This window comes from Malaclemys terrapin, chromosome 2 (genome assembly GCF_027887155.1).
Source record: "Malaclemys terrapin pileata isolate rMalTer1 chromosome 2, rMalTer1.hap1, whole genome shotgun sequence".
NCBI lineage: Eukaryota > Metazoa > Chordata > Testudines > Emydidae > Malaclemys > Malaclemys terrapin.
The window spans coordinates 187666142-187954499 of record NC_071506.1 but is presented as its reverse complement, the minus strand read 5'-3'; the positions used below and the strand labels follow the sequence as shown (position 1 = coordinate 187954499).

General features: G+C 42.2%; 1 protein-coding gene across 1 annotated transcript; it reads left to right on the top strand.

Annotated features, from left to right (window-relative positions):
• Positions 1-61177: 61177 nt before the first annotated feature.
• Positions 61178-283845, top strand: ADCY1 (adenylate cyclase 1). Its single transcript, XM_054020915.1, has 20 exons — positions 61178-64630; positions 141221-141370; positions 164218-164336; positions 175206-175317; positions 195566-195693; positions 210513-210671; positions 212493-212634; positions 235270-235425; positions 238997-239191; positions 241713-241810; positions 248966-249050; positions 252907-252996; positions 255966-256222; positions 256977-257103; positions 269057-269173; positions 270681-270827; positions 271250-271348; positions 279423-279537; positions 281472-281596; positions 282507-283845. Exons 1-20 carry the CDS (start codon positions 63974-63976, stop codon positions 282843-282845), a joined length of 3417 nt encoding a protein of 1138 aa, XP_053876890.1. The 5' UTR covers positions 61178-63973; the 3' UTR covers positions 282846-283845.
• Positions 283846-288358: the final 4513 nt, after the last annotated feature.

Sequence of the window (288358 nt, the reverse complement as noted above, 5' to 3'; positions counted from 1 at the left end):
TGCCCCACAGAAGATTGAGGCCAATACTGCTTGTTGTTGTATCCATATTGACTACTGAGAACAGTAGTCCATGTGTGCAAAAGTGTCTTGTGTTCAAGGTGGGAAAATCATCCACTTGATTCCATCAGCAAAATAGCCTTTATTCACTACAGACTAGTTTGTACCTTTGAAGACTTTTGTCCTATGTTTACCTGCTCCAGCCCAGAGGGAGTACCAGAGCACCCCAGTGTGCTGGGGGAGTGCAAACATCTACACCCCTTTAAGGAGTGCAACATGCTCTCCTTTCCCTCCCTAGCAAGCTCTGTTGGCTAGTGTGCAGGAGAATGTTTGCATGTGAGGGCAAAGCCAGGGCTCTGTGTACTTCCTGCTCCCTTGGAGGAACTCCTTCCAAGCAGCTTGCCCTTCCCAAAGCACAGGGGAGGCAAGCCTGGCTTGGACCAGGCACAAGGTGGAGGGATGCTCCACATTCACCTCTCCCTGAATCCATTGTGCATTTGAGTATCTAGATTTTTCTTAGTTACTCATCACTGGTATATGAGTACATGGCCCCTCTAGGGCGAGATTGTAACAGCAGTACAGTAGTGGCCACATATTCAGGTACCCAAACTAAAAGAGATGATCTGACTCCATCAGATCTGAGCATGGGAAGCTGTAATCAAAATCTACATTTGAATCAGTATTTTGTAGCTTGCCCATGTCTCTTTTTAGTGACCTGAATCAAGACCCTGGGTCCAAATTCCTTTGTACACTTTATCTAATCTTTCTAACCATCTCTTTCTTTAACCTATCAATCCCCTATGGCAGGGGTGGGCAAACATTTTGGCTTGAGGGCCACATCTGGATGGGGAAATTGCATGCAGGGCCATGAATGTAGGTCTGGGACAGGGGGTTGGGGTGCAGGAGGGAGTGCGGGGTATGGGAGGGAGTGTGGTGTACAGGAAGGGGCTCAGGGCAAGGGGTTGGGGTGTCGGAGGGGTGTAGGGTGTATGAGGGGGCTCAGGGCAGGGGGCTGGGGGTGTGGCAGGGGGTTGGGGTGCGGGATGCAGGAGAGGTTCTGGGTGCAGGTTCTGGCCTGGCGCCGCTTACCTGGAGCAGCTCCAGGGTGGCAGCAGCGTGTAGCAGGGCTAAGACAGGCTCCCCGCCTGCCCTGGCCCCACGCTGCTCTGGGAAGTGGCCAGCACCACGTCCCTGTGGCCCCTGGGGGAGGGCGGGGAGAGTGCTCCATGTGCAGCCCTCACCTCTGGGTACCTCCCCCAAGGCTCCCATTGGCCACGGTTCCCAGCCAATGGGAGCTCGGGGAGCGGTGCCTGCAGGCGAGGGCAGTGCGCCCCCCCCCCAGCTCTCCCAGGGGCTACAGGGATGTGGTGCCAGCCGCTTCCAGGAGCAGCACAGGGCCCGCAGCACCATGGGGGTGGCAATCCCATGGGCCAGATCCAAAGCCCTGATGGCATGGATCCGGCCCGTGGGCCATAGTTTGCCCACCCCAGCCCTATGGCCTTTATAGAGCACCAGTTACTATATCATGTAGACATGAAATACATTCTTAAAATGTGCACAACATTTAGTTTGAAATGAACACTGCTTTTGCTATCTAGGGGTTGGCCACTTATGCTTAAATTTCTACTGCTTCCACATCTTCTGCCCTTGACAGGATTCAAAATCTTGCAGGTCTGGCCCACCTGTAGCCTTCATAGGTTTTGATGTTCAAATCCATTTAGGGATTTGGAGCCATCACTTCCATTACATTTAATGGCAATGATGACTCTAAAACCGCCAGTGGCTTTGAACATCTGTACCATAAAATGTATTCAAAACTATTAGCCAGGAAAAGGATGTACGCCTTTTAATTTGTTTGCTTTTTTAATGCCTTGTCCACATTTACTCCTGATGCAACTCTAGTGAAGGCAATAATTCCACTAAAGTTGAATTTAGCCCACTGTCTGTAACAGTTAAGTAACCAATGTAATCATTCTGTGGATCTAACTTTACAAAATGATTCTGGTTAAAAATGTGTAAATGAAGTCGGGGAATTTGGTTTAGACTGCCATTTTGGAAAAATGGAGAGTACTTTGCACTTTAGTTTGCTTTAAAAAAAACAAACAAAAAAAGGTTTCTTATGAGCTTAACTCTTCCTTTTCCCCTTGCTCCATTGACCTGATTCTGCTTCCACTGAAGTCAATGGGAGTGTCAACATAACCAGGATCATGCCCTATGTGAGCCCTGTGGCCCTCAGAGCTTCACAGTGTGAAACTTTCAGCTTGAGGTTGTGAAGAACTCCTCAAAGCTGGATATCTAGTTCATTGGAATCCTGTGAATTGAGGCAAGAGACAATTTCAGGGCAAACCAACTAATAGTATTTTATTTGAACAGACAGTTGGATATTTGTGATTTATAACAGAGCTCTTGCAAGATTTGACTTCTCTCAAAAAGTACTCCTTGCCCCTGAACGTGTGTTCAGGTGGAAAAGGCACCCTGAATGGCTTGCGGTTGTAGTGTGAGCCAAGCAGGGGTCAAAGTTTTGATGTGATTAAGCATTGGGTAGATGGTGTATATACTAGCAGTTTTTAAAGGCTGATCTAAGCTATGAAATTCAATCAGCCCCAGCACAAAGTCTATTTGCCTGCCCTTTGCAGGACTGAAAGAAAAATGTAATGCTATTTTACTTGCGCATCAAGAAACCTTATTAATCTCTGGAAAATAGAGGAGTGGAACTTATAAGGCTAGCTTAGGTGCCCATGGCAAATAATAGCAGTTTAACTGCTAAACTTATGGAGACTGAGGAAAGCAACAGCACAACTGGGCCAACCACCACTACTAATGGTGTAGGTACAACCTGAGTTGAAGTTGGCCCATTAAAATGAACATCACATTTCTTAGGCTTTCATTTTGAAATGGTGAGATTTTTAAAGATGTAACCTTTTCTTTTTTTTAAAGCAAACAACTATTTTAAAGTGTGGCTTTTTTTTTTTTTTTTAATACGGACTTAAACTAGAATGAAGGAAAACAAAATCACACTGTTTTATTGAACAGCCTAGTTTTTTGATGAAATATTAGAAAGTTTTTCTTTACAAATGACAGTTCTTAGTTACATTTATCTTCAGCTGATGTAAATCTGCACAGCTCCATTCAAGTCATTGGAGTGACAATGATGTACATCAGCTGGGGATCTGCCATGTCTTTTTGTCCTTCCCCCTCTCCACAGACATACTCTTCTCCTTCCACCATCTCAGTAAAACCTACCCACATCTGTTGTCAAGAATGTACATTCAGTCCCTTTGCAACTGTATTTGTGCTGCAGCTCTCCCTAGCTTCACAGGTTCTTACCTGTGCTTTGTCAGCTCATGTTGTTTATAAACATACAGGTTCTCTGACAAAGTCCATTAAGTTGCAGCTCCTTCGTATGTTAGTAGTGGAGTTGATTGAGGGGATTTTTCCCTTGGAGCCATTGTGACACAGCTTCACAGTTTAATTATATTACTCTTTATTTCCAATTGCCTTGGGAGTGCCTACTCCATAATAAAGCTCTCGGAAAGTTAGCTTAAATCAATACATTTTCAGTTAAATTGTAAGAGCAGTTTACCAGCAGACACATACTAGTAATAAAGGCCAATTCATCCCCTGAGTGAGTAATCCCCCTTGGACATGGAACTCCATGAGTTATGGTCAGGCGGAAGCTATAAGCCTTTCCCTCTGGAGAAAAAATATGTTTATCCTCCTGTTGCAGAACAAACTAGGGTATCAGCCCATTAAATTAGTAGGTCTCATGACGTGCTGATATTGCACTTATATACTGTGTCTTTTTGTATTTTATTAGTGTAACACATGAAACAATATTGTGTGTGTGGGGGGGGGGGGTTAATTCTTAAAAAAAAAAAAAAAATAGCTGGAAAGGCTACTCTTGTGAACCAGGCACAGACTTCAATCAAAGCATGTGGATTCTGCTCCAGATTTGTCCAAAAACTCATTGTGAAACTTTGGGCAACTTATTTTTAAGCCAAAATGTAAACTTAGGTGAGAATGTGGCATGGATGACAGCTAGCTCGCTGGTGCTCAATCTGGATTAAAAATGAGCTGCTGCTGGTAGATTATAGGAAGCAATAAAATATAGTGGCAAAGATTATATTTACCTCTCTAAAAAAGCAGGGGGGGAGAGGGGGCTAAATTTGTTATCTCCTTCATCGTGACTCATGGTTTCCTTCAGATGCAGACCTTACTACTGTGATCCATTCCTCTGTCACCTTGTGTCAAGGCTGATTCCCCACTCTGGCACTTCAAGTGCAGAAGGTGAGGGCCTGCAAGGATTTTAAAAATTAATACTGGCCACTCCAAGCTGGTATTAAACTCCCAAGGTCACAGCTGCTCTCTGAACTTGGATGGGTAGATGCTGCCACCACCCAATTGCAACCCCCCCACTTTGATATCCCAGGAAGGAATTCCTTCCTGTGGGGTACCCTCAAGCCCTTTCACACACACACCCTTCCTGGGAAGAGCTGAAAAAAAACAAAGAAAATCCGCTGTTGCCACCATATAATTAAACAGCATATGCACAAATCTCTTAGGATACAAAAACCCAATCCTGTTCGTAAAAAAGGTAAATTTTATAAAAAAACAAAAAGAAAGAAAATACATCTGGAATTTAGGCTTTTGCTAGATTTAAAAAACCCACTACAAAAATAAACATCAAGAATAACCTTCTTGAGGTCTACAAAAACAACAAAGAGTCTGGTGGCACCTTAAAGACTAACAGATTTATTTGGGCACAAGCTTTCGTGAGTAAAAACCTCACTTCTTCGGATGCATAGAGTGAAAGCTACAGATGCAGGCATTATATACAGACACATGGAGAGCAGGGAGTTAAGTGGCGAACCAGTGTTGACAAGGCCAATTCAATCAGGGTGGATGTAGTCCACTCCCAATAATAGATGAGGAGGTGTCAATTCCAGGAGAAGAAAAGCTGCTTCTGTAGTGAGCCAGCCACTCCCAATCCCTATTCAAGCCCAGATTAATGGTGTTGAATTTGCAAATGAATTTTAGTTCTGCTGTTTCTCTTTGAAGTCTGTTTCTGAAGTTTTTTTGTTCAATGACAGTGACTTTTAAATCTGTGATAGAATGACCAGGGAGATTGAAGTGTTCACTTACTGGCTTGTGTATGTTACCATTCCTGATGTCCGATTTGTGTCCATTTATTCTTTTGCAGAGGGACTGTCCGGTTTGGCCAATGTACATGGCAGAGGGGCATTGCTGGCACATGATGGCATATATGACATTAGTGGATGTGCAGGTGAATGAGCCCCTGATGGTGTGGCTGATGTGGTTGGGTCCTCTGATGCTGTTGCCAGAGTAGATATGGGGACAGAGTAGGCAACGAGGTTTGCTACAGGGATAGGTTCCTGGGTTGGTGTTTCTGTGGTGTGGTGTGGTGTGTTCTTGAGGTCTAGCTGGGGATTAGCACAGAGGCGTCCACAAGTCTTACAGAAAATAAAAGAAATAAACCTAATCACGTCTTTCTAGACATTTCCTAATGCTTTTACATATTTGGGTCATTCTAGGTATAATCTGATGACTTCCATCCCTGGCAAAAAGCTTTTTACAGCATAGTCATAGCCCTGACTTTGCTCTGTTCCCCTCTCTCTGGAGAACAGCAGAACAGAAAGGGAAAGCTTTTTTCACAATTTTAAAAAGTTCTAGCCTTCCCATTGGCTCTTTTGGTCAGGTGTCCAGTCCCTTTCTTTTCCTGGGGGACTTTTTAACAGGTAAAGCAAGCAGCCACCAAGAGGAACTTTATAGCTAACTGGCTAGCTAGGTGTCCATAAAAGGGATCTACCTCCCCCCACCCCTTCATTTATCACAATTTGAGATTAGGCTACTCCCCTGTGCTCTTTGTGGAGCTGCCCTTTTAATCCACCCAGTAACTGAAGTTAGCATGAAATGGAGCTGCTTACCTATTAAGTGGGGTGTCTGTGTGGGAGCGCACATTGTTGAAGTTCTGGGAGTACTCTTGCCTATTAATTTCTGGATTGAGTTTAAAGTGTTTGCTTCTTGTAAAGCCATCAGTGGCTTTGGACATGCCTAGCTGAGACCCCAGGCCATAACTGGACCTCCCTCAGCATGGGAGCTCTTGGCAGGATAATTTCTTCAAATGTGAAGCCTACTCCTGTCTCTTACTTTGAAATAGTCCAGCTTTGTTGGCCCTCATCTCGTCCTCCAAAGCCCATCACTTTACCCAAGATTTTTGGAAGGAAGGGACCCACTAATGGCCGATGTCTATTTGAGAAGGGGATGCTGCTTGAACTTGATTTATTATAGTTGGTCGTTATCTTTGGTTTGGGGTTGAGGAGCAGCCTCGTAGCTTTTTTTTTTTATTTAATTGACTGCACTTTTAACTCTTGTCAACAGCATCTCAAGCCTGGTATAAACAACCTTTTTATCTCTACACTTTTTATAAATAAAAATATAGAGTTGAATGCTTAGCTTTATGCACCCAAATGTGAACCTTTTTTTCCTGCCTGAACAGCTCATCTGTAAAATGGAGATTTTACTGACCTACTCTGCTAGACTGTTTTTAAGACTTAATTCATTTAATGTTTGTAACATGCCCAGAGTTCCTCAGGGAGAATGCTGTACAGAACTGCAAAGTATATTTATTAAATATGTAAGAAGGATGATTAAAAATGAAACATCAGGTATACTACAAAAAAGTTGTTGGCTGATGGTCCCTTCGGCAAATGGACAGTTTTGTTTTTATGGTTGCCGCTGTAAAGATTGAGTTTTCATGAGCCTAATTTCTCAGAGGCCCTTAGAATCTACAACTTGTTGGTGACATTAGTGAGCACTGCAACTGCTTAGGACCTCTCAAAATAGGCCTGTTTTACTGCAAGTTATTTATATTGTGAATGATATTAGATGAGCTCTTAACTGTTCTGACTAATCATAGTATAGATGGAGCCTAGAAGTAGCGATGAGGAGAGAAGATCCTACTTCTGCTTTGAAGAAATCTTTCTATTTGATTTTATTACTATTCTTTCACTTTGCTGGCAATGACTTATGAAGCAAAAATCTGATCACCTGCCACAAAGATGGGAAAGAAGATAAAGGCGGAGTAGAAAAGCATAGACAGATGTAGGTAAAAGTGAGAGGCCTGCCAAGATAAGCTCTTTTTTTTTTTTTTTTTAAGTTCTATTCAGATGAGCACAGTCCTTCTTCACTTCCAGGTTGCCAGGGGAAGTATTGCCTGTCAGAGGCATCCAGGGGTGGTCTGTAATTCAAAAAATTCTACAACCAAAACTTCCTTTTCTGTGCCCCTTTCTGCTCCCTGACCATACCCCACTCACAGTGGTTGTCCTTGGTCAGTGAGGACCCAGGGTTGAGAGGTACATCTGTGTGAGTTCACCTTTGACCCGGAGAAGAAGGCATCTTGCTTGCTGAACACTTGCTCTGCCCAGCTGCCCTGCCAGCCACTCGTTCTACTCACTGTCTCACCAATCGCCTGTCAGTCACCTTCTGCTGCCACCTGCCTCTCTGCTGTGACCTCTGCACATCAGTCTCCTAGTGATTTTCAGCTCTTTGCAGGCTGGCCAGAAACACTTCCCCACCACAAGTGTTTTCCGCTCTCATGTGAGCACTTTAACATAACAAAAGCCTATTTAGCTCTAGCTTTGAACAGTGGGGAGGAACAGGTTAAACCAGATTGGGGACCCTTAGGGAGAGTCCACATCTTCTGGCTGGGACACCTGTCCCACCCCTTTTACTTTCAGAGGGGTCTAGCATTCAAGCCCCTAACTTAGCCAATTCCTTTCATCTGAGGGTGACCCCTCAACTGGGACAAGCTCAGTACAGTTCTGCTCCCCTTTAGTCCTACAATGAAGATAACATTGATAACATTTCACTACCCCTGCATTCAATACTAAAATGGCTCATTTTGGGTTACAAATCAAGGTTGATCACTTGGAGCTACACAAGTCCTGTCTGCTGGATACGTACGCAGAGTAGGTGTGTTCATGTAAATACAGTTTTCTCCTGAAGTCTTTCCCTCTCCTGAACTAGCTGTCAGGGGAGAGTTCATTCAGACCCTGCTTACAATGGGAATCGATTTTAAGCTCATTCATTAGTCAATCAAGAAAGTTAAGGAGACTGGTAACATGACAAAATGAGTCCCTGCTTCTCTTTTTCCCCTGCCATAGTGAAAGCAAGAGCAATACACTTGCGTCTGATGAAGTGGGCATTCACCCACGAAAGCTTATGCTCCAATACATCTGTTAGTCTTAAAGGTGCCACAGGACCCTCTGTTGCTTTTTACAGATCCAGACTAACACGGCTACCCCTCTGATACTTTGACATTTGAAAAGATATCTATGTCAGACCCCTACAGAAAGATAATGGTGCATTTGAATTTGATTTGAATGGTAATTATACTAGCTTCTAACCACTGAAATGTAATTTACAGCTTCTATGTGGGTTCACTTATACTTAGGAATAGACACTCATTATTTTTGCCAGTAAAACAGAAATGGAACTTGTAGTTAACGATTTCCATTAGAGTGTGACGCGTGCATCATAGAGAGGGAAAAGGTCTTGTATTTAAGGCACTGTATTAGGACGGGAGCTCAAAATTAAATTTGTGCCTCTGCCACAGATTTCTTGTATGAACTTGGACAAGTCATTTAGTGTCTCTGTGTGCCAGTTTCCCCTCTGTAAAATGAGGGTGACAATAACACCGGACCCCTTGTTTGTCGGACCCCTTGTTTGATGTAAGCTATTCAGGACAGAGACTGTATTTCTTTTTCATATGAGTATGTGTACAGCATCATGGAGCTCTGATCTTGGCTGCAACCTGTGGGGCTACGAAAAATACAAATAACTTCTCTAAGGTGTCTACCATCTTGCTATCCAAATGGCCCAATCCTGTACCACTAAAGTCAGACAGTTTTGTCATTTACTTCAAGGGATCAAGATCAAGGACTAGGAGTCCTAAGATAGGGTTACCATATTTTGTGCCTCCAAAAGGAGGACACTCCACGGGGCCCTGGCCCCGCCCCCTCCCCCGCCCCAACTCCGCCCCCTCCCCAAAGTCTCCGCCCCCTCCACTGCTTCCCGCGAACATTTAATTCGCGGGAAGCCTGGGCAGGTAAGGAGGGTGTGGGGGGAGGAGGTGCGGCCCAGGCTGCCCCCCCCAGGTGGCTCCAGCCTGGGTCGGCTGGGGCCCTGGGGTGCCGGCCCTGGCCCCCGGCCGACCACCCCCGGCCCGCCCAGCACTGCCGGCCGGCCCCCGGCGGCCCAGCGCACCCCCCAGGCTCCCGGCCCCGGCGGCCCAGCGCACCCCCCGGATCCCGGCCCCGGCGGCCCGGCCCTGCGGCCCAGCGCACCCCCCCGGCCCCGCGGCCCAGCGCACCCCCCCCGGCAGCTCGACCCCGCGGCCCATCGCACCCCCCCGGTGGCCCGGCTCCCGGCCCCGCGGCCCAGCGCGCCCCGCGGCCCAGCGCACCCCCCCGGCGGCCCAACCTCCCGGCCCGCGGCCCAGCGCACCCCCCCCGGCGGCCCGGCCCCGCGGCCCAGCGCACCCTCCCGGCCCCGCGGCCCAGCGCACCCCCCCGGCGGCCCGGCTCCTGGCCCGACCCCCCGGCCCAGCGCACCCCCTCGGCGGCCCGGCTCCCGGCCCGGCACCGCGCGCCCGGCCCCGCGACCCCGGCCCAGCCCTCCCTCCCGATTTTCCCGGACATGCCCGGCTTTTGGGGATTTCCCCCCGGACGGGGATTTGAGCCCCCAAAAGCCGGACATGTCCGGGAAAATCCGGACGTATGGTAACCCTACCTAAGATGTCTTATTCATGCCACTATTAAAGATGTGAAATGAAGTCTACTTGGTTGGATTTGCTTCAGAGGGAATGTCCTGAGACTGTAGCATAGAGGTTTTGACTTCCAAATGATGCCAGTTATATTTCCAGAGACTGTTTCTGAATGTGAGAGTGCTTGAACGCACTCATGGTTATTTGAGTGCATCCTTCACATGTTTTTATGGTGAGAGAACCATGCAGTTAAGCTGAAAAGATCCAACACTCTACAAATGTGTGAAGAGGCACTCTCATAACCATAAGAGTGCTTCCAGCACAAATTCTGTTGAAAAATATTAAGCATTATTTTTGACATTTTGGTACAATACCACTTTAAAAAACACCATCGATTTTTAAGGGGGAGCATCTTCTACACAATTTTATTTTAATGTGCTTAGTACATAGTAGTACCCTTCAATGCAGTAGGAGTGGGTAAAATACTGCAAATTCATGATAGTTCTAAAAACATGCACAAACATGCTGATGAGTAGCTAAAGGCACAGTGACAACTTTGCCATGCTAATCATATAGAATCTCAGAATGCAAAAAAAGCAGACTATTCCTAGTTACTGAATAATTGCTTATTCCATGTGATATGACAGACTGTCTTCCTGACCCTGCTAGCTGAGCAATCCAAGCAGACCTCTGCTCCCAACCAGAGCCCTGTTGATTTCAGTGGGATTCTGCACAGACTATTTTGTTAGCATGGCTCAGGCTGTGGGATGAGGGCTTTCAATCTAGATATTTTAATAACATTAGGATTAACTGTTGATCTGGAAATTCTGTTGGCAACAGGGAGGTGAGAGGAAGACATAATTCTCTTAACTTCTATGCTGAGAGACTGAGGCGATAAATGGCTGACTAGCCAGTGCTGGCCCTGGCTGTTCAGGTAGGGCATTTGATACCCTAGTTGTTTAGAGATCCATCCAGCCTCTGTAGCATTGCAGTTAACATTAGTAGTTCTCCTGTTCCCAGAGTGAGGCCACTTTCCCCCGGTGATCTGTCCTGCTGTGGTTGTGGCAGGATCGATTTGTGATGATGACTGTGTAGAATCTTTTCCTCCAGTGCAGGCAGAAACAGAGTTTTTCAGGGAAAATGCTAGGTCGTGTTTGTGGGTTTTTCTGGGCGGGGGCAGGTACTTAGTGAATGAAAGATTTTTTTTTTTTTATTTTATTTTTTTTCCCCAGCTAGCCCTCTTGTCAGGGAGAGTCCAGGGTTTTCTCCGGCTTTGTGAAAAGAAGGGATAAAGAATGGATACTTGGCTTACTGAGAACTGACTGAAATAGACTAAAAACTTACAGAAGATAAACTCATATAAGGCTTATTATTTACCTCCCCATCCCTGCTGCTTTCCATCTTTTATTTTTCAAAGTTCATCGCAATCACAATGCAAATTGTGATGCAGCTTGTCAGGCTTTTGTGGAAACTAAATGTAGCAGATAAAACCAAGCCTCTTTTTTTTTTCCCCCCTTTCTTTTTAAAACAAATATAGGGTGTGGAAGAACCCTTTGGGTATCCAGTGATCTTGGATTTTCAAACATGACTCGTAATTGCAAGTTTCCAACTTGTGAAACCTTAAAAGGGGCTTGGTTTTCAGAAAGTACTAAGGCCCCCACTCTGAAGGTCTGACCTCTTCAAGATATCTGAAGTTGGACACCCCTAAATAGATGTATCTAAAAATCACTGGTTGCATCTGAAAATCTTGGCCTTGAGCCCCAAATCTGTCCCTTATGCACCCCAAAACCCAGAACTAAACTATTGATGGCAAATGGAGCTAACCTATTGCCACAGGCTGGCTGTCCCCTTTAAAGGAAGTCAAGTTCTGCCTTGCCTATGATGTAGCAGCTATCCCCTAGCTGACTTTCAGCACACAGAGAGGAGAAGCATCTTGCCCAAGGTCACACACCAGGTCACTGGTAGGACCAGGAATTGGAACACAGGTCTCCTGAATCCCAGTCCACTGCTCTATCCATGAGGCCAGGCCTCCCTAGATAGAAGCTAGAAATGGATCTGAACAACAACCAAGAATTCAAATACCCCTTAATTAAGGAAAAATTCTGTTTTAGATCTAGACCAAACTGTAATAAAAATACTTACGTGATCTGTTCGTATTAACTTTCTCCCAGCACATCACCAACAGTATCGTTATATAGCCCTGCACCTACCTAGGATGAAAGGATGGGTGCACTTTTTAAAATCTAAATGAAATAAATAAAATCTATATTCCTGCGGTATAAACATAGTATATACTATATGTATAAATAGCTTCACTTTTTTTTTTCCAGATGCCCACTTCCTTTGAAAGTTCAGGATTCATGTTTTCTGCTACAACTTACTTTAGCAATTAGTGGTTAGAAGTGCTCATTATCCAGTTGTTTTAAAGCATTTTTAGGTCCGTCTCATACGTGTCTATTATTATGCATAAAGAGATAGTGTTTAAAGATAAACTTCCTGAACTATTCAAATACAGTATTTTGGGTACCTAACTGTTTTGGGCATGATGCCATTAAGATCCTCCTACACTTAAGGGAAAGTCATATCTCATCTAACGTACATCTGTGTGAATCAAGAATTCAACTGAATTACATATGCATAAAACTGGTGTAGAAGAGGGATTAGAGTCTTAATCTCCCCCCCCCACACACACACACCCCAACTTCTAATATAATGCATAGAATTCTTGGTGGCTTGGATAGAGTTAGTGATTTAATACAGGAAGATACAACCCAACGTAAACTTGTAGCCCGTGTGCTGTGATACATTATCATATAGTGGAAATTGTTTTTATTGATTTCCAACCTGATATTTGCTGTACCATCCCGAGTCTTCACAATGTACTATGGTTCATAAGTTATGATATCCATGGTTTAGATGCTAGAAAAAGCTTTTTAGAATCCCCTCTCTTGTATGCCTTCCTAGCTTTTCTGGCTTTATTTTCTATCCATTAGCTTATTGTATTCTCTCCATATGCCCTATCCTCTAGACTACACTGCTTCCTATGTTTTAAGGGCCTGTTGTCCCTTGGAACATTGACACTTCACCAAGGAGGTGGAGTAGAACTTGAGGTATATTTTCCTGATCTAAATTGCTTGTCAATTGCCATTACTTCAGTGATCTTTGAATCCAACAATAAGGCTGAAACAAAGCAGATAAACTACTTATGTACTACTGCAGTGAATGGGGGGACGGATAGCTCAGATTTGAGCATTGGCCTGCTTAAACCCAGGGTTGCAAGTTCAATCCTTGAGGGGGCCACTTAGGGATCTGGAGCAAAATCAGTACTTGGTCCTGCTAGTGAAGGCAGGGGGCTGGACTCCATGACCTTTTGGGGTCTCTTCCAGCTCTATGCGATAGGTATATCTCCATATAACTGTAAAATGCTAAACTTGACAAAATTTAAAGGGAGAGACTTATTCCAGTACCTAGCATGCTCTTGTTGGTGCACGTTGTCCCACATGTGTTAAAGGGGAGTTTTGCATGAAAATCTCCTTGAAGACTTCTTTAGATGTCATTGCAGAAGAACCTGTCAGAGTGGGATTAGTCTACCCCCAGAGACGCCATCTCTAAGCCTGGCAGTTCCACAATGAAGAAAAGACCCCCCCCATCCCCCTTGGCCACAGTGATTTCTGAGGTTCCTGGATGTGCGGCAGGGGATCCAGGGCTGTTAATACACTCTCAGGTTATTTTTTAACTTTATTCTAAGTATCTTCCATGGGTCTGCAGTGGGGATGACTTGCCCACTGTTCCCCCCACACACACATGTAGTCCCTGGACTGGTGTGACCACCCTCTGCAGGCTTAGGGGAAGAGGAGGAGGAGGTGCCATGTGGGGCAACCAACCTCCTGTGGAAGAAGGGAGATTTTCACATAGAACACCTTAACACATGGGATCTTAGGGGACACGATCCCTAGGCCTCTACAAAGGGGACATTGTCTGTCTGGTACAGCAGTGGGAGTGAGGAGATCTGCACTTTGTTCCAGGCTCCGCCACAGATTGCTATGTAGCCTTGAGCAAATTACCTGACCTTTCTGTGTCCATGTTTCCCTTCCTGAAAACTCGGAATAATGCTTCACTTCCTCACAGGGGATTTTGTGAAATTTAATCCATTAGCATTTGTCAAATATTTTGTGCTTGTCAAGTAGAAAGAGAATGGTTTCATTATTTTTAAAAGTTATTATGACATCATCTTATTGGCAAAACATTAGAGCACATGGTGATGGGGAGCTTAATTGAACACAATGACAGTTGTGAGCAATTCTCACAGAAGCTACTCGCTATTCTTAATGTGAGCTGACTAATTGTTAACAAATTGTAGAATAGAAAAGGCATAATGTATTTTACATATCAACTATGACAGCTCTGACACATGCTAAAATGGTTTTGTGGTGCACTTCTTCATCCCCCCCCCCCCCATCCAAAGATTGTAGCCAAGTGAATTAAATTGCAGGGGGGGGAGGGAGAGGGGTGAGAGGGTGGCATACATCTGTTTCTCATTAGCACTACTGAATTATGATGTGAACTGTAAACTGCTGTAAATGATACTGTCCATTTTCCTGCTTAGGTTTAAAAAAAAAAAAACACATGGTAAATGTACATTTATCGATGTACAATTAATTTAAGACGCTTTTGTAGCAACTGCTTCCTTTGATAACTAAGCCGGAAAGCTTCTTTTGCTGGACTTATTTGTTCTCCACTGTACTTGGTAGTCCAATAAATTACATGCCATTTTAAAATATATTGGGTCAGATTCTGCCAAACTTACTCAGGTTGAGTAGTACCTTGCTCCACAAGTAGATCCATTGGCTTCAGTAGATCTAACTGTGGAGTAAGCTGCTACTGAACCTGAATAAAGGTGGTGAAATTGGGTCCATAGTAATCACTGTTTTGAAGCTAGAACACTACTCTGGCTTAAGTAACTTGGTGAGGTACTAGCAATTTGAATTTCCATTGAGCAATAAGATGCTAGCCAATTCAGTGAAGTTGCCTCACTGGAAACTAGTGTTTTATACAATGGCAACACAAAGATGTCATTCTGATTTTTGTAAAAACCCCATCGTTTTCTGTTAGTTTGTCTTGATGTTAGCAAAAGCCAGATGTTCTTGGATCCATTTTCTTCAATGAAAACTGCACAAGTTAGAGAAAATAAATCAGGCAAATAGAAGAATCTTACTTATAGGGTTTTTTTGGCTATCTTTTTTTAAAGATCCTGATCCAAAGTCCACTGAGGTCAACATCAGTGTTGTCGGGTCAGGCCCCAAGGCAGCAATTCCCCACCTTTACTTGTTGAAGTCTCCATTTTGATGGACTGGCAAATGGTGCAAGGTGATATGGGGAGGGGCTTCAAGTCCTAACAAATCATCGAAGATTAGGGTTGGAAGAGACCTCAGGAGGTCATCTAGTCCAACCCAATTAAATCATCCCAGCCAGGGCTTTGTCAAGCCAGGCCTTAAAAACCTCTAATGATGGAGATTCCACCACCTCTCTAGGTAACCCATTCCAGTGCTTCACCACCCTCCTAGTGAAAGAGTTTTTCCTAATATCCAACCTAGATCTCCCCCACTGCAACTTGAAACCATTGCTCCTTGTTCTGTTATCTGCCACCACTGAGAACAGCCTACTCCATCCTCTTTAGAGGCTGCTATCAAATCCCCCCTCACTCTTCTCTTGTGCAGATTAAAATAAGCCAAGTTCCCTCACCTCTCCGCATAAGTCGTGTCCCCTAATCATTTTTGTTGCCCTCCGCTGGACTCTCTCCAATTTGTCCACATCCTTTCTGTGGTAGAACTCCACCAGAGAGGTCCTTTGGGGCCATCTGCCTGTCCCAAGTCAGGATAAAGGTGGAGGGTTGGGCGTGGGGCTAGCAACTCCACCCCGTAAAAAATCAACTTGCTACAGAAACACCAAAAATAGAGATAACAGAGATTTTTAGCCTGGAAAAAGAAGGGTCTTCAACTCGAAGACGCATGACGCTGGGTGGTGAAAGTCATGAGGAAGCCACAAAGCCGATTACCCTTCTTGCAACTAGGAGGATTACCATCGGTACATGGAATGTGAGGACCATGTACAAGTTAAGAAAGATGGCGCAGGTCGCAGCAGAGATGAGGAGCAACAACCTGACCCTACTAGGCATTATCGAGACAAGATGAACACAACCTGGACAGAGATGACTGTTGACAGGAGTCAACTGGACAACTGTTGTCAGCAGGACGACTGTTGTTGCTGTATTCCGGACATGAAGAGAGTGACGCACCCTTAGAAGGATTCTCCAGATCCGTTGGCCAGACACAATCAGCAACATCTACCTCTTGGAGAGGACCCGTCAACTTCCAGCAGAGGAAGAAATTAGAAGGAGAAGGTGGGGTTGGATAGGACACACACTACGCAAGCAGCCAACCAACATCACTAGACAGGCATTGCGGTGGAATCCCCAAGGCAAGCGGAAAAGAGGCCGTCCAAGAAACACCTGGCGATGCGACCTTCAGGCTGATAGCATAAAAATGGGCTATACCTGGAACCAGTTAGAGCAAATGGCCCAGGATAGAGGACTCTGGAGATCTGTGGTTGGTGGCCCACACCCTGATTGGGGTGATGGGCATGAGTGAGAGAGTGAGTGTTTCTGTAGTGGGGGGTCTAAAACTGGACGCAATACTCCAGCTGTGGCCTCATCAGTACTGAATAGAGGGGAATAATCACTTCCCTTGATCTGCTGGCAATGCTCCTACTAATGCAACCCAATATGCTGTTAGCCTTCTTGGCAACAAGGGCACACTGTTCACTCATATCCAGCTTCTCATCCACTGTAATCCCCAGGTCCTTTTCTGCAGAACTACCACTTAGCCAGTTAGTCCCCAGCCTGTAGCAGTGCATGGAATTCTTCCATCCCAAGTACAGGACTCCGCACTTGTCTTTCCTCAACCTCATCATATTTCTTTTAGCCCAATCCTCCAATTTGTCTGGGTCATTCTGGACCCTATCCCTACCCTCCAGTGTATCTACCTCTCCCTTGAGCTTAGTGTCCTCCATGAATTTGCTGAGGATGCAATCCATCCCATCATCCAGATCATTAATGAGATGTTGAACAGGAACGACCCCTGGGGCACTCCACTTGATAACGGCCGTTTCTTGAGCACCATTGCTCGGTCATTGGATACTCCAACTCAGAGATGACAATGGCTCAGTCTGCAAGCGGATTTCATGTAGAACTCCCATGAAAATTGCTGGATGTTCTCTGTGAGTTGGCCATGGGGGATAAAGCCCTAAAGGAACTCAGTGAACCAAAACTCAGGACCTTTTTGTTTGATGATCACAGGACACAACTATCTGAGAGTTATATGGCTCCTTTAAGAGCATAAAATGTCGCTCTTATTATTGCTTTGCCTGCTTTGTGAAGTCAATGAGAGTTCTGTGAAGCAGTGACTTGCAGGATTGACATGCTAAAATTAAACAGAGCACGTGGACAGCTTCTTTCAAAGCTTGCTTGTGAAGACCTCCCACTTCTAACTCTCTTAGCATTCCATCTACGCTAGGTACATACTCATTGCTATGCTAAGTGTACTAATATAGGATTCTTATTTCTCTCCTGGTAGCATACCCATGGTGCCCTTTAGTTTTTGTAGGAGTTGTGTGTGTGCATTAAGGGGAAAATAGTTGGCCTCTTGAATTTTCCATACCTTGATTTACTTTTAACTGGTTGTTAGCCCAAAAATTTTAGCTCATCTTCCCTTCCACTCACATACCATCTGCCAAAGATTTCTGTCAACAAGGCTTGTATGATATCCAGGGGAAGGTTTCCAGACACCTGCTGATATTTTAGACCACATGATCCGGGGGAGGAAGGAAGAGAAGGGCATTGTCACCAACTTGCAATCAAGTTAGTGACTTTCCATCTTATTTGAAATTCATATTATTTTTTTCCTCCTGATGCATCAAAGTCAATATTGTGATCTGAGACCTAAGAAAGCCTAGGAGCTCTCTTCAGCACCGTAGATTGTTAGCATTCACTTGTATTTAATGCTACAAAAACCTCCTGAAGCTTCTATTGAATCTTTGGATCCTGTTTTATGACTATCCTGCACTTTGTGTCTTGCACTTTGCTACCAAATCAAAGCAGTAGTGTAACTCTCTATGTCCACCTCACACTGTTTGTAAATGGCTGTACAAGGTGCAGAGCAATGATGAACTGGGACTTTACTCTGCAAGTAGCCCCATTGATGCTAATGGGACTACTCCCAAAATAAGGTGCTACTTAGTATGAAATTTGGCCACGAGTAATGATTTAACTGGATATTGTGACAAGAACCCCTCAGAGGCTACATTGTTGCCATGTCTTGCATGACTGGCCTGGCTGTAGTGCAGGGACTAAAGTCCCACACCACTGAATGGTCACTTCAGCCCTGCCCTGGGTATGGGTAGAAGAGTAGGGGCTGAGTGTCCAATACTGCAAGGTGGTAGTCAAGGAGGGAGTGAGAGCCATGGTTCCTCACCCCTCGTGTACCATCCAGCAGAGATGGCTGTACAAGAGGGAGGAGGAGTATGTTGTAATCTGTAAGGTGCTTTCCCAGTGAAAGAGGAAGGCACTGGAGGAACTGTGCTTCAGAAGGGCCCCTCCTGAGGTACAGTGTTTTCTGAGAGAGTGTACCCTGCCCACCATCCCTTGCTCAGAGTGGTGCTTAAAGGCAGAGTCTAGCCCAAAGGCTGAAAAGAATATTCAAATATATCGATTTACTAACAAAAAAGGTACAGTAGAAAGACCAGACTCCAACTACAAAATAATATCTCTTCTTATGACACCCTTGCTACTTTGAAGCAGCAAAATTAGAACATTTGGATTCTTTGTATTCACGTGTATTGATTTTTATATTTCAAAGGGCAAAATTCTCTATTGACATCCACATTGCATAGTTTGCCCTTGTTCTGTGTATGATGTTCCCACTGAAATCAATGGAAATTTCAGGTAGATAATTGAAGAGTGCACACTAAGAAGTGCATAGGTAATACAGACTGACAATCATTCTGTTATGAAACAGAACTCAGGACACTGGGTACAGAAATCCGACTACAAGCTATAGTGGACACACATCCTACAGTTCTCAAAATTTGTAATTTGGCAACCAGTGGGTGTGGCTCTCACTGCCCTCTTGTACCTGTATATCTGGCAAGGTTTGAGGTTGAGCCATGTATTGATTCTGCACTTCACTAGTGACCCTTTGCAACTCAACATACCTATTTTGTTAAAACTGTAGTGAGTCTGCCTGAGCTAAGTATAGGTCCTGCTCATCTTTCTGCAGGGAACCGATTGCTTCCTTTAGAGACCTGTCAGGGATGAGCTGCATGACTCACAATACACTCTCTTCAGCCTTTTCCGTACCTTCATCTTACAATCTAGGGATGAATGCAGATATTATGGAGAAAGCAAGGTGAAATCTGCCACCGTAATTTAGTAGGGTTTGAGTGATTAGAAAGCAAATGCTTCTAAGTCAAATCATTTTAAGAATGCACTACAACATATCTCACACAAGTAGAGTCCTGTGCACATACTACAGATTTGTGAGATACTTAAGACAATTTATTTTGTAGACTTTGTTTGAACTGATAGTTCTGTGTTAAATCATAATGAGTCTGGCTCCTGTGTTTGCTGCAGTTTTAAGATCAACAAGGTGAAAATCTCTCTTAGATTTGTAGGCTCTAGGGACACACAAAGAACAAAGACGGTGACTACGCACACAGTTACATGTAAGAAGTCTTGTCTGTATTATAAGTTTCACTAAGCAGATGACTAATGTTACAATCACACAAGTATACAAAACCTGAGACCCAATGTAATCGCTCCTACTTCAAATATGTTATAGAGACTGGTGGAGCTCTCAACGGGTGGTCAGTAATAGAAGGGTGGGTCCTGCTGGGAGTTTCCCAAGGAGATCTTCCTTTAGGATCTTTCCACCCTATCCATAGCAGAGAACCCCTTTTATCCCGTTATTACGACAATACATATTATTCCAACCCTCCTTTTCCTTACCTGTACTCTCACACTCCATACATTTTGGGTTACTCTGCTTTCCATAGTGGTTCTGAGTTCTTCTTCTTCTCATTATCATCTTATTAACATTTTATGTAAACATGTTCGCATGGTCACCTGTGGTCAGAACAGACCTTTCTGTGATATTACAATCAAGTGGCTTGTAGTCTAGATGGGCACACTGTGTTGTGGTTTTTTGGTGTGGTTTTTGGTGTGGTTTTTTGAACATCACCCATTGAATACCAAATAGAAAATGTCACCATAGGGTAACTGGTGCTAACAGAAATGCAAATCATTGTGTAAGATATGCATTTTTTGTCTTTGCTTCTTTATAATATTAGTTACAGCCAAAGTTTAATGCATAAATCTGTGCATGCAAGTAATTCTTATTAGAGAAAACACCAAACAAAACCCATCTTAGATTGTTGCTGAATAATTGTTGTCCCTCACTTCCTAACTTGCACATAAATAAAACCCTACCCCTAACATCTGTTTTTGGTGACAGGACATATCAAATATGTGGCCCCAGTCCTGCAATCTACAATGTGCAAGGGGGAACCTGACGGAAGAGAACAGAACTTCACAGTGGCGCTCCCACGCAGATTCAAATGCAGGACCGAACCCACTCTACGCAACACTTTTTATAAAAATGTTTATGCCTAGTTACTGGGCGTGTCCTGATGTCAACAGAAAGGGGGATATAGCAGAGAAGAGAGAAATTATACAATATATAATATTTCCTTAACCCTCTGTATGAGGATTGGGTAAATATAGATTGAGATACAGTCCCAAATTTAGTAAGAGTAATCTGTTCTATTTGGAAGATTTGGTGCCTGTTGGCTATTGCTTTAATTTCCATCTGTCCAATGCCTGGGTATAAAAGGCACTGTCTTTTATCAGAACACTAAAATGAGCCTTTGAGATTTCCAATTCACAGATAATTAGTAGATTCTCCACCCCTCCCACCCCCGAAAACTTCTGATTCAGCCTTCAGTGATTCACTCCCCCCCCAAACACACAAGACTTTGCCTATAGAGTCTGAATAACACTAAAGACACCAATTCTATTCTCTTAGATATAGATTCTTATACTGCACTCATCAGTGTAATATAACTTGCTCATAAAGTACTTTGGAGATAAGTGCTCTCTATATATTTCTTTTAATATTATATGCATTTCTCCTTATTGCAAAAAAAATGACTAAACATTCTGAAAACACTGCAATCGGCTGATCATGATATAATTAGGCATGCATATATATACCCTATCCCCTACCTTCTGTCTGTCTTGTCCATTTAGACTGCAAACTCTATGGGACAGGGATTGTCTAATACTCTCTTTCTGTAGTGCCTAGCACAATGGGGTGCAGTTCTAGGTAGGCCCTTACACACTAATATAATAAAACATGATTAGTAATACTCAGACTTAAAAAACATGACAAAACCGGTATGCTTTTAGAACTGATTACCTGTTCATACACAGGACATCTAGCATATAGATGTTTATTGTGACCTTGGCCAATCTCACTAGCTGAGCAGAGGTAAGCACTGTTGGCTGAGACTTTCAGGAATCTCCTTATGATGGGTTGTATAGACCCCACACTGGCAGCAATGGTGTTAAGGGATTAGCCTGTTTTGTGGCACCTGGAGAGAAAATAGGAAATTAAGTATTAGACTCAGGTGGGGTGAACCAGACTAGGTGGTTCCTATAAAGAAAGGACTGCAGAGCCAATAGGGAAGAACTGAGAGAGGAGAGCTGAAGTACAGAATTTATCCCCTGGGATTGGCCCTGAAGGGAAGGTCAGGAAGCATAAAAGGATTCCAGGGAGCTCCCTTAGAGACTGAGGAGCTGCTGAGAAGCTGCTGAGAGCAGAACCTTCCAACCACAGGCTGGTGAGAAGCCACCCAGCAAGCTGGACCTCCTGGAAGAGAGGGCATGATCCTGAGGAGAACAGCCTGCAAGAGAGGCATGGTATGAAGTATGCAAGGGAAACAGTAAGGAGTTGGGAGAGACTGGTGCCAACCACTTCTTAAAGGGTCACTGACCTAGAACTCAAAGGAGTGGGCAGGCCTGGGTTCCCGCAACCAAACCCAGCAAGGGGTTTATTAAAGACTTGAACAAATAAGCCATACTTGAAGAGAGCAGGGACTGCACACCCTTCCTCTAGGGTGATTGTCCTGCTGATGTTCTGGACTACCAACGACTAGGCCAGAGGGCCAATGTCATATTAAAAACATATTACACATATTTAAAAGCCGAAATGAACTAGATGGTGATCAGTCCATTAAAGGAGGGAAACTGAGGCAGAGTTGCTGTGTTATCCAACTGCACCACAAGGAGATACCTGAAGGTCAAAAGCATCTTCCAACACCCCTGCAAGTGGCAGGAAGTGAGTCTGGGGAAGTAGATAGAAAATTACTCAGCCTTTAACAACCCATGTTTTAAGGGGCATGGCTACTAGACATGCTATCTTACACTGGAGCCAAAATTGTATTAGATAATACAATAAAGGTGTAGAACTGGCCAAAATTGTTCTATGAAATTTCATTTAGATTTTTTTTTTAATTAATTGGAAGGGGGAAAGTTTTTTAAAAAAATCGGTTTTCCTCCCTTTTTTGACCAGTTCTATTATGATAATAGCCTGTTTCATTTTAAAAAATGTTTGCCTATGTGAACTGTAAGCAGAGTGTAACTCTATTACTAGAAAACTCTCTAGGTATATCAGGTTACGCAAGACCGCAAAGGAAAAAAATGGGATAGGTACTGCATGTAGCAAAGCTCTAGGCAGTGCATCCAACAGCTCTGTCTGACTCCACATAAATAGATATCATGCAGGTCAAATATTGCTAAATCGAGACCTAGGACCTGAACCTCATTGGTTACATAAGTAGCAGAACCAAAAGAACTTGACAAAGAGGAAATAAATAAAAAGAGTGCCTTCTAGAAGGGATCCTAGAGAGCTCACTTGCTAGATGTCTCAGGACAAAACCGTGTTTACTGCTGGGCTCCCAAATGTCATGGCTTGCCTGCCAACATTTAAAGAGTGTGCACAGCATAATAATGTTTAACTTGTATCCTTTCCTCAATGCTCACACTAAAATATTTGCTCTTTGGAGGTACCTGTATAATATAAAATGTAGAGGAAACAGAATTCTGGAAACATGTTGAACTTGGGCTATAACAATTGTCTGCATTGTAGTGGCTGAAACAAAGGCCACCAGAACTCAAGTCCCTTGCTACTGTCCCTAATCATTTTTAAAAAAATCGGTCTTCATGTATCTTTAAAAACACTACAATATTAGAAGTTTAATTACAAAGAGCCTCGCAGTGTATGACAGTTTTGCCTTTATGAAGCTTAGGTCACCCTGTGCCACCAGTTAGAAGGGTTAGTTGGTTTCACAGTATCTGTTTTAAACTAAGCCTACTGCAGTGTATGGGTTTTAAGGCTCCTCCCTCTCAGCCCTGTTTTGCAGCTTCTTGGGGCTGGATTTTCAGTTTTGACCCTGCACCAGCAAAACAGAAAATCAGGACACAACTAATATTTTCTTGGTTAGTTACTGCTGTCACCTTGTTCCAAATACAATGGCCATCCTGATGGCCACTGTAAGATTCAGGTATAGTAAATACAAAGAGGATTCAAGATGCTGACTGCACGCTGGCCCTGTAGCTTTAGCTTCCAGAGGGTGATATTCACCCCTGTGCAGAAGGCCTGTGCAAGAGACCACTTGATACACAAAATAGGTCTTAAATGGTGCCCAGGTCTTGCCCCTGCTTGGGTCTCCCTGACCCTCAGTGAATGAATACTGATTATCCTGCCACTTAGACTACACAAGCTCTTCGTTTCTTTGGAAAGTTGACAAAACCTGTCAATCGGAGTCAACTTTATAAAATTTTAACTGAACCCTGAAGATTGTTCTGGCACTCCTAAGTAATTAATGAATAATTTTACCAAATATCCACATCACTTTTTTACAGATGAAAGGTAAACTTTTTCCCAGATAACATTGAATACACCAAATTTGATGTTTAAGTCAAACCATTCTTAAGAGATGGGGTGAAAAAGTATAAGAATTTTCAAAACCAGAATTTGCCAGCTGTTTCCAATATTTCAGAAATGGCTTGCCAGATTTACTTTAAATGTGATTTGCCTCTGTCCAAAGATCATGCATACAAATATGAAGCAGAAATATGAGAATTTTAAAGTATTAAGAATAGTAAAACAGCTTTATAGTCAAATGCTGCTTGCAACTGAACAGGGCTTTAGTCAACAAGTTGTCTAGCTCAGTAAAGGGGTAACTAGGTGAAATTTAATGTCCAGTGATTGTAGAGGAGGTCAGACTAGAAGGTCTAAGGGTCCCTTCTGGCATTAAACTCTAAACTACTATAGAACGTCCAGTGGTGCTCTAGACTTCTAAATGTTTAGATCAAACTGCTGTTTGAGATCACTTAATGTATGTATTTTGATAATATGGCACAGAAATCAAAATTCTCTTTCACAAAACTAAAAATAACTATCTGGTGCAAAATATTAACTAGATGCATTAATAAAACAGATTATAAATACTAACTCAATTCCCCTTTCTTCCCCAATGTGTTCATGCTTGTGGTGCTTCCAAATAAAATATATTAGCCAGTTCAGAGATGCACCTTCATACATTAACAGCCTTAAAAAACCCAGTTTAACCCCCCATGTCGAGGCCATTGATGCTGACACACACAGATGCACCCCTTAAATTGCTGTGGGGGGGAAAAGGCAGGAAGGCTAACAAGACCAGGCTGTGCTATATCAAGGCAGCAAGTGGGTTCCAAAGTTGAGAGGCCTTTATGGAGAGCTATTGTAATATATTTTCAAGAAAAGTTTGCTCTTTACCCAAGGGAACCTCTTTCTCCTCCTCTAACAAAGGCTACAAAAAGAGGGAAGTCCTCCCTCACCACTCTCCCAGAGGGAGGATAGCACTGAGCTGGGTCTCCAAACTAAATGCCTTCATCAAGACTCTGCTGTTTCTGTGTCATTTAATCTCAGACCAAATTAAATAAACTGCATTGCAATCAACTGCTCTGTAGGGGACTGTCTGGAACCTCTGAGCCTGATTTGCCATTTGCCCTGCACCTATTGTGCAGGAAAATGACGACACTGGTCATCCAATTCGAACTCACTCTGGAATCGTGTTTCAGAATGGTGGTGTAACACAAGCTTTGCACGGACTATAGTTAATGACTATACAAGCAAGCTGTGTGGCAATGATGAGTAGAAACCTGTGTTGAGGGAGAAGGGAGCACAGGAAATGGGATTGGATGGTAGCCTGCTTGGAAATGGAGGAAAGGAAAGCAGAGGTAGGATCCAGAGTTTATGGTTGGATAAAGAGAAGAAGCTGCAGCAAGAAATGGTTTATCTTTTTGCCTCCTTTGCAGTATGGCCAATCTGAAGAATTCAAGTATCATGAGTCATAGCTATCCAAAAAACAAAAACAAAACAAAACACAAACCTTGAGAGTCTTAAATAGTAAATTATTGGGGGGGGGGGGACGCTCTCTATTTTAATCTCTTACCTTTAGGGTGCATCTAGCTCACATTTTTAAGCTTTTCTTTGCATCCACCAGGGCTACATGCTTTTTGTTTTAAATGAAAGCTGGGGTTCCCATGTGATCACCAGACTCCAGTAGCTGTAGCTTTAAGATGACACCAAATACGAGACTTGCAATAAAAACATGAGAGTTGGCAACATGATGTTTGGGTTTTCTCTGCTACCCCCTAACTTAGGGCTAACTTAGCTGACATGAGCAGGTCCATGCCTGAACAAGTAACTGTTGAACAAAACTGAACAAGTAATTGCTGAAACAATTAACTATTGTGAATATGCTTATGGTAAATAAGGGAGGCAGAAACTAACTATTCTGGGTATGTTTAATAAATAGGCAAAGTAAGCTTACCTTAACAATCTGCAAAGCAATTGGTCCTTACATGCAAAAAGTATAGGTGTTAGTAGCTAGGAATGATGTATATAAACTGCATAGTGCATGATATGCATTGGAATTATGGTATCACTCTTTACCTAAACGCCCTGCGTCTGTACCTGGCCAATTTGGGCAAACAGTTGTTTCATACTTAATAAAGTAACCTGAGTAATGAGTTGAAGCCATACAGAGTTTTTTGGATCCCAGAGAACTGGATGAAGTGTTCTTCAAGAACTGAATAAGGTGTTCTGGATAAGCAGAGCGGAAAGTGTCTTGGAGAGAATCCCAACAGGTAGCCTGTACTGTAGGGCAGACTCTGGAAGGAGCACCGCTTTGTAAAAGCTATTATGAAATAATTCTTCACCAGACTTTTGTGACAGTCTTATGAAGTTATGCCTTTGTGAAACTGGCTGGCTTAGCCACATTCATGGAAACTAGTGTCACAAAATGTGTTTTAAACTAGCTTCCTAACCCAAGGGAAATTGCAATGCATGTGGCCAAGGATAAGAAACCCAAATCTCTATTAATTCCAGCTTTGGCAGTGAGCTATATTAGCTCAAATAGGCCATCTTTAATTTCTGACCAATTGTGGGTTGGGGAGGGGGGGAGCTCCTCTACACCAGAGGATATGACCTGTAATAGAATAAAAATCAGAGCTCCATGTGCTCACTTGCCCCTAAATCTGATGCTTACTTAACTTGTCAGAGCTGCAAACTAATGAAAATACCTACAGAAAGAAGAAAATGCAATTGCTGTTTTTGCCCTGAGGTCCTTTTTTAAGATTACCTGGTAAATGAGTTTGCATGTTGTGAATAGATCTCTAGGGTTTATTTTCCTTGTGTTCGGCCTGCTTATGTAACCTGTATCGCTAAAACTTTTTTTTTAATAAAAATTCTTAAACTGAGGAGTTGCTGTGGGCAACAGACCGTTCTGACCAAATTCACCAAGTATTTCCCCTCTCAAACTATACACCTGATATCATCACATGCCTCTGCAAGTGAACCAAAAATCAAGAGATGGGCAGGGGAAGGAAAAGAGGGAGGAGAGGAGAGAGTACCTATTGTGCAACTAAACTCTGTGTCTTTTTAATTCTATGCTAGGAGCACTTTAGTAAATAATGTGGACCAGAAAGAAAAAACAAACAGCTGCTTGCAGGAACAGTCTGTGCTCTTACACATATGGTGGCAGAATGCACTTTAAGCAAAAGAAAACACAGGGAGGCGGGTGTATGTTTTGAAATGGAAGCCAATCACAATAGAGCTGGGCAAGAGATTTTCATTGAACCTCAAGCCCACTGCAGTTTTAGCCTTTTGTTCATGGTGGTCTGATATGTTCCCTGAGCTCAGCCTCTGCTTGAAAGAGTGTGGCTAACATGGATGAAGAGTTTGGAAGAAGCTGACAGTGTTTGCCTGAAACACCAGACTCTATTAGCACATCCTGTTTGCAAGACCGTCCCTAGGGAGATTCAGGGTCCGGGGCAAATCAGCCTGCATGGGGTCCCCCTTAACATTTTTTATGCAGGTGAAATCTGCTTACAGTGAACTTCAATGGCAGCTGCTGGCCGCAAGTTAAATATTGATAGCTGTATAATTATGTTGGAATATTGTAGTTTTTTTATAATTATAATGAAGTTCATATAATTTAAAAAAAAAAAATCACCAATCACAATCAGTGTCGTGCCACTTGCATTCTGAAATCCACCTTCCTGGACTTCCTTGCAGCAAACTCACTTCCCAGGTGCATATGGTCTCGCTACCCTCAGTGGACTTTTTTAAAATGTAATTGCACATTCGCAACACTGGGAGCTCAGGTCTCGGGAACTGGGTGGCTCTTGGAGGGCCTATATGTGCCCTGGTGCTGGGGGACCCCAGGACCCTCCAGCATGCAGGAGGGGCTCTAAGATCTGTTTTGTCTGGGGGCTGGGAGGGGGAGGGGAGGCAGAAAAGCAGATGGATTGAGGGATCCCAGTCCTGGTGGGTGGTGGAGAGAGCAGAATTGTGGGACCCCAGGTCCTGGTATGGCGGGGAGGGGTACTCCAGCTCTCCAGCCTTGAAAGGCAAGGAGGACCCTGAGACAGGGGTGGGGGGTGTGATAAAGGCTGGCCCCGGCCTGGAGGTTGCATTGAAGGACCCCACCCAGTGCTGGGAGAGAGGGCAGTGGAGGGACACCAGTGCTGGGTGACAGGTGAAGGATGATGGAGACTATTGGCTGGCACTCACCTCTGCTAGGGACAAGGGGGCCCCCTGTGCTGGTGGAGGGTCCTGCTGGAAAAGGGAAGGGTCTGTCCAAGGCAGAAGGGCAGTGTCAGGTCAGCCTGCCCTGGCACTAGTGGTAGAGGGTGCTAGGACCCTGCGGAGGCAGGCGACGCCAGGAGCCAGCAGAATGGAGCACGTTGGGGCCGGGTTGCTCGCTGCTGCTGCAGAGACTGAGCCCAAGCCCGGGAGCTGCAGGCAAAAAAATAAATAAATAAATAAAAGCCCATGCTGGTGAGTGCAGGGCGTGGGCCCAACCTCTGCTGCTGGCACCAACCAGGCCCCCTGCTAGCCCCCTGGGCTGGCCTGCCCCCCCTCCCCCTGCATCCTCCTGAAGTGCAGGGCCCCCTAAAGCAAGGGCCCAGGGCGGTTGCCCCGTTCTGACCTATGGACGGGACGGCTCTGCCTGTTTGGCTGACACATTGAAGCAGGTGGTGCATGACGCAACCTGAACATAAGGGAATTAGGAGTGGCTCTCTAGTGGGCTGAGGTAGGAAGCCTCTCTAGGAACAGCCATGCACAGGGAGGAGGTTTGAGCCAAAGATTTGATAAGGGAAGCTAAAAAGATCAGGAAAAAAAATCTATAGTTGGCAGGTATAAGAACAAGAAGAAATGTAAGTATCTTAGGAACAAACAAAATCCTAGCAGTGGTATAGGCCCATTATTAGATAAAGATGGGTAAGATTGTTATTAATGCCCAAAAGACAAAAGTGTTTAATAAATATTTCTGTTCTCTAGTTGGAAAGAAGCAGAATCATAGGATTGGAAGGGAGAGGTCATCTAGTCCAATCCCCTGCACTCATGGCAGGACTAAGTATTGTCTAGACTATCTTGACAGGTGTTTGTCTAACCTGCTCTTAAAAATCTCCAATGATGGATATTCCACAACCTCCCTAGGCAATTTATTCCAGTGCTTAACCACTCTGACAGGAAGTTTTTCCTAATGTCCAATCTAAATGCCCTTGCTGCACTTTAAGCCCATTGCTTTTTGTCCTACCCTCAGATGTTAAGAACAAATTTTCTCCCTCCTTGTAACAACCTTTTATGTACTTGAAAACTATTATCGTGTCCCCTCTCAGTCTTCTTTTCTCCAGACTAAACAAATCCAATTTTTTCAATCTTCCCTCATAGGTCATATTTTCTAGACCTTTAATCATTTTTGTTGCTCTTCTCTGGACTTCCTCCAATTTGTCCACATCTTTCCTGAAATGTGGCACCCAGCACTGGACACAATACTCCAGCTGAGGCCATATCAGTGTGGCGTAGAGTGGAAGAATTACTTCTCGTGTCTTGTTTACAACACTTCTACTAATACATTCCTGAATGATGATTGAGTTTTTTGCAAGAGTGTTACTGTTGATGCATATTTAGCTTGTGATATGACCCCCAGATCCCTTTCCGCAGTACTCCTTCCTAGGCAGCCATTTCCCATTTTGTATGTGTGCAACTGATTACTAAGTGGAGTGCCTTGGATTTGTCCTTATTGAACTTCATCCTATTTTCGTCAGACCACTTTTCCAGTTTGTCCAGATCATCATGAATTTTAATCTTATCCTCCAAAGCACTTGCAACCCCTCTCAGCTTGGTATTGTCCACAAACTTTATAAGTGTACTCTCTGCCATTTCCTAAATCACTGATGTTAAACAGAACCAGACCCAGAACTGACCCCTGTGGGACCCCACTTGATATGACCTTCCAGCATGACTGTGAACCACTGATAACTACTCTCTGGGAATAGTTTTCCAAACAGTTACGTATCCACCTTTATAGTAACTCCATCTAGGTTGCAGTTCTCTAGTTTGTTTATGAGTAGGTCATGCAAGACAGTATCAAAAGCCTTACTATAGTCAATATACCACATCTACCACTTCCTTCCTATCCAAAAGGCTTGTTAGCTTTCTTTGACGAGGTATTAGGTTGGTATGACATGATGCACTCATAGTACATGAGGATGATGAAGTACTTTCCAGTCCATTAACATGTAAGGCGGATGTTAGAGATCTACTAGGCATAAACATTTTTAAATTGGCAGGTCTGTATAACTTTGCACCCAAGAGTCCAAAAAGAGATGGCTGAGATTTCTGCCCTGCTGATCATCATTTTTACTAAACTTTGAATCCTGGGGAAATCCCAGAAGTCTGGAAGAGTGCTAATATGGTGCCAATATTTAAAAAAAAAAAAAAAAAAAAAAAAAAAGCAAGCAGGATGACCTGAATATCTATAGGTTGATTAGACTGACATCAGTCCCAAGCAACATAATGGAAAAGTTCATAATGGATCCAATTTAATAAAGAAGTAAAGGAGAGGGATATAATTAATGCTAGCCAACATGATTTTTGGAACATAAGTCTTGTTAAACAAATCTGATTTCATGCTTTGAGTTTGGTCGATAAAATGAACTGTGTACATATGAAATACTTGGACTTTTGCAAGGTGTTTGACTTACCACATGACATTCTGATTAAAAAAAAGAGCAATGTACAATATCAATAACTTTAAATGGATTAAGAATTGGCTAATTGACAGATTTCAAAGTAGTTGATGAAGAATCCTCTTCAAATGGGAGTGTTTCTAGTAGGGTTCCTTGGGGATCAGAAGTAGACCTTAAGTTATTCAGCATTTTCATCAGTGACCTGGAAATAAACATAAAATCACTGGTGATGGTATCTGTGGACAACACAAAGATTGGCAGAGTGGTACATAATGACAGGGCAGTTGCACAGAGCTATCTGGATCCCGTGGTACTGGTCCTATTCAAACAAAATGTGTTTCGATATAGCCAAGTGCAAAGTTATTCATGTAGGAACAAGAAATACAGAGAACATTTTCCAGGAAAGAAGTTATTCTGGAAAGGATTTAGGGATCACAATGAATGGGCTACTCAATATGATCTCCCAGTATGATGCTGTGGCAAAAAGAACTAATGCAATCCTTAGACATATAAACAGGGAAGTAGATAGTAGGGGGGTGATTTAATCTCTTTATATAGAATTGGTGAGACTGATAATAGAATACTGCATATAATTCTGGTGTCCACAGTTGAGAGGGGCAGCAGGTGGTGACTGAAGGTGGGAGGGTGAGGAAGAAGAGAAGAGCTGCTAGTCCGAGAGAGAGGGGGGAGGAGTTGATGGAGACAGCACCAATTATGGGCCACCAGAGGATACAGGAAGGCATAAGGGGGAGCATAAGGGAAGATAGGAGCAGACACAGGTCAGGACTAGAGGGATCGGAGACTAGATTACTAGATCGCACTGTTGCCAGGCGACGGCAGGTGTATGTAATTGGAGACTCTTTACTGAGGAGATTGGACAGGCCTGTGACCAGGGCGGACCCGGAGAACAGAAGGGTGTGCTGTCTACCGGGTGCAAGATACGCGATGTGGACCTGCGGTTGAAAAGGATCCTAAAAGGAGCAGGTAAGAACCCCTTGATAATCCTTCATGTAGGAACGAATGACACGGCTAGGTTCTCATTAGAGAGAATCAAGGGAGATTATGCCAGGCTGGGGAAGACTCTCAAGGAGATAGAGGCTCAGGTTATCTTTAGTGGGATTCTGCCTGTTCCGAGGGAAGGGCAGCAAAGGGCTGATAGGATTGTGAGGATAAATAGTTGGCTAAGGGAGTGGTGCTATAAGGAGGGCTTTGGGATGTATGGCCACTGGGAGGCTTTCGGGGACAGACACCTGTTCTCGCGGGATGGGCTTCACCTGAGTAGGGAAGGAAATAGACTTCTGGGAGGGAGGCTGGCTCATCTTATCAAAAGAGCTTTAAACTAGGAAGTTTGGGGAGATGGTTGGGAGATGCACAGTTAATCTCCACGCCAGTTTCCGGTATTGAAAAGCTGAGTGTAATAAGAGGAGACATAGCCGGGGAGATGAGATTGGACATAGGAGGGACAGGGGGGACGAACACAAAGAGGCCCGCAACATACAGTGCTACTAATGGGAGACAGGCTAAACGACATACATTAGGCTGTTTGTACACCAATGCGAGAAGCCTAGGTAATAAAATGGAGGAATTGGAGCTCTTGGTCCGAGAATTGAAACCGGATATCGTAGGAATAACTGAAACGTGGTGGAATGGCGGTCACGACTGGAACGCAGGTATGGAGGGGTATGCGCTGTTTAGGAAAGACCGGGATAAAGGTAAAGGTGGGGGGGTGGCATTGTATGTCAATAGTGAAATAAGCTGTAAAGAAATAATAGTGGATGGAATAGATAACACAGAGTCCGTCTGGGCGATACTCAAGCTGGGTAAAAGTACTACTAGAGCCTCTCCGGGGATAGTGCTTGGGGTGTGCTATAGACCGCCGGGATCGACCCAGGATATGGATAAGGAATTGTTTAATGTATTAAGGGAGGTAAATACTAATAGAAACTGTGTAATTATGGGGGACTTTAACTTCCCGGATATAGATTGGGGAACAAACGCTAGTAGCAATAATAGGGCTCAGATGTTCCTAGATGTGCTTGCGGATCAATTCCTTTATCAAGTGGTAGCTGAGCCGACGAGGGGGGAGGCCATTTTAGATTTGATTCTGGTAAGTAGTGAGGACCTTGTTGAGGAAGTGGTAGTGGGGGACAACTTGGGCTCCAGTGATCATGAGCTAATTCGCTTTAAACTAAATGGAAAGAGTACCAGAATTAAGTCAAAAACTAGGGTTTATAATTTTAAAAAGACCAATTTTAACAAATTAAGGGGACTGGTAAGGGAAGTGGATTGGGCAAACGTATTAAGGGACCTAAAGGCAGAAGAAGCCTGGGATTACTTTAAGTTAAAGATGCAAGAGCTGTCAGAGGCCTGTATCCCCAAAAAGGGAAAAAGATTACTAAGCAAGAGACTTAGACCGAGCTGGATGAGCGACCGGCTGAAAGGGGCGATTAGGAAAAAACAGAAAGCGTACAAAGAGTGGAAGAGGGGAGGGATCAGTAAGGAAACTTACCTTAGTGAAGTCAGAGAATGTAGAGATAGAGTGAGAAAGGCCAAAGGCCGGGAAGAGTTGGACTTAGCGAGGGGAATTAAAAGTAATAGTAAGAGGTTTTACAGCCATATAAATAGGAAGAAAGCAAAGAAAGAAGAAGTGGGACCGCTGAAGACTATAGCCGGAGAGGAGATTAAAGATAATCTAGGCATGGCGCAATATCTCAATGAATATTTTGCATCGGTGTTTAATGAGGCCAATGAAGGTATTAGGGATACTAGCACCACTATAGAGGGGCATACGGGATGGGGGATTACCGCATCCGAGGTAGAAACAAAACTAGAACGCCTCAATGGGACTAAGTCGGGTGGACCGGACGATCTTCATCCGAGAATATTGAAGGAATTGGCGCGGGAAATAGCAGGCCCATTAGCGACTATATTTAATGAATCTGTAAACTCGGGGGTAGTCCCGTTAGACTGGAGAATAGCCAATGTGGTTCCTATTTTCAAGAAAGGGAAAAAAAGTGACCCGGGTAACTATAGGCCTGTTAGTTTAACATCAGTAGTGTGCAAGGTGCTGGAGAAGATTCTGAAAGAGAAACTAGTTGAGGACCTTGAAGTTAATGGCAAATGCGATAAATTACAGCATGGTTTTACGAAGGGCAGATCGTGCCAAACGAATCTGATCTCCTTCTTTGAGAAAGTAACGGACTTATTAGATAAGGGAAATGCGGTGGACCTAATATACCTGGATTTCAGTAAAGCGTTTGATACAGTACCCCATGAGGAACTATTGGTTAAAATGAAAAACATGGGGATCGATATGAAAATCCAGAGGTGGATAGGGAATTGGTTAATGGGGAGAATGCAGCGGGTCGTATTAAAGGGTGAATTGTCGGGTTGGAGGGAGGTTACTAGTGGAGTGCCTCAAGGTTCGGTTTTGGGACCCATCTTATTTAATCTATTTATAACTGACCTCGGGACCGATTGCAAGAGTGGGCTGATAAAGTTTGCGGATGATACGAAGGTGGGAGGAGTTGCAAACTCGGAGGAGGATAGGGATACTCTGCAGGGAGACTTGAATGAGCTTGTGAATTGGAGTATCAGAAATAGGATGAAATTTAATAGTAAAAAGTGTAAGGTGATGCACTTGGGGACGAATAATAACAATTTTAGTTACAAGATGGGGACGCATTGGTTAGAAGTAACGGAAGAGGAGAAGGACCTAGGGGTCCTTGTGGACCGCAGGATGACTGAGAGTCGGCAATGTGACGTGGCGGTGAAAAAAGCCAATGCGGTCTTGGGATGTATTAGGCGAGGTATATCTAGTAGAGATAGGGAGGTCCTGCTTCCGTTGTATAAGGCGCTGGTGAGACCTCATTTGGAGTACTGTGTGCAGTTCTGGTCTCCAATGTTTAAAAAAGATGAACTCAAACTGGAACGGGTGCAGAGAAGGGGGACTAAGATGATCAGAGGAATGGAAAACCTGTCGTATGAAAAGAGATTAGAGGAGCTTGGGTTGTTTAGTCTGACAAAGCGAAGGCTGAGGGGGGATATGATTGCTATCTTTAAATATATCAGAGGGGTTAATACAAGGGAGGGAGAGGAATTATTCCAGTTTAGTACTAATGTGGACACGAGAACGAATGGATACAAACTGGCCGGGGGGAAGTTTAGGCTTGAAATTAGACGAAGGTTTCTGACCATCAGAGGGGTGAAATATTGGAACGGCCTTCCGAGGGAAACGGTGGGGGCGACGGACCTGTCTGGTTTTAAGATTAAGTTGGATAAGTTTATGGAGGGAATGGTTTAATGATAAAACATAGTAGCCAAGGAAAACCAAGCAATGGTACATGAACAGCATAATGGCCAACAAGGGTCAGGCTAGAGACTCTTGCCTATATGCTCGGGGTATTACTGATCGCCATATTTGGGGTCGGGAAGGAATTTTCCTCCAGGGTAGATTGGCTGAGCCTCTGGAGGTTTTTCGCCTTCCTCCGCAGCATGGGGCAGGGATCACTAGCAGGAGGGTCTCAGCCGATTGAAGTCACTAAAACACAGGATTGGGGACTTCAACGGTATAGTCCAGGGAAGGGTCTTGCGGCCTGCAGCATGCAGGGGGTCAGACCAGATGATCATAATGGTCCCTTCTGACCTTAATGTCTATGAGTCTATGAGAGAAAAAAAAAAAAAAAAAAGGAAAAATTAGAGCATAGAGAAGACCTGCAAAAATGATTTGAGGACTGGAAAAAACACCTTTATGTGGAGCTCAGTTTGTTTAGCTTATCAAAAAGAAGATTGAGAAGTGACTTGACTGCAGTGTTTAAATACCTCAATGGGTAGAAAATACTGGGTTCTAAAGGGTTCTTTAATCTAGCGGAGAAAGACCTCACAAGAAGTAGTGCATGGAAGCTGAAGTCAGACACTTTCAAATTAGAAATCAGGCACAAATTTTAATTGAGGGTGATTGTTTTAATGTTTAATCTACAAATGGAAGTGGTGGACTCTCCATCTCTTAAAGCATTCAAATCCTGACTGGAGCCTTTCTATTAGATAAGCTTTAGCTGAACACAAGTTATTAGGCCTAGTACAGAGATAACTAGGTGAAATTTAATGGTGTATGATATATAGGAGGTCAGCTTAGATGGCCCTCTGGCCTTAAAATTCATATCTGGTTATTTAAATATCTTTCAAGCAAACCCACAAGAAGGGGATGAGTCTTCAGAAGCAGCCTATGTTTCAGGGAGGGGGGGGTAGAAGAAATAAGTTGGCTGGCTGAGGGAGATTCACAGGCTTTTCACAGCATAAACAACCTTGTGAGCTGGTGTCTTTCCCAACCTGCCCTAAAAAAAAAAAAAAAAAAAAAAAAGTCCACACACTGTGCAATCAAAAACTCATCCCCACAATAACAATATACATATTTTGACAGAACAATGAGTTTCAGCAAATTGTGACCTTACAAGGCATACTTTGTATGAAATATCACAACCATATACAAATGATTAATATGTGGGTTACAGGGTGTTACTTTTGAGGTACAGTGCGGACATGGTATTATTTGTTGCTATCAGTCTATTTTGACATTTACTAGTGCTGGTCAATATTTTTCAAATGAAAACAGTTTCTTCTCAGAAAAGCCCTCCCTCCATATATTAAAAATAATTCACCAAAATTTTAATTTTTGTTTCACTATGTTCTCCTTTTTTCAATTTTTTCATTTATCGTTTTTTATTCTGTCATTTGTTTTTTCTATCTTTCTTTCTTTTCTCCAGTCATTTTTGAAACTCCATATCTATCCTTTTGAAAAATTATGGGGGTGGGGAAGAGGAGGAATTGAAATGAGGAGAAATGAAAAAATATCAGGATGTTTAAAAAAGAATTTCATGAAAATGGGTCTCTCGACTCTCATGAAACAACTTTGAAATGTTTCTCCTTGTTAATTTTTTGGCCAAATCCATACCTCCCTCTTTGCTGTGCTATCTTACAGGAGCTGGCCACTTTTGAAGGGTAGCCTTCAGGGGTGTAGCAGCTTTTATGAATGAAATTTCATGAGTGCCTACTTGAGATACAATGGCTGCAAATCTCAGTAACAGCTGTACTGTGCTCAGTGCAGCTTTGGGGTGCTTGGAAGGAGGAGACAACAAATCACCTTGTTGCAGTTCCTGTATCCTGAGGCAGGCTGGGAACTGGTCCAGAGTGCTCTGTACAAGTTAGAACCCTCTGTCTCCTCTAATTTACACTTGGCTCTCTGTCACCTTAAGAGATCATTCCAGTAGCCAGGAATAGCCAGAGTGTAGCAATTATCATGCCTCTTATTCCCCAGCCACACTTTAATACCAAGGCCAGCACAGAAGGTGGCATAGAGCAGGTATTGCCCTGTCACTCAGGCAATTCTCCTTTAATGACCCAGGGAGTTGAATAAATCAGCTTTATGACTATGTTGTATTACTGAGAGCAATGCAAAGCAGGAGGATTGTGGTGTTGGGGCTTGTAGCCAGAACATGGCCTGATGCCTTCTGGAACTCTCAATAGGATCCTGAGGTTGTGCTTTACATACACATTGCTCCTTGATATAGTTAGCAGTGGGCAAGTTTAAAGAGTCCACATGGAACGATCATGGTCAAATGTAGTTGTCGCCTTGACTGGCATAACACAGCTTAATGCAAAAATGTTGGCAAGGATCCCATGGGACCCCTTGATGACAGTCTTTAATGTCTGCCACCACTGCACCAAACAGAAGTATTGGAATGCAGCATGCACTGTCACTGGACAGATGCTTTGCCTACAAGAGAATGGAGTTGATAACCTGCAGCCCAGGAGAATAAGGTAATGAGAACACTATTTGGTGTTCAGAATAAAACAGATTTTTAATGACAAATGGCAACTTTTTATTGACTGCACTATGGAAAAAAAATAGAATTACTTCATGCTATAGTATATATGGTTTCCCTTCTTGAGCTTGTTTCTTTCTTTAGCAAATATGCCTGTGTAGTGGTATTGTGCTGTTCTAAATTGCTGAGGTTAAAGATTAGTAATTGCAAAGAATGTGACAATTTTTTTTTCAACAAAAGATGTATTAAGTACAACACTCAGGACTCCTGCATCCAAGATCAGCTATGTATGGGGGTGGATATAGACCCTTGATTCTCTGAGCAGGTCTGTGCCAGCCCTCGTTCCAGCATGAGTTCTAGCAGCCTAGGCCTAGAGATTGCAATGAGTTATGCCAGTGGTGCATGGTCTATCACACCCTCCATCAGCAGAGTGTAGTCCCCACTCTCCTCACCCCCAGCACACCCCTATCCCTGAGGAAGAGGTGTTTGCATAGGAGTAAGCTCCACAAGCTGAGCACTGCCACCTGCTGGGGAACTTTTCAACAGGCGAGTTACTGGCAAAAATCAGCTCTTTTGTGCTGTGTGCCATGCACAAGAGCTGGATCTGAAAAGATAATCCAGCCTTCAAGGTATTGTGTTGCAACTGGAATCTAATTTGTGCAATTAGAGAGGGGACTAGTGCTATTTAGATAATCTCTGTATTCTAGGCAGAGCTGGCACCATTGCCTGTAGTTGAGTGCCTGACATTTTCCACTATAAAGACCCTGCTTTCAGTTGCTTATAACTTCAGCAAACTTAAACAGCTCAGACTGAAATTTTCCATGGTGGGTGTCTGCCTCAAGCTGAATATTTATTTTATTCGTGAAATTTCAGCTAAATGGTTTCCAAGAATGAGATTTGGAAAAAAAATACATGGTGTTACCCATGTTAAGTGGCTCTTCGCTCCTCCTCCTTGCCTCCCCTAGTGTAGAGGATGTGGCTGGAGAAAAGATGTGGCCAAACATGCTATACTATGGCTATTCTTGACTGGCTTTGTGGCCCTTAAGGTGAAATTTAGAGAAGCCCTGAGGGTGCTCGAGGGGTTTATCTATGCTACAAATACTATCGCAGTAGAGCTATGCTAGCGGATCCCCCTAGTGAATGCTGCTCTTATTCACATGGACAGCATTCGAAACCACACTATTGAAAATGGGATCCTTGATCATCTCAAATTTCCTAGTTGTTATGAATACCCTTACATTAACAGGCACTGAGAGGGGAATCTGATTGGTCTCTGTTCAGTGACCATCCAAACATATGCATTGCATCAGAAATACTCTATAGAAATCTGTGAATTCCACACGTGTTCCCTCGGAAATGAGGTACTTATCATGACATGTGGAGTACTTTTTTTGGGACATACACTTTTTTTGAAATACACAACCTGACTTTTGTAAAGGACTTTTTTCCAGGGTAGCTAAGGATTCTTTTTCTTTCTTTTTGTCTTTTCTGTGGCTTTTTTATTTATTTATATATATATATATATATCAATGTGTTGCCAGCAGTGAATGGACTGTTAATAAGTATGCTGAGATATTTTGTTACACACCTTTTAGAATTACAGTTGGGCAGTTCAGGAAGCTAGCAGGCAAAGGGCCTCTTAAGTTATTGAAGATTATGTCTACTTGTGTTATGGGCCTGTTCCTTCATAACATGTTGCACTAGTATATAAGAAGGTACTGTAACTTAAAATGTATCACTTTGCCTCCCCACAGTACTTGTTCCCATGAAGAACAAACTGTTCCTGATTTGGCATGGAATGCTATAGCTTTATATTTCAATATGAATGCACAACTGGACCACAAGAGCTGTGGCAATATTTTCCCTTGTCACTTTTATTTGCTAGTCTTTGTTTCCTTGCTCCCTTCAGGAGCAAAGTGTTTGCTTTATTTGGATGACAGTTTTCATAAAGGAAAAAAGAAGAGAACATATTTTAAATAAGGGAACTAAAGACATTTAGATGTATAACCCCTTTCAGTTAAAAAAGGCCTGAATTGGAGCCCTGGATCCAAACCTTTCCAGACTTTAGGAAAGTTCAGATTTAGGCCTGAATCTTTGTCCAAACTACGTAGCTTGGCCCCATTTCTAATGTCTTCCAATATAGAGAAGAGTTGTTGTAGTTGTATTGGTCCCAGGATATTAGAGGGACAAGGTAGGTGAGATAATACCTTTTTTTTTTTTTTTTTTTTTTTTTTTTTTTTTTTTTTTTATTGAACCAACTTCTGTTGGTAAGAGACAAGCTTTTGAGCTTACACAGAGCTCTTCTTCGGGTCTGGGAAATGTAATCAGTGTCACAGTTAAATACATGAAAGTACATGTCCAGATGTTTTGATGTTGTGTCCTTTCTGTGTTTGCCTACAGCATATGATGCAGACTGAAACTTTGAGATACTAAGATTGCACTTCAGTATTAGTCCTTTCAGTTTTTCTTCGGAAGAGAAAATACTGTGCCTTTATTTTGAGGCCTTTGGTTCACTTCTCTGCCCACCTACTATGGACAAAACAGTTTCATCTGTAATAATCTTGGCTAGTACATATCTGAGATGATGGGGGTGATATATCCTTTACATTCAAATAAAATTAGATTACAAAGCAAAGCATAAGGAGTATTATTAATCAAAGATGTAAAAATACCATAGCATTACTCTTGAAAATTGTGTGATCAGATACTAAGTGGTAGCGGGGGTGGAGAAGCAAGATTTTTCATGAAAGTGCAACCCCACTGTGATGGGGTGTATAGCTCATCCTGGCTCTAAAAGAGTTAACTGAAGATGGAGAGCTTGTTTAGGGCTCCCAGTTGCACCTAGAAGGAGTCCCTGATGGAGACCTGGGTAATTTCTATGACAGATATAGTAGTAATTTGTAATATCCTGGACAAACTTTACTGAATTAACTTTGTGTCTAGGAGCTCATTGTGTTTAAAAACACAACTGTTTATTGTGGTATTGTATGTAACATCTCTAGGGGGAGACATTAATGTAAATCATGGGAAATGCTATGAGCTTCAAAGGACTATTTGAAACAAGGGGCCAGACAAGAATGAACTTTCAAAGTTAAGTGAGTTTCCCAGGAAATCTATAGGGGGAGGTATATGCAAATGTACCCGCTCTAGTTATGCAAGCTTCTGGAAGCTGCACCCTGATGAAGGTACCTTTTGTCTGTTGATCACCTATTATATGAGGACAATATTAGAGGCCCAAATTGTATAAAGGAGTGACTCTCAGATTCATGGTGTTCTTGTTCTGAGCCAAGGTGGTTATGAACTGGTGACCACAGAAAAACTCCTTGGTGAGGTTTGAAGGACCTGCCAGAGTCCTTGTTGGAGTTGGGTGGTCTCTGGTAAGCTTATTAGCATGTAGGTAGTTGATTTAATATGTTTTCTCTGTAATGCTTTCACCTTAAGAATAAATGTGCTTGTTTAAAAAGAGCTGTGTGGTAACATATACCCATGAGCAATTGTGCTGTTTGTAGCCTCTGAGGAGACAGCCAAGCAGGCCTGCTTAGGCAGTTGGACTTGCTACGGATCTCATTGTAGGCAGGGAACTCTGCAGAGTGGAAAACCCCCTGTCAGGCAGCTCTCCACCCAATGTAGGTGACGGCTAGGGATCCAGAAGACTGAGAGTGGGTGCCCGTGTTGGATCATAGAGAGAGAATGCAGTTGCCCTGAATTGTGATTGTTTCTGTAAAGAGAGGAAGCCCAGAGTGAATGGAGTCTGCAGGGAGAGAGGAAGAGGAATTCTGTAGTCCCTCTGAGTGAGCAGTAGAGACTGGTACCTGGAGAGATACAGAGAAACCATTAGGGTGGAGCATGCTCTGGTGGTGAGTCCTGACAAAAGGGCCTGGACCTTCAGGGAAGAAACTCAAGAAGGTGTTCCACTGAAAAGGAGCTTCAGGGGGGAGTTTAAACCTGGGGACAGGCCTGGATGAAAAAGGGCAGCAGAGATTAAAGTGACTCCTGAAGTGGGCCTTAGAGAAGGCCAACCACCAGACAAACAGTGTTGGGGGTAGAGTGCAGTGAGGCAACTCTTGGGAGTCAGCATTTTGGAGAAGAACATACAGCTGGGGAGGACCCAGGATGGATTAAAAGTTCCAGTCCAAGGGAGATGGCAAAAATTGCTTTCATTGTAGTTTTTGTTTTGCTTTTGAAGTTGGTTGAAGGACACCAGGGAGAAGTCCTGGGGTCACTATTCTAACAGAGTGCAATGGAAGACCAGCCCTGGAGAGGCAGACAACTTATACCATTTACCAGTGTCACATCCATATGTTTGGGACACTGATACCTCAGAAGGGGCGAGACTGTAATTTGACCTTGCTGGAGGGTTAAGTCACAAGAAGACGGAGACCACCACAGGACAGATGTGACAGTTGGCAGGGAATAGTAGACAGGAAAGAGTTGCTGCACCAAGTATAGCCACAAAGGGGTGCTCTAGCAGTGAGTCCACTCCTCTACACCTATACATAAAGATAGATCTCAAATCACTAGTATGGGGACTGATTATGCAAATGCCTCTTGGCATGCCCAGTGTGAACAGAATATTTCCAAAGCTTGAACAGTTCTGGACAGAGCTGAATGCTCCTGCTGTTGAAGAAAACATTCTATGCCTTCTCTCCTGAAAAATTTGGCGCTGGGTTCTTATTACCATCCCCTCATGCCCTTCACCCCAAAAACTTGTTCAGCCTATGCCCTAACTTCTCAAGTCCTTTCAATTGTATTGGAGTAAAATGTACTTCAGTGTTAAATGGTGTGTGTAAGTCTCTTGTAAACAATGGGCCAAATCCATCCCTGGTGTAACTGCACTAACTTCTACTGTGTATAGAATGGAGGAGTACAGAATTATGTCAGTATATACCATCTATGATACTATGCCATTTGTTGGAAAAACTATTTTAGTAAATGTTCACCTCTCAAATGTGTCACTGAAAGAAGGAAAAACATAAAGGCCTTGTACTAGTAATAGTACAAGGCCTTTTTGTTTTTCCTACTAGTACTAGTATTCATTTGGCACTCAGTGGGGAAGACAAAGTAGTTGCGTTCCAGTGCAACAAAAATGTACCTGTGCTTTGTAGGACAAAACTCAAAAGAGAGAACTTGCAGAATGAAATGCTTGACTGTAATTGGTGGGCGTGCAAATGGCATCTGTTTTGTTATTAGAAATGTCCTACATCTTGTTGACTGTCTCTGGATATCAAGCACACATGCAACATTGTGCCCATGGTAAAATTAAATCTCAGACAAATGTTTAATCCTGTTCCTTTTACAAAATAACTTCAAATACCAACTTAAAAGATCCTGACAAAATGCTGGTTCTTATGGGCGAGGATTGCACTGGTACATAGTAGGAGAAGGTTAGAGAGCTGAAGGTATTCTATGTGTGAGGGAGAGGGGGGAATCAAAGAAGCTCCGGATGTAGTTAAAGAATCCTCTGCAGACAAGGATACATAGAGAGCTGGGAAGGCCATGGGTATATTAAGGCAACTGGAGAACTACTGGAAGCTATTTAACAGTTTCAGATATCCACAAGATCAGACAAATTATCTGCCTTCTGGTGTGATTGATTTAGAGAGGTAACATACGTTGCTGTTTGTTGTCTCAGAGGTGCTCATTTGACCGTAAGTTTGACATTTAAAAGAGCTACGAAGCCGCAACAGTAAGCCCACAATTAGGGCTGTAACAAGATTTCTGCTTTTCTGTTTTCTCTCACTCTCTGACATGTGCCCCTTTCTATTACTTCATGAGAAAAGTGCCATTCTGCCTGACGTTTCTCATGTGTAGTCTTATGCCACTGAAGTATGTTGGGGGAACTAAGCTAATCAGACAAGACACTAATAAGAGCTGAGCTTTGGAAAATGTAGAGACTTCCTGTTTGTAAGTCTCCTAAAATTATATGAAACCTGTATGAGGTTTCATATCTCTAAAACAAGAGAGTCAATTTTTAACGTGTTTGTTTATTCCTGACAACTTGGAGTACCAAATTTTAAACAATGCATTTTTGAGTTGTTCTCAGATGGTCCTTTTTACATTCTGAGAATTATTCTATCAAGGAATCTGCAGAGTTTATAAATTTTGCAGGCTTCTCAGTGGCATTATAAACTCCAGAGGCTACCTAGAGAGAGCCACTAGCCGATTGTCAGGCTTATCAGAGGATGCTGCTGAGGCTTGGGGTGTTGGTGGCATTTATCAACTCTGAGGATCAGCAAGAATTAAGTCAGGAAGTCTATTGAATATATAAGAACATAAGAATGGCCATACTGGGTCAGACCAAAGGTCCATCTAGCCAAGTCTTCTGACAATGGCCAATGTCAGGTGCCCCAGAGGGAATGAACAGAACAGGTAATCATCAAGTGATCCATACCCATTCCCAGCTTCCGGCAAACAGAGGCTGAGGAACACCATCCCCACCCATCCTGGCTAATAGCCATTGATGGACCTATCCTTCATAAATGTATCTAGTTATTTTTTTAATCCTGTTATAGTCTTGGCCTTCACAACATTCTCTGGCAAAAGAATTCCACAGGTTGACTGTGCATTGTGTGAAGAAATACTACTTTTTGTTTGTTTTTAACATGCTGCCTATTAATTTCATTTGGCAACCCCTGGTTCTTGTGTTATGAGAAGGAGTAAATACTTCCTTATTTACTTTCTCCACACGGTCATGATTTTATAGACCTCTATCATATCTGCCCTTAGTCATCTGTTTTCCAAGCTGAAAAGTCCCAATCATATTAATCTCTCCTCATATGGAAACTGTTCCATACCCCTCATCAATTTTATTGCCCTTTTCTGAACCTTTTCCAATTACAATATATCTTTTTTTGAGATGGGGCAACCACATCTGCATGCAGTATTCAAGATATGGGCGTACCATGGATTTATATAGAGGCAATATGATATTTTCTTATTACCTATCCCTTTCCTAATGATTCCCAACATTCTGTTAGTGTTTTTGACTGCCACTGCACATTGAGTGGATGTTTTCAGAGAACTATCCACAATATCTCCAAGATCTTTCTTGAGTGGTAACTGCTAATTCAGACCCCATCATTTTATATGTACAATTGGGATTGTTTTCCAATGTGCATTACTATGCATTTATCCACATTGAATAACATTTGTCATTTTGTTGCCCAGTTACCCAGTTCTGTGAGATCCCTTTGCAGCTCTTCACAGTCTGCTTTGGACTTAACGATCTTGAGTAGTTTTGTATCATCTGCAAATTTTGCCACCTCACTGTTTATCCTTTTTCCCCAGATCATTTACGAATATATTGTACAGTACCGGTCCCAGTACAGACCCCTGGGGGACACCACTATTTACCTCTCTCCAGTCTGAAAACTGACCATTTATGCCTACCCTTTGTTTCCTATCTTTTAACTAGTTACTGATCCATGAGAGGACCTTCCCTCTTTTCCCATCACAGCTTACATTTCTTAAGAGCCTTTGGTGAGAGACTTGTCAAAGGCTTTCTGAAAATCTAAGTACACTATATCCACTGGATCCCCCTTGTCCACGTGCTTGTTGACCCCCTCAAAGAATTCTAGTAGATTGGTGAGCCATGATTTCCCTTTACAAAAACCATGTTGACTCTTCCCCAACAAATTATGTTCATCTGTGTCTGACAATTTTGTTCCTTACTATAGTTTCAACTAGTTTGCCCAGTACTGAAGTCAGGCTGACTGGCCTATAATTGCTAGGATCACCTCTGGAGCTGTTTTTTTAAAACTGGCATCATATTCGCTATCCTCCAGTCATTTGGTATCGAAGCTGATTTAAATGATAGGTTACAAACCATAGTTAGTAGTTCTGCAATTTCACATTTGAGTTTCTTCAGAACTCTTGGGTGAATTCCATCTGGTCCTGGTGACTTATTATTATTTAATTTATCATTTTGGTCCAAAACCTTCTCTAATGACACCTCAATGTGGGACAGTTCCTCATATTTGTCACCTAAAAAGAATGGCTGAGGTTTGAGAATCTGTCTCAAATCCTCAGCCGTGAAGACCGATGTAAAGAATTCATTTAGTTTCCTCGCAATGGCCTTATCGTCCTTGAGTGCTCCTTTAGTATCTCAATCGTCCAGAGCCCCACTGGTTGTTTAGAAGGCTTCCTGCTTCTGATGTACTTAAAGAAAATGTTGCTATTACTTTTTGAGTCTTTGGCTAGCTGTTCTTCAAATTCTTTTTTGGACTTCCTAGTTATATTTTTATACTTCACTTGCCAGAGTTTGTTCCTTTTTATTTTCCTCACTAAGATTTAACTTCCACTTTTTTAAAGGATGCCTTTTTGCCTCTCATTGCTTCTTTTACCTGGTTGTTTAGCCACTGTGGCCTTTTTTTTTTTTTGGGTTCTATTATTATTATTATTATTATTATTTATTTTTTAATTTTGGAGTATACATTTAAGTTGAGCATCTATTATGGTGTCTTTAAAAAGTTTCTATGCAGCTTGCAGGGATTTCACTTTTTGCACTGTACCTTTTATTTTATGTTTAAGTTCCTCATTTTTGTGTAGTCCCCCTTTCTGAAATGAAATGCTATCATGTTGGGGTGCTGTGGTGTTTTCTCTGCCACAGGGATGTTACATTTAATTTATATTATGCTCACTATTACCAAGTGGTCCAGCCATATTTACCTCTTGGACCAGATCCTGTGCTCCATTTAGGACTAAATCAAGAATTGCCTCTCCTCTTGTGAGTTCCAGGACTAGCTGCTCCAAGAAGCAGTCATTTAAGGAACTTCAACATTCAAGTCAATTTAAGAAACTTTCTCTGCATCTCATCCTGAGGTGACATGCACCCTATCAATATGGAGATAGTTATAATCTCCCAGTATTATGGAGGGTTTTTTAAAAATTTTATAGCCTCTCTAATCTCCCTGAGCATTTCGCAGTCACTGCCACTATCCTGGTCAGGTGGTCGATAATATATCCCTACTGCTATATTCTTATTATTAGAGCATGGAATTACTGTAAGTGCTGCAAGACTACCAGGTTCAGAGCAACTGCAGAACTTACAAGCTCCATGGAGCCAGAGAGAGGTTATGCAACAGAAACATTCTGGCTGTGAGGCACTTGGAAACATCAGACTTCCCAGATCCATTGGCTGTTTCTGGAGCTTCTGACCTATGAAGCTTATTAAGCACTGCAGGAGTTCTGGCCCAAGTAACTCTCTGGATGTTAAGCTTATAAATTCCACAGACTCTGTAGCTTCAACAGTTCACTCTGAAACTCCAGATTTCCTAGCTTGATGACTATCTCTGAGGAGTACATGAACTCTACTGAAAAGTCTTCATATCAGAGCTTTCTAGCACTGAAACAAACTGTCCCATGGTAAGGGATGGTGCAGTGTATAAACTCCTCTTGCAATTTCTGGTCTGGGACACAAAGGATTGTTCACCATCTTTATGTATGTCTCTATTGAACATCATCTGATCCGAAGCCTCACAGTGCCTCTCTTAGGAAAATACCCAAATTAGCGAGAGAGAAAGAGGTTATAACAATAAGTGACTTGAGTAATTCACATAGCAAGTTGTAGTTTAAAATTGGGAATAGAATCCAGCACTCTTGACTCCCAATCTTTGTCTTACTTGCCAGCCAAACTGTCTCCCAGAGCAATGGAAAAGTGTAAAAATCAAACTAAAACAAAAAATAACCCCTCCATACAATCTACCTTCTGTGGGGACAGTAAATAAAATGCTCTTCAATCACTATCAAATTGAAAAAGGAAACAGGGCCATTGTGAGTCTCTTCTGGTGGAAGAATGCCATAGTTGTTGGCATATAAATGTTTGTTTGTGTTATGGTCCTGTTGTAGGTGGTATTTGCAGTGTCAAAGATTTTCAGATGATCCTTTTAAAAGTTGAGTTGAATTACACTGGGTCTCTTCCAAGCAGCCAATCAGCTGTGCATTATCAGATAGATGGAGCTACCCCATTCTCATTAGGGCTCTGGTAAATACCTTTAGCTATGTCTGTAGGGGGTTAATTGAAATCTAGGTGAGAGTTGTTGCCTTTTATTGCTTCAGACTGTTTAAACAACTCCAGCAAAACCAAGATCTGCTTCCTTTCATTTCTGTTCTTCGGTGAGATTGGCTGGGTGAGGGAGTGAACACTTTTTAAATTAAAAAATTAATATTTGCTGTAATAAAACCAAAGAAAAATTAGCACTGCAATTGTGAAATTCATAAGCATGCCTTGGCCTTTCCAGACACCAGACGCCACTGACTCTTGGACATGCTCTTACTTAATTTCCTGCCAGATAAACTATTAAAATTATGCAGATTATATCATTTGGAATTTATTTCAACTTTAAATTCAGTGAGTTTTTTGTTTGTACCAATTAAGCTGTAGAAATTTGAAAGTAAAAATCAGACACTTCCAGATTTTACAACTGGCTGTGTGCCAACCGGTGCAAATACATGAATGATTATCTCAATTTAGTGAGACAAACAGGCCTTAGCTATAGAATTTTTCTGTAAAACTAGCTGCACAGTCTGAAGCTTCGGAATCTGCATCTGACTTATGCTGGCAAGGACTGTCAGTCAGCATTTTTGTTTTTGTTTTTTAACAGTCAGGTGCTGACTGACTGAAATTTTACTTCTTCCTTAAATAGTTCTAGGTACAATAAGGAGCCACAAGAGAGCTGATCCAGATTTTAAAATGTCAACTATAGATAGTGTTTGGCTTTAATCAGTTGGTTGGCCAGTTAAGATCTTTTCCATTGGGTTGGGCCAATAACCTTAGTGGCACCATAAACAGTGAATGCACTGCCTTTAGGAGGGACTCCAAAGTCCAGGATGAAATCCTTGTCCTATTGAAGTCATTGACCAAATAGCCATTGACTTTAGTAAGACCACGATTTCACCAAGTTTCTGAGACTTGGACAAAGAGGGCTTCAGCGTATCAGGGAGGCAGAATGGCTCCTGAGGGGGAGGGAGCATGTCATTCTCTGTGTCATGGTGCCCAGCATTGTCATGAGAGAGAAGATTGTTACAGTGCTGGCACTTTTGGGATCATGGATTCTTATTAAAGGATGGTAATTTTAAGAAGTGTTGTAAAAAGGTAAGAAGAAATCCCCCTTTTTTTTTTTTTTTTCTTCTTTTTTTGGCAGGAGGACGCCATTTCCTTTGCTGTTTCTGTCTACATGATGTGATTATAAAAGCTGTCAGTCTCTTAGACCTTGGGAAAATCACACACAATAATCCACCCAATATGTCAGCTCTTAATTGTATGAGACCTCCAATCATACTGGTAGTAATAACATAATCATATTTTTGCCAAAGGAAAAGGTAGCTATTCTGGAGAGAGGCTGTTTTTCTGTGCAAACTGCCAGAGATGCACCAAAATGATAGGCCAGGACATATTCATATTGATATCCTTTATATAACTGTGAGTGTCTTAGGGAAAAGCGTCTCTTTATTGTTAGTAAAATAGTTCACATTTTGTAGAATACATTTTTAACAGTTCTGCATTATTAGAATAAAAAAATACCTTGCACAAAGGACTAAAGGGCTCATTTTTCCTCCAAATGGCTCAAAATAGCTGTATCTATTTGCAGCACAACTTGCAACACAGACTACTTTTTTGTGACCTATCCCTGAGTATGTTGATCTGTCTATATGCATGGTTTCCAGATCTCTGGTTCTGGCAAAGGTTTGTATAATCATAAAATAGGGCGAAGGAAACAAGAAAACAAAAACAGGGAGCAGTGAGTCCGTGGAGAATTTTTAAAAAGCAGAAAAGTTGACTCTGAATTGGGTACGCAACCTGATATGCAGTTCCTTGCTAGTAAATCAGTTTGACATTTTGAATATGAAGAGTGATATGTAAACACAAATTCTATTCTACTAACTTTTCAACTTTGCCTCCCCCCTGCCCACCCCCAAAAATATTATGTATCAAGGATTGAAATCTTAAGACTGGGGTTCTATGATGGCATAGTAGAATTACTGATGGACACATGACAAATCTTTTTCCAAGCATTGTCTGTAATTAGTATTGTTTACTGTCTGTTTCAGTAGTGCCGAGAAGCCACAGTCATGGACCAGGACTGCATTGTGCCAGGTGCTGCACAAACACAGAACAAAAAGAGAGTACGTGCACCCAAGAACTTATCATTCCCATCATGTTTTTTATCACTTTCAACTAAAGCTTGGTGTAGTGTGATCAAGTGGATAGAGTACTAGATTGGGCCTCGGGAGACCTGGGTTCTGTTCCTAGCTTTGCCACTAACCTACTGGGTGACCTTGGCAAGTCACTCCACTTATGTGTGTCTCAGTTCTGTAAAGTGGGGACAAACCTCTTTTTGTAAAATGCTTTGAGATCTACTGATGAATAAGAAATTGTTGGTGGAGGTGATATTATTCCTACAGATTGTTACCCAAAGGTGGGTCCTGCACCCATGCAGATCCCCACTGAATTTGCTGTGTCCGTGCAGAGGTTTAGTGACACATAATTTCTTCCTGAATTGGGCCCTTTCAAAAAAAAACCCTCAAAATGAAACAAAAAATTTTCTTTTGAATATTTCACTGAACAAAATGGGGAATTATGATACTTTCTGCAAAAATATTCATTTTGTCAAAAAGCCACTTTTCATCTAAATGTCTTTGATCAGCTCTAGTAAGTATAACAGAAAAAAGGTTGTAAAGTATCAGAGGGGTAGCCATGTTAGTCTGGATTTATAAAAAGCGACAGAGTCCTGTGGCATCTTATAAACTAACAGACGTATTGGAGCATAAGTTTTCATGGGTGAATACCCACTTCGTCAGATGCATGACGCTTTTTACAGAAAAAAGGTTGTTTTTTGTGCATTCCACAGGATTTTGTGTGAACTCAGTTTACCTGTTCCTCCAACTTATCAATAATGCCCAGATTCTCTCCCTCCCCTCCCCCCTCACTTCCCTTAGTCACACTAAATAGTAACTTCCTCTGCAAAGAGTCTCACTGATCATGGTGTAAGCTACTTCAGGCATGTCTGGACTTTAGTTGGTCAGCTGCCCTCACCCCAATTTGTGTTAGTTTATTTTCTGTTGCTGCAAGAAAAAAAATACATTCATGTTTTTTATATCCTTTAAAGGCACAAAAAGGTGGCAGGGGAGAGGGAGTGTTTAGGAGGAGATTTTATTTTCTAATTGACTAGCATACCAGTTGTCTCTTAAAACAATCTATAATATTGGCTATTGCAGACTGATATAGAAAATGCTATTTTGGCATCTAGATAACATTATTTAAGGTATTTTAAAGCATGTATGACCTAAGCGTACTCTAACCGATTGCTCACATCTCTTTTTATACTCTTGCTCTTCATTATATGTGACAAGATTTACAGGCAGTGTCTATTCCCATTAGGCTCTCGAATATTGTTTTACCACCTATAACACAAGCAGCATGTTGTTGATTTTTATCTTCTTCCTTTACAGTTTATTTTCTAGCACAAAATTCTATAAAGGAGATTAAAATTACCCAAACGGGACCTCATCCAGCTCCCACTGAATTAAATGAAAACTGTATGGATTTCACTGAGAGTTGGATCAAATTCACATTGCTAACTTTGCTGCTATGCTTATTATATCTGTCCCTGGAAATACACCTTTTTAATGCTTTAATCCTTAATTCTTACATTGTATGTAGTAAAGTGGTTTTTCTGTACTAATTTGAAGACTCTAATATCACATATTTGGTTTGTTTACTTTTTTAACAAACGTAGCAAAACATTTTTGGATATTCTTGACACATTTACTGGTGGTTTTCTATATTCAATATCTTTGACGTTACAGTGTTTCCTATTATCACTTGGGATTTGGGGATTTGACAGTTTTTAAAGGAGTAATACATTTATTCAGTTTTGTGAAATGTTGGTGGGTAACACCTATTTCATTAGAAGGTTCAGGCTGATTGGCTATGTATATGTTGTGGGGGAGAGAGAAGGGGAAAGACTGACTATATTATATGTCTGACCCCTGTGATCAGACTCTGGTTGGTTGTTTCAAATAGAAAGGCCTTGTTTCAGTCCGTACAAGTGAACTTGGAACCTGAAGCATACTGTGTGCCTAGGGGTATGTGCATTTTTTTCCCCCCTGAGCCAGAATATCAGTTGGAAGTTTCAGTTCATAATGGGCTTTAGAAATGGAAAGTCCTATAGTGAGGTATATTGACTTTAAGCCTGGTATAAGTGGGTAAGTAGCTCAGATAAATTTGGCTCAGGATGTGAATTTAATATAATAAAAATAGGCCCAGTTCCTGCCAAGACTTATGTGCTGAGCTCAGTGTGACTAACCATGTGCATAAAGATACTCACATATATAAATCATCACAGGACCAGGGACATGGTGGGTTTTCTCACATTTTTCAGCAATTAAGAGGTAGATTAAAAAGAACAGGCACTCTGTAACCCATAGAACATTCCCAGACTACGCCACTAATGTCTTCTGGTATTTATATAACACATCTTGAATTTTTACAATATAATAAACCTGTATGTTTTCCAGCGCCATCTCCTTTATGTTTAAACCTCAACAGCTTACTTGTGTGTAGGTCCTCCGACATATACTTTTAATATCTTTTGTGTGTATGTAGGTGGGGGGAACTCTTTCTGTTTCCAAGTTAAAGCCTAGTGGGAGATTCAGTTAATTAGTTCTCTAGCTAAAAGTCAGTGGTACACTTTTTTTTGCATCCTCTGGAATACTATTGCTATTTTGTTCAGGATAATTCTCAAGTTTACGGTTTTTGTTTGTTTTTCAAATAGATTTCTTCTGTTTTCAGCAGCACTTTCCCCCTTTTTTGCAACAATTGTACTTCCATTTCTGCATTAGTAGAAATTCTGTTACTAAGCTGACCAGTTATTAAATATAGCTTTAATTATGTACTATTTGAGAAGATATTAAAGAAACGTTCTTAAGTTTTCTTGTTAATGCCTGACTCCTTTTGGATCTCTTCCTCACCAGTGCCTATCTTACAACTTCTTTTAAAGACTCTGTGTAGAAGAAGGTAGAGCCTGACAATCACTATGGGCCTGATTCAAAGCTCACTGAAGTACGCCGAAAAACTTCATTGACTTCACGGGGCTTTGAAACAGATTCTTCCTATATGTTTAGGTTTTTATAATAAGGATTTATCTGATAAGTATGGTAAGAATGAAACTAGTCCCTGGCTCAACCATCCCACTCTGAGCTATGATGTGACTACTTCACCGCCTGTACTTCTGATAACTAAAAGGCCAGTATGACATTACCCAGGGTACAATCTGTACTGATGAACAGCTATCCCCCCCCATTTGTTCTCCATCCTGGGGTGTCTTTTACACTGCTTTGCTGTGAGAGCAACCACTCCTGGTCTGCCCCCACACAGCCTTCAGCATGTAACTTAATCCTAGTTATACTACAAGAGTGCTATAGCCAGCCACCCTTGAATTACACTGCAGAGTAACACCAGCAAATTCCCAGTCCCAGACTTCCCCTCAGAAATGGACAGTACAACCTCATATGAAGTCTGTAATTTTATTAATAGAAAATGATATGCACATATCCTGTTATTCTAAATGGAGCTTCCCTAAAACTTCAGTACAAACACCTTGGTCTAGAAAAAACAAGTTTATTAATTACAGAAAGATAGATGTTAAGTGATTACAAGTAATGAAGCATAAAAGTCAGAATTGGTTACAAGAAAATAAAAGTAAATTGTAACTAATGCCTAACTTAACAAGCTAGAGTGAATTCAAAGCAAAGGTCTCTCTCATGTTTTAGCAGTCTTACTAACTGAATCTTTCAGTCAGGATCCCTCCCCCAGTCCAAAGCCGTTCCCTTTGTTCAGGTATTGTGGATGCTGTGGGTAGAGAGAAAGGAGGGATGATTTGGGGCATCTGCTCCCCCTTTTTATAGCTATTTCACTTATTTGAGAATCATCTCCTGCTGAGGTTCAAGAGACAGTCTGTGTGGATGGAAACCCCCAGCTGTGTCTTTGTCAAGATGTAGATTTTCACGCACATCCTCTTTCCTGCCAAAGAATGGCCACTTAACCAGGTGATAATCTATTTGATTTTGTTGATGCCTGGCTGAGGTGTTGGCTAATCTTTTGGCTCTGGGGTACTGGTTTGTGACTTTTCCCCAGACTTACAACATCTTTAGTAGAGTCGTATAACTTTACATACAATGTTGCTATGCACATTTTACCAGAACAATATTGATCAGTATATTGAGTTTTGAAATGATACCTCACAAAGCATTCTTTGTATGAAATGTATCATTTATAAAAGGGGTGAACATAAGGATATGGGCTGTCACAGCTGGATCATGAACTTCTTTTGGTGATAAGCAATGAGCCTATTCATGCGTGGAAGAGTAAACAAGAATATGGACAAATAAAACCAATGGAAACAAATGAGATTAAGCTTTGAGAGCCAATGAGGGGAGGAAAGGTCCAAATGCCCATAGTCATTGTTAATTGTTTGACATTAAACGTAATGGATACTTTGTTACGGCACGTGCAGTGGGAGCCATTTTGCATGGAGATACAGAAATAAAACCAGAGTAGGACTTGTGCATAAAGGAAAACAATCTTAATGGCACAGTTGGGAATCAGCCTCTATTCCTTTGTGTGAGTGTTCTGTAAGCAGCAGCTCTGCACTGGAGAAATTATTCTGATCAGAAAAAAAAACCTGACTCAGTGAACAAATCTTACTTGTGAATGCAATAGATTCTAAAAGAATCGTCTCAGAACTAACACAGCATTTCTTCCCAGATCTGTCTGCCTCAGACATTCAGTGAAAGATTCTCCTTGTATTTTTGGTGTCTGTTAGCGCCTACAGCCTTCATCTGTCTTGTTTGTTTAGATTGTAAGCTCTTCAGCACAGGGACTGTATCTTGCTAGGTATCTATACAGCACTTAGTACCTAGAAGCTCTAAACAGAGCTTCACTGTGCTATCACAATACAATTCACTACCAATCCTGGTAAAACATGACATTATTACAGATATTACCTCCAGACTGTTAACCAGTAAATTACATTCTCATTCATTCTTCTCTTGCACACCACCAATACCGAAGATGATATTGGTATATCTGCCATGGCAGCCATACACAAGCAGCTGCAATATAAAGGAGTTTCCTTATCCCCATTACTTCTACAAGGAACAGCAAAGAAAAGTGGAGGAATTCCACCCTCTCACTACTTTAAAACAGTTCCTTATTTTCTCAGACGCTTTAAACTTAACAGCCAGACAGGCAAATTCCAAACAGAGTACCAGCCATGATCTCTTGAAGTGTGCCAGGAAAAGGTCCATAAGCCTCCATCTGCTTTAAACATCTCCAGATGAAACACACAAATACTAATTTAGAGCAAGACTAGAGCAACAGCTGCTAATGGATTATTCTCAATCCATACAGGAGACAGCAATGATTTCAGAGCAACTGGATCAGTAGTATGGGAAGAAATGGCTTGCTTCATATATATATGTATGTATTTGCATTTAAAAATATGTAGAGGTGCCCATGCAAGGCTGTTGGGTGTGGGAGCTATTGACCTATGCTCACCCTATATGCAGTAGCCTCAGGAAGTTAATGGGCTTTGCAATGTACTTGAACGTTAACCAATCTGAATACTCTGGTGAACCCAGGGTGTGGGGGGGAAGCAAGTTCCAAAGTTAAGGATCCCCTAACTCCCTCTTGCACCCCAAGGAACCCCAAGATGGAGTGTTGTTTCTTGGGGTGCTATCTACCCTGGTGCTTCCATGGGATAATGCACCACCCCATACACCGGACTCTACAATGGTGAGGAAATCAAATGCTATCCCAGTGATGCCCATCTGAGTCTACAAATACTGCATCATCCCCAGCCTGAACCTATAGAATCCCATAGTCATTATTTTGTCTCATCTAGCTAGGAATGTCATTTGAGTCTGGGGTGCACCTGGCAGGGAGAAGTGGTAAGTGTTCGCACCTAGTTTAAACTGTAGGTGTATGTTGTCTCAAACCTTCTTTATGAAAATAATCTCAGATGAATTGCTGGGTATTATGACTAGCATAATAGCTTGTACTCATTACCATAAATGTATGCATAATACTGCTTACATTAACAAAAATACCCATTGGTAAATCTATCAACCCTCAGAGAATCTATTTAAAAGCCAGATCCATTTGAAAGAAAAACGATATTTCAGAGTTATGTTTCATCTAATCTGAATAGCTCAACTAGCAGACTAGGCGAAAGGAATTGTTGCATATAAAGAGTCTATAAAGAATTTTACCACAGTCACAAGAATACAAAAAAAGGACACACAGAAGGATGTTAATGAACCAAGACAAATGGCCTTCAGTGCAGATCTACTAGCTGAGTAGTGTCTCATGCAGTCAGCATTTCCTTTCCTTTGGTTTTATTGTGTAGTTTAATCGTATAAACTAGTGTACATGCAAGCATGAGAAAAAAAAAAAGATAATGCCAATCAAAAAGCCATGGAAATCATGAAGTAGTTAATAGGGGGCAGGAAGAAACTACAATATAATACAAAGGCTATTAAATTAGAGCATTAGAAATGAAAACTTTGGAAAAATACACTTTGAAATTTGGTACCTAGAGAGAGAATACTTGTGAAAAATGGCTTGAGAGGGAAAGAATTTCTTCTCTCATATGAACAGAAAATATATACACGTGGGGCCTGATCTGAAGCCCAGTGAGTCAGTGGAAAAACTTCTGTTGACTTCAGGGAGTTTTGAATCATAGAATGTCAGGGTTGGAAGGGACCTTAGAAGGTCATTTAGTCCAACCCCCTGCTCAAAGCAAGGACAATCCTCAGACTGATTTTTGCCTTAGATCCCTAAATGGCCCCCTCAAGGACTGAACTCACAACCCTGGGTTTAGGAGGCCAATACTCAAACCACTGAGCTATCCCTACCCCCAATTTAAAGTCTGTGGGAGTTACTCATATCCTTCAGGGTGGGGAGAGCCAGCTGAAGGAGAATGAAGTCCTCATCCCACAGAGAAGGTACAACATGGCAGTAGAGATGGTCAGAGAATTGGGAAGAAAACACGTCTTCCCAACCAGCTCAAATATGCAGTGACAGTACACATTCCTTCATGCTTCCCTAGGAGTGTGCCTCTAGCCTGACTTGAAGAAACTTCCTCTAGGAGTTGGTTAATTCTCCATGCTGATTATGTAACACACTTCAAATTCAGCTTCTGCTCTTTGAAGGCACCAGATTCTTTATCTTAGATAGCATAAACACCTGTAAAACAGAGCTGAGAGAGACTCCGGGGTCTACATGGAACAGGGTTCAAACTAAAATGTCTCAAACACAGTTTGATGTGGCTGGGCAACTTGATTTAATAGCCTAACAATAATGAGCCATGTAGTTTAAGCTTTTCTGCTCCTTTACAGTACATAGTGTTCAAGGCCTGACCCAACAGAGCAAAACAGACTGCAAGTTACTTTCTGTATCAACATATTCCTAGCACTTTAAACCATTTTATATGTAGGCAATAAATGTTTTAGAACTCTTTAAAGCATAAACGTATAGCACATTCCTATAATGCAGAACAGAGAGACTCAAGGGTCTGTATGAAACAGGGCTCAGACTAAAATGTTTCCTCCATGCCACAACAACCCTAGCCAGCAACAGTAGGGAGTGTCTAGAAACTATATGCTCTAGGGAACACTGGGGGTGGGGGGGAGAGGGAAGGAGGTGTTCAAAAGGTTCAGCCTTTGTGAAAACTTCAGTTATCAAGGTAAGAACATAGTGCTCCCTTTTGTGTATGCAGTACAATTATGCCCCTGGCTACCTCTGCTCAGAGTAACAACAGAGGGGAAGGAAGAACCTGTGGTGGGGCCCCCTATTAATCATTAGTATGTGTTGTGCGGGGCAGGGCCACAAAATATTCCTGCTTAGGTCCCTCAATGGGTTAGCACTGGCACAAAGTGAAGGCAGGGCTGGTTCCAGGTTTTCTGCTGCCCCAAGTGGCGGGGGGGGGGGAAAGGGCGATCGGCAGCACTTTGACGGCAGCTCAATCGCACCGCTCCAGTCTTCGGCGGCAGTTCGGCAGTGGGTTCCGCCCCTTTGTATTGGCCGCCCCAAGCATCTGCTTCCTTAGCTGGTGCCTGGAGCCGGCCCTGGGTGAAGGGTTTTGTAATATGGACACCTGTCTGGTGAACTAATCCACCAAACTCATTTCACTTAGGGTGCCAAAAAGCCATGAGATGGTAACAGCTTCTATATGCTACTGACCATGGTTGGATTTGAACCAGACATGAGTAGTCTGTTCCCTGTACTGCGAGCCATCTATTTCTTCTTGTAGCAGATTTCCAAACTTAGTTATCGCATATTAGAGCACCTTCTTACATAGTTTAGAGCAGTACATGAGATGAGAAGTCAAATGGGAGAGTCCTTTTGATTTCAATGAGAGTTGGATCAAGAGCTAAAAAAGGACCAGATCTAATGTACATTGTATAAAACTCCAAAACATAATCACAAAATCGCCTAAGCCACTAGCACAGATCACCATTGAAATGTTTGAACTCTTTCATTTTTTTTCAATATTAATATTTTCCTTCCTTTCCTTAGCCAAGAAGATCAAGGACACAAACCTTCAACTGCCAGAAGCTGGGATTGGACAACAGGATGTCTGAAATTGCCCTGTTCTCTTCATTTCTTCTGAAGCATCTGGCACTAGCTGCTGCCAGAGACAGGACACTTAGTTAGATGGGCCACTGGTCTCTGACCCTATATGGCTATTCTTATGTTCTTTCCTCTGTCATCTTTCTTGATCTTGTGTTCTTTCTATTTGCTACCTAAATGAGCCAAAATCCTTTAGGAAAAAGCAATCCCCCTTTGGTGCCACCTGATGTCTTTTGAAATAATCTTGTGTGACCTTTGTCCCATTAAATTGGGCTACTAGGGCTGTCCTTCTAATCAGGATTAGAAGAGGAAAAACAGCACTTAACCTTGTTGTGACAAGTGAGGTACACTTCAGGCTAAGGGATTAGACCTACTCTACAATAGATGCATTAGGACTTGTCGGTATTCAGTCTAGAGTTATAAGCATTTGTAAGCTTATTTTATATAGAATAAGAGAACTGTCAGTGTGTAGACTCTGTGTTCTTTACATTAAAGAAATCTATTAGATGAGATTTGAGCAGTGAATTCTTTACTTCAGTAAACAGCTCTCGTCTCTTGTGGCGTCAGCTTCTCTGGTAAGAAAAAAAAAAAAGATATTTCCCTTTTCTGAGTTAAAAAAAAAAAAATCACTGAATCCTACGTCATGAACAGTCCAAAGAAATGTTACAATATTATGGGTTGTTTTTAGGGCTACTCTTCTTTGTATTACCTCAAAAGACTTTTGTGCTTTGTGAGCATAACGACATTTATTACTTAATTTTCACACTTAACCAGACATAAGGAAGAATGAGACCAGAAAAGAATTGCCTCACTAAGCTGCAGCTCTTGCTCACTTATTTATAGTAACAATGGAGACATAAGCTAAATAGCATTACGAGGATTTATACAACTTGTTTAGGGTGAAGGGTGGGACAGTAAAAGACAAGAGAATGAACCTAGCATTGAAAACCAATGGAAATCTGTTTTTAAAATGGGTAATGGTATGACTAAGGGAATAGGAAACACAATACGCTTTTTACTATCATCTGAGTAAAGCAGCATTTGAACCTCAAAGAAGAGGGTAGCTCCATCTTGAGGGGTTAAACTCAAAATAGAACCAGTAACATATGTGCAGCTAATTTGACCTAATTAGTTGTTACTAGTTCCAGGAATTATATGAAGAATCTCATTATATAGGTTAGATGTAAGATAGATAGAATCTTGGCCTTTGGCAAAGATCAAAAGTAGTATCAGTAAATACCGGATACATCTTCTATCTGGGTATGATGTCCGGTATTTGCAGAGCGGGTGGGATTGAAGTTCTAGAAAACATCTACCATCTTCTGTTTAAAAAAAATCTTAATGCTACTTTTCAAAGTCTTGCCCTCTTAGGTGGATGCTCTATTTATGTTTGTAGTTATAGATGCAAAGAAATAGACCTTTTTTACCTCATGGGTGATAGAATGTCAGTAGTAACTAGTAGGGAAAGTCAATGGCTTTATCTATTTAAATGAAGCTGAGCAGGTCCCTGTTCTTGTCTCCCATGCACACTAAAGTGTTTTTTAATTAATGTTTAATATGTCTAAGCTGGAACCCCAAAGGGGTAACAAATTTCTGTGTGGAAAAATTTGTAAATCTGCATTAATCTTATTATTTTATTTGTATTACTGTAGTGTCTAGGAGCTCTAATCATGGACCAGGACCCTGTTGTACTAAGTGCTATACAAACATATAACTGGCCATTGGAAGTTAGTAACTTAGTGCCTGATGCAAAGCTTATTGAATCAGTGGGACTCTTTATTTATTGACTTCAATGGGCTTTTGGCTTAGGCCCACAATGACTTACCAAAAAAAAAAAAAGTTTATTATGTGCTGCAGTGGATTTGAAACCAGGTGACATTATTATTAGCTTTATCATTATAAACAGGAAGCACCACGGTGTTGCCATAATAGAGGGACATATTTTTTTCTCCAGCAGGAATTGAAACAGAAGTTTTTGATGATGATGATCTTACTGAGAATGTACTTTTCATTCCAATAAGACAAGAAATTTTCCAGATGAAAATGTGCCCATTAGGGGCCTGCTCTTGTAATCCTTACTGAGATAAAAATCGCCCCCAGTGAAGTCTGTGAGGAATCTTGCCTGAATCAGGAGTCCAGGATGGAATCTGAGGTCTTCAGGTGGCTGTTCAGCAGAATGAATTCACTATGATGGAAAGTAATGAATAGTATCGAGAGACGGCTTCAGAGAAGGAAAACATACACACCTGAAGAGGAACAATGATAGAAAAGACCAGTGAAGCCAGGTAATCAATCAGTGGATTCTTCATGTAAATAGCACTGAATAATCTTCGTGTTATCTTATTAAACAGCCCTTAGGTGTGTATATTTTTTTTTAAATGAAGAACAGATACATTAGCGTGGATACGGTACTGATGGAGGTAAATGATTTGTCAAAAGCAAGGAGGATTCAGCTGACCTGCCATAAATCATGTTGGCTGAAAAGTAAGCAGCCAGTATTTGCCTGCTTGCTGAAATGATTCATTAGTATTAACATAGAAGTTCAGTAGGTCACAGGAGCATCATGCTGTCCTGGAAAGCTTATATGAGAAGCAAGAGTTGAAGTTGAAGACACCCTGATGTGCAGGGATACTCAATTCTGTAGACTTAGGGAAAAGAAGTAAATACAACCCTATTGTGGTAGAGTATATTTTCTCTGTCTATACTGAGTCTAGACACCGAGACATTTATTTTTTTTAACAATCGAGTTCCTGTCTGCTCTGCATATACATAACAAAGGGGCAATGAGATATTTAAGGAGAAGGAGCTTAGTTAGATGTTCTTGGCCAAAGAATTTCTCTCTCCCTATTATTAGGCAGCATGAGGAGTACCAATTAGCTATCCTTTCTGTAGAAGAGAGATTTAACTCTTTGGTACCATATACAACTATAACAGTAAAAGAAATAAAACAGCTTTTCAGGTTTTAACAAACTAATTTAAAGCAAGTTTTTGATTTATACCACTACTCTTGTTAATAGAATTTAGGCATATCTTTTATTACCTTGGGACTTGCAGTACCACCTTTATAGTTCAATCTTTGAAAGATGCACTTTGCAGCGAAGAGAAGTTATCCAAATTCAGCTTTTTTTTTTTTTTTTTCCTTCAGGAAAAGCAAGTTGCAAAGTATTTATAAACAGTGTTATATCTGTTTAATGTTTGAACACTGTAGCTATTTTCTCAAATGTAGATCACACAAAGAGTAGTCATGATATCATAAATTTTATTTTTCATGCTTTAAAACTCAGATCATCAAGGACTTTGGGTAAAATCCAAGGTTTTTAAACAAAACAGCCAACCTGTCAAAGCTACTTGGACTCTTGACATTTTTTAAATAACATTGATTACAGGAATATAACAGATAACCTTGTTTGTGTTTTGCTCTTTTCTGTTATGTTTGACACTACATTAGAACATTTATCAGAGACTTTTAAAAGCAATTTTTACCTTTCAGAAATTATATATAGCATCCTGAAAAACAATGTAAATACCAAGAAAGCAATGCAAACCATCAGACTTAGGGGTCATCCACTGAAGTTGACGATCAAGATTTAAGTGACATCAATGAGAGAGAGATTAGGCCATCAAGACTTAAATGTACCCACAAGATCATTAAAGCAATCCTATGGTCTTTTTCAGACAAAAAACAATATCATCCGCATGTAGTTTATATTGTTGTTCTGGCTCTTTATATGAAAATAATTAGGAAAGCATTTTAAAGTCTGATCCAAAGCCCATTGAAGAGGATGGGAGTATTTCCCCTGGACTTCATGAGCTTTGAATCAGGTCAATAGCCTTAAACTTGAGTAAAAGGGTTACAGAAGTTTAAAATTTGAGATAACATGGCAGTATTACTGTGTAGTAGTGTAGTGTTAGCACTGAAAGTTTAAAAAAAATCTTGCTGAAGCATAATATACTCCTATGTCAAATGGAAAATAACTCCTATAATAAAAACAACAAAGAGTCTGGTGGCACCTTAAAGACTAACAGATTTATTTGGGCATAAGCTTTCGTGAGTAAAAACCTCACTTCTTCGGATGCAACTATAATAAGAATATCTGCCCCCCGGCTACTGACCTGATTTATTCCCTGAAAAAGTCCGAAGTGCTGACAGAAATGTTTGAGATTTTAAGATAATTTTCTATGTTCTTTGTTCTTTGTTGCCTTTCACTTCTTTTAATATCTGCACACATTTTGAAGCAGGACACACACACAACATTTTTATATCTATATCTATATGCTTGGTAGATTATTTTTTTATAATGTCTATTTATTTGTAAGCATTTTTAGATGGTTATTGATTTTAAATTTTCACAGATGTGGGAAATTAAGAGCAGAAATTCAGACAATTATTTAATGACCGGAGATGTTGCCATTCAAAAAGTTAGTTTTATAAACATTTAAAACCCAATTGTCAACATCACATGTCAACATATACAAAGTCAATATCCTTAAATCAACAAAGTATACCTGTTTTTACAATTCATCTGCTAATTTATTTGTAACAAGCTTAATTCAAAACCATTTTTCTTACTTTGCCTATCTATACATTTTGATTATCTACGGAAATTGCGTGTGTGGTGAGATTGACAGCTACTGATTAAAAATGTTTCCTAGGGAGTAGGCACACCCCATGTATATAAATTATTTCGGAAACATGCACTTGCATAATATCACTTTTTTCAATTTAAATACAGATCTGAGACTAACTTCTGCACTAAATGACAGCTTGTGAAGTCAATAGGATTGCATAAATATAAACAGGGACAGAATTTGGCGCAGAATATGTAACGGTGCACAAGAAAGTAAAATGATTTAAGGACTGATTTAATGTATAATTGATTAGCAGTGGCAGAGACAAGCATTAAGGTGAGCTCTACATTTTACTCAAAAACTTGCAAGCTTTCTTTTACATATCCCATTAAAACCAAATGATGCTATTTCGCATCCTACTGTAATGGGTTATATTTCTCCCACATCAGACAGAATGTCTGCAGACTAACTAGGCTGTAGTTGTAAAGTTTTTATCTTTCTCGTGGCTCGTATTATTACTATACTTGTACCAAGAAGGCTAGACTTCTCCTCCTCTGCCGCTGGCGGGTCCACACACTATTGCGTTTGCAGGGACGTAAAACAAATGCGGAGCCTGATCAAAGCACGAAGTGAAGCAAAGCACGGCTGACTCTGGGCAAGCGATGGCTGGATGTGTGTGTTCCGATGGCTGGAGGGAGACGGCAGCAGGCGGGCGGGGGAGGGGGGCTGCAAAGCAGACTCAAACGTGGTCCTGTTGTCAGATCTGTGTTTTCTTCTTGTCAATCTGCTCCGATTGGGGAGACGTGTCTGGCTTCTCAAGCAATCAGTGCGCAGGCGCATATCATTCCCGAGCCCCAGTGAAATGCTCTTGGACGTAGGAAGGGGATCACCCTCTTTCCCTGTCTGTGTCTCCTTCCCTCTCTCTCCTCCCCCCACCTCTCTCTTTTCCTCTGCTTAGTCCAGGCCCCCTTCTTGTTTTTAACGTCGCCTACTCCCTAGGAAACAGTATCCCCCAGCTCCCGCTTCTCTAACCAGGCTCTCTGAAGCCAGTTCTGCCTGTTGATTACTCCCTCCCCCCCTTTCCTTGCTTGATTTCAAACCTTTGGATGGTGTTTTGGTGTCATTAGGAGATTATCATCCCTGGAGCTCCAGAAAGAGGGGGGAGGGAGAGGCTGGAATAATAACACAACTGAGATTTTGACTCTGTCCTGCAGCCATCCCAGCGATCGCTGGCTACCAGGTTGCATCTGGGGGTGGCTGGATCCCTCCCTAGGGCTGCTTCTGGTTGCTAGTAGATTGGCTCTGGTTGCCGGCTCCTAGGAGGCTTTGCAGTTGGGGGTTGCCGGCTCCTAGTTGGCGGCTGCTGCTGCTCCAGCTCGCAGCCCCACTCTCTCTCTCTCTCTCTCTATGAGCAGAGAGGCAGAGGAGCAGCAGCAGGGGACGCCAGGAGGAGCATTCCTTCCCCGGGGTTTATGAATGGCACTGACATGGAGGAAATACCGTTTCAGAAAGTCAAGACCAAGAGGAAGAAGTGCTGTCACTGCTGCTGCTCCCCCCCGGCCGCGGCGGGCGCCGGGCTGGGGGGATCCCCTCCGCTGCTGCTGCTGGATGCCATCGCCTGCGAGGACGAGTTCGATTGCAAGGAGCTGGAGTCCCTCTTCCAGAGCTACAACCTGAAGCTGGAGCAGACCTCCACCCTCAAGGCGCTGGCCGTGCTCATCGTGCTGACCGCCAGCCTGGCCCTGGTGGAGCTGCTCTCCGGCCCCAGCCTGACCATCTCCAAGGGCTCGCACCCGGTGCACTGCATCATCTTCCTCTCCCTCTTCATCGTCACCAACGTCAAGTACCTGCAGGTCACCCAGCTGCAGCAGATCGTCAAGCTCACCCTGCTCTTCAGCTTCACCTTCTCCTTCCTCTGCTGCCCCTTCTCGCTGGGCGCCTACGGCCTGGAGCCCCCCAGCGCCCCCGAGCAGGGCATGTGGCAGCTCATGCTGGTCACCTTCGTCTCCTACTCGCTGCTGCCCGTGCGGACCCTGCTAGCCATCGTCTTCGGGCTGGTGGTGGCGGTCTCCCACCTCATCGTCACCGCCACCTCGGTCAGTGCCAAGAGGCAGCGGCTCTGGAGGACGGTAAGTCCCAGGGAAAGGAGGGGAGCAGCCGGCGGGGTGTGTGTGTGTGTGTGTGTGTGTGTGTGTGCTGCAGCTGCTGTGTGTGCTGGGGGAGAGGGTTAGGGGGTCCAGAGTGTGGGGAGTTTAGTTTGTGTGTGTGTTGGAGTGTGTGTATTGGACCTGGGATGCAGGGACGGTGTGTGCATTGTGGGACATGCGGGGTGTGTGTTTGTATGTTTATGCATTGGGGAAGTGTGTGTGTGTGTGTGTGTGTGTGTGTGTGTGTATGAGTTCGTGTTGCAGTGTGTCTGTAGTTGTATTGGGGAGGTGTCTGTATTGGGGAAGTGAATGTGTGAGCTAGACATACGGTGCCTGTGTGGTGCGTATTGGACGCATGGAGTGTGCCTAGCTATGGCTGGTGTGTTAATAGTATTTCGGGGTATCAGGTCTGTGTAGCGGCTCGTGGGAAGCACTGGATGCTCAATCTGTGTTGGGACGTGTGTGCTTAGAGAAGGCATGTCGCCGTCTGCCTGCTGGTTCCCAACATCACAAAGTTTGGAGTGGGGATGTAGGGCAGAGGTGGGGTCAGAGTTAAGGGAGGGATATTTGGCTGCTGGGTGAAAAGGCAAGGAAAAGCTTTCTGACTTTGTCTAATAGTAATAATAAAAAGCAGCAGCAGTATTTCGTTGATGGGGACACTTCATGCAGGAGGTGCAGTCAATGAACATAAATAAATTCCATCTGACTCACTACAGACTTGGAATAGGTAGCTAGACTTGTTTGGTGAGATCGCCATGAATTGATATTCTTATTTTTTCCACAGGCTCTACCCCCAGGAGACCCTCCCCAACCCTCTACCCCAAATAGCAGAGCTCAGGGGAGCTGGAGAAACTCCTTGGAAGAGGGTGGGAAGCCAGAAATGGAAATTCCACCCCCTTCTTCTCCCAGTGTGCATGACATTCCTAGTTTAGTTTCCCAATTCCAGCCATTTCCTCCTCCCCATGCAGATTAGTTAGTATATCATTGAACTTCCTAACAGTCTCCCCCCCTCCCCCCCAAGAATTAAGCCGATGATGCCTCCCTCTGCAGCATTTTTGGGAACGTGCTGCTGCACTTCCTCCATCCTCTGTGCCCCCTCCCAGGAGTGGCTATTTATAGCCCTGCAGGGCTTTCTCCAGCTCCCATGGTCTGATGGGCTGTACTGGGAATGGGGGAGGAGAGTAGGGAGATGCGCATGTTTGAAGCGGTGGGGCTAGGAGTCAGGATTGTCTGTTTAGGTTCTATTATGTTGTGTATCTGAACCACTGGGAAAGACTGATTTATTCTCTCTAGTACTGGGTCAGTTATGTTTGCTCTTAAGAGGAACAATAATGGGTCTTAGGGATTTTAGATTAATATTTAGTGATACTTTATTCCTTGTTTAGATTATTTGCTACTTTACTGCTTTTGATTTTTGATGTTATTCTCCTTGGTCATATCAGGCTGCGTCGTGACACTTAGACATACACCTCCAGACACAGTAACACAAACATAGTCACATGCACCAAGGCATGCATTCATACACCCTCACCTAGAATCTGACACACATATATGGATATAATAGATAGCCAAGGAAGTGAGGTTGCTGGGACTACAGGATTACTCTTGGCTTGATGCTGGTGGACAAAATAAATTGTATGTTTTGAAGGGGAAGAGAGAGATAAGCTGAGCTTTATGATTTACCCAGATAATCTGATGTGTCTATTTTTAAGTGCGTGATTTAGAATTTCCATGAGAGAGAGTGCTGATGAAATTCAGGGAGTGTTCATTGAAAACATCCAAAAGGATAAAAGAAAAACACTAAAATACTCTGCTTTGAATGGGGTTACAGACTGCTTCTTGTACCAGAAGTCAGGAACCTTTTACTCCCAAGTGGAGCCCAGGCAATCCTAATCCCCATGACATGGCGGCAGATATTCACTGATGCTGGGTTACAGCTACAAGTGGCACCTGCTGTTCCACCAGAATTACACAAAGGATCTAACTTGCACGACCACGTCTGTTTATGGTATTCTCTTACCCAGGGCTTGACGATAAACATTTTGATAAGCTTTTTGTCCTCTTATTGATCTCCCCTCAGCTAATCAACAGGCAATGTTAAAAAATCCTGCTAGAGGCTGGAATAGCATTTGTACATTTTTCCCCTTACAAAGTAATTTGTCATTTATACAAAGTCCCACGGGTATTATGCTTTGGTGAGAATATTAGGCAGAAACCTGCTCCAAGTCGAGCAAATTAATCGGTCTGTGAATTTAACAGAGATGTGTGTTGCTTATGATGAAGTTGTTTGTTTTTTCGCACAGTATTTTCACAACCGGTGAAATTCTGAAGCCTGCATAATACCAGAGTAATTGAATCTTATGTGGGCATCCTGGGGGCAGCACAGCCCTTTTGCAGGAGCTGCTCCTATGCGTGAGCTGCAATAGCAGTTGTATCTCAGGCAGGGGATGTGTTCTAGTTACAGGATTTTATTCAGCCTGCCCTCAGTGCTCCCTTCCGTGCTGGCCTGTATGAACGCAGGACACAGTCCGTTGTCCAGGCTTGTGGAGCTGTGCAGAGCTGCAACCGAATGAAAGGGTTTGCCTGGACCCTGTAAACAGAGATTTACTGCAACCAGACATGCAAAGCAATAGAACAACTGAGGTCAGCTTTTTCAAATATGGCCTCTGACTCCTGGGTGCCTCAGCTTTTGGGAGCCCAAGTTGAGATGCATTGGCTCAGATCTTCAGAAATGTTCAGTGCCCATAACTTCCACTGAAGTGAGTTGTCAGCAAAATCAGGCTCAACGTGTCTGAAGCTGGTCTTGCAAAAACGGAGGCGACCAAATACAGAGGTCACTTTTGAAAAGCTTTTGGCCGTAAGGTTTTCATTCCATTATAAACAGAGTTTCTTTATATCCAAGACCTCCATCAGGCCCTGCTCCTGCTCCCACTGAAGTGCCAAACTCCCATGGACTTCCGTGGTGCAGGATCAGTCCCTAAATGGGTTCTTCTATATGCATAAAATTTGCATTCATATAAAATTATGAACAATTTTGCATATTAAAACCAATACACCAGCTTGTTGTGAAAATAGTTTTTCAAGAGGTTCAAGCCTTAAGTGAACTTCAGGAATATTTAGATCAAATGTGATTGTGGTTAGTAATGCAGGGAGTTGTTTATGGGGACTCCCTGGCTTATTTCACATAGCCTTCTATACCACTCGAGGTGTTCCCTCCAAGTCAGGGATAAAGCACATTGACAGGGTAAGATGAAGAAAATTGCACTGTAGCTGTCCATTCTGTACCTGTTTGTGACTTAATGGGGGATCCCAATCCCCAGTGTTAACTGAATAATTGAAGTAAAATAAAATATAAAGAATGTTAACTGAATAATTGAAGTAAAATAAAATATAAAGGTATAACATACCTAGGGTGCCAGGTTTCAGAGTGGTAGCCGTGTTAGTCTGTGTCAGCAAAAAGAACGAGGAGTACTTGTGGCACCTTAGAGACTAACAACTTTATTTGGGCATAAGCTTTTGTGGGCTAAAACCCATTTCATCAGATGCATGGAGTGAAAAATACAGAAGGAAGATATGTATACACACATTGAGAGAACATGAAAAGATATGGGGGTTGCCATACCAACTCTAACGAGACTAATCAATTAAGGTGGGTTATTAGCAGCAGGAGAAAAACAACTTTTGTAGTGATAATCAGGATGGCCCATTTCCAACAGTTGACAAGAAGGTGTGAGTAACGGTAGGGGGAAAAATTAGCATGGGGAAATAGTTTTTAGTTTGTGTAATGACCCATCCACTCCCAGTCTTTATTCAAGTCTCATTTAATGGTGTCCAGTTTGCAAATTAATTCCAGTTCTGCCGTTTCTCATTGGAGTCTGTTTTTGAAGTTTTGTTGTTGTTGAAGAATTGCGACTTTTAAGTCTGTAGTTGAGTGTCCAGGGAGGATGAAGTGTTCTCTGACTGGTTTTTGAATGTTATAATTCTTGACCTCTGTCCATTTATTCTTTTGCATAGAGACTGTCCGGTTTGGCCAATGTACATGGCAGAGGGGCATTGCTAGGGTGAAATCCTGACATTGAAGTTAATAAAACTCCTACTGACTTCATTGGGGGCAGGATTTCAACTATTTTTGTATATCTAGCTACAACATCGTCATAAAGGTCTACATAGTATATGTAATCAATAGCATTTTAGCCACATGACTCTCATTGACTGCAGTGGGAGTCATGATTGCATGTTGACTATTTCTCCCTCACCCCCAGTGTTTTGTGAGCAAAACCATAAAGCAGTATCTGGAAAAGGTAGAACCTACAAAGGAAGATTTAATTACATTTGCAATAGTTTGATTCATTTATGCAGTGCCCAAACATGTGCTAGGTGCTTAACAGCACAGTTAAAAAGATATAATCCCTGCCCCAAAAGCTTAGTCTAATTTATGTTGAGATGCAATGAGTGGGCGTTATAGACACTAAAGGCAGATGGGGTAAGCAAGGGTTACTGTAATTACTTATCTGTGCTGTGGGCTCATCTTCATATCTTAAGTTGCTGTTAAACAAATTAACTTTGTATAACATTTTAAATATTTTGTTCTCTTGCTCATTAACAGCATATATATTGGTATATCATATACCTATTATATAATATCCACCTGCAAGTACAGTAGATGAGTCTTGTAAAGTAGTAGGCATGTGGTAGCTGATATAGAATTGTGTATGCAAACCAAAGAATTGCAACACAAGTTAACAGAACAAAGCAGAAACATGGATGCCATTTTAAATGACCATAAATATTTCTTCTTTTCAACTCTATGGACAGAGCAATATTTTTGTAGTGTACCCTTCAATCTATTTTATGTTTAAATGTATTTCAAGCTGAAAATTTATTGGGTCAAGCCAGTAACCAAATAGGGCCAACTTGGAAAATGGATGAGTAGAGGGGAACTGGTAAATTATGGAAAGAGCAGCCGGAGGGAGGCTGGTGATTTAGAAAATGTTGAAATAACACATTTTATGCCCTTTAACATTTACAGTTTGATTAAGTTATTGTAGCACTTCGCAGGCCACTGGCAAAATAATCCACAATATCACACAGAGTTGTCCACATTTTGTGTTTTATATGGTTCGTATTTTTCTGCTAGCGTGGAAAAGGCAGTTAATTAACCACATCGTTGACAGGACTGTTGATCCCCTGTTCCCTTTGCAAAACAGAGGTGAGGTCTAGTGGTATAATAAAAGGAGTGGAAGTCAGGAGCTACTAAATTCTAATCCGGTATCTGATGCAGTCTTATATTGTTGCATTGGACTAGTTGCTTACTTCCTTTGCTTCATTTTCCACGTTTATGCAGTAGTTAATATTGGAAAGCATTATGTACAAGAAGTGCCAAGTATGTCCCTAGTCTCGCAAATGCTTCTGCATATCAGTAGTCCCATTGAAATCCATGGGATTCTCCACATGCCTAAAGTTACAAAGCGTTTGTAGGATTGGGGCCAATATTGGTAGTGTGTTCAGCCTCCATGCATAACTGCCAGCTGAATTTCATCCTGTATTTGAAGGAAACTTACTTGTGGAAGGGTGAAGGACACTGATGTCTTTGTAGTTAAAGTAGAATTTTAGTCTTCATTTACAACATACCTATTCACCACTTTTCAAGGTATGTTGTTGGTGAGTTGGAGATGGCATTTTAAAAAATCACATGAAGGGCTACAGTTGTGAAGATGATTTTGCACATATGAACTGAATATTATTTAAGCTCAGTACCAATGTGGACACAAGAACAAATAGATACAAACTGGCCATCAGGAAGTTTAGGCTTGAAATTAGACGAAGGTTTCTAACCATCGCAGGAGTGAAGTTCTGGAACAGCCTTCCAAGGGGAGCAGCGGGGGCAAAAGACACATCTGGCTTCAAGAATAAGCTTAATAAATTTATGGAGGGGATGGTATGATGGGATAGCCTAATTTTGGCAATTAATTGATCTTTGACTATTAGCGGTAAATATGCCCAATGTCCTGTGATGGGATGTTAGATGGGGTGGGATCTGAGTTACTACAGAGAATTCTTTCCTGGGTGTTTGGCTGGTGAGTCTTGCCCACATGTTCAGGGTTTAGCTGATCGCCATATATGGGGTTGGGAAGGAATTTTCCTCCAGGGCAGATTGGCAGAGGGTTTTTCGCCTTCCTCTGCAGCGTGGGGCATGGGTCACTTGCTAGAGGATTCTCTGCACCTTAAAGTCTTTAAACCACGATTTGAGGACTTCAGTAGCTCACACATAGCTTAGGGGTTAGATACAGGAGTGGGTGAGCGAGATTCTGTGGCCTACGTTGTGCAGGAGGTCCGACTAGACAATCATAATGGTCCCTTCTGACCGTAAAGTCTATGATTCTATAAACTAATAGCTTTGGCTTCATAAGTCTGTAGACAGGCATCTTTAGTACCTCTGTTGCTGCTTAGGGATTAGGCAGCAACAGAATGCAGTTTCAAAACTAGTCAGTTTCTCAGCTGTGTTTGAGAACCAGTGGGCATCAGTGAAACTGCCAAAAATCACATAGAGCTGAGGAAATCATTAACAATGAATAATTTGTCAGATAAGTTTAGCTACCTTTCTTCTGCTTACAGAATGTCTGTGAGCAGACAGTGCTTCCCTCACATTTCTTCAAACATATATTTATCAAATTCTTTTGCACTTAAAAAAAAATCCTCTGAGTTGTTTGTTTGCATTTCTTTACAAGTATTCATTATTTAAGCTAGGTTGGATAGTTGTGATTGGTGAAATAATGTAGATTTTTATTTATTTATTTATTTTATTTGTATTATTGCAGTACTTAGGTGCCCCAGTCATGAACCAAGAACTCCCATTGTGCTAGGTGCTGTATTTAAAAAAAAAAAAAAAAAAAAAAAAGTCATTGCCCCAAAGAGTTTACAGTTTTGTCCGCTGATTGGATGAGAATGTAAACATTTCTTTTTGGGTTTTTGTTTTTCATATCCCATTTCTTGGAATAGTAAACTCATTTAGAACCATGAGTACAACTGTAGAGACCTCAGAGGAAAGGAAATGTTATACTAATATAATTTAGAAACTAAAATAGTGTTCCAACACATAGTAATGATACATTCAAAGGTTGGATATCTTGAGCTCTCCCAGGACTAGAAACAAATGTCCCATTAGAATGAAAGCTTCTGACTTTCTAACAATATAAAAAACCTGTCTCAAGCTCTGATGCCTTGGAATGTTAGAAGTAGCCCAGGTATGGCGGAGGGAGGAGGAGTTGTGGGCAGAATGCAGACAGAGAGGTGGTCATCATTTGGGTAGGAGCATCACACAGAGTGTATGTGTAATTATATTTTTATAATTTAGGCTTGAGCTGGTCACAGCAGCATAGTTAAGGTTGGGGCAGATATTTCCCCCGCAATGTAAGTGCAAAATTTGGCTCCAACTGTTTATTTTATTTTTTCTCAATATGACTTTCTCAATTACAGTTGTAATACAGTACACTACTGTATATATCTGGTATAGCCCAGTATCTAGATATGGTGGGTTTCAGATTGTTTTGATCAGATTTAACTGCAATCATGAATCTCTACATGTTTCAGTGTGTCTTTGCATTGTGTGATATTATCCTTTCTAACTAGGGCGGCTGTGGTGAAAAGTTTCATTTATAACCTTCTTAAGTTTTGTTCCTTGACAATGTAGGTAAATAATACTCTCTCTCTCTCTCTCTCTCTCATACAGTGGTCTATGCTGCTTTCATTTCCATAAACAGCTGGCAAACATAAAATAACGGCTTTTGGCTGTCATGATTTTTAAATTCAGAGGGCCAGATCCTCACTTTCACTTTAGATGTAGTGACAATGGGAATAGCACAAATCAAAGCCAAATGCAGATGGCACATTTGGAAGAGCCTAATAGCATCATCCTTCACTGTTCCTAAGCTCATGTTTGCTTCTCTGCATGAACACTAAGTTGTTGGGATCTCTAGGTTTTGAGGGGATATAGAAGGGGGACAGGGTGATGTCATTCTATGCAGCTTTATTCCCTAGCAAATTAATGAAATTTCATAAGGAAATTCCAGCAGGACTTAATGCTGCCATATTCTACTCCCCTTGGAATGTTGCTGTCAGGGAGGAAGCCAGTGGGAGCACTGCTGCTGGGAACTATAGGAGACTGGGAAGCAACACAGAGGGCAGGTCCTCTTTGCAGATGCTCCAAGAGCTCTAGGGTTGGGGACTAGATCCTTGGCTTAGTATGGTTGGAGGGGCTTGTGAACCTCTCATCCCCGAAGAAGGGAAGGTAGTTCATGTTTTCTGTTACTTCTAAGCTGCAGAAATATGTGACTCCCCCTTCCTCCCACCCACAACCACTGGACCACTTTTGCTCCAGACAAGATGATATAGCTCAAAATCTTTATCAATTTGAAGTACATAGTTCAGGAGTTTTGAGGAAACAGCATTTTCACTACACTGTCCATCCATCTGTACTAAATCTGGAGGAAATATTGACTTCAGTAGAGTTACTCTGGATTTACACTAGTGTTACTGGGCCAAATTCTCATCTCAGTATGGATAAATGTAACAGTACAATGCAAGTTTATTCTGAGATGCATTTTCATACAAACAGTATCCCAAACATTCTTGTACAGAATGAAATAGTAAATTGTGATGTAAGGAGAGAATTTATTAGGCCAAGCCAGGTAGATTACAACAGAAATACAGATCCAGTGTTGCCCAAGACACTATTTTCTTGGGTGTTTCAGAAACTGCAGGGCTGTAAAATGTTCCATAGGAAAGAAGAAATGCACATACCTGGATGCATTAAAATATAGCTATAGTAGAAAGTGCTATTGACACAATCCAGAAGTTGCCTTTTCGCACAAAGGAGTGCATTATTGAATTTGCTAACAATGGTTATGCAGCCTCTGAGATAAACATAAGGATTACAATTAATTGTCCTTTCCAACTGTTGCCACAAGAATAACGTTTCTAATTATAGCAAATCTACTAGTCTGCCTTTCATTCACAGAATACTTTAGTTGTTCATTCATATACTATAATAGCAGAGACATTTTTTAGACTTCTATAATTCACTTATGAAGCTCTGAGGACTATATAAGTAATTATCCACCCACACAAAATTAGGAAATAAAGCAACATTAATAAACACATTTACAATAGTCTTGCTTAAAATATACTCATAGTCTGAAGTATTGACAAGCCAGAAAAAAATACTTTGCTTGAGTAGTACTTATGTAATTCCCTACTTAAAAGCGGAGAATGGGCCAGTGCTTCTAATGTTTGCTATAGCATTAACTGCCAACTAGATCATCTAGTTCAGAGTGAAGAATTCCCTCTTCCTGTACCAGCCTGTTACTGGGGTTGAACACAATGTTGGATGGTTTCATGTTTGAGGTTTGGGAGGAAAACAAGCTAAAAGAGACAATTAATAAATTCCATATTGGAGGCAGCAGTTCAACTGGGTCAGTTCACATTTTCATAAAAACTACTTTAAAATTAGTAATGTTGTGTTTTGCTATGCTATTTGGTTTTGCTGATACTATGAAATGCACCCCTTCATACAGCAGCATCCGTCTCAATGCAGAGGGACCAGGCGAGGCCCTCATCCCACTCATGGTCCACTTAAGCACTTACTACAGGCTTTGTGGAGACTTGTGGGGTTTGCGGGTCCTGCATAGGTCTTCTACACTGGGGTGAATTCCACTCACTGTGAACCCAAATATAGTGGAATTCCATTTAATGGGACTTGCTAAGAAGGTCAGAGTGTGTTTACGTGCACTGTAATTTGTAAATGGCAACCACAGTGAGAGGGAATCTCTGCTTGTAGAGAAATTCGTCTGTAAAACAAAAAATGACATCAGCACCACTCGGCCAGGGTTCCACTGTATTACAACCTAGTATTTGCTTATCTTTAGATCTTGATCCTTGTCTTTTTTCTGTAGCTAGGATTGTAGCAGGGTAGACACAGAAGTCAGAAGAAACCTAGTTCCCTATGTCTGCATTAGTGGCGATAAGTCTGCCCTCCTTGCATTCAACTAAGCTTTGAAACGTAGTTACTGGTTGTTTTGAAATCAGTGTCATTATGTTGAACCAGTGAATGGAGCCACCCCCAGTTGAGTAAGGGAGGAGATGAACTGACTGTAGCAACTGTCACTATTCTTCCACTTTGGAAGTTTCTATTTACTTTTCTGATCTTCATCCTATGCACATGCTAAAAATTCACTAGAGGTTTCACCATCTTATGGGGTCTAGTAGGCCAACGATTTTTCAACTCTTCCACAAGGATTGGGAGCCCTCTTGGACAGAAGGCTCTGTCCATTTGCTGGATCAGAATGAGGGCTCTGATTCAGTTTAAATGCAGCCTTTTTTTAATTCCAAAAGCCTTAGCTTTGTCTGTTGGTCTCTGGAAAACCCAGCTTGAACCAGCATATGCAAGCCTTCCCAGAGAGTGGTACCTGTCTGGACGTGTCTACAACCTGAGTGATTTACCTTAATCACCTGTGTTTTTAGTTTCTGATGGAGCTATGGCAATCCTTCTTCCCATTGGAGTTGCATATAATCCCTGCTCCAGAGTGATACATAAACTATTCATAAATTTAATGCCAGTAGCAGAGCTGGGTTTTGAGCAGTGGTGGAACCACCTTCAATTCAAGCCACCTCTTGGCTTGAAAAGCCACATGTACACCTAACAACTGCTGGGGGGGCAGGTACCACTTCTAGCCCCCCTATTCACTCCACGACTGCTTAATACAATATGTTCCTCCAAAGATATTGCATGTGGTTGCAATATCTGTCACAGAGCCCACTATGATGGTATTTCTGTCATTAATGCACACAGTGAAGTGCAAGGTATATTAACACAAAGACTTCAGTGGAGCTGGAATACCCCCATAAGAAAATTGGGGGTTCCTTGGTAGTTAATAACAGTTTTCCTACCAGATCTGCTCCAAGTGAGAATTAAATTAAATAAATTTAATGGACCAGGGATGAGAAGACAGAGTATTCCCATGTGGATGTGGAAGCCTTGGATGTGATTGGGGTAAGAGCTGAGATGTCCCATGCTATTCAGGAATAGGAGACCTTCTGGTTCATCCACTATGGCTGGTAGCTCCAATTCAGAGGTGTTTGGACCTTGTAGTCAAAATACTCTGATTTAATTCCGCAACTGCTAGAGATATAGCAGCATGATCTCTGAGCCAGTCTCTCCCATCTCCCAGTGCATTCATATGATGAGTCTGGTTCAGCTTTAGAGCATAAGTTCAGGGAATTTGCCCTTTATTGAATGAAATGCACAATATTTAAAGTGAGTGAAAATCAGCTCCTATGCACACTGTCTGCATGAGGCCTACTCAACCCTAAAATCCCAGATCTATTTTGAGGGGATTAACTGGGACTTGATGTGAATAGGCCTGGATAGCTGCACAGGGATGACTTTCACTCATACACAAAACCCATAACCTAGCTCACCTTAAAAGATCCTTTGTGTAGTGAAAAAGAGGAGTCAAATAGTATGTAGACTTGCTTTGCATGGTTTCTGACATTTGCTGCAACTGCATAGGAAAAACGATGTGCTAATTGTGGGAAGTTCAGGGCTATGAAGTAGAAGGAAAATCAGCAGTTGATTTGGGAAGGAGATGCATCCTGGCAATGAATAATCCAACCAAAATAAATCAAAACTCATCTTTATCCAGAATGATCACAAGTAATAGGTCTGCCGTTCAGAAGAAAGAGATGAGATAAGGGAATTGTACTTCCAAGGCCAGAACTACTTTGTACAAGACATTGCAACTGAAGGCTCTTGTTTCTGAGACTGTCCTTTGGCAATAAAACAAAGAACTCCAAAGCTGATTTATAGTATGCTGCTAAATTAAATTACTATAGACCTTCTAAGTACAAACTTTAAAAGAGACTGTTCTATTCCACAATCAGAGTCCTGGAAAGGGTGTTTTGTTTTGTTTTTAAATTACATAGCTCATGAGAGGAATAGCGCGATGAAGAGCTTTTCCTCTCCTAGGTCAGCAGCTCCAGTTAATTTAGGTTGACAATGACTGAACACCATTACCATCTAATATCTTTTATGATGCCCTACGGCATGTAAAATGGATTGATAGTGTTAGTCCAGTTCGTGCAGGGCACATGTACAAATAATCAGTACTGGTGGATTTTTGTGTCAACTGTAATAACTGGCACCCTTTGCAGTTTTAGCAAAGAGTGGCCAAAGATTTAATTTTCCATGCCTATGCAGACTTAGAGATGGCCCCTCGAGGTCAGGGTTGACAAATATTGTGGGGGAAGCATCCATGGTCACTTATACCATAGCTATTGTGTGGAGAGCAGATTAGGCCTTTTGATCTGCCACATTTAATCAAAAACTAAAAAATTAAAGTAAACCCTTGGTCATACAACTCATCCTGTGTGGACCATAGGGCGGGCCTGCAGACATGATTCAACATGAAGAGTGCACCAGAGGAAAACAGTTCACAAGTTATGATTTACATACTACTTTTTCCATGACATAGTAGCTACTTGCATATAGGGATGGTTACTAGGTGGCTGTCGTTTTTAAACCAGAATTGCTCACCTTTTCTCTTGGTTTATTGACCAGAAGAGAGGCATTTTTCTGAAGTATCAAAAATTGCTCTGAGTTAACATGTACATCTTAGAATATTAAGGGTTAGTTTGCAGAGAATGTATCTACTCCAGACCTTCCACACTACTGCCCATTGCTAGTATTAACTTATTTAATAAACCAAAGTGGAAGGAACAAAACATATAGGCTGGTGTTGGGGTTTGTGTGTGTGTTGTTTTTTAATGTGTTGAGCCAAATATGGAGATCCTTATTCAGGCAAAATTCACATAGACTCTAAGTCAAGATCAGGTGAAAACTGAGGGCCAGATCATTTGTCTCTACAGAAATACCTACATAGGGGCTAAAAAACTCAGTGAAATTCTCCTCACAGAGTTTCTTGTGCAGTCTTCTGTTGAGGAAACCCTTGGGATCAACATGGATCTCAGAGATCTGCTGGTGGCATGGCCCCATCCACTCAGACATTAGTGACTTCTTTGTTGTGCCTCTGGACTCTCTGCAGCACCTGGGTACCAACTTTCATGGAGGTTCTCTCCCAGGGAGGCAGCTCCACAGAAACAGGTCAGGATAGCCTTAGCTTTCACCACGTTTGCTCACTGGGTCCAGTGGAGGATATCTGTCATCCTTGGTCCTCTTAGCTCCTGATCCCGCCTCACGTAGAATTCTGTGTGGGTTATAGAGGAGAGGGGGATGATGCTATGGAGGCAACTGAATGCCCCCTTTTCTATCTGGGGGTTGGGATATCTGCACATGGAGGGTCCCCTCTTCATGCAGAGCCAGAGGACAAGATCTGTCTCCGAGTAGACCTCAGGATTTGGCCAACTTGTGTTTTTTATATAGTTCGTTATTCAAGTTAGGTATAGAATATATGTAGGGTTTCTATTTTTAGAGGGTTTATTAATTTTATTTTTAGGGCATTGGGTTTGAGTTTTATGTAGATGCCCATAAAGTTGATTTTTTGTTGGTGCTTTCTCTTTGTATACACTGTAATGAGTAATGAATATTATTTACATTACTCAGTACAGAATGTACTTCTGTAATGAGTTATCTCCTTATAATATTCTCTAGTGGGTATTAATGTAGTAGTGTTTTAAAGCTCAGTAGGGAAACTTTAGTGCAGGCCTGCTGGGGCTGCATGGACCTGTTATGCGCAACATGATTGTGTGCTTTAGAAATCATACCCCCTATAGTCTGCGTTACTGCTCTGTATAGACAAGCCCATAGATACAACTAACTATTTCTGGTGTTTATTGGATAAACAGTTTCTTTTTTCCTTTTTTATTGAGTGCTTTATTGGTATTTTATTGGTTAAAACCTCAAATTAGAAGCCCCAAATATAAGGCATCTAGAAATAAAAGACTGGGGTCTCAAATACGAATAGTAATTTGTGCCTGTATTAAAAAAAATTGTAAGTTCTGGAAAGAATTTTATAGAAAAACTTCATGAAGCAGTTGTTAAAATAACTAACTCTCTAAAGTCTTTCAAAGACAGAGCTGCAAATCCCAGTTCATATTAGGAGTGCAGCTGTGTGCATCTGCTCATCAAGTGTGCGTGTGAGAGAAATATTTATGAGCAAAATTAACTTGGTCTTTTGTTGGTTAACATTTTTAACAGTAATGATCTTGAAACACATGTTGTTTGTGCAACAGACAGACATTACCCCGAAGGGTCTTCTACTGCTGTAACTTAATTGAAGCCTAACCTATTTAGTTAGTCCACAATCTAACAGGATTATTTTGGTATTACATAAATTGAATACAGTAATTCTTCTAATGCATACCCTCCTAAAAGGGAAATATCATTGGAAGTTGTTTTAAACTAAATCCCCAGTGGGGTATTACACATAAATAAAAGTAAGACTATCATCTGATTGCAATTAGTAAATGCTAACCGCTTGATCCTGCCTTCAGATTTATGGATTAATTTAGGGCTTATTAAACTGATGGACAAATAGCACTGACAGTGCCAGACATAGAACTGAAAGGCACTAAGTAAACTTCTGCTTGCACATGTCTGCTAATGCACTTCAGTCCTGATCAGCAAAACAAATGCTGTTCCAGTTCTAGACCGTGTGTACAAAGGCTGTGCTGTTTTTCGTAATGTGTATAAATGCCCAGTAAATTTGATGCCAACTCAATCTAATGGATTTTCATTTCTGGCCCTACGGGATTGGGACCTGAGACTTGGGAGGTGGAAGGCTAGTGCATTAGTAAACTAACTTGCTGATAGAATTCTGGCACTTTGACGAGCTGCACCATAAAGTCCCTCCCTCCAGCTTTCATTTTACCTTAATTTTGCCTGTGCCTGTGCCATCATGAAACTGCAATCTGTTCCAAGACCCCTGCAATACATTGACATATTGGGTAAAAGAGATCAAACAGCTAGTGGGACTTTCAAAAGTGCTCAGTATCTGCCGAACTTTATTCCCACTGAAGTCAGTGGTAAAACTCTGATTGACCTTCAGTGGGCGCAGAATTAAGCCGATGCTGAGTGCTTTTGAAAATGCAACCTCTCATCATTTTACTCTTCTTTTCATGTCCAAGCACATGTATTTTTAATCCATATCCAGATGCTTTGGCAAGAAGTAAATCTCAGAAGATACGTGTAAAGGCTAAGGAAATTGCAATTCCTCTTCACTGCATCCGCTAGCCATTTATACACAGTGGTCCAGATCTTTAAAAGTATGCAGGTGTCTAAAGATGCAGAGAGGTGCCTACTAAGATTTTCAGAAGCACAGGTGCCTCAGTCCCATTGATTTCTACCTAACCTGCTTAGGTACTTTTGAAAATCTCACTAAATGTGTATCTGTATTTTTAGGTGCCTAAATAATTTTGAAAAAGTGGCCCAGCACCCTTAAAGTACCATTGTATTGATGTCAGCCACAGTGCATTAAATCAGTTCATCATGTGGAGCAGGTACAGAGAATGGGGTCAATGAGTACTAAAAATACTAGGCACTGTACTTTGGGATAAGAAATCAATGGGACGTTGCATTTTATCCAAATAACCGTTCCATTACATGCTATTTCTTGAGGGCGGGGGGAAATAAAGCTAGCTATACAAATAAAAAACTAGCTATAAATCATGACTGGTGTGGAGAAAGTAAATAAGGAAGTGTTATTTACTCCTTCTCATAATACAAGAACTAGGGGGTCACCAAATGAAATTAATAGGCAGCAGGTTTAAAACAAACAAAAGGAAGTATTTTTCACACAATGCACAGTCAACCTGTGGAACTCCTTGCCAGAGGATATTGTGAAGGCCAAGTCTATAACAGGGTTCAAAAAAGAACTAGATAGGTCCATCATTGGCTATTAGCCAGGATGGACAGGGATGGTGTCCCTACACTCTGTTTACCAGAAGCTGGGAATGGGTTACAGGGGATGGATCACTTGATGATTCCCTGTCCATTCCCTCTGGGGCACCTGGCATTCGCCACTGTCTGAAGACAGGATACTGGGCTAGATGGACCTTTGGTCTGACCCAGTATGGCCATTCTTATGTTCTTATTCCACATACATAATTGTTCCACCTTTGATATTAGTCTTGCAATAATTCCATTGCATTACTAATGCCTGAGTTTGGAACACCTGTATTATAAGGAAACACCAAAGAAAACCTTAATCATGGGAGCACAAATTATATCTTATAATAAGCTGTACTCTACAATGCCTGAGCATTCCCAGCCAGTAGAACTCAAGAGCAGAAGAAGCCTCATGATATTTTATTTTAAATTTGCCCCCCACAGTATTTTGCAAAAAGGGAGCTCGCATGATGCTGTAGTCACACATGTTCAGATAATATCATCTTGCAGCAAACTCACAGAAAAGGCAAAAGATGCCTCTCTGAAAATTAGTAATTTTGTGACCCAGTGCTTTAAAGTTCACTAGTTCCATATCCTGAAACAAGTATCTTTGTACTAGTCTCAGTTAAGCACAGCTTAGATAAGGAAAACCTTTTATTTGCATTATCGTCTTCTCATCCCCAGTTCAGATAATATTAAGAGAGAAAGAGCTTCTGCAGCCACTCACTACAAATGCTAGGCTCAATTCATTGTTTTATATTTACTATTTATGTTGGGGTAACACCTACAGGTCATAACCCAGATTCCCCTCTTCCCATTGTGCTAGGTGCTGTACAAACACTTAACAGCCCCTGCCCCAAGGATCTTACACTCTGTATAGACAAGACAGACAAAGAGCTGGAAGGGAAACAGAAGAACAAAGCAGTCAAATTGCTATCCAGGCTTATATAGCAGGTCAGTGGCAGAATGGGGAATAAACCCATGTTTCCTGACTCCTTGTTCAGTGTCCTGTCTACTAGACCAGGATGTCATAAATAAGAGTTTGTCTTGAGCGTCATTGACCCCCTAGGATTATCTTAAAATATTTCAATTTAGCTTGGGCTGTCCTATGCTGTCATGCTCTCTTCTTTCCAGTTACTTTGAGGTGAACACTTTCCTCTCTCTTGGGTCAGCATTCTGACTTGGGGCACGATGCTCACAAGAGAATGAGGCATTTCATGTTACAGTTAAATGAGCATGTTTAGGAGCTGCTTAGACTTTTTAAAAAAATGTATTTCTCTCAGTAGTTTGATTATTAACAGCATAAACTTTGCCTGAAATGTTGTTCTTGTTTGACCCAATCAAGACTGACAATGAATGAAAGCAAGAAGAATAATTTTATTCATGTTGGTTTATTTTTATCCACTAATAGCGGAGATAGTTTCACTTTACAGTTTGTTCTACTGTGGTCTATCTGATGCAACAAACATGTTATACAAAAACATTCATTGTTTAAACACAGCAGCCTAGAGGATTTAGGGATACAGATCAAGGAACTCTTGCCAGTCTGTGTCACACCATAATCATTGTTATTAGTTATTTGTATTACAGTAGTGCCTAAGAGTGCCAGTGATGAACCAGGACCTGATTGTGCTTGATTCTGTAAAAAAGAACCAAAAAAGGTCCTTAAATACTGTTTGTTTGTTTTTTTAAAACTATGTTGAATTCCTTTTTCTTTTATGAATGATATTTTAAAAGAATATTAAGAGCCTGGAAGCAGCATCTTACTGCTACCCCCTGGGGAGAATTTTGGCTTTGTTACTGCAGTGATTAAAGTAGATGAAAACAGGGAGGAGGGAAAGCTCTCACCACATCAGGCAAGATAGAGGGGGAGCTACAAGAGAGCACTACTCACCCGAGCCAGGCAGAGCAGGGGGAGCTGTCCTCATTTTATCATCTGTGTTGCTCAACAGCAGTTCCTTTAGATGTTTGTGATGGGATCACGGGTGCAGAAATGAATCCTGCCAAGTCTCATGGGCCTGGAAGGATGGTAGCTTTTAGCTGTAGCCTTGTGGTTGAAAGCATAACTCTAAACAGGATAACAAGCAGATACATGACTCGCCTTAAGGACTTTTTGTCTGCGTCATGTATTTTATCAGTACTAATAAAATGGCTTTTCATGCCAGTAATATATACAGTATCATAATTAAACTTAGTTAAATAAAATAGTACACCTCTACCTCGATATAACGCTGTCCTTAGGAGCCAAAAAATCTTAACATGTTATAGGTGAAACTGCGTTATATCGAACTTGCTTTGATCCATCAGAGTGCGCAGAGCACCCTGGAGCACTGCTTTACCGCGTTAAATCCGAATTCATGTTATATCCGATCGCGTTATATCGGGGTAGAGTTGCATGTACTAAATTATCATTTCCCCATTGTGAGGTTTTGTGTTGCTTTTCTGCACCTCTACTGTACCTCTGTCCTTTAATGTCTCTAACCCTAGTTCTTTTTCAGTTTGTATGCTTTGGGCCTGAATCTCCTCTCACCTATACCAGGAGAGAACAGGTGTAAGTTAGGAGAGTTATTGCGACACTTAACCAGTATTAGTGAGAGGAGAATCAGGTCTGTTTTCTTTAATATTTCTTCTCTTCCCTCTTCCATTTTTCTTCCTTTGCAAAGGAAACAGGCTGAAGGCCCCTAGTTCTCTCTGTTCCCTCAGTCTCTTTCTCATTCTGGGGGCTCTACTCATGCTCTTCCTTCCCCAAAGTTCTCTCCTATCCGAAACTTTCTCTCCATGCATCTCCACAGGAACCATAGTTAAGGGCAGAAGGAACTATTATGGCCATCTACTCTGACCTTCTGCATACCACAGGCCATAGACCTTTGCCCTGCCTCAAGCCCATAACTTCTGGTTGAATGCTAGAGCATATCTCTTTGAAAGACATTCAGTCTTCATTTTTAAGACTCCAAATGATGGAGTCTCATCTCTATTTCTGCAGCTATAGAGAGCTTCTTGGAAAGAGGGATGTTTCTTTTGCTGCTTCACACAGTTAAGCTGGAGAATCCATGTGTATGGTGCCTTTCTCTCCCCCAGAGCAGTTGCTTGAGGACTTGATCTGCCCCTTGATGCTATTTTTACCTACCTTTCCCCCAAGTTGTCCCTTTCCAGTTCCCATCTCTCCACAGGAAACTGGTCCACTTAGCTACCATTTATGTGAGCCTGCAGGATTTCTACTGTCCACCAGACTTGTACAACAGGAACACAAGAACTAGGAGTCACCAAATGAAATTAATAGGCAGCAGGTTTAAAACAAATAAAAGGAAGACTTTTTTCACACAGCGCAGTCAACCTGTGGAACTCCTTGACAAAGGATGTTGTAAAGGCCAAGACTATAACAGGGTTCAAAAAAGAACTAGATAAATTCATGGAGGATAGGTCCATCAATGGCTATTAGCCAGGATGGGCAGGGATGGTGTCCCTAGCCTTTGTTTGTCAGAAGCTGGGAATGGGCGACAGGGTATGCATCACTTGATGATTACCTTTCTGTTCATTCCCTCTGGGGCACCTGGCATTGGCCACTGTCAAAAGACAGGATAGTGGGCTAGATGGACCTTTGGTCTGACTCAGTATGGCCGTTCTTATGAGCAAGTGAGGCAAATACAGTTATACAGAAATTGGTTTATTGAGCCTGCGGTGTTCCCTTTGGCTTAGGAGAACCATGGAAGTATGGAATAATCTCTGGCCAGGGGTGCCCCCCACCCGTTGTGTGAAACTACTATTATTGTGGCATATGAGCTCCTCCAGAACAAAAAATAATAATAAAAAAATGAAAGTGGGCAGAGGCATTGAGGTCTGGATGGAGAGTTCAGAAACTGAGCTATTTGGTAACATATCCAGACCATGTAGCTTTCTCTAGAACCTCCTTGGCTATTGCCTTTCAACTCAGCTCAGTATGAGGAAGTATGGTAGAGCATGATCTGTCAAAGGGGGGCAAGAACCGGAGAGAGAGTCACTATATGCAGTGTTCTACCCTGGAAATTCCTAGTAAGTTATTATGCAAATTGCATCTCATGTCACCACTCCTCACACTCACAAAAGAGTGGATATGAGCCAATATCTTTGGGTAAAGAGAGTAGTCCCTGAAATGTCTTAAATTGAAGGGTAAAATCCTGAAGTTTTTACTCAGCCCTTGTACCATGGACTTCAGGATTCATTCCAAAGCTGCTTTTCGTTAATATGTGTGAAGGCAGGTATTAGCGACAAGTAGATTTTTTTTATTTTTGTAAAACAGAAATAATACAAACCAATAAGTTTTGAAAAGTATGAAGAAATAATCCTTTTAAAAATAAAATCCACCCTGTTCTTAATGTTGAGACTTCTTGTTAAGTTTCAAGCTAAATCAAAATATTACTGCCAACGTGTCAGCCTTTTTGTACTGTAAACTCTTGGTGGGTGGAATGTAATTGACTATGCAACTGTACTGTGGCTAGATTAGTGGGGTCCCGACCTGGTTGAGGCCTCTTGGTGCAACTTCAGTATAACTGTTTAACAAGAGTAAATAGAAACAGAGACACTACTTAAAACTACAGTGGTGTTGCTTTTTCTTCATGTTTATCTGTGAAGGTTCTCTGTGTAAGCCAAGCCGGCAAGTGTTAACAATGAAAATGTGCTGCTCTTGTCTTTCCATGAACATGTTACAACTCCACAACTTTCATTTTTTACCTCCCAAGAAGAGAGATCATTTATTATGAATTAGAAAAAAAAAGTGCATCACTCCACCTCCCTGACATGATGTTTTCTTTTGTGAATAAATACTCACTGACAGTTCTCTTCTTCTGAAGCTTTGATGCAGATGTTAAAAGCTTCTGGGACAATATAAATAGTGGCCCTTTACAAATATAGTTTCCAGGGCAACTAAAGGGTCTTCTCTTTCATAATCACTGTGCTCTCAACTAGAAACATTTGCCTGTCTGCTGGAAGATTATTTTACATTTAAGCACATTCATCTTGAAAATCATATCCCCCAGTGAAAAAATGTCTTTTATCATACTCGTTCAGATCAGGATTATTTGAAAGTAAGGCTTTAAAATATATTGTATAACTGCATTTGTAACTATAAATATGACTATTATACTAAAAGAAACCTGACGCGTTTTCCCTTGTGCTGCCGTATCATCTTCACTGAGTCCAATAAGCAGTCTGACAAACAACCCCCACAAAACGCTGCATTGTTTGTAATACGTATCTGATGATCTTCAAATCCCAGATTAAATTTGTTGCTATTAATTCACTGAAAAGGAATCGGCTTTGTCTGGCAGAAGATATATGGGTTTCAGCAGAGTTGGGAAAATAAGCAGCATAATTTTCTGTTGACAAAATCTGGTTGAGAAGATTGTACACACTTTATGGAGCAGAGGAGAAAGATGTAATGTTGCAATACAGAAACATTATGTACATAACAAATATTATGTACCTCCATAACTTGAATTAAATCATTCTAGGAAGGAGGTTGTTTCTTAAAAAAAAAAAAAAAAAAAAAAAAAGTCATTGGTACCATTGCTGTTGAACAGTAAGGACTGGACCCAGTCCTGGTTTTAGTTACAGTGTATGCAACCCCACTGAAGTCAGTGAAGTTACAAGCTTGCCTTTTGGCTCAGTTTATTAGGCCCTGACTCAGTAAAGCACTTTCTTCTACACTACATAGATTTTTATGCCATGCTCATCACCATAATATGAGTGCCTGCTTAAGTCCTCTTGATTTCAGTAGGATTTAAGAGGTTTATTGTTGTATCAGAAATCACAGTCAGTTCAAAGATACAGTAGTTGTGCTCAAAAGCTTTCCAGGTTTGCCTTAGATAACCTTTCCATGGTATTTACAGTATGGTTAGTCTGGGAAATATCTGGGGAAAATGAAATAATGTTACCATCGCATTTACAGTAATCTGAGGCAACTGAAGATTTTTAAGGAGAACGGCTGTAATTATGGAAAATGGTCCAAATTCTGCCTTCAGATGCACTTGCACAGATTCTATTGATTTCCTTAGAAAACTGCTTTGAGCACATCTAAGGACAGAATATGAATTAATGAGCTAAATTAGGATCTCATTAAACCAGTATAAATCTGAAACAATTCAACTGGCGTTCATGGCATTATTCTAAATTTACATTGATGTAAATGAGATCAGAATTTGGCCCCATGGCTCTATTCCTAAAGGGCCTGATCCTGAAATCAATGGATGTTAGATGTCCAGTTCCTTTTGAAATTTGCACTGGGTGCCTATCTGCATCTTTAAGCACCTAAATATCTTTACAAATTAGGTCCTAAGAAAAAAGGGAGTAAAGATTTCAAGATTTGGCCCACTACCTGCAGTGAGATGTAGAGCTGCTTAATTCCTCAGTATTTGCCACTATGGTGTTTGAGACAAATATTTATCATAGTTTTTTTGCCAATATGAAAAAGCACAGTGTGCTATAGAGAGCCCTTCACTCCCATTGAAGTTAGTAAAAAATGAGGGCACTTACAGGATGATTTTTTTTCAAAAGCTCCTAAACAGGCGAGGCATCTAACTCCCCTCTGAAATCAATGGAAGTTGTACACCAAATGTGAGTAGATGCGTTTGAAAATTCCACTATTAGTACATTACAGAAAGCATATAGGGCTAGAGCCACAGAGGGATTTAGGTGCCTAATTGCTATTTAAACTGCCTCAATCCAAAATTTGGATCCTTAGCTTCCAACTAACCCTATAGGCCCCTAAGGATAGGTCTACACTGCAATGTAAGCCAAGGGGACTTGAGTCAGCTGACCCATAGAATCATAGACTTTAAGGTCAGAAGGGACCATTATGATCGTCTAGTCTGACCTGCACAATGCAGGTCACAGAATCTCACCCACCCACTCCTGTATCAAACTCCTAACCTATATCTGAGCTACTGAAGTCCTCAAATCGTGGTTTAAAGACTTCAAGCTGCAGAGAATCCACCAGCAAGTGACCCGTGCCCCACGTTGCAGAGGAAGCATATTAAGGAACCCTGGGCTTGAGGATCTACACTATATTTTAACCCTAGGTTAAGATTTTCTAACCTGTGCTGGAACCTAGGGCTCTGGCATTCAAACTGAACTTTGCAGACCCAAGTCAAAGTAACCTTATCCCAGAGTCCCTAGCACCCTCTCTCCCACACACCAAAATGTGGCTGTGGGAAAACTTTACTGCCTGCGCTGCATGTTACCAGGAAACAGCTCATGTTGGAAAAGGCTTGATTGCTTCACTCTCCATTGCAAACCCAGGAGGCCCTCTGATAGCGTGCTTGCAGATTGGTGATCAGAACAGAATGGGTTAATGCTGACTTGAGCTGCTGCCATTTTGCAAAGGTGGGGTGGCTTCCGTTTTCAATGGAGTGATTGATTGCAGACTGTTGGGATAGAAAGGACTAAGGAAGTTGTCTCATGGAATTGTGGGCTATGTCTGGCTGACTCCCAGGACCTGAGTCAAGTGGGGCTGTGTCTACACTGCAAAGCAATAGCACTCAGGCCCTGGGTCCTGGCTTAACTCGAGCGTGTCCGAGGAGCCTGGTTTAACACACTTGCAGAGTAGACACAAGGGGGTTAGGCTTGAGTCCAGGCTCAGGCACGAGCTTACGTTGCATTATAGGCACACTCTAAGTGTCTGCCAGTGTGCGTGTGCAAAGCTCGTTAACTCTTGACACTGCTGAGCAGCTCAATTCCAAAACTCCAGTGGGATGCTCAAACTAAGTATTCCTCCACCTATCTCTCCTGTGGGATCTGATGCAGTAGGTGTTCACAGACGCCACCTGCTGCATCAGACCCTCTACATAACAACCAAGGAGGAAGTTCGTAACGGTTACTCTCTATCCCAGTGGTTAGAGCACTCACCTAGGATGTGAGTGAACCAGGTTCAAGTTCCCACTCTGCTTGGTTTGGAGCAGGGATTGAACTGAGATCGAACTGAGATCTCGCACTTCCTGGAAAAATGTCCTAGCCACTGGGCTATAGTGTTTGGAGGCAGTAGTGGTAGTAGCTGCACCCCCACTACCACAACAATTCATGAGAAAGGGCTGATCTGGTTTAGGTACCTGCCTCCAAGTGAGAGTTCACAGCTGTGAATTCCAAGTGGCAGAAAAAGACTGACTCCTTTTGAAGGGCAGGAGGGCTTAGGCCTCACCCCTGTCTTTGGCAATTCCTAGTGAGTAGTTTAGGTAGCTCCCTGCTCACCTTGCTGGCTTTTGTGAATCCCATTGTTAGACACCTACCTCTCCCCATGCATTATATAGGGAGCCTGGGTGCCTAACTTGAGGCTGTGGATTCCACTGAGTGGCAGGGCTCTTAAACGTTAGCCATTGCAATGCTGAACCTAAGTCTTTGTTATGGATCTAGCTCAGAGCTGATTCACAGGATTGGTACCTCTCACAGGCTCAGCCTGCCCATGACTTAGTAGTTATCCCTCAGCCTCACTGGTGATCGAGCAACATAGTGATGATTAATGATCCCAGCTGGGGGTGATGGAGACTTAATTATAATGACTGCCCCCAGCTGTGGGAGAATCAGAGGAAACTGAGCTGTGAACTCTCTCTGGGTGTGGAGACGCAAGAGAGATGAATAAGTGGAATTCCCACTGGAGCAGGGTAGACTCAACTCCTGTCGGGGAGTCCTGAGCTGGGGCCTACAAGGAGCGGCGGGTTCCCTGAGGGATGCTACCGGAGTTCCTGGGGAGGACAGGCAGTGGGGGAAAACCTGCTAGGAGGAAGTAGCATAGGAGAAATTCTGCAGGGCCCAAAAGTAGGCATCAAAAAGTGGAGAACTTCAGCATAGCCCAATGAGACAGAAGAATTACTATTTGGAAATTTTTTGGACTTTCAGTTGAACCTCTTGTTATCCTAGAAGGCGGCTGAATTTAAGAGGTGACCTGGCTGGAAGGCCAGGCCAGAGAATGACCAGACAGAGGTACCCATTATGAGTCCAAGGAAATGGTCAACAGGGAGCATGAAAGGCAAAGTCTCCTGCAATGTAATTTCTTAATGCCAGGTGGTGCTGTGGCAGTAAAGCAACCATGTATAGGCCCTTAATATGGTGCCTTTTGTGGGTTCCATGGCCAGAAGGGACCATTGTGATCATCAAGTCTGATCTTCTGTATAGCCCATGCCAGAGAACTTATTTTAAAAGGGTTAATGGGGTGACCCAGGTAATTATAGGCCTGTCAGTCTGACACTGATCCTGGACAAGATAATGAAGCAGCTGATGTAGGACATAATTAATCAAGAATTAAAGGAGGGTAACATAATTAATGCCAATAAACATGGGTTGATGAAAATAGATGCTGTCAAACTAACATGATACCTTCTAGTGATGAGATTACAAGTTTGCTTGCTAAAGGTAATAGTGTTGATGTAATAGGCTTAGACTTCTGTAGGCACGCCTTGACATTGATTTTAAAAAACTAGAATGATATAAAATTAGCCAACATTTAATCGCTATAATATGTAACAATTTATAGGGCTTAAAATGTAATTTTAAATGGGGAATAATTAGCAAGCGGGTGTGTGGAATCCTGCAGGGATTGTTTCTTCTCTCTACACAATTTAACACTTTTATCAATGACCTAGAACACAACATAAATTTGTCACTGAATACATTTGCAGATGACCCAAAAATTGGGGGAGTGGATATAATGAAGAGGACAGGTCACTGATACAGAGCAACCTGGATAGCTTAGTACTCTGGGCACAAGCAAACAATAAGTGTTTTTAATTTAATTAAATGTAAATGTCTACATCGAGGAACAAAGAACATAGGCCATACTTACGGGATGTGGGATTCTATTCTGGGAAGTAAGAATCTAAAAAAAAGATTTGGTGCTGGGGATGGGTAATCAGCTAAACATTAGCTCCCAGTGCAATGCTGTGACCAAAAAGGCTAATGTGCTCCTTGGATGCATAAATAGGGGAATCTTGAGTAGGAGCAGAGAGGTTATTTTATCTCTGTATTTGACACTGGTGTGGCTGCTCCTGGAATAATGTATCCAGTTCTGGTGTACGCAATTCAAGAAGGCTGTTAATAAACTGGAGAGGGTTCAGAGAAGAACCATGAGCATGATTAAAGGATTAGAAAACCTGCCTTATAATGACTGAGCTCTATGAGTCTATTTAACTTAACAAAATGAAGGTTAAGGGGTCACTTGATTACTACAGTCTGTAGGTACCTACATGGGGAACAAATATTTGATAATGGGCTCTTCATTCTAGTATAACATGGTCCAATGGCTAGAAATTGAAGCTAGACAAATTCAGACCGGCAATAAGGTGTAAATTTTTAACAATGAGGGCAATTAACTATGGGAACAATTTACCAAGGATTGTAGTGGATTCTACATCATTGACAATTTTTAAATCAAAATTGGAGGGTTTTTTTCCTGAAAAGATCTGTTCTAGGAGTTATTTTGGGGAAGTTCTTTGGCCTTTTGTATACTGGAGTCAGACTAGATGATCACAATGGTTCCTTCTAGCCTTGCAATCTATGATCTTTCCCAAAATAATGTAATGTTAGGTGCTTCATTTAATTATGTAAACCGGAGCAAACAGATGAACTCACCCATCAATAAGAATTGAGACCCACAGGCTGCTCATGAAAACACTTACTACCAGGCATAGGGGCGGATCCTCAGCTGGTGTAAATTGTCACAGCTCTATTGATGTCAGTTTACACCAGCTGACGATCTGCCCCATAGTACTAATTACTAGGAGTGAGTCCATTGAGCACTGCACCTGGTAGTAGGCACTTATAGGATCAGGCCATAATACATTTACCATCACCGAACTAGTACTTTGAAGAATTTAGGAAGAAAATAATATTTTATTAATAGTCTCTCTTCCACGGTCATGCACTCAAGCAAGGGATATACAGTATACTCCCAGATAGCACGGGGACATGGATTTTATACGGAGAATCAGGAGTTTGGAAAATTGAAGGGGAAGGAGTCATTTAGCCTCCTCACAGTCGTGACCAGGGGACGAGTGTGTGGCTCTGCTCAGCTTCTGCCCTGCCAGCTTTCCCTACACCTTGTGCTTGCAGGGCTTGAGCATCACTGGCCCTGCAGCAGTGCAGAGAGCCCTTTGCAGCTCCGCTGTCACAGCCCTACTCACTCACTCTCGTGACAGTTGTGCTGCACAGGGCTCCCTGCACTGCCGCAGGAGCCATTCAAAAAGCAGTGTGGCCTCCCCAGCAGCTCATCCTCCTCGCTGTTCTCCTCCAGTCCTGGCCGGGAGTCTCTGCTCTATTATCCAAACCTCCTCATTAGCTGAATCCCTTCCTTGTACCATAGCATAAGATGCATGTTACAGAGGGCATGTCTCTCACGCTGTGGGGCAAGGAAGGAATTTGGATGAAGCAGAGGTTCGGATAATTGGAAAATGGGAGTATACTGTACTACAGTTGGAGAATACAGCTTGATTGTGTGTGGCATCAGTCTGAGGAGAGAGCAACACAGACAGAATCACACAGATAAGTGATTTCTGCCCTGCCAGGAGGGATTGTGTCCAAGGTAGCGTGTGTTTGTTAGTGCACAGATTAGGATTTTTGTTTTCTAATCATGCTGATGAGCACAATAATATAGCATCAAGGCTGGGGATTTTCAGGCGCTTAGCAATTATTGAAGGCAGAGCATGTGAGATGCATATGTTGTGTTCTCATGCTAAGAAGTTTAATGAGCCTGCGGCAGCTGGAGACCAGTGCTAGCTCGGTAGGTACAGGAAAGCCGCTCCTTCACAAAGCAACCAACAGACAAATGTACCTAGGAAATACTTAAGCTCATTTTAAAAGTGATTTTATTGGTGTTGTGTTGTTGTGGCCATGTCGGTCCCAGGATATTAGAGAGACCAGCTAGGTGAGGTCAGATCTTTTATTGGAGCAGCTTCTGTTGGTGAGAAAGACAAGCTTTCAAGCTTACACAGAGCTTGTCTTCAGGTCACTGGTGTTATTGGTGTTAGGCCACTGCTTGAGAAAGCTTCGGCTTTTCAAGCTCTTGTGATATATGAGAGGTGACATGCCTTCAGGTGATCTTAATAGAAAGATTGTCTCTGGGACCAGCTCACCACCTCCTCTCCCTGTCCTCTTAAGTAACATCCCTACTCGAACTACAGAAGTTACTTTTCCTTGAGAGCAACATTAGCAGGCAAACAGACAAACCCTGACACAAATAAACCAATCAGTCAAAGCAAACATTCTCTACTCCAAGCAGTCTTTTTAATCCCCAAAATGGAAAACCACCACAGTCTCTTTCAAGGTCCCTGGGGGACTTTGGTTTTGCTCTCTATTTTTTTGTGGAAGGCGCTCAGATAATAGGGTGATGGGTGGCTGTATAAAATCCTAAGATAGATAAGAAAGTATTTGATGTTTTTTTCATTCTTTAGTGTGATAAATGGTCTGTCTTTTTTTTTTTTTTCCCCCTAAAGTTAATCTTGGTATCTTCTTTTGATCTTTCTTTCATCTCTCCTTTCCATGTGCTCTATGTCTCTCAGCTTGACACAAAGAGGGAAGCCATTAGCATATGTCTATCTGACTCTCCAAGGCTCGCCAGTTAGTGTTCTATGGCACAACAATGCTTCATAGACTACAGTTTGAGAACCTCTGGTCTGCTGGAGAGACCCTCGGGCTGGAAGCTGAGATGTTAATTCTGATCCTGGTTCTACCCTGACTTTCTGTTTAATCTTTGGGCAGGTCATTTTGAAGGTGAACTGCAGAAGATGAGTCATTTTGGGTTCTTGCGTTGTATAAAGATGGGCTAGAATGTGTTGTGTTCATGTTTCTCCCACCCCCTCAAATGTGTTTCCGCCCTGCTTGTTTTTATGTTATAAATGTCCCATTTTAACTGGAGGGTTAACAACAACAAACAAGAGAAATCACTGCAGTTTGGTCTGGGCTGTGTGGCAATGAAAAGTGGGAATTTGGCAGAGGATCAAATAATATTTTCAGGCTTTTATTCTATCCCTTTCCCTCTCCCAGTTTGTCCGTAAATTAGCTCAGTTAAGCACTGGTCCTGGATTGGGATCTTCTAGTGTAGCTCTTTGTGCCAGTGTGAAGTCCCATTGAGTTCAATGAGGTATAAGCAAAGACATTTACTTCGTGCTTACCTTTTTGTTTTGTTTTCTCTCTTAGATTTCTTTTAACCATTGCCTAATGTGTTTTTATATTCCTCCATTTCTGATTTATAGAAAAAATGCCTATCCAGTGCTCTGAGCGTATAGGCTATCCGTATAAAAATACAATTAAGACGTGCCTTCCTGGACATGCATCATATGTGCACAGACATCTGATATTTGCAGGGATAAGTTAGGCATACACCAATACAGGCATAGATTTGAGCATGCCTAAATCTGAAAGTCTGGCCTGCTGTCTCAAATGTGGTCCCAAGAGTCTCATTTTAAGTTCTAGAATAACATTTTAAGCCCTGTGTGCGCCACTTGTGCTATACCACTAGGGCTGCTTAAATGAACTTGTCTTAGCTGCAGTACCTACAACAGAACTAACATGTTACCTAACAGAGATTTTGGCCCCTATGCCACAGTGCAGCAACTCAGGGCGGCCGCCTCAGGTGCCAGACTGGGGGGGGGGGGGAAGAGAGGGAAGAGCGCCACTAGGACCCAGAGTGTAAAAAATTGTCTGCTGCTGGTGCATATGTATTCTCTCTGCTCTAGATGCACTGAGATGGAGTGCTGTGCTGGAGGAAGGAGGGCACAAGAGACATAACAGGCAGGCAGGAGAAAAGGTGAGAGGGAATAACCGAAAGCAGTAGGAGTTGCAGGGAGAGAGAGGCAGAGGAGCCTCTTATGTACCTCTCTAGCACCTCCAGGAGCCTGGACTGATTAACATCAGCTTCTCAGGGAGCTTCCTGTTTCCTGCTGCTTCCCTGAACCCTCTTGAGGAGAACAGGCAGTCAACTGAAGTAGTAGGAGCTATTTTGGCCCTTAAGATGCTGATATCTTCCCTCATTCAGGCCCTGCTACCAGCCTGCTTATTTGTCCCCTTCAATTGAGTGCTGAGAGCCACTATAGCTGGCACAGAACAGCAGTCATGAGTGAAAGAAGAAAACGCCCCTCTGGGGCTACATTCAGAAAAAGAAAGAAAGCAAAGGAAGCTTTTCTATCTAAGCAGGAGGGAGTTCTCCTGACATACATAGACACAAATGTTCATGGTGAGCCTTCTGGCCCCAGTGAGGATGCGAGTGGTGAGGAGATGCCTGATCTTCCAGTTAGTCAGAATGCAGGTGACCTGGCAGCTACTGCAGCATCCATATTTCCATCTCAAATGGATGTAACCATGCACATTCCTGAAGAAAAGTGTAGATTAGAGAAGAGTGTGGTGGAGGCGCAAGAAACAGCTGCTGCTGAGTTTAGTTCCTTAAGTCTAGATGATCCAGGACTGTGGACCCACTTGAGCAGTAGCCTGAGGGACTTCCTTGTACTGCATCAGTCACAGCAAGTGAAAAACTTCATCTTCCCCAAAGACAATGAGAATGATGTTGGGCAGAATCCCTGCCAGTGCTTCTTGTGGGTTGGTAAATCTCCATGCTACCCCCCATCATTGTAGGCTAGAGGCTGTTGTTTGTTTTGTGGTAGTGCCTAGGAGCTCCACTTCTGCGCCAGAACTCCCCTGTGCTAGGTGCTGGCCAAGCACAACAAAAAGTCCGTCTCTGTCCCAGAAAGAAGGACATGACCTGTGATCTTTGGACACTGGTGCCTAATACTGATCATGTCAATATCAAGTGATATCCACCCTGGTGGTGTAAGGAAAAGGATGAGATGCCTATTTCAATACAATGGATTTAAGAAGGGTTTTTATTTCAGTGAGAGGAAAGGACCAGATTTGTCACCTATGTTCCTAACCACCTTAGTCTTCTAAAAATGTATCCATTACCAGGCCCTTGATCTTTTACTGTTGCAGTGTGCCGCCAGTCACCTACAGGGCCGGCTTTAGGCACCAGCGTAGGAAGCCGGTGCTTGGGGTGGCCAATTCAAAAGGGCGGCACTCGGTCCAGTATCAGGGCAGCACATCCGGGTCTCATTCCCTCTCTTCCCTTTTGAGCTGCCGCTGAATTGCCGCCAAAGAGGAAGAGAGGGAGGACCCGCCGCCGAACTGCCGCCGAAGAAGCAGCGCGATTTAGCTGCCGCTGAACTGCTGCCGCTCGTTTTTTTTCTTTTGCCGCTTGGGGCGGCAGAAAAGCTGGAGCCGATCCTGGTCACCTAATCATTCCTAATTACAAGATTGTCTGTGGAACACTTCCTGACATAAGAAACGCTGTGTTGCATGTTTGGGTGGGTGACTAGAACCCATCCATAGACCTCTGCTAGGGAAGGATTAATCCTCTTCAACGCTAGAGGGACAACATGTGCCTGTCATGAGGGCAGGGTAGAGGGCTGGGATTAATTAATTCCTACACTATCCTATCCTGTCCCCTCTTCCTGGAATACTCTGGATGTGCTGAGGGAAGCTGAATCTCTTAGTGAGATTCACAAAGGAAAAGCCTCCAGGAAAAGGGCTGAAGGCGAGAGAAGAACTGGAGTGTTTTACTCTTCACCTTGGAACTTTGCTGAACTGAGCCAAGCTACACATATTTACATTGGACTATGGCTGAGGGAAGCCCTATTGTATTTACTCTTAGAGACAGGCTATCTGATGTTTTTCTGCCCAGATATTATCCTTTACATTGCTATGATCTTCAAGATTCTGATAATCTATTCTTAGGTCAAGAGCATGGTGTGTCAGCTTATCAGAAAAGCCTCTTTATTACTCTGTGCGCTGTCACTCTGTCACTTCATGCTCTGCTTTATGGGCTTCACCATTCCATTCCCACTGCCTGTGGCATATTCACTCCACTGAAGCGCTCACTGATAAATCTCTCACTTTCCTTGATACCCTTTGCTGTTGCTAAGTGGCCTGGGAGATCACTGTACTTTTTCTCTAGGGCCCCTATTCTGCTGCAGAATGAGAGACTCCCAGTGAAGTTATTTCAGGTACTTGTATTGGCTCTGAACACGCTCTTCTAGGAAGCAGCATATTGTGTTGTACAAGGATAACATCAAATCCCAAGTCAATATACATATCACGTTACCCACTTAGACACAATCATAAGTAAGCAGCTAAATCTGAAGACCGATAACAACCTACAGTGTCAAACAAGTTGTCAGTGAAGCTACCCCATCCACATCATCGATAACCATTGTAAATAAACAATAATGGGTGAAAGTAACAAGTAAAATAACAAGCATGCATCAAATGTGCACAGAATTTTCCTCTTTCTATCCCAGTTTTGTTTAAGATGGTCCCTGATTACACATACTCCCCACACAAATATTTTAGCCTGACACATCAGAGAACAATAAACATTGACTCCAGACATACATCAAGGCACTAAATAGTCTGTGTTCCAATCTTGCACCTTCCAGAAATATGTTCCAGATATTTTGTGCTCCTCCCACTTCCCTCCATCCCCCACAGAAGGTACAGGTCCATATAACCCAAATCACAAAGGGTGACTGGGGACTGGAGTAGGGAGTTTTCACATCCAGATCACTGATTCAGTTTAATCTCAGGTCTGTAGTGATCACATCATTACCATTTGACAGCTGTTCAGTCTGTGAAATAAAATGAGTTGGCGGGCTCTGTCAATATTAGTGGACGTGTGTTGACCTCACAATGTGGCACCACTGCGGCCAGATTCAGCAGAGTGTCTAGCGATGTATGTGTATGTAGAATGAGCTACCTTCTCAATGTGGGAGGCCATTCCTCTAGGGCACAATGAGGTAATTGGTGGAGCCAAAATCATCCATGTTCTGTGGCTTATAGATGGGTCAGTCCTAAGGGCTGTCAAACTGGTTAACTCCCAAAGTACTAAAAGGTTTAGTTGTTGACTTTGTGCCTTGCATTCTGTTTACATTCCACAATAACTAATCAAAAGGGTCAATAGCTAAACAAAACCAATACAACTATAAAAACCAAACCGTAGAGCAATTCTGCTCTCAGTTGCATTGGAATAAATCCATTTACTCCCATGGCAGTAGTGAGTGCAGAATTTAAGACCAGAATTTACTTGGTTGACACCAGCTAACTTGCTAATGTAATCTGGACTTTATGAATATGTAGCAGTGGACTTTATTTGATGATAACTATTGCAAATGTATTTGTCATGTAGTTATACCTACAAAGTAACTATTTAAAGCACTGTTGCAACAAAACTGTGCAATTAATGCATGTTACTTCTTTTATTATATTGGTAAACACATTGCTCATTGTGCTTTAGATTTTATTATTTACTTTGTGATCAAACAACTTTTAGAAAATATTAAAGCCTTATAGTAAACCTTGCATTGTATAATCAAATCCGAATAGTATATATGTGATCTACAGTTGTGTGCTTGTGTGTGGAGAGAGAGAGAGAGAGAGAGTGTGTGTGTGTGTGTCTCCATATACTGCAGGGATGGAGGAGAGCTAAATAATCACACAACGGGTAAAACTTGTCAAAGGCCACCTGGAACTGAGTGGTATCAAAGTGTTAGCATCGCTTTCTCACTTGCATGGCCACTACCTGGAAGCTCAGCTCTGTCTCATGGGAGGGAACATCCTGGTCAGAGAAACATGGCAAATTGGTGTATATTGTAAAAGGAGAGATCTGGCCCATAATGTACATGGACATCTTTGTGTGTTTTTGAATTTATAATAATATTTGTGATAATTTTTGTAGTTATTCTGACTTGGAATCAGGAATGTTTTTCTTCTAAAATGGTATATTGCAGTAAGTTAAATTCAGGCTGCTTTAATTGGGGATTCTAGTCAGATGATCGGTCAAATATAGTCACTGCCTTCTGACCTACATTCATGTAGCTGTAATGTTAAAAAATAGGTGATATATTACTCAGGAGTTTTTGTTGAAAAGGAATATTTCCTGTTATTGAGACAGATCTGTCAGCCCAATTTGCCTTTTGAATAAGTCTGAGTAATCAATTATCAAATAATCCACAGGGGAATTTTAAGTTCTGTAGAAAAATGTTTAGATCATTACAAATTGAAATGAGACAACCCAGGATATAGGTCAGCCAGGGATTTTCTACTATTCTATTTTGGATCTCTGACACAGTGACGGGATTCTAGGTCTTGGGCCCTGGGTAGAATCTCGTGATTCTTCAGTTCTTGCAGCAATGTGCTATCCTGTGTGTACCAATTGCTTATCCCCCTGCAGGTCCAACTGGGTTTTGGGCCTCAGCTTTTCTTCCCTTCGGGAACCTGTGACTAGTGATAATGACCAAACAGCCTTCTTAAAATAATTTATTTTTATTTTGCAATTGGAATAAAGTATCCAAGAGCAGAGGAATCTAAAACAGCAAACAGCCTACAGGCATATCTAATCTCAATGATTCAATAATCATAATCTAATGTTATGCTTCACTAGAAGCTAAATTAGATGGGCTGTTCCTGTAACGTAAGCGGAAAGGACAGACCCTATTTACATTCTCTCTCAGCAGCGCAGATCCTTCTGTAACCCCCCATCCTCCACCAGTTATCACTCACAGCATGCTCTGCTGCTCTCCTCCTTCTGAGTGCTGGTGTTAGTCTGCGAGTCCTTATCAGATGGTTCAAACTATTTTTGTTTTGTGTTTTTCCTTGTCCAGTCAGCAGAAACATCCATTAGGGGCTATCATAGACTCATAGACTTTAAGGTCAGAAGGGACCAGTATGATCATCTAATCTGACCTCCCGCATGATGCAGGCCACAAAAGCTGACCCATCCCCTTTCCCTTGACTCAGCTGTTGAAGTCCCCAAATCCTGTGATTTAAGGACTTCAAGTCGCAGAGAATCCTCCAGCTAGCGACCCCCGGCCCATGCTGCGGAGGAAGGTGAAAAACCTCCAGGGCCTCTGCCAATCTACACTGGAGGAAAATTCCTTCCTGACCCCAAATATGGTGATCAGTAGAACCCCGAGCATGCAGGCAAGATTCTCCAGCCAGACCCTCATTGACCATTGTTACTATTTACCAGCGATGGCACGCTGTTGATTAATTGACTAAAATCATGTTATCCCATCAAACCATTCCTTCCATAAACGTATCAAGCTTAATCTTAAAGCCAGAGAGGTCTTTCGCCCCCACTGTTTCCCTCGGAAGGCTATTCCAAAATTTCACCCCTCTGATGGTTAGAAACCTTTGCCTAATTTCAAGCCTAAACTTCCCCACCGCCAGTTTATATCCATTTGTTCTCATGTCCACAGGAGAAGCAGTTAAATACATTCACTCTCCATGAGTTGTAGTCACTGACCTGATACCCTGGAGATGAGGGTGTGGAAACAGTCTCATCCCATCTTAGAAGTCAAGCACATAACTCATTTATGAAATTGACACATATTTATGATCATATTTAATCGCAATCACAATAATAATTAAATATTTCTGCACAGACTGTCATTTCTGTCAGACTGTGCAGAAAACTATGGACTTGTTTGTTTATTGTGGGACTGCAGGACGTGCAAAGCTGGGTTTTCCAGTAATTTACCTTAACATCTGTTTTAAGTCTCTTTATATGTCAGCAGAACAATCAGGAGAGATTACAGTAATTTGCGTCGTTTTTTTCCTCTCACCGTCTTTGTCTGTGTGCCACTTTGGTGTTCTAACACTGAGGCAGTGCTTCTCCTGTGTACAGAGAGCCAGCATCACTCCCATTTAAACCTACAAGAGGCCTATTCAGGTCCCATTTAAAACTACAAATTAGTCAGGAATGATCCATAAGTCTTGGCTGGCTTTTTGCACTGACTGGCTGAGTTCCACTCTAAAATCAATAAAGGGGGTCAATAAAAAGTCTATTTATACCTAAGGTTGACGGAATTTAATTTTTATTTTTATAATTGTAATGGATAATATCAACATTTAAAATAAACCTTTATTTTTATTTGTATTGGTTTACATTTTTCACAGCTATGGGGAATTACGTGTGGGGGAACAGACAATCATTATTTAATGACAGTAGACCTTGAGATTGAAAAAGTTCCACTTTATAACCATTAAAACACAAATTGTCAACCTCACATCAAAATATATAAAGCAAATATCATTACATCAAATTTTAATAAGTTTTCAAGCAGCACTGTTTCCCTGTGTGTAAATTTTGATGATTATTGATGGAAATATTGTATTGTCGGTTTGCGTGTGTACAGTGAAATCAAAATTTACCAATATTTACTTACAAAAATCTAATCCGGCCATGGCTATTTATACCAAATCTTTTTGTAAATGAAATTAAATTGATTTATTTGGGGTAAATTAACAAGAGAGGGCAGATATTTTGCATTCCATTCATGGGAATCTAATCTAAGGCCTGGTCCACAGTAACCCCCCACTTCGAACCAAGGTATGCAAATTCAGCTACGTTAATAACGTAGCTGAATTCGAAGTACCTTAGTTCAAACTTACCATGGGTCCAGACGCGGCAGGCAGGCTCCCCCGTCGATGCCGCGTGCTCCTCTCGCCGAGCTGGAGTACCGGCGTCGACGGTGAGCACTTCCGGGATCGATTTATCGCGTCTAGACAAAATGCAATAAATCTATCCCAGAAGATCGATTGCTTACCGCCAGACCCGGAGGTAAGTGTTGACCTACCCAAAATGATAAAAGCTACAAAAGCACAGCATGCTTACATGTCACTAACTTTCAGTGGCTGTTGAAAATGTATTGATTTGGAGCTTCAGCCCCAAACTGCATTTAGTGAAAAATCATTGAAACTTTGGTATCTTAAGTTGACTGTTGCAATCTGTAATTCCCCTAAATTACTGCACAGTAGGTGGCTATCTGACTGTCTCTTTCAGTAGGCAGTGGCTGGTTCATTCTCAGGTCACATGGATAGCTGGTAGCTATCAAGTGAACTGGGACTGATTTGGCAGCAGAGCTAGCTGGCTCATTTTACAGATGGCTGCTACCACTAACATTTCCACCCTGTACGGTGCATAAGTTCATTATCTGTTACTGAATTTTGGCTGCCTGACTGGATCTCCCAGATGATAAATAGTTAACTGCCAATATTTCCTCTCCTCTGTCTGCCTTGCTGTCTTCAGAACCTATAAGCAGCCTGTCTCTTTTCTTGTTTGTCTGTCTATCTGTGGGTTTAGCAGATTGAAATCAACATTTCTGAATCTTTATAGCCCTCCCTGTCTCTCTTTTACCTCTCTCCTGGGACTTCTTGCCTGTAGATTTGAAAGCTAATCCCATGTACATTACTATTTTGTTTAATTCACCCAGTTTGTTTACCAGCCCAATCATAAAATCAGCTTGACCCACCCTTTATCGTGATCACGATTCCAGCGAAAACTCTTGTTAACAAGAGACTGAAATGGTTTGCTCTCCCTGGGCAAATTGGTACACAGAATTTTGAAACCTGATTTATTTCTACTATGAGCAGGGGTGAAAGTAATTTAAAGGACTTACCAGTACACCAGAGTCCTGAGCGGGGGTGTGACCTCAACCGGAAGAGGCATGACCTCAACCGGAAGAGGCGGGGCCTTTCACGATTTAAAGGCCCTGGAGCTCAGGCTGTGGCTGGGAGCCCCAGGGCCTTTAAATCACCCCGGAGCTACCAGCTGCAGAGGTGGCTGGGAACCGCGGGGCTCAGGGGCGAATTAAAGGGCCCGGGGCTCCGGTCGCCGTGGAGCTCCGGGCCCTTTAAATCACCACGGGAGCCCGGCTGCCGGAGCTCCGACGGCGCTTTAAAGGGCCCGGGGCTCCCCGCAGCGGCTGGAGCCCCGGGCCCTTTAAATCACCGCCGCGGAAGCCGGTCCAGTCTGGCACGGCGTACTGGCTCTTGCTGGTAGGCCATACCATATCGGCTTACTTTCACCTCTGACTCTGGGCCAAGTCCTACTTCCACTGAAGTCAGTGGTAAAACTGGCATTGACCTCAAATGGAGCAGGTGCTAGAAATGGAACCCTACCTATCTTCTCCATCTTCTCTTTCCTGAAGATTCTACCCCTTGTAGGGCACCCTAATATCACATTCACCATTCAGATCTTCTCATTAATGAAGAAACCTTTCAATTTTACACACTCTTACCCTTTTGCTCTTATATTGTACAACCTCCTGCTGCAAATCTTGTAGCCCTAGGCATCTTCAGAATATGTTTCGGCTCTCAAGAGCAGTTCTTCCCCACAGTTCAAACAATGCTTATTATTTATTGTTAATTGTATTGGATTCAGCTTCCAGGACCTTTCAGAAGTGCTTCACAAGTGAATGTGTTTCTAATTTGTAGCTAGAGATTTAGGCACAGAGGCTTCTTTTTGGTTGACCATGAAAACTGAACTATCCTCCCTCACTTTGAGGCTGTTCCTCTAGTCAGAGCTGTCCTAATGAGAAGCTCAAATTTTTGTTGTATCTATTCCATTGTTAAATAGCCTTGATAATTAAAGTTCTCTGTCAGTCCCCTTTTGCGATTATTTCACACAAAAAAGTTAAGTATCTCTAAGGTCCACACATTTATAACCATTTCCTACTTTCCCTTGCAAACAGGCTGTGGGAACATTTTATAATACAGTAGGATCAGATGTATCTTACTGCTTCATAATCTTCAGCCACTTGGAATACAGACATACATTGTGGTACGTGACACATTACTTACTGCTTCAAAGTGCTAAATCTCACAAGGCTCTCACATTCAGAAAGTGGAATTATTTGTAAACTATCCATAACATTTTCAGAAATGCCTGTGATTGAAAGTCAATGGGACTTAGGCTCCTCAGTGCCTAAATCACTTTTTTGGGAAAAAGGAATTTAGGCTCTTTAATCATGGGTGCTTGGAAATCATACTCCAAATCAAAATAATCTTGGGAATATAATAATAATAATTAATTAGGGTTGTGTCTGGATAGTGAAAAATGGAAAAGTACAATAGACTGCTTTTATTCTTCTTTTTGAACACGAGAATCTGACTTTTTACTATAGAGTTTAATAAGCCTAGGCTGACTGCTGGGTTTTCAGATCCCTTAAATTTCCTAAAATTATGTAATGCATTTTTTCCAAGGAGTTTCCTTACCAGGTCAGATCATGAGTCCATCTATTTTTAGGTCCCATTTCTGGCCTTAACCACAACTTGATGCACCAGACTAATGCAGAGCACTGTACATGCACTAGATCTTATACAAATACTACAGTATTCTACATAATAACCTCTCAAGTACCGCAGTATCTGCTGACAATGTTAAGCTCAAGTGTGCAATGTTGTAATACAGTCATAAAGGGATCTGATTGTGTAAGGCAGTACATGGACTTAGTTACTTTTGTAATACTACAGATGGGTTCAATTTTATTTCTTTACTTTCTTTACTTTTTTCAAAAGCATCAAGAGAGTTTACAAACTTAGTGGGATCACTTTGCCTATTGTACCACTGAAATACAATCACTGGTTAGGTGAAATACAGAAGCTATTTAACAGGTAGTAGACTTCTGTAACCTAGTTGAAACTTGGGTAATTTAGATAGACAAAATGCAATTAACTTGTGTGACAAAGTTCCTCCTCTATCTTGGTGGGTCCTGCGCTTATTGGCGGAGTTTCTTGCCTCAGAGATTCACCATGTGGGTTGGGGAACAGCCCAGAGGCCTTCCCCTCTGGAAGAACCCAAAGTCCAGGTCAATTAGGAGGTTTGGGGGGAACCCAGGCCCACTCTCTACTCAGGGTTCCAGCCCAGGGCCCTGTGGACTGCAGCTGTCTATAGTGCCTCCTGTAACAGCTGCATGACAGCTACAACTCCCTGGGCTACTTCCCCACGGCCTCCTCCAAACACCTTCCTTATTCTCACCACAGGACCTTCCTCCTGGTGTCTGATAACACTTGTGCTCCTCAGTCCTCCAGCAGCACACCCTCTCAGCTCCTCACACTCCCACCAGAAACTGAAGTGAGCTCCTTTTAAAACCCAGGTGTCCTGATTAGCCTGCCTTAATTGATTCTAGCAGCTTCTTCTTAATTGGCTCCAGGTGTTTCAATTAGCCTGCCTGCCTTAACTGGTTCTAGCAGGTTCCTGATTACTCTAGTGCAGCCCTTGCTCTGGTCACTCAGGGAACAGAAAACTACTCATCCAGTGACCAGTATATTTGCCCTCTACCAGAATCCTGTACCCCACTGGTCTGGGTCCATCACATATCCCTCCCCCCTGCTCAATGCCAAGGGGTTGGGCAGCTTGGGACGCCAGACAGTGCACATGTGACAAGCCATCGGCGTTACCATGACGGCCCCCTGCTCTGTGTTGCAAACGGAACTGGAAAGGTTGGAGGGATAAGAACCATCTGGTCACCCTTGTGTTCTTCTCCTTGTTCCGCTGCATTCATTGAAGAGGGGCATGGTCGGTCACGAGGACAAATCTGCGCCCGAGCAGGTAGTAGCACAATGTTTCCATGGCCCATTTTACAGCGAGGCATTCTCTCTCCACCACTGCATATTTTTGTTCCCTTGGAAGGAGTTTCCGACTGAGATATAGAATTGGGTGTTCCTCCTCCCCGACCATCTGTGATAGAACGGCGCCGAACCCTACTTCCGATGCATCCATCTGCAGGATAAACTCCTTGGTGAAATCAGGGGCTATCAGTACGGGGTTACTGCAGAGGGCAGTCCATAGGTCTGTGAATGCTTCCTCTGCTGCGTCAGACCATCTCACCAGATCAGGTCCACGGGCTTTCACTAGATCTGTCAGGGGGCTTGCCCTTGTGGCAAAGTGGGGGATAAATTGTTGGTAATACCCCACCAAACCTAGGAACGCCCGGACTTGTTTCTTGCGACTTGGTTGGGGCCAATTTTGGATGGCCTCTAACTTGTTCACTTGGGGTTTTACCAGACCTTTTCCCACAACGTAGCCAAGATATTTGGCCTCCGTAAACCCTACAGCGCACTTGGCAGGGTTTGCTGTAAGGCCAGCTTGCCTGAAGGTATCGAGGACTGCCTCCATCTTCTCCAGGTGGGTTTCCCAGTCTGGGGTATGAATGACCACATCATCCAAGTAGGCAGCAGCATAACTGTTTTGCGGGCGTAATAGCTTGTCCATGAGGTGCTGGAAGGTAGTTGGGGCCCCATGTAGGCCAAAAGGGAGGACAATATATTGAAAAAGACCCTCTGGTGTAGAAAACGCAGTCTTTTCCTTTGCGTCTTCCGCAAGGGGAATCTGCCAGTACCCCTTTGTCAAGTCTAGGGTAGTCAAGTACCGGGCAATACCCAGATGGTCCACTAGCTCATCTATGCGAGGTATGGGGTACGCGGCGAACTGGGATACTTCGTTTAGTCGCCGGAAGTCGTTGCAAAATCTTGTGGTGCCATCAGGTTTGGGCACCAGCACGATTGGGCTGGACCACTGACTGTGGGATTCTTTGATGATCCCCAACTCCAGCATTTTTTTTACTTCTGCTTTTATTTCCTCCCTTTTTGCCGCTGGCACCCGATAGGGCCTCATTGTTACTCTGGCCCCAGGGTTCGTGACGATGTGGTGATATGTCTCGGTTGTTCGACACGGTTTTGTCGAGAACACATCTTGGTTCCAGAAGATCATCTCAGACACCTCATTCTTCTGGTCGGGTGTTAAATCGGGAGACACTCTCACCAGTTTGGAGGGCTTGTTTTCCTGGGTTAGGTCTTTTTGGACCGTTGTGCATGCCTCTTGTGCATGCCAGGGTTTCAGAAGGGGGAAAACCCAGTTGAGGCCTGAGGTACCTTCCGGATAGCGAACATAAGGTAGGGTAGTAGGGTGTCCCAATCCTTCCCGTCCCGACTTACCACCTTCCTTATCATAGCCTTGAGGGTTCGGTTAAACCTTTCTACCAACCCATCAGTCTGCGGATGGTAGACCGAAGTTCTCAGGGTATGTATATGGAACAGCGTACAGAGGTCCTTCATTAGCTTCGACATAAATGGGGTTCCTTGGTTGGTTAATATCTCCTTCGGTAGCCCCATTCGGGCAAAGATCCCCGCCAGCTCTTTGGCTATAGTTTTAGAGGCCGTGTTCCGCAGGGGGACGGCTTCTGGGTAGCGAGTAGCATAGTCCAAAACAAGAAGTATATATTGGTGGCCCCGAGCTGTCTTCTCCAGGGGTCCCACTAGGTCCATGGCTATTCGCTTGAAGGGGACCTCTATGATGGGAAGGGGTACTAAAGGTGCCCTCAAGTGGGGACGGAGACGGTGCAGCTGACACTCCGGGCAGGAGGCACAGTACCTCCGCACTTCTTCATGTACTCCGGGCCAGAAAAACCGTCGTAGGACTCGTGCCAGGGTTTTCTCTACCCCCAAATGCCCCCCAAAAAGATGACTATGAGCAAGACTTAATACAGCGTTCTGGTGTTTTTGAGGTACTAGGATCTACCTTCTGCCCCTGTACTGGTGCAACCTGGTATAAGAGATCCTTCTTCATTTTGAAGTAGGGTCCTGGTCCCTGGGTTTTCCCTTCCACGGGGACCCCATCTATTTCAGTCACCTCCTTCCTAATGTTGTCATCATACCTTGAGTCTTCTGCCTGGTCCCGTCCAAAATTTCCTCTCCCAGGGCTAATCTGCCCAAGATCTAGGGGCCCAGTCTCTGTTCCCTCTACTGTTTCAGAAGCATTAGGGTGGGGGTCAGACTCAGGTGCTTCTCCCTCCTGCATGGCCTGCTTTTCAGCTGCGCGGGTCCGCCTACCTACAAGAGCGACCCTCTGGCTGTTGGTCAGTATTCGGGTTCGCAAGGCCTTAGCTGCCCTTCTTTCCCTTGTTGTCTTTTTACCCTGTCTGGGAGTGGAGAACAAATCTGGGGATATTTCAGAGAAGATTGGGGGTTGACAGTCTGCTGTGGATGCCTCACCAATTTTAGGGTCCCCATCTTTCTCCAATCCCCCTACTGGGAGTAAGTTTCCAAACCCTGGGAAGTCCCTCCCTATGAGCACCGGGTATGGGAGTTTAGGGACTACACCTGCTGCTACCTCAGTAGTGTTCCCCTGAATCTCGATTTTTACTGGAATGGTGGGATAGTAACTAACTGTCCAAGGACATATGTTATCCCCGTACGTTTAGCCTGCAGCAGCTGACTACGCTTTATGAGCTTCCCTGAGATAAGCGTGATAGCACTCCCCGAATCAAGCAATGCCGTGGTCCCTACCCCATTTAGTTTCACTGGTCTAGTATACATATGTGCGGTTAGTGAAACCCCCACAAGGTAGATTAGGGAGCATGGATCTGCCCAGTTCCCCAGATTACACTGCATAGGCTCCTCAGCATTGGGACACTGTGCAGCTATGTGTCCCCACTCCCCGCAGGCATAACATCTGTGATGGAGCCCTAGGCGTTCCCCGGTCTCTTGGTTTGGGCAGTCTAGCACCACGATCCTCTTCTCCCTCAGTGCTCCGACTCTTTGTGGCCTCTGATGGTCCTTCAGCCTCTCTCTTTTTCCACCTGGGCCCTCCTGGTATCCCAGTCACCCGAACTTTAGGGCTTGGTGCTGCTAGTTTAACCCGGGGTGCCTCTTCCTTAACTGGTCGGGTCAGCTCCCTCTCTGTCCTTCGTCTCTCTACCTGGGCGACAACCTCGTCATAGGTGGAAGGTTCGTTATGGCTTACGCAGGCACGAAGGTCCGGTGGTAGTCCCCTCATGTATCGGTCTATGACCAGAACCGCTAGTATCTCTTCCGGACTCCGGGACTCTGTTTGCAACCACTTTCGTGTGAGATGGATGAGGTCATACATTTGGGACCGCGGGGTTTTGTCTTCCTGGTACCTCCAACCGTGATACTGCTGGGCCCGCACTGCTGTCGTTACCCCAGATCTGGCCAGGATCTCTGCTTTCAGCTGGGGGTAGTCTGCCGCAGCCTCTTCAGGCAGATCATGGTAGTCCTTCTGGGCCTCCCCACACAGGAATAGGGCAAGGATGCCAGATCTCTGATCTCGAGACCAGGCCTCCCGTAGGGCTGTCCTCTCAAAGGCCAGAAGGTATACCTCTACATCATCCTCCCGTGACATTTTCTGCAGCCAATGGCTGGCCCGTATGAGCCGCGTCCCATCATGGCCGCGATTCGGCTCTGTAAGGGACTTTACCAGGTTTACCAGTTCCCGCAACATAGCTCGGTCTTGAACAGCCTGGTCCATCAGCAGGCGATTAGTCTTTTGCTGCAGCCGCACTGCCTCCTGTTGGGCGGCTGCCTGGACACGGGTAGCCTCCTGCTGGGCCACCGCAGCTTGTATCAGTGCCTGCACTACGTCACCCTCTCCCTTTTTTTTGTGGTGGTGGTGGTGGTGTTTTTTAAATCACCCTCCTTCTTCCGCCGCGCTGTGCACCACAAGATCCACTCCTCACACCAGTGTGACAAAGTTCCTCCTCTATCTTGGTGGGTCCTGCGCTTATTGGCAGATTTTCTTGCCTCAGAGATTCACCATGTGGGTTGGGGAACAGCCCAGAGACCTTCCCCTCTGGAAGAACCCACAGTCCAGGTCAATTGGGAGGTTTGGGGATTGGTTCCTGGGTTGGTGTTTCTGTGGTGTGGTGTATCACCAGCAACTACACAGCACACCACAGAAACACCAATCCAGGAACCAATCCCTGTAGCAAACCTCGTTGCCTACTCTGTCGCCATATCTACTCTGACGACACCATCAGTGGACCCAGCCACATCAGCCACACCATCAAGGGCTCATTCACCTGCACATCCACTAATGTTATATATGCCATCATGTGCCAGCAATGCCCCTCTGCCATGTACATCGGCCAAACCGGACAGTCCCTCCGCAGAAGAATAAATGGACACAAATCGGACATCAGGAACGGTAACATACATAAGCCAGTAAGTAAACACTTCAGTCTCCCTGGTCATTCTATTACAGATTTAAAAGTCACTATCATTGAACAAAAAAACTTCAGAAACAGACTTCAAAGAGAAACAGCAGAACTAAAATTCATTTGCAAATTCAACACCATTAATCTGGGCTTGAATAGGGACTGGGAGTGGCTGGCTCATTACAGAAGCAGCTTTTCCTCTCCTGGAATTGACACCTCCTCATCTATTATTGGGAGTGGACTAGATCCACCCTGATTGAATTGGCCCTGTCAACACTGGTTCTCCACTTGCGAAGTAACTCCCTGCTCTCCATGTGTCAGTATATAATGCCTGCATCTGTAACTTTCACTCTATTCATCTGAAGAAGTGAGGTTTTTACCCATGAAAGCTTATGCCCAAATAAATCTGTTAGTCTTTAAGGTGCCACCAGACTCCTTGATCTGTTTGCTATCCCTTATAATCACTTAAAATCTATCTTTTGTAGTTAATAAAATTGTTTTTGTTTTGTCTAAAACCAGTATGTGGAAATCATAACTTGGGGCAGAAAGCTGTGTATATTCCTCTCCACATTGAGGGAGGGGGCGAATCTTATGATCTTATGCTGTGAAAATCTCTGTGCAGCACAAGATGGTATAATTTTGGGGTTACCCTCCAGAGGAGGTGCATGCCTGAGAAGCTGGTAAGTGCCCTAGCTGTACAACCTTCCCTTTCAGGGGCTGGTCAGAAAGCCTGTCTGCATGTTACCACAGCTGCTTGTGTCCCTACCAGTGTGTATGCTTATTGAAAGAGAAATCTTGGAGAGCTTAGCAACTTGTCCCAGCAGCACAGTGTGAGAGGGAGCCCAGGCTGGTGGGTCAGGGTGGCTTAGTGGTACCCCAGTTCCACGTGGTACCCCGGGGGGAGCCTGTTACAGTTATACTAAAAGCCTATGTGTAGATGGAGAATTGTGATTATACATGTAAAAACTAAAATTTAGAATACTGATTGGGAGATTTAAACTATCAGGGCAAAATTCTGCTCTCAGTTATACCTGTTTGTTCCCCTGAAGTCCCTGACATCACGCAGGTGTAACAGAGCAGAATTTAGCTCAGTGACAATAGAATTTACCTTTGTGAGTTTTAAAAGAAAAGAAGGGCGATTGTACTATGGGTGAGAGAGAATATCAAATTAGCATAAAAATATGGGGCCTGATCTTACTAAAAGTGAGTGAGAACTTTGAGTGAAGGCTGTGTTTTGATTGACACTTTAGAGACTTTAGCTTTAAGGAGTGACTATTAGAGAGACAAGATGGGTGAGATAATATCTTTTATTGGCCCAACTTCTGTGGGTGAAAAACACAAGATTTCAAGCTACACAGAGCTGTTCTTCAGATCTGGGAAAGATACTCTGAGTGTCACAGCTAAATACAAGGTGGAACAAATTGTCTAGCATAAGTAGTTAATACATATTCTAAGAGACTATTCAAGGTTCTGGTAGGGTCTGGTGCCACCTTGAGTTGGTGTGTCCTGGTCTGTAGGGAGCTATCTTCTGATGATGAGCTTGATGAGGTTAGGGGTTGGTTGAAAGCCAGAAGAGGCGGGTTTGTGGAAGGTTTCTTTCAAGATGTGGTCCCCATCGCGTATGGGTTGTAATTGTTTAATGGTACCCCGTATGGGTTCCAGTCTGGGGTGCTAAGTGACAACTAGGAGTGTGCAGTCGGGGAGTGGGAGTTATTTCCCTGTTGAAGCAGGTTCTCTTGAGGTATTTGAGTGGTCTGTTCCATGATGCAATCTACTTCTCTGGCGGAGTGCCTGGTTTGGTGATGGTGGTTTTAAGTGTTAAGGCGTGTATCCTAGAGTTGACTTTCTCTTTGGTATCTGAGTGCCTAGCTGTAGATAACAGATTTCTTGGTGTGTTTTGGGGTGGTCACTGGATATTTGAATCTAAGTGTGGTGGTCCCTGGGTTTCTGGCATTGGGTTCCATTGCTGAAGCTGCTCCTGGAATCCAGGACGTTGCTGCTGGTTTGGGAGTGTTCTAGAGAGAGTTTGATGGATGAGTGGTGGTTGTTGAATTTGTGGTGGAATTCTGTGACAGAGTTTAGGTTGTGTGTCCAGAGGATGAAAATATCATTGATGTATACTTGAGGTACATCATTGGTTTCATGGTTCATTCTTCCACAGGGTGAATCATGAAGAGGTTGGCATATTGGGGAGTGTAGCTGGGTGGACACCCGCTCCTGCCCTGAGGGGTTGGAAAAGCCCTGCAGAGGGCTGGGGCAGGGCAAGGTAAAACCCTGGCTGATTGGGGGAAGTGGCTGCAGCTGGGGCCATGCCCCAATCAGGTGTCAGCTGGCCTATATAAGAGGCTAGGAGCCAGGAGCTTAGCAGGTAGTCTCTCTCTGAGTGCAGAGAGAGAGAAGGGCCTGGCTGTAGGGAACTAGACAGGGTACCTGGGTGGAGCAGGGCTGGGGAAAGGCTGAGGGAGCTCCAGCCTGGATAGCCCCAGGCTGCGGCCTGGTAATAGGCCAAGAGGTACTCGGGGTTGCAGAGGGCAACCCAGGGCTAGGCCAAGGCAGCAGGTCCAAACCCTCCTTACCGATGATGAGTGGCCTATACTGCAGTCTGCCCCAGAGAGTGGGGGCTAGATGGTGACTGGCAGTGGCCTTATCCTGAGGCGAGGTGGGGTTAGTGGGTGGGGGTTCCCCTGGGAGGGGAGACCTAGTGTGTGGGTACTGCCAGGAGGCAGCACCCAGAGCAAGGGGCACCAGGGTCCTGGGAGGGACACGGGGCTAGGGCAGAGGACAAGGCAGATCACCGGCCTGCAGAGGGCGCTCCAGAGGCTGGTGAGCTAATTCCCTGGACGACCAGCAGGAGGCGCCGCAGGGGTGAGTCCGGACCCTCTTACAGGGAGCCATCCTAGTACCCAAGGCTGTTCCCAGTGTGTGTGTTGAATGTAAAATTGTTATGGGTGAGGATGAAATGGATGAGTTTGGCAATATGTTTGGGGTGGATAACTGAGTGTCCATGTTCTTGGAGATATTTGAGGCAGGCAGCAATGCTGTCATTGTGATAGATGTTGGGGTTTAGGGAGGGATGTCCATGGTGGCAAAGATGGTGTTCTGAGGAAGGTTGTTAATGTTGCAGTTTCTGGAGGAAGTGTCCTGGAGGAAGCTGACCCTTTGTGTGTGAGTTGTTTGAGGATGGTTTTTATGAGTCCTGATAGACCTTCAGTAAGTGGCCAGGGCCAGATGTAATGGGTCTGCCCGGGTTCCCTTGTTTGTGTAGCTTGGGAAGCATGTAGAAGGCCCCTGGGGTGGGTTCATGGGGGATGAGTTTGTAGAATTTCTCTTTGAATTGTTTGGGAAAGGATTTGATGATATCCTTAAATTCCTGCGTGAATTGTGCTGTGGGGTTTTCTTTGAGTTCTTTATAGTAAATGGTGTCAGAGTTGTTGGTTGGCTTCATTAATGTAGTCTTCAGGGTTGAGATCTGTGATGGCATCTCCTTTATGTGCTGATTTGATCACTCACTGGTGGTTGGATTTCTGGAGTGAATGGCAGTAAAAACTGTTGGACATTGCTGGAGGATTCCTGGATAGAACAAAAAGAGAGAGAAATGTTCCTGCATGTGACAGATTGTATGTTAGTTCAGTTAAGAAATCCTCTGTGGCCACTACATTAGCTTTTAGCTATCCAGATATGACTGAAGGACATACAACAGGACCTTTAAAATCAGTAAAAGCAATATCCATGTGTCTGACAGCAAGTTTTGTCCTGAAAAAAGAGAGACTCAGAGTTTTGCATGTAAAAATCTAAAGATGGAGGTTTGTACACAGATACACAGGACTTCTCTACAGAGTATGTTGAATAGATAGCTAGGTCAGAGGCTGTTCTGGGTGTAATAATAGGAAATAAGCTAGATATAATGTTGAAATTGGAAAACTACTAGCAGCGTAACTTCTTAGTGTATAATATCTCTGAGAGTATACGGAAAGGGCAGGAACACAAAAATATTCAGCCTTAGAACAGTAGAATGTAAAGAAATATGAAATAAGATAAGAACATTGACTGGAATTCAACCACATGGGAAATCAATACTGAAACAGTGGGAAGTATTTAAGGTTCAGGTGGAGAAGCTACAAGCAAAATTAATTCCAGTAAAATCAACAGAACTAAAGGGCAACAGAAACCAAAGTGGCTAGATAGGGAAGTAAAGAGCAACATAAAAGACAAACGGGTCATTTGAAAACCAGAAAAAAGACTAAGATTATGGAAGTTTATATAAAAATAGTAGATAAATTAAACTGAAATATTAAAAGAGCAAAAAGCAATAAATCTGCTAGCAAACTACAGAATAATATTAACAATAAGGATTTTTTTATACACCAAGGATACCTCAGCAAAGGGACAGTCTTCTTGTTCTGTGTTTGTACAGCACCTAGCACTGTGGTGCTCTGGCCTGTGATTGGGGTCCTTAGGCAGTACTGTGACATAAATAATAATAAGAGAGTGGAGAGCAAAGTAGGTACTTTGCTATCTTTACCAAAGAGGGTGGAGTTCTGCCTAAACAAGGGGTATTAAAAAGATAAGGTGGGTGAAGTAATATCTTTTGTTAGACCAACTTCTGTTGTAGACAAGCTTTTGAGCTTATGCAGAGCTCTTCTTCAGGTCTGGGAAATGTACTCAGAGTGTCACAGCTAAATACAAGGTGGAACAGATTGTTTAGCATAATTAGTTAAACATATTTCAAGTAGGGTTGCTAGGCATCCGGTTTTCGACCAGAACACTTGGTCAAAAAGGGACCCTGGCGGCTCCCGTCAGAACTATTGACTGGGCCACTAAAAGTCTGGTTGGCTGCAGCAGCTGGCTTCCGAAAGTGGCCAACATGTCCCTCCATCTCCTAGGCACAGGGGTGGCGAGAGGGGCTGCACATGCTGACCCTGCCCGCGGTGCAGGCACCGCCCCAAGCACCGGCCCTGCTGCTCCCATTGTCTAGGACCCATGGCCAATAGGAGCTGTGGGGTGGTGCCTGTGGATGGGGCAGCGTGCAGAGCCCCGTGGTCATCCCTGAACCTAGGAGGCAGAGGGACATGTTGCCGCTTCTAGGCGCCACCTGAGGTAAGCACCGCCTGGAGTCCGAACCCCCTCCTGCACCTCAAACCCCTGCCCCAGCCCTGAGCCCCCTCCCACACCCAAACTCCCTCCCAGAGCCCCACTCCCTGACCCTCTTCCCCAGCCCAGAGCCCCCTCCCACAATCTGAAACCCTCGGCCCCAGCCCAGAGCTCCCTCCTGTACCCCAACCCTTCTTCTTTGGCCCCACCCCAGAGCCTGCACCCCCAGCCAGAGCCCTCACCTCCCACGCACCCCAATCCCTTGCCCCAGCCCAGAGCTCCCTCCTGCACCCTGAACCCCTCACTTCTGACCCTGGAGCCCACACCCCCAGCCCAGAGCTCTTACCCCCTCTTAAAACCCATCCCCAGCCCCACCCCAGATCAGTCACCCCATCCTGCACGCAACCCCCCTGCTCCAGCCTGGTGAAAATGAGCGAGGGAGCAGGGGATGTAGTGAGCCAGGGGTGGGGCCTCAGAGAAGGCCAGAGCAGAGGCCGGGCAAGGGTGTTCGGTTTTCTGCAATCAGAAAGTTGGCAACCCTAATTTCAATGGGGCCATTTAAGGTGAAGTGGAGGAAAAGAGAAAAAAATTGAAAAGCTGGTGGGAAGGGTCAGTGGGCTATAGATTGTTCTACTGCATAAATAAGGGATCACTTTTCCAGGAACAAGAGGAGGAGCTAGGTAATGTATCGCTAGTAAAATTGGTGGTTATTAAAATGCTACATGTAAAGTAGACAGGGAATTAGTTTTGAAAAAATTATATATTCACAAGTGTTTACATATTAATGTATCTAGACTCTAGTTATTTATTTTTGGTGCCAATTATTCTTTTTTTTTAAATTTTATGAAGTGCCAAGACCTTGAGCTTGATGCTATAAAAGTGATGTACATAAAAATAAAATAAATTCTGTCACTAATTGGTCTGTTGTCTTGGATAAGCCTCTTACTTTCTCATTTTAAATATTGGTAAAAATGCATAATCGTACTTGTAAAGCTCTTTGATATCATCAGGTGAAAGGTACTATACAAGTGCAAACAAGTATTGTTTCGAAAACTGTTTGGATATAGAGGTTGAAAACTGGACAAATTCTACTCTCATTTGTGCTTTTAAGGCCTTGTCTTCACTAGGAAAAAAGGTGAGATTTAACACTACTTGCTTACAAAATCAGACATAAAAATGCAAAAGTGTCACAGCACACTGTTACTGAAAATTGTTTACTTTCTCATTGTTACCATATAATAATAAAATAAGTCAACTGGACTATAAATATTATACTTACATTTCAGAGTACAGTATATAGAGCAGTATAAACAAGTCATTGTCTGTATGAAATTTTAGCGTGTACTGACTTCTCTGGTGCTTTTTATGTAGCCGGTTGTAAAACTAGGCAAATATCTAGATGAGTTGATGTGCCCCCTGGAAGACCTCCGCGTACCCCCACAAGATCATGGTACGGGAGTACCTGGTTGAGAACCACTGCCTCAGTGTAGGTGGGATAATTTATATTATTGACACTGAAGTGTCAACTCCAGTGGACACTTTGATGAACGGCAAAACTCTCAGGATTTCAGCCCAGATGAATATTTCTAATGAAGTCTCCTTGAATTTCCACTAGGAGCTGACCCTGCAAGCACCACAAGATATAGGGTCCAATCCAAAGTCCTCTGAAGTCTTCCAAATGGACTTCATTGGGCTTTTGGATAAGTCCGTAGTGTTTGCTTCTGAAGGTAATGAGATTGTGCCCAGTGAGCTCACCTCTTCTTCGAGTGCTTGCTCATGTCCATTCCATATCCGGTGTCTGTTCTCGCCACATGCACTGGTGCCAGAAGTTTTTCCCTTAACAGTTTCCATAGGGGACTGGCTCTAGTGCCCTCTGGAGTGGTGCACGCATGGTGCAGTATAAGGGGCGCCACTGGCTCCCCCACCCTCAGTTCCTTCTTGCCGCCAGTGATGGTGCTGGAACTTCTGCTGCTTCGGCTAGCTCTCGCTTAGTTCAGTGTGTCTCATGAACGTTTCTTTTGTAAAATAGTTGAATATAGTTTAGTATTTACCCTTAGTATTAATTCTAGTTAGTTGGTCCTGGACGGGACTCAGCCTAGGGATGGGCCATGCCCCGATCCCCAAGCTTTAAACCATGCAATTGTTGTAAGTGGCCCATGCCCATCAGCAACCCGCACATTACTTGTTTAAGGAATCTAGGAGAAGGACACGTAAGCGACAAGTGTCGCATCTGTAAATCGTTCAAACCCAGAACGAAAAAGGAAAGAGACATCCGTTTCAGGACAGTCCTGATGGAGTCGGCACCGACGTTGGCACCGGAGCAGAGGACCAACTCGGCCCCGGGCACCACAGCATCAGTACAGAGAACCCCGCCGGTGCTGTCTGTGAGCCAGCACTGATCTCTCTCCCTGACCCAGGCCAAGAAGCCCAAGAGGTCCGCGAGGGGAAGATCTCCCACTTCCCGTAAGGGGAAAGAGAGGGGCGGAGGAGGGTCAAGACCCATGCTGGGCGGCTCAACATCTCTGTCAGGGAGTCGGGCCCCAGCTCATGTTGAGCGGTCGAGACCCTCCCGTACTATGCCTGCCACACCGGACAGTGACGAGGACCTCCGTCAACTCAAAGACCTGTCGATGCCTGAGGCCCTGCTTGCAGCACAGGAAATCATGACGCCAAGGCCATGAATATCTCTATACTCACCCCACCCCAAACACCCTCATAGCTGAGGCCGTTAACCAGAGGGAGAGGCGGGGTCAATCCGGGGCTATGTCCAAGAATAAAGACTCGAAGAGACTGGATCTGTTTGGGCGAAACATTTATTCGTCTTTCAGCTTTCAGTTGAGCATGGACAACCACCCAAGCCCTCCTTGGCTGCTGAGACTACAATATGTGTCATTCTATGGCCAAATTTGAGGTTTCGCAAGAAGGAATTCTGGGCGATCCTCGTAGTGGGCATGTCTGCAGCGAGAGCGGCCCTCCAAGCAGCCTTGGACGCAACTGACTCCACGGCTTGCACCATGGCCTCGGCCATCTCCATGCAAAGGGCGTCCTGGCTGCTCCTCTCGGGTCTATCAACGGAGGCTCAGCAATCGATGCAGGACCTCCCCTTTGACGGGCAGGCCCTGTTTGCAGAGCAGAATGGACAGTAAACTGCAAGGCCTTAAGGACTCCTGCACTACTCTGAAAACTCTGGGGCTGTACGTTCCAGGTCCAGCCCGTAAGTGGTTCAAACTGCAGCAATCTCGGGGCCAAGTGAGTCAGCCCCTCCAGGAGTCCCCCCATAAGAAGAGTAGGGGCTCAAGCACCACCTGAACCACCCATCTCCTCCTTCTGCCGAGTCGGGCTTGATCCGCAATAAGCAGGGGGGCAAGCGAGCATTTTGAGGATGTGCTCAAGGGCGATCTACACGACTTTACTCTGTATCCATCTGTCCTGCTGTTCTCCACCCACCTTTCTTTTTTCCTCCTCGCATGGACAGCTATAACTTCAGACTGCCGTGTCCTCAATACTGTGGTGTAGGGTAATACCCTACAGTTTACTTCTACCCCATCCCCTACCCCTTTTCCCTATCCCTCTTCAGGGACCCTTCTCATGAGTCTCCTCACACAGGAGGTAAAGGGGTTGGTTCAGTTGGGTGCGGTGGAAGAAGTTCCTCTCGAGTACAGGAACAAGAGGTTCTATTCCCAGTACTACTTCATCCTAAAGGCCCAGGGCAGTCTGCGGTCCATCCTGGACCTGAGGGACCACAACAAGTATCTAAAGAAGCTAAAGTACTGCATGGTCTCCTTGGCTTCTATCATCCCCTCCCTGGATCCGGGAGACTGGTATGCCGCCCTCGACTTGAAGGATGCATACTTCCACATAGCGATCTTTCAAGGTCACAGACGCTTCCTCCAATTTACAGTGGGCCCCCACCACTACCAGTTGGCTGTCCTACCGTTCGGCCTGGCAACAGCACCCAGAGTGTTTACCAAGCGTATGTCAGTGGTGGCTGCTTATCTCAGGTGTCAGGGTATCCAGATCTACCTGTACCTCGACGACTGGCTAGTCAAGGGAAACTCCAGGTCTCGGGTCCAGGCGGATGTCATGGTGCTACAAGCCATGTGCTGCTCCCTGGGCCTACTGGTGAATGACAAAAAGTCTACGTTAATTCCAGTGCAAAGGACAGAGTTCATCTGAGCGATGCTCAACTCAACCTGTGCAAGAGCGTTCCTCCCGATAGAAAGGTTCCAGACGTTGACGGACCTCATCGTGGAGGTCTCCGCATTCTTTGCCTGCGCCTCCTGGGTCACATGGCAGTGAGCACTGTGACAGACCCAGACCAGTGGGGTACAGGAGTCTGGTAGAGGGCAAATATACTGGTCACTGGATGAGTAGTTTTCTGTTCTCTGAGTGACCAGGGCAGGGGCTGCACTAGAGTAATCAGGAACCTGCTAGAACCAGTTAATGAAGAGGCACCCCGGGTTAAACTAGCAGCACCAAGCCCTAAAGTTCGGGTGACTGGGCCACCAGGAGGGCCCAGGTGGAAAAAGAGAGAGGCTGAAGGCCCATCGGAGGCCACAAAGAGTCGGAGCACTGAGGGAGAAGAGGATCGTGATGTTAGACTGCAGAAACCAAGGGACCGGGGAAAACCTAGGGCTCCATACAGATGTTATGCCTGCAGGGAGTGGGGACACATAGCTACCCAGTGTCCCAATGCTGAGGAGCCTATGCAGTGTAATCTGGGGAACTGGACAGATCCATGCTCCCTAATCCACCTTGTGGGGGTCTCACTAACCCCACATATGTATACCATACCAGTGAAACTAAACTAAATGGGGTAGGGACCACAGCACTGGTTGATTCGGGGAGTGCTATCACGCTTATCTCAGGGAAGCTCGTGAAGCGTAGTCAGCTGCTGAAAGCTAAACGTACGGGGATAACATGTGTCCATGGGACAGTTAGTTACTACCCCACCATCCCAGTAGAAATCGAGATCCAAGGGAACACTACTGAGGTAGCAGCAGGTGTAGTCCCTAAACTCCCATACCCGGTGCTCATAGGGAGGGACTTCCCAGGGTTTGGAAACTTACTCCCAGTAGGGGGATTGGAGAAAGATGGAGACCCTAAAATTGATGAGGCATCCACGGCAGACTGTCAACCCCCAATCAGATTTGTTCTCCACTCCCAGACAGGGTAGAAAGACAAAAAGGGAAAGAAGAGCAGCTAAGGCCTTGCGAACCCAAATACTGACCAAAAGCCAGAGGGTCGCTCTTGTAGGTAGGCAGACCCGCGCAGCTGAAAAGGAGGCCACGCAGGAGGGAGAAGCACCTGAGTCTGACCCCCACCCTAATGCTTCTGAACCAGTAGAGGCAACAGAGACTGGGCCCCTAGAACTTGGGCAGATTAGCCCCGGGAGAGGAAATTTTGGACGGGACCAGGCAGAAGACCCAAGGTATGACAAAATTAGGAAGGAGATGACTGAAATAGAGGGGGTCCCCGTGGAAGGGAAAACCCAGGGACCAGGACCCTACTTCATAATGAAGAAGGATCTCTTATACCGGGTTGCACCAGTACAGGGGCAGAAAGTACAGCAGATCCTAGTACCTCAAAAACACCAGAACGCTGTATTAAGTCTTGCTCATAGTCATCTTTTTGGGGGGCATTTGGGGGTAGAGAAGACCCTGGCACGAGTCCTACGACGGTTCTTCTGGCCCGGAGTACATGAAGAAGTGCGGAGGTACTGTGCCTCCTGCCCGGAGTGTCAGCTGCACCGTCCCCGTCCCCACTTGAGGGCACCTTTAGTACCCCTTCCCATCATAGAGATCCCCTTCGAGCGAATAGCCATGGACCTAATGGGACCCCTGGAGAAGACGGCTCAGGGCCACCAATATATACTTCTTGTTTTGGACTATGCTACTCCCTACCCAGAAGCCGTCCCCCTGCGGAACACGGCCTCTAAAACTATAGCCAAAGAGCTGGCGGGGATCTTTGCCCGAATGGCGCTACCGAAGGAGATATTAACCAACCAAGGAACCCCATTTATGTCGAAGCTAATGAAGGACCTCTGTACGCTGCTCCATATACATACCCTGAGAACTTCGGTCTACCATCCGCAGACTGATGGGTTGGTAGAAAGGTTTAACCAAACCCTCAAGGCTATGATAAGGAAGGTGGTAAGTTGGGACGGGAAGGATTGGGACACCCTACTGCCCTACCTTATGTTCGCTATCCGGGAGGTACCTCAGGCCTCAACTGGGTTTTCCCCCTTCGAGTTACTATACGGGCGTCACCCCCGTGGCATATTATGCCATCACTCAGCAGGCCAGAGACGACGCTAGGTTCGGCAGAGCTGTGTTGCAATCTACACATCCGGGAACTCCTACCCACCTCCAGGGGTACTGCTTTGGAGTCACCTAGTATGGAATGGACATGAGCAAGCACTAGAAGGAGAAAAGACAGTTACCTGTTTTGTAACTGGTGTTCTTCGAGTGTGGGGAGAGCTGGCGGTGCCCCTTATACCACACCATGTGGGCGCCACTCCAGAGGACACCAGAGCCAGTCCCCTATGGATGCTGCTAAGAGGAAAAACTTCCAGCATCTGTGCATGTGGTAAGCATACGCACCTAATATGGAATGGACACGAGCAACACACCTCAAAGAACACCAGTTACGGAAAAGGTACTGTAACTCCTCACTTAGTCGTCCCGGTTAAGGTTGTTTCGTTGTTACATTGCTGATCAATTAGGGAACATGCTCGTTTAAAGTTGTGCAATCCTCCCTTCTAATGTCATTTGGCCGCCGCCTGCTTTGTCCACTGCTTGCAGGAAGAGCTGCCCGTTGCAGCTAGCTGGTGGGGGCTTGGAACTAGGGTGGACCGGCAGCTCCCGCATCAGCTCTCTGCTCCCCTAAGTTCCCTGTGCAGCAGCTGCCCAGCAGGCTAGCAATTGCAGCTGTCCCTCCCCCCACTGCCATGTGCTGCTTCTGCCCTCTGCCTTTGAGCTGCTCCCCGAGACTCCTGCTTGCTGTGCAGGGGGAGGGAAGGTAGGGTGGGGCTAATGTCAGGATGTCCTCCTCCCCCCTGCTCCTGCACCCTGCTTACCCCATTTTCCATAGAGCAGGAGGGACACACGACAGGGCTCAGGATGGAGGGAGCTTGCTGGCAGCAGCTGCATCTCAGCAAGCTAATCTAATTTAGGGTTACCATATGTCCGGGTTTCCCCGGACATGTCCGGCTTTTGGGTCTTTAAATAGCCGTCCGGGGGGGAAAGCTAAAAATGTCTGGGATTTCCCCACGGACGGCTATTTAAAGACCCAAAAGGGGCTGATAGGGCAGCTGCGCTGGGGGAACTGCGGCAAGCCGGTGCCACTCACCTTTCCTCCCTGGGCCCTGGGGCAGTGAGCAGCTGAGAGCTCCCGGTGTGGCGGTGTCAGCCCATGGGGCCCGCCGCCCGGCTGGCAGGAGCCTGCAGAGCGCAGCCCTGCCCCTGCCCCGGCACACAGAGAGGCAGCGAGGAAGTCTCGCTCCCCTGCGTGCTGCAGGGGGGCGGGGCTTATAGACTCGGGCAGAGAGACCCCCCCTCGACCCGACCCAACCGTAGGAAGGAGCCAGAGGGACCTGCCTGTTGGATGCTTCCTGGGAGCTGCTCCAGGTAAGCACTGCTGGGCTCACCTGGCCCCCTGGCAGGTCCCTCTGGGGGGGCTCCCCTCAGCCCCTCTGCCCTCCGCCCCCACCCTGACCCTGTTCCCTCAGCCTCCCCCGCAGTGTCCCCCTGTGCCCCCACCCTCAATCCACTGCCCTCAGTCCCCCGACCCTGTTCCCTCTGCCTCCCCCACAGTCCCCTAAGTGCCCCCACCCTCAATCCACTGCCCTCAGTCCCTGTCCCTGTTCCAACAGCCTTCCTCACAGTCCCTCCCTTCCCCTCCCCCTGATCATCTCACCCTGCATGGATGTGGAAATCTGTCCTGGATTCCAGGCTGTTGTTAGTCCCTGGGGCAAAAGATCAGCAGAGGTTTCCAAAGGGAAGTTTGCAGCCTTTGCTCAGACCCAAACATTTTCATTTAAATAAATAAATTAATTAATTAAATACCCAAACCCATCCTGACACCCATCTGCTCTGTCCAGATTTGCTGTTATCCTTGTTGAGGCCAAAGTGGTTTGAAAAATTAAAAATCCATGACACCATTGTGTTGCTTCCCCCTGTGTTGCTCGTTAATCTGATGGACCTGCCGATAATGAATAAAGATGAATGCCCTGGGAGCAGTGTGTCAGGCAGACAGTTTGTCAAGTAGGAAAGTGAATGCTGAAGCCCTCACAAAATGCAGAGGCTTTTCTTAACCTGAGAACTGAAAAAGAGCCAGATACCCTGCATTGGTTTGAAAGTGACACGAGCCTAGCAACTGACCAGAGCAGCGCCAGGTTTGAAGTGACGAGGGTCTGTGTCATGAAGTCTGCATTTCCACTGAGGACTCTTCCATCACCAGGGTAGTGCTGGTGCAGGTCTGCTGCCCGGCACAGCAATGCTGAGAGGTGCCAGTGTAGACCCGACCCACTGCCCTCAGCATCCCCCGCAGTTCCTCCTGTACCTCCCACCCCGAACCCACTGCCTCAGTCCCTGCCCCCGTTGATGTTCATTGTGAAAAGTATTGCAGGTCTAATAATAATATTTGGCACTTTTGTAATTCACTGTCCAACATGTGTTTTGTGCCCTTCTCTGGTGGCTTTTTAAAGGATAACTGTATAGCTACCAGCTAAGGGAGTTATATTTTGAACTCAAGTAGTAGAAGCTCATTCTTTTAAGTCTGGATGGCTCGGGTTCAATCTTTGGTGACTAGCTATGATGGAGGTTGCTACACTTATAATCCCTTTAATCAGAAATTCTGAATATGCTTTGTTGTAGGCAGAACTAGCCTATAGTTAAGCAACCGAAAATTTAGAATGGGAAGTGTTGACATGTTGGGAAGCCTTATAATTTTGCCAATCTGGAACGAACATCCCATCTGAGGGATGGGGACGGGAAGAGAGGAGAGTGAGACAGGACCAGGAAACTGGGACAAGGAATCCAGAGCGGTCGTGTGGGGCAGTTGAAATCAGATGAGGAGCTGGGGCGGGTTAGACAGCAATAGGATAGACATAGACTGGAGGGGATGGAGAAGAAGGGTCTTTGACTACTAGAGACCACTCTGTTCTCTGAACATTTGATTCGCGGGACGCAGGGGAGGGGGGGACGGGGCGGAGAGTTCAGAGGAGGGGGCGGAGTCGGGGCGGGGACTTTGGGGAAGGGGCAGAGTTGGGGCGGGGCCCCTTGGAGTGTCCTCTTTTTCCAGGACTGCAATATGGTAACCCTAATCTAATTAACAAGGCAGTGTCCTTAAAGGGGAAATGTGCATCTCTCTCTCATACACATGGTGTGTGTCTCTGTCTGCGATGCTGTTTCCCCTCCCTCCATTGCTGCTGCCTTGTAGAGTGTTAGAGTTAACCCTTGAGGGCTCAGCCAAATGCTAGTTCATCATTTAGCAGTAAGGGAAATATCCCAACCTCTGACTCCTCCACCTCAACCAAGCTTCACAATCATCATCACTGTGTACCAGTATTGGTGTCTGGTGAAAAAAATTCCCTGGAACCTAACCCCCTCATTTACATTAATTCTTATGGGGAAATTGGATTCGCTTAACATCGTTTCGCTTAAAGTCACATTTTTTCAGGAACATAACTACAATGTTAAGTGAGGAGTTACTGTAACTGTCTTTTGTAAGGGCTACTCATGTAAGAGTTTTTGGGATACATTGAAAGGCTAACGGGATTACATTTTCAATGGAGCTGAAAGCACTTACGTCCCCAGGGGATGCTGAGAACCTCATAGGATAGCACTCTACCATTGGGAAAGTGAGGATTTCAAAGCGACATGACAGATTTTGAAAAAACAAATACAAAGAGTATTAAAAAAAAATAAAGACCAGGATGAGAATTGTTTGTAAAATTTACAATGAAAGCTGATCTCTATTAACTGCAATTTATAACTGTACAGAGTGGAATATACATTAATATAACCAAGATTCTACTATTTATTACAGTAATATATATTTTTTCATTATATTCTCCTTCACACAAAGGGAAAAGAAAGAAAAGGAAGGAGAGCTCTAGAGGGGATAAATACAGCCTACTGTTTTATTATATAGTTGTTGCTTATATTTAGAATTAAATATGTCTAGACCAGAGGTCGGCAACATTCGGCACGCGGCTCGCCAGGGTAAGCACCCTGGCGGGCCGGGCCAGTTTTATTTACCTGCTGACGTGGCAGGTTCGGCTGATCGCGGCCCCCACTGGCCGCGGTTCGCCGTCCCGGGCCAATGGGGGTGGCGAGAAGTGGCATGGGCGAGGGATGTGCTGGCCGTGGCTTCTCGCCGCCCCCATTGGCCTGAGATGGCAAACCGCGGCCAGTGGGGGCCGCGATCGGCCGAACCTGCCACGTCAACAGGTAAATAAAACTGGCCCGGCCCGCCAGTGTGCTTACGCTGGCGAGCCGCATGCCGAACATTGCCGACCCCTGGTCTAGACCATAAATATCCACACATTTATTATGAAGCCTTAATTTGAGGATACCTATATCATTGCTGTAATCCACTCATCTTCTGTGGTATTGACTCATAATTTCCTGTGTTTTGGTTGTCTTGATGCTATACTGATTGAGAAACTACTGAGTTACTTTTTAGATCATTCAGTAGGCATAGACATTTTTGAAAGGATTGATGAAATTGATACATGAGTTCGTGTTTAATGTATTCAATCTTTCAATGGGTAGCAAAGCTTTCACATGGAGTAATGATGACCTTGACTCATTTTTTGTATAATGTAATTCTTGTGTACATACAGTGAACTCCAGCCTAATTAATGAATGGTGCAGTGTTGCTTTATTTATTATATAACCTTTTTATTATCAGATCAAATGGATTTGCAGTTAATGATTTGGCACCAGTCTTTGTGACTCAAACCATAGCATCATGACCTGAAATTTGAGACATCCCAAGTTAGTGGATTCTTTCAAAAAGAGAGTCCTAGATTTTGCTATACTAAAAAAGAGCAAGGATCTAATACTGTAGTCCTTATTGAGGCAAAATTTCTGTTGCCTTCAAGAATACCGACTTCAGTGGGAGTTTTGTCTGAATAAGATCTAGAGAATCGACCTATAATTCTAATATCCTGCCTGCAACCATGCTTCCAGTGTAGTGCTGTATGTGAGGGTGCAGGGAATTGCTTCCTGATCTTGGTGTAACCAGGCACTGAAACAGGATCTTTGATTTCCTGTCTTAGTTTCATAACTATAATTCGCATTGTTAATAGTTATAAAATATTCCAATATCTTTTTTTACAGTCTAGTCATAGCAACTGACTCCATTAATTACCTTCTCTGGAAATAAAGCCATATGGGGATTAATTTCATTGGGTGTTCTCTTGCTCTCTAGTTATGGAACATGATAAGAAGTAGGGACTAATCTGTTTTATAGCCTTCATAATTCTTGATACCTCAATTAAATCCCATTCTTTTTACCAGGTTACATAATCCTTGTGTTTGCAATCTCTTGTAATATGTCATATAGGAAAATATCACTCTCTCTCTTAACTACCTACATTCCCCTTTTCTGACTGCTTCAGTCTCAGAAAAGTTGACCAGACTTTCAAAGTGAAAAACAGAGACACCTGTCATATGTAGGAGGGAATGGGCTGTGTGATCATTTAGGTGAGAGTCAGGGATCAATACAATGGTGGCTTTTGGTATCTGGGGGAGGAGGGGAGAGAAAAGAGGGTAACTCCCTCCATGTTCAGCCAAGAAACAGCTCCTCAAAATTCATTCCTGGCCACACACTTACCTTAAAAAATTAAAACTGTAACAGGGCAAAGTAAAAGATTGTGATAATAGCATTTATCCTTCTGCACCCCTTTATTGTTTTCTCTCAATTCAGACACTTTGTGGCCTGTGCTTTTATTTTGTTAAATTTCCTCTCCTCCAGGTCCTGCTTGAATTCTTCCTCTTCTGCTTTGTAATCCGTATCCTCCCTCTCCTTGTTTTTCTCTTCTTCTAGTCTTTATGCTTTTGTTTGCTCTTTCTTTGCCCATTCCTCCTACCTAATGCCACACTCATTCACTCTGAGTCCTCTGCCTTCTTCTCCCCAGACTCAGAAATGTCTCCCCCATTTCACATCCATCACTCAACCTCTGAGGAGGGAAAACATGGATGTTGAATTGGTCAGGTGCTACAGCAGTCTGGATATGGAAGCAGAGCAGCTTAGCTATTGTGATACCTGGATCTTAGCTCTGGGACCTGGGGAGGACAGCTTCCCCCTCCCTCTCTCCTGCCCCTCCTCCCCCCCACGGAGTAAGTGAGCAGGGAGGAGCTTGAGTATAGCAGATTGATGGCTCCACATTATGCCCTCCACATGCACACTCCCCACTCTCCCCTCTCCCCCCCACCAGTTAGGTACAGTTGGACCTGATTCCAATGTTGCCAGCTCCTGTGATTATGTGAGAATCCCAGCTTTCATTTAAAAAAAAACAAAACAAGTTTTTAGCCTCTCTGGTTGAAGAGAAAATCTTGAACGTGTGAACCCTAACAGCTCACAGACCAGAAGGCAAATAACCAAAAGCAAAATCGGTACTTTAAGAAACAAAACAAAAAATCCTCACCATTTTTAAATCAGTATCCTGAATGTTTGCAGCCCGACTCCTGATTTTTTTAATGTTTGGGGATTGCGGTGCTATCATGCAGTTTTTCCAGAATAAACTTTATATCGAAATGGTGACGCGTTTAAAAAACAAAACAAAAATCTCTACAGAGTACAGGAAGATTGTAAAAGTCAAGAAAAGATTAATCAGATTCTCATGAAAGGAATATTTCTTTAAATTCATCCTGTTCATTTAAATGGCATTTTAGTCTCTGTAAGGCCCTGGTCCAGCACTTGGATCTGCATGGGTCAGATTGTGTCTATCCATGTGGCCCCATTTGCAGAATCAGGACCTACATTTGTTAGTACAGCCAGACCTTTTTATTAGTACGATATGAAGATTAGGTTACAGTCAAATTAATTTCTGGTAAAATTCCCTTAAAATCAGTGGAGTTACCCAAGAAATGTGTAACCTTTAAGGTTTAGTCTTTTGCAGTCCTATGATTTCTATGAAGAATCTAATCCTCAACGGAAATATTTCTGTTTGTTTTGCTACTAGGTCTCTCAAGTTAAAGACATTCTACAGCCCAAAGTTGCCAACCCCCCCCCCAAAAAAAATATTAAAACTAAAATAAAAAGTACTATCTCTTATCTATGTGCCTACTTGTGATTGTGATTATCATCATCATAGTATCTGAGCAGCTGTGTGCCGATATGCTGTATGAATGTGTTCTCTTTTGAAAAATGATTTTAAAAGTTGGATAGAAAAATATAGAAAATGACTTAAAACTATCCTCCTCTATTTTCCCAGTTTAAATTACTGTTCAGCCACTTTGTCTGTATTAAAGCTGTCAAGTGCCAATGCTGACAGAAGAAGCCATACCTTAAATGACCCTGCAGAATGAAAATCTTATTATCTGCAGTGACAGCTCTTGCAAGTCATAAAGCACAATAGGAGAAAAGTAAACCAACTCAGTGTAATAAAACATGAAAATCAATGTTCGAGATAGTTTCTTCAAGGCAAATACTTTCATCTTTCGAGGACATTTGACCAAACTTAACATCATTCACTGACTCCTTCCGATATCTGCATGGGGAAAAAAAAAAAAAAAGAGACAGAGAGCGAGAACAAGAGAACATTTGTCGGGTCTAAGCAATCTTTGGGGGGAGAAAGAAACTGACTGAAACCAGTGTAATCCTAATGCAGTCATGCTGTCACTTAGCAATATGCAGGCAGTCAGAGCAATAGTGCACGTACTTTCCCTCCTTTTGTCTTTTCCCCCCCCCCAAACTGCCCTCATTCAGTTGGAAAGGGATCAGGTGTTTTTTGCAGAGAGAACCAACCAGGGCCTTACCTTTTAGTCACTCAATTTAATTTGCAAGTGAGTTGTTAGAAGGACTGTGTGTGTGTGTGTGTGTGTGTGTGTGTGTGTAATATATATTATATATATATTTGGCATTTATTTGGTGAACTTTTTTTGTAAGCATAAAATAAATGTGAAGCCAGGTGGTATGTTTTTTAAAATCTCTGTCTGACACAGACTTTTTAATTATAAAATACATGTTGCACAAGTTGGAAAGGAGTGTTGTGTGGTTTTTAAAGCAGGGTACTGAGGCAGGATTTCTACATTCCATTTGCAAATCTGCCACTACTTAACCTTTTTGTACCTTGGTTTCCCAATCTGTAAAAATGTCTATAATCATGTTTAGGTAAATTAGAAGGACTCGAGATGTGGATTCAATTCCTGGCTGTTCCACAAACTTCCTATGGGACCTTGCACAAGTCACTTAATTCTTTGTGCCTCAGCAATAATTCTTTCACCCACCCTTCTTCTGTCTTGTTGATTTAGATTGCACACTCCTTAAAAAGTCTATTTTTATTTATATTACAAAGGATCACCTAGCCCTGTGCTCTAGTTGCTTTGGCATAACTTAAACATACAACAAAATCAATACTCAAATACAACTAAAACATAGCAGTATAATTCAGGAAACTAACAAATAAAAAAGCTCAGATTGCTCTCCCTTGCAACAATTTTCTCTACTTTTACATTTCCTTTGCTAAGCCTGCAAAATGTTGTCTGTTGTAACTCCTTGCTTTTAAACACAACTTCTGAAAAATTCACAAATATGAGCTGAAATTTCCCAGCTTTGGTCTGTGGAAGGACCAGAATCCCTTCTGCTGTTTTTGTGCATAAGGGTGAAAAAAAGCCAACCCATTTTTCTTACTTGGAGGCATTCTGATTGTACTTTTTACTAGACCTCTAGAATAAAGAATTGCATTTTTAAATGAAATGGTATGGACTATGCACTTAAGGCAGATAGTTAGTCTCTGATTTGCAACCACAAAAATGCTTTAAATTTTACCCACACAAGTACTAGTTCATTGAGAGTCAAGACAACATCATGTGTGAGTGTCTGTTTGCAAGATTCAGGCCACAACTTTGTAGATTTCACTATGCCTAGAAGCTTGGGAGTGGACCACATCCACCCTGACTGAATTGGCCTTGTCAGCACTGGTTCTCCACTTGTAAGGTAACTCCCTTCTCTTCATGTGCCAGTATATGTTTATGGCTGCATCTGTAATTTTCACTCCATGCATCTGAAGAAGTGGGTTTTAACCCACAAAAGCTTATGCCCAAATAAATCTGTTTGTCTTTAAGGTGCCACTGGACTCCTCGTTGTTTTTGTGGATACAGACTAACACGGCTACCCCTCTGATCTTTTGTGACACTTCCTGATTTTCACTAATAAGGCATTTACTTCCATTGTAATCACACAGACTACTCTATGTCCTTCCTCCGGCTGGAGCAGAAGCAGATATGGCTAATGAATCAAGGAGCTGTGACTGTCTCTCTGATGGCTCACTGCTTTTATGCTCTCCACTGAGCAGATTTTGGCTCAGGAGAGAATATGGCCCAAAATCTAGACATTGCTTTCACATATTGAAGAGTGACTTCCTGCTTCTTTGGGAATTAATGATTTGGGAATATTTATAGTGTTTGCAGCCAGGGAGATAGTGCAGGAGACTGGAGCAATCGTTCAAATATGCTTGGTTCACTGTTTTGCCAGCATACAGCTCGGTACAATGTATACAATGTTTGTCACATTTTCTGGGTATGAAATGCCTGTCTTAAGCCATATTAAAGTCCCTGTTAAATGTGAGGAAAAGATTTAACGATAGCAAACTGTATAGGTTGATTTACTTGCTCAAACAGCAGTATCTAACGGAACCAGTGTCTTTCACCTGGACAAAACAGAACTTTCTTCTTCAGGTAGTGTCCCTATGGATGCTTTACTGTAGGTGTGTTTGGGCCCCTGCACCTCTAATCAGAGAATGTAGGTGGCAGTGTCTGTTTGGCCCACACATGCGTCCACCCTTCCCCGTGGTCTGCCTGGAGGCTATCTAGCACTGCGTGGGCGAACTGCCTCAGTTCCTTCTCTGCCGCAGTTGAGATCTCCGAAGTAGAGGGGAAAAGGGTGACTTGTGGAGCACCCATAGGGACACACATCTTGAAGAACCGTTGTTACTGCACAAGGTAGGGCTTTGGATTGGAGTCCGTTATTGACAGTAGGACTGTGGAGCTGAAGATGGTATCAGAGGCCGAGTCCCGAATAATTGCATAGTGTTCCGCGAAAGTGTGGGCAGAGGCCCAGGTTACTGCCCTGCAGATTTCTGAGATGGGGACATCTTTAACAAACGCAACTGAAGTAAGTAAACTGGACTGTTACTTGCTCTGTCTCAGGCCGAGGGTGGTTGAGAAGGAACTGAGGGCGGTTTGCCCACGCAACGCTAGATAGCCTCGATGCAGATCACAAGGGAGGGAGGGCGCATGTGCAGGCCGAATGGATTCTACTACCTAAATTTTCCAATCAGAGGTGCAGGGGGACAGACACAACTATAGTGGAGCACCCATAGGGACACTAGTCAAGAACCATTGTTACTGCACAAGGTGAGTAACTTCCTCATACACCAGGATAAGGTAGTGAAAGAATCCAAGATTGACACACAACTGAGTACCAGGACCCGCCTTGTAAAGCTTAAAGAAAAGGGCAGATTTTACCCTGGAGCCCAGCCATTATCTCACAAACCTAGTGAGAGAAACTGGACACTCAAAGCATCAGTGAAACTGGACACTCAAAGCATCAGTGTCCATGTAGTCAGGTGACAATCAAGGTCAGAAAGAAGTCGCTAGACAGTACCAATTGTAATACCAAACCCATATTCTGAATATGTGGTCACCACTGAAGTGGGTAGGGGGCAATGTGGCCGGCAACATAGCTGCTACTAGCACATCAGGCCGTTTGTGCTGCACCAGGTAAAGACACAGTGCAGTTTACTTCCTCCCCAGAACAGTGGGGAAACTGGGAGATTGTTGGTCTCCAAGGCCTGGAGGCACAAAAGGAGTTAGTGACGCTGAGCATCACAGCGCCTAGAAAATCACTGGAATACACAAAGCCAGAGATGGGCCCCAGGCTCCCTATCCAAGCTTGAGGAGAGATGTGTGCCATAGAATACAATTCACCAAAGCCAGTGTTGCTGGGGAGTTGCCTAAGTTAACCAACAGGAGATGCTGACTAGAGTAGGGTGTGTTAAGCCCCACTCCACTCACGGAGATAGCTGCGTCAGGCTGGGCTGCAGGGAGGTGACAGTGCTGCTAATGATTTACAGCCAGGGACCTTCTTTGGAGTTAAGTGCCTACGCTGTTTTTGCAAGAAGTGGTGGTGGAGGGCAAGGGAGGAAGACCTCATTCATAACCGTTAGCCCAGTGGTCAGGGTACGCACTTGGGATACGAGTTCAAGTCCTCCCTCCATCTGAGGAGAAGGAGATCTGCCATCTCTCGGGTGAGGGCCTAACCGCTGGGCTATGGGATACTCTGATGGTGAGGCTCCCTCGGTCTCTCCTGTTGAAGCTGTTCCACTGTGGATAAATAGTCACTGGAGCAAGAGTTCTAGACCATCGGACTCTGCCATCCTGGGTGACTGCTCTAATCACCAGGCTACACAGTTGTTCTCATGGTTGTCATCTCCCTCAGGCCCAATAAGTCTTTCATTATTTATCCACAGTGGGACAGCTTTAATAGGAAAGGTTTATGGAGCCCATGGCACTTGCCTGAAAAGTGGCAGATCCCTGTTTAAATCCCTTCTACCACTCAGATGAAGGAGGAACTTGAGCTAGGGGTCTCCCACATCCCCAGACAAGCATCTTGACCACTGAGTGAGGTCCTTCCCCTGACTATTCTTTGTGAACTTGTCTGAGAGGCCTTATCTGGTAGGTGTGTTCAGAGGACGCCTACTGGATTGGGCCCCACACACGGCTTAGGTAGCGGAACAACTGTCTTCCCTGCTTTGTGTATTACTTTGAGCCTTAGGCAGGAGATAGATGTCCAGGCACCTATTGGGAAGCAGCAATGTGCATGCGCAAAGGCAGAAACATAGGCACTGAGGGAACTTTTACTGAAAAAATGTAGAGAGTGACTTTAGGCGCCTACAGAGTTCAGTAGGAATTTTGTGGATAACAGTGGTGCCTAAAAGTGGGACTTAAGTCAGGGTTTTAGGTGCCTAAGTACAGTTGTGAATCTAGGCCCAAGTGACAATCTCCTTCCTAGGCTATTCCACAGGCAGTAGTACAATGTTCTCTCCCTTGCTCAGGGCAGATCAGAACTGACGCCACAGTCTAACCCTGTACCTCTTTAGAATGAGTACTGCAGGCTCAGGAAGCAATGCTTATCCACCTAGAGCAATATAGAGCCCTAGTGAAGCTGACTGTATGTCAGTTCTCACAACCATGCATGGAGTCGGTGGAACATAGATGCAGAAAAATTGTGCATAAATGCTTAACACATCCATTCACCTAGCAACTCTACCTCCACCAAAAGCTGCAAAAATAGCTCGGAAAACATATTTTCCGAAGACATTATTTTTAAGTGTGTTTTAATTACCGTGGCTTTTTTAGAAAATCTTTCAACTTTTAAATGAGTTGTTGTACAGGGACAAGCCTAGGAGGTGGTCAAAGGATTAAGTGGTTGCTTTTAATACAAGGAAATAAATGTTAAGACAGCAATGCTGTTTGTTTTGCTATAATTGTCAAAACCCACTTCATCTAGCCTGTATTGCACTACATCAGTGGTGGGCAGCCTGCAGCCCGTCAGGGTAATCTGCTGGAGGGCCGCTAGACAGTTTGTTTACATTTGCACGGCCACCCGCAGCTCCCAGTGGCCATGGTTTGCCGTTCCTGGCCAATGGGAGCCACGGGAAGCGGCGCGGGCCGTAGGGACGTGCTGGCTGCCGCTTCCCACACCTCCTATTTGCCGGGAATGGCAAACTGCGGCCACTGGGAGCTGCGTGCAGCCGTGCAAATGTAAACAAACTGTCTGCCGGCCCGCGGGCCTCAGGTTGCCTACCACTGTACTACATGGTGTGGGGGATAGAGGCTGTGATTTTCCCATTTTGATGCAAAGCAAGCAGGGACTAATTGGCACTGCCTTTAACAGAACTTTAAGTAATGAAAACAATTGTGCATAAATAGAAAAAGGCATGCTGGCCATAATTTCTGTGGAAACGGAAGCAAACCATTTTAGTGACACATTTTATATTGATTTGTGTGAAAAAGAAATGATACTTTTTTGTAGGATTCTATAGCTATTCAGACTGGACAGAAATAATTGCAATGTCAAAAAAAAAAAAACCCCACCCTGCAAAAAGACTATAGAAACACAAAATAGTTTATTATTATTTATTTATCCTTGTGGATTACCTGAGAAGTGAGATCCAATAATGGACCAAAGTATGGTGCAAGAGGATCCAGCAGTTTCTTGGAGAAGTGGATAGGACCAACCCCTGTCCATTCCTTCCCTTACCTTGTAAACATTTGCAAGAAACTCCAGAAAAGGAACCTCCCCAAGCTTTCCTCCCCCGTAGCCCACTCCTGCAGGTTTTTCACAGAAAAGGAGTGATTTGGCCCTATAATTATAGTAAAGGGATATGTTCTGCTCAGAACACTCCTATTCAGAATACTCACCTATATTAAAGTGGTGGAAATGTAACATTTTAGGCATCTAATACAACATTGCCACTAAGTGACAGTGCAAAATTTCAAAATCATTAGTATAATGTTATGGTTTTCAATAATAACAACCATTATCTGCATTTTTCACTATATTGTTACAAAGCAAAAGGAGAGAGGTGTTAAACTATGTTCTCAGAATTGCCAGACTTGTTCTGAGGCGCGGGAAATGCTTTTGACTTATTTGACTTTCCTTCAAATATTGCTATCCATCCATTGTAGTCCCTGCACAATTTAAAAAAAAAAAAAAGGAAACCTGCATTTGCACGTAGATAAGACCTGACTATACGTATGGAAATATGGTTGGTATTTAACTTCAGTATGGCTGAGTAAGTGCCAATAAGAAAACAAGAAAAATAATCCATTCAGATATTATGAGTTCAAAATCCAGTGAGTGAGACCTAGAACATATTGGGATGGGTAAGAAATTGGCTTGAAATGGAAACAAATTGGGGCTTCATTTTTTTCCCCCTTCTTATAGCTGGAACTTTGCAGGCCACTGCTGTACTTGGCAACAGTTTATAGCATTCTGAGTAGAGCTGGGCCAACTATTCATAACAAACGGTGTCTGCACTGTACTATTTGCAGTCTTTTGAATCTTATGACTGAACAAGCTTCAGCCTGTGAGTTGCTTGCAAAATGTTTGTTGTGATTATTCCTTCCTATATTTCATCTGCACAATTCTATATTTGAGTGGCAGTTTAGGTTTTAATATTAGAATGTAGGTTAGTCCCCTAGGACACGTGGTATTTTTTTTTTCTCCACACTTTGATCAGATGACTGAAACTTTATAACGGACTGCTGGTTCCTTGTGAAATGAATTTCATTTTGCCACGAAACAACTTTTTCTTCATGATTAAGTGAACTCTGGCTACAGCCTGAAATTTGCTTTCCGTGAACATGTGTACGTTTAAAGAAAATATTTCTGTAACTTGTTCACGTAATTACAAAAAAGGGGTTGTAACTGTTCAGTATTAAATTGTATTTAGAATCTAAATAGTTACAATGGCCAAAACATTCAAAATTAGAAACCTAAAGTTAATCTCATAAAGCCATAGTTAAGAACCTAAATAAGAAGCTGGTTGAACACCTAGCAGTTAGTAGGTGGTCCTCACTTTAAAAAAATGAGGCCAAATGTTTAGATGCTTATATATTAAAGCTGGTTGGGAAATTAATTTTTTTAATTTATTTTCATTGATATTTTGGGGAGGTTTTCTTGAAAAACTGAAAACCAAAATATGTTCAATTTTTAGTTTAAATCTGGAAAAAAAAAGGGTTTTCAGTTGCTAAAAAAACAAACAAAAAAAAAAGCAGTGTTGGATTTTATTTCAATGAAAGCCCTGATGAAAATAGAAATATATTTAATCTCCCTGTACTATATGCCTTAAATGAAAGAGGAAAAAAGTAAACATATTAAGTGCATTCCTCAAAGCTCTCTTCCTCCCCACAAAAATCTTCTTTTGGTTTTAGTAGTAATAAGATGTAGGACTTGATGGTGCTTGAAGATAATCCTTTGTTCTTATCATACATCTTTCATCTAAAAATTTCCAGGATTATATACAATGCTGAGACTTACATTTTTAAGACCATGCTCATGAGCTGTGTGCACCCTGGTGAAATACACATGCAGACAGAAATGAGCGTATGTGCAAATCCTTGACTTATATGCACAGATCATGCATTGTGCATGTGCACTTCCTAAAAATATGGCACATAAAGGCCTATGGTCACTTATAGGGATGTTGAAATATCCACAATGGCTAGTCCCCTATTAGGCCACATTACTACCATTTACTTTCCTCTTGAATCTGAAAAGGAAGAAGAAAGAGTGGTCAGCACAAAAGCACGAGATCTGCTTAATAAATGGCATAATCCAATTGAAAAATAAAATAGCAAGAATAAGGGAAGGCTTTATACAAGCTGGGAATACATGTTAAATCTATAGATCATCTGTTTGGCTGGACTTTATTGTACTGGTACCAGGGAGTGCTGTTTGGAAAGCAGTTATGAACTAAAGGAACATTGTCAGCGCTCTGCTCCTGTGTGTGATGACACTTCAGCACAAGGAGGTAGCAGATGTAGTAATTAAGTGTTCTCAAGAGGCTGTAAAATGAGTTGATTAGGTGAATTACTAGACCTAACAAAGCCACATCAGGATCAAGAGGCAATCGTGCATCAGGAAATATTAGAATTGACGGCATCTTGAAATTCTCTTCTACGCTGTCTGTCGTGCTGTAAATAAAGGAGGTGCTCTAATGTTAACATATCCCATGGAAGGAAAAAGAAAAATATTTGACACTCTCGTTTAAAACTCTGATAAAACCTTGTTCATTTGCTTTTTGATCACTTACATACTCTCTAATTCTCACACACACAAAAACGCAGTCTTGTCTCACTTTTCAGCAAAGATTTAATGGTATTGTGTTATAGTGTTAACGTTAAGGCCATGTCTCTATTATGGGTAGTATACCAGCGTCACTACAGCATATCCCCATAGTGTAGATGCAGTCTTCACAGATCGAAGGAATTTGTCCATCGGTGTTAGAACACCATCTCCACTAGTGACAGTAGTGAAGTTGATGAAAGCAATCTTCTGTCAACCTAGTTGCATACACAGTAAGTTGGCATGCCTACATCTCAAGGTTGTGGATTATTCGCATCCCAGAGCAACATAGCTATGTCAACCTAAATTTAAGTGTAGACCAGACCTAAAACTCATTTAAGTAAGACTCTTATTACCAATGTTCTGTGAAGTCTGTTGCTCTTTCATGGATGCATGAGTTATAATGGAAAATGTATTGTCTATAGTAAAAATGATAACATTTTTCATCCATACATCTCAAAGTATTTTACAAAAGTGAGTAAATGTTATTGTTCCAGTATTACAGACGGTAATTGAGGCACAGAAAGGATAAGTTATTTGCCCCTGTGTCACTCAACAAGTCAATGAAAAGAACTGGGAATACCACTCAGTTTCTCTGATTACTAGTTTATGCCCTTATGCTCTTAGGCCACAGATGCCTAAGGATCCACAAGAACTGGACCAGCATTTTCTGCAGATCTTGGCCTTCTACTAGAACTGCTGACAGCTACCTCTCACTCTTCCACTCTGCTGCATTCCCCACCTCCCACAGGACAATGTGACAGCTCACAAACAGCTGTGCCACTGTGGGAGTGACTCAAGTACACCGCTACCTCAATATAACGCGACCCGATATAACACGAATTTGGATATTCTGGATATCTGGGGAGGGTGGGGCTGTGCACTCTGGTGGATCAAAGCAAGTTCAATATAACACAGTTTCACCTATAACGCCATGAGATTTTTTGGCGCCCGAGGACAGCGTTATATCAAGGTAGAGGTGTAATTGATATTTGCAATTAAGGCCTCATCCAGAGAATGCCAAGCATCTGCAATTCACATTGAAATCAGTTTTCAATCCTATACGAGATCACGACCTTGACTTTCTCATTCAGAGAGCAAAATCTCATTTGATTAGGGGCTCTCGTTAAAAACTGTTCCACAGTGATTTACATCTCTCATTTACTTTTAGTCTATTCCAGCTGTGTACTTTAGGATCCTTCCCTGTTAGAGCTATTACATAGGAGGCCTTCTGAGTAATCAAGAAACCATTTTAGCATTTGTAATTTCTCAGGTTTGTGTCATGCACCAGGTTGTAGTCCAGTGGGAAGGGCTGGTAATCAAAACCTCAAAAGTTTTTTCAATCCAAGACAGAAAATGGTGTTCAGGAAAGAATTTACTGAGGACCTTGTTATTCCAGCTAGTGGGTAACCTGGTTATGAACATCATCAGTTATTTACAGTAGAACCTCAGAGTTACAAACAGCTTGGGAATGGAGGTTGTTCATAACTCTGAAATGTTCATAACTCTGAAGAAAACGTTATGGTTGTTCTTTCAAAAGTTTACAACTGAACATTGGCTAAATACAGCTTTGAAACTGTACTTGCAGAAGAAAAATGCTGCTTTCCCTTTTTTAGTAGTTTGCATTTAACACAGTACTGTACTGTATTTGTTTTTTGGTTCTTTTTTTTTTTTTTTTTTGGAGGGGGTCTCTGCTGCTGCCTGATTGCGTGCTTCCGGTTCCAAATGAGGACCCCAAAAGCTTCTTGGAATTTCTTGTCACATAAAGTAAACAAAAAATAGTTTCTTTTTAAGCGAATAGAAGATGGTAATTACCTAGAAAATACCACCTTTTTGTTACTACCCTCTAGTGTAATACGTGGCGTATATTCTGAGTATTATTATTATGAATGTATTTGAATTACTGTAGCAGGTAGGAGCCCTAGTCATGGACCAGGACACTGTTGTGCTAGGCACTGTACAAACACAGAACAAAAAGACTGTCCCTTCCCCAAAGAGCTTACAATATTATGAGCAAGAATTTAAACTAAGACTTTTGGATATCACTAGTGGTTTTCTTTCTGATGCTTCAATTTCTGGGTGCCCAACCCAAGACACCTTTTAAAAGTATTGAATTTTCCCTCAGCACTTTCTGAAAATTAGGCCCCTTTAAGGTGTCTCAAGTTGGGCACCCAGAAATTCAGACACCTAAAGTCACTAATCATTTTTAAGACTTATGGCCTAATCTTGGCCTCTTGCTTGAGTCCATCTAGTTGGCAAAAGCCATTTCGTTATTGGCTTTAATTCTGAAAACCTTACTAACCTTTCCTAGGTCATATGTCAGATAGTGTATGTATGTTGGGACCACAAAATGGCATACATCCATGAAACCAACAGTGAAAGAAATATATGGCATTTCCAGTCAGAAAAAAAAAACAAAAAAAAAAGTTAGATGGCCTTGTGAGGGGAGGGAGAGAATCTTCTATCAGGAGACAATCTACCCTACTTTCTTTTCTCACATTCTTAATTCTGTGACTTTTACTTGCTTTATCGCTTTTCCTGATTCCCTGCAGGCCAATGCTGACAGCTAAGCCTCTGTTTTATCTTGAACTGTTCAAACTTTGTCAGAAAATGACTTACCCTGCTGCGTTTGAAAGTGGCTGCATGATTGCAACAACCCACCTACTGGTTGCTCAGGGTCCAGATGATCACCAGAGTTTGAGTGAAATCGTAATGACAGCCCCGGAACAGCTGGCAGATTGTTAAAATATATGCTCTTTTACTGCTTCCAATAGAAGGCCAAGAAATTGAATTATTTTTTTTATTCCATCTAAAAACAATTATCCAGCTCTGATCTCACTGTAATATCAATATCCAAAGAAGAATATTCGGTTTTGACACCATTTGATAACACAGTCATGTTGCTAGAACCACTTCTGAGCAAAGTCATGCAATTTGCATTGTCCATAGTTGTTCTGATTGTTCAGTCTGTGGTCTTTGATAGCTGCCTCCAGCCTTGACTGCTAAATATCCATGCGGTTTTTCAGCCATTGGACCAGCACAAATCAGGTTTACAACACATTTGTATTGCAATAGTCACAACCATTAGATCATGCAGAGTGTATGATAAAATATAGATATTCGGTGATAGTGGCACCATTCATGCCTCTAAAAATCAGGCTCCATTGAAGTTTCTCTTGTACATTTTCAGTGGCTTTTATTTGTGCCGAAATTTGATAACGCCATGAACAGCTTTCTATTACAATACAAGATAAATGGAGACAAGAAACGGATACATCTCTCTATGCCCTCAATATCTCTAAATAATAACATTCACATTGTGTTTTACATCTTCAAAGTGCTGTACAAGCAGTAACTCATCCCCATGATCACCTCTGAGCAGTGGATATATAAGTAAATATGTTTATCGCCATTTTATAGATGTGAACATGGAGGGAGAGAGGCCACATATTTTCTTGCCCAAGGCCATAGAGAATCTTGTGCCTGTATAAAGAAGACCACCTAAGACTCAACTTCATTCCTTCCTCTCTCAAGAAGGGGCTGTAAGACCTGTACTTCAGTTCTGATCTTGGGGTGATGTCATTTTGACAATCACTCCAAAGAAAAAGGAAGCCAGCACTTAATGTTTTAAAGCCAAGGAGGAAATCAGTAGCAAAATGAGGTCTCCGGTAGACACGAAAACAGAGCCGTAGGAGCTGTGGTGGTGGTGTTTTGCAGTTCATCTTTAAGTTTCTCATTAGGGTAGAATGGAATTACTCATATCCTTAAAGTTACAGATATGCTTAAGTGTTTTTCTGGAGCAGGGCCTCACTTCTTAATCCAGCTCAAGACCTAATGGGATGAATCTAAGGTTGTACTTCACACAAGAGTGCCTTGTTTTGGATTAACACACATTTTTGTTTCCCTTCTTTCGTAGGTAGAAGTGCAGTTTTCAATGTGAAATTTGTATACTGTCTAGCTAGTCCATTTCCTCCTGTCTTCAGTATTTTGGTAGGGACTGATACTGCTGAGTGCCTCTTACTACATACTGAGTGTCCTCAACTCCCGTTAAGGTCAATGGGATTTGAAGGCACTCAGCATGTTATAGGAGGCACTCAGCACACTGCAGGATCATTATGTCAATGATCTCTAGAGTAGACGTTCAAAACCACACAATATGATTGCTAACAGCATAGATGCAGGCCAGACAGCCTAGTGGTTGAGTTACTGAAGAGGGACTTAGGATAACTGGGTTCAATTCTTGGCTCAATCACAGATTTCCTGTGTGATTGTGAGCAACCCAGTTAATCTCTCTGTGCCTCAGTTCCCCATCTGTAAAATGGGCATAATACTTCCCTACCTCACAGTGATGATGTGAGGCTAAAATCTGTTATTGATTTGTGAGGTGATGGTGGTAAGGGTCATATTGGTACATAGACAGATTTGCCAATGACTTAATGAAAGACCTAATGATGAACAAAAATAATAATAAGCCACTGGTCACCTTAAGAAAAGTTACCTTTAGCAAATTAAAAGTTGTAGACTGTGATATATGCTTGCTGGTATCATTGCTTCTACACTGTTGTAATATAGGACAGTGTTTCACCAACGTAGTCTATAGGGCCAGATTTTAAATAGTCACTTTTTCATTCATGAGTAGTAATATGAAAAAAATCTGTATATTAAAAAAAAATTTCTCTTCTTCTTCTTCTTCTTCCCTTACAGCTCATGGCCAATGCTATCCTGTTTGTCAGTGTAAATTTGTATGGGGTCTTTGTGAGGATTTTGACGGAAAGGGCTCAGAGGAAGGCATTCCTTCAAGCCAGGAACTGCATAGAAGACAGGCTAAAGCTGGAGGATGAAAATGAAAAACAGGTCAGTTTAAAAGTGCTCTTCTTTCTTTGGTATCATTATAGATACATGTACTGTAAGTTGAGAGACTAATTCATGAGGAAAGGTCTTTAATTACCTTATTGCCAGGGGAGTTTCTCTGCTTTGCATTTTACTCTTGATCTGCCACAAAAACATAACATGCAGGAGCATCCACATAGTTAGCATTAGCTCAAGCACTAAAGTGGAAAATTTCTAGGCTGGGGAGAAAGGTAACATTTTAGACAATATAGAAATCATATTTTTATTTGCATGTGAAATGTAAGGTGGATTTTAGACATCCTGTACAAATTTCTCTTCGCCTAGGTGTATGTCTGCACCTCCCGTAAATATTAATGAGAATTATGGTAAAAACACAGTTTACAGGGAGAACAGACTCCAGTGTTGCAGCCAAACAGTTTGAACCACAATCCATCCCTCCACTCATTTAAAAATAGTACTGTTTTTAGTATATTTCATTTAAAACTACAGCAATTAGCCTTCCACACTGACACAGAAATAAGGTATGATAAGGAAAATCACTGCAGCAAAACTCATTATCACTCTCTTGAGGCCTGATCCAAATCCCGCTGAATCCCAGTCAGTCTTTCTATTGACTTCAGTGGAGTTTGGATCAGGTCTTCATTGTGGTATACTGTTCATAGTCTATGATGAATATGTAGGGCCTTTTTTTTAAACAACTTTGGGTAGTTGGGTAAAATGGGACTTGGATCCAAGTCACTACTTGCTCTTAGCTTTGGTTCTGGTGAGATTTTTCCAAAATCAGGTCTTCCCCCAACCCTATCATTGTCTATCTCTTTTTGTAACACAGTCCAAAACAGGGACCATAGATCATTGAAATGTAGGGCTGTAAGGGACCTCGAGGTATCCCATCTCATAGAGTCCAGCCCCCTGCCTTCACTAGGAGGACCAAGTACCCATTTTGCCCCAGATTCCTAAGTGGTCCCCTCAAGGATTGAACTCAACCCTGGGTTTAGCAGGCCAATGCTCAAACCACTGAGCTATCCCTTCCCCAAGGTCATCTAGTCCATCCCCCTGTGCTCAGGCAGTATCAAGTACACCTAGACCATCCCTGACAAATGTTTCCCCAACCCATTCTGAAAAACTTCCAATGATGGGGATTCCACAGCCTCCCCTGAAAGCCTATTCCAGAGTTTAATTACCCTTATAGTTAGAAAGTGTTTGCTAATATCAAGCATAAATTTCTCTTGCTGAAGATTAAGCCAATTACTTCTTGTCCTTCTTTCAGTGGACATGGAGAACAACTGATCACCAACATTTTTATAACAGTCCTTAGCATATTTAAAGATTTGTTATCAGGCCCTATGTCAGTCTTCTTTTCTTAGGACTAAACATATCCATTTTTTATTTTTTTTATTTTAGTGTTTTCTTGATAGGTAGGGCCCTACCAAATTCACGGTCCATTATGGCTAATTTCACGGCCATAGGATTTGAAAATTTGGTAAATTTCATGTTTTCAGGTGTTTCAATCTGAAATGTCATAGTTTTGTAACCGTGGGGGTCCAGATCCAAAAGGGGATCATGGAGCGGTCACATACCTGTTGTAGAGGGATCACAGGATTGCCACCCTCACTTCTGTGCTGCCTTCAAAGCTGGACTCTGAAGGCAGCAACCGTGGAGCTTCCTGCAACAGGAGGAGGTTCCTGGTGGTGGTCTGAGCTCCCCCGAAGAGCGGCTGTGCAGGGGTGGACAAGTCCTGTTCCTCCCCAGCCCAGCCAGAGCTAGGAGCCCCCTGGCTGGGGCGCTCCTAGCAGCAGGGGAAGATCAGACCCACCTCCAGAAGCCTCCTCCAGCTGCAGGAACCTCTGGGGCTGCTGTCCAGTCTCGGAGCATACTGCAGCAGAGGAAGGCATCCGAAGGTGGGTCTGAGCTCCCATTGAAAGCGGTTGTGCAGGGGTTGGACAAGTCCTGTCCCTCCACAGCCCAGCCAGAGCCAGGAGCCCCGTGGCTGGGGCACTCCTAGCAGCAGGGAGAGATTGGATTTCACGGAAGGGCTTATTTCACAGTTTGTGACATATTTTTCATGGCCGTGAAATTAGTAGAGCACTACTCATAGGACAGGGTTTCTAAACGTTTTTGTCATTTTTGTTTTTCTCCTCTGAACTCTCTCCAATTTGTCCACATCTTTCCTAAAGTGTGGTGCCCAAAATTGGACACAGCACTTCATCTGAGGTGTTACCACTGCTGAGTAGAGTGGGACAATTACCTCTCATCTCTTACATATGACACTGCTGTTAATACATCCCAGAATGATATCAGCCTTTTTGCAAATTCATCACTTTGTTGACTCATATTCAACTTGTGGTCCATTATAACCTCCAGCAGTACTACCATCTAGCCAGTTATTCTCCATTTTGTAGCTGTGCATTTGATTGTTCTTTCCTAAGTGAAGTACCTTGCAATCGTTTTTATTGAATTTCATTTAATTGATTTCAGATCAATTTTCCTTTTTTGCAAAGCTGTTTTCAATTCTAATCCTATTCTCCAAAGTACTAGCAACCCCTCCGAGCTTGGGATCATCCACAGGTTTTATAAACATAGTCTTTAGTCCATTATCCAAGTTATTAATGAAACTATTGAATAGTACCGGACACACCGCATGGTACATCTATGGATAGCGGAGTATGGCCTCTGTGAGACCCCACTAGATACGGCCTCCCAGTTTGATAGTGAACCACTGATAACAACTCTTTGAGTACAGTCTTTCAACTACTTGTGCCACCCACCTTATAGTAATTTAATCTAGATCACATTTTGAAAATCTATTTCTGTGTTCTCAAACCAAAGCACCGTTTGTTTTGCCCATCTCTAGTTATTTTATATGTGTCTTTGATAACTATCTGTAAAAAATCAAAGAAGCAAACACCTCCCCAAAAACAATAGACAAAAGAGAGGCACTTTGCACAATTTTAAAAGTAAGATACACGTGATAAACATTTTTCTAATTGAATAAGCAAGTACACCAGTACACTTAGTAGCTTACATTCTTCACTTTAATACATTGGCAGAAATTACTTTATGCAGTACAATATGCAGTGTGAAAAGCACTCATTTACCAATATACAGTACCTTCAAACAACTTTTGGTGACTTCCACACAAACTAAATAACAACACTTTTAAAACAGTGGGGGGGGACCCCAACTCCCTCCCTCCAAAACCCCACCAAGACCTGATTACAAGCTACCATACTCTTATCAGTCCATTATGGCCTAATGTAGCCAAGTTTCCAGTTGATAACACTCTGAGGCCTACCTATCATGCGATTTAGTTCCACTGAGAACTCTAGGGCTGTTGAAAAGTGGAGAGGTGGGGATAAAATGACATTAGTGAACTACTTGGGCATGTATAAGCATCCTGGTACCGTCATTTGGAGAATTACAAATATTAAATGTAAAAAAAGAAAAGTACTGATACTTTTAATCCAATTTTGTTCTAATGTAAATGCCCTGACCCAAATACTGTAGCCTTTTTACATTAAGAATTTCAAACCAAAATGTTAAAACCCTTTCCTTGATGTTTCTATGCATGTAATTAATGAAACAGCAAAAACAGACCCCTGTTGACTTTTGAACACACACAATCTTTTAGACTTAAAATGGTGACTTTGTGAAGACAGAGCTGCAGCTGTATCTACCTGCAAGGGACATTTCCTCCTCTGTGGATTTCCTCCTCTGTGAGATTTCCTCCTGCTACTACATCTGTAGTAGCAGATACACATGGTAATTGTGGTAAATCTGTTTATAATGGCGAAAGCTAAGATCTCTCTTTTTTTGTATACACCATGTTCAGAAAGTCAGCATCCCCTGTAGTAGGAGCATGCAAGAAGGCATTTGAAGCAGGGTGATTTAAAAAAAATTAATTTAGCATTTACAACTTTTTTGCTGCGTGCAGTTAAGACAGATAAATTATCTCATTGGCATGGCAGCATGCATTCATTATGCTGCCAGATGGGAGGCTAAGGTTCAAAAGCAACCACTGAATCCAAGGCTCTGGGCCAACAGAGACTGTGCGCATAAGAGAAGAACTGTGATCAGCCTCTTGGGAAAAGCATGCTGCTCCTGTTATTCATAAATCTCAGCAGCAATACCATCCTTTCTAGAGCAAGCCTCTTAATGTAAATATTGTGAGCTCCATCCTGCTGCTACTGAAATGAATGGCCAAACTCCCAAAGGAGTAGGGTTTGGACCCGGAATGTGTAATTGCAACCAAAATACCTGCATTTTTCTTCTCTCTCTGTTTTACTCATATTCTCTGCTCTACAATCAAGAAAGCAGGAAAAGATTAATTTAGGTGGGGATTGTCACCTGCCTCTTGTGCAAGGAGCTCCCTTCCCCTACACGGCATTAGCTACTTGCATTGGAAGTCACAGCACAGCGGGAAGAGCAGCTTTCTGGAGCTGCTACTTCCCCTCCATTGCAGGTTGGTGGGGAGTGAGTGGAATCTTGGCCAGTGCAGAGAACAAAGGGGGAACCAGGGAGGGAATTGTGACTTGGTGAGTAATAATTCCCTTCCTGGTCTGCATTTGGGGTGGGGCAGCTACCTGCTGTTCCTTACCATGGGCAGATTGTAAAGACACAACTAACCCCCCACCACCATGTTAGAGTTGTGTGATATTAGCAGTGCTTGTTTATTGGGTATTCACTTGCCAATGTGTTTTTTATTGGCAACATATTCCTGAGTTTGATCCAGGGTGAAAGTGTCATCACTTCCACCAGCCAAATGATGTACTTTCTGCAGCATTAACAACCTGTGAAAGTGCCTTTTTGTTTTCACCAAAAAAGGTGAAAAAGTCTGACTTTTTGCTGAGTCACAGGGACCAGTCCCAATATCATAGAGGGTTTTATCATTAATGTCAATGAGGGCAAGTTGGGCTCAGGATTTTTCTCTAGTTCAGTGACAATCTCCCACCACTCTACATAATCCCTCTTAACCCCTCCATGTGTCCACTACATCTTTGTGTTTAATTCATGTAGACTATTGTATTAAAAAAGATTTCTAGCCCTACCTAGTGGTCTCGGGTTAAGTCTCTACTTTGCTGTGGAGAGGTCCAGGTTTGACTCTTAGGACGTGTCTACACCGCAGATTACAGTACAGCAAACCAGGGTGTGAATCTATAGAACACCAGTTTGCTAGGCAGTAACAGCATCCCGTATGGCCACTGCTACAATGCGCTGTGGCAGTGTCTACACGGGATGACACTATTGTGTGGCAAGCTGGTGCATGGTAGAGTCACACCCGATGTGCTGTGCAATGACTTGTCCTGTTGACAGGCCCTTAATAATGTTATTCTGGGCAGCAAGGAATAGGAGCAATCAACTTGCAAGTGAACAGGATTAAAAAATGAGGTTTGGTACAGATGGAGTATGAGTGTGTCTGAGGAAAGGTGGCTTTAAGTACCCATTTACCCAGATCCTGCGAACACACCTCTGTGTAACTTTACATGTGTAAGTGTTCCTATTGAGTGGAAGGGGATGATTCATGTGCATACAACTGTACATATATAAAAGTGTTTGCAGGATTGGGCTATGTTCTGTATCATGGTAGTATGTGCTGAGCTTTTTGTTTCCCTTATGCCTTACTCTTGCAGTTAGGCAAGCGTAACTTGCCAGCTGTGCTCTCGTTAATGCATAATTGGTTTCCCCGACACTTCCTGTCCTTCTTAGTGCTTTGTGACTTGAATTTATAATTGCAACATTGTATACATGGCCGTGCAGAATTGAAGCCTAAATATATCACTGAGACATACACAGTACAATCCTCCCTCCAAAAAAGTAAAACAGTGTCTATGTCTAAAAGCTATACTCTGAGTCTAGATCAACCAGTAATTATGGACTTGATGCAGGCATCCTTGGGTGAGGTTCTATGGTCCATTTTATGCAGGATGTCAGAACAGATAACCCTAATAGTCCCTTCTGGCCTTAAAATCCCTGCGTCCATGAAAACCGAACACCCTTCCTTAGCATCAGGGAGAGGAGAAAATGATGTTCACAATTGCAGGCTCTCACTGAAGTTTTTGCTGTAGCTTGCAGTTTTCTGAAAAATCTGTTTCTTTTATTTTAAGTTGGGTTTTACCATTGTCCATTTTGAAAAGAGCCCTTGCATTGTAAACTGATGTGCTGAGAGGCCCTGCTAACCCAGGCTTTCAGGGGGAAAAAGTCCCTCGCCAAGCAATAACAAGCACCAAAGGTTTGAACATCCCCATTCTCCACTCCAGTTGACCATTTAAATGCTTATCTTATTTTCATCTCAGGCAGACTGTTGGCTGTGTCCACCACATTGCCCTACTCCTTGCCTCCCTTCCCCTTTCCAAAGTAGAAGGTGTAGAGGGGGAGTGATTGCTGGTCAACACAGCAGTAATTACAAAGATCCCTTCGGCCCCACTCCTGTGTAATCCATCCCTTAGGCCCCGCTCTTGCAAACACTTATTCCCATGCTTAACTTTAAGTACCAGGTAAATCCAAGTAAATCCCAAGGCTACTCACGGTACTAAAGTTAAGCATGAGCATAAGTGTTTGCAGGAGTGGGGCCTTAGGTTGATGCTCCCTCCCTCTGCAGGTTTGGCTATCCTACCCCATTTTGTTCCTCTCTGCAACCTGCAGTGGAAGGGGCACGTGGCTGAATTAGTACCCGCATTCATTTTACAGTAGAATGTGGTCACTGGGGACCTGTTAGTAGGCAGAGAAATGTCTCAATTAGCTGAATGTGTCTAATGGCAGAAGGTGGGGTTTTCATGTAGCATTGGTATCTAGAAGTGCAAAACAAAACAAAAACCCCACCTAAGGCATCTTGTAGAGTATAGGTCTGTAAACTGTATTAGCGACACGTTAATTGTAATGTAATTGTACTTGCATTCTAAGATTTTTTTATACATTACAAAATAATTATAAAATCATTATATCCTATTAAAAATACAGAAAACTTAAGAAATTCATAAAAGAAGATTACTCATACCTGCTGTCGTATCAGGCACTTTAACACTGGCACTTACCGTTTAATTCCACCCCAATAGCACACTGACATTTAAACAACAAAATCAGCTTTCAGCCATTTCCATTATCTGGCACAAGGTCTCAGAGCTATGCCAAGTAAACAGATTTTAAAGCCTATAAAATACAGTACCTGATCTCTGGTTCCCAGGCACAAGTCTCAGTTAAGCTAATGTCTCTATTAACTTCTTCCCAGTTTCACAGGGCAGGCTCTCGTTATTAATAATTGATATAATGTAGGAGAGAGGTTTTGAACTATTCCTCATTCCAGTATATCTTTCTCATAGATGTGTCGAAATATTTAAGGCAACTAAAATGAAATGAGCTCTTAATTATCCTAATGGAACCTTCCCTTGCTCATTGTAGGTTGAAGAGATGAACAAAAACAGTTAAATTCAAATTTTCCATTTTGTAGCATTCTAAAAACTGTTGAAACTTCAGCAGCTACGGGGGATTCAGTGATAAACATAATATTGTTCCTGGAAACTTTCAAATGTGTTCTCTTTTAGAAAACCCTCAATGAAACATATAAAGGATTGCAGTGGTGGTACAGAAGTAACACATAACGGTGGATAGTGGCGGGGGAGGAGGGGAAGCAGCACAATTGAAAGGTTCTGTAGGGGCATGTGAGCGCCCCATGTGTTGCCTCTGCCACCACCCCCCTGAAACTTGATATGTCTGTAGTCAACATACACTAGGAACTACCTCCTCCTGCTCTGTGTCCTGTGGTGGCCCACCCTCCCGGCCTGAACTATTCTCGATCAATTTAGCAAGTGTTCAAAACAAGACCAACAAAAGGGGCAACACAGTTGGGATGCACAGTCCCCATTGCGCCGTCACAGTGGGTGGCGCCGGGGTGGGATGGTGCTTGGGTTTGGATCATCTCAGTTAACAAGAAGTTGGAGAATTATCAGTCACTTTTTGTTGGAGCAGGGAATATGACACCCCCAAATCACCTTCTCCTTGATAGGCACATAGGAGCCTGCTGCTGTTTCAATGCTCCCCCAGTGGCAGCAGCAGGGTCCCCCTCCAGACAGGACCCCTCACTCACCCCTGGAGCTCTTGGGCTGGATGGGGCCTGGCACTGAGCATCACATCACAGCTCCTGTTCCCAATCTTGAAAATACCCCCTGACTTAGTTCAGCAGGGGGTCTGCAAAGCAGGCAGTGGGAAGTGCTGGGATTTCAGAAACAGGGAAGGAGAAGGAGCCCCATGTAACAGTGGGGAGGAGCTCAGGCTTCAGCCAGCCACCCTGCTGCTTCCTCCCTCTACTCCTGGTGGGATTCTGTGCCAAAAAATTTAAAATTCTGCGCAGAATATCTTAAAATTCTGCAAAATGTTGCATATTTTATTTTTCAAAATGACGCAATATAATCATGCCAGTTTCAATTATTTTAGTAATTGATTTCAAAATAGCTGTCAGCAAGTATGATTCAGGATCAAAAAAGAGTCAGGAAATGTTTTTTGACAAATAGGTTCCTTACTAGACATATTAATATAGAACTTTGTGTAATAATTCATTTAAACGACAATACAGAAACGTATTTCCCAGACCCCTCAGAAGCAGTGCAAAGGCTTGGGGGAATCAGGGGTAATGGAGGAGCTGAGGGAGAAGGAAGTAATTGCTGGGAAGGAGCCTGGATGTGAATTTGGAGGGTTGTTGGGTGTGGATGGGAGAAGTATGGAACAGGGTTTTTTGGGAGGGAGGGGGTGAAGGGAGATTGTTAGGGAGCCTTCCCCAGGCAGACCGGGCTGACCCGTAGCCTCTCTCATTCAGTCAGGCACATCTGCCCCTATCCCCAGTGTCACTGCATCCCCATTCACCCAGCCTCCCTCCCCCATGTGGCCCTGCACCCCCACTCAGCCGTGTCCCTCTCCATCCCCATTTGTCCCTGCAGCCCCATCCCATTCAGCCCCAGTCTGTCCCCCCCATTAGCCCTTCTGAATCCCAATTTGTGACCACACAGCAGCCCCATGTGCCTCTATATCCCAGGCCTCCTGACCTGGCCCCACAGGCAGGGCACTGTGAGGAACACAGCCTCTTCTCTTCCCTATCCACAGCTGGGGCTGCTCCTGCCTAGGAGCAGCTGCTCTCTGTTCTGATGCCACAGTGGCCCCTGTAGAATGAAAGGTGTAACTGCTGCACTTCTCAGCAGAATCTGTTTTCTGCTGAGAAGAAAAATTCTGCATGGCACATGAATTCTGTGCGTACGTAGTGGCGCAGAATTCCCCCAGGAGTTTCTCTCCCCACACTGCATGGACACATGGTGAGTGCTGCCACCGGGGGAGTGGCTGCCTCCTGCTGGGCTTCCCAGCGAGAAGCGGCCAGGGCTGGCTCCAGGCACCAGCGAATGAAACAGGTGCCTGGGGCGTCCAATAGAAAGGGGCAGCACTCCGTCTATTATTGGGGCGGCACGTCCGGATCTTCGGCGGCAATTTGGTGGCAGGTCCTTCACTCCCTCTCTTCCTCGGCACTTCGTCGGCAGCGCAATCGGGTTTTTCTTTTCTTTTTTTTCTTCGCTGCTTGGGGCGGCAAAAAAGCTGGAACTGGCCCTGGAAGCGGCTCAAGAAATCTAGGGGGGCATGTAACGCCATGTGTTGCCTCTGGTGGTGGTGGTGATTTTGTTTTTGCTTGTTTGATACCTCATTGTTTTCCATGAAAGAGGATAAGGGAGTAAGGATAAAGACACAAACACCTGGTGCCAGATGCGCAAAGGGTTTAACTTAGAAACCTAGAAAGCCACAGGAACAACGCTTTGATTCACAAAGTCTGAATCCGGCATCTAGGCTCCTATACAGTGAACAGCGAGAGATAGGTGCCTTAGAATGTGATCCATAAAGCCAGCACGCTAGGTGGGGAGCCACCTAAGCTAGCCAATAAAAGATGCTGATGAGAGGGGAGCCCCTCATGGAGCTAGGCACCCAAGTCCATGCTGTAGGGAGGTACCTGTGTCTTCTAGTGATCCACAAACCAGGGGAAGATAGATGCTTCTCTGCCTATGTTGCATGTGGGATCCGATCCAGTGGACATGCTCAGAGGCCACCTAAATGCACAAAGTGGAGGGGGGAGGAGGATGCCCTTCCTTATAACATTTAGCCCAGTGGTTACAGCACTCACCTGGAATGTGGGAAACCACCAGTTCAAGTCCCCCTCTGCCTGATATAGAGAAGGGATTTGAACAGGGATCCTCCACCTCCCAGGTGAATACCCTAACTACTGGGCTATAGAGTCATTCTCACTTGTTCCTTGGCCCAATTAATATTTAATTATTCAATTATTTGATTAAAGTGGAACAACTTCAATAGGTGAGATTGAGGAATATCCCATCACCCAGTGATTAGGTGTCTACAGGGTTAGATGGTAGCCAGGTGGGAGTTTTGTGGATCTCAATGGCACCTACAAACAGTACTTAAATACCTAAGTACCTTTGTGGATCCAGGCTATAAAGCTTGTTGTTACATAGTTAAGGCTAGGTTACCATATTGCTTTCAGTAGATAATACCTTGTAAATAATCATAATCAGAACTCTAGAAAGTCAGAACATATGACACTGAAGTTAAATGAGAAAGCAGATACTTGAGAAGGCATTTTGTCAAGGTTGGCTTTTAAGTCTAAAGCACTGTTTTCTAATGTAAACTTGTGCGTGCATTCTCACGCGTTCATGGATGTGAGCTGGGTTCTTTGTAGGATGGAAATACAGGGAGACAGTTTCAAGTCAACAAAGCATTTGTAGTGTGTTTCAGTTAGTTGCCTCGGGGGTGGGGAGGAGACTAACAAACCACTGTGCAAAACTGTACATACTTATGAATGTGTGGTTAGACTGTTGTTCTTATTTCAGCAGTAGAAGACTGATATCCTGAATACTCTTATAGGGCTGTACCTCCTGCATGTTGCTAAATCAAATCTTCCTCCTCCTCACTGATGTCCCTACAAATGTGTTCACCCATACCTTCATCTTAAAAGCCAACCAGCTCTGTAGTGCAAGTTAACGTATGCTCTCATCTCTTTCTTTAAAATATCATGGGCTGTCTTCAGGTGCTATAAATTGGTATAGCTCCACAGAGGCCAGTAGGACAACAGCAATTTACATCAACTGAAAATTGGGCCCTACTTGTGTTTAATGCTATATCAGAGGGCATTGCAGGAAATGAATCCTGCCCTTATTTCAGCAAGCTATGTGTATTCTGCCAGGTGCGCTTTGCTTGGATCTAAAATAGGACAGCATACGGTCCAAATGTATGTTTTGCCCTACATGTGTCCTAAGCTAGCAGACCACACCTCTGCTGGTAAGATACCAGACTATGTAGTAACCTGTCCCCTTTTCTTGTAATATAATGCATTTTGTATGCTGTATAGGAGTATTTTGTTTGGATTTTATCATTTTGGAGTGGGGAATATTTTTTTATTCCGTTTAGATTTCCAGATTCCTTCAGATTTCACAGAAGAAACAGGTATCTAGTACATCTTTTGATTTGTGCTAATTTTCCTATGTGGTCTCATTTCTTTTTCTGTCTTAGTATTGATTGGAAAATCTCTATTGTACATGGTAAGTGTAGATTAGCATCAAGTGAATCTGATTGCTTAAAATTGGTGAGTTCCCTTACAGCTTCCTTAGTTTATTCCAGGCTGTTTTCCTTCCTTTTTTTTTTTTCTCTTTAAGTTGCAATCATTTTTATTTTTATTTTTTGGGCAGACTGTATGGTTAGGATTGCTTTGCTTTCCATTGTAGAGATAACATGGACAAATAGCCAGTGACAAGTGTTACTAGAGCTGTATCATTTGTTCAGAAACATATCAATTGGTTTTCTGTGCCTTGAGTTATTTATGGTTTTACTCCCAAATTTGATCCCCAGATTGGTTTTTGGGTAGTCTAGAGCGATTTTTCTGGTTTTTAGTTTTGTAATGAGATTCTGATTGCATAGGTATAAGTGTGCTTGTGGTTTGACTATTAGAGCAAGATTTTTCAAGAAGGAGTTGTTGGGTGCTCAACACTTCTGAAAATCTGACCACTTATTTGGGTTCCTAAATATTGATTTAGGAGCCTAACTTTAAGATCAAGATTTTCAAAACTAGGAGTTTAGTGTATTTTTATTTTCCTGAAGTCTAGATCAGTGATAGCATGATCAGTCACAATGCTTCTCTCTGCTGAGTTAAAGATAAATCTGCCTATGGCATGCCCACTTGCTCTACCACTATTAAGAATCTACAGATCAAGGTTTTCATACATACTTATTTTTTTCTGTACGTTTGGACAGAATTATCAAAACGACTCCTTCTATCCCACGATGTGTTGTGGTGAGGTGCCTCGCCTCTAAATATGTGTTTATTTTAACCTGTAGAGATGAAGTCTGATTCTTCCCTCCACACCTTCACCCTCCCCTAACTCACATTAATGTTGTAATGTCTCCACGTATTATAATTCTTAGCATTCAGATAGATGTAGAAAGTTAGGGCAGTTGTCCCAGATGGTGGAGAGATCATATGCATAAAGGACTTATCACTCCCTGAGAGTGAGAGCGGACTAAGGGTGTTTACTTGGAGGTTTAATATTAGCTTGGTGAGACTAACAACAAAGGCATGGTTCAAGGTTGGAAATCAAGAGATCCTTAAGCAAGAGAGGAAACGTCTCTGTTCTGTGCTGCACTATGTGTGAAGTGCCATCTGCTTTACCATTTCTCTTGAAAATGAGCAGTGTCGGTGAAGATGCCGTTTATAATGCCATCACCTTAGCAGCAGCAATGAGAAGGGATCAGAATGACAGTATTATTGTCAACTTCATAATGACAATAGAATGCTGCGATTATCAAGTGAGGATCAGATTTACAATGCCATGACCATGGAACACTTCAGTGTTTAGCAGCCACTAGCACACACATCTCCAGGTACTTGCCTGATTAAGAATTATGGTAGCACGTAACCGACGTTCCTTCTGATAGTTTCATTTATTTATTTGAACAAGACCAGCCCTGTGTAAAGTAAAGCAGCTTTTCAAGCTGTGCTTTTAATATCTCACTTGTTTTTCTACATCTGTTTAGCACGTGTAGCAGGATTTGGACAGTACTGCTGATATGGCTGGATAATTAATCTAAAATGCAAACACACGAACTCGGTGGGTCTGATCCTGCTTCTATTAAACTCACTGAGAGTTTTACCATTGATTTCAGTGGAAATAGGAGGTGCACAGAATATTCTTAGTTCGCCATAGAGAACACAAACATGAAGATTTGAAGTTATGTAAGTGGGTGGTATTTATGTAACTTAGGTACTTATGTGACACCCCTCCCCCCCCACACACACATTAGCAGAGTATGAGAGTGCCTTACAGTCCATAATATACCCTCAGGGACTTACACATGTGCTTCCCACTCGACCAAAAAAAGGAAGGAGTGTGGCCCTTAATGTGGGGACTGTAAGACAATAACACTTCTTAATTAGTATATGTTTTCACACCTTTAATTTAAAAACTTCTAACAAACATTTACTGATAGACTATGTCAGCTTCAAACTTAAATGAGTTTGAACCCTTGCCTTGAAGGGGCCTTCTAAGCTTCCCAGGTATTTCTCTGAACAGCTGATGTCATCGATACTCCTAGACCCTTAAACTCTTTGAATAAAGTAAAATGTTTACTGAGCAATGACATGAACAAGAGTGACATGTACAGTTTGTGGTAAATGTGAAAGCTTACCACATTGCCTCAGTCATTCTGTCCTTGGGAGGAGAACACTGATATAAGGACTGTATGAAAATGCAGGATTTAAGTAACACTGTTTCCATAATTATTGAACATCCTGGCATAGTGTTGGGGTTGACGGACTTTGTCAGGGCCCTGACACACACTGTCTGGTAAGAATATCTATCTTATGATAACTCCTCTCCTCCCAGGGCACTACTCCCTGGATGCACAGTTTCACCCCTCTCTAATTTGGCTGAAGTTCTCGGTTGTCATAAAATAGGAACAGTGAAAACCTCCTACTGGGAAATGTCTTTTTCTTGTCTGAAAACTCTCCCATCAATATAAGCAGGGTTTTCTTTATAACAGGGAGAGGGTACAAGTGCTTTTCTTCCTCATCCCAATAGCAATACTAGGAACTCAATTCACTCTTTGCAGATGATATGGCACTGATAGGTTTGTGGGGAGAGAAGACCTTATCTAAGGCTAGGTCTACACTACCCGCCTGAATCGGCGGGTAGAAATTGACCTCTCGGGGATCAATTTATCGCGTCGCGTCGGGACGCAACAATCGATCCCCGAATCGACGCTCTTATTCCACCAGCGGAGGTGGGAGTAAGCGCCGTCGACAGGAAGCCGCAGAGGTCGATTTTGCCGCCGTCCTCACAGCGGGGTAAGTCGGCTGCGATACGTCGAATTCAGCTACGCTATTCACGTAGCTGAATTTGCGTATCTTAAATCGACTCCCCCCTGTAGTGTAGATGTAGCCTTAATCTGTAGTAGGAAACAGCAGCAGTTATGCTGTTCCATTTACTTTGCATTCCCTGTTGGTAGCCACTGTAGAAATATTAACAGCCTCTCTTCTCCCACACTCCTTGCTGCTTAGTTATGCCTTCTTTTTTCTTCCTCCCATTTACTCTTCTCTTTGGGAACAGAGGAGGAAAGGGAGGTGAAATACAGCATTCCACACCAAGCTGGTAAGTGTTGATTGCGTCATTTCAAGGAGATTATCAGGGTGGCACCAATTTGTAGCAGAGTGAAACTTGGACTCAACAGAGTAACAGTGCATTGAAATGCAGTCAAGTGGGGCTTTCATTCCATCTCATTATGAGCAGAGTTTCAGTACAAGTGACGCACTCTGTGTATAGCTCCTGCTAGATTTCTTTACTGCCATTACTGTGTCGGAGAGGCTGGGGCAAGCAATGTCATTTTTTGTGTAATGTCACTATCTAGCTGGCTATGTAAATGTAGTTTCATTTCATATTGTTTGTTTCCAAGAGAAAAACTAAGTCCGTGGACTTAGTAAAGATTCTTCTTTTTCCTGCCAACAGATCTCTGATCCTCTTATTGACATGGAACTTGCAGCTTAGGTTTCTGTCGGCTAATAATGTGTTACAAAACAGCAGACTCACTAAAAAGTTGGTTTTACCACTAGAAATTGCTATTATGAGGTCAGAAATTCACCAGCTGCCTCTTACATATCAACAATGCTATGTGTGTAGAATGTTCTCTACCATACCAGGCCTAAGGAGGGGACTGCTCTTGCATCTAAAGTACACCTGCTTTGGGATAGGCCACTGATCATTTTATAGCCATTGTCAATTAGGTTTCAGTGGTGTGGGAATGTCTCCCTGGGGAGTGCTAAGAAGGATTGTGTGAGGCTGATGCTGCTATCATTTAGCTTGATTGTCAGATTTACGTCTGGTAGCTTCAAATGACAAATCAACTGCTAGGTGTAAAATCTGCATTTTAACAACCGACCATCTTCTAGCATAACACTCCAGTGAGCCACCAGCTTCTCTGATATTCACAACCCGTGCATTGCAGTACAGCATCACTAATGATCTTCAACTATTATGATTTCAATAATAAAGCACTAACAAATTATCATAACTTTTGAGACATTACAGTAATGCTCTGAAACATTGCCATCTAGTGGCCTTTTTAAAAAAAAAAAAAAAAAAGCAAAGTCATCTTAATATAGTAGTTCTTTCCTCTAACACTATTTAGGGAATACATAACAATAACACTATATTCACAACATAATTTAATTTAAAATAATGTATAAATGAAGTCTTCTGCCTTTGTTTTACAGCTTACAAGAATGAATGATAGTAAACTTCACTTGTTTGCACTGTGCTGTAGTCATGTTGGCCCAGGATATATGAGAGACAAGATAGGCGAGGTAATGTCTTTTGTTGGACCAATTTCTGTTGGTGGAAGGGACAACCTTTTGAGCTTCACAGAGCTCTTCTTCAGGTATGGAGAGGGCAACCAGAGTGTCTAAGCTAAATACAAGTTGGGACAGATTGTTAAGCATAAGGTGTTCACATATGCTGTAGGCTACCACTTAAAATGAAGTGGGCAATTAAATGTTAGCAGGCAACAGGGTGTGTTACAAATTGTTGAAATGGGCCATAAAACTAGTATCTCTGGCTTTTAGTGTCTAGCACAGTTATGAATTTAAGTTCCCAGACTTATCTTGTAAACGTGTTGTACAGGTTTTCTTTGGGGATGAGGACTGAGAGGTCAGATACGGAGTGATCGCTTTGTGAAAAGTGTTCACCCATGGATGATGGGTTGTCTTTGTTTTTTATCACTTTTCTGTGTGTGAGTTCATTCAAGAGGGTAGTGATTGTCCGGTTTCACACATATAGCTGTTGTAAGAAAAGATATTGCCTCATCTATCTTGACTCTCTCAGTAAAGTTTACATAAAGTTACTGTGAGGGCATTACAGTAGTTTAGCTCTAGAAGGAATTAAAATAGCTATGCAATGTAGTGTAGGGGTAGCAGAGAGCCTGCTGCTCAGTGATTTATCTTAAAACTGATGCAGACATGCAACTTATGCAGGCATTATTGTGTAGCAAGTGATAATATTTAGGGTGCATTTAGGAGCTTCCGTTGATAAAGTAAATGCTGAGCTCCCAAATGAAAGTAAATTGAACTGTGATGCTCTCTTATTAATGATATTAGTACCTTTTTTCTCAAAAAGAAATAAAAACTGAAATGGAACCTTATAGTGAAATAACTCATTACATCTAGAACTCAAACAGAAGTTATGGGCTTGAGGCAGAAATTACTGAGTGAGGTTCTATGACCTGTATTATGCAGGAGGTGAGACTCCCAATGGTCCCTTCGTGCTTTAAAATCTACATATCTATTAACTTCTCCCCTCAAATTGTCAACATAAAGAGTTTTACTATTGCAGGAGAAGGACTGGTAAAATATTCCTGTTCCTTCACCATGGATGTGATGCAAACTGTTTCTACCTCTTGAAAATGCAAGGGACTCTAGCAATTGTGAAGGTGTCAAGAAAATCATATATTTTTTTAATTCCAGCAGGTAGCTGCTGAATAAGACTGTTATGCATACATCTTTAGATGTTCTCTTAATGAGAGCTATATAAGAGGTCTGAAAGTTTTTTGGAATGCATTGCAGCAATTCACTTTACTTCATTCTAAGCAGTGTTTCACTATAACTGAATGCTATATCTGGATTCTACTGGAGATATATACGATTCCACCACAGCACAGGGATATTTTTGCTAATGGAGCCCAAGGTGAAACTCAATAGAGGTAAGGAAAGGGCAGTCTAGATAGAAGGCCTTTGGCCTTTTGGACATCCTGACCTATCTTGAAGATCAGTTTGTCTTACCTTTTTTTAGAGCATAAGGGAGGACACCTCCTTTCTTGATAAAGTAATCTACAAAACTATCAAATGAGATGTCCCTTTTCTTAAATATATTTTTCTCCTTTGATGATCCTTAAAAATATGACCTGACGTAGTGAGGGGGCAGCTAAGGTGTTCCATGCTCGGACTCTGATGTTTCTGCTACTATTAATTGTTCTACTGACACCTAGATTTCATGGTATTTTATGAATTCATGGGGGCACTAGAAATAGATTATTTTAAATGAAGGGCATAAACGGAAAAGCAGCCAGTTTGTGGGTAGACAGTTGTAACCAATCATCCCACAGCACAGTGTGCAACAGAAGGGAGAGGGGAAATGTTGGCCAAGAACATTATGGAATTTGCTGATTTGAGACCGGTGTTCTGATGAGAGTTTGGTTTCATAAGTGATTTACAGATTGCTGAAAGGATTCAAAAATGTGTCACAGCCATATTCCATATGGACACTGATACAAAGAATTTCATAGAAAAATAATAGCATTTTATATTGTGTTGGAAGCTATTGTTTGGGGGCTGCCTAAATTGTTATAAATCAGTATAGAACCTTTAGAAGGAATTTGTTTGAGAAAGTATTGAACGTTTGGAAAAAGAAGTTAAATAAAAACATCTGAGTTAAGCATGTCATTCAGTCAAGAATGCAAGTGAGTTAAGTTTGACTGGGTTCAAGAGGCCTTACATAAGAGTGGCTGATTTCAGGCTGTTGAATAGTTCTAGATCAGGGAATTTATAATCTCCAAAAGTCTAATATCACAGAATCGAGGAAATCTTAAACTCTGGAAGTTGAAATCTTTCCTTGACTGTGTATGTGGCAAGTGTACATCATGGTGGTTTTTTTGGGTGAGTTAAAGTTCAGTTTTTTTAATGAGTTTATTTTGTAAATTTAATATAGGTTAATAAGAAGCAATACAAATTACCATAATTCAGTATTAACTGAACATGGTAAGATATATTCTTTGTACTGTACAAGATGTAAGATTATATAAACCATTTGAGTTTTTAAGTAATAAAGTACAAAAATCTTATGTTAATGGCAATTTAAGTTTGGAAATACAGATACGCAGGAGATGAAAGTTATAGTTCCAATGTACTAAAATATTAAAGATTTTCCTAATACAATAACACCACCCCGTACTGGTAATTCCAAAAATACATTGAGTGAAATACTGTTCATCTTGAAGTTAACGGGAGTTTTGCCATCAATTTAATGTATTTGAAATATCTGTTTTGGTGCAATCAGAGTAGTAAGTCACCATATTCAATAACTTACTAAAGATGTGAGAGTTTGTATTCTCAATCAGTGTTGAACAGTGTGCAAAACAAAATACTATTTTGCTCTCCTAATATCTGTTACGGCAATGGAATTGTTTATCTGAACAATACTATACGTATAGTTACAATGATCTATTATCAGAGTAGCCAGGAGAAGAAGATGAAGACAGACTGTACATTCCAAAGTCTGAATTTGTTCATTATATTAGTGAAATTTATTGTGTGGCTAGAATATAAAGACCATAAACAAAAAGAAAAGGTATAGTTTGAGGTTTTGGGGGCAGTTATTTTGAGAAATATATATATTTTTTTGCTAATGTCCAGATTAGACAATAACAATGCAATAGATCTTATTGTATGGCGATCTTTTATATATCTTTTTCCTTTTGCACTGTGTGCTTACAGTTAGTCTTCTATTGGTCAGAATAGTGACAACATAAAAATTGCCATTTCCCACTTTGTTTACCATGTATATTCTAAGTCATAGCTGCTGACTTTAGTAAGAAAAAAGTATTTACTACTTCTCTTAGCAATGCGGAACCAATATAACTGTGAGACAATGATCTCTGGATTCTTTTCTGACTCAAGCATTATCATTAGAATTAACTAAATTCCATTCACAGAAATCTTCATTAATGATGAGACATTCGGCAGAAAGAGCCAAGCTTGACGTTCCCAATTGAGTTTGTAAGACTGGCAATTAAAATACAAACCTAATGCAACATTGTTAATGGAGGACATTTATAGCCTATTCTGCCATTCCTTGGCCTAAGTGAGATTTTGTACAAGGAATGCCAGATTGGGTCCTCTAGATGGATAGACCATAAACAGGGAACCCTTTAATGTTTTTTTTTTTGCAGAGTATGACCACACTTTAAATCCATTAATGTTTGTGGAAGATTGACATGTTGTGAATGGATTGGATACAGAATAAAAATACTCTGGCTGAAATCATGGCCCCATTGAAGTCAGTGGAGTTTTGCCATTGTCTTCAATGAGACCAGCATGTCACCCTCTTTGCAGTGTCCAGCTACACTGTAGTGTTGGGGTATGTTTAAAGCGTTCCAAAGGTCAACAAGAGAGCCAGATATATCTTTATATTTTTCTGTCTACTGGCTGAGTCTATTTGTTTGGATCCAATATGATAATGCACTAGATCCTGATGATATATGCAAGACAAGGCTGTTTGTCACTAAAAAGGAGGCCTGCAATGTATGTGGTTTTTCCTTGTCAAAGTTGTTACTAATCGGTTGGTGCTCTCTGTTCTTCTACCTGTTTCACTTTTTTCTGTCATCCTCAATGGCAGCAGCTGCTCGAGCATGAATGTCAACACAAATGTTGCTTGTTATGCTGTCTCTTGTTCCCATTCAGTGTTCTATGCAGCCATGCTGATCTCCGTTCCTTGTCTCTTGTGTGGGTCTTTTTTGTCACCCTCTCTGAGAAAATGAAGATACAACACAGTGGGGCTCACTTAATGGAGATGCAGACAATGCTGTTTCCTGAACCTGATCATGTTTCTGCATAGCTTGGACTGTTATTTCTTTCATAGGTCCAAACCCTGGGTTTCTTAACCAGTCCTTACTCAGGTAATCTGGAATTCAATCCCATATTGCTTGAAATATTGCTCAAATTTTGGCCAAAAGGAAATGGGCTTTTCTCATGTTTTTTTTTAAGACCAACTTTTTGATGTCATCTATGGGTTTGTTTGTTGTTTGCTGCTTTATACGCTAGAAAATTATAATTTCTTATACTTGCCAGCCTTCCTTTTAATTGTTCTGATATCCAACCCTTCTGCTACCTCCCTCCTTGATCTGGAAAGCTCGTCAATGTCTGTCCTCTTTCCAAGGATGTACTGTAATTGGACTTTACTCATTCAATCAGTTCTAGGCAACTAACCTTGTTTGTGTAAAGGTTTTGTGGCTGTTGTGCGGTTGCTAATGACTTGTTTTGGCAATGTCTCTAATTTTTGTTAAAATAAAATTTACCATGAAAAAAATCTTTTAAAACATACTTTCTTGTTATAGCCAATTGAATTCCAGCTCAGATGTGAACCTTTCTTGTTAACACATGTGATCAGCTATATGGTGGTGCAGCGTGCATTCCATCTAGCCTATGCAGTGCCTGTCCCACTGCCTTCTCTGCACTTTATGGAGCTCTGTACATTTCTGATATGTACTGTGGGAGCTGTCCCTATGTTCCTTAGGGCTGGTCTACACTGGGGGGGGGGGATCGCTCTAAGATACATAACTTCAGCTACGAGAATAGCGTAGCTGAAGTCGACGTATCTTAGATCGATTTACCTCGCGTCCTCACGGCGGGATCAATGGCCGTGGCTCCCCCGTCGACTCTGCTTCTGCCTCTCGCTCTGGTGGAGTTCCGGAGTCGACGGGGAGCGCGTTCGGGGATCGATTACTACCCGCCGATCCGGCGGGTAGTGAACATGTACCCTAAGTGAGGATAGGGACTACTCAAGATATCCCTTCCATCCCCCACTCACCTTTGTAAGGGTCTGTCATAGCCTGGCCCACTAGGGTTTTTTGAACCACATTGTAAAATTCTAAGAATATAAGAATGGCCATACTGGGTCATCTAGCTCAGTATCCCATTTCCCAGCAGTGGCTGGTGCCAGATGCTTCAGAGGGAGTGACCAGAACAGGGCAATTTAATCGAGTGATATATCCTGTTGTCCAGTCCCATCAATAGCAGGAATATAAAATTACACAGGTAATTAAACAGAAACTTATAGTAAGAGTATATTTTCCTAAAATGCTCTAGGACTTTTCTGCACGGGAATTGGTTGAGGTATAAAGCCACTCACAAATATTTAATTTCTGCATGTTCTTTGACTTTATTTACTATAGTTTATACCTGGATATTAAGAAACCTAATTAAAATTAATGGGACTTAATTCTCATTTATGCTAATGCCCATTTATGCTGCTACAGGGATGTTAAGGGGCTTTACTGTAAATGAGAATCAGGGGTCAGTAATCTTTTTCTTGCAAAATTTAACTCACTCCTCCATGATGTAAATATCTGAAGCATTAGCCTTTGGAAGCAACACTATAGGTCCGAACTCAAAGTTGGAAGACTTGTGTTGTACTTTAGTCCTGTCCCGAGCTCATGGCTAGAGCATAAGGAGTATGTGGTAAAATGTTACCAAACAATGCAGAGCATTAGTCTTATCAAACCTCATATTAACCACTTCTCTTTCTCCATTATCTTTCTTTCTTTTACTGTTTATTTCACTTTATTTAATTTTTGTCCCCTTTATTTTTCTTGGCCAACTGAAATAAGGAGAAATGTTGGGCCAAAGTTTGCTCTTGGGCAGTCATTCGCAACTCCCACTATTTTAGCTCTGAATCTTGCAATCAGATGTGGCAGCATGGGTTCCATCTCCCATATGGGATGCTAACAGATCTGATTGCAGAGTTGGGTCCTTAAATTCAAATGCATCTTAGGGCAAAAATTGGCATATTTGAGTTTTAAGTGTGAAGAAGTGCTGGTGCTCAGATTGTGTTCTCTTTGAGGACTTCTGGAACTTTCTAAATAGGGTAGCCTTCACAAGTTTTTAAAGTGCCTATGAGTAGGTCACCATTTGGGGAATATAATTTAACTAATATCAGAGGGATCCAAAACCTTTGGAAATATGGGATTTTGGGTAAGCAGGAGAGCGACATATGATAAAACCACTGTTTCCATGCTGGCCTATAATTTATAAAAATGTACCTTTATTATTGTTCAGTTGATTCAGGCTGTGTGGAAAAAATTATAGCAGATTGCACTGTTTAAAAACCTGCTTTAATAGACCCAGTAACACTTTGATTAAGTTCCAAACCAGTAGATACAAAAGCATAGCAAATGTTCTTGGAATTCCTTCCCAGATAAATGATACTGGTGATACAGTAAATTGGTATTATTAGTTTTATGTTTATAAGTATAATTATGGACAATGATTTACTCTTGAAACTAGCTGTTTCCTTACTGTATGGTCTTTTATGTTGTACAGAGGAATTTGAAAAAAACTCTCCCACAGGCAGCAGAAATATAAGAGAGGAAGGGTTCATGTTCTTTGTGGAACAGAAATCCTCAGGACATATGCTGGAATAGGGGAAATGGTTCGATTTTATTCAGAATTGCTGACTGGGGGGAAAATTACACCCCAAAACTAATGGGTTTGCATTTTCTTTTAGGAGCGTCTCCTGATGAGTCTTTTGCCCAGGAACGTTGCCATGGAAATGAAGGAAGATTTCCTGAAGCCACCCGAAAGGATTTTTCACAAGATTTACATTCAGAGACATGACAATGTTAGGTAGGAGTGACACCAGCTCACGAAATAATGTAAAGCAGATAACATGTAGTGCAAATAGAGTGACACACAGTGACTTTGAGATCTTACAGCACAAGAAAGCAAGCCCAATGGAGATGCGTTGTGTTGGTTTGGGGGAGGTTGGGATGGCTGAGTGGTAACATGCCTATAGAGACTGTGGATAACAATTTTGAGTTGATAAATAATTTAGAATAATTATGCTAGGAGGAGCCAAAATTTATATGACCTAGTAGTCATCTGATACAGTCTGTTATATTTGTGGTGGATACGAATATTTATTTTGCATGATAGTGACAGACTGTATTTCCCTACAAACAGGAAGCATTGGTTGTTTGTGCAATAGCTCATTTATCCAGACAATGGGAAGGAAGTAAATGTTGGTGCAGTGCATCCATTTGTCATCCTAGGAAAATGTATATCTGTCCCCATTACTTGATCATTCAGCCTCACAGATGATTGACTGAGGGCCTGTTTCTGCCACCCTTCTTGTGTTAAGTAGCATGCTGTTCCATGAGCACTCCCTCTGAAATCAATTGTTGTTATCTCAGTCTTGCTATTCTTCTCAATCCCACTCCCACCCTTCTCCTCTCGAATGACCTGGTCCTGCTAGTGCTCAGGAATACAGTGCCTTCCATTCCACAAAGAGTCTTTTTTTTTTTTTCTTACTACTGCAAAGCCCTGGTTAAATGATCCAATAGTTCAAGTTCTTTATCTACTAATGGTGTTCTTAGCAGAAACTTGTATTATAAAAACTGAAAACATTTTTAAAAACACTGCTTTCCACCATTAGTGCTCTTTGTTTTCATTTGCTTCTAATATTCAGCTTGGATAATGAAAACAGAGAAATTACTTTCACTGAAATTTGCACTCAGTTTCTAGTCAGTTTCACTTTGTTTCCTCTGAACAAGCGCAGTGCTGCAGGGTTTGGGTTTACCTCAGAAAAATATTTGGTTTCCAAACACTTCTGCAGGAAAGTCCAAATAAAAAAACCTTTTTACTAGGGTCAGGAAGTTAACATTTATAGTGTTACCAACATTCATGATTTTAGTGCAGGTCTCATGGTAGATTTTTTTTTTAAAGCCTCAGTTCCTGGAATCCTGTGATTACATGAGAATCTCAGCATTTCCTTTTTATTTTTAAATGAGTTTCTAACCCTCAAAGTTTCAGAGAAAAACTTGAAAATGTGACCCAAGTGCCTCCTACAGGCTCAGAAATCAAAAGGCAGGTAAGATTTAAGCCAGTCTCATTATTTTTGGGGGGTCCTGGCTCATGATTTTTGAATGCTTAGGGTTGGTAATACTGCATTTATATTGATCTTAGATTTCGCAAAACCCAAATTGAGAGTTTCAAAAATAGGTGCCTATAACTAGGCATCTAGGATGAGATTTTCAAAGGTCCTAAGCGATTTAGGAGCACAAGTCCCATTCAAAGTCAATGGGACTTGGTCTCTTAAGTCACTTATACACATTTTGAAAATTCCTCCCTTAAAAAAGAACTACCTACTTTTGAAAATCAGGCCATTTCTTTAGGTACAAGAATGGATTTAGGAACCTAATTTTAGGTCCCTATTTTTTTACAAATCTTGCCTCCTATCTTTATTTGTTGTGCCTAGCACTAAAATGCCACCCTCCCCATCATCTTTGCAACTCATACTAGTTTCAAGATGGCCTACAAATGATAAAGTAGTAAGGATGGGAGGTTGGAGAACTGATTTGAAGAAAAAACCTTCTAAGCCAGATAGATTGTATCACATTCCTATGCTGTGACTGTGACAGAGTCAAAGGAGACATTCTCTTCCTCAGACATACCATCAGCAAGTCCTTGTCCAACAGAACCAGTCGTGTTGGGCTCTGTAGTGAGACCTTTTTATCTTACTCTTTTAAAGAGTTGAGTTTCTCTATCTACAAGCTTTCAATCTACTTTGCTGCAACAATCTACCCAAGCTGAGTGAGTGACACTTGGAATCAGTGTCACCGGGATGTTTTCAATGCAGTACCATCTTGGGTGGATTTTGTACAATTTTGTTCAGTGAAATCTTCCATGTTGAGGTAATTACAGCCAGTTAGCTGGCAGGTGGACCTGCACTTCTTGGCTTGTAATGTTGATCAAGAAAGCTTGGGGCTAATTATTGAGACCTATTAATGCTTTCCTTGGTGAAAGGGTAATGATTGTCATAACAGGTCATCACCGGGGATTGAATTTGGGACCTCCAGTGCTTAAGAAATGTGAGTCTCTATCAGACTATCCTTTGTAGAGCATTCACTAGGGAGGGATGCATCATATTCACTAAATAGTGAGTTATTAAAGCGTGGTGCCAGCTACCAGTCTCTACCCGAATGTTTTCAGGGAAGGTTATTGAGAAAGTGAAGTGAGGACAGTACATGTCACATCTTGAGCTCTTGGGTGTCCTGGACCCCCTCTTCTGGATTTGGCCACCATTGTGGAGCAAGCTGGAAATGTTAACAAATGTTTCTCTTAGCTTATTCCAAAACATTTTTCCAGCATGTTTCTCAGTGAGTTTTGTCTCTCTTTATTCTCATCTGTTCACAGATGAATCTCTCCAGCTGTAAATCACTTCAAGCTTCCTTCTTAATACTGTAGGGGTTTATTCTCACTCGGCAGTTCAAAGCATTAAACTCCCCTTAACATGAATGGAAGCCGTGTGTGCAGAGTGGGGGCGAGATTAAAACTTTAAACTACATTTGCTTTTAACTTGATGCTGCTCCATAAACCTCAATGGATCACATTTAAACCTTTCATCCTGTCAAAGAACAAGCTACCTTCTTCCTTAAGTCTGACACCATTATATTCTTAAATTGCGACTGTAGTGGTATCAGTAAATCCTGCCCGCCCAGAAACTTGCAAGCATTTTGGCAATTTCAGTAATTTTGTAGTGATTTATTTTCCAAGTGATGATCCTAAAATAAAATTAATACATTTTAGATGAGAAATTTTAAAAGCTTACTGAAAGGAATTTTCACTTGGTCTTACAGGTGCAATAAATCTGTCATTAATAATCGTATCAACTAAATAATAATTTACACCTGTAGGATCCAGCACATTGCATTCAAGGATGTCACAAACATTAAGCCATGAGCATAAAATAATTAAGGTCTTAACACTTCTGTGAGTAAAAAGGATAAATAAAGTCTTGTTTTAACGATGAAATAGCCTGAGGCAGAGAGATTAAGTGTCTTCATTTAGCCAGGTGTAGGGCTAGTTATAATACCCAGGAATCTTGACTCACCTTCTCTCATAGGCAAACTCCACAGAGGAGGTTAGACTGGACAGGAAGACAAAGTCACAAGCTCTTGCCTAGGGGGAAAAAAATCAAGGTAAACTCCTTGGGAAGGAGCCGTTGTTATGACTATTATATGTGAAGTGCCACCAGTAATGAGACGGAGATTGTAAGGTTGACACTCTTATCACCCTTTTAACTTCAGTCACATAAATGGAGTTACTCCAGTGTAAGAAAGAGCAGAATCAGGCTCTTGTTCATGCAATGCTGTGCTAACTGTTGGTGCTAAATAAATTACCTTAGAATGTTAGTATTAATTATGATTTAAAGTGTTCTTTGGTCCTTATCAGTGCTGCATTTCTTTCCCTATCATTATCCATCTTTTTACAGATTTTTTCTTTGAAGACAACTTAGTTTCTGCCTATATCACTGTAGCTATATCATTCTGAATTTAAATGGTTAAATGGGTTCTCAAATAATTACTTACAGCCTTTGTTTTTTCCATCATACTCACAGCCACAGCAGTGACAAGCTATTCTTGCTTGCTTTCTTATAACTGAAGTACATGGCTGTTTATAGCATAGTATCTTTTTATATTATTTACAGTTAAAAAAACAGTATGTTAAGAAAGGCTTTTCATTTTTTGCCTCTATCATGTAAAGCCATAAAGAGCATGAAAACTTTGGGTTTGAGCTCTGTTACCTATCAAAAGAGAAGGATCAATGAACCCAAAATTGACCACAGACTTAGAAGCCAAATAATTGCACAAGAAAATATTATGTTATGGTAGGCTTCTGTGTGTGTATTTATATGTGTGGGTGGGGGGAAGAAATCTTTCCAAGGCAAAGTTTCACTATATCTAGGATGTGGACCGAGGTACATAAAAATCATGATTAAAAACAGAAAACATTGATCTTTGGAAGCTTTCCAGGGAAGAGGTCAAATGGACTTTTCATAATCTGATGGGAGTCAATATTGTGCAGATGAAAACTGTACTCTTCTGGGTAGCTTTGTTTCCTCTTCCTACACGTTGTGTGTAGTAATTAGTGATTATCTAATGGATGGACCTTGACCTCAGAGAGACAACAATTGTTGTGTCAGTTATCAAGAAAGCAGCAGAACGGTTTGCTTGCTTGCTTATGTTTTGTTTTTAATGGGGCTGTTCGATGTAACAATAGGAACAGATGCAAATGCCATGGGTTACCTGAAAAAAAAGTTCTTCATAGAATAAATGGATGAAAGCAGAAAAGAAAGATGTGGTTACATTTGCTTGTCTGACATGATCACGGCATCAAGAAAGATGTGGAAAAGGCATTGGAGGGGGGATAGTCTTGAAAAGCAGATTTAGAATGGCACAAAGAGGGTGGATCAGGGCAGAAGATCAGTCTTTGCCTTAGTTTTCTGTAAAATGGGGATAATACTTTCTCCCACTTTTTGTCTGCTTTATCTATTTAAATCATACACTCTTCAGGGCAGAAACCATCTCCTACTATATATATATATATATATATATATATATATATATATATATATATATATATATATATATATAATACATATGTACAGTGCCTAACACAATGGGACTCCAATCTTGGTTGGAGTTGCTAGGTGCTGCTTATAAGACTAATAAAAATAACATAATCATCTCATGTGCACACTTTATATGGGGCTCCAGAGAATCTGCCTATTCATCTACTTAGCAATTAGCTTTTCCCACTCATAATCAGGTGCTAATAGAGATATTTTAATATATGCAGCTTACAGAAATGTGGCCAGTTTAGAATGTAAACAGACAAGTACTCACTCTGCTCTGTGAATCAGATTCCTCAAGATATAAATGGATAATGAGCATTCAAGCTACTACGAATTTTCTAGTCTCTACTATGGTAGTTTAGTTTAGCCTAATTTTAACAATACACTAAATGCAGGCAACAATATAGAATGAAATTGAAAATATTGATCTCTTACAAACTGAGCACCTGATCCAAAGCCCATTGATGTCAGTAGAAACCTTATCATTGTCTTCAGCAGGCTTTGGGTCAGACCCTATAGGTTCTTTGGACATTTACTTGTGAAAGTAGTCCCACTGAAAATCTCTGGGATTATTCCTGTAAATGCTTGCCACCAGGTAAGAGTTGGACATTCAAGGCCTAAATAGAGGCTACTATTCTTAAGAAACAGTACATGTCTTAGAGTAATAGTGGCATCTTCAGTCCCAAGAAAGATCAGACCAGAAATACCAGTCTCATTAAAAATCAGATGTTTATGAAATGTCAAGATGAGTTTAAAAATGCCCTTAATTTACGCTGTAGCGAGGTTTCAAAGCTTGTGTTATGTGATCCTCCTGAGGCAGATGGTTCGTTGGGAACTGATTTTAAGGAAATTTCTAAAAAAATAAGGAATACATTTTCCTCCTTTCATGATTTCACTCCAACAACCCCATGTTCTTTTTGTGAGCGCCTAGTTCATAATTCACACAGCCTACTGTAGATCTTAGTGACTTAGAATGTGTCTACATTGGAGGTGTGATTCCCAGCTCATTCCCATAGACATACTCATGCCAGCTGTGCTCCAGCTACCGTGCTAAAAATAGCAGCATAGCCTGGCTAGCAGGGGTGGCAGCTCAGACTAGCTCATGGAATACGTACCCACCCAGAGCCCCTGGGTACATACTTGGGTAGCTAGACCAACTTTCTGCCTGTGCTATCCTGATAACGCTGCTATTTTTAGAGCTAGCACAGGTTCCTCTACTCAAGTTATGAATCACACCTCCCAGCTCAAATGTAGATGTACCCGTAGAAACAGTTTTATTTATCAAACTGTTATAGATTCCGTCCTGTGACAGTATGTTATACTAGAAAATTGTTCTTATTGTATGTTGACTGAAGGTGACCTAAAGGCTCAGTTAGCAATCCTTACTCACATGGCTGAGCACTTACTTATGTGAGTAGTTCCAATGAAGTCCATAGGACTCTTTATGTGAATAAAGTGTATGCATGAACACTGTTAAAAAGTGAACATTCGCCATCTGTAGAATTTAAATTTGCTATGGTATTTGCAGTGTTTTCCTTCCCAAACCGAGGATGCTATATAAATAATGGGATATAGCAGTGAACCGTAGCAGCCTAGATCTGCTATGCTATGCAGCAGAATTTGGAGGCACACTTTTAGCAGATGTTGGAACCCAGCAGAAAGCTGCTGAAGGTCTGCTGACTCATTGTGGCAGGTGCAGCTCGTTAATGCCATCAAGGCTATAAGGGCGGTGGGAGGGAGCTAAGGCAGAGAAGATCCTCAAGGGATGGATTAGGCATTATTTCTGAGGGAACAATAAAGCCAAACCACAGGCAGGGAGTGAGTTTGGATGCTAATTCAGGGTCAGTGTGCTCTGTTGAGGACCAGGTAGGACCATACTGGTTGCATTACAAATAATTAGAAGGTTACAACATAGCTCTAGTGTATTATTTTCTTGTAATTACTCTATTTAACAACTTTATAAATCCTGTGGCTACACAAAGCATATAATCCTCTCATATTCTTACTATAGGGATGAATTTCTCCTCCTCCTTTCAATGTCCCTTCCATTCCAACAAATGGGGAAGGACATCATGAAAAGCAATGTGTTTATCCCACAAAATGGAATTACTATTATTTATTACTTGTATTACTGTAGCACATATGAGCCCCAGTCATGGATCAGGACCAAGTGATTTACAAACACAGAACAAAAACATGGTCTGTGCCCCAAGCAGCTTACAACCAAAATATAATACTAAAGATAACGGATGGATACTGACGGATGGGGAGTACATGGAATCAATGAAACATCTTGCTGACCAGTACTAACCTATATGGTGTTAAATATTTTTGAACTGGAAAATGAGTCTTCGTTCCACTTTTGTGTGTGTTAAATACTTTTTTTTTTCATAAATAGAAGATAGGGCCTAAATGCACCCCACTCTTTGCACAACAACAAACCATTTAATGAGCGAGGCTGCAATACAGCAGAGGCCTGGGATTTGGAAGACCCCTACTTCATTCATTGCATACTGTCTGTTCTCTGTGCTGAGGACTCAGTTTTGCTATCACTTGTTCAGAATAAATCCATGCCTAAATAATAAATAATATGACTTATAGAATGAATAAGATGACTTACAGAATAAATCTATGGCTTGCTGTAGGTTTTCACTGTGGTAATGGAATATAATTTAATCCAACGTAAGACACAGATTCACAGGACCTCTGTCTTATTCAGTGTGTGTTGTCCAAGCTATACATGGAATGAGGCAGGTATCCTGCAGTTATTTGAAATAATATAATTAGACTGTATTGTTGTGCATATGCACAAGAGGGCAGAGTTAATTTTGAGTCCAATTTTGACTTGACATTTTCACTGCCTTTTTACTCAAAACAGCCATTTTTGAACATTGTACATTTGTAATAAAGACTTGTGATTAATATTCAGCTGTGTATAATTGGAACATTACAATTAAAATGTTCAAGAACTTACAGTTATTAAAAACAAACAAAACCCCTAAACCTTAAATGGAAATGACCATAAGGTAAGATAACATATATCAAGATTTTGTTAACTTTAAAAAATGTCTACATTCAATTAACAGTATTGATATATAGAAATTCGCCTTTCAGATTTCACAAACAAATGTAACAATATACACTTCAGAACTCTCTTAACACACAACTATTTATATATTTTACATAGTTAGTTATGCATACACTAGTGATGTATGAAATGAAAGTGTTTGCAAGTATGTGTTGTGGGTCACTTTATACATCCCCAATTTGGCCTGTTGCTAATAAATGAAAACCCTATGGACCAAATGGTGAAGTAGAAGGATCAACATATGTGCCAAATAAATGTTCCTTTTAAATGAATGTATTTGTTGTATAACTCATTGTGTCAATTCTGTAAAATAACCCTCCTTTAAGCAAACAGCTAATAAATGAGCACCTTTACTGTAGACCATGGTTAAATAATGAAGAGCTCTAGATGTAATACCTGTTCTTAACAGTAACTGTAGGTCACCTACTATATTTAACATTTAAGTATTTGAGCATTTACATTCTTTCCATTAAAATATTGGGCAGTCTATAGTGTGTGTGTGTGTGTGTGTGTGTTCACCCCGAGTGCCGATTTGAAAATTTCTTGATTAGCAAATACTTGAGTTTTACTGTCTTATATGTTTTGAAAGATTTAAAGAAGTTTCCAGATTTGAAAAACAAACCACCATAAAATTCTAAAGCTACCATTTTCTAAAATAGTAGCCACTAATTTTGGGTGCCCAGTATGAGGCATCTCATGAGACGTTTGGCTGTCTCATGTTGAGCAGCCAAAAACAGTGACCACTGCTGAAAATTTGGCTGAAGCCAGGAATAGGAAAACGCATAGAGCAATACATCAGACATAAACAGAAAAACTCATCATATGCTTATATAGATCCTGGGAACTTCTGGCGTGACAGAGAAACCAAATAGAATTTCTAATTGAATAGTAATATTTCATGAAAGAAAATACCAGTGATGTCTACTTGAATAGAATTGAAGTCTGACAGCTCGCTGGTATATTGGATTGTAACAGTCCTTGCTTTTTACCTTTTGGATAGCTGAATTCCCGTGTGTGTTTGGGTCAATTTCTAGAAATCTTTAATGCACATCTGAGTGTATTTCAAAAACTTCAGGGAATTTAGTATGATGATTTGGCACTGGCTGACTGATTTCATGAAAGACAGATCCAGGTCTATCAAGCAATGATGTTGTAGGTCCAAAATGAAGTACATTGGCAGAGCTTTGGGGGTAAATCTGAAGAGCACTTATTGGCACTACCATATTTATTTATATTCTATTTAAGTCTTTCACTGTGCCATCTCCATGGTGTCTCATGGTCATGACACTGTAGTCACAAGGCACCAGAGATTAATCTATCCATACATATTTTATATTTAAAAAATCTTTACTATGATGATAAAAAACATGTATGATGTAAATGATCAAATTCTGGAGTGTAGTATGTTTAAACAATGCTCTAACAAAGCATGTTCTAGGAAGTGAAGAGGAGTTGCTCTAAGGATATGCATGACAGCACATACATGAGCTTCTAGACCTGTATTGAGGTTTGGAGCTGTTGAAATTTAGAAGGTTCAGTGTTTTGTTGGGCTAGGTTACCAAGGTTGAGGAGGTGAAAAGGATTTTGGGGGCAGAAGTTATTTTAGCAATTGCATGGAATCAAATGAGGTATTGGGAGGATTTGTGGCAGCGGGGTGACTTATGTGCCTTTGATAAAGGGCTGGGTTGGGAATTGAGAAGGTTATATTTTCCCTTTCTTGGGTTTTCAGGTGAGGGATCAGATTTGGTGACCTTGTCTGGAAGCAAGAATGGGGGACTGGTTAGGTTTGTGTTTCTTGCATCTGTTACATTAATTGGGAGGGAAGGAGTTGCAATTGTAAGAATGGAGAATTGTTTTGGAGGAGGGAGATTTGTGCTGGGTTATCTTAAATTGCTGTCCTCAAGATGTATTAAGTCATACAAGCACATCTAGAGCATATGGGTAGGTGGCATTTTTATAAACCTAAATAAATAATTATTTGATGTTATTTAGGCTGGGTACTGCTTGTAAGTAGATCCATAGCATTTCCACAGCTGCCACAGGGCCTGGGCCAGCAGGTGAGTAAATCTAAATAATTAATACTTCTGTAGTCGCTTCCATTCAAGGATCTACTTAGGTATTTATATGGCCCCTTTCAACGCAGTATCTGAGTAACTCCCAAATACGTTTAGATTTATCCTCTCAACATCGCTATGAGGTTTGGAAGTGTAATTAAGGCAGAGGGGGCAGTTGGGCATGCAAGTCAATGGGATTTGGGTGCTTAACTCCCTAAGGATGTTTTGAAAATTCCAGCCTAAGTGATTTGCCCAGGGTTTTACAGTCTGTGGCAAAGCAGGAATTGAACCCAGATCTCTTGAGTCCTGATCCATAGCCTTAATTCCTCAGAGTGTTTTGTAAGCATTAATCAGTTGAGCCTCACAGTACTTTCTGTAAATTAGCCCCATTTCTCATGTAGGCAAACTGAAACACAGAAAGGTTATACAATTTAGAAGTTAAGCGAGGAAGGATGGTCGAGTGGTTAGGGTGCTAGCCTAGGACTTAGGAGCTCCAGGTTAAATTCCCTGTTCTGCCATAGATTTCCTTTCTAATGTGGGGCAAGACACTTCAGCCTCTCTGTGGCTCAGTTCCCATCTGTAAAATGAAGATAATAGTACTGTCCTACCTCTCAGGGGTGTTGAGGCACTCAGACCCCCTACAGTGATGGGGAGGGGAGCGATATAAGTACCTAAGACAAAACTTGCTTTTGGTTCCAGGAAGCCTGTGGCAGAGCGAGGATCAGAACACAGATTCCCCTGACTCCTAGTTCTGTGCTTTAAATGCAAGATGATCCTGAATCTTTGATATTTGTGCTCTGCATAGCACTTTAATGGTGGCAATCCTCGTTTGTCTGGGTTTGTGTTCTGGGTTGCACTCAGTGCATAGAAGAAGATAATTAGAATAAGAAGGTGTGTTTTGCACTAATGTTTCCATGTTTCCTTCCTTCTCTTTACAGCATTTTGTTTGCAGACATTGTGGGGTTCACTAGTTTGGCATCACAGTGCACTGCTCAAGAGCTGGTGAAGCTTCTGAATGAACTCTTTGGCAAGTTTGATGAATTAGCTACAGTAAGCATGTCATTCTCTTTTTTTTTTCTTTTCTTTCCCTATTTAATTTAATTGCTTTTTGAATAATGATGTCTTGGGTGGATTACATATGTTAGAGACATTAAATAGATTGATTGCTAGCCCCATTTCCACTGTGAGGCCCATAAATCATGAGTTTCTAAAGTTTCTTTTCATTGATTTATATTTATATTTTTGAGATAAAGCAATCCATTTAAATGGTAAGAAAAGAAACTGCAGTTGCTATTTTTAAAATACTTTCCCCAGTGCTCTTGACTGGACTTATTTACAATTAATGGAGGTAACTATTAAAAATGTAATTTTTTTACCATTCATAGAAAAGAAATAGTATAGTGGAAGATGTGAATATTGAATGTATAGTATAAATCTATTATGTGTTGGTGACAAGAGTTCAGAGCCTCAGTTCAGTTCCTCGCTGACAGTTGCCCATGTCACAGAAACTGTGATGGCTCATCAAACAGGCTATTATGGATGTAATAGATGTATTCTGATTACAAGTATTTATTATCTAGTCACAGCACCCACAGAGTAGTAGATGCCTTATGGAATAAAAAGACAGACACATTCCTTGCCCATAAGATCTGATATTCTAATAGTACAAAGACATAGCAGTCGAGAAATACAAACAGTTGGTGGGGAAGTTGGAGGATGTGTGGTTGCAGATGACCAAATAAGTTCACATGGTTGTTTGTGTGTGACACCCATGTCCTGTTCCAAATTATGTTCTATATTATGTTCAAAATGTTTCTTCCACAAATGTCCTTTTTAATATATAGTGGTCCCTTAATCAAGACTCTCCATTCCTTCCCACAAGGCGCTCACCATCTAAAAACATCCTCCCATGCACTGTGCTCTCTCACCATCCTACCATCTCCTCTCCTGACTCCACACAGCAACCCAGAGTGTGTCCTTCTGCACCTCCCAGGGATTAGCCTCCCTTAATTTCCTCAGTACACATCCCCTGTCCCTGTATATAACTCTTATGTCAAGCTTTGAGACAGATGAGCAGTTTCCATCCCCCCCCCCCCCATTCCTTTGCCAAACTGTCTGCTGATAAGATAGCTGGCAGTGTCTCCTGGGTGGGAGGAAGTCTCCTGCTGTATGCGATACCGGAGGGTGGGGACGGTGTGGTGACCTACGGGCCCTCCTTTTCTCTCAGTTGTCTATGGGAATGGGACTTCTACATGAGGTGATCAGGGCCAAACTGTAAAATGTCAGTTTCCTTCTGTGTCACAGGAGTCCAGAAACTGTGAAAGAAGACCATGACAGAACCTTCTCTCCCATCCTTAAAGTCCCCCCACCCAATGGTGTTCAGGCCCAAAGAGGTGCACTGGCTGGGCTGCAGCCTCCCTGCCCCATTGCTGCAGCACCCTCCATCCCTCTGTACAGCGGCAATTTCTGGGCTTCTCAATTCCTTGTCCTGCAAGTGGAGTAGCTACAGTTTCTGCTGATGTCATGTTTGTTCCCAGGGATCTGGCTCCACCTCGGGAGATGTTCTTCCTTCTTTAGCCTGTATGATTGGGGGGCAGGGCTGCTAGTGTCCCTTAAGCCCCATCCCATATGTGTTAGCTGTTTCTGTAGGGGCTGCCTGTAGCGTAACAAAAGTGAGGGAGAAATTCACTTTTCCTTTTAGATCAAAGTAGCCTAAAAACTTGCCTCATGTAGCCACAGAAGCTTTTATAATTATCTTTAAAAATTATTCAACCTCAGAGCTGCATTTAGGGATGCCAGATGCACCAAACACTAGCATGGGCAGAGCTGATTAGACTGATGGCCTACGGGATGGATGCCAAGTGACAATGGATTTAGGTGGGAAGCTTTGCATAATTTCTAAATACCAGCACAGCTCCATGAATGTCAACCCTGTGTGACAATAAATAAGCATTTGGGCCATTCCCGATGCCCTTTATGCTTGAGTGTTTTTCATAATTAAAAAAAAAATCACCAATCGCAATGGGGAAAAGTTCATTGTAATCAATGGAAGTCTTTGGATCAGGCCTTAGGTCCTAGCTCTCGACCTCAAGATGACGTCTGCATTTTCTTTGTTAAGGAACTAATAAGAACAAATATTTTAAAATAAAAAAAAAAATTCAAACTCCAGGAATTCAGTGAAACTTATTCTTATTATTTTATTTATAAAATGTGCCTACAGCATTGGTGTCCCTGGCATTTGGCCAGATAGGGTATCTCTGTATTGGATGCATTCTGATTGAGCAGTGGTGTGTGTATATATATGGTGTGAGTTAGCCTGTCTTTCTCTGGATTTTAATAAGGGTGCTTGCATTTCCTCTGATTGCTATGACTTCCATAAGAAGAATCTATTGCACATTGTGTGCTATAGAGGGGAGATCAGAATGAGGATAATGCCTGTGTCAGGAGACAAAGAGGAGCCTAGTAGTAAGATCATACAAGGACACCTTGGGAGGACCTGAAACTGCCCTTTTGTAGGGCATGTGCATTGAATATATGATTATCATGGGAAAGGGATTGTCCCTGACACCAGTTCTCTTTTCCCTGTTCTGAGATCTCACCATCTTGTCTTGCTCCATTTCATCTTGTTGACACTTTATCTCCTGCAGATGTAGCTCCTACCTATTCTCTGTTGTATATCATTCATTTCTTGCACTGCATTTCTTGTCTGGGATGCCTTTCCCAGTGGCAGGACGCCCTCCTGAGGAGTAATGTAGCGAAAGCATGGACACCCTTTGAGAAACCAGATGACAAAGTAGATTAATCCTCTGAAGTTTTCAATGTGCCATAGAGGTCCAGCCAGAAGACTCAGAGAATTCTTTAATGAAGACCATGAGAGCCAGACATGATTTAAGTGAGCAAGATCTCTTGCAATTCCTTCCAACAGCATGAGGAGACACTAAAGTGTTTCTCAGCATTAGAGTAGGATTCTTGTCAGTGGTTCACAATTATTCCTACACATCTATTCGTTCTTCTCACTTTCTTTCCCAGAACTCAAAGATGCAAGTGTTTGATACCCCAAACAGAGAGAATGGCACAGAAGGCGATCTATCTAAGGTACTTAGGTGCAGAATCTGAGCAGCTCACAATCTTTAATGCATTTATCGTCATCCCTGTGAGGTATCCCCATTCTACAAATGGGGAACTGAGCCATAGAGAGAGACTCACTTTTTCAAGGTCACACAGGAAGCCTGTGGCAGAACAGAGAATTGGACCTAGGTCTCCTGAACCTCAAGCTCATGTCCTAACCACTGGATCATCGTTCCTCTTCTAGGGAGGGTCATCAAAGTCTTGTTTCTGCTTTGGCTGCATTTATGCTATAACAGAAAGCTATCTAATTCTTATGATTTATTTTCTTGTAGTAAGTCTGTTTCTGCACTGGGGCGTATGCATCTAATGAGAACATGAAAGGCCTGATTCTCCCCTCATGGTGTGTCTACTCTAGGACATTCCACACCATCATTCTAGCACTGAGGCAGCATGCAGTGGGTTCATGCAAATGGTGACAATAAACAAATCAAGAGCATAAATCTAACCCAGATATAAACACTAAAGAAGGTGTATGGTAGAGTTTTAAAACTATGTGGTGACTCTGTTATGCACTTGCAAGATAGTCAGTTGCACGTAAATCGCAAGTATTCAGGCTGCATGTGAGTGGAGCAACTGGAAAGATGAAATCCATTGCCCAAACCAGGGCCAGGGTGCAGGGCTGCTACTGTAGTTTATGGACTAGAACAGCCCAGTTGAGCTGTTTGCACTGAATATTAGCACTATTGGTGCTGCATAAATGTGAATGTGTGGCTCCTTCCCATTTCAGCCCCATTGTGTCCTGAGCCAATATATGTGGAGCCAATAGTGAAACTGTTTATATGGCACACTGGGGTTGCACATAAATCTGAGATCAATTCACCATTGGAATCCCTGCCCAGAAAAAATGTGGGGCTTAGCACCCAAGGCACTTAAGCAGATGCATAACTTTGAAGCACTACACATGTGCTTAAGTACCTTTCTGAGTTCTTGCCCTCTGGAGCTTCACTTCATGGGTGAATTGCATCCTCTGATTGGGGCAGTGAACCCCCCTGCCCCGCCTCAACTTTCTAAAATCTTACACACAGTTTTCCTTTGAGAATGAAATGAAATCTCTTATCTCTTCTTAACGATGCAACGATGCAAAGGCATGAACCAGCATTTGCATGCGACAGTAGTTTGTAATGTACGGCAGCAGAGTGTGAAAGAGGACAAAACCTGTCTTTTTTTTTTTTTTTTTTTTTTTTTTCCCCGCAGTAAAGAGAGTCTTGTAATCATGTCTCTTTCAGTCAGATGAAATGTGCACAGAGATACATGATTTTTTTCACAGGGATTCTAATCTACTGATTAGAACAACTACTGCGTGTGTTTTGTACCTGATTAATTCAAAGTCCTAGACTGTGTTGGTTAAAAACAATGGTGTGCATTAAAACTCCAGGGTGTGTGTGGGGGGAAATGCAAGGAAAATCTATGGTCATTTATTTGCAATGTGTACGGTCCCTGTGACTACTGAAGTGTGATCTGTGATGGTACATTGTGTTTGTTGTTGGTGCTTAGGAACCAACATCAATTGGAAGTGGCAACTTGTGCCAGCCCTTGGTAAAATAATTGCCCTGTCTTACAAAGGTAATACAGAAAAATGATCCCAGATAGCACTGCAGTAAGTGTGGTAGGAGGAAAGGGCAAATATTAAAACAGCATTTACTTACTGTTAGTAAATCTTATGGAAACAGATGGGCTTGAATGTTTCTCAGCATTAACAATTTAGTAAGTTTTTTAAAAAATATTTAAATAGCACCTTTCATCCCAAATGATCCCAAATTAGGTTAAAATATATTATAATAATCATTAAAGTTCTATATTGAGTCTTCGTTCCTAGCACTGAGTATTGGTTGGCATGTAGCAAGTCCTTAGTCTTTAACCTTTTCATTTCTGCTATGTCCTTTTTTACAATGGAGTGACCAGAACTGAACACAGAGGGCGCACAACTGATTTACATAATGACGTAATATTTTCTGTTGTTCTCCATCCCATTCCTTATGCATCCTAATATTTTGCTTGCTTCTTGACTGCTCTTTTTACACTGAGCAGAGATCTTCATTGAACTGTACGCAACGATGCCAGGACTTTCTGGAGTTGATGCAATTAATTTAGAATCCAGTAAGGTGTATGAGCAGAGGAAATTATTCTCTCCAGCATGCATTACTTTGTCTTTGAATTTTGTCCCCTTGCTGTTCATCCTGTTTTCCACATCATTAATAAATCCATTACACTGCACAGGTTCTAGCATGGAATCTTTTGACACCCTGCTGTTAACCTTTTGCAATGATGAACGTTAACCATTTATTCCTACTCTTTGTTTCTTTCTCTTAATCGGTTTTTGATCCGTGACAGCACTCTCACACTTGCCTCTTATTTATTTCCTTTAACAGCCTCTTGTTTAGGACTTTGTCAAAAAGACTTCTTGAAAGTTTAAATAAACTATATCAACCAGTTCTCCTTTATCCACTATTTCATAGGCATGTTCAAATAATTTCTGAGAGATAAGGGAGGCACAATTTTCTTAGTAGCAGCTGTGCTAGTTAGAAGCGAATGTATCTTCTAGGTATTTTAGTTTTAATTATAACTTCAGTCAGTTCACCAGGTACCAAAAGTCTTACTGGTGTGTAAATCCCAGATCACTCTATTAAAATATAGGTATAATACTTGCTGCACTTCAGTTCTTTTATATGGTGTGATGCCTCCTAGGGGTATCCAGGGTTATGAGGCACCTCGATACCACCTGCCCTTAGCAAGAGGAAGTCATGACTGCACCTGCTGTGAGTCAGCTGCCTAAATCCACCAGACTCTGGCAACACAAGCACAACCTTCCAGTCCTCCACAGACCTCACCGTCTCTGTATGGTTAGCAATAAGCACACACAAAGCCCCGAGTCCTCCAAGCATCCCTCTGGAGTGCCCAGCCGCTGATTCATTGAACACTCAAATCTCTCCTTCCAAAGGAATAGTACACACCAGTTTACTAGTTTAACTCAGGATCACTGCTCTGCTTAACACACAGCACTTAGGTATCTTTATAGTGGAAATGATAATAAGTTTGTTATCAAAGAACAGAAATTCAAATGGTAGTAAGCAAGAATATTTTAAACAAATAGTAAGGTATACAGCAAAGTCATAAAACTCTTTCTAGGGCCTAAACTTAACTCTCAGGACATTCCCCTGTCTCCTACAGGATAGCTTGGCCCAAGTCCTTTTCCTAGCACTTTTTCCATCAGGATGGATGAAATTCCCATTTCATAAGATTAAGCCCACTGCAGCTTGTCTTCACAGATGGAAGGATGTCAGAACATCTCTCTGCATCCCCAGATAGATCAGACCTTTGATCTTCACCTGAAAACAGCGTTCCCTCCCCACTGTTTACCTCTTCCTGTTGATTTCCTTCTGAAATCTCCACAAGCCCTTCATTAGCGTTTGACTCAGTATGCTAATCAACTTCTGTGGTAAGATGCAAAATGGTCCACCGGGAGATAAGTGTATTCCTCCTCCTTTCTCAAAGCACGCTATCTTTGAGTAACCTGGCTTTAACTACAAGACCTAGAGAATGTAATTTTCAGCATATATATGTAACTCTTCACATATTATTCCATACATACATCTTACAATGATTGATTGACCACTGTAACGGAGGCTTTCATTAGAGACCTTATCTGACATTTCTTGGTGAAGCCATGGGATCCCTGTGTATCCTTGTGCCCACTGCCAATTGTTGCTTTTTAGTGTGCCCATTTGTTCCAGCACCCCTTCTTCTGACACTTTAATTTGTGGATAGTTCCTCATCTTTATTACCAGAAAAGAGTAGGTATCTCCCCAACATTCTGTATGGTGAAGACTGAACTAAAAACAAACAAACAAACAACAAATATTCTGGTCTTCTTTAATTGTTCCCTGTAATGGTCATGAGTTGGAGCAGGTTCTCCCCCTAGCGGTTAGGGCCCAAGGCAGCAGTCATACCCAATGATTCATCCCCAGCAGCAGTTCTGCCTAGTGGGTGCAGCTCTCAAGCAGCAGTTCCACCTAGCAGGTGCAGTCCTGGGCCCGGGTAGGGAACCCGGGACTTCCCACTCCGTCGGATTTCCACCTAGAGCCCTGGAAGGCTGGTTCAGCTTTGCTCACCTTGTGGTGTCTTCTTTCAGCCTCAGTCAGCTTCCCTGGGTCACGTCCTATCTCATTCTGCATCCCTGCTAGCCACCCCTTGGGAGCACTGCCTTCAGGGCTTCCAACCGTGGTCTCAGTGTCCAGGTGCTGTGGCTCCCCCGTTCCCTGGCTTGGTGAGGGCTCGGCTCACATCTTTCACAGGTGCTCCCAGAGCATGTCCTTCTCCCTGGCCTGCCGGGCCCTGACTGAGCTGTCTGGCTACCTGTTAAACCCCACTTCCAACCCAAGCACGGGCAGAGGTGCGGGGCCTCCTTAGCCCACAGTTGCTTCTTAATCCCCTCCTGTCCAGTGAGGACTTTATACTCCCTGTTATAGTGGTGAACCCAAAATTTCCCCACAGGCTTCCTACATCTGATATACATAGAGAAGTTCTTACTATTTGTATGTATGCCTTCAATTATCTGCCTTTCAAACTCCACCTTTGTCTTACACCTAGTTTCCTTCTTACAAATTGCCTATTGGCTTCACTGGGATTGGGCTTCCATATGCTGAAAAATCTCTGATTGCTTTGTATAATGTCTTGGATGTTGTCATTTAGTTGCACTGATTTATTTCTTGTATTCCTATTTCCCTTTCAGTTTAGAGTTATATATGCTATGAGACTCTGTGTCAATGGAATCCATGCTAATTCTAATTTTAATTTATTTACTCTTGACTTTAAGACCTTTTTGACTAGCTTTCTTGTTTCTATTAAATTCCCCTCTTTCTAAAGTTAAGCGCTAGCTTGCGGTACCTTTCCTCCCTCAGAGACCTTGAACTTAATTATATTATAGTCACTGTTACACAGAGGTTTAACGGTAGTTGCTTCTTGAACCAACTCTTGTTTCTTACTGTGTACTACATCAAGAATGAATAGTTTCTCCTCTTTTGTGCTTTAGGACTAGCTGTTTCAAGAAGCAATCATGTAAGAAATTGTTTCTGTAAACATTATCCCATTGTGACTAGTTAATATATACAGATAATTGAATTGCTCCATGATTGCCATTTCATTAAACATTGCCTCGTTGTGCTTTCTCAGCACTGTGCAATTCTTGGCCTGGTCTGGAAGCTGTTGGTAGAACATAGTCAAAATTCCTACCCTGCCAGTATTCTCGTAACATGGGATTTGTATCCACACCGATTCAGTTGTGGTCCTTTCCACTAAGAATTTTTATCTCCCCAGATTCTGTGGTATCTTTTAAATACAACACTACTTCCCCCCCCCCGCCCGCCCTTTGATCTGTTCAGTTTATAGCCAGGTATTACAGCAGCCCTTTGATTTTTCTCATTTCACCATATTTCAGTAATGTCTATTATGCAAGGTCATCTGCCATTGCCAGGCATTTACACATGCATAATTTTCCAAAATATTCACCTTGGGGTGTGGCTTAATTTTCCCATGTTTAGTACCTGCTTAAAATGACATTATTTTTGGAAAGCTTGAACAAAATCTGTTCAGTGGTTTTTGTGGGGTGAGAGATTGGGAAAGAAATCCTTTTGATTTTTCCCGATTTATTTATTTTTTCTTCAGCACTTGGCTTTTCAACCTTGATGTTGCATTAGTGCTAGTAGTTGCATAGGACATGCATAAAGCATGACCAAAGTACAGCCTCCTAGGGGCACAGGCTGAAAGCTAGGCTTAAGACCACAACATCCACACTGTACAACAGTTAGAGTGACAATGAAAGGTTTTGTCTAAGTCTGTCATGTTAAATTCCTCTTAGCAACGTGCCTTATAGTAGTCAAGCATGTAAATTAACGTATGTGACTATTAAACTGGTCTCAACCCAGCATTGCGACCACTTTGACATTCCCATATTGCTAAATTAGAGATTGATCCCAACTAGATTAGAGGGGAATTCCAAGGCGGGAGAGGTGTTCCACATACGAAAAAGTTTGAGAAGCCGCTGGACTCTTACAAATTAACATACATACTTAACACTAAGTAAAATTGTATGAAACAAAATGTGTCTTCCATTTCATGGTTACTCTAAATAACTCTGCTTTGTTTCATCTGTAATATAGTTCCCAGGATGGTAGGGCATTTACTATGACTGACCTAAGTAACTTGACAGGTTTCAGAGTAGCAGCCGTGTTAGTCTGTATCTGCAAAAAGAACAGGAGTACTTGTGGCACTTTAGAGTCTAATAAATTTATTTGAGCATAAGCTTTCGTGGGCTCCATCTGATGTGGGCTGTAGCCCACGAAAGCTTATGCTCAAATAAATTTGTTAGTCTCTAAGGTGCCACAAGTACTCCTGTTCTTCTTTCTAAGTAAATTGGTGCAGTCTGCAGTTTTTTACACCTGCCTGTTTACTGCCCCTTCCAGATCATTAATAAATAATTGAACAGCCCCAATGCTAGTAGAGGACATTGAGGCATCCCATTATTAACTTTTTGCCATCATGGAAAATTGACTTTTTATTCCTAATCTGCCTACTCTTTTAGCCAGTTTCTAATTCATAGTTTTCACCCCATGACAATTTAGGGAATGTCTAAATTGCAGTCAAGGGTGTGATTGCAGTTTGTGTAGATATACCTGAGCTAACTTTAATCCAGCGAGCTTGGGTACCAGTAACAGCGCAGCTGCGACAGCACAGGCTTCAGCGTAGGCTAGCCACTTGAGTAAGTACCCTGGGTTTTGGGTGGGCTTCTACAGGCACTACCGTGCCTTCACTGCTACCAATAACCCAAGCTAGCTAGAGTAGGTCTATATGTGCTATAGTCACATCCCATGATTGCAAGGTGGATATTGTTTCCCTGAGACCATCCTATGAAGGACTTTGTCAAAGGCTTTTTAAAACTCTAAAATTGTGTGAGTCAGTTATGCTTTATCCACTATTTTGTTGTCATGCGCAAAGAATTCAAATAAATTAGAGAGACCTATATTACAAGAGATACCTGACAGAAAATGAGTCTCAAATATTTTGTTGCCAACAAATATTGTAATGATTAAGCCACTGGTGGCATGTTCCTGCTTCCAGAGACCACTTCATGTGAGAGTCATTGAAGGTCAACTCCTTCTTTCAGGGCTGATCCACTTTATATAATCACTATAGTATCTGCGTGCTACTTCAGAGACAACAGTTCCTTTGGGCAGATGGAATTGCGGGAGGGGCGGGGGTGCAGAGTGCCTGCTCCATCCATCTTCCAGGACAGGAAGATTCTTCTGCCTGATAAGCTTCTAAATCCTTCCCAATGCTCATTTTGAACTAAGGTCAAGTGATCTCATAACTGTATTTGTTGGTTATTGAGACGTGTGCTCTTTTCAACACTCATGGATTGAACAAGTTTAGTAACAAAGGGGGGTGATTTTATAATTACTTTTCCACATTCTTCAACAGCTCTTCAGTATTGTTGGCTTAAAATGAGCTGCTTTACACTTGCCATTTTGGAATAAATAACACTTCTATAACGCCCATTGGACCAACTCGGTTGGTGAAAGGGACAAGCTTTCAAGCTACCTGAAGAAGAGCTCTGTGTTGCTCGAAAGCCTGTCTCTGTCACCAATAGAAGGCGGTCCAATAAAAGATATTACATCATTCACCTTATCTCTCTGTAACCCTTCTGCCTATCTAAGTTGGCAGCAACAAGGGCCGGGTTCTGTATCTAGGGGTTCCGTTTCAATAACGCAATGCAAAACCGGCTCGAGCCCCCACCCAGTGACCTTGGACAATTACATACCACCCCCTGGGCGCCTCTAGGAGGCAATACTTCCCCTCTCGCAAGCACGGAGTCTGAGTGTAACAGAAAATGTTTAATAACATGAGGTAAACGACATCAGCATTAAATTGGAAAAACAACACCAACAGGCTTCATGAGCAAAAAACCCACCCCAGCAAATTGGGCTGTGTCCTTTCTCTTTGGTTCTTGAAACCAGCAACCCAAGAATCACCAAAGTCCCAAAAGTCCAACAACCCCAAAGTCTCTTGGGTCCAGCAACCCAAGGATCACCAAAGTCTCTGTCCCTGGTCAGTGCAGCCCCAGAGTTCAAGCGGGGGGGGGGGAGGCACGCAGGGTGTTAAGGGGCACCTTACGTGATCCGAGGCCGACTGGCTGCCTCTCCGTGGAGTTCCGCCGCAGCCTTCTCCACGAGCCGGGAGTTCCGCCGCAGCCTTCTCCACAAGCCGCTCCACTCCACTCCACCAGCTGTCCCGTGAGCCGCTCCCGCCGTCCACGAACTGCTCTGGCAGCTGCTCCGCTCTGCTCACCGACCTGTGAGCCGCTCAGCTCTGCTCCACTTCAGCTGTTCCTTGGGCCGCTCCCACAAGGCTCCGCTCTGCTCGCTGCTTCTCCAGCCGCTCCGCCCTGCTCACCGACCTGTGAGTCGCTCAGCTCGGCTCCAACCGTCCCCGTGAGGCTCCACTCGGCTAGCTGCTCCACCAGCCACTTAGCAATATAGCTTCAGGCTCCCCCACTAGTTAACACAGTCTCAGTGATCTCAGCTCTTAATAACTTTAGCTCTTTTGTGATTTCAGCTCTTAGCAATTTAGTAGGGGAGCCCCAGAGCTAATGCACTATTGGCCCAAAGTGAATTCAGCTCAGCAGCCTGTAACTAGACTCCTAATGGAGTCAAAGTTAGCTCTGACATTCCACAGTGGAGACAGGAGATAGTGCAATTGGTGTCTCAAACCCTCAAAGAGGGCCCATACCATCAGATATAAATACCTGTCCCCCTCCTCTCTCAATTCACTGGGTTTTGTAACCCATGCCCCTTGTCAAGCAAGTGCTACTTAGGTAATGGTGAAGGACTCACTCAGTCCTTCTGTCATACAACAGTTCCACTGGCCTTGATTCACAGAATCAGGGTAACAAAACTTTATTCTTCCTGCCCCAATAATAGAGAAACTGGGGATCTCACACCAGCCAAAGTAACCACTTTGAGTTGCTGTTGTTTCAGGCCAGGCGAGTGGGTGTGCCTATGCAAACCAGATCAGCCCCTGGAGTTCTTTTCCACACTCGCCATAATTCACCACCAGATGTCAGGGTAGAGCTCATCCTGACTGCTTACATCTCTCATATCCTGGGACCAACACAGCTACAACAACACTGCAAACAATGTATATAACTTGTCAGTAGCTATTTTGCAATCTTTTCAAAATGCTGTTTTTTTTTTTAGAGACTACAGATTTTGCTTGGAGCCCCCAAGTGGTCAGTTGATTTACTAATAGAAATAAAAAAATATTTTTCTTGTGCGGGGGGGGGGGGGGGGAGAGGCAGATGTTTATGAAAGACACAGTACAGATAATATTTATTCAGTTTGATCAAATGCCAACTATTTTCTCCATTATGTTCATATTTCACATTTCTAGTGGCGGGAGAACACATTTCATATATGATGTAGGAAAGGGAAATACGGGATATTGTCCTGAAAACAAACAACTTTAGGTTAGCATCTAGACAAAAAGCTATTAGATTCAGGTTGTGTTGAACACCCATACTTTCCCACCATCTTAAATAGTTTCAGAATTTCCAACAGGTGCATACAATACACTATAGACTGCATAAGACAGTAAGCTAAAATGCTGATCCTGCAACTGCATTCCTGTCGGCAAACCCCTATACCTGCACGCTGCCCCAATGAAGTGAGTTGCAGTAGCAGGATTTCTGTTTAATCTAATAATTTAAGAAAATGTTATGGATGGGAACTCACCCATCCTTTATTATTCTTGATTTATACTTCCTTTTTATTTTCTAATCTGGCATGTTTCTTTCCTGGACTGAAGCAGAAATAAAGTAGGCAAGAAGAATAAAGAGATCTGGTTTTCTTAAATGTGATTTTAATGTGGTATGGGAGTATACATTTTATTCAATTTGGCTTTTACAAAGCTTCCTACAATTATTACCATTAACCTTAGTTAATAACTGAATTCAAGGAATTATAAGTCAGAAGCTGAATATTTGAATGTACAGAATTGTGTGTATGAATGTTTGTGCAGTGTTATACCCAAGATAATCTGTTTTTCTGTCTCCGTATAAAATATTCTAATTTAATGGAAAAATCTATAACATTTGATATGGATGAAACTAGTAAGGACCTATAGATTTTTTTTTTCTAGCCATCCTATGTATTTCTGTAGTAGAGAGATACAGTACTTCCCTATTAAAATTCTATAGGGTGATTCAAAAAGCCTCTAAAACCATTTTAATTTTCTATTAAGCTTCATAGGGCTTTACAGCTGGATATGTTTATTAAACTGAAAAGAAGCTAGACTGGATAACAAAAGCAGCATTACTTATTATAATTTTTATGGCACATCTTCAAAGGTCTGTACAGCCATTAATGAAATAATAGGGGCCTTATCTTATTCCCACTGAAGTCAATGGTAAAAATTCCATTGGTTTTCTGTGGGAGCAGAATTAGGTCCTAGATTAGGGAAAACAGATTAAATATTGAGGGGGTTGTTGTTGGTTTGTTTGTTTGTTTTTTTGTCTTGCAATGATATGATCTTGTGGGGGGGAAAGAGGGGTTGTTCCTGTTCTAACAATCATTTGATATTTAGTCCCTAAAACAAGGATACATTTGTGATAGTTTCAGTGGGTGTTAAATAGGCTAAGGGCTGGATCCTGAGAGCTAGATGCTTGACTGGTGTAAATCAGTGTAGTTCCATTGAAATCAGTGGTGCCATGCCACTTGTCTGCAGCGGGAAATCTGATCCCATGTCCCTAACTCCTGTGAATAACTACAGTGGGCTACTCACATAAAGGCTGCAGGACCAAAACTGCCAACAAAGGTTGTGGCTATTCTGGACGTTGGGGACTGGTGTAGAGGAACAGAAAAATGAGGGGAGAAGGGTGGGTAGCAGAGAGAAGTGAAAATGGGGAACAAAGAGAAGCAAGGAAAATATATAAGGAGAGAGGGAGCGCAAAGAGACTGCTCCCTCAGTCAAGGGCCAGTTACTCATTGATCACACCTGTGACCTCCATGAATTGAAGACACCCCAGAGATAATAGGGGGGCGATGAGGCCCTGCAGTCTTTCCTCTCTTCTGCACTGGCTAGCCACAGAGTGGGGAGCTTGCTCACCACGCTGAGTACATTCCCATTGCACTCCCTGGAGCTCTTGCACAATCCCTCCTGGGGCTTCAGTAAGAAATTGAAAAGCCAGAGATGTTCCAGTTTTAGCAGTTTCCCTCTCCTCTTTGACATGCGAGGCAGGAAATGAGCATAAAGAAAATGTATTTTTTAAAAGACCAGGGTAATAATGATTCCAAATGTGTATGGAGGAAGAAGAGCCCAAGAGCTGTTGTCTTTCCAGCCTGCCCAGACAAGACCCATATGCCTACTTCTCTGTTCTATACGAGGCCAGTCTCATGATTGCAGCACCATGGAGGCAGGACTGAGAAATCTCACAAAAGCTTGGGTCTCTGGCCAAAAGCCTGAGGTTAGGTAGGAGCTTCGCCTGAGAGAGTGAAACTCAGCACCATCTCCAATGCAGGCCTGTGCCTATCAAGCACAAACTGACTCCCGTATTTAATTTAAATAGCCGAATATGTATATGGGGGGTTATTTTTGTTGTTTGCTTTTTTTAAATACTCTGGTTCTTGTAATCATTTTAAATAGGTTGTTAAGCGGTAACTGAATTCACATTCATTCTGTCTAGCTGGTATAAGAGCTAAGTATTACTTTATCATGTCCATGAGCTGTCTGGGAGAGGGAGTAGGGCTATTGGAGTCTGTGGCGGAAGAGATGGGGAGCCCTGCTTCTGCATCTTTTCCTAGTTCTTGTTAATTGTTCCTGTAGCTCTGCACAGCAGAACTGAGCCCAAATCTAGCTCCTATGGTGAACGAGCTCTTTCTGTGGCTCAGCGGATATACATTTTCTTGCTTTTTCTACTAATAAAAAATGTTACCTCTTAACAGATTTCCCTCCATCCCCCATTCATGGATTGTGACTCCAGAGGGGTTAAGCAATAAACTTGTTCAAAGAACATAACTGCAAAACAGGTTAAAATAGGCCTACAGAAAGTAAGTTGGATCCATATGTCAAACACTGAGTTAACTGTATTTAAGTTAAATAAGGTCAAATTTATCCCTGAAGTTAATGGAGTTACCTTAGGGCTACATTTGACATTTAGATTTTAAGAGTTTGTTCGTCTTAATTAAATTTAACTAGTCTTCATTTTTTGCTCTTTTTGGGGGGAGGAGGGGATTTGGTGCGCAGAAACTATGCTGTAGCCCTGATAGATAGTTGTAACCCTTCCACTGTGTTCTAAACAGAGAAGCAGCTGATCTCTGCATTGGTAACTTTCTAATATCTGTAACAATAAACTAAAAGCATCAGTGATTACATCTATACTTGAGCTGAAGGTGTAATTTCCAGCTTGGGCAGACATACCTGTACTAAACTAGAAGTGTAGTCATGGCAGTGTGGGCATTAGTATGGATTAGCTGCCTGATTATGTACCCAGGGTCCTGGGCAGGATTGCACTTGAGATGGCTACCCCTTCCCGCTTCCCATGTTGCAGCAGCTATACTTCTATTTTCAATGCACTAGCTCAAGTAAGATGTCTCGAGTGTAGACATGTCCAATATTTTCAAAGTGTTGACCTAGATCTGTTCATGTAACAACAAATTTCTTTATCAGTCCTGTACAAAAAGGGAGTTGCATTGATCAACAATATGATGCCTTGTCCCTTTAAATGTTCAGGGAGCTCTATGGTCTCCCCCGTCCCTAGTGCAAAGCCTCACTTTCATGTTAGTTAGTTTCAGTTTTGCAGCCAGAACAATAAAGCCTGCAGAGCAGACAGCTGTATGCCCATCAGCATCTGTCTATCTCCTCTGCTGGCACCAGACAAACAAAAAGCAATTCTAGAGCTTGTTAGAATTTGGCAGTTGAGAAGGTCTCTCAGTTATAGTCCTAAGTGCTGAGCCAGCAAAGCATTGGCTTCAGGGGGACTCAAGCATTTATTAAGAGTTCCTTCAAGGTCAAAACTTTAATATCTTTTTATGTGGTCCTTTCTTCCTCTGTGAATTCTGTTCCCTTTATTTTGTTTAAAAATCTTTAACCGCTGAGCACGAAACATAATTTGGGTTGAGCGGTACAAGGGGCTTCATCTAATGTGTCTGAGATTCCAGTTTTGTATTCCGTATCCCGAGGTGGCAAACAGGACTTTTGCAAGAAAATTTGAAGAGATGTAAAAACAGAACCTTTTCTGAATTAAGAAAGCTCCCCTTGTCCCACTCAGAGGAGACCAACGGGTTTATAAGACACTTCAGTTGAAAATTTAAAGGTTACTTAGCAACTTGAAAGAGTCTGCCATCTGTGAAGTTGTAGATTTAGGCATCCACCTGATACCAACAAATTGCTCTCTTGTCTGGAGGGAACTCTCTGCAGCTCATTTTGGAAGTATTTTGATTAAACCCTGCAGGGGGACGGCCTGGTTGGCGGGTGCAGTGGGCTGGAAATGCTGGCAGACCCTGGTGCCTTCTATTACGCTCATGAGGCCAAAATGATCAACTATTACAGGAGCTGCCTGAATCAATGTTGACTTGAATTTATAACTATCACTGTTGTGGAATAACTATCACTGTTGTTGACTCAGGTGGTTTCTGGGAGTTTCAATAAAACAAAATTGAGAAAAAGAAAGGGTTTCTTTTGTTAACATGCGTATCAAGTTAAAGGGATTGTTCACATATATATTCACTATTAGCACTGGAAATCAACCTCATACAGAGAGAGAGAGCAGCAAGAAGAAAATCAAACGAGCTCCTACAGATCACTGTGCATTAGTCAGTTGCTATAAATAGATATGAGTGAGGAAAAGACCTGATAAAGAATATAGTGGGATTTTTCAAAGCCGTGCAGATGATTTAGGCCAAGGTCCTCCCTAAGCGTGTTTGTTTTGTTTTTTTGGGATGGGAGGGGGGGCTAAAGGAATGATGGTGGAGTTCACAAGCTTGTCCCTTCCACTAACAGAAGCTGGTTCAATAAAAGATATTACCTCAACCACCATGTGTGTTTCATTAAATTTGATGAAAGACATGTGGTTAAATCACAACCAATCCTAAAGAAAATTTTGCAATGGGGTGGTTTTCTCTGTCTGAGTGATAGCTGATGTAGGAAGAGTAGTTATCGACCATACAGTATTTTTTGAAGGGAATGCAGCTGATTTCTCCCTTATTTTATGTCCAGGCTGGGGAAGGGAAAGGAACAATAATAATAATAATAAAAAAATTACAGAGATATAAAATAATAATAATAAAAAACCTCTCCTTAAAACTCTCCTTCCCATGATGCTTACAAAAATCTTGACAACAGTTAGGTTGCTGGGACTGCTGGCTATCGTGCTGACCAACATTGTCTCACTGTTCTTCCTGGTCTGTATGTCTTTATCCATCTGTTTTCTCTTGTCTTATATTTAAATTGTAAACTCTTTGGAGCAGGGAACATCCTTTGTTCTGTGCTTGTAGAATGCTTAGTACAAGGGGTTCCCAGGCGCTATGGTAATACACATAGTTATAATAAAAACTCTGTCTTATCTTACACCTTGGAGTACCCAACAATCCTTACATCTGCTGGATTCTGATTTGCTGCTGTGATGATCCTGATAACTTAGTATGTTCCCTTGACATCATCTCACAGGTGGTTTATGCAGTACTGTACACCTAGCTCTCTCTAATAAAACTAAGTCTTTCATTCAAGCCATTTTGTAAGTAGGCATTGAAGAAGCAATGTGGCACAATTAATTTTCTGCATCCATATTTCTAAGTGGCTTTGTTCAGCTAACTTCTGATTAGGTCAAGCAGTCATCTGCTGGTCACAGACCACACATACCAAATTTGAAGCTGAAAAAAACTTTATGTAGGGTAGGCCAAAAAGCGGGTTTCAGTCTTTACTCTGGAGCAGCTACCACTGCTCCATAATTTGCTCCATTAAAAATGCTTAATTTGTCAGCATAATTTAGCAGTTCCTGTTCAAAAGTTAGTACATGGAGTAAGAAGAGGTGTTTCATGTCAGGCTAGACTTCCTGGATTGTATATTCATAGGTATGTTGTTTGTAGTTATCATTCCTTCCACTAATACTGTCATTCAGTCAAGGATCTTAAAATACTTAGGGCTTGATCTGCAGTCCTTACTTACTTAAAACTTGCAATAAAATCTATAAGAATATTCCTGAGTATGGGCTGCAGGAATGGCCCTAACTAAGGCCCCAGTTGTAGTGGTTAAACTTAAGCACATTCACATTGCAATATTGGGTTCCTAGGCAATAAAGCATAATTTTGAAGAATAACTGCCAAATACACGTATTCTTTAACAGAAGTTATTTTGCATCATAAAGCATTTTGACGTTTCCAAATAATGATGATGAAATTAATAAAAAATATATATGGACAAATATAAAGACTAATACAGTCCAAATCATGCGCTAAGGCATATTAAACAGTTAGCTGACCTACTAAAATATCTATGCTGCTAGTTAGAACATACCTGGAAAGAATGGCCTAGTCTTTTATTTGCTGTATAAAAGGAGTTGGGCAAACTATTCACCATTCATTTTACAGATTTCGCCCTCTTTTCTGTTCAAGGACAGATGTTTATTTTATATATAATTTATATATATGTGTGTGTGTGTGTGTGTATACATACAGACTTGTTCACCAGTCAGAAATACTTATATATTTTAGAAAACACAGTAAACAGCTCTTAATCTTAAAGTTTTTACCAAATTGTTTGCTATTTGTTGTTACAAGTATATGTGGTGATGGGGTGAGACATGTGCTATTGTTTTTGTTCCCTGATTCCCTGTTCCCATGAGGCACGTGCCTTCATAGTCCCAGCCATAAAAGTGGGAGTCTTTAATCTGGTTTATTTAGGTACTTTGTGTCACTGCTTTCACCAGGGGTTTTGTGCAGTCCTTGTTGCAATGGATACCATCACCGTCTTTTCTTGTTTAACTGTGTTATTGCCAGATCCTGACGAGGGGTTTCAGGAAAACAGTCCCTACCTACATTGTCCTGGGTTGTTGGTCAGGACTATATAATAATATTTCATATCATGTACCAATTACATTAATTGAATTTTCTGATCTCCAATTTGTTGTTACCTTTCACCATTCAACATAGTCACTGTCCCAAACAAATGAGTAACAATTTCAGTATAGTTCTATGTGTGAGGTCCTAGCTGGCAGCTGTGCATTGGATCACTAGAAACACCTTCCATGTCAGGGCTTTGGACAGAGATCTGGCAAGCAACTCAACCCCTATGATGCTGCATTATTACTAAGCAGTGTTCTAGTTTGCAAGTGGTGAAGGTGCTGCTGAAAATAATATAGCTGTCACCACCTCCCATCATTTCTTCTTCAAATCATGGGAGATTTAGTCATACGCTTGCTACTGAAAAACTTGCCAGCCCATGTAAATATGAGACAAATTCAGTAACAGTGCATGACTGCATCTTCTGTTCTACCCATATGTCATATTCGCACATTTAAATTGAGAAAGAGTTTGCCCTATCAGATTTATGTATTGGTAATACAGACCAATGAGCATCTTCTTAAAAAAAAAAAAAAAAAAAGAAAGAAACAAGGAAACAAAATACCACCCCCATAGCAACAACAACAACAACAAAAACACCTGCCTTGTAAATTACAGATGGGTTTGAGTCACAAATTCATCTGAATCCAAATTTCCCCAATGTTCAGAGGTAGTTCGGTTCCAGCCTTTTGGTTTGAACTATTACAGACATGCAGTCCAGATGCAAAGTTTGTATCCAAACTTATGCACTGTTTGTGACTGTTAAGATACGGTGTTTTGATTTGAGGCTTCTCTATTGGAAAACATACTGTCACAACGTTGCTTTGTAATCTGGAATTACAATATTGCCCAACTGAACAAAACTGGACTGATTACCCTATTTGATAAACAGAAGGTGACAGTTCAGCATTGGGACCTCATGGCTTCTGAATTGTAGATTGCAGAATTGTAGATTGTTTACTATGACCAAATAAACTTTATATGAAAAAAGTTTGTTATGCAGAAATATGTGATTTCTATTGTAAATATTTTTCATAATCTATTATTCCTGTCTGTTTTTATTAAAGGAAAACCACTGCAGAAGAATTAAAATTCTAGGGGACTGTTACTATTGTGTATCAGGATTGACACAGCCCAAAACGGACCATGCCCACTGCTGTGTCGAAATGGGACTGGATATGATTGACACCATCACGTAAGTATCTCAGTCATTGTTCTCAGGTTTCAGTGCCCAATGGGAAACAGTATCATCCCTGCCATGTTTGTGATGTGTGTTATTAAGGGAGTGGCAGTTTCTGCTGGAACTATGCTCATGTAAACCTTTACAGTGGTTCACTTGTGCCATGAGAGAGTCTTGTTTTTACACAGTGCATTCTAGGCACTGCTTTTCTACTCCATTTAATCAGTTTGATGAGAAAAAATGAGTTTGTGTGTGCGTGCACATGCGCTGCGCAGTGAGGGGGAGAGAGAAAAGGGGAACTCATGAACTACCTCTATTACTATTTGCCATAGCAATGTACATTGAACCAGTAAGCAGGGAATCGAATTCCTGCTTGTTCAATATTAAAACGACTCTCAGTTCACCCACTTGTATGTAAATTCCAAACGGACTTTGATGTATATCCGTTGTGTGTGTTCATATTCCCAAATCAATTGTTCACTCTGATTTTTGCCTTTCTGTATGTCATTTTGAAACTTTTATTTTGCCTTTCATCCGAGCTGTAATGTGAAATTCATTTTGCCTCTCAGAGAAGTTTTGGTTATGCTTCAGAGCTCTGAACTGATTGCCTTTTTACCAAAAGGCAAAGTGTGAATGTGAGAGAGTTCTGAATGACCTGCTAGTTACTAAGCAAGAGCTGGAAATGTATTTCATATACTGACATTGGGGAGGGAGCGGAGGGAGACGTTGTTGTGTGGTTTCTTCACTACCATGTATCTAATATTTCGAAGACAATATATATGTGAACACACAGACACATAGTCATTCTACATATAAATACACACTGCCACACTGAGTTATGTAATGCTAGTGCCTTAGGACTAGATTATGGCTCTCCCACAAGCCCCGTGGGAGTGACACTCCAGGAGCCCTGTTCTGAGGAGGGATAGTAATTGGCTATTAGTTCTTACCAGTAGCTAATTACTGCCCCGCCCCTACCTGTAGCACTGGCTGTCCCATTGACAGGAGAGGGACCAGAGCCAAGGCTCCACCTCTCCTCATTACTTACCTGCTTGGGGGAGGAAGAGAAGTGATCCTTACACACCTGCAGCCCCTTAATCCCCAGCAGAGGTACATAAATCAAGGTACAGTCTAGCCTTTAATTTGAAAACAGGCAGTAAAACATTTTGTGCTATAGTTTTATGTAGAGTGATCAAAAAATTAAAATGCCTTGAAGTTATATAATTTTTGAAAGACATAATTTGTATGCATTTGTAGTCCTCAGGAACATTTCAGTACTGATTTTAAAGAAATGTTATGAAGAGCCTATAGTGCCTTACAATGTAGTATCTTTCTGTCTTAGTCTGCTTCAGTCTTTATCTATCCCACATATTTGGAGGCAATATCCATGTGTTATCTTACAGAGCCATGTGATAAATGAATTAGCATGTAACTTTGATCGTTTCACCTCCGCTCTGCTCACTGATCCATCTCTCTTAGGACTTAGACTAACATTCCAGTCACTATTGAGTAGTTTCTGCACAGTTGCCATGTTTGTCTATTTTTTAAATCAGCTTGCCAAATAAATGTTTCCTCTGCAGTCCGAAGGTGAATTTTGCAGCCCCCCGCCCCCGCTCCCAGAATTCTAATTGTCCAAGTTGCAGAATGGGCAAATTCAGTTCTTGGTCAAGGACAGATTTAAGGACAGATATCTGACAAAACTCTAAGTCTTGAAATGGGAGCTTCCCAACTTCCCTGTGGCGGGGACTTGGCATTCACTCCTAGCCTAGGAATGACTCTGAATGCTAGGTTTAAATTGGTGAGATATTAAGTACTTTTTAGGGATATTTTTAATGCATTAGTTATATTTCTGAGACCTGAACATCTGGACGAAGATACTGGGGGCCAGAGCATGCTGTCTGTTATACGTGCACAAAGTCCATTTAAAGCAATCAGACCAGAGCACAAGCAAACAGGATAATTGAGGCCATAGTTTCACAGTCAGCGCATTATGGAAAAAAACAATCCTCAACACATTTGAAAAAACTCTCTCAAACCTTGCTATGAGTATTTTTGTCTATCCTATATGACAGCTCTACAATACAGGATGGTGTGCTGTGCTGTAAAAGTCTTACTGGCACTTGCCACCTTCATAACTCAAAAGTGACTTCGCCACCTGTATGTAATGTGACTATCTGAAACGCATGCTGATAGAACCTGAAATGTACGCCGATGACTACCACACCATCCTGTGTTCCATTCATATAAAATAGCTGTATAAGAGCCAGATCATGCTGTTTCATGAAGGGGCTTGGAGCTGTGGAAAAATTTATGGGGTTCTCCTCTATTATTATTATGATTATTCCAAGTTCTTTTGAGAGTTGGGTTTGTCTGCATTGAAGTCACGGCAAGGATTGTGTCTTCTAAACCTTGCAGATCCTTTGGAGATACATGGCAATAGACGCACAATTCTGTGTCTCCATACCACTCTGGAGCTTTGTGGTGGCATAGCTCCATTAGACTTCCTTTCAGGAGAATTCCATGGTGCTGAAAAAGGCAGAGAAAAATCTGATCTAGGTAGTGGCTGTATCGCATTTCTGTCTCCTTGTGAGACATGAGCTCAGGCATGATTTGGTTCTATGTCCCATTTATCAAAATAACCAACATTTTAAGAGGTTTGGATCAACTTGTCCATTTTCAGCCATCCATTCATCCAGTATAAATTCCTGTTGTATTGTATATATTGTGAAATTTGTAAAGCATTTTAGGATGAAAGATGATATACAAACCTAAAGATCTATTATTATTTCTTTTACTATGTAATAATAATTATTATTATTTTAGTTATATAAACACAGTTAAAACATAGTAACAAGGGATATTTCAGCAATTCAGATATACATGATGGGATCAGAATCATTATTGTCTTTACTAAATAAATGTATTCTTCAAAGCCATCTATGCATAGCATTCCTTCTGTAATAAATAGGTGTTCCACCTATAGAAAGTCTTTGGATTGGGGAGAAGTAAAGTTAGACACAGACCTTCTACAAATTCTGTGAACTTCTCATTTAAAATGTATGCAAAGGCACTGCTTCCTCCTCTTACCTATTTTTAAATATGAAAGTTAATCTATAATTTCATTAGTTGGACTCTCTTTCGTGTGTATATATGTAGTGTAATGATATCACTTGAGCTGCCCACTCTTTGGATATCTCATTTATGCTAATATTAGAAATGGAGCATATTCTCTTTTTATGTTTGCATTTATGTCTGCTATCATGATAAAGTAAACATCAATAAGTCAAATTAGAGAAGAGGGAATGAAGCAGATGGGCTGCTGTGTATTATCTAGGCATAGTCAGTGAGAACTCATGGTAGAAGATAAGTAACAGGCAACTTCAGCATTTTCTTTTTGACAGGGTTTAATAAATTGGAAAAGACAGCACAGTGTGTGCATTGGAGATTAGGAGATGGTGGGAGAGGGCAAAATGAAGAAGAGTCAAGGTTGACGGAGCAGTAATTGGTGGTGTCAGATTTATAGAGAGAGTTAAATTGGCAGAGGCCAATCCTTCATCTTTCACACATTTGAGTAATCCATTGATTTCAATGGAACTACTTGTGTGAGTAAGGATTGCAAGACCCAGACCTGCTGCGTATGCCTTAACTAACATAGAAACTGTGATCATCTCAGAAATCAGAAGGGGGTCAGGGAACAGCTATTGTTGCCTTTGAAATCACTGCAAACATTTTCCTCGCTTTAATAGGAGTGTACCAGGGTGGCCTGCCCCTTTAAGGGCCAGGAATCTAGGACCAACCAGCCCTGTTCAGTTTATCAGACTCAGCTGGGGAGGGGGTCAGGTGAGCCTTACAAAGGGCTGAGAGCCCTCAGTTGAAAGTGGGGAGCTGCAGGAGAGAGGTTGGCTCCTATGACTAGCCCTGGAACAGAAAGATTGGGGAGTAGAATGAAAGACATCTGGGTCCCAGCAGCCTGCACTGATTGTGAGCTTTGATTGAGTTAATAAACTGGTGCCCTAGAAGAAGGGCCTGAAATACTCTGGGCATGGCAGTGAGGCCTTCCTGGGAAGGTTGGGAAATTCGGACAGGCAATTGGCCTTGGAACTAAAGGGGAAACTGAGGCAGAGACTAGCCTGGATCCAGGCCCAGTACATAACACTGCGACAGGGAGCATCATCCAGTCCGACACTGTTGAGCTATGTGCACAGAGATTAGATTGATTGGAATGTATAGCCAACCAAACAGACCTTCACAGAACTCAAGAGCTGCTAACTGGATTTTGTCGATGCATAGGTAAAAAAAAAATTTTTTTTTTTTTTTTTTACTTCTGTGCAGAGAACAAGCTTGGAAAATTTCAGACTCCAAAGGAATTTAGTTTGAGTGTGTAATGAGCAAATGAAAAAGGGGATTTAAGGCACAGTTTATAATGGAAATTGAATTTCAACTTTAATTATAGTCCATCAGTCTGGTCAGTGATTCCAAAGCTGAAGATGCTGCTGTTCATCAGTTCCATGAGCTGTGGAAGCATTTTAGGTATTTACATTACGTTTCATTTCAGGCAACATCAGCGCTGTAGAACTAGTGGGCTTCTCAAGGTCTATTTGCCCCACTGCAGAAGACGTGTATTGCTGGTATAAATCCTTGGCTGGAGAAAGGTTCCATCCCTAGTATCCGCCTTGTCACATTACACAATGAAATGAAAAATCATCTGTTTGAGCTGTTTGATATTCACCTGGTGGATCTTCTGAAAGGGTTTAACGATTAGGTAATCGCAATAGACATTTCCAATTTACAGGAACTCTAGGAGTAAAGCTTTCTTTGCGATGGACAAAAAAGTCCTCAGTGTATAGAGTTAGCCCCTGATCCTCCAAACACTTACACATGTGAGTAGTTCTATTTGTGCAATGTTATGTATGTGCACAAGTGCTTGCAGTAACAGGGTCTTAGACTGCAAACTCTTTAGGGCAGGGACTGTCTTCTACTACATTTTTGTATAGTCCCTAGGCTCAATATGGTACGTGCTCTCTAACATGTCCATGCAGATGCTCCTTTTCTAAATGCCCTAAATATGGCCCTGCATTTAGGTTCCATTTGATGGTGCTTCTCCTTGTTACCAGTAAAGTGATCCAAGAGGTGCTGGGAGATTCTCTAAGAAATATATTCAAAATTTCCTATCATTGCCCCAACTTCTTTCTTCCTCAGAGTAATCTCTTCAAATGCGCAATCCAAGTCAGACTATGGTCAGTGTGTGAGGCATCTCTTTCATAGTAGAGATTGCTTAGGCTACAATCCTATCCTTGTTCTGCATGCTGAATTCCTACATAGCCCTAGGGTAATGGAAACATTCACCACTGTGCAGGGATACAGCACAAGGCGTATGCCCCATTTAAGTCTTAAGTGAGACTTGAGGTGGAGTTAATTGTTACATAGAACTTGTTGGCCCACAGCAAGGGTGTGAATTCTGCCCATAAATCTTTTTATTAGATTCATTAGTGACATAGTTAAACATGCCCATATTCTTTAGCTTCTCATCAGTATGTGGCAGGTGTCATCATCTCACTTTTTAATAGTATTTAAGCCAGGGATTCTTTCGCTTCATCTTATTTAAATTGCTTGTCACACCTTGACGGTTTCAGTCATCAGTTTTATTTATGATGGTATTTTACTTTCAAAAATAGTATATTTATTATGTAACTGCCAGGGTATATTTATTATGTAACTCAAGTTTTCCAGGCTGCTGGCTACTCCCCAGTAGAGTGGGTGGAAGTGGGAGCCTCAGCCTCGTTTAAAGGTGGGAGATGTATGAGTCTTTAAACAGAAAATAATAACTTGCATCTTTCATTCCAAAGGATCCAAAAGTATTTCAAAAACTGATATACTTATTACATATAAAGAATTCCTTTGCTCAGGATGGAAATACAGCCTCCTCAGGGATGTAATGTGGGAATTATTTAATCATACTCAGTAGTGCCACAGGGCAGGAAATGAAGTGTAATGTATCTAATTGAAAATGAAGACAGAATATGGGTAAGGAGGAGATAAATATTACAGTTGGAATGTAGCCAGAACACTGGGGTTAACATTCATAAGCTTGTGAAAAGTGCTAGGAGATCTTTAATCACTATCCTTGGGTATACCTCTCCTCAGCTAGATGGCACATATCACACTACAGTCTCACGCTGGGGCGCAGGTTCAGTACAGAGGGAAGCATGCCATAACTGAATCACTAATAGCACTTCCAGCAGCACTTAGGTGTTCCCATCCAAATATTCACCTGGTCCAGTTCTGTTTAACTGTGGGAGCTAACAGGATAAGGTAAGGTTCTTCCCTGCATTTGGGGCAAGAATAGATGGGAATGTGAAGGAAAGTGGCTTTAAGCCACTTTATCCCACTATATATTCTGAGTCAGCAAAGAGCCTGTTTTTCCCTGGGGTAAATTAGAGCAGACCTGAAGCTGCTTTTTCTTATGTTTAAGGCTGCGAATCTTTCAGGGAGGTCCCGCAGGCAACTGGTCCCGGGCACTGCCCTGGAGCAGCGGTCCAGGAGCAGTTGTGGTGCTCCAGGCCACCCTCGGCCCAGAGGAGCAGCGATGGCGGGGCCCTGGACTGCCCCTCCCAACAGGAGCAGCAGCAGCACCAGAGCCCCGAACTGCCCTCCACCCCCAGGAGCAGCAGCGTCCGCTGGAGCACCATTCCCCCCTCCCCCTCAGCAGGTAAGATTTAGTTAGGGGTATTTTTAGTAAAAGTCAGGTCACTGGCCATAACTTTTTGGTTATTGCCCATGACCTGTCCATGACTTTTACTAAAAATACCCGTGTCTAAATTGCAGCCTTACTTATGTTCTGCTTTTCATGGCATCCTATGGACTCGGACAAGCAGAAAATGGCTATTACGGACATATTCCATTTTCACTCCTGGCCCGCCTTTACCCTTTTTCTCCCTAAGCAGATATATCCCTAAGCTAGGGCCTGATTGTTTGGCTAGCGTACAGCCGTTATAACAGCTCTAAGTCAGCTGAGGCGCATTCTCAGAAGGCTGTTGCCTGCAATACAGAATTAGGTGTGACTTTGACATGGATCATAGAAGTTTCTGTGTTGTTCAGTTCATGAGTGTGGCAACATTTCAGCCCATATTTTACCCAGACTGCTTTATCCATTCCTACTGTTGAGGATGTGTCATACATTGTTAAGTCTTATAAACACTTGGTATCAGGTGAATTGATTTTAATGGGAACTGCTGACTGCCCGGTACTTTTGAAAATGAGGCAATTTATTTAGGTGTCTGAACATGGATTTAGGAGCCTAACATTTGCCTTCTATTTTTTTTTTTTTAAATCTTGGCATTGGGATTTAGGGATCCAATTAAGATGTTTGCCTTTCAAAGACTGGCCCACAGTATACACTATGTAGCTATACAAATGGCACTCAGTTGTTATGTATTCTGTACTCTCCGGTGAAACACCCATATTAAACAACAGAAGAATATGATAGTGTGTGGTCCTCCCAGACATGGCATCTGTCATAGCAGTTAATACATTTATTCAAAAATATCCAGATAATCTGGAGGCAATTCATAGTAAGACAGTCTTTGTCATTAGCATCCAAGAGCCAACTGATTCCTGATGGTTCTTAAATGGAACTAGCATCCTAAAAGTATCTAGGAAAACTTCAAGGGACATACTCTGTTCCTAATATTTAAGGACCACCAGCTGGGAATTCTTTAGACTTAGAAAGCAAAGTTCATACACTTAAATAGCTAGAAAAGCTCGTCTTTGGCTTTACCAGGAAATATCTACTTGTATGCAGACACTTTTGGACTTACATGGTAAATGAAGGTGGGGACTGAATGACTTGTGGGAAATGGGATAAAAAGCATTTTCTTATTTCAGTGCTGTCAGTTCAAACTCAGTCACTACTGATCTATTCTGAAATGCATTTCCATCTGATAACTGTTCAGCTTCTTTAAAACGAGTTTGATAGTTTGTAAGAGCTATGTGAAATAATTGTAGCTAAATCCATAATTTCTTAAAATTAAAGGAGCAGCAGAGGCTGGGCTGGTAGAGTGGATTTCATCTACCCATAGGCCATTTACACGGATCCACAATATACTAGGATTATGAGGGTAGAGTGAATTTCAGCCTCAGTTTGTTTCTGGGTCCAGTTTAGAAAGCAAAAAACTGAATCATTAGCTACAGAAATAATCTATGGGCAGGTCTTCACTACGGGGGTGGGGGGGGTCGTCAATTTAAGATACGCAAATTCAGCTACGCGAATAGCATAGCTGAATTCGACGTATCGGAGCCGACTTACCACGCTGTGAGGACGGTGGCAAAATGACCTCCGTGGCTCCCCGTCGACAGCGCTTACTCCCACCTCCGCGGGTGGAGTAAGAGCATCGATTCGGGGATCGATTGTCGCGTCCCGACGAGACGCAATAATTCGATCCCTGAGAGATCGATTTCTACCCACCGATTCAGGCGGGTAGTGTAGACCTAGCCTATGGAATGAATAATTTGACAAACTTAAATTTCTTTTCTAGTAATATGGTTGTCCTTGAATAGTTGGTGACTTTCAGAAATTTATTCATAATTTGAAATTATTTACTGAATACTTTTGGCAAATAGTTCTTGGCCTGTGGATTGTTAATGAGCAGATTGTAGTGAATTTCTAATATTCACATAGAACAATTTTTATTCGTTTTTTGATTAGACAGAAATGTCACGACATTAGGAGGACACGCTGAAATTTTGTGTCTGAAACTTACTCACCAATGTATTCATTAATAGTTGCTTAATATTCCCCATTTTTCATATGTTTGCTAGAAAATTCATGGAAACTAATTGCAAAAGAGGTACAAACACACCCAAAGCAAATTGGGAATTTTAAAATTTGAACAAATATAATGAACAGTGTTTTTAATTTTTCTGCTTGGCTTTAATAATGATACAAATATTATTGACACATTTTGGAGCCTCTGGGAAGAGGGTAGAAATACATGTGTAATTTAGATTTTGTATTAATTGAACAAAGCACAAAATGCCTTCAGATTCTACTTCATGACCCATGAATATATTGCAAAGCTCGCTTTCCTTAACATGTAATAATCGGTAATGTAGTATTTACTCTATCTTTTGAGATCCCTAACTAGAACTTTGAAGACAAATTTTGTTACAATTTCCCAGTTTTTAAAAGCATATTTCCTTAAAAGATGAGTTTTTGTTTTACTTTGAGGACATTTAGAACAGAGGAAAGAATAGTTTCAAGGTCTTGATGGATTGTGCCTCTTTTCCCTTTTTGGGAATATTTCCTTCCCCTTCCCTTTACATTTAATGTGAGTTTCAACATACTTTTTTTGTAATATGAAAGATTTTTTAGTATTTTGTGAATACAAAATAATTTATGCACAGGTTCTTCCAGGTACTTGACTCCAGTTAATACACAGCTACCATGTTATATGATAGACTATATAAAGGCTAGTAAGTTCCTAATCTTGAAACGCTCATGAATGTACTTACATTTACCCATGTGAATCGTCTTGCTGGCATCAGTGGGACTGCTCATATGAGTAAAGGTAAGCACATGCATACGTGTGTGCAGGATTGTGACCTTAGTTTGAATGTTCAAAATGATCAGTTTGAATTAATTAAGCACAAAAATGAAAGGTGTTTTTAAAATAAAAACACTAAACCCACAACACTATAACAGAAGAGCAAGAGCTGAATTATTTTTCAAACATTTAGACATAGTAAGAATGTGCAAACATTTGTGGTTACCTCTCTCCTTGTTGTTTTTTTTTAATTAAAGAAGTGTGTGTTTCTCTTTTTAACTCTTACCTAATTCAAATATATCTTAAACTGATTATCTTCAAATTTCCAATGAAAATTCATCTCCGATTTAAGAAATTATAACCCAAATGGTATAATTTTGAGAAAGTAATGACAGTTTAGAATTAGGGGGTTAGAATGGAAAGGATTTTTCAACTTTAACTTTTGCAAAGCTGCCCTGACACTGTAACATAAGAACAAATATATTTTTTTTTTTTTAAATGTTAAAAATTATTTTTCAAAGCATTTTGGCGTGTCAAAAGTGAGCAAACGTGTGTGTTTACTCTGCTAAATGATAAACCAGAGTCTTTTTAGTTAACGATGTTAATGTACGTGTGGGCTTAATTCTTCCTTCAGTAACACCAGGCAACACTGAAGTTAATAGGGAAGCACCACTTACCAGGAAGGAGAGTATAGTTCACAGAACAGGACATAAATACAATAATTATTAATACACAACTTCCATCATGAAGAAATTATGGATGCAACACACGCAACGTGCCTGACACAAGCCCGCGAAAACAAAGAAATGAAAAATTAACCCAGCTAATAGTACATACTCTCCATTCTTCCACCCACAAGCACATATTTTACAATTACCACTCCTACCATATATCACAGACCATGCACGGCAAACCTAGCTTTGCCCTATTTTTGCCATTTTACGTACACACTTTACTTTTTCCCCAGCACTAACAGTTGTGGAAGTTTGGGGGAATAGGTTATTGTATTGCAAAAAGCTAGTTTGGTAAAAGGCTGCTCATAGATGGGTGGTTAAAGGAGATAATGGAAGGCTGGTATCCCTGTAGGGGCAAAGTTAAGGTCATAGTGCAGAGGTGGGCAAACTACAGCCCGCGGGCCACATCCGGCCCACAGGACCGTCCTGCCTGGCCTCTGAGCTCCCATCCAGGAAGGCTAGCCCCCCGGCCTCTCCCCTGCTGTCCCGTCCCCCTGCAGCAACGCTGCTGCGCGGGGAGCACAGCTGCCTCTGCCTGGGCGGCAGGGCTGTGAGCTTCTGCATCTCTGAGCAACATGGTAAGGGGGCGGAGGGTTGTGGGGGGAAGTTAGGGGACAGGGAGCAGAGGGCGGTTGGATGGGGTGGAGGCTCTGGGGGGGCAGTCAGGGAATGGGGAAAGGGCAGGGTTGGATAGGCGTGGGAGTCCCAAGGGGCCTGTCAGCAGGCAGGGGTGTGGATAGGTGTCAGGGGACAGGAAGCAGGGGGAGTTGAATGAGGGTGGGGTCCCGGGGGGGCGGTCAGGGGACAAGGAGCTGGGGGTGGTAGTGGCTGGATGGGTCGGGAGTTCTGAGGGGGGTAGTCAGAGGGTGGGAAGTGAGAGGGGGCGGATGGGGGCAAGGGACATGCTGTTTGGGGAGGCACAGCCTTCCCTACCTGGCCCTCTGTACAGTTTTGCAACTCCAGTGTGGCCCTCAGGCCAAAAAGTTGCCCACCCCTGTCATAGTGCATGGTCTGTGGTGTATTCTTGGTGTGGTAATGGTAAGGTGTGTGCTTGTGAGTGGGGGTGAAGGGTATGTACTGTTAGGTGGGTTAATTTTCCATTTCCTTGATTTTGTGGGTTAGTGTCAGGTAGGTTGTGTGTGTTGCATCCTAACTGCTTCACAACAGTTTTTTGTGTATTAATTTCATAGGGTGTTAATACTTAACTGGGTTGGGTATTGGATGGGGGCGGACCTATGGGAGCAGGGGTTAGAAATGCAACAAGAGAGTATTTCATCCCTTGGCAGTTGCATGTTAGCCCTTCCCTGCTGTGGGAAAAAATCTTATAGAAGAATGTAGCTCCTCCCAGAGAAGCTTTTATGAACTGGCCCTCCCCCAACCCCCAATCAATCAAACTTATATACACCTGGCACCACCGCCATCTACCAATCAGACTTGTGTATTCCTGGCCCGCATCAGGTTTGTGTGCTCAGCGCATAAACTTTTTGAGCATAGTGTGAATAAATGCTAACAATTACATAAGATTCAGCATTTTTCAAAAACAAACTCCCTCTTGCATCAGTCTTCTTCAGGGTCTGCCTCTCTGCCAAGTTATGTGGAAAAAGACAATGTTTTCAAAGAGATGTCAGTCAACAATAAAAAGTTGCTGCAGGGAAATTTTAGCCACAGCCCAAATTCAAAAGTTTCTGATTAAAAATGTATGAGGCAAACTGAAATTAAAACCTACATGGAAAATTCAAACAGCATAAAATTAATCCTGTGTGAAATTCACCGCAGCTGACCACCTACTTCTAGAGAGAGACAGGAATTTATGCCCCATTTTAGAATGCAATCCTAACTGTGGAGATAGCTCCTAAGCACATGTGTAAGATTTTGCGCTTTCTGTGCAATAGATTGTTGTCAATTGTTAGAAATAAAAAGTCCTCTTAATGCCACCCGAGTGAGATGACTTTAACACTGAATTTAACAGCTAGTTACAGTTCCTGCGTGTATAAAATGTAAATCTCTTCAGGCTAGATTGAGCCTTCAGGCTCAGCCCTGCATATGGGGCAGTGGATAGCTTTGCTACTACAGGAGGAAAGATATTACGGCTCAGTCACAATTCCTCCTCTGCTACCTTTCCTTGCTGAGCAATCATGTTACTTCACCCTTTGTTAGGTTACTTACCACCACCCCCGTGTCTTGCCAGCTGAGCTGCCTGAGGCATGGAGGGTGGAGCCAAGACTTTGCCCCATCCCTGATATTCCCCACTGGCATCTCCTCATGCCCATTAGCTCACAGAGGTAAGGTGAGGGGAAAGTCTTATGTGCACAGCCTTGCTCCCTGAGCCTCAGTCAGAGAATCTAGTGTCTGGCTGTCAGGGGGACCCTACTTCCCTGGGTGGTCTCATAGGAGTAGACAAAATCTAGCCCCATGTATTTCTGAATAGCTAACCCAACTACATGCAGGAGCACAGGGATCAGGACTGGAATATCATGTTTGTGTGACTTGGGGGGAGGGCAGATCTTTCCCGCTTACTGATTCTGAAATCTTGAGAGCAGTAAGCAAATTAATACAAGAAAATGACTACTGGTGTGTTTAAATATGCATCATTGTAGAGGAGGAAATTAAACAATCAGAGATGCTTCAAAAAATTATTTTTACCTCAGTAAGTTTTAAATCAATGAAATGAAGTGGAGTTGTTCATCAAATAAAACTAAAGTAAAACTAAAAGATAAAATGCCAAGCAAATACATTACTACAGAATAAGGAAATAAATCAGAAGATAAACATTTTTATTGATGTTTATTGTTTAGGACTTTCTCTGATGCACAAAGAGAAAACAGTGGATGGAATTCTCCTTAGTACAGAGGGTTAGCACCATCTCCTCCATATCACGTTATTATCATTGCTATAAATCTGTATTACAGTCACATCTAGAGGCCAACCACTGTGCCATTTACAGACAAAGGCTGGGAAATGTTATCTCCATTTGGCAGACTGGGAACTGAGAGAAAGAGAGATTAAGTGACTTGCCCAAGGTCACACAGGAAGTCTAGGGTGGAGCTAGGAATTGACACCAGAGTTCTTCAATCCCGGTTTAGTGCTCTACCCACAAGACCAACCTTCCCCTCAGTGCCTTGTAGGAATGCTTATGGTGAAATCCCTTTACCCATATAAATCCCATGGTCTTTATGTGAGACGAATTACCAGGCAAAATTCTCCAGCCTCTAACACAAAAAAAGGCTGTATAAATAGAATATATGCTTTCTATGAAATGAAGGAACTCTAAAAGTAATATTGTCCATTTTAATATTCAGTTGAAAGCAATCCCTTGTAATACTGTATTTAAATATGTTTACTTGGATGCATGTCAGGTTAAAATTACACTTAATAAGATTGTTGAAACTATTTTCTTTTGATTCCACCATCAGTTTGCTGTCAGCTGTCATAGCTGCCTAAAGTAAATATGCATTAGGAAACAGGAAAATTTATGACAGAAAAAACTGTGGGTAAATAAGTGGAGACAGAAGATAAACAAGCAAGTGCTGTAGTTTGGCTGTCACTAGATCAGTTGAGTTACAAGTAGAGTGTATTTTGTTTATCTTGATAGGAGATCTAAGCTTCACAGGGAATTTAATAGCAAATACTGAGAAGGTGGCAACTATAACTTCATAGTACAGTTTGCAAAACTTGAATCTCGGACCACGTTCACAAAAAGGTTTGCTAAGAGGAACAAACTTTTCAAATGAACTTTAACCCAGTTTCAGATGACCCTGGCACAATATAAATTGAAGCCATGTATAACATCTGCTTTAACCCTGAATTTTTTTCTGGATGAAATTAGGTGAAACATAATCTTTGACTGAATTTTGCTTTGAGTGTTTGGATTCATTCAAACCTGAAAAATCAAATCAAAACTTCATTTGGTGCTGAAAGTTAGGAATTAAAACACTCATTCCTTGTAAGAAACAAAACATTCTATTATTATTATGGTTTAGATTTTGGGTAAACTTGCCATTACCCCAAGAGACCAGAAAGAGAAGTTTTTATAGGAGCAAAAGTGAAAGGAAATAAAACTGAGAGCAATAAGAGAAAATAAATCAGCTTTACAAGTGTGCTATAGACAGTGACATGGGGGGTCCTGACGATGGAAAATCCACCTCTGGGGAACATTGTGGTGGCAGCAACTTTTCTACTGCTGGGATCATTTCTCTTACACTGATAACAGAACAGGGAACTGCCCATCTAGCACAGAGCTGTTTGGATTTGTATTTTGCAACTAGCATGAAGTAGCCAGATTCTAGGCAAAAATCCACTATTGGATACTGAGATTTGATTCGCTGGGGGCTGGGATGAGATCACCAAATCTATTTCATTAGTGATATGAATCAAGGTTTGAACTTTTCCAAAAGCTTGGGAAGGCAAGAACCTTAACTGGCTATGTCACCTGTCTGAAATTTTTAAAGATCATTTCTCTGCAGTTGGCAATGTGTAGAAACTATGAGTCTTGGGAGAAAGACAGGAAGGTGATGGAAAGAAATGTTCTTCTCTAAAAATCTGATACCATCTATTGCAGGTCTGTAGCAGAAGCCACTGAAGTGGATCTCAACATGAGAGTTGGACTACACACAGGCAGGGTGCTTTGTGGGGTCCTAGGTCTCCGCAAATGGCAATATGATGTCTGGTCAAATGATGTGACTCTAGCAAATGTAATGGAAACTGGAGGATTGCCTGGGTAAGTCTCAGAAAAAACTACAGCCCTGATTCAGAGCATCAATTATTTCTCTTTAACTGAAAGTATTTTGCAAAGCCGATTACTATAATAATTGATACAGAAGGGTGTTTCAGATTAAGAACTCATAGGCTGTATTACCTGCTGTTCAAACATCTCCTAAGGAACACTAGGGTTGAGTGACCTGTAGATTTCTGTTAGTAATGGTTCAGAGAAGTAAATGTGAACAACATTGTTAAATTGTAAATGTCCTTTGAATAAGCTTTTCACTAGAAACTGCCAAATATGAAGGGTAGGAATGAGGCAATGATAAAATTTTAGTCAAGAAAGAGCTAAATACTCCTCTCAGTAAAATGGAGTTACCTCAGTGTAATGGAGGGGAGGGTTTGCCCATCTCTGCCTCCAAATAGGTGGCTTAGTATTACCATTACAAAGTCAGATTTTCAAAGTTAGTCATGCCCAATGCCATGGAAACATTAGTTTGTGCTTAAACTATGTATCCAAATACTAGGCGTATGTGTGCAAATCATGTATTTGCATGTGCTCTTGGAGAACTAGTAATTTAACTGGGTATGGGCCCAAGCAGGTACTGAAATTTCAAGGATGCATTGAACTTTGAGTACAAGTTAAGTGCATGCAAGCATGTTAGAACACGACCCCCTGTATCAACTGGAGATTTGTTGGATTTTTACAAAACAATTTGTGTTCTGCTGAACAGGGAGAAGTGGGGCCTGCTAATTCTTGTGGGTAAGATGGGAAATTTCCTATTTGGCTGACATTTGTTTACTATAGATAATTTTGGTAGTTTAGTTTGCTTTGGAAACTCTTATCTTAAGGCATCACAGTAAAAAGAATTTGAAAAGATATTTAAGAGAAGTAATACCTTTACAGTTAATTTCTATGAAAATGTTTCATGTATAAAGGGTGGCATAGAAGAAAGTATAAAAACAGTTACAGGAAAAATAGACCAATGGGGAGAAACCTAGTTGGCATTGTTGGGAGAACAGAATGGGTGGGAGCAGCTAATAAAATAGGTTGGCTAAATTGAGACCATCAGGGTTTGTCTACATGGGGACATTCAGGAAAATTAATCCAAATTAACCAACTGTGTGTATGTAAAGTGGATTAAACTTCATTAAACCCCTGTGTGGACCCTCTTATTCGAAATTAAAGTGACTGTAATTCAGTGTAACTTATTTCACTTCCAAAGTGAATTAAACTAAACTGAATTAAGGGCACTTTAATGCTGATTTAGAGTGTCCACCCAGAGTCCTAATGTGGTTTAACTAATCCACTTTGAAAGTTAATTGAGGTTCAGTTTCCCGATTACACCTATGCAGATGAGCCCTCAGAGTTGTAAATGGATGGGAAAGTGAATACAAAAACCGGACCTTTATATAGCAGAAAAAGAACAGCCATTAGTAAGATTTAAAGAGTGGGGTGGCATGCATCAAACAGAGGTCCAGTATCTCCAGCAAGTGCTTTAAATAAATACTTAGAAAGCTAGAGTACTTGAAATATAACATGTATGCCTGTATACTTTGTAAAATCAACAAGACTGCAATTTGAGGTGGTACTCTATAGTTACTTACATTTGTTCAAAGCATCTGCTAAATTTAGAAAGTTTATATGCTAAAAACACCTCTGCATTCTAGTTGGTTGCGAGAATTTAGCTGCCCTACAACAAAAGTTCACCTCCTGTTTGTGCATGTAATTCACCTTTGTGTTGGCCCTCTGCACAGTGGTGGATTTCACCCAAATGAATAGGTCCTGGCTCATAATGCATCATTGCTTTAAATTCTTTTTTCCTGTCTTTCTCTCTAGGAAAGTTCACATAACAAAGACCACCTTAGAGTGCCTAAACGGTGACTATGAGGTAGAACCAGGGTATGGCCATGAAAGGAACAGTTTCTTGAAGAAGCATAATATTGAAACATTTTTTATTGTGCCATCCCATCGGAGGAAGGTAGGCTTCACTAATTCTAGCTTGTTCCATGGTGTAATTTCATAGTTTAACAAGTATATTGTGAAACCACCCTTAAAACAGAGGCAATATCTATATATATTAACTATTGAGAGAGACAAGTTAGGTGAGGAAATACCTTTTATCAGACCAACTTCCGTTGGTGGAAGGGACAAGCTTGTGAGAGTCACAGAGCAATTCTTCAGCTCTGTGAAGCCCAAAAGCTTGTCCCTTCCACCAACGGAAGTTGGTCCAATAAAGAGTATTACCTCACCTATCTTGTCTCTCTCATATCCTGGGACCAACACAGCTACAACAACTCTGCAAGTAATGTCTTAATAACAGTTCATCAAACCGTCCATGAAAATAGGATCTTTTATTTTGGAGGGAGGGGGACATCATACATGATTAGTTCTGAAAATTGATCATTCTCTGAAAAATAATCTACATTTAAGTATGAACTGTCAGAAAAGCAGATGGTTCATTCAAACCCTGCAACTGTACTGTCAAATAGTATGTGATAAAATATCACCCCAGTGACTGAAGTTCATTCTTCTCTCCCTCTTTTCTTTTATATAAGCATTTCTGAACATCAAACCTTCCATCTTTGTACTTTGTTTGTTTTTGTTTTTTGTTCTCCCCTCTCCCATGTCCACATTTGGACATGTTTACATTCCCAATCATGCTCCCCTAACCCTTTCTACAATAATGTGTGATACTAGTGGCCCATTTACTAGGCCTGAAGGAGTCCCCAGGGGATAGAAGCAGCAAAAATAGTGATTACAGTCATGTCTTGCCTGCAGCAGAAAAGTAAGTGAAATGAACTCACCCGTAATTGACCTAACATACCATGGGAGTTTGAAAAAGTTGCCATGTGAGCTCTACAGCACAGGCCTAGTTATCTAGGTCAGGGGAAGAAGCTAGAGTTAGCCAGCCCGGTTTTGAGTCCATATACCATTGCATCAGTGTTTGCTAATCATTCAAGCGCCTTAGAGCAAATCTTAAGAGTAGCACAGCAAATACTCAATACTCTGCCCAGTGTGTTCATTCTCCTCCTCCTGATGAGCTGAGCTGCTCCTGAGGCCTCAGATTCGTTGCCCCTGTTCATTCATCCACTTCAGCCACAGTCCCCACATGCCCTCAGTATCCCCCCTCCAATCCACAGCCTTCCCAAAGCTCTGCTCCCCCTATCCCTGTTCCCCTCCTCTGCCCCCTGCCAGATCTATTGAGATGTGGTGGGGGGTGAAGAATAGGCTTGTGTGCAAAGAAGAGGCACTTGTGCTTTCCTGACCCTTCTCTAATACTGTAGAGAATCAGAGGCCCTAGCTGTCAAATGGGCCACATTCTCTATAGTCAAGTAACGGGTCTCTCCAGGGAACAGTTTTCACCTCAGGTATAATATGGGATGTTCCTCTCTGGTGTCTCCTTGATCCCTACCTCCGATGCGTCCGTCTGCAGGATGAAGAGTTTCTGAAAGTTGGGATGGACCAAGATCGGCTCCCGGTCAGCCGTTCCTTTAATGCCTGAAAGGCTGCCTCAGACTCCCAAGACCACTGAACTCTGGGATTGTGATTTCTTCATTAAATCAGTCAGGGGGACCGCCAGATTCACAAAATCTGGTACAAAACACTGGCAATATCTGGCTAGGCCAAGGAATTGCTGAACCTGTCTGTCGTCGGCATGGGCCAGTTCTGCAGCGCTTGTACCTTCCCAACTAAGGGTTGCAGCTCTCTGCCCCCAACAGTATAACCTAGGTATGTTACTTAGTTCTGCCCAAGGTGGCATTTCGTTGGATTCATGAGTCCAGCCTCCCTGAGCGCATGTATGAATTTAGAGAGGTGTTGAAGGTGGTCTTCCCAGCTGGTGCTATATATGACGATGTCATTGATATAAGCGGTGATGTACTGCCCATGTGGTTGTAATACCCAATTCACGAGTCGGTGGAAGGTGGCCACTGCCCCATGTAGCCCAAATGGCATGGTTATAAATTGATATGGGCCAAAGGGGGTTGGGAAGACCATTTTTGAGCGTGAGTTTGGGGTCAGAAGGATTTGCCAATACCCTTTGGTGAGATCCAAAGTAACCTCTCGAGGAGTTCGTTGACCCGCAGTATCAGGTAGACATTGAATCAGGATATTCTGTTCACCTTTCTAAAGTCAACACAAAACCAGATGGACCCGTCTGGTTTCAGGACTCGGACTATTGGGCTTTGCCACTCGCTATGAAATCTATATCCATCAAATCTATATCCAGCATGACCTCCAGTTCTTTCTGGACGGCCCCCCACATCTTCTTGGGCAGAGGTCGGTGGAGGTTGCATACCTTTTGTCCTGGTATGGTGGCAATATGAGCCGACAAGACCGCTGGGTAGGACCACAGGAGTCTTTGCAGTTGCTCTCTCTGGGTCTGGACGAGTCCTGTTCCTATCAACATTGGCCCATCTTCAAAGGATTCATCAACCAGGGGTCCTAATTCTGGTTCAGGGGTGTAGGGTGTGATTAGTAAAGCCTCCCTGCTCCTCCAGGACTTCAGCAAATTGACATGATATGTGCATGTCTTGTGGTGCCAGCCTGGCAGCTGGACCTTATAATCGACCGGCCCAGTCTACCACGTGACTTCAAAGGGGCCTTGCCACTTAGCCAATAGTTTGGATTCAGTTGAGGGCAGCAGGATTAGGACCTGGTCTCCTGGTTCAAAGCTCAGCAGTCTGGCTCCCTTGTTACACTGTTGTGCCTGAATCTGCTGCACCTGCCTCAGATTTTCTCTGGCAAAGCTCCCTACCATCTGAAACCTCTCCCGCAGCTATATCACATGATTGACAACCCCCCCTCGCCTGTATCTCTTGACCTTCCCGTCCCTCTTTCAGAAGGTTGAGGATATCACAGGGTGGTCTTCCATATAAGAGTTCGAAGGGGGAGAACCCCGTTGATGCTTGGGGTACCTCCCATATGGCAAACAACAAGGCTGGGAGTAGTGTATCCGAATGTTGCCAATCCTCTTCCACAAATTTGCGTAGCATGCTCTTTAAGGTCTTGTTAAAACATTCTACCAATCTGTCTGTCTGGGAATGGAATAGAGAAGTTATGAGGGCTCATATATCTAAGAGATGGAAGAGGTCGGCCATCAATCGGAAAGTCACGTTCGTCCCCTGATCTGTTAAGATTTTGTGGGGTATCCTTACCCGTGCAAAGACCTTGATGAGCTCAGCGGCTATCTTAGGGGGCGTGGCAGTCCATGTAATGGGACTGCTTCTCGGTAGTGTGTCACGTAATCCACTATCATGAGGATATACCAGTGGCCAGAGGAACTGTTGTCTAGTGAGCCTACCAAGTCAAGTCCTATTCACTCAAAGGGGACCCTAACCACAGGGTGGGGATGAAGGGCCCTTTCAGCACTCCTTTTGGGTCCATGCATTGGCACTCTGAACATGACACAATAATTCTTCACCTCCTGGTGGATATCCAGCCAGAAGAACCACCGTGCCACCCGTTGGAGGGTCTTTTCTCTTCCAAGGTGCCCTGCCCAGAGCACCAAATGGGCGAGGTGTAAAAGACCCTGGCGCAACCTCCGTTGGACCAGCAGCTGGCGAAGCAATTCTCTAGTATGTGGCTCTTCCACCAGGCAATAGAGGTGGTCATGCCATATTTCGAAGCATGGGCCTTTGGGGTTTTTGGGGAGCACCCCTCCCCTCTTGAACTCTAGCGGTAGCCTGCTCCCAGGCATGACTAAGCATAGGGTCCTCATTGTTCCCAGATAAAGTCACCATCTTGTTCAAGCTCTGTTCGTGCATCATTGATGGAGGAGTCTGTTGGTGTAGGCGGGAGCACCGAGATCATGGCAGACTTGGAGGGCCCTTCCCCTGGGTTGGCATCCCGATCCCTCACAAGTAGCCCCTTTTTTGTTGGCCCTTCATCTTCTACTGTTGGACGGCACTGAGGGGGCTCTTGCAGTAGTTCTAGGAACCAAGGCCAGCCCCGCCCCCAGAATCACTGGATAGGCCAGCCTGGGAATCAAGCCCGACTGAGAGGGCTGTGCTTTGATGGTATATCTCCAGCATCACCCGGGCAGCAGGATACAAATATAGGTCTCCATGGACACATTGGATGTGGATGGGGGACCCGTCCGGCTCAAGGTCTGGTACCAGGTCGCCTCGGATGAGAGTTTGGCTACAGCCAGAGTCGATCAGTGCTGTTGCAGGAACCCCTTCTATGAGCACTGGGACCTGGAGCTTCTCTGGGCCCCTCTTCCGAGCCCGGGGTCTGGCTACCCAGAGCTGCCTGTAATTGCAGTCCACATAGGGGCCATCATGTCAGAAATGCCCCTCTTGACCACATTCATAACAACGGTCTCGGCCCCTCTGGGTGGCGAGTCCATTATAATTGGGTTGGCTCTGATGAGTGGGCTTTCATCCCACTGTGTAAGGCCTCGAATAGCAGTCGGCTTCAGACTCATGTCAGGGTTCCTGGTCGGGGCTCTCGACAGGAGTTGTAGCCCTCCCAGTGGGGCCGGGAGGGGTTTCCCCTTGGCTGGACTGTCTTTCCCCCTGGGTTCCTCCATCTTATGGGGTTGGGATTCCATAATTTCGGCCACTAAGTAATCCTCCAATCAGTCCAACCGCTTCCGTAAGCGTTGCAGGGCAGTCTCTATGCACCATCTCCTTCTCCGTTCTGGAGGATTTGGGTGAGCTGTTCCAAAATTACCACTTCTGCCAGTTGAGCACCAAACCGCTTGTCAGGCTTTAGTCATTGCCAAGTGTAGTCCCGGAGACATTGAGCCACCGCTCGTGGCCTAGCCCCTGCAGGGTACCATTTCTGATTAAAGCACTGGCGGTGTGTCTCGGGGCTGATATCGGTCTGGTCTAGTGTGGACACCTTCACTTTTTCATAGTCACGGCGTCCTGGTGGTCAAGGTTGCGATAGGCCACCTGGGCTGGCCCCGTTAAGTAATGGGCTAGAAAGGTGTCCCAGTGTCCCTAATAACGCCGCTACTTGTTGGACTAGCCTTTGCTGTTGGACTTGCTGCTGGATGGCCAACTCCTGCACCATCTCCTGTTAGTGGCTAGTAACCTGTTGCAACAGCTTTGCATATTGCTGCTGCTGTGCTACCTGTTTTTGCTGGCTTTCTAGGAGCCATTTCAACACCTTGTCCAATTCCATGCTGGTGTCTACTAATTTCAGTTAACTAGAACGCTAGGGAGGTCAAGGGAAGAAACTGTACCTCCCTTGGATCTACTCTTTTAGGCCTCTCCTCAGGCCTGAGGTGTTGCCCACATTCTCTACCACCTGTGACATGGTTGGGGGGACCCCATCTAGTGCAAAGTGAGTGCGCCTCATCTCCCTTAGGGTGTAGGGGCAGGGTGTGCATAACCTGCCTCTATGTCTCCATAGTCAGAGTCAATATACTCGCCTTTGTTAGCAGGGCAATGAGGCCTAGTGGCCAAAGTCAGTGGATTTGCCCCAGTCCGCAGGGCACCAAAGCCTGGGGACCAACATCACTGCACCTGCATCTACCCGTTAGCAGGTCAGTGCAGCACAGTGGCCAAAGTCAATAGGTTTTCCCCTTTAATAGGGCAGTAGGGGCTAGTCAATTGATTAGTCTCTGTTCACAGGGCAGTAAGGCCTAGAGGCCAAGGGCCTCAATCAGAGAAGGGGGAAGCCATGCCCAGAAAGGGGGATGGTGGCAGCCCAGGTAGGGGTCCCGGGCCGTCTCTCTCCACTGGACTCCAGCCCAGGGCCCTGGTAGTGGCAGGAGCGCTTGCCACTGAGTCAGTGGGGGTGGTCCAACTGAAACATGCTGATTCAATATTCCGGTTCACTAATTGGGCCACTATCTAATTCCCCGGGCTGCTTCCTACCGTGGTTCCTGCTGCTGCGGTCTTGGCATCTCGGCTGTCTCTGGGTTCCCTGGTCTGTGCTGTCCCCAGCGACTCTGGACTCTGTGGGGCCTCCGTGGGTAGCCTGACATCTGCCTGCGTTGTGGCATCTCCAGCTCCCATGAGCTCGGGCTTCGGCTGATCCTTAGCTGGAGCCAGCGTCATGCGCCCTTCCTCTCCGGCAGTCAGCCCCAACTGAGCTGAGCTGCTCCCTTTTATACTGGTGCATTTGGAGCATGCCCAGTAGAGTTGAGGGGATGTGGCTTCCTCAGCCCACAATTTAGGCCTAACCCTTCCCTGTTCAGTGCGGAACCCTTCCCCGTTCAGTGCGGGGCGAGTGCGCCCCGTCACACCACGTCAGACAACTTAGGACACAGACCTCTGTACACCTGACCCTCCTAGTCTATCCTACCAAGTTTTTCTTAGGCACTGGACATTTATATGTATAACCAAGAGTTTTATAAGAGGAAATATGAAACAAACAAACAAGAGATGTGGAAGAGATATAAGTCCCCACAATTCAGGGCATTAGCCACCCTCTTAGTAAAGGGGGTTTGGAGGAAGCTTTCCTTCAGGGCTGGTTATCTCAGATGGTGGTTGTAGGGGTTATGCACATTCTCTGAAGTATATTGGACACTGTTGAAGAGAGATTACTGAATTAGATGAGGTACTGGTCTGATCCAATATTGCAATTCCTATGTTCCTGTGTTTCCTGAGAGGCCTTTTCTGTAAAGGTTGTTGGTCCAATATAAACTTGCTGTGAAGTTTGTGCCCCTTTACACCAAGGGGCTGGATCTTGCTCCCATAGCTAGAGGGGAGTTCTACTTTTGGCTTCCATAAAAACAGGATTAGGCCCTAAATTAAACAATGTAGAGACACAGGAAGGGGCGGGAGGAGGAATTATTTAGGCTAGAAATGCTGCTTCTTGCTTATAGATTTTTTTTTCCCTCCATTATTGTAATATAACCTCTAGAGCATTATATCTCCAATTTATTATATTGATGATGATGGTGGTGGTTTGGAAGCAGGAAGTCTTAACTAAAAGAAGTGATCTTTTAGGAGGGACTTAAAGGAGAAGAGCAAGCCAACTTGATGCACAGAGACAAATGGAAAAAGGAGGGAGGAGTTGGCAAAGCAAAATTTATGAGTTGAAACCATTTTAAATATTATGGTAACCAGGTCAACATGCATTTTAATTGCAAGGATGAAGGGCTAATAATAAGTGAGCACACGGTTCTTTATATTTGCAAGGGGTGTGTTGAATAGCGAGAAGCTAATGATTAGCTTGTCATCAGCTGCAAAAAGCAAATGGCACCTTCCCCATTATTGTGTCACTGATTGATTTATGGAAGTGCCAGATGTTGCTGTACAACTTAGCTAATAACATTAGCTCTCTGGTATGCATCAATGGAGTGTCTGAAACTGGCAGAAAAACACTTCATGAATTTTACTGGTATCGACTGACTTCTACACTGGGCTCACAGATCAATCAATGTGTCACTTTGCAGTTCATTGCAGCATATCAAACCTTTCCATGGTCATTGTATACTTGCATACTGATCACTGGACCATAAAACATTAACTAAAAATGTTTTATATTATCTTTACATTCAACACAAAGCACATAGTATCTCCACCCCTCTTGAATCAACTACTAAATCTCTAGAGACAGATAAATGGAAGACTGTCCCTGAAGCTTGGACAAAATCTGATACATTTAGCTGAGTTCAGATGTCCACTGGTTTAATATTGTATTCCTTCCTCCTGAGCCTCAATAGCTGAAACATGGTCACATTTTTTATTCTTTATGCATCATCTCTGACATTAATATGAACTGACTTTAGCAGGTACGATGCCAAGAGGAATGAAAATCAATGTTATCAGCAACAGATGGCCAAGAATCTGTTCAATTTGAAAGGTAAATAGGAGCAGTTTGGAATATTTTGTTTTAATTAAGAGGAAGATATATTCCCCACTTCCTTCAAAATCTGGTCTGTCGGAATGATCTATCGTCACGATGATTTTGTAAGCCAAGAACGAGAACAACCACACACGAAAGCCCTTTCATGTACCAGTTGCACTTTAAATGAGAACAGATTATAAAGTATTCACAACTTTTTAATCTTTTATTTGAGGCCCATTAACATCCAACTCTAGAGGTCTGGTGTGATTATTGACTTAAAATGCACATTAGCAAGTGGAGAGGGACTTATTGGAAGCAGCCGCTGAGTCATTTTTTATTTTGTTTTGCTTAGTTACAATTATTATTTCTATGGAAGCGTGAGATTACATTATAGGGTTTGGTTAATTATAGTTGTTTTTAATCAGCAAGCATTATAGCCAATACGTTCAAACTTGGTGACCTAACATTAGGCTCCTAAACCCACCTAAATAATTCATCTGATTTTCAATGGTGCTGAACACGGACCTTTCCCACTGAAGTCAAATTAAAATTTTGGCTTAATTATTGAGCTTTCAACTTGAAACACTGGGGACACCCCCAGTTATAAAGATGTTTTTGGCCTTCTGAGGTACTGCTGATGTTACTGTACTTCAGCTCCCTGTAGAAAATTCCAGGCCAGTTCCTAGCAGCAGTGGAGCTCCCTGCAAGAGCTCAGTATGTCTGCACAGCCCCAGCTAAATCTCTGGATCTGATAATTACCCTCATAACTTTCCTGGCTTATACTCTTCCAACTCTAATGTTGTTCTGCATTCAAAATTAAATTTTAGTGTGTGACTAACTTCTTTGTTTCACCGGACTGCATTCTCTGATTCACTGGTCCTCATAATCACCACAGCCAGTTAGTCAAGGCATCATTGCTTCATTTGTACAGCTGAAACATGGATTCCAGCTGGCTCCCAGCTGTATAGTTGGCACATTTGCATCTATGAGGTTTGGTCTTTGGCCTTGGTAATATCAAGACAGTTAGTCTTAGGTATACTTCCTTTGTAACCATTGCATTAGTTCTTTTCATGCCTCTTAAAAAGCCTCATCTCACATGCTAAGAAAACAACAAACATTTAATGATGTAATGTGTCCAGATAGTTTACCAGATGGCTAAACAGTGGCCAACTCTGGACTTACCTGGGGGGGAGAAATGTACAAAAAGTTATCCCAGGAAGTCTCAACTTCTGTGGTCACCTGGATAGTACATGCCATCAGTGTCACTCTTTGACTAGTTAAGCTCTCCTGCTTGATTCGGTACCATTTGGGAAAGACAGATAACCCCGAAAAACAGAAGAGGCCAAATGATTCTGTGGAACACCAGTAAAAAAAAACTGGAGGGAGTTATACCCATGGAAGTGATACTAAAATTATAATGGTCATACTTAAATACAAATGTACATTTATAAATGGTTTATAAAGGGTTAATAAATACATCGTGGCTGTTTTAATTAATAATTATTAAATTGTAATGAATTGTTAGAGTCCAACAGGTGAATGGCTTCCTTACAGCTGTCTGCAACACCTTCTACTAATGTGCTTATGGATTATTAACAAACAATTTGAATTGCCTTTGATTATTTGCTATTCTTTATTTGTGGTGTGTGACTGGTCACCTAAATCAGGTGGTAGTTATTTCTGCTCTCTGATAGGATAACATTAATGTTCATCCATAATGCATGCTACTCATTTCTGTAACATGCTTACAACATCTACTAATCATTTAAAATATTCTATTAATATGAAGTGTGATTGAAATTAGTACAGGGAAACAGTAAAAACTGTATATTCACAAGACAGTTAAGTGCACTGTCTAAAAGGGAATTACAATGAAGACCCTGATTTTGCGAAGGTATCTGTGCAGAAGAGCCCTTGTTCTTGTGGAAAGTCCGTTCATTTCTGTAGGACTGTGCACAGATATAAGGGCCTACTCATGCAAATGAGTATCCCAGGTCCTTCAGTACTCAGGCCTGGTATTGTGACAGTTCTACATCCTCATAACTGAGGGTGAGGTGTGTCAGGTGATTCTTCCTGCTGCCTTTCCAGTCAGTGACCAATTCCTGTTTTTTCTCCCTTTTGTTTTAGTTTTGGGGCAGCAAGTCAATGTATATGGATCTTATCATCACAGGGATCATGGGTTTTGGCTTGCTTATGAGTGAATATTGCTTAGCTTATACTTGTACATTTTGCTAGGGCTGTTTAATCTACATCTGCATTTAATAAGTCTCAGCCCCCTTTATGTTAGGCTGGCTAACTGCCTCTCTTCAAATTCTGAAGATCCATTATCTTCCTGGTTGATCTGCAGTCCATTCTCTGATTAGGTTCTCTCATCACTCAGCTGGCTTATACGCAACTTACCCTACTGTAAAAAGATCTCCTTCCTTTTACTTTCTGTGACTAGTCAGATTCCTTCATATGGCTACTCTCTGTCTCGTCTTCCCCTTATTTTTCCCATTTTCTCTGAAAGGTCTAGCATTTTCCCCTCCTTCCTCACCATATGAATATGGAACTCTCAAGAAATCTCAGCAAAACCTCCCTACAACTCCCTCTAAAAGCCTATTCATATCTAATTAGTTGTGGTCACTCAGTGGGACTGTAACCAATCAGAAATTCCCAGGTGAACGGGCGTAGGATCTTTCCTTGTCCCTCATTAATCTCTCTGGTGTTCAGCAGGTGGGATTCCTGACAGGAGGAAGTGAGAGCTAGATGGACCCTGCTACCAATGACGTATCTACAAATAGAGAGGAAATTAATAATTGTTTGTTTTAGGAGAGACCTGTTCAAAACACTTAAGTGCAGGATTCCTCTCCATATGAGACACCTTGGGATCATCTTTTGGAATATGTAGCACTAAATGCTTAAAATTTACCAGCTGGCTTGAGTGTTGGAGAGATCCAGAGCAATTATCTACAGTACACCTCTGAGGAAAACTTACTATAAACCACAATTACATTTGATAGCTCAGAAGGTGATCAATTAATTTCTTTGACTCATGATGTAATAGGCAGAAATTCAGTAACCTGGGATTCATTTTAAGTTGTGTGACAGCAGCTGCAGAAGAAGTGTTGATGGCTGTCACATCACTGTCATACACTGTTGTTTCATCTAACGTAAACAGATGTGATTTTAAACTTCCTGCAGTCGCAATCCTGTCACTAAGTGAGTGGCTGTAAAGTAAACAGATGGTATAGAATTCTGATGCTTCCGAAGGATATCAGAACGCCATTTTTGACACAGTGCAATATCCTCAGCTGGCGTAAATCAGTGTAGCTTCAGTGACTTCACTGGAGCTTTGCTAGTTTACATCAGCTGAGGATCTGTCCCTGTATGTTGTACTGAGCCCTATGCCTTCTCACCACTAAACAATGCATGTTGTTTATTGTATCTTATCTGCAACTGATTTGATGGTTTTGTTCAGCTTGGAATGAGCAGGAGCGGATTTACCATGAAACAAGCCATGCGGTGGCACAGGGCCCCCAAAATGCAGGACAGATATCTGACAACCTGCCCCTGAGTCCCAGCCAGTGATGCAGCAGGTCTCAGGCAGGCAAGCTGCCTGCATGCTGTGGCCGGTGGCCCCACGCTGCTGCCAGGGAATGGCCAGCTACTGGTACATCTCTGCGCGTCCCTGGCAGGGGGTGGGAGGTGGCTCCATTCGCTGCCCACACCCTCAGCAGTGCATGGAGACCCGCTGCCCCCCTCCACTCAACAGGCACACAGAGACGTGCCAGCAGCAGGGCTAAGGCAGCTCCCTGCCCACTCTGCCTCCCTTCCTCCATGCCACTTTGCTCCTGAAAGGGGCCAGTATATCCCTGCGGCCCTTTGGGATGGTGGGGTGTCTGTGCACTGTCCCCGCCCTGAGTGCCGACTCTGCAGTTCCCATTGGCCAGGAACTACGGCCAATGGGAGCTGCGGGGGGTGACACCTGCGGGCAGGGGTGCACAGAGACCCCTGGCTTCCCCCGCTTAGGAGCCGTTGCTGGAAGGGGGGGTGTGCCGATTGCTTTGGGAGCCATGCCACCCGAGTTAAGCGCCTCCCCCCCGCCTTCCTCCTGCACCCCAACCCTCTGCTCCAGCCCAGAGCCTGCATCCAGCACCCAAACTTCCTTCCAGAGCCCACACCCCTTCCTGCACCCCAACCCCCTCCCCAATCAAGGAACCTCACTTTATTTTCATTTACTTCCCATTACTTATAATATAGGAGGGGGATGAAGAAAAAAAGAATGAAAAATGTGGGGGGGAGATGAGAGAATGTTCTTTTTCTTGGCTGGGTCCTGAGTGGGTGCCCTGGAAAATGAAGCTGTGCACAGGGACCCACTAACTCTAAAGCCGCCACGGGGAATGAGCATAGAGCAAATGTTGCCTATTATAGCATAGAGCAAATAGCACAGAGCAGACTTCAGATTCTATCAGCATTCAGTATATTTCCCACTCTTATGTGAAGAACACAAACATTTTTGATATTTTACTGAAATGTTCTGTTTAGGCCATTGTGAGATTTATCTTCGCATAAAACTCCCATTGACTTCAATGGGAGTGACACACACAAAGATTACAGGATTGGGCTCTAAGAAATTAGGGAGGCTGAAGAGGAAATAAACGTGATATTATGCGGCTTATTTTGTGATGTGCAAACAATATGAAATAAGTTTAGCATTTGTTTTTTTCAATCAACGTTCAGAAAGAAAATGAAATACTCATTGTGGGGAAGCTGGAAGTCTGGGAAGTACTCATGCAAATGTATGTTTGCACAAAAGTTCATGCCAGAATTGATTATGGTAACCATCTTAAAAATCTCCTGTTCAGAACACTTTGTCATCCTATCAGAGAGCAGAAATACAAACACCTGCTGACTTGGATGACCAGGCACACACTACTAGTGAAGAATAGTAAATATTTGAAGATATAATCAAATAGTTTGGACTAGCTGATATATGTTTGCATAAAGCATTCACCAAACAATTTTGAATAAATAGCATATTTGTAAAAAACAAAGCCTGTCTGTAGATAACTCACAAAAAGTAAAAACGGGCTATGTCCATTCACTTATTCACTACAAACAGTTTACCAACTCACGCAAAAGCATGTTCTGTATTAGCACTTTTCCACAAAGCCCAAAATAAACATTTTACGATAGGCCACATAAACATGAAATGTGGAATATGATACATTAATGACAACACACACTCTAAGTTCAGTAATACACAAAAAACTACAGACCCCATTTATCTCGGTGGGATGGTGTCCCTAGCCTCTGTTTGCCAACAGTTGGGAATGGGCAACAAGGGATGGATCACTTGACGATTACCTGTTCTGGTGATTCCCTCTGAAACACCTGGCAGTGGCCACTGTCGAAAGACAGGATATTGGGCTAGATGGACCTTTGATCTGACCCAGTATGGCCGTTCTTATGACTTCAGCCTGTCCTGTCCTCCTCTGCATTTGATGCGGGATGCTTCCTCCTCCTCCAGGCTGCCTGGATCATCAGAGGGCATTAAGTGCACAGTGGAGAGTCTCCCTGCTCTCAGTTCCAGTGTCCAGCGCTATAGCCTCTAAAAGAAGAAAATTGCACAGAAAATCCTGCTTATCTGTGCCAGTTTGGGCTGGAGCATGCTCATGCATGCAGATACTCTTTAGCAGCCAGCCTCTAGCAAATCTCTACTAGCCATGTGCAAATGGCAATTTTCAGAGGCTTATAACTGCCAAATGTGGGTGGATTTTTACGGGGACAGGAGGAAAAAGCATCTCTCTGACCCCAGCCAAATTTAAAGTCTCTACTGCAAAGCATGGGGTGCTAGAGATTATCAATTAAACAGTTGTAAAAAAATGTAACATTGTCAAAACAATCTATTTTCTCCAACCCTGTTCTCAAAAATGACTGAACCAGTGTTGTTGAACTTGTCCAAACTTTCCAAAAATATTCGACCTAAGGCAGACACCCCCTATGGAAAATTTCAGTTCACACAGTTAAAACTTGGGAAAATTATAAGTAACTGAAAACAGAGTCTTACAGTGGAAAACGTTAGGCAACCTTGATTATTCACTGCCCCAAAATGTCATTAATGCAGAGTTAAGGACCATGTATTTCCTGAATGTTGAGTGCACCTGTACTTAAATCTCTAAAACCCAGGAAATACAGAGTTACAGTACACACAAGCTATGGCACGCAACCTTAACTCTGCCCCCAGAACCAGTGGGGATATACTGTCAGTATGCTTCAGCTAGGACTGCGCTATAATAAGCAGACATAAGGACTGACAAAGTAAATGTGCCATTTTATGTGCTGTGTTTTTCCCCCCACAGAACTGTATTCTCTTATTGATCTGTATGTACTCCAACTGCCCTTCACTGTGTCAGGGACAGCTGTATTGACTGGTGCAAAGATTATTGCAGCAGGTTGCCACAGCTCGCACCAAAGCTCACACCATGATAGGAGGAGAGGTGCATCTGCACCCAAAGGGATCACAGCTGATTCCATACTAGAGCCATACTAGATTCCTCACCACCGACTGTTCCTGTTGTTCAGGACACTGTCACACAACCATCACCCCATTATCCCAAGAGAGTGTGAAACCTAGTGATGTGCCTGATCTTATATGGCAGTGAGTTGCTATTTCAGGGCAGTATAATTCCTTGCCATTTGAGAATCTCTGGTAGTCTACCCAGAGCTTTTAGTTAGGCTATATAGTGTTTTATGTTAGCCATGTAAAGGATGGTGTGTGTGTGTTGTGGCAAAGTACCTTCTTCTCCTCAGCAGGCTCAGTCCTTTTTAGCCTTGGAGACCCAGGCTTGGGCAAAGCAAATCCTTGTAGGTAGCACAGGGTCTGGCTATTCCTTCCCTCAGTCAGTCCTTTGTGCTTGTTTATCTTCCCTCCTGGGGACAGAGGGCAGCCTTCCTTGTTGAAAGGGTTCAGAGCCTTGCTGCTCCTAACTTACTGGCAGCTTCCCTACTTCTCTCTCATACACACACACACACACACACACACACACACTCACTCACTCACTCACTCACTCACTCACTCACTCACTCACTCACTCACTCACTCACTCACTCACTCTCTCTCCCCCCACCTTCCACGCTGGGGAGGGTTTAAAAAGGTCCCAAGCAGTTGGAGCCAGCTGAACCTAATTAATTCCCTAGTAACCCCTTGCCCAGCTGAACCTCATTTCCCTATGGTTCTCTCTCTTCAGTGGCTTGGGAGAGGCCTTTTTAACCCCCTGGGACTGATTACTACCCCCCCTTTGTAGCTGTTTGTCCTGGGTTTGCCACTATATATATATATATATATATATATATTATTTTTTTTTTACACACACTCACACAAATGTATATATATTTGGGGAAAAAAATTTAAATAGGGTGGACGAAAGTGATGTCCTGTCCCTTTAAATATTTGAGCACTCCCCTATCCCACTCAGTGCAAAGCCTCACTTTCATGTTGGTTTTAGTTTTGCTTCAAGAACAATGAACGGAGCACAGCAGAGAGCTGTGTTTCTATCTCCTCTGCTGGATCCAAATATAATAGTCAGGAATCTGCTTTCATTTTCTGTCTCTGGTTTTCATCTGAAACAGTTTCCTTAGACACTTGTGCATATAAAAAGATACTGAAAGTAGACACTAAACCATTGTGCTAATTCCCACTGCAGTGTGAAAACCAGTACAAACGATGGATTACAGGTACCTGAGTGTGGGATATCAGTTTGAAAAAGACTGAGAATTCATGTAGGGGGGGTAGCGAACTCAAGTTTTATCATGGTATCCCCCACCCTCAGATCTCCACCCTTCCATTCATGGCTCCATCTTCTAGTAAAAACAATGAATAGGACATACCAGGGGTCTCATATCCCTGTACCCCCAAAATATCACTTCAGCTAGCCTACCAATACTTTTTTGGTAGCCTCCCTGTAAAGCTGCCTCCAAAAATAGAATTTAACACTCAATATCAAAGAGTGATAGCATTGTCAAAGAACAGGCAGAATATACAATTACTGCGTGGTTTTTACAATTCAGCTTTTATCAGTGAATCATTGTTAGCAGCTTGCATTCTTCAGATTTAGCAAGTGCATTTGGTTTTCTGTATGTGGTCCCTGGATGCTTTTCATTCTATATTGCAAAGGCTTTCAAGTGACTTTTATTCATCCAGTGTAGGTTGTTTGATGTGTATGATTCTTATTGGAATAGGTTTTTTGACAGCAGGCTGTTGTTGTTTTTGTCAGACCAACCAAAGAAACTTTACCATGGTGGGGATTAGATTTTCACTCCTCTTAACCAAAAAAACCCCAAAACCCCCTGAATTTAATGAGCTGAAAAATTGTTAGTCAGCAATGTGTAAACAAATAAAAAAGGAATGGGGCAGGGAGTGGGGGGGAGAGAATAAATTGAGAGAAGGAAAAGGATTAAAATTAGCATTCCAATCATTTTATTTTCTTTTTTTATGTCCATCTATATACTAACAGAGACTTAAATTTCTATCTTTATTTGCTGGCAATATCCTTCCTTGCAGGAAGGTGAATTCCATTGAATAACAGTGTGTCCCTATAGAAAAGACACTCTCTTCCAGCAGCACAGGTGACATTTTTAAGGCTTGTGTTCTGTACAAGCAGAGACCACAAAACCAAAACATTAGGCCAAAATGTTCAAACTTAGGTTCCTGAAGTTAGACACCTAAATCCATAGTTAGGCACCTAATTATGTGGTCTGATTTTTTTTTTCCCCAAGAGATGCTGAGCACCCACAGCTCCCATTGTCTGCTTGTCTGTGGGAGAAATGGGTGTCCTGCACTTCTGAAAAATCAGATCACTTTTATTTAAGCACTGAAATGTGAATTTAAATGCCTAACTTTAGCCACCTAAATTTGAACATTCTGATCATTGTTTATGCAGATATGACATAGCGAAGGGACATAATTACTGTTCAAAGCTTCCACTGAAGGGTATCGGTATTAATTCAAAAACTGTGCACAGAAATATGCTAACGATGAAGAGCACTATTCGTAGGTCTACCAAACACACAACTAGCATTGGAAGTAGCTTACCACTGACCAAAGAAGGAGATAAGGGTGTTGTGCTATCTGGAGTGTCTCACTACTGAGTGCTTACCTCAGGGCAGATTGTCAGAAAACAAGAGCACCAACTGGTAGTATATTCTATAATTAGATTTCACCAAGCCAGCACCACATGTGAACTCTGGGATCACTATCCCAGTCTTACCACAGAGTCACAAACAGTCCCCTTAGGCCCCAGCCTGTTATGCCACCCAGACAAACTGGACTTTGTGATAAAAGGTCCCTTCAACCAAAAATCACACATCAGGTTTCTCCTAGTCCCAAGAGACCAGTCACTTACCCCAAATCAATTGGTACTCTGGACCTTACACCAAAGACAATGCTGGCAGCCAATTCTGTAGTAAACTAACTACAAGTTTATTAGCTAAGAACAAAAAATGAGTTACTGAGAGTTTAAAGCAGGTAAAATAGATGTACAGGTGAATCACAGTTTGTAACTCCAAATGGTAGCAGTGATATAATAAACTGCCAGTTTCCCAAAAGTCTTTCAAGGTACCCAAATTGTCTCTAGGGATCTCTGCTTTGCGTCTGGTACACTTCCCTGTAAAAGGTTGGTTTTCTGTCTGAGAAACTGTCAGAGATAAAGGATCTTTCTTTGAATCCATATTTATGGTATCTTCACACACAGAAAGCAAGCTGACTGTGTCTCTACCCATGTAGGTTTTTCCTTTGATGATGGTGAGTGAGGAATGCACTTTAGTCTTTTGACCTCCAGTCATCATCACAATGGCCATTTGCTTTGGAATTAGCACCCTTTCTGATATATTCGGTAATTAGCATTTCACAAGATTTCTTTGGGTTATTGAGTTACATGGGCATATACAATGTAAATGTTTTATTACATTATAACGGAAACAGATAAATGAAAACAATACGAGTAACATTCCAGTAGCTTTCATGAAGTTTAAAACGTTACTCTCTTGGATCTACACTAATACACGAGTGAATCGGCCTATGGCCCTGATCTGACCTGGTCTGCCAGGGTCACATACCACTCCTGCTGTCACTGTGAATGGCGCTAGGAACAGAAATGCACATATGTCAGTCTGATGGCCCCCAATCTGGAATTATTCCAGTTTTTCCATCACTGTCAGTGAGAGTGGGGTTTGTCCTTTACTTTATGTTCTGTTGCTCCCATTTTATTTTGCTCCCAAAGATGTGGCACTTGGAGACAAGAGAGGTGAGGGGCTTAGAGAATGGTTGTATCTATTTTATTGGTCTCCCAGCAATCTTTTAACACTTACAACTATTAGAAATATTTGCTGTATTTGTGTTGGATAGGTAGGTAAACTGATTTGAACTATATAGAATTCTTTCTTAGACAAGTTGTATTTTTTCACCACTAAGTAAAATGGACTTTAGTATATTAGTAAAGAAATGATTACAAATAAATATAATATGGCATACAATAAAAATTGCTAATTACCATAGCTGTGAAAAGACAAACCTGCTCACTTATCTCAGGATAAAAAAAGTCCACAGGAAAGCTCAGTAACTTGCAAGTAATAACAGGAAAGATGCTAATACCAAGAAGCTCAGACCTGACTAACTGAAGGCATAAGCACGAGAGACACATACAATACAGCATGGAAGCGTTCTGTGAATGCACTTTGAATATCAACGGTACCTCCTCTTCTGTGATTTTTTTTTTCATGCCCCTAGCTGACCATAGCAAAATGAACTGCAGTCTGACACTGTTTCTGAGGAGCCTAGATAAGCACCAGTGGATCCTTTACCAGAGTATTACAAGAGATGCAAACAGAGGGATATTTTCTCAGAATTTTAATCAATGATTGTTGTATTCCACATGCTTCAATGCACTCTCAACGCTGTAAATAGGCTGGCTGCCTTTTGTAGGGGTCTGATAGAACATCCCCGTTCTTATCCTGATTTGCTGGCTATGTTACTACAAAGAACTCTTCCTAAAATTATGTTGCAAATGAACAGGCATCAGTTCAGCTGCACTTAAAAAGGAAGTGCCAAAATAAAATAAAGCAGGCCATGAGCAAGTTCAGTGGGATGCCTGTCAAGGATGGCCTATTTTTTTTTTTGGTAAGTGTGGCATAATAAGGTGTAACTACCCTCCTGGCAATGACCATGTGTCTCTGTTATAGCAGGAGCCCAACAATGCCTAATGACTGGTAAATAAACAGTTTGCTCCATCTGCTGCTTTGAAGATATATTAAAGAAGCTGTTATAAATTCTGGAATTCTGGATAAAAATTATCTGCACACATGAGGGTTCTTCTGAGGGAGAGCCAGGTTGGGGAAAGGGAGGAGATGCACTGCCTGAGCAAAGTTGTCAGGCGACATTATTCCGCTATAAGTCATAATGGTTCTGGGCAGTCACAGAAGCAGAGTGTTCACAGGAGATTTGATACACTGAAGGAAGTTTAGACTGTACTCTCCAAAGCACCCTCCTCCCAGCACTTCCAGGGGGAAAGAGAGAGACCATGGCCCTATTCTTGCCGCTCTCTCATACATGCCCTCTTAGCTCTGCTAGCAGAAACTTCCATTAGCACACCTAGCTATATTAAAGTTTCTCTTTTGTGGGTACTCCGAGGTGCAAAGGAGCTTCTTGTTCTTTACCTAGAAGATCAACTCAGAATCAGCCTAATATGGCCCCCAAAATCAAGATGTGTGGCAAAATCACTGATCTGCTCAATGTGACTTCCAGGTGAGAGATCTGACCTTGTCTGATAGACAGAGGAAAGGGGACTAGTTGTTTTGGAGTTGAGCTCCAGTGGTGATGCTAAGATCTATTTCACCTAGTGCCTTCCATGTGTTCCCTTTCTATTACTGCGACTTGGAAAATGGAGCAAAAATACTGGAGTTAATTGCGAAAAAAAAGCTGCTACATTTTTGTTAGGTTTAGAGAAAGGCATGCAGCAAAATACTTGTATTTCTAGAAGAGCTATGGATGTGTTAAAAAAACATGATAGGATTAATCAGTAACATCACAACTAGTTACCCAAAGGCTATGTTCTAGCTTGGGGCCTTGAAGAGCATTGGTCTGAAGGTAGATCCCATTTGCCATATTCTGACCTAAGGGCTATCTATGCCTAAAAATATCTTATTTGGTATGAACAACTAAGGAATGTGTTCAAGATATTTAGTGAAGTGAATGTCACTATACAATGTCCTTTGGGCAGAATATTGCTTTCCAGCAGTGAGTCACTTGCCGGAAATTCCTCAACTGAGAGATTATATGGGAAGCCACTTAAGAGAGATTTTTTTTCACTATTTCTAACCTAAACGTAATCAACTTCTTAAATAGCAGAATAACATGCACAGTAAACTATTGTCCTTTAAATTGAAGTACTATCCGATGTGCAGTATAATGCAGATAGTATTAATCTACTTTAATCATCCTTCAAGTGCACAATACACTAATTGTGCCCATTCAGGAATATTTTTCCTGTTTAATTTAATAACAGGTTGTGTCACACATTAATTAAAATGTTATACAGATATTTAAACAGACTAATCGATTTCTGTGTTTGGTTGTCGCAGTGTAACATGTAGTCTTCTGAACAGTACCCACACAACTCAATAGGAAAAGCTCTGTATTGCACCATAAAATGCAATGCATTTCTCAGTACCTAAATATACATATTTTAATCTGGATATACAGCCAAATTCCACACTGACTTACTCTGTGTATAATATAGGGTGTGTAAAAAGCAACAGAGAGTCCTGTGGGACTAACAGACGTATTGGAGTATAAGCTTTCGTGGGTGAATACCCACTTCATCAGATGAATGTAGTGGAAATTTCCAGAGGCAGGTATAAATATGCAGGCAAGAATCAGTCTGGAGATAACGAGGTTAGTTCAATCAGGGAGGATGAGGCCCTCTTCTAGCAGGTGAGGTGTGAACACCAAGGGAGGAGAAACTGCTTTAGTAGTTGGCTAGCCATTCACAGGCTTTGTTTAATCCTGAGCTGAGGTGTCAAATTTGCAAACGAACTGAAGCTCAGCAGTTTTTCTTTGAATATTGGTCCTGAAGTTGAATATAGGGTGTATAACTGAAGAAAATTTGTCCCAGTTTCTCTAAATTCAGATAACCAAGTATGTACATGTTCACCCTAGTATCTGAGCAAACAGTTCTGATTTACTTCCTCCTTTCTACCCTGCTCATTAAGATTTGATGTAATGAAGCAGTCGACACCGTTGCATCGTGTTCATTAGATATCAAACCCTAAATGCCAACCATTAAAGTAAGCACTCCCCAAAAAAATGATATAAACAAATAATGGAAGCTTGGACCAAACATTTTCTCTTATGGATAGAACTTTTAGCGACCAAGATGACATTTCCATTTAGTGTATTTTATTTGGCTGACACATGGCCATAGTACATTGGATCTGTGCTATCAAGATAGAGAAGTGCAGCCCTCCATGTATGCTGGGACTCTCACTCATCTGCAGTTCGCTCCTCTGAATCACTTTGTTGGATTCCCTTTAATTTGTCCAAAAAATTTTCTCTAACATTTCCCATGGTTGGTGTAGGTAGAGGGGAGCTATAGAAGAAATGATTTTGGTGAAGTAAGGGATTGTTTCCCTGGATCCTGATAGGCATGGGCAACTCCCAGTTGTGAACATGTGGTAGACACATAATGCTACAGTAAACAACCATCATACTTCTCGACTCTTAATGGCAATTATAAACCAAATCCTTTTTACTCATTTCAGTGGCCATATTCCTTGGCTCCTAAGGACAAAGATCTGAGTTTTGTTTGGGGCTGAGAATGTTTCAGGTGTCTGGGCACTATGCACCAAACTCTGGGTCTCTTCACTTTTGCTCCTAAAATAGGTGCATAATAATTTGATCAGAGTGACAGTACTTCTTTGTGTTACAGTGCTGGCAGGTAGTGTGGCCTTTCAAAATTCTCACAGATGCTCCTTCACAGATGACACATGCCAGAAGCATAAATAATCCAAGCAGAGGAGGTTGCATGGCTCCTGAAAATAGATCAGGGAGTTCTGGCCCTGGTTCTAATCTAAGACCAGCACATAAGCATATCTTACTTTCCATCAAAGTCAATGGGTGTTAAACACAGGCTTAAAAGTTAAGCAAGTGCTTTTTTCTGAATCTGGGTCCTCTGTGCTGAAAGAAGTGGACCCATAAACGTTCACCCTAGAATTCCGCTCCATGGCTCAATGTCCCCCGTTTTGAAGAAGCAATATGTGGGGTATAATAGTTGGGTCCCCCAGTTCCCTGCTTGATCATGGTTCCATGGATGCGTGCGAGTATCCTGGAACCAGAACTCTAGTTGCTAAAATGGGAGAGTGAAGATAAGAGTGAAGGTAAGTAGAACATGACAGGAATGTTCTAAAAAGAAAAGGAATGAACAGAAAAGCTCACTCATGCTTATACTTCTTACATGCTGCTTTTATTTTCATGGGGAAAATGGTTATTAAGTCAAATGAATATAAAGTAGAAGAAGAAATACAAATAATGCCTCTCTTCTACGTCAGTCGCGAATGGGTTTTAATACCCGTAGTTTCTATAGAAACTCAATTTTGAAATATTAGTTCTGTTGTGCTTAAAGATAATATGTTAAATATATTCTATATACTAGATATAAAAAGGAGAAGTATTCTACCCCTAAGAAAATATGGTGTGTAATAAAATACATTGTTTGATCACAATATTTTCATGCTTATTCTGATCATTGGATGGGATATCTGTATGTAGGTATGTCTATATGTATGTAAACCTGTGTGTATCTTTTTCATATTTTTAATTGCCTGACAGATATTTCCAGGACTGATTCTCTCAGACATAAAGCCTGCCAAAAGAATGAAGTTCAAAACAGTCTGCTACCTGCTGGTCCAGCTCATGCATTGTCGTAAGATGTTCAAAGCTGAGATACCTTTCTCCAATGTCATGACATGTGAGGATGATGATAAGGTAATTAATAAGGTTTCTCTGAGGTCCTTGAATGTGTGCTTTTAAAATGTCCGTTGCTCCATGTTGTCTCACAAACTAAACTAAAACAGGTTATTACTACATAAGTGCTGTCAATATAATAAACCCTTGTCTAGAAAAAATTCCCCATCGTTGCTAATATGGTTTTTGCTCAGTAGGTAATAGCAGCTTTAATCCTGAGGCAGCCACAGGTGCCTTATCTGTACATTTCAAGCACCAGGTAAATTAGAGCATAGTAAACTGACTTGGCTTTTGAAAAGGCAAATGGCACCAGGCATCCTGTCTGTGCTAGGGATCCCAGTGTTCCCACTAGTCCTGGAGCTGAACTGCTAGCAATGATGAGAAACTTTTGCAGAATTTCCCCAGTATAGACAAAGCTTAAGTGTAGCAGATTTCAGGTGCAGAGTCCCCCATACAAGTGCGTGCACACACATCTTACAAGTGGCTACCATCTGGGACTTGTCCTTCAGAAAAGAGTCCCTGAGGCCATTGCAGAAATTTCAAAAAGCTGTTTTGCAAATCCCTGGAGTCCTCCACAGTTTTCAGCTGATAGCACTGTACATTCAGTAGCATGCAGAAAGTAAGTATATTTGTATGCCTATATATTTCTATATGAAAATGTGAGTGGTAACCATGAATCATAAAGCTGATTTGGTGTTGAAACCAAAAGATTGGAAAAGTTGTCAGATCATTTATTTTGCCAGTAGGTGGCAATGTTACATAGTTTACTGCTTGTATGTCAACTGCTGTAGAACAGGAAGTTCATTCATTGGGATTTGAACTGTGTCTTGGACTGTCTCTGATATAAACAAGATACATTTTGAAAAACGTCAAATCTGTCTTTATGACAGTATTAGAACTTTCCTGTTCGTGAAAATTTTGTTTCTCCCAGTACTGACAGAAACACAAAAATTAAAAAAGCAGCTCTTTTTGGTTTAAATCTCTTATTGCGGCCTTTATTTACCATTTATAGAAATAGCGTAACTCACATAGTAACTCACACATGACATCATTGCTCTGAATTACGTCTTTTAAACGCTCTTTGAGTATTTTGAAAAATCTGTTTATTCTATAAAAGTTATGTAACAATTTAGTCTTTTTTTGTGTGTGCATGTATACATAGTATGCATACAAAACCTATAGTTTGTTAGGGAACTGGCTTAAATTCCCCACAGTCAGAACATTCAAAGTCACTGCTATAATGTTATATTTAACTTACCTAGTTGTGTGTCAAGTGTTTGCAACTCATATGGGACTCTTATCTCAGGGAACATGATGTAAAAGGTTAATCTATACAAACCAACCTACTCTCCAGGCTTCCTTCAGAGATCATTATTCCTTAAATTATGAAAGCCATATACAGCTCAAAACTCTTTGAAGCTGGCCCAGTATTATCTGCATCTGTGCTACAATAAAGTTAAAAAAACTCTCTGACAAAATACTTTACCTTGCAAAAACTTGAGACATCATGAAAGTCTGTAACATGAAAAAAGAGGTAAAATATATGTTAGAAAATAAATGAAAAAGTAGGTATATGTGCACAGTAGCTGATTTTATGGGCTAATAGTTCACTCCATTTTAATTCTCTTCAACAGAAAACTCAAACAAAATCTAGGTCACTTAATTGAAAAAACAGCCTGCAAAATTTAGTTTAGAAAGCAAAACTATTAGGCACCAAAATATAAGCATCTGAAATGACACATCTATTTGTATGTGTTAACCGGAATTTTAACTACATGTTAACATAGTGGCCCTTCAGATTACATGCTTATTCAATAAATTAAGCTCAAAAGGCAAAACTCAAGTAGGTATTTTAGCTGTGTCATAAGCATTTAGCACCAATACTATAGTGTAAATATGAGAACAAGAAAACAGTGAGAGAACTGAAAAGATATTTTATTTATGCTTTGGACTCTCTTCCAGTACTTATCAGGGACCACTCCTGAACCAATCCACTGGTCTGTAGTATTTCCTGACTGATCACTAGCTTCATATATCTACTTTACAGGGAAGTCTGCTTATGTGTGTTAGGCTTGGTCCACACTGGGGCGGGGGATCGATCTAGGAAACGCAGCTTCAGCTACGAGAATAGCATAGCCGAAGTCGACGTTTCCTAGATCGAACTAAGTTTACTTACTGCGGGTCCACGTGGCGCAGGCAAGCTCCCCCGTCGACAGCGCTTCCTCCTCTCGGCGAGCAGGAGTTCTGCAGTAAACGGGGGAGCGCTTCTGGGATCGATTTATCGCATCCAGATGAGACGCGATAAGTCGATCCCAGAAGATCGATCTCTACCCGCCGAATCAGGCAGGTAGTGTGGACCTAGCCTTAGTAAACTAGATGCTGACCTGTGTTTGTTTGTGCGTTGTGTTTCGTTTTGATTTTAAGAAGAGCTGCCCCTCCTGTTTCACACACAGTAAGAAAAGAAACATCTTTTCATTCTCCATACATTTAGCTGGTCACCTTTGTCCCCTGAGCTGTGACTTTGAAAGGGAATTGTAAAATCTCAGAGATATTTTCTAGGTATATAGCCTTTTAAAAAGTGGGCTATTAAACATTGACAGCACTACACGGAGACCTTGTAACAAGTTTCTAATAGTGACAGGAAAAATTATTCTTATTATATCCTAGGTGGTAGACATCTGGGTTTTTTTCCCAAGCTGATTAGTCATAACCTAATGTATTAAATGGCTTTCCCTGACACCTACAAATGTTTCATAAAGGAAATATGTTTCTGACTATGTAGAAACAGGTTGAGCCCTTCTGTATAGGCATGACAGGGGCACAGCCAGGCCAAACTTGAGTGGCACAGTCATTCCATGCATCAGGTCGCAACACCTGGAGCAGGGAGCCAGGCCCAGGCTTGCAGGACAGCAGCCACAGGAGTGAGTAACGCAAGAGAAATGGTAACAGAGAAAATATAATTAGAAGGGAATCCCTTCATTATCCCTGTATTTGTGGCTAAACTTCTGGTGTAAAATTATTCAAAGTCTTATGCTGTGGATGTGGAGAAGGTGAAGAAAAATTGCTTTGCAAATACTATCCCATCCATATCGTCCTGAACAGCAGAATTGTTCAGAGGCATGGACAGTCTAGGTTAATTTGAGTTGTCTCCGCTAAGCCACAGAATTGAGTTTTTCTCATTTGTGATCAATTTTCTTGTTACCTCGCTGATCAAGTCACCCTGATCTGGGATGAGCTGGCTTTCTCCACAGGGGCAGATTAGAGTGCTGTCAAGGACAATATGTAGAGGGATTTTTAAGGATGAGGAGTGAAATCATGGCCCCACTGAAGTCAAAGGGAGTTTTGCCATGGAGTTTAGTGGGGCCAGGATTTTACCTGAGAAATTGTAGCTAATTTGTAATTAGACTGAAACTTGACAGGAGCAAGGACTATGTCTTTTCATGTATTTGTCTACAAATTTGTATTTGCTTAGCTGAACAGATTCCTGATGCTGACTGGGGACTTGGCAATACAAATGATGAGATATTTTCAGTCACAGATAATGTCATTGCAGTGAATAGCTGTCATCCTCTTGTTTTCTTTTCTGCTGCAGAGAAGAGCATTAAGAACAGCCTCTGAAAAACTCAGGAATCGTTCCTCTTTTTCTACGAATGTGGTATACACCACCCCAGGAACTCGAGTAAACAGATACATCAGCCGTTTGATAGAGGCCCGGCAAACTGAGTCCGAGATGGCTGACTTGAATTTCATTACCCTCAAGTATAAACAAATTGAACGTGAGCATAAAGTAAGTGAGAATTTGAATAAGTTCACTGACCAAAGATAATTGGACAGATGGAGTTGCACCTTCGTAGACAAGGTCCAAATTTTGCTCATTATCTTTAAACAATATTACAAGGCCTGACACCTCGCTCCTGCAGAAATCCACAGGATGGGGCTAAAGAGGAGAAAATCCCAGTGATGATTCCTTTGTGGATTTCCTCCCCTGTCATTCCATCGGGAGCATGGGGATTGTATTTCCTGCCCGTAATAGGCTGCAGCGCCCATACGTAGGGACATATGCGGGAGGCTCAGGATCCATGCAGAGGCAGAGGTTCAGTGGTTCCTTATAGTAGCCTACCCCGTATAAAAAGGCCACATTATCTTTTCTGGAGAATTTCTGTAAAGCTGGAGCCAGGGGTTGATGTTCATCTCTCCTGGACCCAGCCCTGGCCTACCTAGTCTTAACTCACATGGTTATTTTTTTCTTTTAAGTGAAGGAAGGCAGAAGTGGTCTGATTTTAGACTAATGTAGTAGTAGCCCTTTTTTTCTCCCTCAGATGTAAACCATACAGTCAAGGTACGTTGTCACCTCTGATCAGTGTCCCACACACAAAACTGAATTTTTATCCATTAATATTCATTTCAAGATGCCACAGATTAATCATTTAATTTTCATTCTTTAAAAAGCAAACAAGCCCTTCCTGTATAGTTGTAAAAAAGGGTGAGGTTTATCAGTGAAAATGGAACAGCTCTTTTTGGGGGTAAAGGTATATGGAATCTTGTGAAAATATATGTTTAGAGCTTTTAAAAAAGACATTTTGTTTAGCTGGTGATTTTGTGTGGTTTACAGCAGAAAGCATCTGCAAAGCTGCCCTAAAGAAGGAGCCAAGGATTCCATTGGAGAGAAGGGAATCCTCGAATCATGTAAAGCCATTTTAGCCAGCTCTGTGCCTCCCACTCCCTCGCTTCCATGTAGGAGTAGACACTGTAAAGACAAGAGATGGGGTGGGGGGCGGTGTGGACAACAAAAATCCATAGAAAGAGCTTCAAAGTTCTATTAATTTGGGAAGAAGAAGAAGAAAAAATCAATGGTTTGTAAATTCCTTAACCTGGAACTTTTGGGGGCTAAACCCCAGGAGATGAGCCCTGCCCCTAAGAATTCCACAGAAGACAACCCCTAAGCTGTTTGTGAAGTGCATTATAGCAGGGCTGTCACCTGTGCACTTTCAAAGTGCACTTACATCTTACAGACTCATAGGGTTTGAGCATGTGGGACCCTAGACTCAGCCTCTGCACACTTTACAATGGTGCACATGCAGTCTTATGTAGCTGCACACATTTTAAGCTTAGCACCACATACCAATCTCAGTTACACTGGTGTAAATCCTGAATAACTCTGAGTGAAATGAGTTCAGGTTTGTGCTGGTGAAACTGAGATCGGAATCTGGCACTTAATGAGAAAACATATTCAAATTCTTCTTTACCTGTGTAGCATACTGGTTTCTCAGACCAAACCAAGGATTCACTCACATCTCTCAATAAGAGGTATTTCCATGCCACAAGTCAGTGTTCTTCCCTCAGCTGTTTCAGTTGAAGGGCTGTTTGAAAGCAGCAAAGATTTTTCTTAATAATGGGAAAAGTCTATTTTTTCCTCCCCATTCTGCTACAAAGTAGCTGAACTCTTTTTGCGCAATCTTTCAAAAAACCAATTCACCTCTGGGCTGAGGTCAAAGCTGAATAATTGCAGACTGAAAGGTGAATGTTTGGGAAAGATATGGGGTACAGAAACAGAGGGTGAGAAAGGAAAGTGTCATGCAGCCTTAACTACATCAGATACTGAATAATCGCATTTAAAGTATCGGGGGTAGCTGTGTTAGTCTGAATCTGTAAAAAGCAACAGAGAGTCCTGTAAAAACAACAAGGAGTCTGGTGGCACCTTAAAGACTAACAGATTTATTTGGGCATAAGCTTTCGTGGGTAAAAACCTCACTTCTTCAGATGCAGAGAGTCCTGTGGCACCTTTAAGACTAACAGACATATTGGAGCATAAGCTTTTGTGGGTGAATACCCATTTCGTCAGACGCATGTAATGGAAATTTCCAGAGGCAGGTATAAATATGCAGGCAAGATTCAGTCTGGAGATAACAAGGTTAGTTCAATCAGGGAGGGTGAGGTCCTCTGCTAGCAGTTGAGGTGTGAACACCAAGGGAGGAGAAACTGCTTTTGTAGTTGGATAGCCATTCACAGGCTTTGTTTAATCCTGATCTGATGGTGTCAAATTTGCAAATGAACTGAAGCTCAGCAGTTTCTCTTTGGAGTCTGGTCCTGAAGGTTTTTTTGCTGTTTTTTTTGCTACCTTTACATATACATAACATTTAAAGATATATTCTGGGTGTGAATTAAAACACGTTCATTGCTACGTTTGTAAATATGTGGAAATATAGCAGCACACTCTATTTTAAACCACAGTTGTTCCTAGTTTAGAGTCAGAAGATATGGTATAGATGCCTCACTAACTGTCTTTGTGCATCTCTTCTCATTCACAGTACCACCAGCTTCAGGATGAATACTTCACCAGTGCTGTAGTTCTTTCACTAATTCTAGCTGCCTTATTTGGCCTTGTCTACCTTCTAATAATCCCACAGTAAGTATCTCTTGCTATTTAAATTCAAAGCACAGCATTTTCAAGGATCTTGTACACAGATTCAAACATTAGCTGCTCTGGAGTGAGAACTGAAGCACATACTACTAGATCCTCAAAAAGAACAGGAGTACTTGTGGCACCTTAGAGACTAACAAATTTATTAGAGCATAAGCTTTCGTGGACTACAGCCCACTTCTTCGGATGCATATATATACTAGATCCTGTAACTCAGCAGGGAAAATGAGACCCCAAACAACAAAAGGCATTTGAAGGGATATTTTGAAAGTATACAGACAAGGTTGGTAAACTTTGAATTCAGTGGTAAAACAATAAATCCAAACTCCAGCCTTGTCCCTTCCACCTGTCTACAAAATCACCACATAATTATTTTTAGCTGGCTTGTTTCAAAACAAATGCTTCAGTGCTCATCTTTGGGTTTTTTTTCACATTGCCGGCATCCTAGCTCTGATGCTCAACCCCTTTAATAACGAACAAATTAGTAAAGTATGCATGCAGAAGAAAAATACAGTAGAAACTTGCTAAATGGGACATTGCTTATGTAACCCTTCTGCCCATCTAAGTTGGCAGCAACAAGGGCCGGGTTCTGTATCTAGGGGTTCCATTTCAATAACGCAATGCAAAACCGGCTCGAGCCCCCACCCAGTGACCTGGGACAATTACATACCACCCCCTGGGTGCCTCTAAGACACAATACTTCCCCTCTCGCAAGCACGGAGTCTGAGTGTAGCAAAAAATGTTTAATAACATGAGGTAAACGACATCAGCATTAAATTGGAAAAACACCACAAACAGGATTCATAACACAAACCATGAGCAAAAGACCCACCCCAGCAAATTGGGATGAGTCCTTTCCCTTTGGTTCTTGAATCCAGCAACCCAAAAATCACCCAGATTCCCCAAAGTCCAACTCCCCCAAAGTCCCAAAAGTCCAACAACCCCCAAAGTCTCTGTCCCTGGTCAGTGCAGCCCCAGAGTAAAAGGGGGGCACGCAGGGTGTTAAGGGGCACCTTATGTTATCTGAGGCCAGCCAGCCGTCTCTCCATGGGGTTCCGCCGCAGCCTTCACGACGAGCCAGTCCACTTCCTGCCGTCCCACGAACTGCTCTGCTCTACGAGCTGCTCCGCTCCACTCGCTGCTCCACTCCGCTCACCGACCTGTGAGCCACTCCAGCCGTCCCCACAAACAGCTCTGCTATCTGTTCCTTGGGCCGCTCCAACCGTCCCCGCAAGACTCCGCGCCACTCGCTGCTCCTCCAGTCGTCCCCGCAAATTGCTCTGCCAGCTGCTTAGCAATATAGCTTCAGGCTCCCCCACTAGTTAACACAGCACTCAGTGATCTCAGCTCTTAATAACTTTAGCTCTTTTGTGATTTCAGCTCTTAGTGATTTCAGCTCATAGTAGGGGAGCCCCAGTGCTGATGCACCATTGACCCAAAGTGAATTCAGCTCAGCAGCCTGTAACTAGACTCCTAATGGAATCAAAGTTAGCTCTGACATTCAACAGTGGAGAGAGGAGGTGGTGTAATTGGTGGTTCAAACCCTCAAAGGGGGCCCATACCATCAGGTACAAATACCTGTCCCTGTCTTCTCTCAATTCACTGGGTTTTGTAACCCATGCCCCTTGTCAAGCAAGTGCTACTTAGGTAATGGGAGTCCTTCTGTCATACAACAGTTCCACTGGCCTTGATTCACAGAATCAGGGTAACAAAACTTTATTCTTCCTGCCCCAATAACAGAGAAACTGGGGATCCCACACCGGCCAAAGTAACCACTTTCAATTGCTGTTGTTTCATGCCAGGCGGGTGGGTGTGCCTATGCAAACAAAATCAGCCCCTGGAGTTCTTTTCCACCCTCGCCATAATTCACCACCAGATGTCAGAGTACAGCTCTTCCTGACTCTGCTTACACTTAGATAATTCACGCACACAAAATGTTGATCTCTCCCCAATTCTCAGCAAAGGTTTACTAGCTGAGCAGCACTGTAATGAGGTCTCATATTACTAATACTTTTAACTTTTAGAATATTTACTAGTTTTCTATGAAGTCTTATCATAAGTATTTAAAACTAAGCTGCACTGGAGAAATAACAGAGCCAGGAATATTTTGTGATGTAGTATCTTATTTTTTGATTGTATGTTTGCTTATTGGCTAATTCATATAATTCCGTAATTAACACTGAGTCTCATGAGTTGATTCTAACTGGTAAAAAAGCAGACATCAGAATCAAGTTTCCATGGGGTTATTACAGTCAGCAAGTGGGGAGAATTATTAAAAAAAAAAAAAGTAAATGTTTTTGACAATATCCTTTTTAGGGTGGGATCTTCAAAAGCACTCAATATTAGGCTAACTTTGTTCCCATCCAAGTCATTAGGACTTTGATGTGAATAGAGGTAGGCCATGGCTGAAAATCCCACTGTCACGGAGTGGCTGACCCCTGCAATTGAAGTAGGTCAAGCACCCATCTGCAGAAGCAGGTATTCCCAGTTGGGCCAATTAAGGGGGCAGGGCTACATCTGAGGTTGTAAATGGTTAGAGGGAGTTCCAGTGAAGGGATGGTTGTGAGAACAGAACAAGAGAGAGAGAGAGAGCTAGCTAGCTAGCTGCAGGAAGCAGGAGTGGCAGGACTGCCAGAGTCCCCTGGGACGGAAGGCAATGAGAGCCTGAGACATGAAGGGTGAGCTGAGAAACTGTGCTTTTGGCTGGTTGTTAAATTTGGACAATAAAATCTTGCCTAAAAGAGACTGTGGGTGTGAGTGAGCCATTAGCAAGCTGGGGAGAAACACTGCCTTATGACACCCATCCTTAACTCTTAATTCAGTGATTCCCGACTAAATCTTCCTGGTAGTTTAAACTAAATTGTAGTTTAATAAGGTTCTGTAATATGAAAGTCTGAGCCACGTGTTTATTGTTGAAATAATAATAATACTTTAAAGGGTTATTGCCTCTTTCATCTGAGGATTTCAAAGCCAGTTACAAAAATCAGGGAATTAACCCCCAAAAGGCCTCCCTGAAGTAGGTAAAACATAGTTAGGAATTGCTTCACTTAATTTCAAGGTAAAGCCCAGCAGCAGCATCTAGAAGTTCAGGACAGGAAATGTCAAAGTATAGCAGATGCAGTTGAAACTTGAGAATGAACTTAAGGGGACAAAAAATATAGGGAATTGGAAATATAGGAAATAGACTCTTATAAAAAGGGGCGTAGTTATTTAGTGACCATCTGGTCAGGCCTTCAGGTTAACATCTAATCTGACAGCCCACCAGCTGATCAGCACTACTGAACACCATGCTGTTGCACTGGTTATTTACTGATTTAGACAGAAGAGATGTACTTCCCAAATAACTAGTACCACTCTCTGCAGGATCCACAGGAGGGGTTCTTGGACAATGTTTCTTCTGAGTACTGACTTGGGCAGTTCCTTTGAAGGTTGTGACAAAATCACAGCCCACATTGCAAAACTTGGAAAAAGCAAATTCTTGCTAGGAAAGCCCTGATCTCCCTTGCCCACAACACTTTTGACTTGGAAATGCTATTTAAATGGCCAAAAGCCACATGTGATGACTAAGGAGATTTTGGTCAGTAGAGACAAAGACAGGCTGAAGGATGTAGGTCATGTTATTGCAACAGGAGCGAAAATATAAGAAAGCAACAAAAAGTTTGACGACTCTAACGGGAGAAATATTGCCAGAGGGAATGTGCAATGACAACAACAAAATCCTTCATATTATTTCTCCGTGTTAAAAGCCAGACTCTGGTCAGTCATTGCATGAGCACATAAAGGGGAAGGAACCTTTGCTCACTGTGCTGTCTATTAAAGGTTTGTGACGTTCCCCAGGATACAACCTGGATTCTTGGGCAGCTGTGCCCCTCAGTTCTCTGCTCTCACACAGCCTCCAGCATATAAATTTACCCCCAGTTATACTGCAAGAATGCTTCAATCAGCTAGCCTGCCACTTTTGAAATATACAGCAGAGCGACACCAGCAAATTCCCAGTCCCTGACTTTCCCCCAGAAGTGTGCGTCTTCTACTGCCCAGCACAGTACAAGCTCATATAAAGTCTGTCATTTCATTAATAGAAATTAATATGTACAAACCTTGTTATCGCAAATGGAGTTTCCCCAACACTTCAATCCAAACATACACTGGCTTAGATAAAAACAATAAACAAGTTTATTAACTACAAAAGATAGATTTTATGTGATTACAAGTAATGAGGCATAAAAGTCAGAATTTGGTTACAAGAAAATAAAGGTAAAACACAACACAAACGTAAGAGTGAATTCAAAGCAACAGATTTCTGTCACCACATGTTTTAGCAGTTTTACTGGCTGAATCTTTCAGCCAGGATCACTCCCCGGTCCAGTGATGCTTCTTTTGTCTTTCAAGCATTGTTGATGCCTTGAGTAGAGATGAAGGGAGAGAGGTAATCTGAGGAGTTTGTTCTCCTTTCTTATAACATTTCTCTTTGAGAATCATCTTCAGCTGTGCTTCAGGCAACAGCAAGTTTGTGAGACAGGAACTTCCAGCTGTTTCTTTGCCAACATGTAAATTTATCACTCACACCCTTTTTCTTTCCTGCTAAAGAATGGCCACTTAACCTGGTGATAGTCCATTTGATTTTGATTAACACCCAGCTGAAGTGTTAGTTTGCCTTTTGTCCCTAAGGAACTGTTTTGTGCCTGCTTTTCTAAACTTTGAACATGTTTTATACAGTAGAATTTAATAACTTTACATACTATATTGCCACACACATTTTACCAGGACAGTAATGTTCATCAGATTATGAGTTTTCAAATGATACCTCACAAGGCATACTTTGTACCAAATTTATCATAGTCTTGTGGAAAGGGTAAACATAGGGATACAGACCATCACAAGGCTCTGTCACTTTCACAGTCCTTGTGATCAACTAAGCTAAAGGGCTGCACAGACAAGGGGTGCTTGCCTCACCAAAAGGAGTGGGGGAAAGTTAGGCCATGATCCTGTCTACCTACGCTGGCCAACTATGGAGGACACTGTACGCTTCACCACCTTCTGGGGTGATGCAACAGATGCGCCCCTCCCAGCTAAGGTGGTCCGAGGCTGTACCATACAGAAGCCAGTGCTTTAAAAGCATGGTAGCACCTGCTTTCTACTATTATTATTAATATTTATATTGTGGCAGCAGCTACAGGCCAGCCAGATCATGGATGTCACAATCCAGGGCAACTGTACCTGTGTTCCCCTTCCGTGGTCCAGAAAGGGCACCCACTCTTAGGCTCATCAGCCGTCATCGGTTTTGGATGAAGACATGCATCTCTCTCTTCCTCCTGATCGGAGTGATTCCAGGCTGCACAGTTCCGTGCCTACACTGTGAATTCCCCAGCAAGTCAGAATGCTTCAGCAGGCCTGCTTTGCCTTCTCCTCAGAGGCTATAACCAGCATAATTACCCATAGTTAAGTTACTACACAGCTCTTTCTAAACAAGAACATTTATTCTTAAGGTAAAAGCATTAAATAGAAAACATATTAAAAACAATAAAAGAACATACACACATGCTAATAAGCTTACCAGAGATCATCCCAACTCCAGCATGGGCTCTCGCAGGTGGACAGTTCTTGTAACCCCCCACTGTTTTTTCTGTGGTTACAAGTTTAGAACATGTTTTCCTCACAACAAGAATACCCCATGAATAGGTCAAGTCCTTCCAACACTTCCCAGGAACGATTGGGGCCTCCCTTGGACAGAAGATTCTGTCCATTTGCTGGATCAGAAAGCAGGTCTTGAGTCAGTGTAAACTCAGGCTATTTATCCAAAAGTCCTTTCTGCCTGTGTTGGTCTCTAGAAAATCCAGTGAATGTGAGCCTCTCCTGGTGGTGGTACCTCTTGGAAGTTGTTACAGCCTGAGTGAATTTGCCTAATCCCCTCCCTGCCCACTTCTTAGTTTCTGGAGGGTGGTGGTTTCCCCACTCCATGAAAATACTTGCAATCTCTGGCCCACAATGATGCATAAACTTAAGATCCCCCAAAGAGATATTGCAGGAAAAGGCCATATCTGTCACAATGGAGACATTGTGCCAGGCTCCGTACAATCATATAGCAAACAGTAATTCCTGTCCTGAAGAACATACCCCCAGCTAGAGTCTCTCACAATTTTAAAAAAATGTCTTAGTAGTACTGCAGGACTTCTCTAAATTTTAAATCAGGGACATTTATTGGGATCATATAGTGACTTGGAAAAATTCCACTGTAAATCTCTTCTTCTTCCACTATTGGATTCTAAACCCCATAAGAGCAAGAACTTTTTAGTGGTGACAATAAAGAGCACTGACATAGACACAATGGCCTATAAAAAGGTTACGCAATTTATATGCTCCCTCAATCCTGGGGCTTACCAGGGGCCAGCCTGGCCTGTGCATAAACTAGCACACCTGCATGTATGCTGTAATTTATGGCTGGCTAGCCACATACCCAAGCGACTAGTGCAGCAGCCAAGGATCCTCAAGATGTAGGAATGCCTGGCCATATCCCCTTTCTCCTAGTCTCATATCCCGCTTTGGGGGCTGGGAGGGAATTTGATACAGGAGTTACTGTAGCAACTCTGCAGTACCCAATTTTTTCCCTATGCATGGGGCATTCTCAGGGTTGAGATCTGTTAAGTTTCCGGTTGCTTTGCCTGGAGCAGCTGAAATGGAGCAGCTAAGATCCGATTCAATAAGTGATCGAGTGGACAAACCTCTAATCTTTATAACTCTTCTTTCTCTCACAAAGAGTTAAAGAGAGAGGAACTGTGATAACCATTATATATCAGTGCAGGGGTCAGCACCACCATGTTGCATGACCTGAGACCTAATACAGTTGATGCTCTGAGATTGTATGATCCCCTTACTAGGTTCCTGATAGATACTATATATAAAAATAGTACTGAATTGTCATTCTTGAGAATTTCACTAAAGGATTTCTGGCAACACAATAGGAAGAAGGTTTAAAAAAGAAAAGAAAAGAAAACTCCCTCTGTGTCCATCAGTTTGATATTGGGGGGGAAATCCCACATGCATTGCTCTGATCCACCAAATGGCTTTAGAAAAACACCAATACAGCTAGCTCAGATATACTCTTTAGTTGCATTGCTTTACTGCTATATTTTTTTCTTCTAGGAGTACCATAGTCCTTGTCCTCCTGGTGTTCTGCATATGCTTCCTAGTGGCTTGTATTATGTACCTACATGTCACACGAGTACAAGTAAGTGATTTGAGTCTTTGTGATACCTCTTCCTTCAGGAGTTTTATTTGGTGGTAGTTATTTGGAACCTGGTAACACCTATGTGCACTTCATAGCATGATGTAATCTGTGTATTTTTCTAACCTGCCTAATCTGTAGCAAAGCAATGCATTAGAAACTCCAAACAGAACCAACAAATCTGGGACTGGCTCACTTTAAAGATGTCTCTTTCCCTCTGCTAGACATGTTTTTGAGCAGGTTTTCAAAATGGTAATAAAGCAGAAGGACATTCTGCACACTGTAGAAGGAGAAAATCAGGGTAGGGATCTGCAGAGACTAATTTTTCTGATGAAAGTCCTCATTGGATTAGTCTTTATTTGGTATTCTATTCTCAGATAAAGAGCAGGAGAAAATACCCACACAATTAATCAGTTCTGCTGATTAGTACACAATTGTTTTAAATTAAGAAAAATGCCCTTTGGTTAGAGGAGAGGAATTGTTTTCTTGGAAACATAAATAGTTTAATTAGCAGAGTAACTGGTAAAAAGCAAATCTTTATTTACAAACATATACAATTATTTGGGAGTAATTTTGTTAGTCTCTTTTATTTCAAAAAGGCACAGTAGTTCATACTCATGCAGTTTGTAAGAAATCGTTCCCATTATTAAGGTCCTTTGAGGCTAATGTAAACTTAAGGTACGCTCCTGCTGTTGTTAAAGTCAATGACAACCCCTATAAAGGTGTTCATCACTTCACTGGATTGAACCCTATATCTGAAAACAGAGAGAGAGAAAATTCCATATGTAACATCAGCAATTGTCTAGAGAAGCAGCTAAGCCTTGTTTGTGGAGTGTGGGACTGGGAGCCAGGAACTCCTGTATTCTAATCCTGGCTCTGGCGCACTCTCTTGCTGTATGACATTGGACAGGTCACTCAACTTCTCTGTGCCTCAGTTTCTCACATATAAAATGGAAAAAATAATAATACAGGTATTTACCAACCTTCTTAGGGAATCTGGGGGTGATTAATTAATTAATGACTATACAGTGGTCCTGAAAATAAATGTAAATAAAGGCAATGACATGCAAAAACCTATGTTAATATAGCAGTTGCAATATTAAAATCATAAGAAAAAGGCAGGAAATGCAAAAGCTTAAGTGTAACTTTAACTCGACCAAGTCTTACATGCATTACTTATACTTAGTTTTTCTAGTTAAATTTGTTGCTTATTTAATTACGCTTCATACTGTATATAAACCATAAAATGTGCAGGATAAACAATGTGGCAAGATTGCGGTTGGAACCTTTCGTTACTTGTTTGTCATTTTAACTATGCAACGTTATCACTGTACTAACAGAATATCCTGCATTTCATTATTGCTGTTATTGCTTTTGTGAAGAACAAGGAAATTATCCTTGAATTACTTCCACTGCAAACTGCATCATTCACTGTACAATGAAAAAATGTTTCCTGTCATACGATGGGATTATAGTTATCCTTTGTTGTGTTAGGTACTGAATCACATCACCTGTGTAAGACGCATATTGGACTTTGTTCCTGGCTATGAGTTCTGTCCTCTGCTGCACTTGGTAGTATTTGTCACAATGCTGACCCTTTCCCCTTATCATGACACAGTAGATTTTCAGCAGCTGATTCTCATAGTGAACAATGTGTGAAGATACTGTGTGCAGACCAAGTTTACTGCAGTAGGAAAGATTTGTTCCACAATATTATCATTGTTTTATTAATGTTATATCCCAGATGTTCCATCATATTTTAATGATATTGACAGATGATCAAATTGATTCCTGGCATAACTTTATTGCACTCACTAGGAATCAGTTTATGCCATTCTGTTTTAAACATGTTGTTTATAGCAATCTACTATTGATATTACAATAATGGTTTCTCTTGTTACATCCATGTGGGTATTATCCCTTGGTCCACATCGAAGCCAGGATGTATTTCAAGATCACATAATACACATTGAGTTTTGCTTTCCTCTATTGGTGTAATTAATTAGCCACAGAATTGGTATTCCTATGTTTTTTGCAATACAAATGAGTACAGTTCACCTGTAATCACCGACCATACATTCTGTCACTGCCATGCATAGGGGTGACATAAACCCAGTGAGTCCATGTCTCCACATGTGAAAGGGAGAGCAGGAGTTCCAGTGCATGATACCTGTTCCTACAGAAGCCCCTTTGTGGTACTCTGCAGTGAGGTGTATATGGTATTTTCTCTGTTCGTCATGCAGTTCGGAGGATACCATGTGTAAGCCAATTGAATTGGGAAGACTCATTAATCTCTAGTTGGCCTAGCCACCATTAGAGGGAGAAGCATCCCCAGCTTCAGAATCTACCGAATTCAATTCCCAGTACAGGCCAGTATTTGTAACCTCTGGGTGAATCGTCAGCAGCTGGGATCGAACATGGGACAGCTGAATCTTTAATAGATGGCCCTCTATTGCCTGAGCCAAAAAGATGCACCTCTCTTAGCCAAAGCTGTAGCAGGCTCATTAATCTTAGTTGGCCTAGCCACCACTAGAGGGGGACAGAGTGCCATACCAACCAAGCATGGCTTACATATATTTACCAGCAGGCATACAAAAATTGGTTCTCCCCCATCGTCACTGGCCTAAGCCAAATCTAGCCCAGACGGGGCTAAGCACCTTCCTTGTCTTAGGCTAGGTCTACACTACCCGCCTGAATCGGTGGGTAGAAATCGACCTCTCGGGGATCGATTTATCGCGTCCCGACGGGACGCGACAATCTATCCCCTAATCGACGCTCTTACTCCACCAGCAGAGGTGGGAGTAAGCGCCGTTGACAGGAAGCCGCGGAGGTCGATTTTGCCGCGGTCCTCACAGTGGGGTAAGTCGGCTGCGATATGTCGAATTCAGCTACGCTATTCATGTAGCTGAATTTACGTATCTTAAATCGACTCCCCCCTGTAGTGTAGATGTAGCCTTAGAAGCACACTGATGTTCCCCCACTGAAACTCCTTTGTCTTCTAGGTCCTGGTCCTGCTCCCATTCAAGTCATTGGGGGTTGACTTGAATGGCACAGGATCAAGCCCCAAGCTATAGCAAATGTGCCACTCATTTGCAAGCCAAGGGGATAAGGAAGCAAGCAGCTCCCCATGGGACCAAAGTAGATCAGTATAACTCAACCCAGCACGAGTGCACATTCCAGGCAAACTGTTATCCTCCCTTTCCCACTTCCTACCCAAGAGCCTCATTTATATTGAGGGCAAGTGCTCAGATACTCAGATGAACATGAATGATGAGAGAGGGATGCTCAAGACTCTGCCTTCATTAACCATCTTTGCTCCATACTGCTTTTCCTAGTCGAACAAATTAGATTACTTTTTTAAATATGGGCTCTACTAATTAAAACTCAACTGGCATTCACTGTTACTGAACAATCACTACAAAATTCTGTGCGGTATGTATGGTCTGTTATCTTGGGTTGCTGTCTACAATTGACAGTTTCCAAACCATACAGTTATAATGTTTGTTTTCGTTTATTCACATTTACAGAATAGAATGCTAATTTGAGCATTCTAATTTGTTGTATTTATCATGAACAGAAATCCTATTAAAAATAAAATAAAAGCCAGTTTTAATTATAGTGAGAAAGAACTTACAAATCTGTTTTCTTTTTATTACAGAAAACATGACTGTCCTTAAAATATTTGTGCACATTTCTTATTTTATTATTAAAATTTGGAATTTACAGCACAGGCAGAATTCACATATCTATTCCCTATTTTATTTGACATCCTATCCTTGTAAACAATAACATACAAATTTTTTACATTATTTGGATTTAAAATATCCTTATTTTACAATCTTTTTTTTTTCTCCTGCAGTGTTTTCCAGGGTGCCTGACAATACAGATTCGTACCATTTTATGTATTTTTATTGTGCTCTTAATTTACTCTGTGGCTCAAGGGTGCGTGGTGAGTATACAACTATAAGCCAAATATATAAAGTTTAACATTAAGTTTAAGAACAATCTGTTATAGATCGCATTTAGTCTCCCACCTCATTCCATTTTCTTTCTCTCTCATGCACAAAATATGTAAATATATTAATAAAGTATCTGTAGCAATGGGGTGTGATTTAAAGGCTATATTAGTTATGAGTAGTGGAAGCCACTAGTAAGCTATACAATTCATTCCAAATTAGTGCTGAAATAAATCTTCATATCAAACCACACCATCATATGTTCTGCATATGTCACATACTTTACAGAAGAATTATGTTTGAAATGTTCAGTATTGGACCAGGGACCAGCTGAACATCTGGTATTTTGTGACTTGTCAGGGAATCCACACTTTCAAATGGAATAACACATTTATTTCTATACCTGATAGCTCATGAGAGATCAGATCTTGAAATCACGACAGTATTATGTAATGAAAGGAGGTATATAAATATATTAGTCATAATGTCCATCTATCTCTTAGGCCTGTGTAATTGCTCTGGTATAGCGTTATAGGTGTTCAGCACTTCTGAAAATCAGGCCACTTTAAGTGCTTAGGATCCCAGGTTTGAAAATGTGGACACAAATATATATCAAAAGCAAGAGAAATAACACTGGGCCTGATCCAGATCCCATTGAAGCCAAAGAGAGTCTTTCCATTAACATAATTAGGCTTTGAATATATTGCAAGATGGCTGATGCTGTCTGTTAAATGTGGTGTGTCACAATATGACATTCTAGAACTAAAAGCCAAGCTAGAGAAGCAGAGTGGTGCAGCAGAGGCTAGAAGCTCTGTATTTCTAAATTCTTTTCCTGGCTCCTCAATTGAATTGATGTCTGACCTTGGGCAAGTCACATGACTTCTCTGTGGCTCAGTTTCCTAACCTCTAAAATTGACATAGTAATATCTACCTATCCACTTCACAGAAGTGTTGTGAGGGTTGATTACCTACTGTTTATAAAACATTTAAAGATGTATAGTGCCAAGTATTATGGAGACCTTTTATGGCTAGAAAAAAAGATTCAACTCCTCACAGGCATCCCCCCTCCCCAAGAGGTATTTAGATATCTGCAGGGAAATTAGGTATTTGAATTACCTAAACCACTACTTTCACATCCTGCTATTTGGCTACTCCCTAAAGTAGAGTAAAAATTGCAAGTAACACAGACTTTCTTGCTGAAATTCCAGTGCTGTTCCAAGAAGTGCCGCCAGGAATTTAATCCCATCCTGTTGTAAGAATATTTACTTGTATGTATCTGTAATCGTTTCTGAAGCAGCTTTTACACGCCACCTTACATCTTCAAAGTATTTAATAAAAGCCTCACTTCTCCATCCCCTGTGAAATAAATATTACCCCTGTTTTGCATATAAGGAAAGTGAGATACAGAGATTGTGATGTCCATGGCCACAGAGCAAGTCAATGAAAGAGTGGGGGCTAAAACTCAAAAGTTCCTGACCTCTGCAATCTTCAGTTTCTTTCACTACACCATGCTGCATCTCACATCTATAGTTTTACACTTTAGTGTAGCAATAACTTGTAACTTTCAAATGTTTAGGGGAGCTGTTTAATCAGTAGAATAAGTTCCTGCAAAAACCCTTCCAGAATTGTTCACGATCAGATAGATGTTGAGGTTTCACCTTAGTTAGTTACAAAGCAGATGGTGTTTTCCTGGATGAGCTGCGTATCATTTACAAAGCCCTTGTACGTTTCTAAGTTTTGAAATGTTGGCTGCTGTGTAGTGCAAGTGACATTTTTAAGTAAGCTGTTGAACAAAATTGTATTCAATTAATTTTTTGCTTCCCTCTTTCTGATTTTGTATCACAATATTAGCTATTAAGTATTTATCTCGTAGTCTCATCTTCTTAAATGATTGTAACTGCCTATAAAATGTACTGCATCATCACCTTTCAGACTGTCACTGATTTTATGGCACACTATAAAATTTCATTATCGGTGGTTAATACTTTTTTAGAAGACTAATAATAGATTTCAGAATAGAAGGAGAGTACAGATAGAGCTTATCTGTAGGTGCCTACTAACACTGATGTCCGCCTGAACCCACATTACCACCACACTCTCCCATTTAATGTTAACTCCAGTCCTCCCCAATGGTGTAAGATAAAAAGCTGATGTGTGATTATAATAACAAAAATGTTGGGACAAGATCATGTATTTGGGATTCCTCACTTTCCGGGCTGTTGGAATTGGGATGTGTCACTGACATCATCTTTGGAAGAATTTGATCATCCTTCCTCCCAGCTGGAGGATGAGTGCCAAACTAATGGTGGTTAGACAAGAGAGAAAAGGGAGATAGGATCCCTAGCCTTAATTATCTGTGGATCTCTGCTTTTCCTGCTTATCCATATCTGGCTTATTTGAATCTGTTATGGTTATTGATGTAATTCACGTTTAGCTCCATAGATGAAAGAGAATAATTACATACCTCTTATCTTTCATCAGAGATTTAAATATTGTTTTACGTCTGTGACTTGATTTTTTTTTAAATTGTTAGAGTTTAGTCAGTGTGTGTATAATCAACATGCTTCTTCCTCTGATGTGTGTGAGAACTATTCTAGCAAAGCTCACCACTTATATGGGTATTAAAATACTTTTAAATATTAATAAATAGATATTTTCTTGGGTCCTTTCGTTGTTTGAGCACTGAAAAGGGAGAGGTTTTTTTTAACTATGTTCAAACTCTAATTCTCCACCTTTGCTGCCATCTAGTGGATTGGGAGCATGATTCCTGCCTCAAGTAGAGGTGGAAATGTGCTAGGAGAGGAAGAATAATCTTGTTGTTAAGAGGCAAGTCTAGGAATGGGAAATATGAGGTCTGTTTCTGGCTTGAGAATCTGATTGAGAGAAGAGGGCTATAAGCAGGCCCAAGAGCTACTGAACTTCTGATGGAGTGTTTCATTTTAAACCCTGCTGTTTTCCCCAGGTTGGATGCATGCCTTGGGTATGGAGTACGAATTCCAGCAGTTCCATTGTTATCATTTCTCCCGGTGGAATGAATAAAACAATGAATGAACTTCCATGTGATACAGCCCATTATGCTTTCCTTTCCTGCGTTGTGGGGACTCTTACCTTGGCAATATTTCTACGTGTCTCTTCCTTGCCAAAAATGATCCTCCTGCTTTTTGTTACTATTTTGTACATAGTTGTTCTGGAACTCAGCGGATACAGAAAAGCAGTAGGGTAAGTACACTGTAAAGTTAAGGAAAGTAGTAGCATTATGGATGGTCCAAAACATTGCCGACTCTGTTTTACTACTGTTGTTCTAAAACACTGCAGTACTGTGTAAGAGACAGATACTGAGAGATGCTCAACTCCCAGTACCTTGCAGGATCTGGCTATTGTGGTAATATTCATGGGTGGAACATTTGCTTTTGTGAACTAACAGCTATGGCCTGGTTCCCCATTGCGTTACTCCAGTTTTACACTGGTGTAACAGAGTTGATTTCATTGGAGTCACACTCACTGGTTTAAAAATGGTGTTAACAGAGCAGTGAATGAAGCCCTTATGTGTAATTGAAATGCTGAAATAATGTTAAACAAAGCTACACACATGTACATGGAACATATTAGTACATGGTACATATTATCTACATTTATGCTCTTGATGGGTAAGACCCTGAAGCAATTGGGCACACTTTGTTTTGGGGCATGGTGCAGGGATCATACAGCAGTGGCAGCCTGTGCACTGACAGTATTTGCATGAGAGGGCCTGCATTTTGAGAAGGGGCTAGTGGTTTGGGGTGCCTCCATTTCTGTGTGCCTAAATTTAAGGATCCTGATTTTCAGAGGATGAATACTCAGCACTTGGACAATCATACCCTTTCAGTGTGTTTCAAGTGTGGCACCCCAAATCACTAGTCACTTTTGAGAATTTAGACCAAGGTTTTTTGCTTTAAAAGATCTGTATTAACTTATGCTTTCTTTTTTTTTAAAGGGGTGGCTCCTTTTATATGCGTGGCTATGAACCTATATTAGCCATTTTGCTGTTTTCTTGTGCTTTGGCACTTCATTCCAGGCAGGTGGACTTGAAGTTACGTCTGGACTACCTCTGGGCTGTGCAGGCAAGGCACTTATTTTTCTTTCCAAAACACACACACAAAATGTTGTCTAATTGTTTTGTATGCTGTCCATTAATATTTCACGCATTGGCTAGGCAAAACAAAACTCCATATTTGTTGTGGCTCACCAGCAAAGGAGTCCCTTATTTTCTTTCCACATGCAACTTCACAATATTTTTCCTCCAAGAACTGAATCTTGTGGGCATTAATGTCTTACAATAATACATCAAAATTAGAGTAACTTTATCTGTATTGGGAATTTCATATTAAGGAATGTAATCAACTAAACAGTGTTATAGAATTGTTATAGAGAAGATAGATCAAAAGCTTCTGCTCACCTCGTCTCATGCCACAACAGGGCCGGGGCGGAGCCATTTAATTACAATAAACAGTGGCAAATTCAAAACTGATAAAAGGAAATTCTTTTTCACACAATGTTTAATTAAGCTGCAGAACTTATTGCCACAGGAAGTTGTTGAGACCAAGAACTTGGCAAGATTCAAAGGGTTTGGACATTTACATAGAAAACAGGAATATCCAGAACTATCATAATTAAAAAATGAAAGGGATATTAAACCTTGTGCATAAGTCAATCTCTGTACAAGGTCAGGATGAGTCCTGATGTGGGAGCAGAATATCCCACATCTGCTTACTGCAGGATTCTTGCATCTTCCTCTAAAGCATCTGGTGATGACTACTGTCAGAGAGAGGATACTGGACTAGGTGGACATTGGGTCTGATCCAGAATGAGAATTCCAGTGTTCCTATATATCCTGGTGGCCAAATTCTGTGCTGACCTATACCCCATTGACTGCAGTGGCAATGGGATTGCACCAGGTATAAATTATCACCGCATTTGGTCTACTGTGTATGGACAAAATTGTAATGTATGGGACATGTGCTGCAAATAACTGGAATAATTGGGTAGCAATTGGCCCCATAGAGGCTGGTGCATAGTAGTGGTTTGTGGGAGGAACCTTCTGAGCCGCAACTATGTGGATCCATTGGCTTTAATGCTTTGTACCGCAGTAGTCAGTATTCCAGCAAGGAGGTGGAGTAGCAACTGTGGAGGGGATGCTTTGCAGCTCCAAAGCTTGCCTGAGAATCAGAGGTGAATTCCATCCTTCCAAACCCTTGCTAAATACTCTCCACAAAACTCAGTTTTTCATGCCCGGCCTGGAGAAGAAAATTGTGCATCCCTAAGGAATATGATCCTTAAAACTTAAAAGGCCTTACTTTTATAATTTTACAAACTCAAATGTTAGAAGAAACGGGAGTTTCATGTGCTTCCCTGATGTTGGGGGCATATCCCCAGAAGCCCACGGTCCACAGGGACCATTCCAGAAGCTGAACTTTGCTGGGGATAGCGGCACCCTGGCGAGGTCCCTTTTCTTCTAGAATCACCCCCTGAGCTTGGGTGGGCAGCCTCGGAGCCACTATGGGGACTCATTGTGCCCAGAGGTGGTGCTGACTCCGCTGGCTGTAGTACCCCAAACTTTTATTTGGATATCTTCTTATAAGTGTTTTGCAAAGTGGTGTATTCTGTAGCCTCCTATTACATTCAAAGTGGCAAAGAAATCACAAATAATGACAAATGAAGTGGGGTGGTAATGACAAAACTCTACACCAGTGGAGATTCATTACAACCAAAATATACTTTACACTGTCTTTCACGTCACTTACCTCTATCCAGGCTCGCCATCGGGCTGATCCTGTAGAACAGGGGTCGGCAGCCTTTCAGAAGTGGTGTGCCGAGTCTTCGTTTATTCACTCTAATTTAAGGTTTCGCGTGCCAGTAATACATTTTAATGTTTTTAGGTCTCTTTCTATAAGTCTATAATATATAACTAAACTATTGTTGTATGTAAAGTAAATAAGGTTTTCAAAATGTTTAAGAAGCTTCATTTAAAATTAAATTAAAATGCAGAGCCCCCCGGACCGGTGGCCAGGACCCAGGCAGTGAGAGTGCCACTGAAAATCAGCTCACGTGCCGCCTTCAGCACACATGCCATAGGTTGCCTACCTCTGCTGTAGAACCTTACCTGCATGAGTAGCCCCATTTGTGACACTGCAGTGTGAAGGATTTTCTTTTTGTTCAATGTTTTGTTTATTTACATTTGTACCAATAATTAATGCTGCTCCTACTGATTGCCCAATGATTTATAAACCACATCCTGCCTACCCTAGGCTGCATGGCAATCTAGTCCCAATAAAATCATGTTTTAAACATCACAGAGGCGTCCAGAGAGCAGCACCACTGTTAATAAGGATATAAAGATGAATCAATTAGTTACTTATAATCTTTCTACTATCTGAAGGCTGGTTTAAAATGTAGATATTGCCTGTTAGCATTTTGGATGGATTTTAAATATTCAGAATAATATTAGGTCAAAACTCAGAGTGTTTATTACTTATTTGTTTGTATAGGGTATATGTCTTACACGTTTCTACAGTGCCCATCTCTGTAATATCTCAGCCTGATTTTCATCATAGCCCCTAATACTTTATAGAGTTAACAGATGATACAGCGTATGGCAGAGATTGTGTATGTCACCTTATAAGATGGCTGTCTACCACTGATTAATATGTATAGGGGTTTATACTCCATGAAAAATCCAGCAATACAAGTCTGGCCCAAATCCTGAAAAATGTAGAGTATCCACAGCTCTAATTGACTTTGATGAGAGTGACAAGTGCTAAGGATTTGGTCCCTGTTTTTCTCTGTTTCCTAATTGACCTATTATATCATGCAAATTCCATAGGCAGCACACTTAAATTAAATACCTGAGTCTTAAAGATAGAAAATGGTGTTCTAGGAAAATGGTGACCCAGGGACAGTGAGGTTTTTTTGAAGTATTTAGGTTCTTAAAGATATAGGTAGACATCTAGTGGGATTTTCAAAAGTGCCTAGGCACCTAACTCGCATTGGAAGTTGAAATGAGGTGTCTAGGCTCCAGTGGACGTTAGGTACCTCAGCACTAATGGAAAGTCAGGTGCCTAGGCACTTCTGAGAATTACACTAGGTGCCTATCTGCATCTTTAGGTGCCTAAATACCTTTACAAATCTGACCCGAAATGAAAAGCTTGTGTTTTTTTTCCTTCACTGAGGGTTCAGTTCTGCTCTCTTAAAGCAAAACTCACATGAAATTCCAATTTCTTTCATACATTTGAGTTTGGTGAAAGACTGGGGTGAGGGGAGGTGTCAAAGCTGAATTTAAATTCAATGTGTGCACAAAGAACCAGGAAACACAGTCTGAGACATGTAAGAAATTCTCGCCGTAGACCACATGTGCCAAGACCTGCTGAAAAGCCACCGCTCCTAAAACTTCTGCTACTGCAAATGTACATGACTTAAGCCAGTTTCACTCAGAGAAGAGTGTTACTGAAATAACTGAGAAACAGGAAAGAGAATATTGTTTAATAACATTTTAATGTTCAATAAGAGAAACAACTAAGTAAAGTATCACATGGTAAGATTCTTCTTCAGTAATTCCCAATAAATATAGGTAATCATTAGAGCTAGGTAAAAATTGACAACATGAGCTAAGAAAGGAGTAATATGATAATTCTCTAACCCCATTAACACAATGGCTGTCTCAGAACTCTTAGCTCCAATTGTGACACCAAAAAGAGTTTTGTTTGAGGAAACCAAATTTTGGGCCTGTAGCCAAAATTAAGTAAATCAACAAAATTTGTTTTAGGCAGAAGTGAAGGTAGTTTACAAAGGTTAAGGTTATGTAACCAAGGAACAGAAATATTACAATAATAATAATAATTAATAATATGCCAAATCATGTGTATGAACAAACTTTGTGATTGCTACAAACAGTTAAAATATTTGTGTACATATTTTCTGTTCACACTTGCGATTAATCGGCATAGAGCTGGTAAAAAAAAATGTATTTTTGTTTCTGACAAAAATCTTAAAGTAAACCAAAAACCAAAGAAGTTCTTACAAAAATTTTCATTTTCTCAAAAAGCCATTTTTATCCAAAAAAAAAAAGTTTTGATATAGTTTTCAAACAGCTCATGTGTTTTATATGACTAATCATATGTGTGAATTGCAAATATTCACGAGTACTTTAACAGTATGTGCAATCACAAAGTTTGCTTGTACAAAAGATTCAACAAACTGTTACGAATAATGAACAAATTAAAATGTCAAGAACCTGAAAAAAAGGTTAATCTTACCAGATAAATTATTCATTGTGAATTGTTTGCCCACTTCTGACAATTACCTGTTTTTCTTGGAAAGAAAATAAGGATAATCTTACTGTATGATTGTTTCTTTAGTTGAATTATTTAGGGAATACTAGAATGTCAGCCATTAATAATTTTCTAAGCTAGAATCTCTGTCCTAACTGCAGTTTTGCAGTCTGTAGGCCAGAATTTCAATTTTTTTTTTACATACCTAATGCTGAAAACCTGGCCCTGTTTATTCCGTGTTCACAAAATTGCTTATTGATATACTGTCTCTTTCTTGTGATTTTAGTGCCCCCTTCAGGTGATATGAATGTATTGGTAAAGGAACCGTGGTAGCTCAATTTATTTTTAGCTGTATCACCAGATAGTGAAACTTTGTGTGATAATTTTTACCTAGTTAGTTACCTTACCAAAGCAGATCCTTTCTTGTCTATTAACTAATTGCATAGAATGTTTCAGCTGATCTCTCTAACATAGAACTTGAGAATTTGTCAGTACTTGTACACATTTTTTACTTGCTAAAGGGAATTTACTCCCTCTCTGCCTTAGCTTTTTGTAGGTCTGGCTATTATGCAACTATGTAATGCAAAGCTATAAGTCTACCCAGGTATCATGTTGACATTAGAAAACATGACATCAGAGAACTGTTTACTTTTATCAGAGGAAAAAAAGTCCTAATTTACAATATTGCAATTTTGAATTTTCAAAATGATACCAAAATGCCAGTAAATGCTATAACTACCAAACTACTGTGGTCCACATGACAGTTAGTTTTCTTGTTGCTATTCCTACTGAGTTCCTGTCTCGTGCTTTTTCTCAATAATCTACTTTGTTCTTGTATAAACAGTATGCTGTCAGCTATCCTGAACTAACCAATAGAAACAGAGGGTACACAGCGCAATGCTTGGATAATATTCAGGCGTTGAACTATATGGATAATATTCAGTCCCTGAATGTAAATATCATCCCCTATGAATATGGGTCTATTCCTCCTACTGCAGACCTCACACCATTTTTTCTTCTTTGTCAGCCTCTGTCTGGGCAGCGAAAGGGCCCACCCAGATCTTCTCATCTCAGCTACATGGAGGGAGGGCAGCAGGAGTCTTTGCTATCCTCTTCAGGAGGCCCGAGGAGTGGAGCTAGAGTCATAGCAGTCATGTCCATCCCTCTGAAGGATAATGGGGTCCATAAGGGAAACAGTGACTGCCTCACTCCCCTCACCTCAGACACCTGAGGAGGGGAGTACTGGAGTTCTCTCTGCTGATGAAAATCCAAGGAAGTCTTTCCTCACCTCACTTTGAGACCTGGGATATCTTCATTCCTTAGCGCCTAGTAGGAAGTCTGCAGTTGCCATTGAGGCAAGGAGATCTTCTCTCTCCTCCCTGCTGACTTCCATGGAGATGAAGATGAGCGCTGTCTTAAGAGTTATGGGGAGGAAGGATCTCCAGAGCCTAGCAGCAGCAGAATTTTTAGTCTTCTTCCCTAACAGGGCATAATGAGAGGGGAGCACCTGTGGAATTCTTTACTCCCCTTTCCCCTGAAACTTGGGGAAGGTTCTGTTCCCCACACTATCTGGTGGGGAGGAGAGGAGAGTGCCTGAGCTGAAACACTACCTTCTGCTTGGGCCCAACACAGGCAGAACTCAGAGTGCATGACCAGCATGCTCCAAGCTCTGCTATCTATCTTAGGGTTTTATACTGCTGTCATTACCCTAGTATCTGAGTCCTTCCATGTAAAATCCACAGCAATAGCAAAGTCTCTAGTGGACTTCATGGGGTCTCTGGCACCTGTCCTTTTTTGGGTCAAAGCTTTACGTAGAATATGGTTTGGGTGTTTTTGTGGAGAGGGATAGAGTTGTAGAATTGGTAGGGCTTTGGAATAGTAGGGGCGGGGTTTATATTATGAGTGTCACTTATATTGGAAACTCTTCCTCAGAGGAATGCTTAGCAGTATTTCCTAAAAATGGTCAGGCTCTGGATTCACCTTATCTCTATCTGGATCCCTGGGACACGGAATGCTTTGTACCCCCTCTCGTGTGCTTCTCTCCAGGATTTTGTGATCTGCATTGTGCCAGATGTTGTGGGGGTTCATAGACTGAAAATCAGTCTTTGATGTAGCTGTGGCTTAATCCATTAATTAGTTTGAAAATTAGGACCAAAGCTTTAAGCTGGCATTAGAAGCTGATGGAGACATTGGCGAGTCTTGACCACAAGCCTGATGTGCCCACTAGGGTGACCAGACGTCCCGATTTTATCGGGACTATCCCAATATTTACTTGTTTGTCCCATATCCTGACCAATGTTCGGTCGGGACGCAAATTGTCCCGATATTTTGCACTCTGGCACACAGGCGGAGGGGGCTCGCGTCCCCCTGCCCCCAACTCAGCCCCGGCCCCTCCCTGACTCTGCCCCCTCCCTGCCCCATTGGATCCCTCCCCAAATCCCCGCCCTGGCCCCGCCTCTTCCCCAAGCACACTGCATTCCTCCCCCTCCCCATTCCTTCCCAGGCTTGCGCGAATCAGATGTATGGCGGCGCAAGCGCTGGGAGGGAGGGGGAGAAGCAGGATGCGGCAGCCCACTCAGGGGCGGTGGAGGTGAGTGCGGGGCGGGGCAGGGAGCTGCTGGTGGGTGCTCAGCCCCCACCATTTTTTCCTGTGCTCTGGTGGCTCTTTTTTTCCTCCGCCGCCGGCTCTTGTTTTTTGTTTTTTTGCTCCGCCGGTGCCCCTTCCTCCCCCCCCTTCCCAATATTTCATGTCTCTCATCTGGTCACCCTAGTGCCCAGTGTGGCTAAGGCATGGAAATGGCAAGTTGCTGCATTCTGTACCAGCTAGAACCGGTGCATTGTCTTCATATTCAGTGAGTTACAGCAGTCCAGCCTGCAGGTGACAAATGTATGGATCACTGTGGCCAGTTTCTCATTGGGGAGAGAGGGATGAAATTTCATAGCAAACTGGAAGTGAAAGAAGGCAGTTTTGGAAACTGATCCTCCTTTTTCATCCAAGTTTAGTGAATAGTCAAACAAGACCCTGAGGCTTTGCACCACTTTGACTAATGGGGACCACCTGACTTTGGTGAAAGGTGGAGATACCATCTTGGCCAGTGTTGGCTCTTGGAAGTGTCTCCCCTTTGTACCCAGCATTACTTTGGTCTTGCCTGGTGTCCGCTTAAGCAGCTGCTCTTCATCCAAGAACTAATTTCTTGCAGGCATTTTGACATTTTAGTAGTGGTGGTTGAGTGTCCTCCTCTTGGCAGTTAAACCCACTACATATCACTATCTCTCCCAGTGGTAGATATGTAGCTATTGAAGATCAGCAGGAATAGTATGGGTCCCTGCAAGGCCCCGCAGATGGGGACATTTGGAGAGGAGAACACCACCCTAAGTTCTGTTGGAGAGGAGTGGTTGGAGCCATTGTAGTGCTGGGCTATATACTCCTGTTGTGTCATGTAGGTGTGGTAATACCTTGTGGTCCCTACCTTTTTTAGTGCCACTAGAGCGGTCTCTGCTGTGCCCTGGTCTGAACCCTGATTGTGAGGCCTCCAGGATGTTGGCTGATATCACATGTTGATGAAGTTTGATGGTTAGTACTTGCTCAATTATTTTGCCCAGGAGTCGAACCTTGGCCTAAAACTGGGCAAATCAGAGTTAGAGGAATGCTAATCATGCATTCCTGCCCAAGGCCAGCTCCAGGCATCAGCCTACCAACCACGTGCTTGGGGCGGCACCTGGAGAGGGGCGGCGTTCTGGCCGGTCGGGGAGAGCAGAGCCACGGCCAGGCTCTCCGCCCTCCTCCCGGCGCTCCGGCCGGTCGGGGAGAGCGGAGCCCCGGCCGGGCTCTCCGCCCCCCTCCCGGCGCTCCGGCCGGTCGGGGAGAGCGGAGCCCCGGCCGGGCTCTCCGCCCCCCCTCCCGGTGCTCCGGCTGGTCGGGGAGAGCGGGGCCCCGGCCGGGCTCTCCACCCCCCTCCCGGCACTCCGGCCGGTCGGGGAGAGCGGGGCCACGGCTGGGCTCGCCGCCCTCCCCTGCCGTGCTCCCCGCCGGGGGGCCGGGGGCGGCGGGACACTTTTTTGCCTAGGGCGGCAAAAAAGCCAGAGCCGGCCCTGCTCCTGCCTCAGATGGCCAAACAAATAGTGATTGAATAGCATTACTATCCATGCAGTGCTTCAAATTTTCTACTCCACTTACCCAGCCCTACTGTTAGACTACTCTGATTTGACCATATGTCTCCACACATCTGTTACATGATTGGAAGAATTTGGTATACTATTATTTTAACTTCTGTACTGCCCCATAATGTTAATCTGGAGGGTATTTTGCTTTATACACAGTCATATGATAACACCCAGGGTTCACTGTTTGTGGTGACTACATGACTATGCATATTCACCATTTAAAGGTATCTTGATCCTAATAAATGCTAACAAGAAAGAAAGCCAAAACTGGAAGTGCTCCCAGAAGAGAACATTACATCTGTCTTACATCATGGTGTGCACATCACCACAGAACGTTTACCTGATGGTTACATGGGATATTCCTCACACCTAACTTTATAAATTTTTGTATTCTGGTTTATTGATGTTTATTTCTTGTTTATGATTCACACTTCCATTTTGGTAAAGACACAGCTAACTAACAAGTATCCTTTTAAAATGACAAGTTTCAGAGTAACAGCCGTGTTAGTCTGTATCCGCAAAAAGAAGAACAGGAGTACTTGTGGCACCTTAGAGACTAACAAATTTATTAGAGCATTTATTATGCTCTAATAAATTTGTTAGTCTCTAAGGTGCCACAAGTACTCCTGTTATCCTTTTAAAGATTTTTAAGGCCAGAGAGTACCATTATGATCATCTAGTCCGACCTCCTGCATAATATTACCATACTGACCTTCAAGAGTTTCTCTAGATTTCATAGGTTCCTGTTTTTGAAAATGGTGGCCTTAAAAAATTGTGCCCCAAAATCCTTACAAGGCACCTAAATAAGTGCTCTAATTTTCAGAAATGCTGAGCTCTCAGCAGCAACCATTCAATGGGATCTGCAAGTACTGTACTCCACACCTCTAAAATCAGACCATTACTAACTAATCCTCATAACACTCCCAGGAGTTAAAGATGAAGGAATAGAAGCATTTGGTAAGGCCCACAAATAAAGTAAGAATTCAGGAATGCAGGACTCCCATTACTGTTCTCAGAATCCTAGCTTCATGCGTTGAGTATAATAAAAGCCAGGATGTACACAACTCAGTTTCAGTTTGCAGTTTAAGAAAAGCTTCTTGTTTTTACTGTAAAATACTCAGACTCCACCAATAAGGCTGCAGATTGTCATCATTCACATATTTAAACACTTGTAGATAATGATAAAGAAACACAGAGTTTGCATCTCTAAAATAGGAGGAGGTGAGGCTGTTTTGAGAAAGCAGACAGCGTGTGAACGCTAAGCATTAAAAAGTGTCAAGAAAATACTTCACAGATGGAAAACAGAGACTTTGGTTGGACTGCAAATTGTATTCAGAGTCACTGGAGGGCTCGGCTTCAGTAAGGGATCCAGAATAAATTATAATAAATTCTTGTAGTCCAAATTAGAGCAGAAGCTGAATGGGTATTTCCAAAGGGAGTGATAATTCCCGAAGAGGTCAACTTGACAAAATTAGTTTTTTTTTCAGCTTTTCTTTTTCTGCATCTCTTTAAAGAATGACAAGAAGTTCAAAGAACATTCTGAAGAAAATGGCTGCTAAGCAAAGCCATCTATAATTGATCAATGACTGTTGTGTAGAGATTATCAAAAATAAAATGCAGGGAGTTTCCATTGAAAATTTAAACTTTTCATCAAAAACAACAAAACCTGCTTTCTCCTCATCAAAACTTTTCTTCTAATCATAAGATTGTATGTATATGGGAGATAGCATGCTGATTTTTCTCCCAGGCAAATGTGTACCAGGCAACCCTCCACGTTAGTCAGTATGTGCATAGTCTTTGTGAGAAGAGCAAACAGATTTTGCAATGTTAGTAGTGTGACAAGGTCTACATATAAAAAAGACATTGGGAAATTTTAGGCTGGATTCTCAGATGTTGTAAATCCACCATTGACTTCAGTTGAGATATATTGATTTATAATACCTGAGAATTTGGCCCTCCATCTTTTTGCTGACCTTGCAAATAGGTAAACAAGAATTATTGTTGTGCTTGATGACAAATGGAGTGTGTGTTACAGCTTGGTGAGGGGGTTGAAGTTAAAAGAATAAATTCTACTTGCTGTGATTTCCGTAGGCTGAATTTTACCCTCCTGATCAGCAATTGTCTGATTCACTAGGAGCGTTTGGATGAAAGATCTGATAGGCACTTGTGGCACCTTAGAGACTAACAAATTTATTAGAGCATAAGCTTTCGTGGACTACAGTCCACGAATATGCATATGAATATGCATCCGAAGAAGTGGGCTGTAGTCCACGAAAGCTTATGCTCTAATAAATTTGTTAGTCTCTAAGGTGCCACAAGTACTCCTGTTCTTTTTGCTGATAGGCACTGTGTCTTGAAAAAAGACTAGGGATATAAAATTTGGGGGGAATGTGTTTGCTCAGAGCGGAGGCTAACATTTTCAAACCAGGGTGCCTAAAGGCAGATTTCTAAGTCCATGTTTAGGAAGCTAAATAAAAGTGGTCTGATTTTCAAAAGTGCTGAAAATCCGCAGGTCCCTCTGTCTTCTGCAGATCAAATCATTTATATTTGGATGCCTGAATATGGATCCAGGAATCTAACTTTAGGCACCCAGGGTTAGATTAGCTTGCAAAATCCAAGCTCTTTTTGTGCGCATGCTCCTTAGCCTGTACAAATGTTTTAAAACGTCCTTTTGAGCATTATCACCCGCTACAGCAAATGATAGACTCTGTTGCCTGAATGTGTAGGAATCTTCAGCCCCATTTGGAGAAATTCTGTCATTTGCAAGTGATAAAGTCTCTGTAGAAGCACAAAGAATTCCTGTATAATGTAGAAATCATACAAGAATGCAAATATTTCTTAGGCCTGGTCCACACTAAGCCCCCAGTTCGAACTAAGATACACAACTTCAGCTACGTGAATAACGTAGCTGAAGTCGAAGTATCTTAGTTCGAACTTAAAGGTACTTACTGCAGGTCCACACGTGGCAGGCAGGCTCCCCAGTCGACTCCGCCTACTCCTCTCGCAGAGCAGGATTACTGGCGTCGACGGCGAGGACTTCCGGGATTGATTTATCGCGTTTAGACAAGACGCGATAAATCGATCCCAGAAGATCGATTGCTTGCCGCCGAACCAGCCGGTAAGTATAGACGTACCCTTAGGAAACTGTCATATGCATACTTGAAATTTTAAAAAGGCATTGAAGGATTTGTGGGCCAAATCCTGAAGTATTGGCTCAATCCTTGCTCATACAAACTCTCATTGGACTACATTGCCTTCATTGGAGTTACACCTATATCTAAGGTCCTGATCAAAAGCCCATTGAAGTCAATGGGGGACTTTTGTGGACTTCGGATCAAGACCTAAGAGCAGAAATTGGCCCACAGACTTTAGTGGGAGTTTACCCTAATAAGGAGTTCAGGATTTTGCTCTGTATGTTAAAAGCAGACAGATCTTGCAACTGTAATAGAGAGTGATATTTATTATTTTGCCGTGCAATTTGATTTTTAAAGCCTGGAGCCGGACGAAGCAATTTGATAATCTGAATTAATGTTATGCTCATTATAAAACAGTAATTTTAAAGAGCTTTTCCCGCTCTCACCCTTAGGCAGAAGAAGAGAGAGATGATATGGAGAGAGTAAAGCTGGATAATAAAAGAATTCTCTTCAATCTCTTGCCAGCACATGTTGCACAGCACTTTCTTATGTCTAACCCTAGGAACATGGTAAGGCTATGGGGGGAAAAATAAGCACGTAATGATATGCATGATTTTTGTGTGACATCCAGGTCAGGGAAATTATATATTTTCTTAAAAGCTTGAAACATTTACATTTCATACACATTAAATTGAATAGTTCTGGTAAAAGCCATTGTCAGATGTCAGTTCAGGGTTAGTTTCGCTTTCTCGGTAGCATTCACCTTTTCTGAAGGACTTAAGTACAATACCGTTCAGGTGAATGCAGTGTCATTACGCATCAATGCAGTTGAGTGCCTACATGCAAATAACCAATTTCTTGTCCAATCAAGTCAAAAGATCAGAGTTTATTACAGTCTTCCACTGAGATCAGTTTGGTTCTGAATAGAATATAGTGTGACATGGCAGACGCTTCCAGTTGAGCCACTCAAGGTTCTTGAAATGTGCCTCATTTACAAAAACAGAAATTTAAAAGTCAAAAATAAGGAATTCTACACACTCTAGAAGGACGCAGTAACTTTGAGTGTGAAAACTAATCTTAAAGCTTGGGCAAGAGAACAAACTGCTACAGGATAGCGTGGAATCATGATAATTGGGAATACTTGAGATTAGAATAATAATTAATAATAATTAATATCTAGGCACCTATTTTTTAAAGGAAGAGTGTGGGAGTAATTAAATCCTGTTGTAATGCAGGGGATGGAGGGTAAGTCCAAGGCCCTGCCCTTCCCCATCCCAGACAGCTGCACCGCTGGGCTCATACTGCACACATTGACTAAATGGAAAAAGGAGCAGCTCTCCCACAGGCACCAGTGCTCCAGCAATACTTCTGCTGCCTATCCCCCGTCTGGCCCAGCCTCAGGAGAGGCATGATTGAGCTCTTATAATTATTTGTTGTATGAACGCAATGCATGCGTGGACTATATTTATGTCTCACAGTAAAAAGATGGTGGAGCAAATAAATAGATACAACCCTATAGATCTTCCCAGCTCAAAGCCTCAATACTGTGGTTGTGTGTTGAGTGAAGGACTTGGCTCTATAGGTAATATCTTTTAACAGGAGGAAGTTGTCCCTTCCTCCCTTGGCCTGCTCCGTGGTAGCAAAGCCACTCTTTAGTGGCTACAGCGTCTTCAGTGCTGCAGTAGCCCGTACAGCCACTGTTGCTCCTCTTTCACAGGCAAGAATAGCCAGTGAACCTGCACAATCTTTCTTTGCTTTTATCACACACCTTGCTTCAAGCTCCCATCTCTCAAGCATGCAACCTTCTAGGAGTTCTGTAAATCCAAAATTACACTGCTTGTGCTGCATCTCAGCCCTCTACACCTCCCAGGGGAAGGGGTGGAAAATGAGGCAGGACATGTCATAGGAAATAAAACAACGTTCTATGACCTGTTTCATTTATAGGACAGAGCTTGGTAAACATTATGGAATTTCTCTTTAACAGAAGTAAATCTGAGGTCAAGAAATCACAAGGATGATACTGCCTGTTTATGTCAAATTCTAATTTTAAAAACCCATATAATTCAAAAATTGCAGGACCTTTATTACCAGTCATATTCACAAGTGGGAGTGATGTTTGCTTCCATCCCAAATTTCAACGATTTCTACATTGAACTGGATGGCAATAACATGGGAGTGGAGTGTTTACGCCTCTTAAATGAAATTATTGCCGATTTTGATGAGGTAAGGTCTAAACTCTCTGTCATTTGATCTTACTGAGTCCACCAGACTTCTGCCAATTCAAGATTATTTGTGGAAAATTCCTCTTAGTTTGGCTATCTATTAATGTGACTCTGTAAACATCTGATTTCAGTGGGAGTTAGGAATCTAGGTGCTTTTGTAGATCCCATTAGGCACCCATATGCCTCTATACATGCTTAAATATTTCATAAAATCTGGCCCAAAATGCCCTTAAAAACATTTATGTCTGATGCGGCTCCCACAGAAGTCACTGAGAATATTTCCACTGCCTTGAATGGGAACAAGACTGGGCTTATAAAGACTGAAGTGGTTTATCAACTTTAATATGCACATATTATCTGATAGCTATGGTTTGTTGTCTAAAATATTATGTAATGTTTAACAGTTTTATGTTTTAAACAAAGCTTCTGGACAAAGAATGTTATAAGGACATAGAAAAGATCAAGACAATTGGCAGTACATATATGGCAGCTGTAGGACTTGTACCAACTACAGGAACTAAGGTAAGCTGGTCACACAATAAAATGAAAGACTCTGTGTACTCCATGTGCAAATGATGTTAAGTCAGTCTCCAACTGAACAACTAAACACCGTCAGTCATAAAAATATGGCTAGAAATAGAACTGATAACAGTTTGATTTCTTTGCAACAATTGAACCTTCTTTTACATCTGAAAAACAAACAATAACTTCAGACTCTAGAGATACAATGTGAGCATGGTGTGCTGAGCATTACTCACATGGTTAAGACTTGGGGCTTGATTCTGTGCTCCTCTGCACCTTATGGAGTTATCTTCACCAGTGCAAATTAAGTGTGAAAGCTACCCAAGCAGAATGGAAGTGTTTTACACCCACTTTGTACTCGTATCAGCTCCATAAGTGCAACAGAGAAGCAGGAAGTCCTGCAGTGACAGTTCCACCAGAATATAACTTAAGGATTGTTTGTTTGTTAAAGAGTCTGAGGCCAAATGTAGACATTAGTCTACATTTCCAGCCAAAAACCCAGAAACAGGGAGGGTAACTCAGGTATGATAGTTGAACGGCCATTCTCGTTCCTCCAAAACCTATCCATTTCCATCCTTCCCCTCATCCTTTCTCTAGCCCCAACCCCAGAGTTAAACTTTTTTTCCTTTTTAAATTTTAAATGACTTCAGAGCCATCTAGTTCTAAGCACAGTTCTGAGCATCTGCCCATGTGCACAGTTAGCCTGTGTAACCATGTGAACTTATTACAGCTACCCTTGTCCTCACCCCTCCACTTTTTCCTCCTATTATTTATTGTCTTATTTTAAATTACACTGTAAGCTTTTGGGGGCAGGGATCATGGTTTTCCAAGTGTTTGTACAGAAGCTAGCACAATGAGGGATCCTTTGGGCACTAACCTAGTATAAATCAGAATAATCACAGCAAGTCTGGAGTTGGACTTCTATATCAGAGACCGTGGTCAATGCATTTTAGCATGTACCCCCTAATTTGTCCATGCCTGATCTGATGTCCATGTCCATGAATCACAGAGGCACCCTTGAGTGAGCTGAAATAGAATTGCAGAATAACAGTGCACTGGAGGGCAAAAGGGCTAGAACGAGCCATGAACTTTTCAAGGAGACAATTAACCTTGTTAAATAAATAAAAAACAAGGCTACAGCTGAATCAATTATTGGGATCAGTTTGGAATATATCCCACATAATGAATATTCTGTGATTGTAGGATGCCTCTGATGCTTTTTTGCCGTTCCTAATTCTCTTCATTTCTGTGCTACTGTTAAACGAACGTAAATCCAAACCTACAGAGATGTATTTTTAAAATACTTGTGTGTCGTAAAATTGTTGACTCTAATTGAGGTCCTGAGACAGGCAAAAATTGATCACTTGAATTTTGTATCAGTGTGATCTCAGGCAAACAAGCAGAGGCGTATCAGTATGTCTGGTATAAATGCTCTTTGAACTAGAATCCCAAAAACAAGTGTGTTATTGGGTAACTCCAGCAGTGTATGTTCCAAAAGCTAAATATGTTTATCTCATGTATTGTATATTTGCTAGCAGAGGAGTTATTTGAATTAGTCCAGTACTGAAAATATTCACTCAAACGTCTATAGTAGAGATTTGAAGACCGGGGTCTTAGGCAGAACCTGAACTTGAGGAAAAAAATACAAAGCCCAAGATGAGCAAACAAGGACAGAGGCGGAAAATGCCACTCAAAGCACAAACTCTGCTAAATAACAGAACAAATAAAGAAAAAGTAACTAAAGACTAAGAGAAAAGATAAAGAAAGTAAGGTATACCCAGGCACAATGGTTAAAATCATATAGAAATTCTCTTCAAAAATATCCTCATTATTTTTCCATAAAAACAGAGACCGTAAAGGCCAAAATTTTAGACAATGAGCTAGATTTTCAGTTCTGTTCTGCTCCCTTTGTGTTGTTCATGTGGTACAAAGAGAGTAGAAACTCCCTGTATATCACCTTATGGAGATTTCCTGGTATGAAGAAGTCCTCATCGGGCATAGGTGTAGCCAGCCTTTTATGTCCCTCCTCTTCCTCTCATTTTATCCAGTACTAGAGATGTGGAAGGAACACAGCCGGAGCTCTGGCAACCCCCATTTGGCATATGGTCCCTTAAGGATCATTGCCAGCTGATATAAGTTAGTGCAGCCTCTAGGAAGCTCTCACCTACCCGGGGTCCAAGGTGGAACCAAGCACAGAATCAGGCTCCCTGACATTTACCCATCTCCTCTGTGCCAAGTGGATCTCAACTGCAACAGAAAATCTGACCCAGCCTTTAATTTTGCACTTCCAGGTTTGTGCCTAAAATAGATTGTGGTCACATCATTGTGGGTGCAGATAATTCTAAATGAGAGGTGTTAGACATTTGACTATCTGATGCACCCATAAATTGAGTAGCTAGATGTCTAAATCTTTTTTGTTCTTCTTTGAGTAGTGTCCCTATGGGAACTCCATATGTCATGATGTGCATGTGCTCATTCACTCTTAATCAGAGACTTTCATCAGGAGCATCTGTAGATCCGTGCCTGCGCTCTAGACACCCTTGTGCCCTGATACTGTGGGAATATAGGGAGAAGCAGTCTCACTGCCACTCTAGTTCCTTCTCAACCGCCTGCAGCTTCAGATGGAGCATCACGGTATCCGTTAGCCAGCCATGTGCCTTGCTATCCCTCACTTTATTTATCTTTTATCTTAGTCTTTAGTTTTTCTTTATTTGTTCTGTTATTTAGCGGAGTTTGTGCTTTGAGCAGCATTTTCCACCTCTGTCCTTGTTTGCCCATCTTGGGTTTTGTATTTTTTTCCTCAAGTTCAGGTTCTGCCTAAGACTCCAGGCTTCAAACCCTGCCAGCAACAGACATTCAACAGAGAGACTCACATCCACTCCAAATGTAAGATCTGCTTAGGATTTAAAAGCAGATCTAAAAAACGGAGGGAAGTCAGATTTAAATTCCTGCCTATGGAGCACTCTCTGAGATCACAGGGTCCAAATCACCCAGATTTACTAAGAAAGTTGGCTCTTCTACAGCAACCTCTTAGTCAGCAACAGCCTTGAAATGCCCATTTTGACCCATTGGTAAAGGGTCTCTAAACTTTTTACCCCAGATCCTATGTTGTGCCTATCCCTCCACCCCCATCTTTATGAGGATCATCTCTCCCATTTCTTAACTTCCTGGGAGCTCATCACCTCAGACAGATGGTGTCAAGCAGTCTAGAGAGGCTCACAAACATGGGAGCCAAGCTCTGGGCAGACTGTCAAGAAAGAGGGCACAAACTCCAAATAGGCTGTGTGTTCTGTCATTAGATTTCATCAACCAAGTACCAAGTGTGAACTCCACAAGCACTATAAAAGCCTTAGCAGGGAGTCAGACAGTTCCCTTGGGCACTCCAGTCTGTATTGCCACCTGACAAGCTTACCTTTGTGATAAATGGCCCCTTACACCAAAAATCACAACAATATTCAGATTACGCACAATCCCAAAGGATCAGTCACTCACCCCAGGTCAATTGCACCCCTGATCTCACCAAATACAAACCTTGTAGACAATCTTGTAATAAACTAACTAATTAACCAAGAAAATAAATAAGGGTTATTTACAAGGTTAGGGCAGATAAACATACACAAAAGGTGATAGTAGCTGCTATATATGCAAGTTGTATATGTCCTTTAGTGATAACCCAAACTAAAAAAAGAACAGGGGTACTTGTGGCACCTTAGAGACTAACAAATATATTTAAGCATAAGCTTTCGTGGGCTACAACCCACTTCATCAGATGCATAGTTTTTGAGAGCTCATTCTTAATCTTTCCCGGTTTGCTGTATAGGATGTTGATCAGGTGGTTTCGCAGTTTCTTTGAGTGTGTGTGGCACAATCTCTCAGCATAGTTTGTGTGATATGTAGATTGTAATGGATTTTTTACCTTTAGTCCTTTTGGTATGATGTCCATCTGTTTGCATTTGGAAAGGAAGATGATGTTTGTCTGTATCTGTACGAGTTTTTTCATTAAGTTGATGGATTTCCACTCCATACGGCTAAATTCAGCGCCTTGCATAATGACAGGTTTCAGAGTAGCAGCCGTGTTAGTCTGTATCCGCAAAAAGAACAGGAATACTTGTGGCACCCAAGGCCTGGTCTACACTGGGGGGAGAGGGGGGGGATCGAGCTAAGATACGCAACTTCAACTACAAGAATAGAGTAGCTGAAGTCGACGTATCTTAGATCTAATTAAAATTCCCACGCCACGAGGACGCGAAGTAATTATCAACGGCTGCGGCTCCCCCATTGACTTTGTTTCCACCTCTCGCACTGCTGGAGTTCAGCAGTCGACAGGAGAGCGATCGGGGATCGATTTATCGTGTCTACACTACACGCGATAAATCAATCCCTGATAGATCGATTGCTACCTGCCGATCCGGCGGGTAGTGTAGACGTACCCTTAGAGACTAACAAACCCAAACTAAACGGCTTGGTAATCCCTTGCTTATGCTTAGAAATATCGCCCTCTCCAAATCCCAAACAGCATAGTGATGATAATTTCTCCTTAACAGGAATTTTTATTCCTTTCCCCCAGCATTCAAGCTGAGATGGGACAAGGGCTTGTGCACATACCCTCTTCATGGATATAGGGGAAGCAATCAATAAAGTCTTATGTCCACTGATGTTCCACAATAGCTTGTCTGGTGCTTATAGGCCTTCTTTTGTTGAGGAGGAGATGACTCCTCTTGTGGTAAATTAGTATTTCACACTTGGTAATGCTTCTCTCCCGACTGTGGGGTTTTCAGACTTAGCAAACATTTTTATAGTTGCAGAGCAAACACTTAAATATTACCTTGTAACATGGAATACAGATATTATAAGTAAGATTAATACATTTAGCATCCTACAAGCATTTCATTAAGTCTAAACACTAACCACATTCTTATAACTCTAATATCTATTTAACTCTGCCAACACACAGGTGAGCCAGACTGGTTTCCAGCTATGCATTTGTCAGTATTCCATGGCTTACGGACCTTGGCGTGAGCTGGCAGGTGGTCTGTCAGTGTCACAAACAGATCCTCAGAGTGATTTCTACAAGCTTTTCCATCCAGTTCAGCTCCTTACCACCTCCCATGGCTCCTCCCTCCCTCGTCAGGACCCCATCTTACAAAGACCTCTTAAGGCAGGAGCTCTAATCCCTGCTAGCTCTTGGGATGATCGAATCTGTTCCACCAGACTTGGTTGGGAAAAGCTTCTATTCCTGGTACTTCCTCATCCCCCCAAAAAAACACTGTGTAGTAATTCTGGACATGAGGATTTTAAACACTTTTGCCCACTCCCAACCGTTCGGAATGGTAACGCTAGCAACGATAATTCCCTCCCTAGGTCTGGGAGATTGGTCTGTTTCCCTGGACCTTCAAGATACTTATTTTCATGTCGTCATTCATCCGTCAAACAATCCTTGCGTGTTGTGGTAGGCAGGGATCATTGTCAGTATTGTGTCTTATCCTTAGGCCTTTCCATTGCCCAAAGGGTTCTTACCGAAGTTCTGTCAGCCACAGCAGCCTATCTTCACCAGATGGGCATAATCATCTTCCCCTCCCTGGACAATTGGCCCCTGAAAGGTTGTTTACTTATTGAAGCACAGACAGCAATCAGCAAGGCCCTTTCTCTGTTTCACTGTCTGAGCTTCTGCCTCAATGTGGAAAAGCCTACTCTTAACACCCACACGATGTATAGACAGGGGGGTGGAAGTGAGCCGGGGATGGGCAGCGACGTTAAAGCGCTGCCGCGGCAGCACTTTAAGAATGGTCCTCTGCCGCGGCAGCACTTTAAGGACGGTCCTTTGCTGCGGCGGCTCTTTAAGGATTACTTAACGTTGCTGCCCCTTCCCCCCCGTCGGCAGCCCTGCTGGTAGGGTCTGTACCAGCAGGGCCGTCGACAGGGGAGGCAAAAGGGCAGGAACATTAAAGCACTGCCGCAGCAGCGCTTTAAGGTCCGTCCTTTGCCACAGCAGCGCTTTAAGGTCGGTCCTTTGCCGCAGCAGCGCTTTAAGGTCGGTCCTTTGCCGTGGCAGCGGGGGTGCAGCAATGTTAAAGCGCTGCCGCAGCAAAGGGCCCTGCCGCGCTTTAAGGTCCCTGCGCCATTCCCCCCACCCCCGCAGCCTCCGACCGGGCCTGGGGAGGGCGGGGAAGCGGCAAAGAGAGCAGTTGCCTTGGGGCCGGCAATTTAAAAGGGCCCGGGGCTCCAGACGCTGCTGCCACTAGCGCAGCAGTGGCGTCCGGAGCCCCGGGCCCTTTAAATCAACACGGGAGCCCTGGGCGGCATGGGCCAGGCGGTCTAAAAGAGCTGGTTGGGGGATGCTGACCCCCAGCCCCGCCCCTTCCACCTGAGGCCCCACCCCTTCCGGGGGCCGTAGTCCCCACCCCACCCCCCCCGGCCCATACTGGTAAGTGGCCTAACTTACTTTCACCCCGTGTATAGATTTCATCAGGTCCACACTAGATTCTGTCTGCCAGAGCGTACTTCCCCAAGGACAGATTCGCCACAATGTCCAACCTTGTTTCAACAATTCAACAATGTTCACATCACTGCAAAGGCCTGCCTATAATGCTTGGGCCATATGGCAGCCTCTTCATTCTTGACTCCTTTAGCAAGACTTCAATCTCAGTGTCTTCAAGCACGATTGAAAACCATCTACATCCCCAACAATCTCAGTCTATCCAAGCAGGCGTCTGTTGCTCAGAAAGTCCTCGCTTCATTAAATTGGTGGAAGGACCCACAAAATGGGTGTGTGGGAGTTCCCTTCCTACAGCTTCCTCCCAGAAGGATTATCATCACAGATGCTCCCTGATAGGTTGGGGCACACAGTTCCAGAAACTGACAGCACAGGGCAAATGGACCCCTCAGGAGATGAGCCTCCATGTCAACATACTAAAGCTCAGAGCAGTTTGTTACATTCGCCAATAGTTACCACCACACATCAAGGGCCACCCAATCAGAATAATGCTAAACAACAGAGCAGCAATACAATGCATCTCTCTGGGGATCACTCTGGACTTCCCCCAGCTAGACATGTCACATCCTCACCATGATGAACCCACCCAGTAAGCTGCCTGCTCACCTATCACGATTCATCCCATGCCAGCTACCAAAGGCTTCCTGTGCAAACCTTCCTGCCACCCCACCAAAACCATCCCCTGCACTGGCCCCTCCACCTCTCTCCCACCCTCTACAGTTGTTCCAAGCTTTTCACTTTGAAAATCTGTTCTACCTCTTCATATTTAATCTTGACATAATTCAGACTAAATCTCTACGAAGGAACTAGACCTTGAAGGGTCTGACCAGCCTTCACCTCCTACTGAAAGCAAGGGAGATAAGGCTTCTCCATTCCTCACAGGATTGAATCCAATCCTGCACTACTCAGGTCAACAGGAATGTTGTCAACAGGAGCAGCATGAAGCCCTCAGAACTCACTTACCTAGCAAAAGCCCCAGTTATCAGTTACCACAGGAAGCAATGCTTACAGCTCTGAACGATAGCTGTTGCCCAGCAACAGAAACACTTTTTTCCACATCAATTTTGCTTTCCTGGCGTTTAATCATCTGTTTCTCCTCTCAAAAACACCTGAGGAAGGCAGGAATCCAGAGCATTTGAGTTTCGGACAGAAAAGATGATGGTCAAAAGTAAGGACAGCTCTGTCTTGAAATTTAAGCTGATAGTAAGTCCTTGGTAAGTCATGTGCCAGAGCTGCAATGCTAATCCATAATAAATAGACAAAGAATGTCAATTACTGGAATATAAAAGGAGGAGCTTCATATAACGGCTTTGGCCACATCTGACTTGTTGTTGTGATCCCTTTTTCCCATTGAGTGTCTGTGTCTCCTGATTTGTCCTCATAACTCCCAGAAGTCAAAAAGATAAACGAAAACAATTCAGCACTGGAGAAAATAATGCAAACATCCGAAACACAATTGAAAGTTCCATTTCACGTTTAGCAAAATAGTTTAGATGCAGTTGAGAATGAAGGGGTATGGCAGTGTTTCATCTGGCTCATACTACTGTGTAAATCTAATATAAAATGTTATTTTGTATCTAGGCTAAAAAATCAGTTGATTCCCACTTGAGTACACTGGCAGATTTTGCAATAGAGATGTTTGACGTTCTTGATGAAATCAACTATCAGTCTTATAACGACTTTGTCCTCCGAGTTGGTAAGTCATGTATCTAGAGTTAGCCTATAAAACGTAGCATTGCTGTTGGCTGCCTTCCCCATTTTATCTTAAGAGGTTCAGTAGTAGAGAATTGCCCATATATTTTAATGAAAATTGCTCATATTCATGCTCGTGAGTGAAACTTGGAGCCAGAAGAGTCTAGATCAATGGCCATTTTATCATTAGCATGTTTGCACAACTGCCATTAATTTAAGGGGAGTTACACATGCAGAAGGTGGGAATGAAAGCATCAAGATTAAGGGTGCTAGGCTTTATGTCCAGGACCAATTCCAGTTTGGTTAATTACGTGATGCTTAGCTAAAATTGATTTAGAGTTTCAATTGCATACAGTTAGCTTTCATTCCCTGTCATACTCTGTTCTCTAATATTGCTGTGCCTTGTTAAACTGCTGCAGAATTCCACTCCAGAGCTAGCTGTACTTCACTGGTGTGTGTACATGTTTTGTGTGCATATATAGTTTGTAAAATGCTTTGGAATCTTTGAGACCTTTCTTATGTTATCAAAAGGTTTCTTGCTTTTAGCTCATTTCCTCTCCTAGTTGCTGCAGCTTCTGCTTCCTCCAACAAATCAACCCATCCCCCACTTCCTTCTTTAGCCCTTGCATGCCACACACACATTTCTCTCCTCCACATGAAGAATTGGACTGTGATCCTCACCCCTGGAAGCCAGGTCCCTTCTGCAGCCTTCATTGCTTCAGTGCCATCCCTCCTTCCAGCCCTTCCCCAACAGTAACTCCATGGCTGTTCTCATCTCAGTGAAATCCTCTAATTTGACATGCTTCCCCCAGCCTCACCCCTTTTGTTTCCTCGCTCATTGGTTGAATTGTGCACTCAAACTGGCGTGGATCAGTTGTGCACTTAAAGTGGAGCAGATACACTAGCAACCAAGTGGTGAAAGTGGTCATAGACCACGACATCAATAGTGAGGAGAGGCGAGTCATGCTACAGTCCTGAACTCCCCCACCGCCCAGCAACTGGAAGCTTTCCTCCATCACTGGTACAATGCCTTCCTCCAAAGTGTCCTTAGAAGACCACAGTGTGGCTGGCCATGCACAAGTGTACAAGGGACAGACAGAGCACCACGATCCCTCTCCCCACTTAACTTGTGCAACTTGTCATGGGGAAGCCACAATTCTCATCCTTGCACAGGGCCTGAGACCATTAGAACCAACAGCTGTGCAAGAAACCACAAAAGGCGGTAGGGTCATGCCACTCCCCACTTCCACACTAGCTGGTGAAATCAGCATAGGGCCTGGGAGCTAATACTGTGCCTCCAAAAAGGAAATGTATGTGCCAGTTCTGAGCGCTTCTCCCCTGATAGCACTCCCAGGGGAGCCTTTGTGCCTCTGCATGCAGAATATATCCCTAGTCTAGTGCTGGTATCAGAATTTCTCATGTGACCTGCTTCCCCCTGCCCCAACTCCTGATGTTTCCCAGCCTAATGGCGGTGCCTGGTCGGTGCACTCCCGCTTAGGAGGCTGTCTCTTAAAAACCACAGTAGAGCCCAAAAGAAGTAATCAAGAGTCAATAACCTCTTGCCATGACATGTGCTACTAAACAGCTGATACATTTTATGCCAGAGGTGATTCTTCCTCTCCTCCTCCTCCTCCTCCCAGGAAGATTGAAATTGAGAATTTCCCTCATGAGATTAGAAAAGTTTTTTTAATTTGAGTTAAAATAATGTTACATTTCAGGTGAGCTCTGTGTGCCTGTATAGTTCAATTTCTAACACTCTTCGGGATCCTGTGTGTTGAAAAGATGTAATGTAAGATGATGCTATTGTGTACTATGACAGGTAAAAACACTGAAGTCATTTATGGCGAAACAGTTGGAAAGAGTGACTGTTTCTCTTAGATCTATATCACAGCACTTGAAGCAGCAACAACAAAATAAAAGCCATTGTTCTGATTTTAGGTATTAATGTTGGGCCTGTAGTGGCAGGAGTTATTGGGGCCAGAAGACCACAATACGATATCTGGGGCAACACTGTAAACGTTGCCAGCAGAATGGACAGTACTGGAGTGCAGGGTAAAATTCAGGTGAGTACATTCCAATCACTCTATATCAGTTTGAAGTTCCTGTTTATTAACAATCCTATGATTACATTTTCAAGGCTGCTTAGAAAGCTCAGCCTCAATCTCTTCATGTTTCTTATGAAGGTGGCAACATCCCCAAGGTGATTCAGGTGCCTGCTATTTAGTTATTCTTCTGTTATCTGCTTCACTGCTTTGAAGTGGTGAAATCAAAGGATCAACAAACCACAAAGAGAGGTTTCCCCTTCAAATTCCTGCTGTGCTGTACTGCACTCCATTGGATTATAGGCCTGAATCTGCAGTCTTTACGCAGGCTAGTCACCCCCAAACTTCCACTTCACTCAGGGGAATTTTGCCTGAATAAGGACTACAGGATAAGGACCTATATCAGATTGTGTTTAGTCACATCTTGTATAGCTTGTGGAATCTTTCTGGATGAAAGGCGCCGCACGCTTGTAAAATATTATTAATCTTCGAGATTGTCCTGAAACAAAGCTGCAGCTCCCAGCACAGACTGAACTTTGGGGACGCCTGTATCTGAACTTCACATTTGGCCAAAATCTCTGTTGCTGTAAACTAGCTTCAATGACGCTGTGCTAGCTTGCACCACCGGAGAATTAGACCCTGTGTTTCTAATGAGAGAATCAAAACCCCAGCTCTGAACGCCCCGGAACTTTGGAGATCTGAAATTTGCTCCTTAGGGCCCATCTCATTATTCATTATTATAATTATTACCACCAAAGCACGTACCAGGGGAAACCAAAACCAATAGTTACTCATTCATTCCATGGAGCATCTTTCATCACAGTTAAAGTAAGTGCCATAGAGAAGTATAATTCTGTTTTCTTACTCTAGGATTAACCCTAGCTAATTGATAGGAATGGTAAAATATAATACCGGCTCTTCTTACCCACAGGTGACAGAAGAAGTTCAGCGGATATTAAAGAGGTGCACTTACGAGTTTGAGTGCCGAGGTAAAGTCAGTGTAAAGGGAAAAGGCGAAATGTTGACCTATTTTCTTGAAGGAAAGGCCAATGGAAATAATTCACAACCACGGTCTTTAAACTTAGAGCGGAAAATGTACTCCTACGGGAGAACAAACATTCAAACCAAACTGGGCACCAGTTGTCCGTCAGTGTCCTCAGTCGCCAGCTTTACTGTAAAAGCTGGGCTTGGAGCACTTCAAGCATCAACAACCCACACAAATCAAACATTACATTACCTTCCTTCTGTGCCAGCTGTGAAAGAAGCATAGAGCAGAGAAAATTTGGTTACGGCATTTGCAGTGAACCCAGAGAGCAGAGGTTGCCTGAATTTTCACCAGGAGGTCAAGGATCATAGGCCATGGCATCAACCAAGGATCACTACAACCCAACCAAAGAGAACTTGGGAACTGCATAAACGAACTCTTGGAATGGAACAAATAAGGGCTAGCAATTCTGTTAGGAAAAGTCCAAACCCAATTTTTTGGAAATAGGGAATATTTTCTTGGCATTTTTAAAGGATAAATGCTATAATTGAAAAAAGTGTACACGTGACACTGTATTTGTGTGTGTATATGTATATATTAAATCTATATATGCACATATACAAACACTCCTATATAGAGATAGATAATAGAGATTTATATATGTATAAAATATGTATTTATTTACACATCCACCTGCAATGGCATAAGGGAGAGATTTCTCTTACCACCATATCCAGTATTGTTGGGTCTGAGGTTAGTAAAACTGCTATTAGGAAAGGAGGGTGAGATGATTGAAAATTATCTGGGGCTATAGCAAGCATTATGGAAACCTTGCTCCACTGCTTGAAATAAGGAAAAAAGAATTCGTCAGCGACTGGTAAATGAAGGCTGAATTAAAGCCAACTGCTAAATTGAGGTATCTTTTAAGTTTTATTTGCATGTTCAGTAGCTTTGAATGCTTTCCAGTTACAATTACAGCACAATGCTATGAGCTAGACAAGAGACAGAGCTTAGGAATTTGACCAGATACTAATAAATGTTCTTTCCATTGACAAAGAAGGTTGCTAAAATACTGTCTTTCTGTAGGACATTTTGGCCTTGCATAAGACAGAGGTGCCATCCTGCAAGCACAGCAATATGCTTATGCAATATAGAAACAAATTTCCTGTTTTATGCGCATTGCCAATTGTATTGAAGGTAGAGAACAGTGGGACATTCTCTTTATGCAGTAGCAGATTTTCACTGAAAGCACAGATTTTCTTGCTCAGTGAGGATTTAGGCCTGTTTGAACCGTTCAAAGGGCTGACCAGTATCAGTTACAAATGTGCTGTTAGTATTGTTATATTTGTACATTTGCCAACATTTTTTTAAAAAAATTGATGCCACCGTTTTATTATATATCCTAATTCAACACCAGGCTTGTTCTTCTTAGTTACACAATTACAGAAAGTATATACCTATTTTTGAAGATAGGACTCTGAAAGGCAAGCACATCAAACTTTCTCCAAATGACGATCACGTTGGTAAACTTCCCCTGAGTTTGAGGGCTGCTCTTAATTTGCATAAAAGGGAACATATTTCAGACGCTCTTATGATCTCTAATAAACAGATGCAATCCACAAAGATTACCTGTCCCAGCATACAGTGTTTCATCTTGAGTCAAGATGATGTGGAATGCACTTATGTATTAAAGATGAGGACAGTGGGTCATCTTGCAGAGAGGCCTAGGCCACAGGTAGTCCAGGGATTGCTGCCACGCAACACTCCAAGGTACAGCCAGCACACACAAGTGAAATACACGTTGCCACTGGGAGAGGCTAGAAGCTAGTTTTGTTTAAAAAATATTTTTAAATGTGCAGAATGTACAACAGAACAAAACTGTTGTATTTGCTGTACAAGTTTCCTACTATCTAATGCACACGTTAGTTGCACAGTTCCCATCTCAGTGCAGAAGTTTGTTATTGACTTCAGTAGGAACAGGATCGGGTTTTAAATTCTGACTGTGACTCTGATACTAGAGGCTCTCTTTTTTTTTTTGGAATAGGCTTTTGTTATGGATAAGTCTGTCTATCATCTTATACCACACCCATTACTGTGGTATCCAAGTTCTATAGGCCACTTCTTTTATAAACTGCCCATCCATATGCCAGTGTGCTTGCAATGATCTTTGCATTCACCCAAGAGTTCTGAAGCAACTCAAATATGAAATTGCAGAGCTTCTAACTTGTATGTAACCTATCACTGAAATCACTCTGTACCAGATGACTGGAAGATAGCTAATCTAATGCCAATTTTTAAAGAGGACTTCAGAGTAGATTCTGGCAATTACAGGCCAGTGAGCCTAACTTCAGTACCAGGCAAATTGGTAGAAACTGTAGTAAAGAACAAAAACACATAGAAAAACACAATTTGTTTGGGGAAGAGTCAACATGGCTTTTGTAAAGGGAAATCATGCCTCACCAATCTATTAGAATTTATTGGGAGAGTCAACAAGTATGTGATAAGAGTGATCCAGTCAATATCATGTACTTGGATTGTCAGGAAGCCTTTGACAAGGTCCCTCACCATAGGCTCTTAAGGAAACTAAGTAACCACGGGATAAGAGGGAAGGTCCTCTTGTGGATCAGTAACTGGTTGCAAGATAGGAAACAAAGAGTAGGAATAAATAGTGAGTTTTCACAATGGAGCGAAGTGAACAGTGGGGTCCCCCAGCCATCTGTACTGGGACCTGTGCTGTTCAACATATTTATTAATAATCTGGAAAAGGGGGTGAATAATGAAGTTTCACGGTTTGCAGATGACACAAAATTATTCAAGATAGTTAAGTCCAAAGCAGACTGAGGAATTGCAAAGAGATCTCCAAAGCTGGGTGACTGGGCAACAAAATGGCAGATTAAATTTAGTGTTGCTAAATGCAACATAATGCACCTTGAAAAAATAATCCCAGCTGTACATATATAATGATGGGTTCTAAATTAGCTGTTCCCACCCAAGAAAGATCTCGGAATTACTTTGGATAGTTCTCTGAAAACTCCTGCTCAATGTGCAGCAGCAATCAAAAAGACTAATTATATCCTAGCAACTAGGATATAATTATAAAAAAAAATAACACAGAAAATATCATAATGCCACTATATAAAACCATAGTATGCCCACACCTTGAATACTTTGTCCACTTCTAGTTGCCCCATCTCCAAAAGGATATAGTGGAACTGGAAAAGATTTCAGAGAAGGGCAACAAAGATTAACGGCTTCCATATGAGAAAAACGAAAAAGATTGGGGCTGTTCATCTTAGAAGAGAAACGACTAAGTGGGGATATGATAGAAGTCTATAAAATCATGAATGGTGTGGAAAAAAACAAAAACCAGGGGTCACCTGATAACATTAGTAGGCAGCAGGTTTAATGCAAAGAAAAGGAAGTAGTTTTTCACACATTGCACAACTAATCTGTGGAACACATTGTCATGGGATGTTGTAATGTCAAAAAGCATAACTGGGTTAAAAAAATAACTGGGTAACTTCAGGGAGGATAGGTCTGTCGATGGCTATTAACCGGGATGGTCAGGGACGCCAACCCTAAATCTCTGACTGCCAGAAGCTAGCAGTGGAAGATGGGTGGATCACTCCACAATTTCCCATTCTGTACACCCCCCCTAAACCTCTGCCATGGACCACTCTTGGAGACAGGATACTGGGCCTGCCCACTATAGGAGCTCTTTGGTTCTTATTTTAAAGGGTTTTTAATGGGGTCTCTTTATGGACAAATGTCCCAACAGTTGCAGAGTGTGGGAGTAAACATGATGAAGTTTGTTTTCAGCTTTCCATGTAGCCAAAACAATGCTATATTCTGTATCCTGGATTTGCAGACATCATTTTATTCATTGCTGTAGTGATTTTCAGTGTGTCAGTACAGAGATTGAAAGGCTAGATTTGCAGTTAAAGCACTGAACTAGATTGATCTGATTCAATTCCAGGCTCCGCCACAGATTTCCTGTGTGACCTTGGCCTAGTCACTTCATCTCTGTGTAGTTCTGTCTGCAGATTGTGGATAATAATAGTTCCCCGCCTCACAAGGGTGTTGCTGGGAATAAAATCATTAATTCACATACTATGATGATGAGGGCCTTCTAAGTAAACAGATCACACACATTAGCCAGAACAAAAAATTGCATAATTTAAATTGAAGCAAACTGTATTAATGCAACATTGAGATTGTATTGTTCAAATAAAAAGTTGTCAGGAAAGGTTGAGGTTCCAAAACTATGAGAACTTGGTCACATTGCATATCCTGTATGGTTTATAATATGCATTTTTATGAAGTAAACTAACCTATGTTAAGCTAGACATTTAACCAAAATGGAAAATTCTGTATAGGTGCAATACCATCCGTTAACTTATGCACTTACTGACGTTGTGAGTTAAACCATACAGTTAGGGTCATTCATTCCTACTACAATTCCAGTTATGTCAAATTAAAACCATTTTTTTTTCATTTATTATTACTTTTAGTAGTAAAATTACTGTAGCACCAGGAGCCCCAGTCACAGACCAGGACTCCACTGCGCCCGGTGCTGTAGAAACAGAACAATAAGCCGGTCTCTGGCCCCAAAAACTTACAATCTAAATAATTGTCTAGGATGTTTAAAAGCAAGAAATATGAAGGGGAAATGGCCTTCGCATCTAATGTCACTGAGGTGATAGAGTGAGGAAGAGTGAATTCCTCCCTTTGCTGCTGTTGTAGTTGGGGGCAATTCTGCAACGCTGGTTTAACAAGGCAGCAGTACATCGGTTTACATTGTGATGGCTGCATCTTCCCAATGGAAAAAACAGAGGGTTTAAAAATTAAAACAGAGTTACAATAGAAACTGTTTTGCAGCCATTACAGCAGGACTACTAGGTACCCACTCTACTAATGTTGTATTAAAAGTGTATTTTTGCCTTTCTGCTCTCATTTCCTGTTTGTCTGACTTTCCCAGTTTAATTTCTCTCTCTGTACATTTTTGTATCCTCTTTCAAATGACATATTTCTGTAGTCTCTCCACCCTTTTACATTCCCATGTATGCCTTTAGCAAGCTTTATGCAGGAAAGATAATAGCAGTAATAACTGTGCTCAGCCCACAAAAGCATGTGATTCTTGACAAATTTAAGAAATGTCCTTACGTTTCTTTGTGGCAACCATCTGAAGATAATAACTGGCCTGATCCAAAGGCCATGGAAGTAAATATAAAGCTTCCCATTGATTTCAGTGGGCTTTGGATCAGGGTGCATTTCACCTATATTAGATTTATTATTTTTTCAATTCATGCTCTGAGGTTTTGCACTGGATGATCTTGCTGTAGCCCCATTAAGGGGTCAGTGCTGCCCTTTGATACACATATGTACTTCCCATTTGAATTAAGGGAAGTTACATGGACATATCATGGGCAGAATAGTGTCCTAAGTTTACATTTATTCTTGTGTAGCTGTTGGCTTGAAGACTTAACTGGGAGGAGCCCTACAATAAACTGGTGCCAGTTTTGGCAAGATGTCGTTAATGTCTGTCAATGCAAGCACAATATTTCACATCAGTTTGCATGTTTTCTCTTAAGATAATAGTAATAATTTTAAAGTCTTTCATTCTTTACATAAGCAGATAAACATCAGAGGTCTTCAAACTTCCTTCTCTCTTGGGAACTAATTTCAAAATGTTCCTATGTTACAATTATGTTTAAATGATTATTTTTTATTCTACCATGATTACAAACTGGCATTCAGCTGAATTACTGGCTAGATATTTCCAAACATTTAACACACGG

Bases quoted from the DNA above. Each gene is read 5' to 3' on its own strand.
- ADCY1 (XM_054020915.1), top strand. From the start codon at position 63,974: ATGAATGGCACTGACATGGAGGAAATACCGTTTCAGAAAGTCAAGACC. The intron at 235,426-238,996 runs GTAATTAATAAG...TTTCTGCTGCAG, and splicing joins CATGTGAGGATGATGATAAG to AGAAGAGCATTAAGAACAGC. The intron at 241,811-248,965 runs GTAAGTATCTCT...TTTTTCTTCTAG, and splicing joins TACCTTCTAATAATCCCACA to GAGTACCATAGTCCTTGTCC.